At 42.0% G+C, this 253260-nt stretch overlaps 5 protein-coding genes across 6 annotated transcripts in view; 3 read left to right on the plus strand and 2 right to left on the minus strand.

Moving 5' to 3' along the window:
• The window catches only part of padi2 (peptidyl arginine deiminase, type II), a 15460-nt gene extending 1867 nt beyond the window's left edge, over nucleotides 1-13593 (minus strand). Inside the window, exons 1-11 of the mRNA XM_030776681.1 lie at nucleotides 13502-13593; nucleotides 11767-11941; nucleotides 11237-11306; nucleotides 10433-10494; nucleotides 8678-8795; nucleotides 8278-8437; nucleotides 7930-8113; nucleotides 7253-7356; nucleotides 6425-6536; nucleotides 6078-6185; nucleotides 3156-3307 (exon numbers count right to left, since the gene is read on the minus strand). Of these exons, the coding sequence (XP_030632541.1) occupies nucleotides 3156-3307; nucleotides 6078-6185; nucleotides 6425-6536; nucleotides 7253-7356; nucleotides 7930-8113; nucleotides 8278-8437; nucleotides 8678-8795; nucleotides 10433-10494; nucleotides 11237-11306; nucleotides 11767-11941; nucleotides 13502-13593 (1337 nt within the window). The remainder of the gene's footprint in view (nucleotides 1-3155; nucleotides 3308-6077; nucleotides 6186-6424; nucleotides 6537-7252; nucleotides 7357-7929; nucleotides 8114-8277; nucleotides 8438-8677; nucleotides 8796-10432; nucleotides 10495-11236; nucleotides 11307-11766; nucleotides 11942-13501) is intronic.
• Nucleotides 13594-16805: 3212 nt separating this feature from the next.
• lrig2 (leucine-rich repeats and immunoglobulin-like domains 2) lies at nucleotides 16806-35655 on the plus strand. The gene is made up of 18 exons (XM_030776677.1): nucleotides 16806-17384; nucleotides 18639-18713; nucleotides 19724-19858; nucleotides 20192-20332; nucleotides 20580-20723; nucleotides 21191-21334; nucleotides 23350-23493; nucleotides 25653-25733; nucleotides 25870-25941; nucleotides 28065-28133; nucleotides 28776-28939; nucleotides 29293-29604; nucleotides 29819-30100; nucleotides 30442-30882; nucleotides 31370-31522; nucleotides 32018-32158; nucleotides 32663-32941; nucleotides 33338-35655. Exons 1-18 carry the CDS (start codon nucleotides 17203-17205, stop codon nucleotides 33565-33567), a joined length of 3189 nt encoding a protein of 1062 aa, XP_030632537.1. The 5' UTR covers nucleotides 16806-17202; the 3' UTR covers nucleotides 33568-35655.
• Nucleotides 35656-39984: 4329 nt separating this feature from the next.
• Nucleotides 39985-139463, plus strand: magi3b (membrane associated guanylate kinase, WW and PDZ domain containing 3b). Its single transcript, XM_030776678.1, has 21 exons — nucleotides 39985-40291; nucleotides 92800-92916; nucleotides 102514-102633; nucleotides 112000-112206; nucleotides 114492-114660; nucleotides 117209-117288; nucleotides 118274-118331; nucleotides 119675-119787; nucleotides 123922-124116; nucleotides 126918-127532; nucleotides 133054-133085; nucleotides 133712-133871; nucleotides 134239-134333; nucleotides 134486-134687; nucleotides 134921-135097; nucleotides 136739-136924; nucleotides 137514-137604; nucleotides 137986-138076; nucleotides 138389-138526; nucleotides 138862-139000; nucleotides 139411-139463. Exons 1-21 carry the CDS (start codon nucleotides 39985-39987, stop codon nucleotides 139461-139463), a joined length of 3345 nt encoding a protein of 1114 aa, XP_030632538.1.
• Nucleotides 139464-149276: 9813 nt separating this feature from the next.
• On the plus strand, nucleotides 149277-160459 carry LOC115813982 (complement decay-accelerating factor). Of its 2 annotated transcripts, none has more exons than XM_030776683.1 (12): nucleotides 149277-149476; nucleotides 149818-150009; nucleotides 150110-150209; nucleotides 156277-156347; nucleotides 156450-156635; nucleotides 157371-157430; nucleotides 157616-157666; nucleotides 158043-158078; nucleotides 158381-158431; nucleotides 158845-158908; nucleotides 160075-160158; nucleotides 160375-160459. In XM_030776683.1, exons 1-12 carry the CDS (start codon nucleotides 149410-149412, stop codon nucleotides 160400-160402), a joined length of 990 nt encoding a protein of 329 aa, XP_030632543.1. In that variant the 5' UTR covers nucleotides 149277-149409; the 3' UTR covers nucleotides 160403-160459. The 2 variants fall into 2 exon arrangements, with proteins under 2 accessions (XP_030632543.1, XP_030632544.1); XM_030776684.1 differs by having other exon boundaries at nucleotides 158848-158908.
• A 65257-nt stretch (nucleotides 160460-225716) lies between these two features.
• On the minus strand, nucleotides 225717-233880 carry LOC115815230 (hematopoietic progenitor cell antigen CD34). The gene is made up of 7 exons (XM_030778188.1): nucleotides 233787-233880; nucleotides 231114-231301; nucleotides 230535-230615; nucleotides 228691-228811; nucleotides 228410-228462; nucleotides 227724-227873; nucleotides 225717-225910 (listed from the first exon to the last, which is right to left on the minus strand). Exons 1-7 carry the CDS (start codon nucleotides 233878-233880, stop codon nucleotides 225719-225721), a joined length of 879 nt encoding a protein of 292 aa, XP_030634048.1. The 3' UTR covers nucleotides 225717-225718.
• Between the last annotated feature and the right edge of the window lie 19380 nt (nucleotides 233881-253260).

The raw sequence follows: 253260 nt of genomic DNA on the forward strand, positions 1-253260 counted from the left end.
TGGATGGGTGGACAGTGTGTGTGTGCAATCACTGAAACTTAACTTAACAATGAATACTCCAAGGAAATGTTCCAGTCATCCAACATATTCAGCACTGCTTTTATTCAAATGAGAGAATGCATATATATATGTGTGTGTGTATATATATATATATATATATATATATATATATCTCAAATGAGATCATGTTCGACGTACTGCCAGCAACATACCCAATTTCAGTTTAATAATGCTGGCTCGCTGCCTTATTTGCCTTTGCCCATTGCTACTGTAGTTCACTGGAAAACCGAAACGCTCCCAAACAGAGGATCTTAAGGATACGGGAGGGTCCTGAAGCTCTGGCTTTACGGTCGCCATACTTACGAGGCTGCGTCATTGAACATGTGCTAATTCAGTTGCTAAGTTATAGCTCCTTTATGGAGTCGGAGAGGAAACTGAGTTTTTAATTTTAGTTATACCTACAGAAATGTAGAAGAGAGATCACACTGTATTTTGTCAAGTATCACTTTATTCGCTGACGTTTAAGTCGACTGACCATCAGAGCTATGCACGTAACGTGTGCGGTTATAGCTTGACTATATTCACTCTGATCACAACGTGCACCGAACCGAACAACCTGTACCAAATATGTGTACCATTAAACCCTTAACACAGAATATGCAACTTGACGTAACTTTAAATAGAATAATAATTTCATGATTTACATGTGTTATAGTGTTAACTGTGAAATTAAAAATGCGTTTTGTTACATTAGTAACGTCATGAGAGCTCAACAGGCTGCACCTGCAGCGGTGGGCAGCGAGTTGGGGTTTGGGGGGTGGGGGGTTTCGCGGTTTCGGTCTCGGTGTCAGAACCATTACACCCTTAATATCTATCTCCATATCTATATCTACATCTATATCTATATCTATCTATACTGTATGAGTGTGTGTATGTATGTAGGCATATATATGGGTCATTCCGTGTCAAATCAGATAAGGTTGTTAAAGCACCGTCTCAGATTTTGTTCAAACCTTGTCTATATCATGAATGAGTCCCAAAACCAAGGCCTGCAAAAAATATTTCTGTTCAAATTCCATGTTCTCATATTTTTTCAGCCCCTTGATATTATTTCGTTTTTATAGTGTCAAAAACGCCTTATTTGGGAGGCCAAGTTTGGGCACCAATATCTTGAAGAGTATTGTTCCTAGCCTCACCAAACTTTGTAGGATGGAAGACAAACATTTTTCTGTATGCCAGAACCATCAAAACCATGTACTGCATGCCATTTTATATTTATAAGGCCCTAGATTTGGAAAAAAGTGCAAAGTTCCTGCATGAAAGTGACATTGAGGGTACTACAAACCCACATTTTTGCACCAATATGATATTGATCATTATTTTTTCTGCACATACAATCCTTTATTAATTTTGTGCCGATATCTGAAGTTTCTGTCACCAATGGACGTGAAGATATTATTAATAAAGCATGGCCTGGTGACATATTTTGGTCATTTACATAGGACCAAAATGATATGTGGGGTAGCTAGTAGGGACATAAAAATGTACATGGAAATTGCTTGATGTAAAGTTATTAAGGGTGCAAAGTGCCAATGTCCTTCAGTTTTTCCTTCATACAAAAACAGACAGATTTGAGAGATATTTTACCTATGGCAGAAAAACATTTTTTTTTTTACATTTTTTTTGGATTACATTTTTTATCTCCATGAATCAGTGAATGACAGAACATAGGGATTCCACTTATCAAGAAAACACCAAACATGTGCCCAATTCAGTACTGTTATTAAAATTATGTTATTACACACTATTACATCACATATAATTTCTAGTACATAATTTGCTACATTGCACATCAATTTCAAAAAAGTTATTTGATTTTTTTGAGCATCTTATTCTTTTTAAACATGGGATACAAAATTGAACCACTCCATTGAATATAGCATCTATCAGAGTTAATGCCTTTTTCTATAATGAGGCCCTGATGAGGCCTGTCAAGAATACAGCTTGCATTGATGACCTATAGTAAATGAGCATATAGAAAACATGTTTTTCTTGACTCCAATCAATATTTCAGAGGATGGGACACACATAAGTAGACATAATAAGCTTCTCCATTATGAACGTTTTTTCCTAGAGGTAAAACAATGCCTTTAACTATGTGTATTTATTTATGAAGGGAACATGGAAGAATATTGGCACTTTGTACCCTTAATAACCATACATCAAGCAATTTCCATGTACATTTCCATGTTCCTACTAGCTACCCAACATATCACTTTGGTCCTATGAAAATGACCGAAAAATACTACCACGCCTTGTTTTATTCTTAATAACTTCCTGTCCATTAGTGGTAGAGACCTCAAATACTGGCACAAAATTAACTAAAGATTGTACTTGAAGAAAAAATCATGATTGATACAATTTGGGTGTGTTTATAATACCCTCAATATCACCTTCGCTTAAGAATTTTGCACTTTTTACTAAATCTAAGGCATTAAAGAAAATCAAAAGGCATACAGTACAAACTTTTAATGGTTCAGTCAAACTGAGAATATATTTGTCTTCTATCCTACAAAGTTTAGTGAGGCTAGGAGTAATACTTTTCAAGATATTGATGCCGAAACATGGCTTCCCAGATAAGGCATTTCTGAGAGTGTAAAAATGAAAAAATATCAAGGGCAAAAAAAAAAAATTGGAATTGAGCAAAAATATTTTGCAGGCCTTAGTTTTGGGACCCAAACATTATATAGACAACTCTGAACAAAATCTGAGACGGTGCTGCAACCACTTTCCCAGATTCTGTCTGATTTGATATACACACACAAATATGTATGTGTGTGTGTGTGTGTGTGTGTGTGTGTGTGTGTGTGTGTGTGTGTGATGTATATATCTAATCTAATCTAATCTAATATGTATATATGTATATATGTATGTATAATAAATCCTGTCGACAACAAGGAGCCCTTTATGGTTTTATTAACAGGCAGATGCTAGTGAGATTGATGTATTGCTCCTTAAAAAATTGAGAAAGAAGCAGAGTATCTTTAATGTGTACACTGTACCTTTAACTCTCTGCAGAACTGCAATCAGACAAGCAGCTGTACTGTGTGTGTGTGTGTGTGTGTGTGTGTGTGTGGGCGTGTGTGTTTACTCACGTGGGGAAGGCCACTCCGATGATGATCCTACCCATTGGGTAATTTTTGCCATTCACTGTGACAGGTGGGCTAACTTCCAGGTTCCCAAAAGAGTCTAGACTGCTGGCCTCCTCATTAAAGGCTGTGCGAGTCACGTGACCAAAGTCAGGGCCCTGAAACAGAGAAACTGCATGACACTCTGGGTAAAATGAACATTTTAGAGAGCTAAGACAAATCAGACAGGGTCTGAAGCGTAAAATCATCCATCCATGCTGGATTTCACTGATACTGAAGACTATAAGGAGGACTAATTAAGAAGAAAGCCTGGGGGGAATGACTTCCTCCTTTACTGAACCTGAACAGGAGACTGAGAAATACAGTTAGGATTAAAATGACAATGACTGCATCATTGAACTTAACATTATGTCTTACTCAGTCCATTAAGTAATGCAATACATTAAACATACAGGCCCTTTGGATGCAGGTGCCTGGCGCTTGCATTGTACTGGAATACTACCTGACAGGATCTCAAGGGCAAGAAAAAGACTGAATAAGTTTAAACTTGTAGCTCAGTTTTTAATAACCTGAAATATGGATTAACCTCAGGGCTGGGAGAGGTACCTAGAAAACCCAAAGCTCCCACCATGTGGTGAAATAAAAATGAGTTTATGAGTTTACTTGACAATATTACATAAACCCACTCCACTGACTGAATCAAGCAAATGTTTAGTCTGTGAAAAGTCCAACTGAGCTTTTAACTGAAGTTAGACGTACAATTTTACTCATTTTGCTCAATTCATTAACGTCTACAAGTACACATAACAAGTAAGATTTTTCAGCGTATGAGAATGTTGCTTTTGACTGATTAGTAGAAGCCCACACATAAGTAACCCAAACATAAGGAGTCTGGGTTGGCAGTCACCCTAGGGAATGCTGGGATTCTGTTCGTTGATGTGATTTTGCACAATGCATTGAGCTCTAAGTGTGCTCCAGTGGCATGACTCCTCTGGCCACAGACACATCAATAACCACTGATCTGGATGAATGACAACATGACAACAAGTTATAGGGGTTTCCAGGCCCGTGGCCCATACTACCCATAATTCCCTGTTTGACCTAATGGGTAATCAAACCCATCTTCTCAGCTTTCACTGTAATGGTATTGGATACAGCAGTGAAACCAGATACCAGATACAGTGATGACGCAATTTCGCCTTAAAACCACGGAAAAATCCAAATTCTTTCTCTCTAGCAGCGGGTGTCTCTTGCGGGTTTTCCTACCTGCATAAAGAGACACCGTTATCTCTGGCTGTGGATTCCCTCTCTGGAAGGGACCCTCCCTGCCTAAAGAGACACCATCTCTGTGCAGAGGAAAAGAACAAAGAAACAACGAAGCGGGATATTTGTACCAAACTTCCAGCCAAAGTTTTAATGTACTTTCTCTCGCAGTTGTGACTTTAACTTCAACCGGTTAATTATACTGTAACACACACAGTATTCGATGGAAGAAAGGCGACCGGATCCCTTTTTGTTTCTTAAAACGTTGACGAACTAAATCAAGAACCCCTCAAGATCATCGGATGAGCGACAGAGCCCTGAGGATCTTCAAGTGACAAGGAAAACAACTTCTCCCTGCACCTGCACATCGTACTGTGCAGCAGGCCACCAAAGACGCATCTTCAGTCACCACGCAAGAGTGATCAAAGTAAGGCTGGCATCTGAGCACATTTTAGTCTTAAGGTTGTATGTAGTTAACATGAAGAAAGTGTTGTTATTTGAATTCTTTTATGATTTAAATGTACACACTGTATTTTATGCACAATTCGATTTTTGGCCGCTTGTTATTTTCTTTTGTTTGCAGCTTCTAAAGTATAGATCTGCCATGCCAAGTAGTGTTGATTATGTTAATAAATAGTGTCTTTGGATTAAACTGTTGTCCTGTCTGTTTCTGCTGCAATATTCACTGAATGCCAACCTCTGCCATCAAAATACTCCAAACTGCCTTCATCAACCTGGTTGTTCATGAGTGTTATAGATTTAGTAGTGTAGTGCAATACATTACTACTGCAATACTTGCTAAGACTGCAGCACGGTGTTACAACTAGATTATTCTATTAATTTTAGTAGTTTAATTATAAAGTATTAAACACCAAAATTAACGGTTAATAACTTAAGGAGACTGATTAATATGAGACTGATTTGATAATCCTATCACACCTACATCTTTTGGTGCCCCCCATGTTCGGATTGCTACTGTGCTTACAAAGTCATGGTAATTAATGAAAACTGGCTAATATAGCACAATACTTATGAGTCAAACATCATGTCCGAGAGTCACATTATTCACAGTCATTTGGATGTGAGTGATATTTACTCAGGGAGCTTGCCTTGTCCTTGACTTTCTGGATCCAGCAAATTTAAAATATGTATCATCAGTCTGAAGTCCCTACAGGTCTCGATATTGCTGCGTGCCAAGTTTTTCTAACCCCCACCCATTCAACACAAAAAGCCTGGTTTGATTTAATATACTGCAATCATCTTATCTAATATAAAAATTATCCCAGTGCAGGTCCAACCTAATAGCATCAGCATAAGACCCTGTACTCTGCTCTGTGAAATATGCTACTGTACCAGTACTGGTAGGGGACAAAGTGAGAGGAAGATGCAAAAAGCCATACAGTATGCAAAAACCCCTTCTTGAAAGCAGACAGCGGTTAGAGGAGATCAGGTTTCTAGTTCCTCCATAAGACTCTATGTAGACCACACGTTCAGTTTTAGAGAAGTGTTGTAAGCACTTGCGTAACATTTCTATGCTGTTCTACAGCTACAACACAGCACTGATGCTATCCAAGGAACTGACATCGCTGGTGTTTCAGGGGAACTTATGATTTGCCTTAACATCACCCTTTAAAAAAGTCTAACTCATGAGGATTAACTGCTGACCAGTAAGACTTCGTAGGGGAAGTCCTGAAGTTCACCGTCTCGTGGAGAGTCCAGCACGACGGGGAAGCGGTGATGAGGAGCGTCGATGTATCCAAACTCAATCTCATCCTACAAATGGATCAAATGTTTTTCATTACCCTTCAAAAAAGACTGGAGTCTGGAGCCTTAAAATGCCAATGTAAAAGAAATAGTTAATGTAATTGCTAATCGTCATGTTTCAAAAATATGTTGAATAATGAAACAATGACGAATGAGTCAGAAATCCAGCTCTACCTCTGGAGTTCAAATTTCTCTCTGATTCCAATGTCTCTCTCTGACATGTGCTCACATATTGCTGAAACCCTCACCTGCATCCAGCGATCTCCACGGTTCAGGTATTCATGGCACACCTTCAGTTTGTAACCACTGTTCTGAACCAGCTTTCTCATTCCCTTCAGAAATTGATCATTATCTGAGGTGCTGTCAGTACAAAAAAAAGAAAAAAAGAAAAATGATATTATTATTACGGTAACATGCAGGGACAGGTGGTCTTGGTAATTTAACCACCCTGAGGTTGACTTCTATTACCGCAAAAAGCACAAGACTGTTCCAAAGATGATGGGTTAGACACTGTAAGTCATAAAAGACAAATGTTTATGATCTGATCACTGACTTCCCTCTGGCACTTTTACATTTTTGGTATGTAAAATTTCAGACTTCAGATTTATAAACGTGTTCTCCATATTACACAACTCTTTCTGCTTTAACACACTTTGAGTGGCCAAAGAGAAGTAAAAACTGCTGTAAACAGTCAGAGCATGTTTTTTTAACAAAGGGTATCATGAAAGAAAACTTAAATTCAAACCTGCTGAACCTGAGGGCTGTGCTATGAAGCAAGGTAACTGGCTTATCCAGGTAACTTCTGGTTAAGTTAACTCAGAGTAAGTAGTAAACCTCCAAACAGAAGAGCCCAATGGCTTTGCTTTGTTAGGAGAATGAAGTCAGGGGGCTCTTCGCTTCATAGTACAGCCCTCTGATCTTGCCTGGGAACACATACTGAATTTAATCATTTAGTGATTTGCCTTCTAACTTATTTGCATTTTACAAACTTAAAATGGATTTGACTGTGAGCACTACATGTTATTACTTTGAATGGTTATACTATCATTACAGTCACTGTAATGCTCAGCTCTCACCTGCACACAAACACCTCCACAGGTTTCAGAGTGTTGGGGGTCATTATCCAAGGGGCTACACGAAACATAACCTTGTCAGTGTAGATCGGAGTCTCAGGGAAACCCTGCTCACAACAAAGGGAAAAGCATCAGAACCAGAATCAGAAGAGAATCAGAACATCTTTAGGACTTCCTTGACAGTGCTCCTTCTCCTGAATTGCTCTTCTCAGGGATTATGCCTGAAGATCTGTGAGGTTAGCACTCTCAGACCAGATAGCACTTGAGAGTCTAGGTTCATTGGTGAGGGCACATTTCCATAAAAAAAGAAAGAAAGAAAAACAGGAAAAGGGTTCAGGATCAGAATTTACTGGTACGATCTAGCCAGATCTGCAGTACAGCTGGAACTACAGTGCCTGTTCTGACCTGAAAGGCACAACTCTCAGTGTCTTGTAGGTTTTTTGTTTTGAAAGGGCTGAAAATTTTATCTCTACTTTTTTGTTTAGAACAAAAAATAATAATGAATAATTGTAGGTGTACACACACACACACACACATATAAACACATACCATTTTATTGCGAGGAACGTCCCTAAATAGAAGCTGTGTGTTAAAATCAGCAGATCTCTAGCTCTTGATGACCTGGATAACCTATGAATAGTGGGTAGGACCATAGATAAGTGATAGAGACAGGAGCTGACCTCAGACACTGGCTCCAGCAGACTGAGGCTAATTGTGATGAGTCCGTCAAAGTCTTTGTCTGGGAACTTGAGACCCTCCACAAAGAACTCCAGTTCAGAGCCTCCACCAAGATAAGGAACTTCCTCTGACAGAACCTCGCTGCTTAGCACCAGAGGAAACTCCTCCACAAAGACCGAAAAGATCCTGTTTACTGAAATGACAAGGCCCGAGTGTTTTCGACAAGACCTCTCAGCTTGTTGTGACCTAACGCTTTTTTAATACAGGAATTTTTTAAAATAACACTTTCGTTATAAAGTACAAAATTCTAGGGCAGCATGTCAGACAGAAAGGCTAGAGTCAGTGTGGACTTACTCAGATTGTATGACTCCGGCTTTGTATTTGTCCCAGCCCTGAAGACGCGCGCCTTCTCAGCATCTGACTGAGAAATGTGCAGGTTCAGCTTGTAACCCTCCGGCAGCTTGGCCGGACCATTGGTACGCAGCACCATTTTAGACATGTCTCGCAGATCTGTAAATTCAAAGACAGGTATCTGTAATTCTGTTTTGTGTTGTGTATGGTATAACGCATAAGATTCCTGGCTCCTGTCCGAACCTCCATGTTGTTTAGTCACAGCTGTCCAGATGACATGAAACAAGCTGTGCCTCAAGCCTAAGTGAATCGTCAAAATAAGAGTCTGTGTTTATACAACTGTACAACCACCACATTACCTCTCTTATTATGGACGCTCCCGGTAGGTGCTTTGCTTACCTGAAACCTTACTGATCTTCTCGTTTTCACAGTCCCGCGCCTTCCGGTACGTAGACTCAGAGTCACAGTTGACCAGGAGAATGGCACCGTGCCCGTTTGGACCCCACTTCCATGAGCCCTGTAGGTAAACCACAGCATCTCCAAAATACTACCAATGGGATACACATGTTTGGGTGGACTGACTGGCAAACATGAACTTCTCAAGATCAGGTAAAAGTTTTAGATTAAAGGGCTGAGATTGAGACCTGAGACTTCAAGGATTCAGTGAGTAATGAATTTTCAGTCTCAGAAGGACAAATTCTTCCCATCACATAAGAGGGGAAATTAAAAGTGGACCTCAGGACTTTTTTATGGCTTAACATCTAAGTTTGGAACGCCAACAGAGATGGGAACTGGGAATTCTGATTTCTTGTGGCCAAGCATCATCTGGACTGTGCTTGCATGACTAAGCTCTGCATGGTTAGACTGAGTTAATGCTTCACCCAACTGCCAAAAACCATGGAGCTGTTCTTTTACAACATGTGAATTTCTCTGGGCAAATCACTAATAGAGCCAGAATTTGCCATGTCCTCCTCTGCATCGTCACACATGTAATCATAGGAGGGCAGGAATAATTCCAGGCCCTGGTTTATGGGTACCATTCAGGTCTGCATGAACTGGATGTTCTGTCTCTTTACAGAATTAACCCTAATAAGGCTTAGTTCCTTGCCTCACAATGGGGAATGAACACCAAACATTAGTCCTGAATACTCAGTTTGTGCATTAAAATCTCAGCTTTTTAAACTGTATCTCTACCGACCAGAACTATGCATGCCTTGTATTCAACTACTCTAGGTCCTTGGTGCACAAAGCTCCTTTGTGATCCTGTATTTGTTAAGCTGTACTGTATATAGGCTTAATCTTTTTGTTATTATTCCACTTGCCACTCATTGACTGCATTACAGCTTAGTCTGTGCACTGCTTGCATGGTGGTGCATTGCACCGCAGTGTAACACGTTTAACTACAGCACAGTGGTGTACAGCACCGCAATGTAATATAATTAACTGCAGCACTTCGGTGTTAAGCACGACAGTGTAACATATTTAACTACATCACTATGGTGTACAGCACTGCAGTCTAACACATTTAATTACATCACTCTGGTGTGCAGCACTGAAGTGTAACATAATTAACTATGGCAGTTTATTTGCAGTTTGTATTAGAATCACCTCCACCTGGAGCATAATACCTGAACCTGCATGTTCTCTACTGATGAACACCTCTTTGGGTGGTTCTAGATTGGATTGCCTGCTAATTGAATGAATGTAAATGTGAATTCTGGTTAAATGTAAGGTTCAAGTTAACATCAGGATCAAAGGAGGAGAATGAGGAATGTGTTCAGTGTACCCAGGGTCAGGACTGGGTTACTGTTAGACTAAGCACTGGGTAATATCCATACTGGGTTATATCTATCTGAGATTACAACCATGGGTTTGAATAGACTTGTAACAGAGCGGAGGTGTGTCTCACACACTTTTGAATGTGTAATGCCATCTGCAAGATGGCCAGGGTTGAAAGTACATTATGAAATGTCTAGTTAGATGTGTCACACAACAGAACCACTGTACTCGCATATCCTCTCTCAGTCACAGCCTTGGTGCATGAGAACAGGTTGGAACTATTGGCTGACGAGCAAGCTCTGTCCAATCAGACGTGGTTCCTGTGCTGTATAGGGAGGCATGGAATAGAGCCAGGTTGTCTCACACAAAGCTCACCTTGTTTGGATTGTTCTTTTCAACCACTCCGTCTCTGTCCGCATCCACATCCAGAGATATCTCTACAGGAGAACAGACATGTGACAGCCCGTCCCTTACACCCACTCTCAATAACACTGTCTTCTAATACACTAAGCACTGTCTTCTAATACAATGAAAACTATCTACTGATATATATGATACACTATTTACAAATACACTAAACACCATCTACTAATACACTAAACACTATCTAATAATGTACTAAAAAGCAGAAAAGCCTCAGTTTCAGTACAGTCCTTCACTCCTCCTCTCAGCACTGTGTTCAGACAGTGAGATGCTCATATTGATAAACAGGAGCTATGAACACATGGACTGACAGTCTAAGAGATGTTTTTCTCATGTATGTATTGTAGGATCAAAAGAAGAATTAAACACAGTGACCTCAGGCAATTTAAAAGTTATAACTGTGAGCAAATGTCTGGGTAAATCAAATGTCTGAATAAAGCAAATGTGTCAACGCATGCAAGTCAAGTAGGTGCGGTTCAAAACACAGAGGTCTTATCTATTCTCTTCTTCCTTAATCAGGATTAAATATGGATAAAAAAAATACGGTAACACTTGTTAAAGAATGTGCATTTCATTAAATACATCACAAGTCCAGTCTTTTATCTTTGGGCTCTCATCATGTTCTCATACTATTGATTCACATTCAAATGACCAGTGTTATAATTATCAAATGTCCTTCATCCCAAAGATTTATGGAACTTCACATCTCTCACCATTCACCATTTAAGTGGACTAGACCTGAACCATAATACATACCGACAGCAGTCAGGTGAAGCAATGCTTTGCCCAGTGCTTCTGACTTTGACCCATAATACTTGACGGACAACTGTAAAAAGAGCAAAAGTTTGTCTCTCACACATAACTTTACTTTTATTTTACGAAAAGTAACTTTAGTTTTTTAAGGGAATCATTGTTCAGAAAGAACATTTATGACAAAAGTTCTTTAGACAATATTTTGTGTAAACTAAGTATAGTCATAAATAAAACAAGCTGTTTGGTTTTTATTTATTGATGCCCTGATGAGTGTAACCTAACCATTTGGAAAGTTTCCAAAGAACGACACTCGTGACTGGATAAAAAAGCCTTTATATGCAGACTAACTGCTGGTAATAGCAATCCATACCACTCACACTTTGTTTCACTACTACCGTCTATCAATGCCCTCTTATCTCACTTACACAGTATTTCTACTGGCCAGCACTGTCTGTTTTTTAACTGAAACCACTACTAACATTTGCCTTACTTTTCTGTTTTAACATGTTAAAGAATTGTTGTTTGTGAGTTACCTTGCTGTCATTGGTTGTCTCACTAGCTGCATCCATAGAGATGAAAAGCACAGTGGAGTCAGAGAGGGGGTGGGGGGTCAGGAGGGAGTTGTTGCCTGGGAGAACTGGTGTAACCCTGTGCCGCACGGTGGGACTGCATTTCACTGAGAAAAACTTCGATTTAGGTGGGGCACTCCTGCATGGACAACACACACACACATTAGCAGGTTATCTCATTCTGTAAGTCATTCAGATGCTTCAATTCTCAGCACACATATTAATTTTAAATAGCACACTTTCTGCTTTCTATTTAGAGAAGCAACAAGTGGCTAAGTAACATTACTGTGTTTTGACATGGACCATAGAACATTACAAAGTCAGCCCAAGGTAAGATATAGATCAGTAGGATTACATCACGGTTAAGTGACCTCTGTAGTGTCTGTGAACAAAACAACGGTCAAAACCAGAACCACTACCTTCTGCTGTCGACACGGTTAAAGAGATGGCTACCTAAAAAAAATCCGCAGAATCAGCATTATGGTAGCCATTGGCAACATGGTCTAACAGCCACGCAGACTGTAACTCTGTCGTTTTCACAGACTTACATGACAGGAAGATGGGAAGGGTGATGCAATGCTTTCTTGATTGTGTCATTGTCTGATTTTGTTTTGACGAACGCAGTCGTTTTAAGAAGTACGACATTCAACACCGCAAACTAGGACTACAAAACATTGCCAATATGTGTCCTTCATTACCTAAAAACACAACCAGTATTAACAAACTGGTCTGACCGACCTACACATCTGTAATTCTGCACAGATTAAATTGCATCATTAAAATATTTTATTGTTGTCACTAATGGAGAAATCTTTCTTGCCGGTGAGATAATGGCATCGTGCAATCACACACAGACACCATATTTTGCTCAAAACCTCTGTTTACATTAGCTACTGTTAACGATTACACCTTGAGTGAATAAGTACTGTTCAGTTGTATAGGTACAAAAAGATGATGAGGATTGCGTTACTTCTTTGGCATAATGAAGCACACAATACGTGGAGTAACAACAACACAAAGAAAAATGCCATAGCCAGAACAAAAGGGCGGTTAATAACAGTTGCATATTCTTACTGCACATTTACAAAGGCAAAACGAGACTTTGTTCGCAGTAATTCATTACAGTGGCGTGAAGTATATAATAGCTATCAGAGAGTGGGCGGCAACAAATGTCATTATTTTCAGAGACATTCTTTTAGTCCCACAACATTCCCAACAGAAAGAGTCGTAACCCCCCACCCCCAAATAAATTAATAAATAAATGAACTTTTAGGACTTTTAGGAATATAATGATTGAAAAGCCCTTCCCTTACAACGTGTTTCAGTTTCACCGCAATTAAATAGGCAAAATTAATTTATAACCTCAGATTATATGGACACGGAGTAGTCTCTCAACCACAGAATTTCGTGTTGCTTCATTTAACAAGGCTGAGGTTTGAAAAATTTTAATAGCACAAAATATTCTACTAATTTATCGGAATGTAATGACATTTCGCTGGACTCTGGATAGAAACTGTCACATTTTTATTCCACATTTTTATTCTAAGGCGTTGAAATGAGCTTCTGAAAACATTTGTCGTTTTCGTATCGACCAAGAAATCACACATAATTAAGAACGCATGGTCTGTAAACGTTAAAATAATAGCGAACACTACTGTGTTTAATAGCATTAAAGAGAAACTATATTAACAGAGGCTACCTGTTCAAATTCACTGTCAGCTCTGTTCCGACCACGTACATCGCACTAGTGGTCTTTCCACTCTCGATTCGAAGTGTCCGCGGAGGTATCATGGTTACTAGGCACCGTGTAGCCTCTGTGTTGTATTAAGACGATTTAACGAAGAATCGTTATCGTTAGACTTCGGTATCCAAAAATGCAGCGGTATACCATGCGTTAGGGGTTGGCTAGACACCGTAGGAGATGATTTCTCCGTGACGGACTATAAAGACATCTGCTGGGTATGTAACACCATCTGTCCTAGGCACTAAAAATGTAAATTTTCAAACTTTCGCTAGGAGGCGCTATTTCGATTAAAAAAATGCAACAGTACAGTACATGAAACAGTTTACTCTAAATGGCCCGTTGATTTCTCCGCACGCGAGACGCATCTTCTAGCACCTGTGTCAACAGCAGACAAATGTTTAAGGGATTATATTTTTGTTCATTTGATTAATAGGCCAGGCTATGTAAATGTGGAAATAAATTTGTCTTTTACCATAAACTCAAGATACAGGAAGAACAAAATAGCATAATTCATTATAATCTTGTCCTATGCTCAGTCAGACGGTGATTAAATTTACCTGTTCAGATTAACCTTCAGTTCTGTGCCAACTACATGAAGAACGTATGATGTGCTCCCAGCGACAAGCCGACATGTGCGCTGATACATGTTGAATGCTGATTCCATGGCCTTTCTTTTATTCAGCCCACTACTGGTTTTCTTTTGGGAGACATCCATATTGCTCTCGCTGGAAGAACGTTTCAGGTGAAGGTACACTGCAAAAGTGATTCTTCCTCAATGTCACTCAATCTTTATAACCCAAAAGTCAGTGGGTGGGCGTGCACTAACCTGTCCAAACAACAAGAACCTGAGATTGTGCTTTGAGTGGAGTTGTGCAATAACTGCAGCATTCCTATCTTCTTTTCTTTTTTTCCTGGAGTCATACTGTATGTTTCACACATGCAATACAGTGTCTTTTAAGTTGTCACCCATTGCTCTTAGTTGTAATATAGAAACAGTATGGGCTATGCTGATCAGTGGAGTGTCTTTAAGATACCCTCTCTCCTTCTCTCTCTCTCTTTCCCTGTGCTGATACTGAGCAGTGTTGGCAAGCTACTCAAAACTGTAGCTGCCGGTTATTCAACAAAAAAACATAGCTGAGCGACATGAATGCTATCCTTTAGAGAAATGTAGCTAAATAAAATACAAGCTACATGACAGAGGTAACTTGCTACATTGAATGATGTCATCTCTGAAGCTGATCAAAATCTATTATAGTAACATGCCAATCAAACAATTTGCTCTTATAGTTGTTTATTACGAAACATCCAAAATACTGGTATGTACTTTACACTTGTCTTCCTGGACTGGGCCTGGATCAAATGCAAGAACAGCTTCAACAGGTGTACAAAATAAAACAGATATACACTATTCCAGTTGTCTTTAAAGACTGATTCTGGAGCTGTCTCCATAGCCTCCATAACAAACGGCAGCATTACTTTGATTTATAATCAGTCCTGAGGGAAAAGTGGCAAAAGACATCATCTCCAAATCACATCTAACATGTCTGTCTGTAAGTTTGCATAACAACAGTATATATGTTGTGTGTGTGGGTGTGACTTAGGAGAAGAGCTCATTTACACAACACAGCAGAAGTCTTTCAACATTTGCAATGTTTATAACTGATTTTGCTTTGATTATAATACATCTTCATCACCTAATCACCTTTTTTTACCTCTTTATGAGGAGTGACAAGGGACCTGTTGTAGAGTGTCACAGACTTTGCATTCCTCAACAACTTCTGTTAGGGAGTGTATTAGTGAGCCTGACCAGTGTAGCTGATTTTACATGACAGAAAGGAGCAAAAAGTACTGTTCTCCAATGCCATTTTATTTTCTGTACCATACCTTTAGCACCATACTAAATACTCTTTCAGAACTGGCACTGCTATATATATATTTTTTTTTGTATAATGCTTGATGGGTCTGATTGACATCTGCAATTCCAGTTAACAAGTCTGGTTTTGTCTTTCAGCGATGTAAACCTTCAATAGGAGATAGCAGCAAGGCCTACCCAACACATTCGCACGTCTGTGCGAATGTGTTGTCTGTGCGCGTTTCCACCAGCTGTGTTATGCGGATAAAAAATGTACATATTCCTCATCGCAGGAGGAGTTGTGAATATCTGTGGGTTAAAAACTTTTGAGGCAACTTCAACGGAAATACGAGGTAAAATCGCAACAAACCCCTTGCCGACGTTACTAAATCTGTTTCCATCAACCAGTATCATTTTACCAGATGCTAATCACCTCTTTCCGGCAAATAATTTTTTTTCGCATTTCAGCGAAAAGTTTCCTTTCTTAAGCGACTTAAAAGATTTGATGTGAAGTTTAAGCGTTTGCATTAGGCCTAAATAGTTGTATGGAAATCCAGCTACTGCTGTGAAAGCATTATATTGTGCGTTTGTTGTGACAAGACATGCCTTACGCTACTTCTGGTTAAAGTGTCCTTGATGAATAAAAATGCGGCAGTATTTTGTGGGTTACTACATATTCCGTTTCATTGCAAACAAAGAACGGAAGACTGGACTGGCCTGTTGATACGCTACAGTTGCTATGAGGGGTCTCTGACCTGTCATTCAGTGCAGCAGTAGGTTATGAAGAATGTGTAGGCAAGTGATGGACCGCAAGTGAGAGTCGCGCCAGGTCACTTTTGTCCTTCCGAAAATAAATTTCTAGCTACGCCACTGCCAGGCCCCAGAACCTAACGTTATGAAAGGTTAAAAATACGGGAGCACTGCGAGAGAGAGGGCTAAAATACGGGAGAAACCTGGAAAAAACGAGAGGGTTAACAGGTCTGCTTTTATCCAGGTCTGACCTTACGGGTGTTCAAAACAAAAGAAAACTGTTCATTACACCCGAGCTGAACAGCCGATTTAAAACGACGAACTCAACGGCCGTGAGCCTTTGTATTTAGGCCTACCTTTAACGTGACAGATACTATTTCAGAACGATTTTATAAATTGTTCTACAAATCCCTTAACGACACACTTAGTGTGAGTACATTACCCTTTGAGTAGTTTTAATACATATTTAAGTTTGACACAAGAGCAGAATGTTGACGTTCTAAACTTCTAACCTCAGGTAAATTCTGAATCCAATCTGCATAAGAGACATTTTGACGGATATATTCCCTGACCAATAGTACTGCGCTGTGTTCCGTTCCAAGGGGCGGTAGTTTACAAGAATATCATATGTCACTTTAAGACGGCGCTTTTGTTTTTTCCTATTTAAAAATTCGTGAATTTTTTTTAACAAAGGGGTTCTCTGAGAATGCCCCGCTTTTCGTTTGGAGTAAAGCAAAGAATTTCACTGGAGGTGGGACCGGCAGTGGGATAGGTAGACGTAAATTAAGTTGAAACGAAGGTTTTCCGCCGTATGCTGGAATAGTACTTGGTACTGCAGAGATTGAGAGGCGGAAGGGAATCCGAGGGGGGAAAGAGTTCAGATTTTTGTATTGGTTCCAGCTTTCTTTGGAAATGTTTTGACTTGGAAATGTGTTGGCTTTCGGTTTCGTGCAGGTCCTGCTGCGATGGTAGCCATATCATTACAGTAATACTGTGCTGTATATCAGATTAATGCATTAATATTCGTCAGCTATTGATAACCAAGAGATTCAAAATGGCGGAGGGCTGGCCCATCCCCCCGGCCCTCTTCTTGCTGGTTGTGAGTGTTATGGGCCTGGAGACTTGTCCTTCTCCTTGCTCCTGTTCTGGAGGACCAGATGGCGCACAAATGCTAGACTGCAGTAGGAGAAGGTTGCCTTCAGCACCTCTCAACACCCCTGCCTGGATCACCCATGTGTAAGTAAAACGCCTATCTGGACTCCATTTGTTTACATGGTCAGCCAGCCCCAGCTCGCTACGTAAGCTATGTGGCTAAGCTAACCTGCATGCTGAGAACTTGTTTTGAAACAATTTCGTTTGTGTCGATAAAAGTTTTCATTGAAAGGATTCACATAGCTGGTATGTTTAGTCAAATCCTCTTGTTGAAGGTTGCCATTTGCTGTTTACAATTCAGGAATTCACGCCATTAGTTTTTCGATTAATACCAAAATAAGAAACATGTTTACCAAGAGTTTTAAACGTCTTCGTTTTTTGAAGTACTGCTAGAACAACAGAAGAGTGAACACAAAATACAGTCAATTGTATAGTTAATCGTGCTATCGTCGTTACTATTACTGTTGTTACTATTTGTTGGTCAGTTGAAGTTTGTAGGCCAGCATTGACTATGCAAATGAACGAGTCATCTCACATATGACTGAGAACACTGCATATAACGATTAATACCAGGGTTGTATCGTAATTCTCCAGCATGTGTTAATTCTTCAAATGATTCTGTTGAATCAGCCGAAAGTACACATTCCCCAAATTTTGCACTGTCAAAGTTGATGGCACTCATACTTCGTGCATGCTCCTTTCCAAAGTTAACGGCAGCGAGAGTCAGTTAGTGATTATTAACATAAACATAAGATTTTCGTATTTGCTTGGGGCCAGGTTTTCATGGAGGATTCACTCACAGCACTCCGTCCTCGTGGCCTCGTACTCGGTGCAGTTCATAACACGCCTCACTCTAAGTCCTGTACAAGTGCACATTCACATACCGTTATGATGCGCCTCCATCATGTGTGAGAGTATGCATGCGAAAAAGACAATAAATAAGTCTTTGGTGTTCATTAAACGTAAGATGTTTGTGTTCATTATTGATGTTTATTATTACTATCACAATGTGTTTATTATTGTTGGAGCGTATTTGCTCCTGGTTGTGATAAAAGAACACAGGAGAAGTATCTCAGGCTTAAATTTGTTTAAAGTGGCAACTGAGTGAAATGTCCTTACATGCAGTTACACCTCCACCAACTCTTTCTTTTTTGTTGTGAGTCAAGATTTATCAAGATTTAGTTTTTTTCACTGTGATGTGCTGTGGTACCTGTTCGGTTGTGTGTATCATGTCTAGATGGTTCTGTTGTTGTTGTTTTTTATCCACTGTGATGTGCTGTGTTGGTACCTGTTTAGTTGTGTGTATTATGTCTGAATGGTCCTGTGGTTTGTCCTCAGAATGCTGAACCATAATGAGCTGATGTCTGTGCCTTCACTTGGGGACGTGTCCTCCAACATCACCCACCTTTCACTGTAAGTCCCCTCTACAATGTTAATTCTTCTCCTCTGTACACACACACACACACGCACGCACCTACACATGCACACACTCACACACACACCTACTGAAGCTTCATCCCCACAGTAAACAAAACCAAGACTACAGAGGTATACTCAGAAACTTTACATGTAATTTTTCATTTGTTCTTCTCTCATCAACATTTTGTGCAAAATAAAATTATTTTACGTTACATTTATATTAACATTCGTTCATTTAGCAGGCGCTTTTACCCAAAGCAGCTTTGACGACAGACAGAATACAACCAAGCATGTAAAAAGCCCTGAATGAATTTTGGCTGTTAAAATACTTTGCCCAGACAGATCACTCTGGCTAAAAAAAAACTTTATTCTGAGAAGTTTGAACTCAGTCCAGGGAATACCAAGATATTCAGTAACTAGAAAGATCCACCTCGAGCAACAAGAGAGCCCACGCCTGAGTCACATACCTCTGTGAAAGATTAATAGGAGGGAAAAAAAGCACATAGTCCTGCCCTCTGGTGTGAATATCTCAGTGCCTGAACAGGTCCTGTTAACACAATGTCGAGGCACATAATGAAACAGTGACTTGGGTGTGACCTCAAAGTAGCTTTTCAGTAGGGGTTTTTTTGTGCATGTCATTGTTTGATTGAGTTGATGTGAAGGAATGATTTGAGTGGTAGGTCATCCCTGGGGCTGAAGTGTGATATGTCCTGTTAAATGCACCAGGAGCCAACCCAGTCATCTGTCATCATCACTAATGCATTTTAGAGACTGGAGATCCTGAAGCAGACCTGGCAAACAGAAATATTTTGACTGAGAAAGCATGATGGGAAAGACAGACAGTTGGGGTTGAATGTCTTTTCTGTTTGCTCCAGTTGTTACTGAACATGTCGTAAACATGGTTTGGTTGGTAAATGTCAGTTAGTATTTGTCTTCAGCTCTGTGTGTTCTGTGTGTATGCGCTCTTTGCTGTTTGATGATGATTGTTTCTCTCTTGTGTTCAGTGTGCACAACCGGATCTCGGAGGTGTCGGCAGAGCAGCTCCAGCCGTACACTTCTCTGGAGACTCTGGACTTGAGCTCCAACTCCATCTCTGAGATCAGAGTGGGCTCATTCCCCCCTATGCAACTCAAATACCTGTGAGTACGGTTACCACAACATCTCTCCACTTGTTGCTGTTGTTGTTGTTGTTGTTTTTGTTTAATGAATATTTTGTTTGGAATGGTAATGGGTTTGTACAGCAGTAGATCTATATGTAGTTGCTCAGTGAATGTAGGATGCTCGTAGACAAGTCTAGACACAGGCTTTTTCTGCTGACGGGTTAGTTCTCAGTGAAGCCTCACATGAGAAAGATGGCACAGTAACATTTGGCATGCTCCTCTTAAGAAACAGACAGCTTTAATTTGAACTGATTGATTCACTCTTGACTACATAAGAACTTAAGCCTCTGTTCTCTTCTTGTGTGTATGTAGGAACCTGAGCAGTAACAGGATTAGCAGTCTTGAGCCAGGCTGCTTTGACAACATCAGCTCCCTGCTAGTGTTGAAGCTGAACAAGAACAGATTAACTAGTCTTCTCCCAAAAGTCTTCACCCTTCCCAGTCTTCACTTCCTGTGAGTATGGCGTCACACTTAAATACAGAATAACCTTCATCTTCAGAAGAACAGTCTTCAATCTTCTTTCAGAAAAAAAAGACTTACTGACATTAAAACACATAGACTTACATAACACAGGCTTATGTTTTTATCACCTTTTTTCGCATGTCGAAAGACAAGTTATATCTAGCCTACTGTCACATCTGTGGGATTTTGTATAAGACTCTGAGTTGTATGTGGGCTCCTGTCGTAACTGGATTTTCAGGGAGCTGAAGAGGAATAAAATCAGGACAGTGGAAAGTCTGGTGTTTAAAGGGTTGGAGTCTCTGAGGTGTCTGAGGATGCAGCGGAATGGTGTCACTAAGCTCATGGATGGAGCTTTCTTTGGCCTCAACAGCTTGGAGGAACTGTGAGTACTTCAGTCCCTAACATCCTAATGAACACAGGATGCTGTTGTTGTCTGATTGGCCTGTAATTCTCTTCAGAGAGAGAGGAATGATGGTGTTTATTTGTCTCTGGCCTCAGACTGTTTTTAGGAGACATCATGTTTATACAGTTGAGTGATTTGTGTGAGTTAGGCTTGGTCAGATATGGTAACCAATTCCCTCAGTGGGATTTGCTTTCTCTGTGTTCTGTTTCAGTTTTACAGAATGATTTTGTTTTCATCTCAGAGTCAGCAGAAGTTTGACAGTTAATCATTTTAATACTCATCATGGTAAACATAGTGATGACCCTGCACCAGGGTGTCCGTGGGAATGTTTGTCTCACCTGCAAGAAAATCTAATGTGTGTTTGAATGTTCCTGTGACTCAGTAGTGTAAATGTACTGTGCTTGTCTTGGCGCTGTGTGGAACTGCCTTGTCTTTGTCTGGTGCAGGGAGCTAGAACACAATAACCTGACGGAGCTGAATAAGGGCTGGCTCTACGGTCTGCACATGCTCAGAGTGCTACGGCTCAGCCAAAATGCCGTTGGCATCATCCGTCCCGACGCCTGGGAGTTCTGCCATCGCCTCGAGGACCTGTGAGTGGACCCTCGCTCTCCCAGTAACCACCGGTCTCACATAGCATTAGCCTAGTCCAGCAGACCGCCACCTAAACTGGCATTGGGGTGCCACCCGTCCCTTATAATACGGGATCGTCCTGTATTGAATCAATAAGGGATGCGATTTGTCCCGTATTTTTGTATATGTTGTTTCATATATACACTAGGTCTTCAGAGTGTTGAGAATAATATAACATCAAGTAAAACCAAACCAGTTATACATGCGGAGTGGGGAAGTTTAATTTCAGTGGTGACCTATAGACCAACAAGCTCTGCGTGTTGTGTTAGACTGCACATCAGCGTCATCATTTCCATTAGGTGTAACTCAGTGGTTTCCTTGCAGCTTACAATGGAAAATAGCACCCTCAGTGTATTTTCTTTTCCTTATTATTTCAATGATGTCTCAAGTCCCACGGTGAAACGCAAGAGGCGGTCGAGATATTGGGCTGAACGATCAGTGGGTCAGCCCTTTCCCTGGTGACGAATATAAGGCAAACTGTACAGTTTGCCATCGAGCTTTTTCAGGCCGCCCATGGAGGGATGTCTGACCTTAAACAGCATGCTGCAGGTGCTACCCATGTCCTAGCAGAGCAGACTACACAGCATAGAATCGCTCGATTCCTTATACCTCAGACTTCCCCCGACGCGGACATGGTGTACTGCCTACGTTAGCCTATATTACACAGTAACCAATACAAATAGCAAGGCAATAATCAGTGCCAATATCATCCTGATATTCCATCCATTCTCAGCCAAATAAAGGAATGTCTCAAAGTGACTGAAATGTTGTCACTGGCTGAAGGGTAAGATAGTTGCTTATTTTATAATTCATAAATATGATGTATTATATTAATATGACAATTTACAATTTAAAACATAGAAATAAATAACCCTATAAGACTATCCTGTGTAAGCCATAAACATGGTACACTTTTTAAAAAAAAACAAACCAATTTTCTAATTTAGGGGAAAAAAGGATCACAGTGTCCTTCTGTATTTAACAACAGCCTAGTCCATACACATTTTCAATCCAATTAATGACACTTCCTCTACAGGGTAACAGCTGCAAAGTTGACACATGTATATCACACTGTCTTGGGGGGCGTCCCTTATGTCTCCACAGGAAAGGTAGCAACTCTAACTGGCATCTAAACTCCAGTCTGTAGAGCATTTGACATGCATATTTTCACAAAACTGTCAAACAGAATGTGAAGACTACAGGACCCAGGTTGGGCTTATCTGTTACAGTGGCTCTTTAATGTTCTTGTTCTTTTCAGAGGTCCTGTCAGTCGTTTTCATTCTTTGCAGTAATATGCTGATGAAGCCAAACAATGCAGAGTAGCATCCATGTCTGTTTGTGGTAAATGAGATGTGGGAGCATTGCTGGGTGATGAGGTCTAGTTTTGACTAACTGATGTTGTGATGGCTGTTTTGGGTGCCTGCCTGCATGATGTACGGGATGATTGACCATTTTCAGTGTGGAAGGCTGCAGGTTCCACAGCTCTCTACACACCCCACCACACATGACTTGCCCTCTTCACGTCTGTAGCCAAATTGGTTTGGATAATCAGGTGGTATAACTCATGGTTTAAACAAAGCACCTGAGGACATTGTGGAGTATACACCCATATTCTAGCCCAGGGGTGGGCAAATCCAGTCCTGGAGGGCCGGTGTCCTGCCGGTTTTTGTTTTCACCTCTTAGCTACCTGTTGATATTTAGATGGTTGACAAGAAAAACAGCAGGACCATGGCCCTCCAGGACCGGATTTGCCCACCCCTGTTCTAGCCGTTAGTAAAAACTAGGAAATGTTATGCTGCCGTTTTCCTTTCTTTTTTTTCCCTTTTTGTTTTGTTTTTTCGGCGTTTGATTGACATCAGATGTGAACCAGGACTGACAGGCTTGTCTGTCAGTGAAACTGTGTTAGGTTTGGTTTTCATTTCAGGTGTGTAACGTGTTATGCTTGTGTAATGTTTTTGTTTTGTTTTATTCTTAGGGACCTGTCCCATAACCATCTGAGCAGGCTTGAAGGCTCGGCGTTTGCAGGACTGAGCCTGTTACAGAACCTCAACCTGGGAGAGAACGCAATCAGTCATCTGGGAGAGGGCATCTTCAGCAACCTGGCCAATCTGCTCTCGCTGTAAGAGACAAAACACTCATTCACTGTCACACTGTGACAATCAGTACACACAACATACAGACAAATCATGTGTGAGTCTACTGTATCAATTATATAAATGATACATCACAGCTTCCACTTTGATGCTCGCGAAATGCCATGTTATTATCATTTTCATGCTCGAATCTGTGACAAGAAGAGAAGTGTGGTGAAGCAAGCAGTTTGTGTGTGAGAATGTGTGTGTGTGTACACACAGTGAATGTGTGAATGTATGTGTGTACACACAGTGAATGTGTGAATGTATGTGCGTACACACAGTGAATGTGTGTGTGTACACACACAGTGAATGTGTGTGTGTGTACACACACAGTGAATGTGTGTGTGTGTGTGTGTACACACTGTGAATGTGTGTGTGTACACAGTGTGTTCCACAGGTGGCAGCTTTCAGTTGAGAAGCTGGTTGTACCCAAATGTTTGGGCAGCTCCATTGCTGATTTTTATTTTTTCCCCCTCTCATGTATTCTGGAAGCATATTTCACTTGGGCTAGTGTAAGATTATTTTCAAAACACACCTTGTTTCACCTGATGTTTTGAGAATACACCTGCACACCATCAGCAGAATTTCTGTTGTGCAGATGGCTGCACGCCAAGCCTCTCCCTCTCCCTCTCCCTCTCTCTCTCTCTCTCTCCCTCTCCCTCTCCCTCTCCCTCTCTCTCTCTCTCTCTCTCTCTCTCTCTCTCTCTCTCTCTCTCTCTCTCTCTCTCTCTCTCTCTCTCTCTCTCTCTCTCTCTCTCTCTCTCTCTCTTTGGGAAGCGTAAAGCGCTCTCTGCCTTCTTGTTTGGGTTTCTGTTTGAAATTGTAATTGTAAATGGAACTGCAAAATGCTTGGGTGTAATGGTCTTTTGGAAGTGTCCTTTGTTAATAGTGATTCAAATGCACTGATTCGTTCAATCAGTTAATCATCAGACATGAACTAAGGAGTCCAAAATGGATAAACACACACACTCACGCTCATAGGACTGTGTTTGTGTTGGTGACACAGCCTCTGTGATGTTTTGTGTCATGTTTATCAGACTAAATTGACAAAATCTGGCCCCTTTAACAAAAACATTTGATAAACTCTTATTGGTAGATATATTTCTGAAGCAGCAGCTGTCCACTCCCCTCTCCCTGATTCGTATTCCTGTAGGGCACACGCTGTGTGCTTTAGTGTGGGAGCCCTGTACTGGCTGGTTAGCACTGTTGTCTCAGAGCAGGAAGGCCCTGGGTTCAAATCCCGGCCATCCCAGGTCCTTTCTGTGTGGAGTTTGTGTGTTCTCCCCGTGTTTTTGTGGATTCCCTCCGGGTGCTCCAGTTTCCTCCCACCACCATGTATACTAGGATTAGGACCCTTGTCAGTGACCTTGACTGAGGCACTGACAAAAAGACCTGGAGTTGCTCCTAGCTCATAGTGTGTGTTCACTGCTCTAGTGTGTATGTGCTCACTGGTGTTAGGATAGATTAAATGCAGAGGCTGCATTTCACTGCTCACTGCTCAGTGTGTGTGTGACAAATAAAGTACTACTTCTTCTTGTTCTTCAGTCTGCAGTGATTCAGACTGAAGAAGAACAAGTCATCTGTGTTCAGATCTAAGTGAGAGTCATTTGGATCACAGTGCTTTGTCTTCTTGTGTTCTGTGTGACGGTTCTCCATCAGACTTAGTTCAGATCTGATCTGGGTAGTGCTTTAGTTTTTGGTTCACTGTTGACTTGATTTGGTGTAAAACGTTTCAGCATATACCACCCTGTATGCTGACTGAATGTAAATGAGTGTAAATAAACAGGTGTGAACAAAGGGACTGTAAAGCACACATGCAAACCATATCATAGTGACAACATTTCAGTCACATCATATCATAGTGACAACATTTCAGTCACTTTGAGACATTCCTTTATTTGGTAAATGGAGCATTTTGCAGTTGGTCAGTCTCCGTGTTCACTCGCCCTGCAAGAGCTTGGCGACAGAGTCAGGAAGCGCTCACAGTTTTTCACTGCTGCACAGTCAGGGAGAGAAACAATGACAGTGCGCTCATGTACTGTCCTGTCGACCAGTCAGAGAAGTGCGGTGAGGATCCACGGTTTGAGACCGCTTATAGAACATTCCAGCTACATTAAAATTTCTTTTTCTGTGTGTGTTTCAGAGACATTCGCAACAACGAGATCTCCCTGGCCATCGAGGATTCGGTCAGTGTGTTTGTTGGAATGAAAAAACTCAACACGCTGTAAGTTGCTCTGTTTTGAGTTGAGTTTTACCTGTGCTTGTGTAGGGCTCATTTGTGCTGCCAGTGATATTGTTAAAAAATCTGGACAGTGTAAAGATATGTGACTGATTTAAACCGTGTTGTGCATGTGTGTCAGGGTGCTACAGCGGAATAAGATCAGATCCATCACGAAGAGGGCGTTTGAGGGCCTGGACGAGCTGGAACAGCTGTAAGTGTTTACTGATCGCTCATCTCACACACGCACACACACATACAGATACATACATATAAATACACACACACTCTGGGCCTGCACGATATGAGGACAATCTGCAATGTGCGATAACATTGTGCAGTACTACGATGACTATATGACTGGCGATAAATAAACAAATATTGAAGAGTGCATATTAGCTATACAGTTCCTGTGTCTTTCTGCTTTAATAGGTACACTGCTAACATAGACCCCAAACATTGAATAGCCTATGCCCACTGAATAAAGAAACTGAATAAATTATTTCATATGATGGAGTATTAGGGCCACATTGAGGGAAAGAAGTTTCTGAGATTTCGAGAACAAGGTCATAATATTACGAGTATAAAGTTGTAACATTACAAGAATAAGGTCGTAATTTTACAAGAAAAACACATAATATTACAAGAATAAAATCATAATTTTAGGCTACACGTTATTTTAGAAGGGAAATATCAGAAGAGCAGCGTTAAAATGAGGAACCTGGAGCATCTTGTGAAATTATATTTTAGTATAGGTTTCACAAATAACGAAAATCTTTTGGCACATCATGACCGCATTATCGTAGGTATCAGGACTTTGAAAAGATTGTGCAACAGTGCAAGAGACAAACAGCAGTTGCCAGAAGCAGGCTCAAGCTGCCATTGACCGTCCTCTCGCTGGTTTTGTTGGTTGCTGGTAATATATTTTCCAAAAAATTATGTTTTTTTTCTTGAGATTTTACGATTTTACTCTTGTAATGAACTCAGACGTCCGGGACATCCTCCTCACCATCGCGACCCAGTCCCGGATAAGCGGCCAAAAAATGATGATGATGATGATTCTCGTAATATTATGATTTCTCTCGTAAATTTATGGCTTTATGCTCATAATATTATGACTTTTTTTCTTGAAATATTATGACTTTATTCTCATTAAATTACAACCTTATTTTCGACATCTCAATTTTTTTCCCCTTAATGTGGCCCCAATACTCTGTTGTAATTTCGAACATGCTTTTATTGAACAAATTGTTCAGTGTGTTTACACATTACCTGTGTTTGTAACACATTGTCTCTCCTTAATTCAAAATAATTCCGAATAGCAGAAGTGCTATTCTTTTTTTACCACAAGGTCTTTGTCAACCATATTTTCCTCGCTCTTCTCTCCCTCAGCCATCATGCTGGCTAACCCCGCAGTCGCCACCAAATTGACACCTATTAATCTGAGGGTAGTTGATGGCTAGCTGGGGCTTCATCTGATTGGCCAAATGGTGTGAATGCATAGCCCATGTATCCAGGACTCCATCTAATAGGTCAAATGTTCGCATGCTGAGTGTGAATGCATGGCGCGTGTAAACAAAATGAAGTTTCTTATTCATCGCGTTTCAGGCAGTCTTTTGCGATGTGTTTATCATGCATGTTCATGTTGCGATAATGATGATATTGCGATTTATTGGTCAGCACTAACACACACACACACACACATACATACTTAGACATACAGACACACACACACACACACACACACTGGTCATTGCTCCAGTCTGACCCTTAGAGAGCAAACTGTGGTAAAGCCTTGTGACAGAAAACCTGTGACATAACGAGGCAATAAGGTCTACTGCTAATGATATCGCTCATCTTCTACCCTCTGCCGCCTTGCTTCTTCAAAGAGACCCACTGGCTTTCCCAGATCAGAGCCACGAAACCGCCACACTCACCCTATTTTTGAACATTATTAGAAGGATTTGATGCACCGAACAAGACCTGGAGCCCGAAATTACAGAAAGAGAAATAGTCTGGATTTATTATACCACCCTATTCAAATGTCTCAAATCATTTTCTATGAATAAAAAGACACCTGTCCACAGTCGGCACAGCCAGGTTTCAGAGGGTTAACTCTTTAGTTACGGCTTTTAAAGAAACACTCATCCGTGTCTCCCTCCTCAGGGGGAGTCACAGAAAGGTGCTGAGGTGAACAAACCTGTCACAGGGTTGACCAAGTCTTGCTCCTGTTACTGGTGTTTTTAACCTCTTTCTATTATGTCATGTAAATATTTTTCCAGAGGTTGCTTGCTCAGTTACAAACTGAGATGTGTTTATAAACTCTTGTGTAAACAGAGACCTAAGCAGGAACAACATCATGTCTGTTCACCCAGAGGCCCTCTCCCATCTAAAGCTCAAGGCCCTGTAAGTTTCAACAATGTTTCCAAAATTTCTCTCTCATTACACAGAACAGCTCTTACGCGGTAACTTTGCGCCATTATTGTCGGCAGTCTCACCTCAGACTATAAGCTGATCATAAGGTAACAATCAGTCAGATATTACAATGTCTAATAATACTGCTGTTAGAGTAATGGTAACAATATTATCAAGTCTTTGTATCAAACTGTTGTTTGCATGAATTGAGCAGTTTTTGTTCGGAGGCCTCTCTGAAAATTGGATGTCAAACTGGATGGCTAATGTAGATAATGAAGAAATGATTAGAAATGTTGTGGTCAGGGATATCTTTTCACTTGTAGATGTTGTATTGTGAGTCAGGGCAATGGGTGCAGGACATTTTGGTCTAGACAAGTTTTAAAATAGATCAGATTTTACCAAATGTGCTCTCAAACTGCTGGGACACTGAGTTGACACCCAGTCCGGAGCTGCTAATGCCGTCATTCCCATGCAGTACGCTAAACACCTAGATGTTGGTAAAACATAGGACGAAATGAGGTTTAGGTTGATGGTGTGTCTATGATCTTCGTTAAACCATCAGCTCTGTCGGTTCCTCTGTTCTGAGACCAGTGTGTCTTACTGTGAGCTCATCTTTTAATTCTCCTGTCCCAGAGACCTGAATACCAGCAGCCTGCTGTGTGACTGTCAACTGCAGTGGTTGGCCCAGTGGTTGATTGACAGCCACTTCCAGCAATCTTGCACAGCTGTGTGCGCTCACCCCCCCGCCCTGTCTGGTCGCAGCGTCCTGAGCGTCCGCCCAGAGGAGTTTGTGTGCAGTAAGTAACCTGTTATCACCTCAGTCTGAAATGTCATGCCTGAACCTCACAGGCTGGTGAGGAAACGAAGGCAGATTCATACTGTGCTATAAGGAACACTGAAATCTCCCATAACTCTTCAGCATACCAAAATACAGGCAGACATCACAATTCAGTCAGCTAACCCAGCAGAGATGCCCACTCACTTATGGGCGTTTAGAGAACAAGACAGTGCAGCATAGAAAGAAACAAGGGCCCATTTGTTAGTTGCTCAGACAATAGCGCCTTCTCTCATTCCACATGCTTGGTCCAGTAATCCAAAAAATCCCATATCTGCCTCCTAAGCCCTAAAGCCCTCATTTTTCCTTTGACAGACGACTTCCCCAAACCTCAGATCACGACCCATCCGGAGACAGCCGTGGCTTTGCGCAGCACCAACGTGACTCTGAGCTGTTCTGCATTCAGCAGCAGTGACTCAGCCATGAGCACCGCCTGGCGTAAGGATGGAGAGGTGCTGTACGACGCACAGGTGCACAACTATGCCCGTTACCATGAGAACCGCCTGCTGTACAACACCCTGCTCCATCTTCTCAACGTCAACTTTACCGACGAGGGCCAGTACCAATGCGTTGTGTCCAATCACTTTGGCTCCAACTACTCTAGCCTGGCCAAGCTCACTGTGAACGGTGAGGAACTGCTGGCTGTGTGGATCATCCTGTTCCAGACTGCCTTTAGAGCTTCCTAACACAGAGCGGGTTATTCCTGACTGGATCTGTCTATAATCTTGACATGGAAAGCTCTTACAGTCACACACTGCATTACGCACTATCTGTTCAGTGGTTTCAATAGAACTGAAAAACCTGGACTGAATATCCTATGACTGTGTTTTATGATCCACAGAGCTTCCTTCCTTCTTGAAGACGCCAATGGACCTGACCATCCGTACAGGCACGGTTGCCCGGCTGGAATGTGCTGCGGAGGGCCACCCGTCACCTCAGATCGCCTGGCAGAAAGATGGGGGAACAGACTTCCCAGCCGCCCGGGAACGCAGGATGCACGTCATGCCCGATGATGACACCTTCTTCATCGCCAATGTGAAGACGGAGGACATGGGTGTGTACAGCTGCACCGCCCAGAACACTGCGGGCAGCCTGTCCGCCAACGCCACACTCACCGTACTGGGTATGACCTCCACTGTAATCACATGACAGCACGTCTCAGTCCAGTATAAACCAGTATAAACTCATTCCTACTGTTTTAATGTTCTGCTGTGACATAACTGTGAGGATGCAACATGGTACAATATGGATCAGATTACAGCAGTTTCCAATCCACTGTACAAATCCATACGACAACATTGTCCATCCCCTTAGCAATCCACTCTATAAAACCAGATCACAGTCCATTGTAAACTAGGCTGAGATATCATCATCACAGACTACCCTGTGGTTTAATTAGTGTTGTATCTATTGTCTTACATTCAGCGTGTAATCCATAATCTGTAATCCCCATCCCTCCTACAGAAACCCCCTCGTTCCAGCGGCCTCTTGAGGACCGTACAGTGGCACGTGGAGAGACGGCTGTGTTGCAGTGCATTGCCCGTGGTAGCCCCACCCCCCGCCTAAACTGGACCAAAGACGACGGGCCACTGCTGTTGACGGAGCGTCACTTTTTCGCAGCGGCCAATCAGCTGCTCATCATCGTGGACGCGGGGCCAGCTGACGCGGGCAAGTACACATGCATCATGTCCAACACACTGGGCACGGAGCGCGGGCACATCTACCTCAGCGTGGCACCCTCTGCCAACTGCGAGACGGCGGGCAGCTATGAGCAGGACGGCTGGACCACCGTTGGCATTGTGGTGATGGTGGTGGTGTGTTGTGTGGTGGGCACGTCACTGGTCTGGGTCATCGTGATTTATCACATGCGGCGCAAGAGTGAGGACTACAGCATCACCAACACAGGTCAGTCACACACACACACACACAGTCTCCCATATAAACACAAAACACACAAACACATACTCACATACACACACAGTTTCTGACACACAAACACGCACACACACACCAGACAAACACACTCACATGTACCAGGCACACACACACACACGCACGCACACACACACTCAGACATCTCCTACACACATTCACACACACGCACACTCTCACACACTAACAGATCACTTACACACGCACACGCACACACACACGCACGAACACACAGATACTCACACGAAAGCCCACACACATGAAGACACAGACACACTCACATAAACAAACACCACTTTCACCACTTACACAAACACACACACACACACACAGACAAGAGTGAGGACTGCAGTATGACTAACACAGGTCAGTCGACAAACACACTCATAAACACACGCAAAATGGTCGACTCATTCACTGGTCGTCTGTGCTCAGCCCTGTCCATGTTGCTGTGTTTCAGATGAGATGAACCTACCTGCAGACATCCCCAGTTACCTGTCGTCTCAGGGCACTCTGTCCGAGCCACCAGAGGGTTACAGTAACTCAGAGGCCGGCAGTCACCAACAGCTGATGTCCACTCTGGCCAACGGACACGCACACAAAGGCACAGATGGTACTGTCCATGCAACAGCACAGCGCTGGCATTAGACAGACCAGTCTCCACACATATGGAGTATAGCAGGCTTTACTGCATGGCTGTGTCTGTGTGTTTTTTACAGTAGTCATATCTGTACACTCCTCTGCTTAGTTAGGACGATGGAAGGTTTAAACAGTCACTAAGTTTAGTTTACCATGGACACCAAGGGATGCTTCTCAGCTGCTGTGTGTGTTTCAAGAGATTGACATTTGTGAATCTTTTCCATGTACTCTGCCTTGCCGAAAAAAAGTCGCCGATTTTGAGCCTCTGGAGGCAGTGTTATGATCTGGGGTTGCTTTAGTTGGTCAGGTCTAGGCTCAGCAACGATTTTTTTGGCCAAGCAGTGTAGTTGTGTGTGTCAAAAAGAAGGGCATTGAATATGTGTGTTTTCAGGTCCAGTGATTGAATGTGTGTGTGTGTGTGTGTGTGTGTGTGTGTGTGTGTGTGTGTGTGTGTGTGTAACTCCTGCAGGTGTGTGTTATGGAGAGATGAACGGTGAGCTGGATGCAGAGACCAGTGGGATGCTTGGTAACCACTTGGGTTCGCTGTTTACTGGGCACAGTAGCTTCCACCCGGGTGAGACCAGAGAGGGACTGGCATCAGTGCCAGCAGGTCAGTACCCACCTGAGGAGAGCAGGGTGTAAATTCATACACACTGTGATCACCATTATCAGTGCTATACATCAGTCGGCAGGAACAGCCAACAGCAGGCGATGAAGGTCATCTGTAATTGACTTGTCTCCTCTGGAGAGTACTGCAGTAGGTCTGGCCTGTTAAATGAGGTACAGAGCTTTTTTGGCAGTGAAGCAGTGGTAGAAGCTCTGTGTGAATTTCACCTGGAGTATCATCATTGCTCTGGATTGTCTGAGTTTCACTGCACAGGAAGGAATTAAGGTCTGAGGCTCCCGTTAGACATTTATAAAAAACCCCACTCGTCTTTATGTCAGGTGGTATTTGTTTTCATGTTTTTATGGATCTGGAAGGGATATCCGGAAGGCTTGGTCATAGACCTCATTATTGTCAGTATTTACACAGTGTTAGAGTGTAAGTCCAGTCCGGCCTGCGTGGCGATGAGAGGACAGGAGATGTTTATCAGAGTGGTCTGTCTGTCTGCAGGCACTGGTTCACTGCTTATCTGTTCTGACTGCTACGACAACGCAAATATCTACTCCCGCACGCGGGAGTACTGCCCCTACGCCTACCTGGCTGAAGACGACCCCGTGGATAAGAACATGTCAGGGCTGGCAACCCACCTGCACGCCCCGCATGCCTCGCACGGCTCGCACGAGGACACGACCCTGGAGAGACTCCTCAGTCAACAGGACACTTCTGCTTTCCTCAGCAAGCACGAGAAACACCTGAGTCCTCACACAGGCCCCCAGCACTACGACAGTGGTGAGACAGCAGCCCCGAACACACCAGAAACACACACACCCATACACACACACAGACAGGGAGCCAGACACGCACAGAGACAGACACGCAGACACACAAACACAGACAGCCAGACACATACATGCAGAGGGTCACACACTGACACACTCCCCAGGACTACACCGGCGGACCCAAACACACTAAAAGCACACTCTCACAGACAGAAATACGTACAGACATGGAGACGCTCTCTCTGTCACACACACACACACACAGAATTCTTCCTAATGCTTTTGTTGTGGCAATAATCTCAGTTGTAGACAGTAGTTGAAATCTCTTTTCGTGTTTTCTACCTTATCACTCACACACACACTGAATCCCCCAGACTCACTGTTTGTTCTCCCCTGTTGTGTCCAGATGTTCCCTGCAGGTCATTCTGGAGTGTTGACGGGGGGTCTGTGGACCCCCCTGTTGGCCACCTCCTCCAGCAGCACCATCCACCAGTGACTGTGCACACACCTCCTGCTAATTCTTCCACGTCCACCTCCACCTCCTCCTCTGCAGAGGCCTGTGAGGAGAGGAGGGGCTATCAGTGTAGGAGCTCGTACAGGACTAATGCTCAGGAGCATGACTCCACCCCCACATAAAGACGCCTCCTACAGCACCCCACTCCACCCCCCAAACCAGCCTCCACCATCTGCTGGCTCTCAGTGTCTTTATGTCCCACTACCTCCTCAGAGCTCCTTCACCGTCTGCCAAAAACACTTTCCCGATGCTCTGTTTACAGTCCCGCTCCCCACCCCCTCTCCCCTGCCTCCCCAAAATGTCCCAAACCTCCATGCTGTGTGCTGGGTGTGTCTGATCAGAAACTCTGGGACTGGGGAGGTGATGCAAGAAAATGATTCATCCTTGTTCTCATACACAAACAAACAAAGAAACAAACAAAGGAAAAAACACACATACACACAAAAACCATTATGGTGTGTCCAGGTTAGAGTCAAGGCTCTGAATGTAATGTTCTCAGAGAGATACGTGGGACTTTGTTATAAACTACGTCTTAAAAAAAAGAAAAAAGAAAGGAAGAAACCCCACTTGCCTTTTTTCCCTTCTGCAGGAAACAGTTAGACCATTGTTGTGAACACCAGGGTCACGTTTTGTGTGTCAGCCCCGCTCCGGGAAGGACCCAGACTGTTCCAGCCTGCTTGGTAAACGCCACTGTGAAAACAGGGCAGGGAGATCCAGACCCGTGAACCAGACTGGTTCCACTGGGTCGTATGTCCGTCCTGCAGTACTCAGACCTTTCGGCAGGGTCCCCCTCCCTCTGCTGACTGTGCACCCAGGATAGTGATATTTTTGCTGTTCTCCTCAGGCTGCGCTTATGTTATCGTTGTATTGTCCCTCAGTGCATTTAATTTGTGCCCTGCCTCTCACAATTTCAATGTCAACCATTCTCCAACTTTGTTTTTGACATCAAAACGACAGCCTAAAAAAGCAAAACAAAAAGGAATTACGCTGTCCCTTTGTCAGTCAGTCTGTGTGGGTTTTTCTGTGTTGAATGGTGTTTGGAAACAGCCGTCTCCTTGTCTGGTTCAAACCACGGCCTGCACTCCACCCAAAGCCATGAATGCTGTTACCCTCAGTCTCGTCACAGTCTGGACACAGCAGGATCCTCAGTCATGTTAATCTTAGACACACAACTATAGACTCTCTGCAGCTTGGATGGTCCACTGCCTCTGGTTTGCTTTGTTTTCTAATGCAGTTCACACAGCAGCTCTGAAAAGCAGTGCCCCTGGAGGCCAGAGCCTCCTATACGTCCATGCAGAGAAGTATGCCAAAGTCTCATCCACCTCAGTCATACATGTACACAACACGTAAAGTTACTTATCCAGATGTGGCTGAGACAGTGGAACGCCTACGGAATGCCTTGCAGAACACGCCACTCAAGTCTCTCAGAGTGCATTATGTTAAAACAGATCTGAGCCTCCTTGTTTGTGGTCTTAACTGACATCAGTGGAAGCCTAGAGGGGATGAGTCGTGTTGAAGAGCAGATTTATCTGAGCATGTGAAACAGGATAAAAGAGAGCCCAGACATATTACAGACAGATAGACAAACTCACTCACCATGTCTTTATGATACTGCTGTAATGACTTATCTCTGCCTTTGATAAGTAACCGTTGAAACTCAAGCAGCAGAGAATCGTTGCCCTGTCTCTGGGATTCTTGTAGTACTGTGGTTTATCATGCATGTTGTTTAGGCATCAAAGAGAAAGTCTGAAAAAGGAATTGGTTCTCTTTTCTTTGCACTTTTGTTCGTGTGTAGACGTGGAAGAGAGTCTTGATATGGTGTGTGTTCTCTCTTTATTACTGTCGTCTGCTTGTTTGATAAGCTTCTCACCGTTTCACACAGTACAGTCCCACAAATACTGAGGTTCTCTCTCCAAAGAGCTGTGTGTGTTTGTGTGTGTGTGCGCGCGCGCAATCAAAGACCTGACCACAGTGAGTGTGCATGAGTTGTGTGTGTTTATGCTGGAGGACCAGACCATGATGAGTTGAGGGGTGGGTGTGTGTGTGTTTCTGTATTATCCAAGACCAGACCGCAGTGAATATGAATGAGCTGGAAGGTATGTATTTGTGTATCATAGAAGACCAGAACACAGTGAATGCGATTGAGTTAGGAATGTGTGTGTGTGTGTGTGTGTTGTTGAAGATCAGATCACAGAATGCGTTGGAGAGTGTGTGTGTGTGTGTGTGTGTGTGTGTGTGTATTATTAAAGACCAGACCACAGTGAATATGGATGAGTCAGTTGGTACATGTATTTGAGAACGGCATGTACTGTAAAATCTGTTGCAAAATTGAAACACGAAAACAACGTTAAAACCAGAGAAGAATGCGCCATGGTTCTCTCTGTAGGTACCTCACATATCTCTAATGTTAGATGATTATGCTGCAGCGTAAACTGGTGGTCTGCCATTCCTTTTGTATGCATTCCACCTCACACACTTTCCCTCCAAAAATAGTTTGCAAGGCACCAGTAACTTCTTCCTTTTCTTTATTCAACTTTTTTTTCCCTTTACTTGTCCTGGCAGTTTTGAAGTATGAATTTCAGTTCAAGCTCAAACCACTCTTTATGTCCAGTATGCCTTTGACAAAGATCAGAGAATTTTCACATGGCTTTCTCTCCTTTTGCCTTCTTTAGAGACCACCTGCTTGATACTCAGTTCAGTCCCTCACTTTCAGTGTATGGTACTAGGTTCAGTCCCTCACTTTCAGTGTATGGTACTAGGTTCAGTCCCTCACTTTCAGTGTATGGTACTAGGTTCAGTGCCTCACTGTCTGTGAGATCTGATCCAGATGTGAACTGTTAGGGAGGAGAGGCTTTCTTTATCTCTTGGTAAAGTTTCTCTGATATTAAAGGGTTTTTTAAATGTGAGGTAATATCCATAAAGGATATCGCAGCAATCAGTGATGTTGGTGGTCCCTAGGAGCCCTTAAAAGATTAAAAGCAAGCAATTTCATTTAAAGCAGTGCAGCCAAAAGCAATTTAATGTCCCTCTTGATAATACTGGATTTTATATAGATAATTAAAAGTAACCTTCCTTTCTAATGGAACCGGAAACCTGTTCTTTTGGGTGTGATGCCTGTCTGATGGCTGCGTTTGAAAATAACTCACCAAGTACTCCGTCTGAATTTGGTTTGCACCAGGAGAAAAAGTGCATCCATCTCTTTTCTCTGCCAATATTTTTTTACTTTAAATTGAAACCAAAGTTCAGCATTAATGCTTTGACAATATTCAAATGCTGCTTTTTATGTAATGTTTGAAGTTTTGTCATTAAATGTATTTTTTTTATGTTGTTTCTGTACAATATGTAAAGCATGTATAAAAGAACATTTGTTTTCATGAAAATGTTGCTGATATTTAGCTGACATTTAAACAAATAAATACAGATTGTGATATACCAGACCTTGATGTGTGATATTTACTCAGAGCACAGCGCAGCATGCTGCTGCCCTGTCAGTCACAGAGTTTGTGTGAGTGAAGAAGTTTGAGACCTGCGTGCTTCAGCAGACCCTTAGTGCTGACAGACTTCATTACAGATCTCCTGGCAGGGCCCAGAATGTGAGTCATCCCGTAGTCTGGATCAAAGGCAGAACCCCAGTGCACCAACCTCATCGCCTTCACCACCTCCTGAATAATTTATCCCCGTTCATGTCCAGAGCAGCCATTTCAGCACTGCCAACACAGAACTCACCAGGTGTATTCTCTCAGGGTATTTAATGCCTTCAGATAAGAGTGGATCACAAGTTTCAGATGTACTTCTCTTCATCTGTGTGTGTGTTTAATTGGAATATGGAAGGAAACACATTATTCTGAAAGTTCTGCATGTAAAAACTGATCAAAGCCTTTCAGGTTGTGTAATTGTGTATGCAAAGCTTGGCTCTCAGAGATGGAGTAAAAGAACAGAAACAGCATTTGAAATTTCAATTACCAACCAATCAAAATTAATTAATGTGAGATATTTTACAGAAAGACTGTATTACTGAACTGTCAACAAAACCCTGCTGACGAAGCTTGTTCTTTTCTCATATTACAGCTAAGGAATTGAGTTGATGTCTTCTGTAAGAAAATATTAACCATTTGAAATGACCTCCAATGTACACCCAGTTAACCCTTCAAGAGCTTTACGCTGTGTTACTTATGCAAGCAACACAATATAGGACACACTGTGGAAATTTCCAGACTGAGTCTCACCTTGGCAAAAATTCAATTTTCAACTCAAAATTCTATTCCAATTTCACTTTTTGAAGTTATATTCCATACCTTGGAGGGCAGCTGACAGGAAAATGAGCAGAAAGTCCTGTGTTAGTTCTGAGAAACAGGACAGTGTTATTACAGCTGGATTGTTTGAAGACCAATCATCTCTTTTTGGAAGAATTACATTGCAACTGACTGTACATGCCCCTCTTTTTGTCAAGAGCTGAATTGGGAGCATTTTGTTCAAAATGTAACTGTCAATGTGATTGGGTGATGCACCCCAATAGTCTTTAGCATCCTATTGATTGTACCATCCGTTGTCTCCGGGGAAAAAGCATTTCAGTGTGTATGGTCGTAAGGGGAGTTTGTCATGGCACTTATCAAATGCATGACAGGATGTAGCTAGAGACTGGTCACTGGTAATTCTCAGCCCTTATCCTGCTGGCTCTCACTATTGTATAATCTTTAACTAATTCAGTTTTAATATGTCCGATTCAACTTTTATAATTAATATCGAAGTTTTGACTTTCAAATATGTAATTCAGTGGATCCCACGACGAGTGAACGTCTGGGAGCTTCCTTCACCCACAGTGGTATTTACCACAAGTCACCAGAGGGTGGCAGAGTTGAGATAGATCTTAAAAACCCTCCTTGCAAAGAGGATAAAATCGTTAGTATACGCCGTCAATAGTTCTGTAATTGTGCGTCTGATTAAAATTTGTATAATAATGGAAATTGTTTATGCATTAGTCTCTCTTATTTGGTATAACTAGTATTACACCCTAATAAGGAGCATAGATTCTATATATAAAAAAAACGCTCGCTTTCTAGGTACATTTTTGCATCACTCCTACTACAAGCTTAAAAATGAACTGAAATTTTAATTGAGAGGAAACTCCCAAAGCAAGCTAAATTATTATATTTATATGTATATGTATATTTATATGTATATTTATATTTATACACACACACTCCTTGGTTTGCGATTCCACTGGATTTGTATGACTGACTGTTTATGTTTTTTTTTATGTTCCAATGTGTGAGTCTGTCATTTGAGTGTAGGCTATGCCTGTCTTTTCTTCATTTTGACCGACGCAATCGTTCTGTTGCCTCTGTACGTAACCTCTCTGGTTGCATAATCATATATTTAGATTTTCATCTCATTTTAATGGTTAACCGCTTGTCTCTTACGACGTACACATCCACGCAGGGCCCAGCCCACCACTTCCCAGGATTGTTTGACCTCGACGTGTCGACATTCCGCACAAATTTAATCCACGGCAGCTGACAAATGTCAACGACATGGTCACTCACTGCCTACCAGACCAAGGCGACATCGTACTGAAAAGTTGATAAACAACCGCTGCTGTCAAACCCTTTACGAGTCCAGCGTGTCAATGCTCGAGGCAGTGATGTCAATTTGCAAGTGTATGAAGATGACGGAATGGTAAAAAAAAGGTTTGGCAACCTCAATTCACAATCGACTCCATAATACGGTCTGCTTCAAAGCTACACTGGTAACTTCGGTTGGTTGCCAGTGTTAGTTTCACTACGCCGCGCGCATCAGCAGGAATGGAATGCGACCGCTTCTGTTTTCAGCAACAAGATGCGCGAGATCCGAGAGCAGTGACACGAGGACGTGAGAAAACCTAGACGCCCGTTTAGAAAGAAAAAAAACGACGGAAATTGCCTGTCGATTTCAGTTTACTCCAGCGGACTTGTGGACATATGTGGATACGTGATTTACTACAAACGACGTTTTGAAGTGTAAACTGGCGTGACAGCAAGGTAAACGCGACACGTTAGAGACATACGCTTTGTTATCAGGTGAGGTGTTATATACCTTACTTGATGCTCCGTAACGACCCAGGCTTGTTAGTGAACGAAAGAATTTTGACCATATATGACGAGTTAATGTGCAGATGCTGTGATTAATTTCGACCATGTTTTGTTTGCAATGGGTTTTTGTGTTGAGTTGTAGCAGAAGCCTGCACTGACACGACTCTGTTCTTGGGAAATACTAAAAATATGAGAGAAATTTAGGTTTGCTCAGAGCTCGAGTAAAAGCTCAGCAATTACCGGCGCTTGTATTTACGCAATCATCCGAAGTTCATCGATCATCAGTATACCAGCTTTTTAATGACTCCTTAACTGGAGTTCGTTTTTAAAGATGAATCCTCACGAAGCCTGGGTGGTCTTTCTGCTGTCAGACTCGCCATCTCTGTGCCATCATATCCACGCATCCTAAGTAACTCTTGGGAGATATAACTGTCTATCGAGGTTTTACAGAGACTTTGGAAAGGATAAATCATGTCTAGAACACTAAAGAAGAAGAAACACTGGTCCACCAAAGTGCAGGAATGCGCCGTATCCTGGGGGAACCTCGGAGATTTTGGTTCCGTGGTGGAGGTGCTTGGCGGCGCAGAACACGGAGAATTCCCCTACCTGGGTAAGATGAACCTGGACGTATTAGTGTGTCACGTTGGGAGACTGCCGTACTACGGAGACGTGCTTTTGGAGGTCAACGGCACACCCGTCAGTGGACTTACCAACCGCGACACACTGGCCGTCATCCGTCACTTTCGGGAGCCCATTCGTTTGAAGACTGTCAAACCAGGTAGGTGTTTATCGTTGCTTATACAGCCTAGCTCAGCGTTTGTAACTGCTACATAGAATACCACTTACGTCTTTACCATGTGTATTTCAACTTAGAATTACACTTGAAGAACATAAACGTAATGAATATGTGAGAGGCATAGGTAAACAATTTTGGACAAGTGTGCACACGCCTAAACAGTGTTGATACGTTGACTCAGATGCAGGGAAACAACTAAGTGGATCAGATAAGAGCCCAGAGAGGCTGCCTATCACACTGGAATGCCATATTTTCCACATTATGTTTTTTTAAAAATGTATCTTCCTGTCTGAATCCAGTCTGACTGCATCGCTTTTTGCAGACAACATTGTGCGCACTGGGTTTAAACACTGACCCAGGGAAGTCAGGTGGACAGTCCTGCAGACAGAGACCAGAGATCTCTCTGTGGACTGAACTTTAAGTGTCTATGTGAATGCCCTTAGGGCAGTGAGATGTCTTTAAAGAAATGGGCACCAAACATGGCTTATAAACATGGTTTTGTGGATTTTTATTGTTTTTTGTATGAATAATGTATACAATATAAATTGTATAAATGATGTGTGTGTACGTTTTTTTCACATATGTATGTGTGTATATATATGTGTGTGTGTGTGTGTGTGTGTTTTTAATGAATGAATGAATATAAGTAAGTAAGGGCTCCAGGTATCGCAGAAGATGAGAGGGCTGTTACTATGGAGAAGGCTCATGAGAAGGAGGTTAAGGAGATTTCTACTAACCTACTGTTACCAAGGAGAGAGTGGAAGCATAAAGAATAAATATAGTCAAGAGAAGAGGACGTGAGTGGTCAGGTTGTGCTAGGAAGGCATTACTATTGGAGAGGCTAAGAGAGTAACAGAAGCACATTAACTGGGCTGTGGATGGATGCATTCGAATAATGAATAAATTCTAGAACAACTGAGAGTGTATAAAAGGCTGCGGCACTGGCAGCTGAGTCCCAGGCCTGCAGGACATGAACCATACAAATCAGCTGTGTGTGTGTGTGTGTGTGTGTGTGCGTGTGTGTACATGCATTGTGTATCTGGGAGTCTGAAATGAAGGACGGTAGGATAAATGCAGAATAGAAGAAGCCATGGAACCTGATGTGGGGGTAGAGAGAAGAAACACAGGCCTCACTGATGAGGGGTGCGTGTGTGTTTGTGTGTGTGTTGGGGGGGGGCAAAGTGACATGTTTGCATGTGTGCACGCATACACGTGTGTGCCCGTGACTGTGTCCCTCACTTCACATATCATGGCTCTTTGTCTGAGTGTGATTAAGGAAGAACACAGGAAGAGATGGAGATACTGTGTAAGAATGTGTTCATCACTCTGTTCTACTCCTACATGTCTCTCTGGCTGCTCCCTCTGTCATCCTCATCTTTCAGTACACTGTTTCTGCTCCCTGCATTGCCTCTGTGTGTTAGTCTGTGCTCTGTTAATCATGGGAATAGTGTTTTAAGTATTCCTCTAAATGTGTCTCTCACTGGCATCTCTTCAGGGACCATCAACTGTTTCATACATTTATCACTGTTCAGAAGTAGGCCAGTGCTCATTGCTTTAATCAAGGCCTTGATGATCAGTTGACAAGCAGAATGAGCTGTGATATTCTAGGACTAAAGCAAAGATATGAGCTGGTGGTCTCTGAGAGAAAACTGGAGTAGCATTGGGGAAAAGAATCCCTGTATGTGTATTGGTATGGGTGACACATCTGTGCCAATGGTGAGTGAGAGAATGAATGAATAAGTGTGTGTGTGTGTGTGTCTGTGTGTGTATGTGTGTGTGTGAATGAGTGAGTGAATTTGTGTATGTGTGTGCGTGTGTGCGTGCGTATGTGTGTGTGTGTGTGAGGGAATGAGTGAGAGTGTGTGTGGGTGGGTGTGTATTTCCCTAGGCTTTGTCCTCATGTTTAATTCACACTCTGTGAATAATAGAAGAAATGTGTGGGATGGCTCCACACAGGCAGAGGCATGTGTCTGGAGAGTCAGCTGTTAACAGGAAGTGATGACACTGCCGTGCTCATGGGGGACACGACTCGTGCTCTGCCCACCAACTGTTTCCCTTTTCCCAGCATGCCTCCCAGTCTCCTCCCTCCTTTCCCTCCCTGTCTCGGGTAGGTAGAGAAGTGAGTGCCTGTCAGTGATGGATGACATGGGGAACTGGATGGGAGAATCCTTTCCCTTGTGGAGTTTACCTGAGCGAGTGTCCTAATGAGAGTGCTGGATGCAGACATCAGAGCTGTTGCCTGCTGGGTAACATGATCTGTAGCATCCCGGTGGCCTACATTCCTACCCCTGGTTGTTGTTTCATGTTTCTAATAAGCACATTTGTGAGGCCTGTGTGTAATCTTAGTAGAATTTCATCCTTTGATATGTGACGGCAGCCAGAGGCAGAGTTCTGTAATGTCAGGATCTGTGCATTGTGTTAATGACCCACCATATATTCACATATATTCAGAGTGTGAGGTGCTGTGGAAACAGGGCATCTGCTATTGTATGGACCAAATGGAGACTTTCTTTTGCATGGAGTCTTTCAGCAGCCCTCTCACCTCCACAGCTAAGAGGCCCGTACAACCGTAGAGCGTCTAAATTACCACACAGCAATGTCTTTGTCTCAGCTATCGCAATTATATGTACTCTCTTAATTGGCTGTAAAAGGCTTTTCAACTTAATTCACTGCCAGGTTCTACCAAATGGTTCAGTCATTTGATCTCATCAAGTAATGAAAATTATACCTTGAAATGAAGTGTCGGTGAAATGGTCTTATCGCAATACAGAATATCTGGCAGCCCCTGGTGTTTCTCTGTCTCTCACCATTAACAACTGGCCCATCCTGCTCTCTCTCTCACTCTCTCTCTTTACACACACACACACACTTATATATATATGTGTGTGTGTGTGTGTGTAGTCATGTAGTCATATGAAACTAGCATGGTGCTGTGTGAGGATTCACAGTAATGCATTTATGAGTATGTTAAAGCACAGACACAGACTGCTTATCCTCCAGGTTAGGCCCTTAAGTATTATTGAACATTTTAGATAGCATGTTGGTGAACAGTTGTGGTGTGTGAGTGAGGATTTTTGCCTGTGAAGGTAGAAAGATGGTTGGCTCCTCTGTCGAGGTGAGCTCAGAGCCAGGACGAGATTCCACTGGAGATTCCACTGCTGACCTTTATTGGATGGGCACAACCACAATGTAGTGGAAACCAGTATGAGAGGATTACTGCGTTTTCCATTATGCTCCACATTTTTTGAGCACCTTGAAATCTTGTTGAATCTCCAGATTCCAAACAATAACATAATTTTGAGCGTCATGAATGTTCCACAGATCAGGGAGAGAGACAGCGATCAGCCATTTTTCACTGGGTTTCATCCAATGATATGTGGACTGAAATGTCTCACTTTGATCTAAGTTAAGACAGGAGAGGAGGGAGACCTTCTGTGGCACTCACGTGTGTGCAGACAGAGCAGCTGAGGCTTACATCTCTCTCATCTTTTATAATGATGAAGGTCTCCAACAAAGCAAGTTGTCCATCTCGGGGCCGCAAGGACTTGAGCATGGGTGGGCATTTTGGCAGATCAAAAAAAAAAAAAAAAAAAAAATTAGAAAACAGGTAATTATCTTTCATTTGGCTACACAATGACTGTTGACTGACCTCAGCTGAAAGGGGATTGGACAGTATGTGTGCACTCATCCTGTCTGCCTTTCCAGAGACACCATTGTGCTTGACAAACTTACAGCTCTGGACTTGTGCTAAGCCTCATCCTCCTTTTGCTTTTTCTTTCCTTTTTGGTTGTCTCTTTGTGTGTGTGTGTGTGTGTGTGTGTGGCCTTCCCTTGACCTTCGCCCTGTTCCTTCTGTCAAAAGTCTTAACACAACAGTACAGTGGTGGAGTGAAAAGCATGGTAGACAGAACACTCATACACACTGAAATAGGCTTTTCGTCGACAGAACTATGGCTCCTCTCTAGATGTTGGATGGGGGAGGGCACTCCCATGTGTCAAAACATTTTTTTTTTAATCATGAACCTGATGTTATGGACCTAAAGCAAAGCAGAAAACACTGGGTCAGATATTGCTACAGCTTTGCTTGGAAGTACTAAGTGCTGGTGACATATTGATGAATCTGCAAAGTTGTCAGCTAAGTCATTGTCTTTGGTCATAACTGTAGCCAATATTTTTTACCAGATGGTGAGATTTGAGTGCCTGGTTGCACAACACAATAATTAAATCTTTGGCTTTATTTGCAGACAAGCTAAATGCAATGCAACTGGGAAAATAAATGAGCTGTACACATAATTTTCCACCTTACCAATCTTTAATATCACCTCATGTGTGGTCATGAGGAAACTGTTCGGAGGTTTGGTTGTCTTCTCAGACCCCCCTCTGGTGTCATTTGATTACACCTAGTGTGAATGATGTGGCACAGAGATCTGCTTACTACAGTGTGTGTGTGTGTGTGTGTGTGTGTGATGGAAAGCTGACAGCAGCATCTCTCCCATCCTTTAATCCCGTGGCTCAGAGACAGGGCATTGAGCCAGGGCGTGGGGACCAAAGGCAGCACTCCTCCATCTATCCTGCAGGAGGAGGACATCGTAACAAAGGTCAGTGTCACAGTGATTAAAGAATAAACCGTGGTCAGAGATGGAAGTCCAGGGGAACGCATTGCTCTCCCCGTTTTGATGACGTTTTGACAGTGATTGTCAGCCGTGCACCTCTGTAGTTGTGGGCTGAAGAAATATTGCCCTCGTCCAATTTTGTTATGTGACTTTATGCTACTGTGTGGCGAGAACGCTCCCGTGGTGGATGAAGTCTATGCTAGTGTCACTCATCCAGATAGGCAGGGCTGTGTCATGTCAGGGGAGGCCTATGATGTCATGGTTAATTTGGCAACCAAAAATGTGTGGGGCTTGAAATGGAGATTAGAATGATAAGTGGAACAAAAAGAAAATTTCATTAACCCACAGACTTAAGATCATATGCTCCTAAACAGCACGTTATAGCACTTTTATTTATTTTTTTTCCCGTTTCCTCCAATTTTCTTCCTTGCTCTTTCAACTCTTCTTTTTAAGTCTGGGTGAATCCTCCTCTGGTAGCTTTGAATTCAGCACTGCTTCCCAGTCCAGCTCCTGGAGGAACCCAGCTCTGTGTTCTTGGATTGCTCCCTGACCTACACGCTTTTTCAAGCTAACCAGGGGGTTGAATAATTGCCTGATGTATAGAATCGGGTATGTGCAGTGCTGTGAACCTCCAATAGCAGGGTTGGGGGAAAAGATTGATGTAAAGTCTGCCCATATGAAGAACGCACCTGTCCTCTGTAATTTGGTTTTGGACTTCCTGGACATCCCTGACCGTTCAGTGTATTAACACCATTCTTTTGTAGGGAGAACATGCATCCTATTATAATTGGAATGATTTTGCCACATTCTGTCTCTCTCAGTGATTACCACAATGGGAAACTAAATCTCCAGTTGTACTCACTGCTCTCGGTGAGACATGGGCAATCTGTTGGCCGTGAATCATTTTTTTTACAGCTGTGTTTATTCATCCAGAGATTAAGCTCACCATCTCTAAATCACTTGCGCGTGTGGCGTGGGCGGTCGTTTCAATCTCCATGCTCTTTTAAAGACATGCCAGTCAGAGGAATGGGCAGGACTAGAGAGATTACGACCCAGCTGTTGAAGAAATGCATTGCTCATGTCCCACAGCGAGGCCCCAGTGTCAGATCCCTTGTTGTGTCATGTTTAGTGGCTGTGACATTAAAGCCGAATATTCAGCAGCTGAATGGGAGTGATGATAGCGCATTAGGATGCCCATGGAGGAGGGAGTTGCCTCAGTATGACTGACAGCTGAGTGGAAATGTTTATAGAACACGTCAACGTGATTAGTTAATGGAATCACTGTGAGTTTCAGGTGTGTGTGGTCCCAGCGCAGTGATTAGCCAGCAGTTCTTCAGCAGTAAAGTGCCCAGATGGGTGTGGCTTTAGGATGATTGACAGACAGGCAGGCAGGGGCCTTGTCAGGATAGCTGGTAAGTGCAAGTTGATGTGTATGCAGGAGAGTACTGCATGCATGCCACATCGCTGAGCATATTAAAAACACTCACTTAGGCCCAAAGAGAGACAGGCCACTCCTTAGCATTATCGGCTTCTTCAGGAAAGAGCAGACACACGAGAGATGGATGAGGGGTTTGGATGGAGGGAATAGATTGTGGGAGGAAAAGGAGGAATGGCAGATCGATGTTGAAAGAGGGTTGGGAGGTTGGAAAACGGATAGATATAGAACACCTTGGGGTTAAAGTTGCTGTCCCTTTCAGTCCTGTACCATTCTATCCCTTTGTGTTTTTCAGGACGTTGGCTGTACTGCTGTCCCTTGCCCAATAAAAACATCTGGGCCTGAAAGCTGGCGTGCTTTACCCACAGGGCACACTTCAGATTAGATTTATGTTTTGTTTGGATAACCAAGATGCCATTAGGATTGAACATGAGTAGGAGAAGCAGGCCAGAAACATTATGACAAAAAAAAAAGGACCAAAAACCCTGTGACTGTGGTAGTGTGTGTCAGGTCATGCTCTGGCTCTTCCTGAGTGTGGTCACATGTGTGCTGCCTGGCCAATCACATTTCGTGTTGTCATGGTGTGTCCTAGCTGCTTACTGCTGTGCCCAAACAACAGATGACTGCCTGGATCCTCAGAGCTGGCTCACACAACACTTTCAGTGAGGCATGTCAGTGCATATGTGTGTATGTGTGCGTACGTGCGTGTGTGTGTGTGTGTGTGTGTGATCAAGAGGGCTGATTGTTTGAGTAGCGTTCAGGTGGTATTAGACCCAGTGGAAAGAGGGCTGATTATTTGAGTAGTGCCGAGGTAGTATTAGACCCAGTGGCGAGAGGGTTGATTATTTTAGTAGTGTTGAGGGGGTATTTGAGTCAGCTGAAAGAGGGTTGATTGTTTGAGTAGTGTTGAGGTGGTATTAGAGTCAGTGGAAAGAGGGTTGATTATTTGAGTAGTGTAGGTAAACCTGTTTAAGTCTCAGTTTAAAGGGTGTAATTATTTGAGTAGTCTTTGAGCAAAAGGCATAATCCTAAAGCTGTGGAAAACACCTGAGGCAGAAGTCTGTTGTTTTAAAGTTTTGGGTCTACTGAAGTATTATAGTTTGTTCAAGGAAGATAATGGAAGTTTCTTAGTGGTGGAATATGAAACATCTGAACTATACGTCCTGGCATTTGAGTAATTGAATTTTCTGTTGTAGTCTGTCACAGTTTGTAAGGGTTTGTTTCATTTGCTTCTCTGTCCTCTATTGACTCCCATCGATTTGTTCCAGCTATAATGGAACACACAGGGCTGTAGTAGGCCTGAAGAGCTGAATCAGGTGAGTTTGGACAGTAGGTCGGGTGGGGGTGGGGGGGTTGCAAATCCTGCATACACTAACACAGACAAACTTCTCCTACACAGTACTGCACTGCTCTGTCGCTATGATATTCTTATGTCTGATGTTACTGAGGGAAAGTAGCAGAGGCAGGGAGTACGAGTCATGACTGATCTCTCGGAAGTGTGCTGTTCTTGACCCGGCTTTGACTCTGTCCTGTGCCGCATGCTGCTGGGACACCCTGCCCCGCGTCATCATCATCATCATCATCATCATCATCATCATCATCATCGCTATATACTGGCCCTGCAGCAGAGTTTCCTGGGATTACCACTGGCAGTTGGAAAGCACTGTCCCCATTAGGATGTCTGTGTCAGGGATGTTACATAAGACACAGTAATCCCCATCCCTTCTGCAGGATACACAGCCTCAGTGCTGCAAGAGGCAGTCTGTGTGTGTGTGTGTGTGTGTGTTTCAGAGCTATCATGTTTATGTTATGTGTCTCCGTTAGCACAGTGTGTTCCTGTTGTCGTTCTGAAACATCCAGGGGTATTGGCAGTTCATTTGTCAATCCTCATTCATCTCTTGCCTGTTGTTCTCTGTATGATGTTTTGTCTAGTGGACAGGGCAGGTTTTGGCTGGCTCTGTGTGATGTGCTGTCTCATGGACAGAGCATGTTTTGGCTGGGTTCTGTATGTTTTGTCTAGTGGACAGGGCTGGTTTTGGCTGGGTTCTGTATGTTTTGTGCAGTGGACAGAGCAGGTTATGGCTGGGTTCTGTATGATGTTTTGTCCAGTGGACAAGGCAGGTTTTGGGTGGTTCTGCGTGATTTTCTGTCCCGTGGACAGGGCTGGTTTTGGCTGGGTTCTGTATGATGTTTTGTCCAGTGGACAGGGACAGTTTTGGCTGGATTCTGTATGATGTTTTGTCCAGTGGACAGGGACGGTTTTGGCTGGGTTCTGTATGATGTTTTTGTCCAGTGGACATGGCAGGTTTTGGCTGGTTCTGCGTGATGTTCTGTCCAGTGGACATGGCAGGTTTTGGCTGGTTCTGCGTGATGTTCTGTCCAGTGGACAGGGCTGGTTTTGGCTGGTTCTTCGTGATGTTCTGTCCAGTGGACAGGGCTGGTTTTGGCTGAGAAGCAACAATGATGTGCAGTTACGAGAGCTTCCCTTCAGCAGTGCAGTTACGAGAGCCTCCTTTCACCAGTGCTACAGAGGGTGATCCTGACAACGTCGCACAACATTAACGTTTGAATATTGACTTTTTTTCCACTGCTTCCTTCCTCCTCAAACAGCTCCATAGATGTTTGATGGTCTGTTTTAAATATTCATACAGAACAGACTTTTTGTTTTTAAACAACATCGTCTCACGTTGTTGTGTCTTGTTGTGTCATGTTGAAAGAGCCTCTGAGATCAGATAGCTCATTTCAAACAAACTGTGAGAGTCCTTTTATCTGTGAAACACATCCGCGGGATCCATCTCACTGATTACAAAACTTCTCATATGGATTTGCTCTTTGTCTCCTGGTGGTGTTAAATCTTTAACAAAGACCGGAAAATAACCAGGAATGAAAATTACGACCCTGATTAAAACACATTGTGCGAAGCCCTCTCATTAAAGCTTCTGTTTGGTTTTGATGGCTTGCTTGATGACGCCTGATTTTGTGCTCTGCACTGAGGCACATCTTCCCCTTTTCCTAATGATTTAATAAATACTTTTCCCAGATCTCAGCTTGTTCACACTGCCTGTGGTTTTGGCTGGTGTCTCTGTGGAAACCCAGAGAAGTGATATGCGTTATGACGGTGTCCTCCTCTGAGACACAGGCCCAGTCGTCATGGTCCAACCGCTGTGACACAGGCCTGGTCGTCATGGTCCAACCGCTGTGACACAGGCCTGGTCGTCATGGTCCAACCGCTGTGACACAGGCCTGGTCGTCGTGGTCCAACCGCTGTGACACAGGCCTGGTCGGTGTTGTCTGACCGCTGTGAGAGGCCTGGGCTGTTTGCTGGATCGAGTCTTTGTCACAGTGCTGAGAAAAATAAGGCCTTTCTGACTATCTTCACCAAGAATGTCTGGAATGCCAATATGCAATTTTGTGTGTGTGTGTGTGTGTGTGTGTGTGTGTTTGTGTCTGTGTACTTAGGTTGATAAAAAAACAAGTTTAACCTGAAGAGGTAGGGACCAAACTATGTTGCTGGCTCAGAGAAAACCTCACTTCATCACAAAAACACAGATTATAGCCTGTTGTTTTGGTTATGTTTTTCCTCATCACTCAGTTGGGGTGACTTCAATATATAAGGATTATGAAAATGACTGTATGCCCTAAAGTACTCCGTGATTTGGTTGGAACTTTGAAACCTGCTCCTGTGCTAATCGAATATTTCCTTATTAAAGCTGCTTTGTGGGCTGAAATGCATTTTAATCTGTTCACTGAGCCATAATCTGATCTCTTGTTACAAACACGAACAGGAAAAACTAAAGGTTACACTGAATTTAATGAGTTGTCTGTCACACCACATTGCTTGAGAACAGTCTGGCCAAAACATATACTGAATAACGGGTGGATCTCTCTAGTCGAAAATAGCTTCACAATCGGAGTAGAGTGGCATTCTTACTATAGTGAGTCACAATGAGCAGTTGGTTCTAGGCTGTGTGATTGGCAGGTATTCAAGCCTATCTGTGGCCCATCCCAATAGACCATCTGATGAAATCAAAAGTATTCAGAGCATTCTCTCTGCTGCGTACAGAGGATCTCCTGCCTAACCTTATTTTTTTTAAATGCTTCTTTGCGCCTGAGCTCCAGTGCCTTGTTTCCCTTTTTCATTCTGGCTTCGAGGAAATAGTGTAATTTACTGCAAGGCATGTGTGTATTATGTAACAAAACAAATTAGATGGATCTGGTCTGTTACTGAATGAAGTTCACAGTTTTGCACCCATATTATGTTGTCTTTTCTTTTTTTAATGCTATTTTATATTTATTGGTGAATTGTGAGACACTCCGGTAATGGATTGTGGTATAAACTGTACAAATCATGATGAAGCTGCCCTTAATATGTTGCTTACTGTTTGAATCCTGAGGCTCAGCTTTTAAATATCACCTTTTACACTGGGATTAGCACCAGCACCTCTCACCCTGTTCACCACTGCTGGGGTAGATGACCGAAATCTAACATTCATTCAAAAAAAAAGAAAGAAAAAGATGAAAACTAAAATTAAAAGTGAAGCTATTAGAAAGATGGGGCATTGATAGAGCCCTTTGTTGCTGTTTGAGACAGGGCCATGGCTGTGGTAGAGAAGGGTTAAGCTTGGGGGGGGGTAATCTATTGTCTGATGCCTGTGCTTGGTCAGGTGATGTTTACTGAATGGTGTTTACATGTGTAAGACCCCTCCAACCCCCAGCCTCACTCTTCCTCTTGGGTTCTTTACACGGAAAGGGAGCCATAGAGAGAGGAAAGGAGAGAGGACAGAGCCAGCCTCAGTCTGAGGGCCCCTGGGGGCCACTCCTTTCCCTTCTCTCCAGTGCCAGCATGTCGTTACTGTGTTCCTGGCCAAACGGCTTCTATTATAGGGGAGCACTCACATTTGGTCATCAGCCACTGCCCCCTCATGCAAAGTGACAGGTCACAGAGGCAGCCTGTGTTTCCGCTCTGACTGCTCTCTCTCTCTCTCTCTCTCTCTCTCTCATTCTCTCTCCCTCTCTCTCTCTCTCAACCACTCTCTCCCCTAAGCTCTCTTTAGCTCTCATTCACTCTCCCTCTCTCTTGCCCAGTCTCTAGCTCTCACTTGCTCTCTCTCCCTCTCTCTCTTGTTAATGTGTGATGGGAAGCAGTATAAAGGAATGGTTAGTCAGCTTTATCAGCACTGAACAATAATATGTTTCCACTGCTTATTTTTCACAAAGGGGATTCCTCAGTTCTAGCACTGTGTGTATATATATATATATATATATATATATATATATATATATATATATATATATATATATATATGTATATATATATATATATATATATATATATGTATGTGTGTGTTTGTGTGTGTGTGTGTGTTCTGAGCTCTGTGTGTGAGTGGGTGTGTGTGTGCTGTGTGCGTATGTGTGTGCGTGCTGTGTGCGTATGTGTGTGCTGTGTGCGTATGTGTGTGTGTGTGTGTGTGTGCATGTTTATGTGTTGTGGGTGGCAGTGGACAGGGGTTTTTTTTGTTGTTCAGATTTAACAGCATCCTCCATCCTCCTTTTCAGTGAAGAGGTCTCTGTCTGCAGCGCAGCATTCTCTCGTTGCTATGGGTTACCTCCCCCCAGGGTGAGTCAGAGGCCATTGGTGCTGAAACGACAGCATCCTCTTTACAGGGCCCTCATAATGTGTACTTACTAGTGTACTTACTGCTCTCTCAACACAAGAACTGAATGGGAAGAAGACAGTGTGTGTGTGTGTGTGTGTGTGTGTGTGTGTGTGTGTGTGTGTGTGTGTGTGTGTGTGTGTGTGTGCTCGTGTGTACCATGTATTAGTATCTTTCTAGGGGCCGAAAGTCCCCAGTAAGATAGCATAATCTGACAAAAGTGCCTGGTGGGGTCCTAAATACTGGTCCTCATCCAGGAGAACATTTTTCTAAACTATATTGATAAAACAAAAAGTGTCAAAACATTTCTTTGGTTAAGGTTAGGGTTAGGGTTAGGGATAGGTTAATATTCTTTAGTTGCAGGATAATAGGAGTCAATGGGAAATCCCCACTAGGAGATCAATACAAACAAAACTTGTGTGTGCGTGTGTGTGTGTGTGTGTGTGTCTATGCTTGGTCGGCAGGGTGGCCATAAGACTTAGTGTACTAAGTAAGATGAAGAACTGGTTGAGTGACATGTTCCTATAGCAGCAGACCAAGAGAACTGGCCTAGCATGTGTGTGAGTGTGTGTGTGTGAGAACTGGCCTAGCGTGTTTGTGTGTGTTCTTTAATGGCAGTTTCACTCTGAGTTTCTGGTGGGGAGTTTACTCTCTGCACTGCTGTGTGAGTCCCACTACTGTACCTGTCCATGACAACCACCTAGATCAATATTTGTCTATGACTCTCTGGCACCTGACAGGACACAAAGAGCAAAATACTCCTACTCAAAGCCCTGGAGATGACAATGCACATTATAATATATGTTTCTGGTAGACACACAAGCACACAGCTGCCAGTGGGGGAAAAGAGGCACGGGCACACATTGTCTGTTAAAGGAGCCCACACACACACACACACACACACACACACACACAGAGAGAGAGTCCATGGTCATTTTGGTGATATTGGGTAGACTGGTAATGGCTGGCAATCCAAAAACAAAGACTTTTGAAAGGGAGGGAAAAGCAGCAGCGCTACTACAGTCAGAGTGTCTCTCAGGACATGGAGAGCAACTTTAGGAGGTGGACTGGTTAAGACCACTGTGTCATGGAGAGCAACTTTAGGAGGTGGACTGGTTAAGACCACTTTGTCATGGAGAACAACTTTAGGAGGTGGACTGGTTAAGACCACTGTGTCATGGAGAGCAACTTTAGGAGGTGGACTGGTTAAGACCACTTTGTCATGGAGAACAACTTTTGGAGTTACGCTGAGTAAGACCGTTGTGTCATGGAAAACAACTGGAGGAGGTGGACTGATTAAGACCACTGTGTTTCCTTGATCGCTCAACTCACTCTGACCATGTTGAGTCTAATGTACTGTAAAATGCAGAAGAGCACACTCTAATGAATGTTTAATACACACTCAGCAAGTTCAATTGTTTCCATTCTCTGAATGGGTAAAAAAAAGTTGTTGAAAGAGCTTCCAGCCAGAGAAATTTTGCCATTTAGGACTCCGGAGTTGAGATGTACAACTAGACAAATTCAGTCCTATATTTTCCACCTTTGTTTTAAATAAATTATCAAAGCACTCATACCAGTGTAGACTGCATTCCTGTTCCAGCCTGCTTTGACAAAGTACTGTGTGTATCTTTTTTTCCCCCACTTTGAAGTGAAGAAAGTTGAAATTGTGGAGAGAGCACAGCTTGGCTACACGAGAAGGAGCTTCAGAGCCTTCTATCCGCCCTGGCTGTCACTGCTGGGAATCTGCTGTAGAGTTCACATCACATAGGCTAAGATCACGTCACTTTGAGCTTGGAGCTCAGACTTCGTCTTTTGAAGTTCTCAGGCGTGCTTTTTTTTGGTCCCTTCTCTCTCCCATGCTAACAGGCCTCTTCACTCAGCGCTGTGCTCAGAGACGCCTTCCAAAGCCTGCCTGAAAATAGAACTGGGCTGTGCCAGCGATTGTTGCCAGGCTTTGTAGTTTATGGGTATCCATGTCTTTCATTATTATTCCAGGTGCTTCTTTTTTGTTATGCTCTTTTAAAAGGAAAAAAAAAAAGATTCTGTCTGCACTCTCTTCGCTTCTATGCAACAGATGAGTGAACATAAACACTATGTTGTTACACTGGTATGATGTCAGCCACTGTCTTCTCTTTGTGCTGAGAGGAGGATGGGGTGAGAGACGGAGAAGGAAGAGGAGAGATGGGGGCTTGAATTATCTCTACTCACTGCTCAAGCATTTCAGTGAACAATTGATCTGTTTACATCTCTTTTGAAAACAGAACAGAGGTTTTTAATTTGGTCTGTGGTCCTGAGGACCCGGTGTGAGTTCAGCCTTGCTGAAAGTAAATCTATAAATGGCTAATCGTTTGACTGGTTGTGATAAAACCATTTCCCTCTGAATGACTAATCATGGATGGTCACTGCCGCGGATACTGGACGTAATCAGACTGGAAAACACTTAAACTGCATGTGTTCGTGTTGCCAGCAGAGCGCAAGGTGCTAATAGGCTAAGCTAGTTAGCAGTAACATATTGTATTAGTGGAACGTCCTGTTTGTGTCCTCACAGGGAATCTTTAGCATGTCGGCGGACTTGTATCTCAGCAGCAGACTGCAGATGTTTTTTTGGGGGGGTGCTTGAGAGGCATCACGCATCAGAACTTTGACATGCGTGGGGTTGTGTGTCAGATTTGTGAGAGGTGGTGCTACGTTTATGGCAGAATGATCAGGTTGGCATTGTTCCACTTCAAACTGCGCAGCACGCTCGTAATGTAATCTGTAACCTGCTCAAACAGATTAACCTTAAAATTGAAGAGTACCTTACGGCGTGGCTGACTGCGAATGCGCAGCTGACAGTGTTTGTGTTTGAAACATATTTGTCTCTGTAATTCAGTTCACCTCAGTCTTTGATATACATAGTAAGTATGAGATTTGTCTATACCGGTTTGTCTCTGTGTGTATATGTTCTGCACATGGGCTTAGGTCGCGTGTCTGTACCCCTAGGGCTCTCAGGTTCATACTCATTACTATTCGGTCTCATAACATTACTTGCACCTTAAAGTTGGAATATCAAGTGAAGTCATGCAATAAATGATAACCAAACTAATTGAAAAGGAAAACACAATACCCGTAATCAGGAATCACAGTTAATAATAATGCTTTAATAAAAAGTTTGAAGGCCAAGGAAATGTTTATTAATATTAATAAAGAATTCTCTATTAATAGTATTAAACACAATTTAGAATTAATCAAAGATTTATTGGGTTCTCAGAGAAATGACAGACAGACACACAGACCAAAGACAGAAAGACATCTGTAGATTACTCCTCTTTATTTCACAACCACCAAAACAGCAGTAATCAGAGGGGGCATCTGAACAACATTTCACTGGGTTTTTAAAGAGACATGTCAGAGGTAATGTGAATGGTTGGTAGGTTAATGTGTTCCCTGACTTAGCATGCATGGTAGTCACATAAGAATTGGATCATTCTTTAAGGGAGTGTGTGTGTGTGTGCACGTGTGTGCATGTGTCTGTGTGTCAGTTTGCATACACACTCGTGCTCTCTGATGTATTTTTAGTCTCTCTGAATAATGAATGCCTGACAGGTCTGCTTGGGGCCGCATCATGCACCTCTGCTTACAACTACATGCACACTTACCTGCCCATCTCTCTCTTTCTCTCTCCCTCTCTCTGCACCCTGCCTCCTCTCTGCCCCAGGGTGCCCGTGCCACTGGTGTAGAGTAGAGTGTGTTGTGTGTTTATGTCAGTAGTCATAAATATGTTGTAGTCAATGCTTCTCAGTGTCAGCAACATTATAAAGTTTTGACCTTCAGTTCTCACCTCCAGAAAGAACAGCCCAAAGTGTACAGAGATATGCATAAATCACCAGAACAGAAACATCACAATTTACATCTCTGTCATACTCTCTTTATTTGTGTACTTCATGTTTTTTTTGTTTTTTTTTTGGATGGAGGGGTCAACAGCTTGTCTGGCAGTCAGAAAAACAAACCTTGCTAACTCTACTTCAAATATGCAGTGAACACAATTTATTTGATCTCAGATATGGCCTACCTCTCAATACAGCCATGCTCAAACTCAGTGAGTCTCTCTCTCTCTTTCTCTCTCTCTCTTTTCCTCCATTGGTCTCAAAGAGACATGCCCAGCTCTTCAGGAGATGGGTTAAAATGAACTGGGGCTGTATGAAGAACACTGAGGTGTTCAAGGAGGTTTCTGAATGGCTTGGGTGTATGGGTGTGTGTGTGTGTGTGTGTGTGTTGGGGGGGGGGGCGTTTACAAAGCAGAACACTCATCACACATACCCTGTTTTTACCTTTGACACTCTGTGTGTGTGGATGGGCAGTAAAACCCAGAGTAAGGGTTCTTATATAGTAGTGCTCGGAAAAGAAATTATGGCTGGAATTCAAAGCATGTATCCCAGCTGTGGCTTAGAGCAGCCAGAGTAGCACACACACACACACAAACACACACACACTCTGCTGCATTTCTGTGGGTGGTGAGACCACACAGCCCAGCCCTTCCTTGTTGTCCTGTTAATCAAATGTATACAGAATTATAAACAGAATATGGGGTGTCTAATCCTTTTGCCCTTTTTTAAATGACACTTTGTGATACTGCAGAGCTGGTATTGTAAATATACTGTATGATATACCATTCAGATGACTGGATGTGACATGAGTGCTTGTTGAAGCCATAGGAGATCCACGCTAGGCAGGGGGTAGGCCATTTGCAACCATACACCTGCACTTTGCTGCCATATTTTGAAGCGAGGATGCAACTCAGTGTTTGGATGTTAAAGACCATGAATCTGTTACTGTCCTGGTCTCACAGCATCTCAGAATGGCTTCTGACATTTCATCAGTTGCATAACTTTTTTTGCGAGCTTAAATCCTCCTTTTGAGAATTTGAAAACAGTGATTAAAGGTTTACACCCGACATGCTCTGTTTATTGTAAGACAGAAAAAAGCGAACGGCTAAGAGAAAAAAAATGAGGAGGGTAAGTGGGTCTAGGACTGGATTTTGGACTATGTTACGAATGTGAATGGACCAGACAGATGAGACCAGTATTTCTGAGAGGGTTTCACTGAAACGCCTTTAGGCTTCAGCCTGAAACATGGAAAGATTTTCAGAATATGTGATAAACAAATAATTTGCATAATTTGGAATCACAGCGAAAGCATGTTTGATTCAGCTCTGTTTGCTGTCTGTCAGAAAGGGGAGTTCCATGTGTCTTGTCCATGCTCAGGAGAGGAGCTGGATAGGGATACATTGAAGCAAAAGGCAGTGAGTATGTTTTTATTGATGGCCAAGGATTTGCTCCATATTTCCTTCTGAACAGAGAAAAGCCAGTGATTTTATCTTTGGGCAACCCAAGGTCCCATCCCAGGGCAGACCAGCAGACCACTGCAGCATTTCCCTTGGCCAAACGTCCAAGGGTGTCTGTAAGGTGAATAATAACAATGGTGGAAGCAGGACTGGAGGTTTGCTCTGTGTCTCACTCAAGCCCTTTTCACTCTTTACTGGCTCGCTCACTCTCTTTCACTGCTGCTCTCTTTCTAATTTCATTCCTTTTTTCCTACCCCTCTCTCCCTCTCTACTCTTTCTCCAAACCCCTCATGCATCTTCCTCACCCTCACTTTTTCCCTGCCCTGCTTTGTCTAGTGCACATTCTCGTCGCTCTCATCTTTCCTGTCTGTTGGCAATCTTGTTGCCACAGAGTAGGTCAGAGCCTTTTTTCTTTTAATTTAAATTTTATGTGAAGATGAGCACAGTGTCGATTTTGCTTTCATACAACCTTATTTAACCTGAATATGGCCATCTGTCTGAGCATGTTGACACTCCTCCAACACTCCTGCTCTAATACTCCAACTCTAAAACTCCTGCTTCAGTGCTCCTGCTCCAACACTCCAGCTGTAAATCTCCTGCTCTAAAACTCCCGTCTCCTCACATCCACATGTCAACAAATGACCCTTGTCTCCATGATCTGGGTCTATTTCAACTCCGTTTGGAAATCTCATCCATAACACTCTCTCTCTCCATTTCTCTCTTTTCTCTCTGTTTCTTTTGCTTGCTCTCCTCTCTCTCTCTCCCCTCATCCAGCCTTTGCAAACTGTACTCAGAAGACTGGAGGGAAAACTGGTTGAATGAATTTGAAGGGCTGGATAAAGGCATCAGCATAGACTCTTTGGCTGGAGAATACACTGAAATAGATTTGAAGGAATGGAGTTATTGCTTGTAATTTTCCCAAGATTACTTTAATGTATTGTCTACCCCATGTCTCTCTTTTTTAATTATACTTTTGCTGTTCTTTTCTTTGTCCTTTAACAGTTTCTTCAGTGCTATACCTGTTTTATATTTCCTTCCTCATTTCCCCTCCCCTTTTGCCTCAGACATTGCAGCTGTGAGTCCTCTGTGTGATCACGTTAGCGCTTTATCACTGCGGAACATTCTAGACTCACTGGTGTTCTGAAAAGTGAAGGTACCTCCTGCTGGGCAGTTCATTACCTCCCCCTCTTCCACTTCCCCCTGATTTGATGTCCAGGTGTCCCACAGGGCTCTAATCTATAAAACGATTACACAGTCCCACTGACCATCCACACTCTCTGTCATCAGCAGCCTGCATGGGCTCAGAGACAGTGAGAGCTGGTAATTGTGGAACAGAGACCTCTCCTGTGACCCCACCCCAGTGTCTTCCATGTTTACAGATGTTGCCCACAGCTCTGATGATGTTTATTCAGGCCGTGATATCGACTGTGTCTGTAATTCTGAGAAAGATGTTTATGACACCCAGCTGAGTCTCTCAAGATCTCCACAGTTTGTTCAATCCATGATTATTCATCAACACTCAGCTGTAAGGACCGAGACTGTGTCCACACTTTCTGAATGTAAGTGGTGTGATGCTTCTGGTTATCTCTGTCATCACAAGAATATGACTGATGTGTAAGGGTCTTTGTATTTCTCCTTCTCTGCTCATCTCTCCTCTTCTGTCTGTCTCTGGCCCTCTCCTCTCCTCTGAAGAAAATGTTAATGATCTAATTACTGTGAGGCAGAGACATTGACAGACAGTTAGCCCTGGCCACACCGTGAGTGTTTTGGGTTCGCTTGTCATGAATACTTGACGGAGTTCGCCAAAGTCAGCTCAGGCCTTCCTGCTCACACAGGTCTGCTGCTGATTGGCTGAGGTTGAACACTGATTAATGACATGCAAGGATGCTCACACTGTCACAGTCTGTGATTACAGCGTGTGTGTGTGTGCTATTGTGTTCAGAGTGCTCTTTGCTGTGCCCATTGATGCACTCCTGCCTGGCCAAGTGTTAACAGTGGTCCCAGGAGCACTTCCACCGATAGCAGTTTGAGGCAACTCACACCTCATAGTGTGCAGAGGTGGATTTTCAGCAGTCACCTTGGCGCTTTTGTGTCAGTGGCATGTCTGTGGGTTGAGACAAACAAACCTATGTCAAAACATGTCTGAGGTGGTGTGGTCCATTTTGCCGTGATATTTTTATGTTCTTCTCATTTCTTCCTCTTATAAGGTTTTTTAAAGAAATGTTTGGTTTGTTATCTACCTGACTGCCTTTTACAGAGACACACATGCAAACACACATAATATACTGTGTTTATTTACTGTCAGAATATCCAGAGACATGGCTTTGGCTAATACCTCCTGTTAACTGTGTCCCTGTTCCCACCTGACAGTAATCAGGATCAGGATTTCCTTAGTAACCTTGACCAAGATAAGAGAATTTCTGCACGCCCATTTGGTAAAGAAACCCACTTTTGTAAACATAGGTTTTTATTTGTTACTACTGTGTAGGTTGCAAAAAATCATTGTGGTCTTTATCTGGAAAAGACAATAGAGCAATTGTCTTTTCCAGCTATTTGCAGATAAATCGGCATTGGCATTTATTATGGCCGATAAATGACAATTAAAAAAGAAACGGAGAGATGGAAGATGGATCCTTAAACCACGTTATGAGTGTTGTCGTTGCATAGTTTGTTCGTCGATCAAACATCAAAATTACGTTTAACGTTACGGTAGCTGAGTGGTTTAGGCTAAGCTGTTATTTATGAAACAGTGTGGCAGTTCTAGCGAGTGAACAAACAATGGTCCCATCATTTCTCCCTCGTCACTTCTAAAAATTCTCTGGCAGCATCACTTACAGCAGCTTATAACGCTGTCCATTGGTAAATTAGGTTACCAACAAAGTTTGTCAGTGGAAAACCGCTAATGTTAACGAGTGGTGAAAGTATAGCATTTAACTTATTCTGCCTAAATGAAGCAATGGTAAATATGTCTGCACTCGGCGCATTGGAAATTATTAAACCAGAAGGGCTACATAAATAAAAGGGAGCTGAACAAGAATCTAACACTTGGTAGCCAAACAAAGTTATCTAGCTTCTTTTTCAAACAGGTAGTGTGAAATCCCAAAATCGCAAGTCCTCATTGCAGACACAGTCAAGTAGTGTTATATGCATTCAACAGCAGCGTTTACTCTGATCACTGTATCAGTTTACTGTATAATTTAAGATGGCATGTTTTAGATGATGCCAAATGGTGGCTGAAGAATGGTTTCTCATAGCTTGCACTGGATTGAATTAAAAGAGTGCTGGTAAAGGGATAAACTAGATGTGAATATACTACATTGAAAGGAGTCATTTTGATAGATTAGGTACAAAGTAATAACTATTCAGTGACCAAAAAAACCCCCCGATTATATAATTTTTTTACTATGAAGGAGAGCCCTGTCTCTCAGATAATTGTCATCACAAGATAAATGCGTTATGTCATGTTGTCTTGGTGAGGACTCTTAAGTAACTATACATAACAAATGTTTGGGAAAATCTTTGTTGATGTTATGTCTTTCTGAAAAAAAAAAAAAAAAAAAGAATATCACCCGACATATCATTATCAGATTTTAAAATCCTAAAATATCAAAATCAGTATCGGTCTTAAAAATCCTATATCGGTCAGGCTGTAGACTTTAGTGTCATTACACTCATTCAGGTACACTTTTGCTTCTGGGGGTGCAAAGACACCTCAGTTGTCCTTAGTTGTTGATGAAAGAAGTGAAGTTGTCCAACAAATTTATATGGCCTTCCATGGACATTATTGGTCAAGAGCCTTAGTTTCATGGAGGAAATGATATACTAGACACTAGCTGGTCACCAGGAGCGATTCTAGCTATTGAAAAGATCCGGGGCTAAGGAAATTTGGGTTTGTGCGTCTTCCAACTTTGTGTGCAACGCTTGATTCCTCCCCGCTCCCTCGGACGCTGCAAGTCAAATTCCGCTCTGTTACACAGTCTGTCTGTTGTTTAGCTATAAACACAAATATTCGGGGCCAGGCTTAAAATATTCGGGGCTGTAGCCCCGAACAATCGGACCTAACAACGCCACTGCTGGTCACTTTCATGATTGTAATTAGCCCATGGCGAGGTTTCCTGCTCTTAATGGTTGGCAGTCTCAGAGAATTGAATGGAGGAGGGGTCACTGTCGCTGAATGTGAGGCACTATGCACTTAGCTTGTTCTTAGCTCTACCAGTGGGACTCGAGTACATTGTGAGATGGAAGCTGCTGAGAAGGCAGAGTAGAAAAACACATTAGTGTGGCATGTTGTCTGCTTCAGAGAGCTCATGTTTAAGGAGTCTGGCTCATGATTCTACAAAAGTAACACTTTAAAAAGCATCAGTTGTAGTCTTTCTGTGGGGTTACTACCCTCAGGATGTAGCTGTGGTTCCATCCCGATCTCCCTGTAGATGTCCTTAGTCTTCCCCTGTGGTAGGAGGAGCACCAAGTTTCCTAAATGGGGTTAGCTGGCTGTGGACAGAGAACAATGCAGAATGGCTTGGTGACTCAGTGCATTAGGAGCCACTTTTCAGTTATGACTGACAAGAATGTAAAAGATAAATCGTGTTATTTCCTTTAATGGCCGCTAAAATTGCAATTACTCTGCCTGGATGTCCATTAAAGCTGTTACAATGTCACAGATAGCAAACATTCATTACATAGGTAACAGAAGAGAAGAGGTCCGTTAGAGTTGCGCTGTGGTCATTAAGATGCATCAGATCCACTCAAAACGAGCGCCTCGCTGCAAGATTGCGATGTGGTCACTGCGATAATGCACAACAATGTGTCCCAAAAAACGGAATCTTGCACCCCTCATTTCCCTTTACCGTGATACCTTTCATTGTCCTCAGACTGCTGGAATGAGAGACTGTAATTGTGTTCTCTCCCATAGGCAGCGCAGGTGAGAGTTGTTTAACCCTTTATGAACCTGCCTGCTGGGTTAACACTCAGGGACACTCTACTCCCTTCACCTCACAGTTTACCTGTGGAGGCCTTATCATTTACCTGATATTTCCTTAATGATCCAGTCCTGAACACACTGCAGTACCAAACGTAGATGGGTACAAAATAGAGGCTCTGTTTAGAATGTAAAGCTTTATTTATTTATTATAGAAGACTATTTTTATTGTCAGTAATACGTGACTCCAAACACTTTGTATTTGCTATATTAATTAAAAATACACATTTTTCCTGCAGTTTTGAATGCCTAATTAGCTGTGGTCTCACAAGTTAACCTATTACATATCAGTCACTTAAGTCTACACTCTTTAACAGATGCATGAAATTCATAAGTACCCTAATATAGTTGAAGGACAGCACTTATCACTTGACTCTCTCTATTAATACATAGGCATCAGGGTGTCATTGGGCAATGCTGTGTGAGAGGAGAGGCTTCCTGGCCAGCCTACTAGACCACAGAAACATGGCCTGTTGTGTTCCCCATAACTCCTGGCTACAGTTCACATGTGGAGGACAATTAAGTGTAGATAAATCTCTGTGCTGTTAAACGGTGCTTTAACCGGTGCTTTTACAAATTCTGCACCTGCCGTTTCTCCACATTATTATACTGCCATTTTTCATTATGCCTCTGTCTCCTTTGTCAAACAAGTGAGGGAGGAAGAAAGAGGGAGTGGAGATAGGAAGAGATGTAAGTCAGTTAGGGTTCCTGTTCCTGTCAGAGTCAGTGAGGGTTCCTGTTGCGTTCCTCTGGGAGGTGTTCAGGACTCTCTGACCTTGGAAAAGACTGTCGAGACTGGTTGAGTCTCAAATGCAATTTTTCTAGACCCATATTAGCTTGGTGTAAATAGAAAGCATACAAGGATGACCTGGTCAGTGTGACCATTATTCCAACAATGACATGTTATTGGACACAGAACTCAAATATCTTGCAGAGCCGATTTAGCAAGTGAAACCAGATTACACTGCATGCTAATCTGAGAGAAGAAAAACAACCCCCTGGTGTGTTGTGTGTGTGCACTGTGTGCATGTATCTGCTTGTGTTTGTTAGTGTGTGTGTGCGTGTGTGTGTGCGTGCGCGCGTATAAAAGGCAGTCAGGTAATGAGGTGCTTGCGCTTGGTATTGTGAAGGTCTGACATTGACACAAGTGCACAGATACTTCAGTCGCAATCTTTGTAGTGAAATAGACTGGTACTCTCTCTCTCTCTCTCTTGTTCTCCCTCTCCTACACCTTCTCCTTCCCTCCCTCCCTCCCTCCCCCTCCCTCCCTCTCTCTCTCTCTCTCTCTCTTTCTCCCTTTCTCTCTCTCTCACTCTCTCTCTCTTTCTCTCTGCCCTGTAGACAGAGACTGAGGCAGCAGATATAGCAGTATTATTGGTCTCCCTTATTCCCCAAATGTACTACTACACTTCTACTGCATGACCTGCAGCTCTCTCCTACCTTTATAACAGGATGCTCAATACATCTCCTGCAATTAACCAACATCCATATTCATCATAATCTCCCATTGATGTCATCACTGAGGAGCCAGTTTAGATGCTTCCATATGTTTGTGTGCATTACCGTGGTGTCTGTGCTGTGCTGGGGAGGATAATGTATCCCCCAAAGAGCTGTTTTTACATGGCTATCGTCACCAAGTGGCATCTGTTAAAGGTTCTCCGTGCAGGCAACGTTTCCCACCGTTCATGCCAAATGCAGTAAAGAAGAAATTCTCTTTGACTTTCTAATGTATATCTTTTTTAAAAAAAATTCCCCATTTAAGGTTCAGCTTTTATGTTCCTCATGTAATATCATCCACTTAATTAATAAATTAATTCATTTATTTAGCATTTCAGTTGATTGTCCCCGGACTGCTGGAAATCCAGTTACTTTGGGAAAGATGAGTGGTGAACATTTCCTGGCTTCCTCTTTCTGACTCCTCAGACTGTGTCCCAGTCCTGGGATTGGACCTATATGTTATTCCGCCTTTAATTCCATGACTTGTCAAGCACAGGCACTTGCCTGGTGTCTGCTGGGCTTTCTCAATCACATCATCACAAGCTTCTTTCTCCAACTCGTTTGACTAATTTTCAGCTGGCAGTAGGTTTTCATTACAGGCTTCCTAATGCACACACCTTGTAAGGCACAAGGTAATTAAGTTTATGCTTTGGCTTGAGGATCCCAGTGAGCAGTGGAGCTGAACACATGCAGGTTTTGATTTATGTGTGTTCCCCAAGGACAGTGTGTTACCATAACTCTGTACTGGCACCAGAAAAATAAAAAAATACACTTCAGTATCCTGCCTCTACATCACACCACTATGATCTATACTGTTTATAGACCCTGAATTACAGCTCTAAATGACAGCTCCAAATGACAGGCTTATGTACAGGTTTCACTCATGGTCCAGTGCTTACTCTCTCCAACATCAATTATTATTATTATTATTATTATTATTATCATTATCATTATTATTTGTTGTTGGTGTTTTTATTATGATCTTTCTGGCTCCTCCCTGAGTTGGCATTTCTTCTGGTTATCCAAATTCCTACCAGTCTTCTGGGAGATCAAGGATCGTGTGAAGGACACATCCACATCCAGATAGTGTTGTTTTGATGAGGGCAGCTGCCGTGTGTGTTCTAGGCAGCTCTGCAGGAATCCTCCCATCAGATCTGATTTCTCTAGGAATCTTCCCATCAGATCTGATTTCTCTAGGAATCCTCCCATCAGATCTGATTTCTGTGTCTCACAGCATTTTTACCGTGTCCTCCTCTGTCACAGTTTCAGGCCTAGGCAACCATGCCCGTTAATATAATGGGCTGTGATGGCTCACAGGTGCTCCAATGTGCCAGTGCATCAACATTGTTGTGCCTTTTCGAGCACTCTGTATTGGTGATCTTCTGATATCCAGTCTGTAGATTAGTGACTCATCCTGTTCCTTGAACAGTCTACACTTGGGGTCATTGGTGACCTTCAGGATTCTTGCTTTATGGCACTTGGTGTTCAGTGCCTGGTCTTACGCCAAAGTGATGAGAGTTTCTTTGGAGGCCTTGAGACGACCTTCCCTGGTGCATCTGTATGGCTCCGCTGCTGTTGTTTCTTCCAGGTCCATCTTTCCTAGTCACTACATTTCCTTGAAAAATGTCAAAACATTTTCGCAAGTGATTGGTATAGCCATGGAATATAGATTTCATTTTTTTCACACACACACACAAACAGCCTGTTTATCATTTTCACTGTCATCTATTTGAGATTAAATTTTGATTGCATTGGGGAAAAGTGGTTGACAGTGTAAGTGTAAATGGTTTTGATGGTATTGGGGAAAAGTGGTTGACAGTGTAAGTGTAAATGGTTTTGATGGTATTGGGGAAAATTGGTTGACAGTGTAAGTGTGAATGGTTTGAGAGGATGAGTGTCGAAATAAACACAGAACATTTGTCCCCAAATCCAGAGTTCAGACAGATTACACACATCCTCTCAATTACTGAGCAATTACTGCTCCAATCTTGCTGTTCCTCAGAACTCTGGAGGGGAAATATTTTGGGGATGTGAGGGAAGAGTTATCTCAGATTTATCTCAGAAATGAGTCCTCTTATGAGTGCTTTGACACAGCTTCAGTGGAAACTCAGCGGCGTCTTATCTCAGGACCTCTGTGGATTAAAAAAAAACAAAAAACCCCAGAAATGGTCATCAAATCCCTAAGCAGGCAAAACCACGGTAGAGTAGGTTTCTCCTGAGAGAATTGTGGTGAAACCATTCCTTTCTGCAACCTCAAAGTGAAACTAGCTTGTTGCCTGCTGCCAGCCGCAGTTGGTATTTGGTATAGACAACCAGTGATGTATGGTAAAACACTGATGTTTGTATCAGATCTCTGTCTGATGGAGCTTCTCTGTTTGTCCAGATGACTTCTGCTCATGTCTCTAATAATATTGGCTGGAGCAGAGGCAGAGAGAGCTGAAGGTGAAGAGAGAGAGAGAGAGAGTATATTTTGCTGCTGTAGGACTGAGTCACAATCTGATGTTGCTGCAGAAAGAGTGTGTGTAGGAGACCAAATATCCAGACCAGACCATAATAACAAAATGATTCAACAATACAATCTTATGTATAATTTGAATATATTTTAAATTAAAAAATTTCAATCGAATTCATACGTCACACTTCTAATAGAAATGTAGCTATACTCTTAATGAACCCTATTCTTCATTTTCAAAATGATCAGTTGCTGGTGTAGGTATGGTTGTGTCAGTCATTTTTTTTTCCAAGAATTTCTCCTTTAGGAGAAGGAAAGCCAGTGTTGTCTTTGAATGCTCAGGATTGGTTGACTGGTGTTTTTCTTTTCTGGTGTGAATATGTCTCTCAATTGGATACCTGTTCTATATCCATTATGAAAGAGAGACTTTTATCTGAGTGCTGCTGTCTCTGATGTGTGTTTCCCTGAGTGTCTCCCACCCCAGATGAGATTCAGCTCATGTGCCGAGCAACACAAACAAATTCAATAAGGTTTTGTCAATCACATTGTGTCTCATTTCTCCTCTCTCTCTTTCTCATTCTCCCTCTCAAAATGACTCTATTTTGATCTGTCTGTCTCGACACTGCTGTAGAGTTTTGAAGTGCAGGCTGATGTACATTTTGGGAGGGTTTCGAAACTGTGGCTTGTGTTATCTGTGATTCCCATCTGTGCTATGGCTTATTCAAAGCCCAAATATTAATCAGAGCCGGTCCCGTCTGTGGAGAGATGACTATCTTCCTGAGTGCTTGGAGTGAGAGGGGGAGAGACGGAGAGGGAGAGTCACAGGGAAGGAAAGCAAAAAGAGAGAGTAAGAGAGCATCTGAGAAGTGTAAGAGCAGCCAGCGGCTTTGATTGGCAGTCTTCGCGGATAAACGAAACCCTGTCAATATGCTGGCATCCACCCCATGTTTAAGAGGCAGACTTGGGGGAATTGGTTGAATAGAGCAGGATATTAATATGCCAACACAGCAGCACTGGCACAGAGGAGAGCGCCATCCTGCAGATTCCACCTTCTGATTTCCATCCATTTCCATAGAAAGACTTCCAAGATCTATACAAATCAAATAATGGTAACAACACAACAATCTATACAAAATAAATAAAAGCAACACAGCACAGAGACATCAGGGGGTGTAACTTTACAGTTCAATAGAGTCTCCTCACTGTGTGTGTGTGTCTATATATATACATACATATACATATATATATATATATATATATATATATATATATATATATATGGGTGTGTGTGTGTGTGTGTGTGTGTGTGGTGGAGGTTAAAGGGAGGAGGTGCATGTGACTCGGGTGAGGAAATCAGAGTAATAGGCTGTGTAATTTTAGCTCCATCTGTAATTAAATCGTGTTTTGACTTTAATTAGACTTGCCGCTGATAATGTGGCAGGCTGGAATGAGTGTGCTTTAATCAGTTAAGTGGACAAATAAACGCAGGAAAGCTAACGGCACTCATCAGCCCCCAATCCACTGTCTAGTCACTGACCACAGCCTGTCTCACGACACATCAGCATTTTAACCCTTTAATCACTCACCATGGCCTGTCTCACAACTCAGCATTTTAAACTTTTAAACGCTGATCACAGCCTGTCTCACGCCTCTTCAGCATTTTTACCCTTTAACCACTCACCAAGGCCTGTCTCACAACTCAGCATTTTAAACTTCTAACCACTGATCACTGCCAGTCTCACAACTCATCAGTGGTTTAAAAATTTATGATGGCCTGTCTCCAGTGTTAATTTCGTGGATGAAAACACCAACAAACCTTTTTCCACGACAAAAACGAGATGATAACTAAATAAAAATGCATCTTGAAAATAAAAACTGACGAAATATATTACCATTTTCGTTGACAAATAATAATGAGATGATAATGTCAGAGACAGATGAATGGACAGGCAATTTGTCCACAGGCCTATATTTTTTCATCCAGTTACGTGCATGCACTCAGTTTGCAAGATATGCACAGCCATGTAATGCATGCTTATGACTGGTTGATACATACTGGTAGTGCTGCCTCACCAGTATCCCCAAATCTCTGCACATTGAATGTTAAACATTTTAACTAACATTAACTTGGCAACTCAAACCATGGCTACTCTCGGAAGAAGAAAGAGACCGGATTTGTGGATACATTTTAGCTATAAAAGAACTGAAAATAAAACACTCTGTAAACAGTGTGGGTGCAAAATTGGTGGGAAAAATACCACAAACCTCATTTGACTAAAATTCGACTAAAACTTGTATAATTTTTGTTGACCAAAACTTGACTAAAACTAATAATGATCAAATGACTGAAATGTGGCAAAAATTAATATGTATTTTAGTCAAAAAGACTAAATCTAAGACTACATCAAAATCACTTGCCAAAATTAACACTGCCTGTCTCACAACTCGTCAGTATTTTAACCTTTCAGCCATTGATCACAACCTGTCTCAAACCATCACCATCTTTAGTTTCCTGTCTGACCACTGACCACAGCCTGTCTCACAACTCATCAGTATTTTAACCTTCAGCCATTGATCACAACCTGTCTCAAACCATCACCATCTTTAGTTTCCTGTCTGACCACTGACCACAGCCTGTCTCACAGCTCTCTTGCTGATCCTAGAGGACAAATTGGGTTAAGACCAGAGAAAGTTCTGCGGTAAAAGTCTTCACTGTGAAGACTGGAGTACTTTAAGCCTACCAGGGGTACTTCATTGCCTTCTCAAAGGGATCTTTTAATGTAGAAGCTTTGGAAATTGTTCTTGTGTATCTGAAGCAGAATCAGAGTTTGTCATTTCTCTGCATATACGGACTGATTGCTGCTCAACAATTGTTAACAGGTTTGAGGCCTGTGGCAGCATGTGACATGGCAGGACTGAGTCTGAGCAGGGGTCTCTGACTGTGAGCAGACACACTCTGCATGGTATCTGCGTTGGGATAATGGGCTGTTCTTATTGGTTGAAACCTTCCTCTGATCTACTGCATGACACCTTCAGAGGATTTTTTTTAACAGGGATCCCCAGCCCTGTTCTGATCCAACTCAGAGGTTAAGGAGAACAATAGCAATGGCAGTGACACAGAAGAACCAGCATGGGTTCTATGGAGAACAAGACTTTCCATATTGATACTACATCCAGTTGTCTTTGGTTACATAGGTATTGTCCACGCAACCAAAATAGGTGTTTGCCATTGGTCCTGTAAGACCTCTGTTTAACCAGGAGACCAAACTGCATCTGGTTGTCTTGTAAGACTAAACACAGTTAAATAGAAGTCAGCCAATGGTAATGTCAGAATTCTGTAAGGATTCTCTGTAAGTCAGCGAGTACTCACTCAGGGCCCGGGGCTTGTTTGAGATAGCTGCCTCTCTATCTGTCTTCGCCTGAAGACGCTTTAAGATCTTAATGGGATCATTATACTCAAAGCAGTGTGGAGTAGTTCACGCCATCAGCCTCTTTTTGACATTTCCCAAGTCAAATAATCAGCCATGGAAATGAACCGCAGACACAGGACAGCTGACCCTGCAGATCTGCGTAATCACTGAGAGATTTGGTCGAGTATTCATAAAGTATCTCAGAGTCATCCCTCAGAATTGTGGTAATAGCGACTGTGAGAGTAAAATCACTCCTGCCTTAGAGAAGAGCAGAGGATGCAGTTATAAAGTGTTTCATTTGTTTTCAACAAGGAGTCAAATTCACTTCTAAGACCATGATTGCTTCTAAGTTTAGTTTGCAACATCCTGAAACAGCGAAACAGCCATCTGTTTTGACATATTATGATCAGTTTGATCAAACAACACAACATCACATCCCCCAAAAAAACAAAAAAACAACAAAAAACAAAAAAACACCTGACAAAGGCTCAGAATTATTCTCTTTTATCTTAAGTTGTTCCACTGTCAGGAACTGCAACCTAGTAACAGCTGTCAGCTGGGCAGAGGGTTTGGAATTCCTATCTGTGGTTGAAGTAACATTCACTCTGATTAAATCTGATTTCAAATGTATACAGACTTAGTTTTCTCCAAGATGCAAAGCTCTGGCAGTAACTCTGTGTTGCTTGTGGAGTGAAGAGTGTGCAGACCTCTGTGCTCTATGAATGAAGGCCATCTTTCCTTTCATGAAAGCTCCACAGACACAGCCTGCTCACAGCATGTCATGAGATGTCCTAAATATCCAGATCGGAGCACTTTTAATTAGAGTGGCCACTGACAGCAATGTCAGAGAGGACACTTTGAGCTGGAGCAGAATTTATGAACTGCCTTTTGACTGAGACACGCAGACAGTAGCACCACGATCTTCACTAATTGGTCAGTGTCCCGTAGAGAGGTTTAATGCATCTGTTATGTCAACAGGAAACTGTGTCCATTCAATTCATCTCCATCGATGAGACACAAGCCTTCACTGTGGGAGCCTGAGCAGTCAGTCTTCAGCCATAACTTAGTCCCTCACTGAGACAGTAGAGTGGTTAAATTGATCAGTCATCCGTACGTCCTGTCCTCACTGACATGTAGCCAGTGGCTGCTCTCATCTGATCTGTCTGTACAAGCTTGGGTCATGCCCATGCCTGACTGTGTTATATATAGCTGTGTGAATGATTATAGTATAATTGTCACAGTGAGTTTATTCAGACACATTATAATGTGCTGATTAGTGTGATCACACTGGGGACATAGCATTTGTTTAGTTGCGAGAGAGAGAGAGAAAGAAGGAGGTACAGAGACAGAGAGAGAGAGGTTCTGAACTCCTGTCCTGGAGGCCCATAAGGCCGTGTGTTGATTCTCTACCCCTGCATGATCACACTTTGACTCTGTGAACTGGGTGTGATGGTGTTAGGCATTAACCAGAAGGTGCAATCTATTGGGTTCAGTTTTCCCCAACTCCCAGGACTGGAGCTGTAATATATTGGGAGAGATCACTGAAGAAGTACCAGGCATTAAAACAGAGTAACTTCAGTGTATAGTACAAAAACCAAGTGTAGCCTAAACATGGAGGAGCAGATACCGGCAGAACTCTGAAAGACCAAATGTCATGCACTCTGGAATAATTAGACAAGAGGGTCCAGTTTTTCTCTGCGTTGTTTTAAATGTGCATAATTCAGTGAAATCAAGATTTCAATACGACCATTTCGTTAAACAATTATCCCCACTACATATCCATGATCAAAAAGTGAATTGTTTCATTAGGGCTAATTAAACACAAACAATATCTACAAACACATTTACAACTTAGCGATGTGGATGATTTGGAACAGTGTCTGCAGGTATCTGCGCAGACCATGAACGACACCATCTAATTTCCCTAATTACCTCAGCTCCAAGTGGGGGAGGGTAACTAATTACCCCACTACCAGATCGAAGGAAGGTAACTAATTAGAGAAATGAGGTGGTGTAGTGCATGGATGGATCTCTAAACAGTCTGGCCTTTGAGTGTGTTGTGGAGTAATACATCATGTGAACCTCTGAAATGTTTTGATTTTTCAGCGTTTCAAATGAAGTAGGAAAGTTTTAAAGATGACAGTGCTACTCATGTTCCCTGCACTGTTAAAGAGTCTAAGACCAAGCTTAGCAGGAACTTTGGAAAGCAGCAAATTAAAGAAAACCTTAATTATGCACTGATTGTGTAACTCAGTGTGAGGGAGTGTAGTGTGGTGTGAGTGTTTAAATCACCTGGGTGTAGTGTGAGTGTTTAAATCAGCTGAGTGTAGTGTGAGTGTTTAAATCAGCTGGGTGTGGTGTGAGTGTTTAAATCAGCTGGGTGTGGTGTGAGTGTTTAAATCAGCTGAGTGTGGTGTGAGTGTTTAAATCAGCTGGATGTGGTGTGAGTGTTTAAATCAGCTGAGTGTAGTGTGAGTGTTTAAATCAGCTGAGTGTGGTGTGAGTGTTTAAATCAGCTGAGTGTAGTGTGAGTGTTTAAATCAGCTGAGTGTAGTGTGAGTGTTTAAATCAGCTGAGTGTGGCGTGAGTGTTTAAATCAGCTGGGTGTGGTGTGAGTGTTTAAATCAGCTGAGTGTAGTGTGAGTGTTTAAATCAGCTGGGTGTGGTGTGAGTGTTTAAATCAGCTGGATGTGGTGTGAGTGTTTAAATCAGCTGAGTGTAGTGTGAGTGTTTAAATCAGCTGGGTGTAGTGTGATTGTTTAAATCAGCTGGGTGTGGTGAGTGTTTAAATCAGCTGAGTGTAGTGTGAGTGTTTAAATCAGCTAGGTGTGGTGAGTGTTTAAATCAGCTGGGTGTGGTGAGTGTTTAAATCAGCTGAGTGTGGTGTGAGTGTTTAAATCAGCTGGGTGTGGTGTGAGTGTTTAAATCAGCTGAGTGTAGTGTGAGTGTTTAAATCAGCTAGGTGTGGTGAGTGTTTAAATCAGCTGAGTGTGGTGTGAGTGTTTAAATCAGCTGGGTGTGGTGTGAGTGTTTAAATCAGCTGAGTGTAGTGTGAGTGTTTAAATCAGCTAGGTGTGGTGAGTGTTTAAATCAGCTGAGTGTGGTGAGTGTTTAAATCAGCTGAGTGTGGTGTGAGTGTTTAAATCAGCTGAGTGTGGTGTGAGTGTTTAAATCAGCTGGGTGTAGTGTGAGTGTTTAAATCAGCTGAGTGTGGTGTGAGTGTTTAAATCAGCTGAGTGTAGTGTGAGTGTTTAAATCAGCTGAGTGTGGTGTGAGTGTTTAAATCAGCTGGGTGTAGTGTGAGTGTTTAAATCAGCTGGATGTGGTGTGAGTGTTTAAATCAGCTGAGTGTAGTGTGAGTGTTTAAATCAGCTGAGTGTAGTGTGAGTGTTTAAATCAGCTGAGTGTAGTGTGAGTGTTTAAATCAGCTGGGTGTGGTGTGAGTGTTTAAATCAGCTGGGTGTGGTGAATGTATAATCAGCTGATTGTGGTGAAATTTGTCGGATGTGCTAGCTGTGGTGGTTGGGAATGGTAGGTATGATGAACACCGAAATCACAGACACAGAGTTTATCTCACATAGCGCCATTGGAACATCCTCTGACCTCTCTACAGTCCACACTTATTTAGCTGATTTTTTAAATTCTGTGGGTCTCAACAGCACTGATTGGAACCTGAAGTCTCATGGGATCAATAAGCTCACACACACAAACACACACACAGTGCCCAGCTGTGTTTACCGCAGCACTGCATTTCTGTTAACACCATCTGATTATTTCTCCAGCTGCATCACCATCACTTTCTCGGCATCTAAACATCTCTCTTCTCACATTTAAATGGAAAACAGACAGCGCAGTGAGATGGCTAAGAACTGTGGAAATTTGTGGTCAAAGGTGAAAAAGGTTTGAGGTTTGCTGTGTCCCTGCTGTTTTAAAGAACCTGAGCGCTGACACTTTGATGATGGTGATGGATGGTGAAGGCCTGGTTTAAGTCTCTGTGGAGATAATTAATGTCAGAGAGAACATTAATGTGGCCTCTGCAGCATTTTGCAGGTTAGAGTTAAAAAATAAAAAAAGACCCTCAGGCTGATTAATAATCGCCATAGTGACACAGTGTTAATCTTACATTCCATCTCAGTCAGGTCAAACCCATGGAAAGTCCTTGGATGGGAATATCTGTTTGGAACTTTGTGGGATGTTATGTAATGGTGTGATATTTCAGCGTAAGACAGCAGTAGAATCACATCATTCAAACAGATGTTTGATTTAAGTGTTATGCCCTGGCTTCTGTGCCAGTCACTCTGACTGCCCTAACAGCGGTTTATGATCTGCAGTGAGACTAAGATGAGGCCAGAATAAATGAATGGTGGATGATATCTCAGCCCGTTTCAGCACACTGTTCCGTCTTCTCCATAGGTCACGCATTCTCTGCTCTAATGGGCTCACATCTATCCACTGTGTCTGAAATTTCTCTAATAATCAAATCATTAACGCTATAATGGTACCGCCATACATGCTGATCCAACCATAACACACACTCTTCTGTTACTAATACACACACTGATCCAAAAATAAATAAACACACTCTACTGTTACTAATACACACTCTGATCCAACCATGACACACATTCTTCTGTTACTAATATGCACACTGGTCCCAAATAAACACACACTCTTCTGTTACTAATATACACACTGATCCAAAAATAAACACACTCTTCTGTTACTAAAATACACACATTGATCCAAAAATAAACACACACTCTTCTGTTATTAAAATACACACATTGATCCAAAAATAAACTAATACTAATACACACTCTGGTCCAACCATAACCCACACTCTTCTGTCCCTAATACACATACTGATCCAAAAACACACACTCTACTGTTACTAATACACACTCTGATTAAACCATAAAACATGTTCTTCTTTAAACTATGAGCACAGAACGTGTAAGAGGCTGTGCATAGATAGTGATGTCTGTGCGTGTCTGAGCAGATGTGTGTTTTGTGTGTTGTAGCTGGAGATGCTTTTATGTGCACAGACCCAGATACAGAATAGCTGAGTATTAAAATGCAATGTAGAACACCCACGTGCAGTTTTCCTCCCATCTTAGGTTTGACACGGGGTGTGCTGGAGCAAAAACACTCCTAGGTGTGTGAAGCGAGACCTCATGTGGTCTGGATTGAAGAAAAATCGACAAATATGTTTAAATATGTTCAAAATCATTTAAAGGATAGATTCCCAGTAATGTAATACTGTGAGTTTACAGCTAGTTTTAATTTGTCTTTAACTGGCAGAATTCAAGACAAATATCAAAATGCTTAAACCCGTAATTTGATAAAACCATGACACTTATAAACCAGTTTGTAGACTGTTTTAGAAGTGGTTTATAACTGGTTTGTAGACTGCAAATTTATTATTTTTAACTGGTTTATAGCTGATTCATGGACTGTAAATTTATAGCTTTATATATGACTTTAAAATTACAAATTTAGATTTATGACTGGTTTATGGTCTGTAAAGCTGTAGTTTTATATACGACATATATACTATACATTTATATTTATAACTGGTTTATAGATTGTAAATGTATAGTTTCGTAAATGGTTTATAATGTACAAATTTATATTTATAGTTGTTTTATAGACTATAGGTTTAAAACTATTAATTGAAACCTTTGTCATTTTGAGTTCATTTCAGTGCAGGTCATTAACATGTATTTCATCAAATCATTAACATAATTTTGTAACTTTTTAGTGATTTTAATTTTATAGTTGTAGTGTTTTATGCGGTTTCCAGTGGATGATAAAGTGTGGACAATGAAGTTTAAAGTTGAAGCTGAAAGTTGACAGTAATTTTGGTTCTTTCAACATTAATCCCAGCCGCATACGTGTTCCTGGTAACATACGTGTACTCAAATAGTTCTGTTGCTTTTTATGCCAATATTTTTTACGTGCTGTTAGTCTAGGAGATTTGTGTTCATGTAGCTTAATTAAACTAATGGCATTTATGCCATTTGACTGGTAATTCCTCTCCATAAGGCTTATGAAAGAGTGCTTGTGTCTCAGCAGTAGCAGTAAGTCAGTGTGGACCTGTGTGGGTGTCATTAGGTATCGCTCTTTGTCATTTTAATCAACCCAGCAAGTTCACTTTGTGCTCTTCATGCATACACGGTCACTGTGCACTTCTCTGCGTGTGTATGTGTGTGTGTGTGTGTGTGTTTTTGTGTGTGTTCTGCATTTTTCAGGTTTATCCTAAATTCCAGAAAGGAGAGAGACATGAATTCTGTGAATTACTATTAGACAAAGAGGTGTGTGTGTGTGTGTGTGTGTGTGTGTGTGAACGAACTGAGTAGTCTTTTCTAATTTGCCTCACTAATATCCCACCTCAGTGTAATGAAAAATAGCCACTCTTCTTCTTGTCACATTTATAGATGGTTCAGGAGTGTCTGAGATCTGTTTCAGTGCAATACATGGGTCTCTAAACCATTCTGCAGATAGACTCCTCATAAACAAACCCTCTTCCCCAACCGTGAAGACTCAAGCCTGCTACAGGTCTGAATGTAAATCACACTCTCCCAGTGTGCAACACTACCTGGCTCCCTGCACAGTCTCCGCATAGTTAGGGAATGGCCCTCTAATGTTTCTAAAGAGGTGGAATGAAAATTGAATGGAGGAGAGAGAGAGAGAGAGAGAGAGAGAGAGAGAGAGCATAGTTAGTTCAGGGAGCTGACGGCAGGCTGGAAGAGATGACTTCATACCCATCAGCCCATGTTCACCAGGACTCCACCCTTCAACCCACACAGGCCTGGCATGTCATAGTTGGAATGGAGAAGACACATTTAGCCATATGTTAATGGGTTTACTGAATGGATTTCCTCCGGAGAGAGGCAGTGCTTTATAACTCCACCTGCTCTGTGTGTACAGCAGCTCTCCATGATGTGTGACGCTTAGCTGCTCGTGCTGAACTGAACTGTCCAAAGGCTCATTCTGTCATTAGCATACAACTGGCAGGAATTCGTTACTCAATGGTATGGTAACCTGTCGGCACAGTTTAAATCTAAGTTCACACGTCTCATCCAAACAGCCATGAAGATCATAGGGAAAAAAGAACATGACTACCTTCAGTTTTTATATGCAAAATCTGTGCTTAGGGAGGCACAGAAGATTCTGAATGACCCAACACACACCCTGAACCCAGAATTCAAGGTGTTGCCCTCAGGCCGACGGGTCAGAATGCCAAAGTGCCGATTGAGAACCGATACAAGAATTCATTCATTCCATCCTCAATCAAGATATTAAATAACAAGTAGGAGTACAACATGATTTTTTTTTTTTGGGGCTATCATTGAAACCATTGTCTTCTACTACCTTCTGTTATTTAACAGCATCACTGGCTTGATTATACCTGGGTTTATTATTTGCAATCACTGTCTCTTTATTATCTTTTACTAGTTTAAAGAACCACTGGCTGATTATATTTGGTTTTATTATTTATTATCTGAAACTACAGTCTTTTATTATCTTTTATTATTTTAAAGAAACACTGATTGATTATATCAAGTTTATTACTACTGTTTTTTTTGTTTGTTTGTTTTGGTTCATATTACTTTTCACCGCTCTCACTACTTCACTATTTTCACTATTTTAAAGAACCACTGTCTCACACTTAATATGTGAATTTAAGCACGTTTTGCATGAGTTTGAATGAATGATATATATACTTGCATGCATGTGTATTGTGTCATTGTTGACAAGTGTGATGTATGTTGCAGTGGCTTGGAGCCCAAGACAAGTTTCCCTGTGGGACAATAAAGTAGACCTTAACCTTAGTTAATCATGACCTTCGGTTATGATAGACAATAGAACATCGTGAAGATAACATTAACAGTATGCCTGTGGATAGGAAGAGAGACAGTTACACCATGTTACTGACACACACACACACACACACACACACACACATACACTCTTTGACTCTGCCTAACAATCTCACATCTACATTCTCATCTCTCTCTCTCTCTCTCTCTCTCTCTCTCTCTCTCTCTCTCTCTCTCTCTCTCTCTCTCTTTCTCTCTCTCTCATGTACAAACTCAGTTTAAGTGTCCTTTTGGCTTTCTTGTCACACACGCCTGTTAAGGAATTGAGTCTTTTCAGAAAGATTTCTCTGTCGCTCTCAAAGGTCATATTCTCTCATAAATATTCATCTGTTTAAAACATTATTTTTTTTTCCTGAGATGGAGCATCTGATATTTTCCATCTGAACAGGGAATGCTGGAGCATCAGTTCAACTCCTCCTCACGCTGAGTGAGAGTGTGAGTGTGTGTGCATGTGTGTGCATTTGTGTGTGTGTGTGTATGCTTGTGTGTGTGTGTGTGTATGTGCGCGCGCATATGTGTATGTATGTTTGTGTGTGTGTGTGTGTGTGTGTGTGCGTGTGTGTGTGTGTGTGTACAAGGCCTAAAGGTGTGATGTGGGCCTGTTGACCGTGTTTAGCAGCACATCCTACGCAGTGCTGCAAGCTTCTCTCTAATGAGCCGCTAATTAATGACGAATACGTGTTTTACCCTGCAAAGTGTGTGTGTGTGTGTTTGTGTGCATGTGGACGCATGGGCATATGTATGTGTATATGTGTGCATCTGTGTGTGTGTGTATGTGCATATGTGTACATGTGTTTTTAATACAGTAGCATGTTGAAGTGTTTTCAGAATGCCTGTGTTGACAGCCTTCTGAAGCATGGTTCCTCTCTCCTCTGTGCTGTAGACTTCATTAAAACCTCTGCAGACGAACTGCTGCTGCTAATCTCATGAAATATGTAGAGAGCAGTGTAATCTCTGGGGGCACTGTGTGCAGCACTGGCCTTTGATGTTGCCCATTGATCTGGCCTTTTCCTCCGTGCTGCTGTATAGCCTGGGGCAGCTGCTATGATTAGACTCCTTTACAGTAACGCACAGCTGAAGGATTTGAAGCGGGCAGAGTTTAGGACCCTGGGGAGCAACATGAGGTAAGGCAGCGGGAGAGTCAGTGCTGCTTGTTTGCCAGCAGGGAGTTGATGTATAGGATGTGTTTGCCTGATGATGTCATAAAAACCCTGCTGTGCTCTGTAACCACAGCAACAGTGATAATGGACAGGTCAAAGATGGAGTAGCCGAGGCAACAGAACAGAACTTGGAAAGGATGTCATTTTAGAGATGCTAGCCTGACATTTGGCTACACAACCTGGCTGATGGCGATGAAAGGGGGGGGGGGGGATGAAAGGGGGCCATCCCTGTGTCTCTTCCAATGTATTGTCCAAACATTGTGAGTGGATTGCTCAGATCAAACTTCCACAGACAGGTTAGGATCTCTGACTTATGTATGTGCCTTTTAAGTTGTATCCAAAGGAATTTCCTATTGTTTTGCCATTGTAATAAGGGAATCTCCCATTGACTGCCAGTCTTCAGCAACCACAGTGAGTGATGTTCGAAGAGAAGATGATGGGGATCCAGAACTGGCTAATCCCCCCATGGATACAGTCGTGAGAGGGAGTGACCGACATTCAGAGCAACCAATGGAATGTTTCTTTTCCCCTCTTACCCCAGCTGTGTGGATCAGACAAAGTTAAGGGCTTTTCAGTGATAAATGTCAGTGTTTACACTTAGGAGAAGTGTCTGGGGTCTGGGTGACATCACTAAGACAGTAAACATTTACAAAGACCTGAATATTGTTTATTTCCCACTGGTAGTTTTCACACAGCTCTCACAGTCTTAATTATGACAGGAAATGACAAGCAACAGCAGGGCCTTCACATGCTCCTCTGGATCCCCAAAGCACATACACACACACACACACACACAGTACACACCATGCACACTACACACCACACACATATACACCACACGTGCACACACACACACACACACACAAAACTTGATTTTTACAGTAGGAGCTTTTGGTTGCAGAGCAAAGCATTGCATTTGCCCATCTGTCTGCCCACATCTCCTCGACACACTCAGTATGCAAGCATTTGCCCCTTTACGAGTCATTCCTCATTGATTTCTCCTGTGTGAAGCTCAGAGGCGTTTCTGCTGGTTGTGGGGCTGATGCATGGCTTACTCATGTGTCATAAATCCTCTCAGCACGTTCCATTCTCCTGTGCCGACTTCCACTGCCTCACACAGCCGCACTCTTGATTTGTCATTTTATTAACATTTTCCTCACTAACGCACATTGCAGGACACATTAAATCAACACTGCTTCTCTCTCTCTCTATCTCTCTCTCTGTGAGTTTAGTTGGAGTTGTTGAAGTCCAGCTGTGGCCTGAGTTCTCTGACTGATCTTTTTTTTTTTTTTTTTTTTTTTGTCATACAGAGAGCTTGAGTAGCATTTTCCTGCTCTGCCTCACAGCACTCAGTTTATGCTTCTCATGAATGCATTTATGGCTTAAATCAGTCATACCACACTTCTCATCAGTACACATCAAAGCAGGGATACTAAGGATACTCTGAAAATGATTGCATGTATCCTTGACACACACTAAAAAAGTGAAATGTATCCATTTCAGCTTACCTAAGCATTGATTTACTGTGGTTAGAGTTAAAGGCAAACCCCAGACCCAGTGTTTCTTACAGTGAGTGACACTGTAAAAGAATAAATCTTCAATTACAAACAAAGGGAAGGGATATCATCTGAACATCAGCAGTAACTGGAAACCCTGCTCCTACAGTCCACAGGGTGTGTGGCCATGAGAGTCTGTGGACAGGAAAATCTTTGTGGTTCAAGCTGTCATCAGCGTTCTGAAGCCCTCTGATAAATGCCAGGCTGAGTGGATGCCACCTGTTCAGGCAGTCTCTGTAGGGCATCTCCCGTGCCGACATAATACTGCTCCGTAACATTCTGAGACGGCTGCTGTCTTGGCAGGAAAACATTTTTTTTTCAGTTTGAGTCCTAGTCATTCTGTCGCTGCTACGCAGGGAAATACAGTTGATAGTTTGTGCATTAGAAACATGTGGTACACATGGCAGACAGCGTTGAGAATGCCACAGTACCAGAGCTGAGGTTTAAAGGTAATTATTCTGTGTTAGATGGAGCAGTAGTGTTTGTGAGAGAGATTTGTAAAGTCATTCCTTTGGCTCCACCGAAGACTGTTAACATGCACTGTTAACGCGAGAGAGTGTTGCGTTTACACGCTCCTCTCATCCATTGGCAGGAATTGAAGAGTTGTCTCGTAGCAAAGAGAGCATGCCAAATATCTATCCCTCAACAACAGCCGCTTGGCCAACACTCCTGTTCACAAGCACTGATGAACAAGCCACGCTGTATCCATTTATCGCCTCAGCCTTTCCTTAGGGTTTAACTTGCTGCCAAGGTGAAAGATTCATGTTTTAGGAATCCAAGGAAGAGGAATAGTAGCCAAGAGGAGAAGAGGGGGGGAAAAGAAGGAGGGATAAATGTTTTAGAGGAAATACAGAGCAAGGAGGGTTGTAGGAAGAGCAGAAGGAAGTTAGCATAGAGAAATGATTGATGTTGATTTTGCTGTTCATGAGGCCACATCCAGATTAAGATTATTTAAGTGCCCAAAAGCATTACCAGTGGGCACTTTTTGTTTAAACTGCTTCAGGTTTAAGAGCCACACTTGATCTTGTTTTGAAAAACTGGCCCTTAGAGAGAGAGAGAGAGAGAGAGCATAGCCATCAACATAGAGAGAGCATAGAGAGAGGCTGAGTTGGAGACTAACCAACCGAAGGAGACACTGCTCTGGATTTACATAGATGCTGCTGGCCAATTGTGGAGACCCATGGCTGATTTCATCTTGTGGATTGGCCTCAGTGTACATAATATAGCTTCACAGCAAACTAAACTAGTGAACTGCAGAAGCCAGTTGAGCCCCAGAGATTTTCAACATTGGCTGAACAGAGCTGACTGAGGTATGACCAAGACTGTATAGATGATTGGATCTCTTGCACATAGTAGCCAGCCTTCATGTACTGAGAGACTACAGCAATGGAACCTGGATGCAAGGACACAGAAGGCAAAGAACCCTGATATCAGACTGCAGAGCACACATACAGCCTTTAGAGTCCATCCTATTTCCTCTGTGCTGAAACATTAACTCAGGTTAAAACATTAACATACCTGGAATTAGCAAATGTGAAACGCATTCACTGTTTTAAAAATCCGTATAATTCTCTCATATTTCAAACCACTTCTCAGAGAGGGCTCCATCATGATTCGTCATAACGATCGCATTGTTTCCCTGTCAAGCCCTCCCTTCTCATCAGAGCCGACTGTCTGTCAAACAGCCCACTTCCTCTCTGTCGTGTCTGTGGACAGCCCATCCCCTGATCTGCCCTGCCACGCACAGCACCATGCGTCGGCCTTTCTAATCCAGTTTGGACTGAGCTCAGGAAAGGATAGAGGATCGTCTCACAGAGCTGTGTAAAATTCCACTGAGAGCTCCCTCTCACTTCATTAAATTAGATGTTGTGCTCCTCCCTGAAAAGATGTTCTCCTTGCCATGCCTAGGGGGAAGGTAGCACAGAGGAAGATATCAACGCTGATGGAGATCAGCACACGGCATGAGGGCATGGGAGACCTGCACATCCACATTAAAACTAGTCTAGTGCCAAAGAGTATTATCAATGGGTACTGTTAGTAAGTCTGTTAGTTTTTGTATGAAATTAATAGGAGTCTAGGCAGCATATTTTCACAGAGGGCGTGTCGGTACATTGGTTGTTTGGTGTCTGTGGCTTAGGTTGATTGTTTGTTTGCAGTGTCTGTGATGTAGGTTGATTGGTTGTTTGTGGTGTCTGTGGTGTAGGTTGATTGTTTGTTAATTGTGTTTGTGGTGTAAGTTGATTGGTTGTTTGTGGTGTCTGTGATGTAGGTTGATAGGTTGTTTGTGGTGTCTGCAGTGTAGGTATCAACCTTGGCTGTTTGTGGTGTCTTTGGTGTAGGTTGATTGTTTACTGTGTTTGTGGTGTAAGTTGATGGTTGTTTGTGGTGTCTGTGGTGTAGGTTGATTGGTTGTTTGTGGTGTCTTTGGTGTAGGTTGATTGTTTACTGTGTTTGTGGTGTCTTTGGTGTAGGTTGATTGTTTACTGTGTTTGTGGTGTAAGTTGATGGGTTGTTTGCGGTGTCTGTGGTGTAGGTTGATTGATTGTTTGTGGTGTCTGTGATGTAGGTTGATTGATTGTTTGCGGTGTCTGTGATGTAGGTTGATTGTTTGTTTGTGGTGTCTGCAGTGTAGGTTGATTGGTTGTTTGTGGTGTCTTTGGTTTAGGCTGATTGGTTGTTTGCAGTTTCTGTGATGTAGGTTGATTGGTTCTTTGTGGTGTCTGTGGTGTAGGTTAATTGGTTGTTTGTGGTGTCTGCAGTGTAGGTTGATTGGTTGTTTGTGGTGTAGTTTGACTGGTTGTTTTGTGTTTTGTGGTGTAGTTGATGGCTTGTTTATGTTCTGCGGTTTGGGCTGATTACCTGTTTATATTTTGTGGTTTGTGCTGATTGCTTGTTTATGATTTGTGGTTTAGGTTGATTGCCTGTTTATGATCTGTAGTGTAAGCTTTGTGACAGATGGATTATTCTATGTGGCTGTGAGAGACATTACCTGAGATGGACTACTGTTCATTCAGTGCTGTGTTCTAATAGTGAAATGTAGTTTAAAAACAGAAGTTTGGCTGCCTTTTTAGAGCTGCATCAAATTTGCATTGAGTAATCTTTGGTTATGTGTGTGTGTATACATGTGTTTATGTAAGAGAGAGAAAGAAAGACGGCAAGTCCTTTGTGAGGAAGAAAGTGAAATTTAACTTAATCTTCCAAAGGCTGTGCTGTTCACTCTATTCATGAATCCTGATTTGGCATTCCTGGTCTCCACAGACCATAAACATGTCCCAAAGCACTGTATGGAGCCTGATCTTATTCAATCTGTGTGACTCTTTTTTTGTAGGGTTTCTGAATATGGTCTCACCCGTTTTTCCCACAGTCATCCATAATGAAATCCTTATCCTTATCACTGGATGGGTTACTTTACTGACTGAACTGAGTATCATCACTTTAAAATTTCTGGAGTCTCATAATCTCATATTCAGTGCTGTACCACACACAGTCAGTGTTTATTCCACTGAGCTGTTTAATAGACCCGATAGCTTATGATGTTTAAATGTGAAAAAAGAAGACTCAACATTACTTTCAGTCTGAGCCATTTGAAAACACACTGTATTAGGAGAATTAACTCTGGATAGGGGTCAGATGTTAGACTTGGTCAAAAATAACAAAGACCCCATACCCCAGCCCCTGTGCAATGCCTGCCATCTGTAAATAACCTATTGTACCAGTCATGTGGCGAAAAGCTGGCATGGGACACTTGTGTGATAGCATGCATAGCTAGCGTGATATTACGAGCTACGCCTCAACCTAGCATGAAGACACGCGCTACATATTTTATGCAAACTGTCATCTGCTGACATTAGCACATATGACACTTGTTTTGACAAGATTATGGCTGTATTTTGTCAGGCTTTAGGAACACGTTCGACTGAAGCACAGCCCCAAGCTTTTGGCTTGTGGCCTTTTCTGTGGGTGTTTGTTAGCCTGGGTGCCTTAACTCCTCAGTCCCTCCCTATTGAGTTGGGGTCCTGCTTACTCCTCCATACTTAAGCTGGAGCAGGAGACGACTCCCCCTTTTCACATGGTGACTATACATAGCCTGCCTGGAATAGACATGCAGTGCCAAGGGTCATATATATTTATATTTTTATATATATTACTCCACATCTGCTGTAAGAAACACCAGGGGAGCTTCCCGTAGCATACATGATGTGTTTACTTATGCATGAGAGAGAACTGGGAGGCTATGCCTCACTCTCTCAGACTAACGGAGTCTCCTCATTCCTCACGTTACTGCTCTGTGCTCCTGGACCCCTCCCACACTGCATGCACAGGCTCCACGCTTTGTCTCTCTGAAGTTCCCATAATAGACTTAACATCTGCAGTGAATCCTGCACAAACAAGGAATTTCTTCTTCTTCTTCTACTTCTTCCTCTTCTGTTTTTCATTTTTTTCCTCGTGTAAACCCACTCACAGTGTTATCTTCCAGTGTGTGGTTTCTCTGTGTGATGGTTATTTCCCCAGTGTGCGGCTGTATACCTGTCTGGAGTGAGTCACTGTGGACTTCTGAGACTCATTATGCTCGCGCTGTTGGACTAACAGGCTAGCACTGCTCCAATTAGGACACGAGCGTGTCCCTCCGCAGGCGCTAGGCTTAGCCTTCCCCTGAACCCAGCCTCTGTAGCGCTGTAATGAGGGACATTCAGAGGCATGAGGCTAGTGACTCTCTGATTCACCTAATCTCTCATTTATCAGGTGTGAGGTCAGAGGTTAGCATTTTTTCCTCTTTGTTTTTCTTTTTTTAGTCTAAGTTTCAAAACAGAGCTTCTCTACTATGGCTCTGCAAATGCTTGGAGGCCCCTCCAAAGACAGGTTTCAGGTTTATGCCCAAAAAACAGGTTTAAGCCCAAAAGAGAGGTTCAGTGTTTAAGCCCCCAAAACAGGTTTAAGCCTGAAAGACAGATTTAGGAACAAAAGACAGATTTAAGATATAAACCCAAAACTCAGGTTTTAAGCTCAAAAGACAGGTTTAAGCCACTCAGTCAGGCATGGCTAAGGAAACAATTGGCCATGTTCTGGAAGGATTGGACAGACAGGATGCTGTCCCTGTCCTCTCTCTAGGAGACTCTTAGTGATGATGGGGTTCCTGCACAGTTACAGGCGGCTCCAGGGAAACAGTGTGGGTCTCTACGGAGATGCCTGCTCACCAGCAGGTGAAAAGACACAGTGACTGACTCTGCATGTATGGGAGGACTCATCAGAGATGATGGGTGTGATGCAATGGCATTGGCTTGTGAGAGCATATGGAATTGGTCAAGTCAAACTGGGGAGAAAAACATGAAAAATATCTAGTACCACTGCTGAGAGAGCTGATGTCCAGCACCACTCAATAAACTACAGTTCTACTAACACTTGAACTAGATTGTGTTTAAATAAAACAGTTGGATGTGCAGTAAAATTAAATGTGTATTAAAATGAAATGGGTTATGTAACTACTAGCTGGTTTGTGAAGAATCTGTCTGTGAAATGTTTGAAGCAGACAGGCTTTGGGCTTCTCAGACTAGATATTGATGAGCTGACAGTGAACAATGACACAGTAGACAAAATGATGCCGAGGGCACCTCTTCTCAGTCGTCTGATTGGCTGGCAGCCTCTGCCATCTGGACACCTTATGCCATCCTTATAAACGAGGTCTCATTGTCGAGGCTTTGTCCCTGTCAGGTTTTCACCAGTAAGACGAGATTTTATAGGTGCCCACTGTTGTGACACACTGTAGCCCTGTCACTTACCTCGTGTTGTGTCATATTGCTATGCTTCAAACTGGGCACCAGAGGGCCACACAGGTCACAGGTTTATTACTTTATATTAATAATGTGTATCTAATTACCAGCATACTTGGCTTTTCATGTATTTCTGACGTGTTACATTGAAACCAAGAAAAATATCAACAGTTTAGAAACATGTAAGGCAGAATTTTTATTGCTGCAGAAGGCAATCTGGGACTGGCTTACACCATACAATGTTTAGTGGTTCTGGACTGCTGTTTTTGACTGTGGATATGTACTGTGGTCATGTTCTGCGGTTTTGGACTGTGGTTATGTACTATGGTTTTGGACTGTGGTTCTGAACTGCTGTTTTTGACTGTGGATATGTACTGTGGTTATATACTATGGTTTTGGACTGTGGTTATGTACTGTGGTTTTGGACTGTGGTCATGTTCTGTGGTTTTGGACTGTGGTTATGTACTATGGTTTTGGACTGTGGTTCTGGAGTGCTGTTTTTGACTGTGGATATGTACTGTGGTTATATACTATGGTTTTGGACTGTGGTTATGTACTGTGGTTTTGGACTGTGGTCATGTTCTGTGGTTTTGGACTGTGGTTATGTACTATGGTTTTGGACTGTGGTTCTGGACTGCCATGTTCTCAGTATATGCTCAGATTAGTTTGTTAACCCCTTATTAAGTTACCCCTGTAAAAGTCTTTTACACATATACATTTTGTATGTGGGTAGTCTAGAAAAGTGTCAGACTTTCTGTGTAGTTTCAAAGAGTCACACTTTCCTGATATGATGAAATTGGGACATTCTGTCATTTTTGATAAAATCTGTTCTCCTCTTAGAGGTTAAGAAACAAACAAAGTCCCTTACTGTTGCTCTTACACCAATGGTGTCTCTCCACTGATGAAACATGAAAAGTGTTTTAGCAGAGACGGTGGTCTGCCCTTCTCTCTCTCTCTGACACCCCCCCCCCCCCCTTTCTCTCTCTTCTCTCTCTGTCACTTCTTTTTCTCTCTCTCTTCTCACTTTCACTGTCACTTCTTTTTCTCTCTCTGTCTCTCCCACTCTCCTCTTTCTCTCCCCCCCCTTTCTGTCTGTCTCTTCTCTCTCTCCCTCTCCCTCTCCCTCTGTCCAGTGCTAGCCTTATGAGGGATATGAGATAGTGTTTGGTAAAGCTCTACAGACGCAGAGCTTTTTTACCAGTATGTATGTGTGTGTGTGTGTGTGTGTGTGTGTGCCCTTCCTCTCTCACACTTTCTGATTTGCGTAAACCTACACCTGTGCCTTTGGGAAAAAATGAAAGAAAACTTGATGTGGATTCCATCAAGCGTACCTTAAACGTGCTCATATCCTGAGATATTTCAAACATGGCCAAGTGTTGGCATGCTGTATAATCTAATACCAGAGGGTCATTATACATGGCATGCCTGAGGGATTGTAGAGGAGGTGAAATTTTTGATTCCAGGCTGTGCTAAACAGTTTGTTTAGCTGATGGAAAGGCTTCGGGCAGTTACTGTGGACAATTAACACAGAGAAATGAATGAAAAATGAATCAAAGTTAAACATTGTCACATATGATGTTTTATAGTGAGAGATATGCAAGAAGAAACACAGGAATAAAACTGTGTGTGTGTGTGTGTGTGTGTGTGTGTGTGTGTGTGCGCGCGTGCACGTGTGCATATGTGTGCCAGGTGTGTGTACATTTTTTACTTGTTTGTTTTTGTGCATATGTATGTGTGAATGGATGCATATGTGCATGTGTGTGTGCATGTGTGTGTGGGTGTGTGTGTGTGTGTATATGTGAATGTGTGTTTTGTGATTCAGATTGCAGTTGGTTTTGGATATCCATATTGTTTGTTGTTTTGCCCTCAGGGAGCACTTAAAGGACACAGAGGTCATAGGTCAACACGTCCTACTCATGTCTGCAGAGGCTGTCTATATTGGCTCATTCATCTTCTCTCTTCCCCTGGTCTCATGCTGAATAATTCATGAGGTGTGACCAGTGTAGAGCACAGAAACATGACAGAGCAGAGCTGACATCAGATCAGAGACTCAGCAAGGGACTAATATTCAGCCTGCTACACTTTCATCATGTCATCATCTCTCTCTCCTCTCTCTTCCTCTCTCTCCCTCTCTCTCCTTCTGTCTCTTCCTCCATCTCTCTCTCTCTCTCCCTCTCTTTTTTTGTCCCTCTCATTCCCTCTCTCGCTCTCTCTCTCTCTCTCCCCCTCTCTCATAATCTCCCTTAACCCTGTCTAGGGTGGGGTAAACATAAACGTTTGGGACAACCTCCATCCCCTGCCACCAGGGCAACCAGAACACCAACACTCATATGCCGAGTATTGCTAGTCAGCTTTTTTATTCATTGTTATTAGTGTGATTTTAGTAAATGAGACAAAACAGACTTCAGGGGTGGCGCAGACCAAAATAATAAGCAAAACATGCGTAGCTAAAGGAAAAAGAAAACTAAGAAAACATCAAAATGAAAATAAAAAGACATACAAATAAACCTCCTTACCTCCCTAACTAACAAAAACAGGAGAAAACAGGTACAAAACAAAATGGCACCTAACCCCTACAACAAACTGACAAATAAACTGACAAATGACTAACAAATAAACAGAAAACAGATCAACAAGACAACACAACTAACGGGGGTAACGAGAGAGAGAGAGGGAAACACCCAAACAGGAAACAAAATACATCCCAGGACGCAACACACTCTCTCTCTCTCTCCTTCTCTTTCTATCTTTCTCTATCTCTCCCTCCCTCTCTCTCTCTTTCTCTCTCTCTCTCTCTAACCATATGTTGTCAGAGACTCTCGGAGAGTCTGTGAGTCATTTTTCTCTCTTCTCTATATTTTACATTTTGCTCTAAAATGACTAAAGGAGAGATTACTTTGCTACTTAAGGCTGTGTTAAGACAAACCATACGACTGATTCAGTCAGAGAGCGCACAGACAAGGCCTTACTCACTCACTCTCTCTGAGAGAATGAATAAGCCTTTTGTGCCTGTTTTAAGGCTCCTGTTGTGTGTTTGTCTTTCTCTGGTGTGACTCTGTCATAACACAGGCTCGGCCTCCTCTGTCATACAAACGAGAGGAGAAAGGTCGACTCACTGTCTCCCCAACACACAATCTTAATGAATGGCTTCTACCTCACAGTCTGTCCCCACACAGGGTCACACTCGCTCTGTCAGAGACAAGAGGCTTTGCCTTCGTCTGACTGTGAATGATTCGCCATTCTGTGTGTGTGTGTGTGTGTGTGTGTGTGTGTGTGTGTGTGTGTGTGTGTGTGTGTGTGTGAGAGCGAGCGAGAGAGACAGAGAGACAGAGAGAGAGAGAGTGAGGTGCCCTGTCAGCCAGTATTATATACACCCTCTTTCACAGACCAGTGGACTTTTCCAGAAAGGTCTGCAAAAGTGCCGTGTGAGGGCAGACAGGAAGGCACTCCACATTGATAGATGGGCACAAAAGAAGAGAATGAGAGAGTGGAGGGGAGGAGGGAGATGTGACAGAGACACAAAATGACTCTCTGCTCAGGGCTACACTCTGCTCTCTCTCTCTCTCTTTCCCTGTCGCTTTCTCTCTCTCTCTCTCTCTCTCTCTCTCTCTGTCCTCTCTAGAGGTTAATGGCTCTATTATTGGTACATCTGGACACCTCAGGACATGCAGTGTGTGTGTCATATGTGCCATTGGATAGTTGATCGTGTATGTCATGTGGTGTGTCACATGACAGGCCTGTGGTGAGAGGCGTCTGTATAACTGATAAGTTCAGACACTCTTTGTGCTCCTCCCCAGCTCAGTAGTGCTCCCGTAAAAGCTGGGTTTATCATGTGTTCAGTTAAAGCAGAGTGTGTTTGCTGTCTCTCTGCTTTTTTACATCCTGTGTAAGCGCAGCATCCTGCATGTGACAGGGCTGTACTGAAGACCTGGCTCAGTAAACTACCTTTGACTCACTTCCTCAGGGATACTGTCTTTGGACAAATTGCCTAGTCCTGTCACGAGAGAGAGGGAGAGAGAAGGCAGGGGAAGAGGACAGAGATAGAGGGAGAAACAGACTGACCTGGACCACAGAAGACTAACAGGCCTGGGGCGATTCTTCAGCAGTGTCAAACTGCTTGTGTGTATGTCAGTGAAGGGATGTGTCCGTGGGGAGGGAAGACAACAGAGCCCTGTGGGCACGGGTGTGGAGAGCAGGTGCTATCAGTCAGGTCCAGCTCCAGCACGCTCAGACTTTTCTGTGTTGTTATGGAAGAGTTGAACAGGATAAAGATATGAAAGGACATGGATGTTTTCCGGGCTGTGTAGAGCAGACACAGTATTGTACATACCTGAGTAACAGCCTGAGTCTGACCTCCACTGCCCAGTGTCTGACCTGTCACTTACTTATGGCCTATGAGTGACAAGTCTATGACAAATATAAGCCGCAGAATGGGAGGAAATAAACTGCTGAGCAAAATGGATGAGAAAGGGGGGGGGGGGGGGCAGCTGTGAATTGGCCCTCTTTAAAGTGCAACAGGGTGAGGACAGGCAAAGAGTTTTGTGAAAACTAGACCACTTTCAGTCCCCTGACCAAACCACAGTCCCTACAGGGAAGGAAAATACATGTCCAGGCATCATTTCAGTGTGTGTATCTGTATGTGTGTGTGTGTGTGTGTGTGTGTCTGTGTATGTGAGAGAAAGAGAGAGTGAGAGTGTGTGTGTGTGTGTGTGTGAGAGAGAGAGAGAGAAAGAGAGAGAGAGAGAGAAAGAGAGTGTTTGAGACTTGGCAAGCAAGCATGTTGAAAAGCCTTTTTCCATGTTCCTAAGAGAATGGGATTTGTGTATTGGTCAGTATAATGTGTGTGTTATAATGCAGACTGGCCAGTACTGTGTATGTATGTGTGTGTGTGTGTGTGTGTGTGTGTTGTAATGCAGATTGGCCAGTATTGTGTGTGTATGTTTTAAAATGCAGACTGGTAAATATTGTGTGTGCGTGCGTTATCAAACAGATTGGCCAGTTTTGTTTGTGTGTTGTAACACAGATTGGCCAGTACTGTGTGTGTGTTATAATGCAGATTGGCCAGATCTGCATTATTCCCAATGCAGATATAATCAAATTGCAGATAAATAGATATATATTGGCGTTTATAATGGCCGATAAATGACAGTTAAAAAAGAAACTGAGAGACAGAAGGTTTATCCTTCAGCCATGTTATGGCATTCATGTAAGCCATGTGTGGTTTTGCTGCAGTAGCGTGAAAGCCAAACAGTCGGGCAAACATCAAAATTACGTTTAACCTTTAACGTCACGGTAGTTGAGAGGTGTAGGCTAAGCTGTTGACAAACTTGATTGTAGGTTTATTTATGAAACAGTGTGGCAGTTCTAGCGAGTAAACAAACAACGGTCCTATCATTTCTCCCTCGTCACTTCTAAAAATTCTCTGGCAACGTCGCTTACAGCAGCTTATAACGATGTCCATTGCTAAATTAGGTTACCGACAAAGCAGGCTAATGGCATGTTTATCAGTGGAAAACCGCTACTTTTAATGCGCAGTTAAACTGGCGTTTAACTAATTCTGCCTAAATGAGGCAATGGTAAATATATCTGCGACTCGCACGTCTGTAGTAACAGTCGGCGCATTGGAAATGATTAAATCAGAGGGTCCACGTAAACAAACGTGAGCTGAACAAGCATCTAATGTCACTGTAAAAGTGACGTGTTAGAGACAAGGCAGATTCTCAAGCCTCTTTTCCCCTCTGCTGTTTATATGTAAATTGACACATCTGAATTCAGTAAGTCCACATCTTGGCAAACCGTAACTTTGATCATTTGGGCTTTGATTTTTTTGTTTGTTTGTTTTTTGCCATACTGAATGAGTTGTTTCAGTGCCTCTGCGTTGACACAAATAATGAACTGTGTCATTGTTTGTGCCATAACTCTGAACATCCTCATGTTCTCTCTCTCCCTCCCACTGTCCTCTCTTCCTGTTCTCCTTGTTTTTCTCCTGTACCCAAACTCTTGAGCAGACTAGCAGAGCCAAAGTGTGTCTTGACGATAAGTTAGCCTGGCATTGTTCTGTAGTCAGCTGCACTGAGTGTTCCTGTGCATGAGACGGAGTTCTCTGCGGTTTGGTCTAACCTGGTTCTCTGTAGAGTCCAGCCTCACTCAGGGCTCTGATACACACTTCCTCCTGTCTGACTCTGATCTCTAATGTCACACTACATTAATGAGTGGATTATACATGCTTTGGAACGTGGCTCTCTGTCACTACAGCTGACAAGTATGGCAGCCAGATTAGGAGAAGAGCTTTTGTGTTTCATGCTCTCTCTCACTCTCTCTCTTTCTCTGTCTTTTTTTCTCCCTTTTTTTCTCTGCCCCCCTCCCCCCCCCTCACCCACTTGCTCTCTCTTCATCTTTTTCTTTTGAACAGTAAACTTCCTGTCTCCTCCTCAGAAAACTTTGCAGTTCCACTTTCCAAACTTTGTGTGAACTTTAACAAAAGCGATGTGGAGTTTGGGGAGAGAAACACTGGCGAGACTGCTCTTCCATAAGCTCTGACTGTAGGGCCTTTCATTTTGCTTTTCCAGGCTTTGACTTCACAGTTGCCTTAGACTTCAGCACAGTCAACTTGTTTTGAAAGCCAACATTGCTAAAACTCTCTGACTGAACAGCTCTCACAGAGACTCTGTGCTGCATTGTCACATGGTGACCAACCTCTCCAAATGCCTCACTTTCTCTCTCTCTCTCTCTCTCTCTCTCTCTCTCTCTCTCTCTCTCTAGGGAAGGTGCTTAACACAGACTTGCGGCATTATCTCAGTCTTCAGTTCCAGAAAGGATCACTGGACCACAAGCTGCAGCAGGTCATCAGAGACAACCTGTACCTACGGACCATCCCCTGTAAGAGACACACATACACACACACACACACACACACACACACACACATCTCTAACCTGTTAGAAAACTCCTCTCACTGTTCACTTTAATGAGGTTTCCTCACTTCCCCGTGCCTATTTCCACATCTGATCATTAGCCTTATGTTTTACACGTCCAGTATGCTGCTTTATTGCATTTGACCAGGAGACAGTAGTGCTCTGTGGATAGGTTCCTCAGCCACACACACAGGGGACACACCAGCCCTGACTCACGCAGTCCTTAGGACCTGTTCGTAAAGCCTAAGAGCTGTAGACACTAGTGTTTGGGTAAGTTGGGGTTCAGATTAAATGGGTTATTGAGCAGGCAGAGGAAATGATGTATGGTTTTGTCTGTTGCCTGCACTGGTTCTAAGGCAGAACTGCACTCTGCTTTGGCAGCTTGTCCAGTGTTGTCTGTTAACTGCTGAGAAAAAAAAATCTGTTCTCTGAAAACTGGCAATGTGTGTTTCTGAGAATCTAGAGTTTGAGTTTGCCTGGATCCTCTCTCTCTCTCTCTCTCTCTCTCTCTCTCTCTCCCTCTCTCTCCCTCTCTCTCCCTCTCTTTCTCCCTCTCTTTCTCTCTCTCTCTCTCTCTCTCTCTCTCTCTCTCTCTCTCTCTCTCTCTCCCTCTCTCTCTCTCTCTCTCTCTCTCTCTCTCTCTCTCTCTCTCTCTCTCTCTCTCTCTCTCTCTCTCTCTCTCTCTCTCTCTCTCTCTCTCTCTCTCTCTCTCTCTCTCTCTCTCTCTGTTTTACAGGGAGTTTTTGTGCTGTCATGCGTTGTGTTGTGTACAGGCCGTATGTCTTTGGGGGATTGTGTCCTGATGTGACTGTGAATGTTGCGTTTATCATTGATATGTTTTTTTAATGTTCACACAAATACTTTTCCCCTCTGGCGGCAGCCCCCCAGGCCTGGTGAGTGGGGCTGAAACACACTCCTCCCATTCCTTTGAAAACACCATAAGCAGTTAGCTATCATCACATACCAAAATGTGCTTTCAGCCCCCCCCCCCCCCCCCCCCCCCCCAATCCACGCGACCTATGGTGCACAGTTAGTCAGACTTAATCTTGAGAACAAAACCCCACCCCCCACCCCCCACCCCACCCCACCCAGTCACATCACCTTTTCCCCAATCGCAACAGCCAGTCACATAACCTCTACCCCCCAACCACAGTGTTCAGTCAGAATGGACAGTCTTACTGCTCATGTGTTCAGTCAGAATGGCGTAAGGCTGTCAGGAAGACCGTTTAGCAGCCCGTGTCAAATTGAATAGGATTTCCCTTTCGTAAAGTTTAGAGTTGGATACTGTAGCGATTCACCATAGAACACGGTTAAATTGCACTTGGACTGTTAATAAACCAAACATTCAAATTGACACATTTTCACTTTGTTTGCAACTGCTGTGACGATAGAGACTGAATTAATTCTGTCTCCTAACAGAATAAGCATGTCTCTTTTCTTTGATCTTAGTGAAAATTAGTCATGCTGAAACAAACAAAAAATTATGGCAGCAATATACACATGCCATGGTCCCGCACTGTCCTCAGGTCACTCCACTTCTGACCCACTTCTCTTTCTCTCTCTCTCTCTCTCTCTCTCTCTGTATGTCTCTGTTTCTCTTTCTTTCTTTCTTTCTTTCTTTCTTTCTTTCTGTTTTAGTTCAGTTTTAAATCAATTCAATTCCAATTCAACCCAAAACATCCACAGAATATACTAGAACAGATTTCAGTTGAACACAGCTTCAATTCAGTCAATATCCTGACTTACATGAGTGACACAGGCTACATCTGAAAGAAAAATGCAAGACTTTTTATAAATATAAATGAAAATAAGATGTATAAATAAACTTTTTGAATATAAATAAAGTTTATGAATATATAATTTGGTTTATAAATAAAATTTATGAATAAAGCTTGTTTTCACTGCTTTGTTTCTCTGTGCTGTTGCTACAGTAAACATATTTTGTTACGTGTGAAGACCATTTTTTTAATTCTTGAACTTAATGCTGTTTTATCAGTGAGTGAGGTCGCCACATTCAGCTTTGTGTTTTGTGTTGTTACAGCAGCGTGAATTATGTTCTTTCATTACTGCTTCTGCTTTAGGATGAAGACACCTCAGCTAATCTCTGCTACAAACAAACACATGTAACCCTTTTCTTCCCTGGCGCCGGAAAGTACTCACGAGTCACACTCCTATTGATATCACAAAACAGAATCCTGGGTTCCCTACCGAGAATGGTGAGCTGGCTGGATCTCCTGTTTACCACTAAAATTGGGACTGGCAGGTCTAGGGCTAGAAAAGGGTTGGATGGCAAATACTAATGGGCGATAACAAAAAGAAAACTTAAGCAAGATGAGAATAAACTAAATAGCGCGGTGCCTCCACTGAAGAAGTACAATACCAGTGCTACCTGGCAGAAAAGCTGTAGATCTTCAGATATATTTAACATGAAAGCAATAAGTAAAATGAATGATCCCTAATATCAGTATTTCAGTTAAACAACAGTGATGAAATGACACGTTGATGAAATTTAACAAATTGGTGACATTTATTTTACTCTTTTTAACTCCCCATGAAATAAAAATAAAAATGAGTGTGGATATGTTCTTGCGTGCATGTATGTGTGTATGTGAGAATGTGCATGCGTCTGCGAATGTGTCTGTGGGTCTAATATGAATTAAAACATTAAATAACAAATATTCTTCCAAATCAGTTTTGTCACCATACCCACTTACGTGGAAACCTGACAAATAATAAATCTTGGTAACAGAAAACAATTGCAACACGAATGTTCTCCCTGCACTCGCTATACTAGGCAATTAACTTCACAAAATGGCGGCGAAGCAATACAACTGTAACACAGCGATTTTACAATGGATACTGACCACAAAACAAAATACAATGAACACACAAGTAAAATTTAGAGTCTTCACTACACCCTTTGCAAGCTTGCAAAATAAACGTTGGGGCCCGTTGTGTTGGTGCACATTGAGACAACTCACAGTTCGTGAAACTCCGAATAGCGAATGAGATCCGACATAGACGGCAGCAAAGTTCACTCACTTGGTTTTGCAGTCGCGCTTACCCCACGGGACGAAAAACAGTCTGGCCTCGCGAATTAAACACTGTAGGCTCCTCTCGAGCAGCAGTTCCTCAGCAGGTCAGCTACGATGTGGCTTCACAGGCTGGCAAAGTCCGCTTTCACTCGATTTAGTCCCCGGTTTTTCCGACAGCAAACTTCGTGTCACCAACTCCAACTTCTCTCTCTGCACTTCTCTCTGCACTTCTCTCTGCAGCAGTAGCTTCTAGATCCTCGCTTAATGTCTCACAGTCTCTGATTGGCTCAACGCACATCACAACTTTAAACTTGTACAGGATTGGTTACATCATTAGGCTTTTTCACAACTTTGCGCGGGCAAACACACAGTATTACCAAATAAGGAAAACAAAGGATTATGGTAGATGTAGTTATCTTCAATATACAATGTATGAAGCATTGTTATCAACTAAAATATAATTAACATTAGAAAGGCATTAACAAAGTAAAATGTTTTATAAGGGCCTTACACTCTCCCCCCACCAAAATACAGCATGCCCCCATGCTGTCTCATAGGGCGTCCCAAACTAGGTTTACAAAAAGAGAAACAAATTCGGTACAGGTGCAACGATCTGAACTGCACCACCAGGCATGAAAATTATTATAGTGTTCAGGAAACTGGACAGCTCCAACTTTAACTGAATGTACATTACAACTGGTAGAGGCCAAGACAGATGTAGTAGGTTCACCTAAAGTATCATAAGTAAATCTCTCAGCTGGTTTCCTCTCCCTCTCTGATCTCCTAACTACACTTGGGGTCCCATCCAACTGATCTAAATCAGACTCCTCTTTGGAAACACTCTCTGGAACACAGTCTTGGTTCCCAACTGTTTCATCAAGAGCTACCCCATCATCCGCTTCTACGATCACTGGTAGATCAGCAGCTGATTCCAACTGTACTACGACTGGCGGGCCTACTGCGGACGCCGCAGCCTCATGCTCTACAGGCACTGTATCCTGGGCACTCCGTCTATAGGACTCACTCATCTCAGGTACATTAAGAATCAAATCCTCAGCATAATTACCATATTCAGACTCTGAATCTGAGGAACAACCACTTATCTGAGGTACATCAGCTACAGGGTCAGAAACCTGTGCATCACGAGTTCTATTCCTTTCTTTCGCCCTTCTCCGCCTCATGGCTCTGGGAGAACACGTAAATTTGGGATCACTATCAGCACTCAATCTAACCTCTTGTCCTAAGGGCAGAATGTGGTTGCGGTGCATCACCTTAACTGGTCCAGTGCCATCCACAGGCCTCAGTTGATACACTGGGAGGTCAGACATCTGGCTTTCAACCACATAAGGACTTGAGCTCCAACGATCAGCAAGCTTCTGCTTCCCCTTTAGGCCCAGACTTCATCAACACTTCAGGGCTAGGAGTCACTGTAACTCCACTCAACAGTTTGGACACTTGAGAAGCCAACTCTCTAACCTCTCTTTTCAGACTGTCCAATCCAGTCACTGTAGACACTTCAGGAACAGTTGAGGTAGCAACTTTAGCGGCGGGTTTCACACTCTCTCTAGCGTTGACCCAATTCTCCTCCTCTCTCACCTCTCTCATCAGTTGGGAAAAAGAAGGGGGATCTTGCAGTGTGTGACTCATCCTGACACGTAATGCCACCAGGTCATTGGTCAGGGCACCTTTAATCAGCTGTTCCAGTCGAGCTCGGTTCATGCCTGCAGCATCAATCCCTCCTTTCAGCAGAGCTCGATGAAGAAGCTTATCCAAACGGTACAAGAAGACAGAGAGCTTTTCTCCTTCCTCCTGATAAGTGTGTCGGAACTTGGCCATGAGATCTGGCCCACTCTCTGTATTGCCATAGACTGTCTCAAGAGCAGCTAGATAATCCGTGGCAGTAGCAGAGGGATTGCTAACCTTCAAAAATCTAACAATGTCAGCAGCAGGTCCTTTCAAACTTTCAACAATGCGCTGCTTCTTAGCTGCTTCACTACACTGCCACTCACTTACCATTTGAGTAGCCTGCTCCATCCAGGCATCATATTCCTCCTCGCCTGATGGAACAGGTTTCAGCCCAGAAAACAATCTCAATTTTCTGTAGCTAGGCCCATCAGCAGACACCTGATTACACTTGTCTACTAGTCTGCCTATGGCATTCACTAAATCCGTATTCACATCTGCATTTGAGGACCCCTCATCAGAGACAATGACCCTAAGATCCCTAAGGGATTTGCCCTCTTGTTGAAGTAGTGTCATCAGTTTTGAGTGGAAACTTATATCAGAACCTGGAACTACCAGACTTTCGACAAGGTGCACAGGCCAGGGTCCCACTTCTCCCTCAATCCCTACCTCTGGAGGTACATTATTAGGGTCTAAATCAGTGCTTGTCTCTACTAATATGAACAACTGACGACCAGTCGAGTCCCCTCGACGACCACGAATCTTAGTATGTCCAAAGACTTTCACTGTATTTAACACTCTGGCTACAGTCTCATCCACCACATCTAAAGGTACATTACCCAGCACAACAGCACGGGACAGACAAACATTCTCTTCACGACTCCACTCCACAACCTGAGTGAGTTCCATAGTGTCTGCTACCAGCGACCAATATCACACAATAAAATGTTCACAACCACACTAAACTAACCTTTCCCTGTCTGGTGAACAGGATAATCCCAGCGGTGCCTCCAAAAATGTAACCCTTTTCTTCCCTGGCGCCGGAAGGTACTCACGAGTCACACTCCTATTGATATCACAAAACAGAATCCTGGGTTCCCTACCGAGAATGGTGAGCTGGCTGGATCTCCTGTTTACCACTAAAATTGGGACTGGCAGGTCTAGGGCTAGAAAAGGGTTGGATGGCAAATACTAATGGGCGATAACAAAAAGAAAACTTAAGCAAGATGAGAATAAACTAAATAGCGCGGTGCCTCCACTGAAGAAGTACAATACCAGTGCTACCTGGCAGAAAAGCTGTAGATCTTCAGATATATTTAACATGAAAGCAATAAGTAAAATGAATGATCCCTAATATCAGTATTTCAGTTAAACAACAGTGATGAAATGACACGTTGATGAAATTTAACAAATTGGTGACATTTATTTTACTCTTTTTAACTCCCCATGAAATAAAAATAAAAATGAGTGTGGATATGTTCTTGCGTGCATGTATGTGTGTATGTGAGAATGTGCATGCGTCTGCGAATGTGTCTGTGGGTCTAATATGAATTAAAACATTAAATAACAAATATTCTTCCAAATCAGTTTTGTCACCATACCCACTTACGTGGAAACCTGACAAATAATAAATCTTGGTAACAGAAAACAATTGCAACACGAATGTTCTCCCTGCACTCGCTATACTAGGCAATTAACTTCACAAAATGGCGGCGAAGCAATACAACTGTAACACAGCGATTTTACAATGGATACTGACCACAAAACAAAATACAATGAACACACAAGTAAAATTTAGAGTCTTCACTACACCCTTTGCAAGCTTGCAAAATAAACGTTGGGGCCCGTTGTGTTGGTGCACATTGAGACAACTCACAGTTCGTGAAACTCCGAATAGCGAATGAGATCCGACATAGACGGCAGCAAAGTTCACTCACTTGGTTTTGCAGTCGCGCTTACCCCACGGGACGAAAAACAGTCTGGCCTCGCGAATTAAACACTGTAGGCTCCTCTCGAGCAGCAGTTCCTCAGCAGGTCAGCTACGATGTGGCTTCACAGGCTGGCAAAGTCCGCTTTCACTCGATTTAGTCCCCGGTTTTTTCCGACAGCAAACTTCGTGTCACCAACTCCAACTTCTCTCTCTGCACTTCTCTCTGCACTTCTCTCTGCAGCAGTAGCTTCTAGATCCTCGCTTAATGTCTCACAGTCTCTGATTGGCTCAACGCACATCACAACTTTAAACTTGTACAGGATTGGTTACATCATTAGGCTTTTTCACAACTTTGCGCGGGCAAACACACAGTATTACCAAATAAGGAAAACAAAGGATTATGGTAGATGTAGTTATCTTCAATATACAATGTATGAAGCATTGTTATCAACTAAAATATAATTAACATTAGAAAGGCATTAACAAAGTAAAATGTTTTATAAGGGCCTTACACACATACACACACACACACACACACAAAGACACACACATACACACACACACACACACACACACACATACCCCACCAGTTTCTCTATGTTTTTTTTTTTTTTTTTGGTCTTTTGTGTGTTGGCACAGAACTGGTGATGCATTTTGGAGCTTATGATTATGTGACTAGTGCAGTGCTAATGTAAAATGGTCACTGTGTATCCTTGCATGGGCCGTATCAGTATTGTTTTTGGTAAGTTCATGTGAGCGGAAACTGACACCTGCATGTTGGAAAGATTAGAGAGACTCTTTCTGTCCTTATTTCTGTCTTTCCTTCCCTCTCTTTTTCTCTCACTCTCTGTAGTTCTCTCTCTAGTTCTTTTTCTCTTTCCCCCTCTCCCTCTCCCCCCACCCTCTCTCTCTTTCTCATTCTCATCATTGTTCCATATGTCTGTCTGTTGACTCTGGTTTAGGGATAATTATTCTTATCTGAATCTGCCCAGAGAGATGCGGGATCACAGTATATGTGAGAGATCAAAAGAGAGTGATGCAGAGAGAAAAAAAGCAGGGAGAAGTAGGGAAAGAAGATGACTCTGAGAAGGAGGTAGAAAGGCCCAGGAGTCTAAATCACATGGGGAGGATACACTTCATTTCTATTCTCTGCCTCCATCCACTATACAGCCCTGACACATAAAACCCAATGCCTGCCTCCACCCCACAACAGCTCCTAAAAGCTCCTCTGATGGAGACAAAGAGGAGAACAGGCCTAAGGTGGCACTCTAGACTGTGGACCAATCCTCCTTTATCGTACTCTTTTCCTCTCTCTCTCTCTCTTGCTCTCTCATCATAAACACAGGTTTTCAGAACAGTTGTAGTCATGCTGCTTTTTGATTCTGACATGTTCTTTTGGATTGTGTGTGTGTGTGTGTGGGGGGGGGGGGGGTGTTTGTGTGTGCTTTTCCTGGCTGAAATAACTGTATAGAACTATTTTTATTTAATATTTAATTTATGTATTTAATCCAGTTGGTATTAAAAATCAGTGATCTTGGTTCACATGACTGGCAAATTATTCTGTGGTTACCCATTGCAAGTTCAATTTATCTTCCAAGTAGCTGTTTGTCTGTGCTGTTTAAGGATTTGATAGTGAGTTTAGGGTGAGTTGTTTTGAGCAGTTAGGGAATTCTGAAGGGCTGACAGAGAAACAGAAAGCATTACCTGTCTCAGCTAATGGGTGGCACACACAAGACACCCACACCCCATAAACAGACTCCATTCATCTGACGGTCCACCACACACCCGTCTCTGAGCCCAGACAGGAAAGACAAATACTCTATATCATGGCAGACTCGTTCCGCTGCAGTGCACCCCACAGAGGGCGATCTCTGGATAATATTTAAGATCAAACCAACGTTTGGTCCCAGCCTCAGCTCTCTGTGGGCATCTGACTCTGCCGTAGTTTTGTCAAATGACAGTTAAACCCCATGGCATTTACTAACACCAGCGCAGGCAGAGCCGAGAAAGGCCACGTTTTATTTTTGTCCTTTTCGTTTGAGAGGCTGTTTAACTGTGGTGCCCACGGTAAGACATCGGCAGTGAGGGAAACAGGGAGCTCTTCAAAAAACACTTTCTGCAGACCACACATGGACAAGATACAAAAACAGGGCTATTACAGTAAAAAAAATCCAATTTTAATTTCATGGCATTTGATTACATGTACATGCAGTTAAATAAATGTATATTTATTAAGTGGGGGTTTTTTTTAGAAATGTTTTGGGTGTCAAGAATTCATATGGTAAAAGTTCAAGGTTCCAAGTGTCAGATCTGAGAAATTCAGGTCCTGGTTTCAAATTGACTGTGACTTCCTTCAGCTATTCAGAGGTTTCATCACTGCTCTTGACTCCTGTCTAGCATCAGCTTCCTCCTTATTCCCTGTAAATGCCTGAGAGAAAATGTGTTTTCTGAGAAATGGCACAGTGTGTCTCTGACTCAATGGCTTTCCTGGATATGGTGCTCTTTAGTACATCCTGAACATAGTCATCATCATCATCATCATCATCATCATCTCTCCTTCTCTTCCTGTCCATCCCTCTGTCTCTGAGTGTTTTAATGTGGTTCGGCCATGGGACAGTATGAGTGGTGAAGGCTGTTTCCTGGCAGGTCTGATCCCAGGATTAATGACAATTTTGAAGAACAGACAGACAGACAATGAGACAATGGGTGGTTCAAATACATTTGCAGCCCATTAAACACACAGTTTCACTACGCTTGCAAAAGAGGCATTTGGTAGTAAAATACGGCTCCTGTGATCTGTCCTATCTGCAAATGAATAACACAATGTTTCAGCAATCATTAATATCTGTTGTCTGACAAATTACTGATGATTTTTTCTTCTCTTTTGTGTTGTGTCTGTTTTTTTGATTGGCAGGTACCACCAGGCTGCCCAGAGAAGGGGAGGTCCCTGGAGTGGACTATAACTTCATCAGCGTGGGGGATTTCCGCATCCTGGAGGAGAGTGGACTGCTGTTGGAGAGTGGGACTTATGAAGGTGAGGACAAAGGGATGGAGGGGTTTTTCAGAAAATGACATTCACTGACACAGTTAGAATGAATTTAACCTCGGCCTTTTAGGCAGTGGAAGACAGCGTGACATTTAAATCAACAGCATTTGAGTCAAAAGAAGCGTTATATAAACTCATCAGAGACAGAGTCCCTTTAGTCCCCTTTTTAGCCCAACAGCTGTAAAAATGGACCATGTAATGTCAGGCCATTTCCTTACACAACAAATAACCAAAAAAAAAAAAAAAATGAAAGAAGAAGACTGGGTAGGGAAATATTTGTGGTGATACTCAAGCTGTCTTTTAGTTCTTCAGTGTAGAGTACAGAGTAGGAACAGTGCCCTGTGTCTTCATCTGAGGTTAATGGAGCTTTACTGTGGGTTTCCATGGATCCGTTTTTATGGAAAATCATGTTTTATGTGTGTGTAAATTCTGATTATCGTACATCATCATGGGGAGGTCATGAACAGAGACAAATGGTTTTTGACCATTTTACGTCAGGTATTGGGTGCAAAGTGGGGCTGGGAATCGGCAGCGACCCCCCGATTCAATATCGCATCAATATTTGGTTCGATATTTGGTTCGCCAATTCGATATATATTGCAATTTTTTTAAGTATTATGAATCTCTAAGTATTGCAATTTAGTGTTACAATTTTTGAGGCTTTTTTTTCTTTCTGCTGAAAATATATGTAATAAAGATGCTGTGCCTCTCCATCATTTTGATGGTATGCTATACCGCAGTTCCAAAAATTGTATCATGTTGCGAAAACACACATTTTCCACAACACTGTATGGACAAAGGTCCTGGCAAATTAAATGTGCTATGGACCTACTGATACATTTTGCCCTCTCACAGTTGCTGGGAAGTTTGTTTAGAGTATCCACCATGTTTCACCAGTGATCACCAGTAGCTTCATTCGAGCTCAACTCCAGGTGGTTTTGAGTGAGATGCACACAAATATTGGTTGTATTACTGAAATATTTTACTTTTCCATGGCAGATTTTGCATACAGCCATATTAATAGGATCAAGCTTTGCATCAATTCCATAGAATCCAAAGTGATTCCGTGCTTTAGGACCTAAAACGTGATGGCGCTGCATGCACCTGCGGACATGTGTGTTCAGCCACGTTTATTTCTCCCTGTCAGTAAGAGTCAGAGTGCACAGATATAGCATGCAGAACTATAAGGAAGCCCTCAGTAAATTTCAGTTGTCATGCCAATGCTTGTCCAACATGTACATACCAAAAATCCCTAGTTTTTTATTTTTAATTAAAGAATCGATATTTGATCAGCGAAGCAATCTAAGAATTGCCATCATCAAGAATTGTGATTTGTAACTGAATCAAATTTTTCCCCCAGCCCTAATGCAAAGTAACAACTGAAATCTAATGCAGCACAGATGTTAAGGCATCAGTGTGATGTTAAACCTGTGGAATGGTGACAAAGGGATGACAGTGAGTGTGTTTTACCCACCCAGTGGAGTGGTGACTGAAGCTGGTTCAGGGTATAAAAACACATCCAACGGCTACAGTTGGAGAAACAGAGAACTTAGTTGCGTTCTGAGATCCCTGAGTTTCCATATGGATAAAAATGGCCACCACCTTCATTCTAAGAAGCTAACGTGAAATGTTATGAGAAATAAGCCTGCTCTAAGACCACCACATCTCACAACTTGGGAAAAGCCTGGGGCACTTGACCAGGAAGGCGCATTATGGCCTGGTAAACAAACGCCAGGGGTGTTTTGCTTGGAACAGAGCATTACAACTCAGGGAGACAAAATGGAGCTGAGTGGTGAGTGCAGGTGGATGGCATGCAGAGAAGGAGGTCACACTGACTGTAAGATACAGCAATGGACAATTTGTGTCATGGGACTGCTCTCTTTCTCAAAAGGTCACTGTTTGCGTTCAGTGGTGTCATGACCTTTAACAAGTACCCAAAGCCTCCCACTGCCTGGGGACTAAAACATGGCTGGAAGACAGCGACCCTGAACAAAGGTCAATATTCACAGAGAAACAGGTCACTGACCTCAGACTTGACCTTTTCCAGCATGTTTCTGAGTCTCCAGGCTTAAGCCCTGATGTACAGCTCAGAGCTGAATGGAAGAGGGCAGTTCATAACTGCAAAGATAGGCATTTCCAGTCTCTGGGAACAAAGAGTAACCCCAGTGTGTGTTCTCCAGTCTTACAGGGAACTATAGACAGGGGCTTTTTGTTATATGAAGCCATTAGCTTTACAGGGGAAGGTGCTCAGACCACTGAAGACAGGGCTGCCAGTGACTACAAGATTTGTTTTTGGAAATAAAAGATTTGAGAGATGTATATTTTTCACTGACTCTCTTCAACTGTCAGTAAAATAAGACACGTGCCCCGTGTTGGAAAGTTGCGTATGCTCTGTTATGGTTCAGCTCTACTGTGACTGATTTCAGACAATCAAGTGTGCTGACGGTGTAGTAGGTTACTGTGTGAAATGAGTGACATAACCTGTCATGACAGCATGAGATGGCCGATATAAGACAGTTGTGTCTCTCTGACATCATCGTGCGATGACACATCAAGTTTCAAGTTTCAAGTTTATTTAGAGCCCAATATCACTGTTTACAGTCTCAAAGGGCTTTACAGGCCACAACAGTCAAAATCAAAACAGGACGGCACCCCCTGACTTAATCCTCATGGCGGGCAAGAAAAAATTCCCTAAAAACCAAAAAGGGAGATGGGAAAATGGGAGAAATCTTGAGAAGTACCACAGAGAGAGGAGACCCTTTCTTGGCCAGACAGGTGTGCAATAGGTGCCGACCCAGCGGGCAGTTACAATTGCAAGTAAATTAGAGCATGAACAAAGGGGATGGGGATGCTTACAGGAGGCTGAGAGGGGGATGAAAGATGATAACACCAGGATGGATCGGTCCAGAGGGCAGGAGGAGTCAGGATCACTGGTATCTCAGGAGTAGCACGTGTGGCTTGACAGAGAGAGAGCGAGAGAGAGAGAGAGAGAGAGAGAGAGACATTGTTAGATGTTCATTTCCACATTATGGTTAAGGGAAAATGTACATCGTGTGCTGAGTGCAGGCTGGGACTCCAGCAAGACTAGCTATTACATCAGAGGGTGTACAAACAGAGTGTGACTGTTGTCAGAACTGACTCAAATGCCACTCATGTGGGTCAGAGAGGGGCAGAGCCCCAGCCTGTCTCCTCACTCATTCACTCATTCTATAGGGCACTTTCTCAACCTGTCAGACAGAGACACACAGTATGGCACATCAGGCATGGCCTCAGAGAGAGGGAGAGAGAGAGCCTTGTTTGTAGAGCCCTGTTTGTTGAGGTTGATTGTTCACCGTGAGAGACGATGGTCTCCATATTCATGCTCCGTACCTTGGCAAGCTAAATTTGGGCTGACAGAAAGTGCTCAGATGTTTATCCTCTCGTGTGATGGTCCTCATCGACATTGTTGTCTTCATCGCCCTCTCTGGGGTTTTCTCCATGGCAGGCACAGAGCAGTCAGGCATGTGTAATTACAAATGACCCGGTCCTGATCCCGTGACTCAGGACAGACGGCGACTCCAAGAGGCTCAGGAAGCACTGGTGATCAACAGTCAGACAGTTTAAATGTAGTCAGGGCTTTGGCTCTGTTATTCTCTTCAATTAAAAACAGTCCTAAATCAGTCTGCTCACAGTGATGACAGATATTCAGATCTTGCGTGGCAAAGCCAGGCAGGGGAAAGGAATCAGGCTCTTAGAACACTGACTGATAGAAAATATCATCTTTGATAAACAAACCTTTCTTTCCTGTGTAGAGTTTAGTCAGATGATGGAAAAACGGAAAAAAGAGAAAACCTTAACTCATTTACAGTCACAGACACGTGACTCCTCATTGTTCTGTGGCGACTGAGTAGTCGCTAATCACAGTCAGTGAAATGAGAAACAGAACGCTTTTGTGCCAACAGGATAGTAACGTGGGCCGTTACATGGTTGCTGCATTTTCATACCAGTATTCATACGAAGTCATAAAACACACATTTCAGGTTTAAATTTTTGACCTTTGGACGCCGCTCCTGTGAAAGCCCTCTGTACTTCCAGATAAGTGCAAGATTGCTGGAGCTGCAGAGATCCCGTGTCCGTTCAGCTCTCTCTCACAGCACAGACGAGTGAGAGGGGATGATCTCAGCTGGAGATATCTGATCTGTGAGATTGCCTTTAAAATGGAAGCTTGCCTACTCCTGGCTGAACAGGTGACATTGTTAACATGATTTACAGGTTTTTGTTTTTTTTTTTTAACTTCTTTTTTAACCTTCAGAGCTCTATATTTTTTATGAAGTCCAACGTTAACTCACCAGAATCCACTTAGCTACTTGGATCAAGATCAGAGTGGACAGTACTTTGCTGAGTTTACTGGTTGAATCAGATGTTGCACTGAGCTTCAAAAAAGAAAAAGAAAAAGAAAAAGTGAGAATGGAGGTGGAAATCTGTCGCTTCTGACTCCCCCAATCTCTTCATCCCTCTACTTCTTTCTCCAATACCATCTGTTCAGTCTGAGGATATTCCTCCTGTCTCAGCAACTGCCTCACTTTGTCTCTTTCTCACTCTCTCTCTCTCTCTCTCTCTCTCTCTCTCTGTGTGTGTGTGCTTGGCTGAGGGAGGAAGCCCATCCTAGCCGAGTTTGTGCTCCTGTGCGTTTGCTTAGGGACAGGGCCTGCGCCACACTGGCCCACTGGGACAAGGACTCATGCCAGACAGACATGTCCATCTGTGCCCAGCTCTCACAGAGAGAAACCGTCTGCTCCCCTCACCGAGCACACGCACTCTCTGCTCATCTCTTAAATTGTTTCCAGTGCATGTCAGGATAAGCAGAACTGCCAAGTGCTAACACGCAGGCTAGCTTTGCTATGCACACTCACATACACACACTCACACACACTCACACACACTCACACACACACACACACACACACACACACACACACACACACACAGAGAGAGAGAGGGAGAGAGATTATATAGAGAGTCTATAATGCAGACACGGTAAACCGTGGCACCACAGTGACAAGGTTACGTGTGTTTTACATTTGAGTTGTCTCTTATGACTTTAATGGGTGAAACTTCTGCTTCAAGTAAAGACAGTGAAACAGAGATTTTTATAGATAGACGAATAGTGAAACAGATGAAGAGGAAAATTAGAAGTTAGCAAAAGAAATTCGACTGCTTATTCTAGTCCCAGTCTTCTTTTTAATTAACTGATCATGCTGGATAGTTTTTCTCAGTAAAGATAAGGAACTGTTTTTCCCCCTCTTCTGAAGGCTTTTAAGGTCTGTGATTTCTTCTCTTTTTTCTTTCTTTTTTTGGTTGATCGTTTTGTTCTTCGTGCAGCTTCTGTTAAATAATATATTACAGAAGTGTTTGTGGCATTAGTGAAATGTTGTGTGTGTTTTTTCAGTTGTATGCAGGACAGGGCTGGGAGAAGGGACTGTAATTGTGTAAGATTATGTTGGGCTGGGCATCATTAATGTGTTGAGACTGCAGCTGACCTACTCACGGCTGTGAAGCATACTGAAAATCTGCAGACACTCACAGTACTGACGGTGATGGTTCACTCAGACTTGGTTTGACGAGACAGTGGGTAACCATGATGTGACTCATTAGCCGTATTACTGAACACTTCAAAACTCTCTCTCCTCCTGTAGTCAAAGCCTCCGTTATCACCCATCGCTAATGGCCATTCTCAACATCTGTCCATTCTCAGCATCTGTCCTTTCTACTTGTCGTGAAACTGAGAGGAGACTGGATGCAAGTGCAGGCAACATTTATGAAAATCCAAATGGTAATCAAAATTGTGGTCAGTAAACAGGCAGGGCCTGGTACACAATACACTGGTTACTGGGGCTAGGGAAGATCATAGTCAAGAGTAGGCTAAAGTCTATACACAGCAAGGCTAATGGTAAGAACAGGGCTAGCAAAGGGAATAGGGCTAAACAGTGTAGCAGAACAGAGCTAAATAGAGAAACAGGGCTAACAGGGAGACAAGGAAAATTTGGAAACAAGGAACAGCTCAGCCCAGCAAAGCTGGTACAAGACTTCGCAAGTGCACACAGAAAAACAGGGTTATATATACACAGACACAATGAAGGAAACACAGGGGTATATATACACAGACACAGTGAGGAAAACAGAGGGGTATTTACAGACAGACACAATGAGGAAACACAGGGGTATATAAACACAGACACAATGGGGGAAACCCAGGGCTATATAAACACAGACACAATGAGGGAAACACAGGGGTAAATAAACACAGACACAATGAGGGAAACACAGGGGTGTATATGCACAGACACAATGAGGAAAACACAGGGGTATTTATAGACAGACACAATGAGGAAAACACAGGGCTATATAAACACAGACACAATGAGGAAAACACAGGGCTATGTAAACACAGACACAATGAGGAAAACACAGGGGTAAATAAACACAGACACAATGAGGTAAACACAGGGATATATAAACACAGACACAATGAGGGAAACACAGGGGTAAATAAACACAGACACAATGAGGTAAACACAGGGGTGTATATACACAGACACAATGAGGAAAACACAAGGGTATTTATAGACAGACACAATGGAGAAAACACAGGGCTATATAAACACAGACACAATGAGGAAAACACAGGGGTATTTACAGACAGACACAATGAGGAAAACACAGGGATATATATACAGACAGACACAATGAGGAAAACACAGGGCTATATATACACAGACACAATGAGGAAAACACAGGGGTATTTACAGACAGACACAATGAGGTAAACACAGGGATATATAAACACAGACACAATGAGGCAAACACAGGGATATATAAAACCAGACACAATGAGGAAAACACAGGGGTAAATAAACACAGACACAATGAGGTAAACACAGGGGTATTTACAGACAGACACAATGAGGAAAACACAGGGATATATAAACACAGACACAATGAGGTAAACACAGGGATATATAAACACAGACACAATGAGGAAAACACAGGGGTAAATAAACACAGACACAATGAGGAAAACACAGGGGTATTTATAGACAAACACAATGAGGGGACAAACTGAGGGAAGAAGGTAATTAGCCAATGAGATAAAACTTGGCTCTGATTGGTCAGGAGACACGGAGGTAGGGACAGAGACCTGACAGATATTGTGTAGCATGTAAGTTATGTCACGTTTGTATGACCCAGTGTTATTGACTTTATGCATCCAAATACTGTAATTAGTCAAGCCTGCATTTAGGACCAGAGCCAATGGGAACCACCAAATCTCATTTCACCTGTGTACCCTGTTTTAGGTGTATCACTGTATTTATCTCCATGCAATAGTCTCTATTAGACTGTTCGTTTCCATTTAGAATCTGTTAGGCATTTTACAGCATGTCAGATTTCTGCAGAGCTGAAACTAACAAATATCCCCTTATTCTCCTTTGATGAAGACTCTTGGAAACTTTTCTGTTTCTCACATGTCAGGCAGGACTCAAAAGCTTAATTTTTACACTGTATTTAGTCTGTGTTCTGTTTAATCTGCTGATGTTACGTGTGTGACTTTCCCTTATCGAAAAAGTTTCATTAAATCTTAACTCTCTGGTGTTCTGTTGGTGTTGTCTTGGATCACTCTGGGACTGTCGTGGACCTGAGAGCAGACACATTTTGGGTGAAAACTGAAGGAGAAGCTCCTCCTTTATTCAATATGTGTTCACTACAACCCTTAACCCAGCACAGTACAGTAGACAATTCTCTGACAACACAACAAATTAATTACACTTTAAAAAACACTGCATCAAAACCATAGCAACTTGACATTCACTCAGATCTCTTCGATTTACCGTGTTATAAAAGGTCATATCTTTGTTAGCAACAAAGTTTCAAATATCAATTTACAATTTTTAGAGGTTTTCCATATGGTGTATAATCTTGCCCTGAAAGAGATTAGTCTGTTGTGTCAAAGTTATGCCTGCATTTTTTCACTGGATATGTGAAATGAAGTTGACAAAACTGATTAATTGCAGTGCAGAGAGTGTTGAATGGATGCATATTTCAATAAGGGTGAACTTTAAAGTTAGGGGTGAGGACATTGGTAAAGTTGAAATTAGATGTTTAGTAATCTATTCTTAGTATCATTTAAATGCAGAGGTTTTCATCTGTCATTTTGAAAATAAACATAAACCTCTGAAACAGGGGTGCGATTTTGGGAATGAGAGGTTTTCAGTGGCACGCATGCATCCTGTGAGAAAGGCAGAGAGAAATACAGACAGCAATTAATTGGTGTTAAAAAGCCTGGTCCCTACTGACTTTCCTTCCTATTCTTTCTTTAATTAAGCTGCTTATAATTTATCATTTCAAGAGAAGGGATTAATCTAACTAATGATCAGAGGATTCTATATAATAGAGAAATAAGAGAATGTTTGACCTCCGACTACTGTATGCTGGAGACTAATTACGTTTGAAGGAAGCCTAATAAACAAACAGAAAACAGAACAAATGTTATAATTTGAATTAATTTGTGCATAACTTGTCTTCCAAACGAAGGCTGAGTGGATATTTTGAATAGATTTTTTTCCCCCCCATGAATAAATCCAATCTCTCTGACAGTGGTTTTCAGAACCAAAACCACAGAGATAGTGCATAACCCTGCCCCGACTCACCATATTAGAAAATAATTCAGTGACATCATGCAGTCCTTTGATTGGATATCCTGTTTTCTTTGGTGCATCTTTATGTATATCCCCACTCTCTCTCTCTCTCTCTCTCTCTCTCTCTCTCTCTCTCTCTCTGTGTTCATCAGAAAATAGAGTGGTTGGTTTCATTACTAAATTCAATGAACAGCGTAATTGTCCTGGGGGGGGACTCCCAGCTCAACAAGGTTCAGCATTTGATGGTTTATGTTGGACTGCTGAATACCATCAGCAATACCTCACAGACCTCACAGCCAGAGCTCTGAGTCAATTAAGACAAGCATGGAAAAATCCTCACTCTTCTCCATTTTTTCAGTTACTTCCTTTTAATCAGAAATCAGAATTTTCTGATTAAAGGTCTGTACATTTTTTCTGATTTCTTTTAATCAGGAAAGGTGCATTAATCAATCATTTAAAAAAGTGCTCTCAAGAAATTCACACAGATACGCTTTGTAATTTTCCAGTGATTGGAGTTATTAGAGGATGGCCTCATCCATAAACTGCTCTGCTTTATTTAGAATGTAACATTTATTACAGTCAATAGCCAGAGACATGAGCGTAGTTTGTATAAATGGAAAAGCCTGATTAATCACAGACCAAACTAAAATCACAGTACTAAAACCACAGTCTTTTCTCCTAGGGAACTACTACGGAACGCCCAAGCCTCCCGCTGAACCGAACCTGGTACAGCCAGACCTGGTGGACCAGGTTCTGTTTGAGGAAGACTATGGCACTGAGGTCCAGCGCAAACGCACAACCTCTGTCAGTAAGATGGACCGCAAGGACAGCGTTGTCCCCGAGGAAGAGGATGATGAAGAGAGACCACCTCTGCCTAATGGCAACCCAGGTTAGATGATGATGATGATGACAATGATGATGATGATGTTAATGAGGATGACAATAATGATGATGAGGATGATTGTGATGATACATGTCTTGTTTTATCATTTTCCCATACCAGTGATTTCCATAAATGGACTGTAAAACAGGTGCCAGGAGAGGCGTTAATACCATGAAGAAACATTGATAAAAATCTTAATAATTCCCCCAAAGACAGCCCACTGCCGGAGACTCAACCAGTCTCGTGCTGAGTTTAAACTCCCCACTCCTGTTGAGGTGCTAGTCCCTTCCATGCGGTTGTCTGTCAGTGGCATTTTACGGTGTGGAGGGACATCCTACACCAGTGTCCCAGTCCAACTGCCTCCACAGAGCACTGGCTTTGTCTCTCATCCCTTCAGCAGCAGTCACCTTGACTTGTGCTGTCCTGAGAGAGAGGCCGTGTGTGTGTGTGTGTGTGTGTGTGTATGTGTGTGTGTGTGTGTGTGTATGTATGTGTGTGTGTGTGTATGTGTATGTGTGTGTGTGTATATGTGTGTGTATATGTGTGTGTGTGTGTGTGTGTGTGTGTGTGTGTGTGTGTATGTATGTATGTGTGTGTGTGTGTATGTGTATGTGTATGTGTGTGTGTATGTGTGTATATGTGTGTGTATGTGTGTGTGTGTATGTGTGTGTGTGCATGTGTGTGTGCAGTGATCAATCTGGACTTAGCCATACTCCCACAGCACCCCACCATGCCCTTGCTTTACTTAAGGAGAGTCAGACTATAAAACAGAAAGACTCTCTCACTGTTCTGGGTGTAAAACTGCTGTTCTACTGCAAAGCATTGAAATATAACAGTAATTAATCATCTGAGTGTTAGCACCATTAGCTTTAACATTTTAGGGAAGAGATGCCTCTGTGCTCATGTGTATTCAGAAATAATGGGAGTAATTTAGTGGCACTGTAATTGTGTGTTAACATGATTGGAGGAGTGGTTGGAGGAGAGGGTTTGACAACTGACATGCCACTGTGTGAACTCAGACAGTGTGGTCTACATGTGTGAGTGTGTGTGTGTGTGTGTGTGTGTGTGTGTGTGTGTGTGTGTGTGTGTGTACATATGTTGCTGTTTTGTTTGTGAGTGTGCTTCTTGTGTAATTGTGTGTTTGAAAAAAAGAGACTGTATTCTTTATTTGTGGAGGAATCAGTTTATTTGTATGCATATATCTGTAAGGCCCAAAACATCCAATTGCCTCTCCTCTCCTCATGCCCATATCACAGCTGATTTCTCTCACTAAAACAGATATGTAATCTTGGGTAGCTCACAAGTCAATAAGATTACACAGCCAGTGCATATAAATCACCTCCTCACACACTGTGACAATGCCATGGAGCCGTACTCATTTCACTCAGACGCAGAACACACAGAGTGTAATCACATCTCACTGTGTGTTATACACCCCCTGCACTCTGCTGTCCTCTCTCTGCCGTCCTCTCTCTCTCCAAATAAATATTTAAGTTAGGCCTCCTGTTTTTTATGCCTTTTCAGATCTGTTATCAACAGGGAAAGGTTTTGATCATTTTCTTTCTTTCTTTTTTTTTTTAAACACACATTTGATCAGGGCTAATCTCGTGAGGTGTCTTGGTCGAGCAGGCGTGGGTCATGTGACCTGCTGAAAACACTGCACATTCACATGTCCTGTCTCCTCTCAGAGAGAAAACAAAAGACTCTTGGCAGCATTGCTCCAAATGCTGGTTGCCATGGTAACCACTGTGTGTTCATATAGAGTTCATGTGGATGCTTGGATACACTGGCATTCTAAAAGATTACCTCTGATTCTCAGAGCTCGGCAGAGTCAGCAGTAACAGGTACTGGCTGGGCTGGTTACACAACAGGAGGACTGCTCTTTCTGATGTATCTTCAGTAGGGGATCGTCTCTGTCAAAAGCTAATAACACCATGTCCAGCCGGTATCATCAGCAGGACACTTGCTGCTGAACGAGGATAAAAATTATTCCTCTCTGTATCCATGTGCCAGAGCATGGTCTCTTTGTCCCCCATCTAACCTTCTGCTTCCTTTCTTTTCCACGCTCTCCTTCAGTCTCATAATGAACAGGACAGGCAGGAAATATGTTCTCTCTCTCTTTCCTATCATCCCCACACATGCAAATTGCCCTTTTCCTGCTCTACTGAATTGGTTGTCTGTGTCTCTCCCTGTCTGTCTGGTTTGTGTATGTATGTGTGTGTGTGTGTGTGTGTGTGTGTGTGTGTGTGTGTGTGTGTGTGTGTGTGTGTGTGTGTGTTGACCTGCGGCAGAGGCTGCAGTAGGGGCTCAATGGAAGAGGACAGTGCCCAGTTATACCCAGTCCAACAGTGGTATGGAACTAAGGGCCTGGAGCTCTCTGCCGCGGGACGACAGTCTGGAACCGCTACCCTATAACTGGGAGATGGCCTACACAGAAACGGGCATGGTCTACTTTATCGAGTGAGTACTGCGAGTACTGTGAGTACTTTTTTTACTGTTCACAGGTAACTCTGCACAGCTCTGCAGTACACAGCTAGACAGTCGTTATTGACTTTATGAATCAGTCATTTGCTGTCCAGTTCTCTATTTAATTCGTGCTTGCCTAAAGAGAACTTGAATTAGCCCCTGGTTTTCTGTCTCTGTTTGAAAGTGTTGGTGTGTTTGTTGTATCTGCTAGACAGAGAGTTTGCATCTAAACGCTGGTCCTCTGAGAAGAACTGGAACTGTCAGTCTGAAACTCTTTCCACACCACTACCACCTCACCTAGTAATTCATGTTAAAATGATAGAACTCAGATCCTGAAGAAGCATGTTTTAGTTATCCCTCAAATGATCAGTCCAGTCAACTGTTCAGTGAAAAATAATCAGTTCAATGAACTGTTCAGTGAAAAATAATCAGTTCAATGAACTGTTCAGCAAAAATGATCTGCCAAGCACTGGTTCAGTCTGTCAAATTAGTTAGTTCTATGGCAGCTTTTAGGACAGTTCTTAAGGACCAATCAAAAGAGAGCATGCATAATCTTTAAAAGCTGTTTTCTTGCTTTTCACTCTTTGATGAGGTTTTATACATCACACCTTAAATTCAAACAAATACCACAGCAGATTTTCATTTTTACTATGCAGATAATTCATTCACTAATTTTTGCTATCCACATAATTCATTAATCACTGTATACATATTTAATCATTACTACTGATCTACATACAAACTGAGAGAGCAGGGGACTTGGGTAGTGCAGTGGAAAGGACCCTAGCCCACCACAGCACAGACCTGGGTCCTTATCTTGGCAGCTTCTGGCTCATCCATATGAACGCAGGCGGGGCTGAACACAGGTGAGGGTGAACACAGGCAGGGGTGAGCACAGGCAGGGATCAACACAGGTAAGGGTGCACTTAGGTGGGGGTGAACACAGGTGGGGTGAACACATGTTAGGGTGAACACAAGTGTGGGTGAGCACGGGTGGGGGTGAACATGGGTAGGAGGCTGGTTTGGGATCGTCTCCCACTGATTGGTCAGGGGGGCCAGAGGGGTGGTGGACAGGTCAGGGGGCATATTGCGTGTACCTTCACATGTTATAGCTTCCCAGAAAAGTCCTCCATGGTCTGGTGGAAAAGAAGCCACCAATGATTTAGCAGAGGAGACATGCCATAATCTACACCCTTCCTAGCCAGCATGGGCAATGTATGAGCAACGGGGAAACGGAAATATGAAAGAATGAAAAAAGAAGAAACAAATTGAGCCTGCCTAGTGTGGCAGAAAACGAACTGGTAAACAGTCAGAGGAGGGCACGTTATCAGTTTCATATAGATAATCTATGGTTTTCAGACCAAGCTCCAAACCATCTGACCAAACACCAGACTGATAGAGAGGCAATGTTTCATTCTCTTGAAGTAAAATTTGCAGTATGACATTATGAATGTAACTATGCTACTTTTTATGGCCTTCATGCTTTCATAAGATCGCACCCAGTATGAATGTGTACTTCCAGCATCACAGCTGGGAACTCAGAGATGTAATGAAAAAAAAAAAACATGACCATTTGTTTTGAGCAATATGAGAAAGTCATCTTGAAGCATTTTCTTGAAACTGTTGAAGAAAGACTGTCAGTCAGTAGAGAAGACTGACACGATTAGTTACAGTATGATTGACACACCAGCCTGAATGGAGAAATCATGTGTTGAACCCTGAGATCCTGTGGAAAAACATCACTGTCGGTTCCCACCTTTCAAAATGAACCTTAATTCATTGACAGAAAGCAGCGGCACCACATGGTCAAGTCATGCTGCAGTTTTTTATTGATGAGTAATTGTCTTATTCAAAAAAAGATGGCAAAGGAGCCCTTTCAGAGATGTTACCATGGTTTCTCTAACACCACCCAGGGACCAATCAGAAACCTGTAGAACATGTGCATTATTAGCAAGGTCAGGCTTAATACACTGGAGATCATGAGTTTATATTCAGTCAAAGTGGGTAAGGAATATATGTCCCGTCTGAAGATAAAGGCTCTCACCAGGTAATCCTTGATAACCCTCTCTTATTAATAATAAAGAACAGATGCTCAGAGGTGATATTACCCAGCACACTTGCTTTAGCATGTGTGTGTGTGTGTGTTTGTATATGCACATGCATGTGCATGCTCCTGTATGTACAGGTTTAAATATTTCTCCTTCTCCGAAACAGAGCAACGCTTTTTCTGTCAATAGAGAGTATGTGGAGTTATTGAGTAAATATAGCTCTCTCCATGGCCTAGTTGCTCTTTAAAGAAGAGTGAGTGAAAGCTGAGGCAGCCTGCATCTGCAGCAGTTTGCCTGCCGTCATGAATATTTCAGTGTTCCCAACATGTTTCCCAATTATCAGCCTCTACACCCAGGGAGCCTCTTCAGAAAGAGTTGATTTGAGTTTTCTCCGTTTACGGCCGTTAAGTTTAATCTCTGCTTTCTCAGTCACTTATTCTGACTTAGCTTAATGGTGGGAGTGTTGTGTTTCTCTGTTTCTCTCTGTCACACAGTCACAACACTAAATCCACCACGTGGCTGGACCCCCGTTTGGCCAAGAAAGCCAAACCTCCTGAAAAGTGTGAGGATGGAGGTGAGAAAACACGAACAAACACACACACACACACACACACATCTTCCAAAGTGCATTAATGCCCCTGTAATAAGAATGCATATTAACACACACACACACTTACACTCACACACGCACACACATTATACAAAGTGCATTAATGCGTAGTACCTCCACATTAAGAATGCATATGAACACACACAGACACTAATCCATGCAATGCCCAAGAGAATATATGTTCATCCTCATCCACGATACATTCACATTTCATATGACTGAGTGCTTGTAATGTGTGTGTGTGTGTGTTTATACGTGAACACTGTGTGACAGCTCATCTGAGTGCACTCAACAGCCACTATCACATGCACATATAAACATTGATTTGTGTGTGTGTGTGTGTGTGTGTGTGTGTGTGTGTGTGTGTGTGTGTGCTTGTATATTTGTATGTCTGTGTGCAAATGTATGTGTCTGTGTGTGTATTTACATACATCTGTATATATATGTGTGTGTGTAGAGCTATTGCTCTCTTCTAATGGATTTGTAAAGCCAAGCAGAATGTTCATTGCTGTAGAGTCTCTGTGCAGCATCTCTAAAGCTCTCTGTAGCGGGAACGTTTTTTTTTTTCCTTCATTAGCTTGCCAGAGCATGAGCCATGTGCACTGCAGCTTCCTTCTGCCTGGGAAACACTCTGCATGTGTTTACTGCCTCACCACAAGTGTACTCATACAGTGTTTAGACCAAAACCATGCCACAAGCTTATTCATACAGCCTTTAGACCAAAACCATGCCATTAGCCTAGAAGCCATCTCTCATACCTGTCTGTGTGGGTAAGCAGGCAGCCTGAGCCTGTGGCTGCGTGTCAGAATGTGTGGCTGATAGCGTTTGTGGGCAGGACTATGTTTCCATTTGATTTGAATGTGTGTGTGTGTGTGTGTGTGTGTGTGTGTGTGTGTGTGTGTGTATGTGTATGTGTATGTGTGCTGAACACTGTGCCTTTTGTCCATAGAGCTTCCCTACGGCTGGGAGGAGATTGATGATCCTCAGTATGGCACCTATTACGTTGAGTGAGTGTGTTTCTCTTGTTTCCAACACAGAGGGAAGATGACTTATCACAGAACAAAAACCCACTTCCAGCTTACAGCACACACCCTTAAGGACATAGATTTGCGTGTGTGTATGCGTGTGTGTGCGTGTGCGTGTATGTGTGTGTGTGTGTGTGTGTGTGTGTGTATGCATGTGTGTGTGTATGTATGTATGTTAGGGTGACCATATGTCCTCTCTTTCCCCGGACATGTCCTCTTTTTCGGACCTAAAAAATGTGTCCGGCTAGGATTTCTAAATCGCCAAAAATGTCCGGGATTTTGCTTTTGCTTTCCACAGTCCCCATTCATTGTGTGTGCATTTGCATTGCTTTTGCCTTTTTCTTTAGGTCCCGTCCTCTTGCACGCCACCAGTGCATGGTCGTGTACACTATCATGCCATAAACAGTGGTTAAACTGCATTTCATTCATTACCGTTAACACCGCAGCAACAGCCAAGAGATCTTAAGAAAGCCTTAGTGCCACCAAAACTTAAATGGAAAGGAAAAAAGTCATCTTGTAATGAGTGTTATAAGATGACCTTGCATAACTGTTGCATAACTAGCATTGTTATTATGCTAGTAGTCATTTGTCTGATTAAAGACTAACCGGCTATGTACTGCGGCAGTTAAGTACAGATGCAGTTTCACATTGCATTGTCAAGCATCAGCCTTACCTACACCAAACTTTACAACGACAGGAACTGAAAGTGAAATACACTCAAATTTCTCCATAAGTTAGGAGGGGAATGCATCAACCCCCAACCCCACCCCCCACTCCCCGGAGCCCGCCCTCTTTTTTGAAAACCAGAATATGGTCACCCTAATGTATGTATCTATGTGTGTGTGTGTGTGTGTGTGTGTATGTATGTGTGTGTGTGTGTGCGTGTGTGCGTATGCACACAAGACATGTTCACACCAGGAGAGGTTCGGCTGACCCGTTGCCGTGGCAGCAGTGAGGAGGGGTTGATGTTAGGGGCAGCAGCTGTAAGAAATGAGATCTCGTTTTGTTTTATTACTGTTGTTCTGTGATTCCCCTTTTCCCCCATCTTTGACTGTACTTAGAAAGCAGTTTAGTCAGTCTACACTAAGGCAAATGAGTCAGATTCAGTACAAATAAATAAGATTCAGTGCAAATAAATGGAAACTGGGAAGGGATCAGGAGTTGAAATTATTAACTTATTATCCTGAATGGATAACATGTTTAATATGAATCATTCGCACAAACAACCGTGTGTGTGTGTCTGTGTGTGTATTTGCCTCCACCAACATGTGTGTTTGTTGTTCTGTCACAGTCATTTAACATATGTTTGTCCATTTGACCCCCAGTCATATCAACCAGAGGACGCAGTTTGAGAATCCTGTTACAGAGGCCAAGAGGAAGCTGAACCTAGAGGCTTCAGTAACCAGTCAGAGCCAGCAGGGGGCAGCACCTCCTTCAGGTATAACCATTCTGAACGGAATTCTCTGTCACTCTAATCCTACTCTTAATGAACATCCACCACTGCCTTCACACCTCATCTTCATCACTGATGATGAGTGCTAAACTTATACTGTAATGAGGCTGTAATGTTTTGCCTAAAGCTTGTTAAGTAGGCTGTGAGCAAATTGCCGTTCTTATTTAGAACACTGATCTGTTATTCAACTTTGGAACAGTAGTAAGTTTATTTATTTATTTTACTGCTTCTGTCTTATTGAATTTGACATTTAGCTTCATGAATTATAGAACCATGCTTGGTGACTTAGAGAATTTTCCACAGGGAATGTGCATATCTTTTCTTATTTGAGATCATTTGAACTCTTTATAGTATATGAGGTTAAAGTTATGGTGGGGGGGGGGTGTTTTGCATTAGTGCTAGATCAGCATTGTGCAGGTTTGTCTTTCTTCAAGAGAACTTTTGTCTTCTCCTGTCATAGAAATCAGTGTGAGTGTCTGTGAGGTACAGAAATCAGTGTGAATGTCTGTAAGGCAGAATTTTGGATTTAATACATTTTCCATTTGCCCATGCCGATGTCCTGCTCAAAGTGAATGACAACATTAGGATCCAGGGTCTGTGTAAAATTTCAGCTGGATTTCCTCATCGTGGCATTAACTCAGTCTGTCCTGTCAAATGTGTATTCCCCTGAGTGTGGTACAGTTGAAGAGGTGGTTCTCCAGTGTTTGACTTGACTGTTAAGTGAGATGCTTCAGACACTGTTTAGTTCTGTCAGGTTGTATTGGCCAGTGTACTTATGCATGGGCCTGTCCAGCTGGTTCTGTGCTTGGGTTTTTACATAATGAACAGACCTGAACATGCAGAAACATCCGGAAGTCATGTTCACTCTGACAGAAGTTGATTTGTTTGCCAGTCTGGCTCAGGCTTATGGGAGCTGTCTGACTTTAGCAGCCCTTTTTCTCACCGTACATAAACGTAGCTTTTCCCCTCCAGCAGGAGATTAAAGAGAGAGAAAGAGAGAGAGCGACTGGCCTGCCATGCTAAACACTATGAATTAAAGATGTGTGTTCTACAGCAGATACGTTATAGACAACAGAACTTTGCTTTCAGCAGAATCAACGCTGCTAATGAGATGGAATTAGGAGTCAGGGCCAAGAAAAACATTTCTTTTCTATTCTTCTGGGGGTTTTTTGTTTTTGTTTTTTTCTTGGATATGCAAACCTCTGTTGGTCAGGCTGTTGCCATGGCGTCACTCAAACAACAGCACACACCCTGCTCAGTGGTAATATGACTTCCCTCTGCTCTGCTCTCCACTACAAAGGAGAGAGTCTCTAAAATTACAACACGGTAAGGAGGGCCTGTTTAATAGAAGCAATACTGAGCTGTGTAAATGAATAAGGATCATTTCTTTTGAATTGTGACTGCAGGGAGGATTTCTATATCTGTATTCTTTGGGGAGGTCATTACTAGCTGCCACATGATGACCAGAGAGATGCTGTGTGCAGCGAGGGAAGGTTTGTCTGGAGAACAGAGAAACTCAGTCAGTACTGTCAGTCAGGGTAGAGCAGTGACAAGTGGACAGTTATCAGTGCACATGAACAGGGATGGAGGGACGTGGGGGCCCTTAACACACACAGGCGCACACACACACACACACACACACTAATGCACATACACACACACACATACATACACACACACACACTAGTGCACATTCACACACACACACTAATGCACATACACTCACACACAGACACACACACACACACACACACTAATGCACATACACACACTAATGCACATACACAAACTAACACACTCATAGTCAGACTTAAAGTCTCACACGAGCCCTCTCACACATGGGCACATGCACACACACACACACACACACACTAACTCCAGTCCTCACACATCTTATGCAGTCTGACTTTGCCTCCAGCCTTTTCTCTGTCTCTGTCTCTCTCTCTCACACACACAAACATGCACTTTTTAGCTTGTAGCCCCTAACTGTATCCATTACATATGGGTTATTGTGCTTACATAAATGATCATTAACTGTGTGCAGTTCCCCACACACACTGAGATTTTTTCTTATACAGGAGGAACCAACAATGAAATGTGATGCTTTTCTATGTGAAAACATCAGATAAAAGAGCCAGCGTTTGTTTGGCCTTTTTAATTATGAACCCAGAAGCCACAGAACCTCATCAAATTAGCACTGTCCCCTGCTGTCAGTGGAGTTTTTCATGTGATGTAAAATTCCCCTTTCTGCGTGGTAATATAATCAGTGTGCAGTGTGTTGTGTGAGAGCCAAAGCTCCATCAGCTTGTTAATGTCCTCCTTTTATGAGGACAGCGAGGACAAGTGCTAATACAAGTCAGACAAAATGCCAGTGCCAGCTGAGCTCTGTCATTGTGATTTAACGGGGCCTTCTGACAAAGTAGATAATTACTGCCTACAGAGGACACTGTGCACAGTACTGACAGATGAAATAGATTCAACAGAAGACATGCTTTCACTGATATGGGGAGGGAGAAGATGATGATTTTTATGAGGAGTGTCTTTCAGGGCTGAGTCTTGACAGGGCTATGAGGAGTCATAACAGGGCTGTGTAGAGTCATAACAGGGCTGTGTAGAGTCATAACAGGGCTGTGTGGAGTCTTGACAGGGCTGTGTGGAGTCATAACAGGGCTGTGTGGAGTCATAACAGGGCTGTGTGGAGTCATAACAGGGCTGTGTAGAGTCATAACAGGGCTGTGTGGAGTCATAACAGGGCTATGTGGAGTCTTGACAGGGCTGTGTAGAGTCATAACAGGGCTGTGTAGAGTCATAACAGGGCTGTGTGGAGTCATAACAGGGCTGTGTGGAGTCATAACAGGGCTGTGTGGAGTCATAACAGGGCTGTGTAGAGTCATAACAGGGCTGTGTGGAGTCATAACAGGGCTGTGTGGAGTCATAACAGGGCTGTGTGGAGTCTTGACAGGGCTGTGTGGAGTCTTGACAGGGCTGTGTGGAGTCTTGACAGGGCTGTGTGGAGTCATAACAGGGCTGTGTGGAGTCTTGACAGGGCATGTGGAATGTGGAGTATTTTAGGGTTTTTAAAGGAAACTCTCAAACTCTCTTTGTGACAGCTGCTCTGATGAAGTTCTGCATAACTGACACTTTGTTTGATTACTTAAAAACAACAAAAAAAGTTAAACTCACACCTTAAGCAAAATCAAGTTGTTTAAGATCTCTCGCTTCACACCTAAACCTCTCTCTCTCTCTCTCTCTCTCTCTCTCTCTCTCTCTTTCACACCTAAACCTCTCTCTCTCTCTCTCTCTCTCTCAGTGCCTTACCTGCAAGCACAGGAAGGCTTTGTGTCTGAATTACAGCTGCATGCAGGACTGTAGCTGAGACAACTGCCCAAACAGTGAATATCTCTAGGCATTTAGTCTATTTGTGCATGTCTAAAATAGCCTACACTACTTAAAAAGGCCTTTCCCACAACTACACATGAACACAGAAACACAGGCTGGTCCCTCTTCTTTCCCATGCATGCCCAGCATAGATAAGGGAATTAGGCATTATGGTGTAAGGTAAGAGATGAGTGTGTGTGTGTGTGTGTGTGTGTGTGTGTGTGTGTGCACGCACTGTGTATTGCTATCTTTCTGGGGACCGGTAAGTCCCCAGTGAGGTAGCATAATCCGAAAAAAATGCCTGATGGGGACCAAAATCCACTAAGAGAACAACATTTTTCTAAACTATATTGTTGTTACTCATAAAACAAAACATGTCAAAACATTTCTTTTGTTAAGGTTAGGGTTAGGGTTAGGGATAGGCTAATATTCTTTAGTTACAGGATAATGGAAGTCAATGGGAAATCCCCTCTAGGAAATCAATACAAACTTGTGTGTGTGTGTGTGTGTGTGAGAGAGAGAGAGAGAGAGAGAGAGAGAGTATTACAGCATCATATTAGTAATCAGTTCTTTCTCAGATTCAACCTTGGGGTTGGTTTAAAATTTTGATAGTATCAAATAGGCTCAGGTCTCAGTATTTTTGGCTAGGGTTTATAGCCTGCACAGGCCATGTTGTCTCCACCCATGTGTCCCTTCTTAATCTCTCTATTTATGCCCCCCCCCCCTCTTTTTCTCTGTCAGGTGGTGAGGGAGGCACTCCAGGGTTTACACGGGATCCAACCCAGTTGCAGGGAGAGCTGTACCACTCCACTCTGAAGAAGAGCTCTCAGGGCTTTGGCTTCACCATCATCGGTGGAGATCGCCCAGATGAATTTCTCCAGGTCAAAAACGTCCTGAGTGACGGTCCAGCTGCTCAGGAGAATAAGATGGCATCTGGTGAGAGATGCTCTTACACCTGACAGTAATCAGTCTCATTACTGTTAATACCGTAAATACAAACATGTTTGACATCATCTCTTTAACATAAACACATGGAAGGGCTTAACGGTTTGGTAAGTAAATCATATTGTGATCAGTTTGACACATACTGTGATTGTGATTTAAACTGTGACAAAATGTAAGTTGATATCTCATATTGCTGCTTAGGTAACAAGGCTGAAAGCACATAATACAAACATAAAACATACAACAACACTGAGAAGGGATATTGTAAAATATTTATTTGTCCTTTCAAGTAAAAATGACAAAACTACTAAATTTACAAACATATTTAAAAGTACTTTAATAAATTACTCAAATACTAAATTACAAATTGGTACAACTTTTTTCCAACTTCTGATCACACCGTTTTAGTCACAGCATAACATTATCACTACTACATTCCTGTCTAAAGTCTTAAATCATAACATTATCACTGCTACATCCCTGTCAAAAGTCTTTAATCATAACATAACCTCTACTACAGCCCTGTCTAAAGTCTTTAATCATAACATTATCACTGCTACATCCCTGTCAAAAGTCTTTAATCATAATGTTGGATTTTCTTGTGATTTTACAAGTAAACGAACCGGAGCAAAAGCGCGCTTGGAGAAAAGCTTTATTTGGTGGTGGTGGAACCCGGCAGCAAGTCCGCTTGCGCCGCAGCTTAACTCAGAGAACTGTTACCGTGATCGGCCTTTTATACCATGAAGCAAACAGACAATAGGTGTACAACGTTGCTTGATGCAAATCAGAATCTAGGTGTTAATGCTAAATTCCCCTTTTGTCTGTGATGGCTGCCATTCACCCATTACCGGTTGTATTTTGCCTTAATCAATTGCTCTTGGCTGCAACAGTAACACGGCGCCAAAGGTGTGAAGCTTTCTTTGTATCTATGGTAATAAGACCATCAGGTTAAACAGTTCTCTTATCCTGAACCATGTCTGTTTAGATGTCACTATAATCTTACAATAACATAACCTCTACTACAGCCCTGTCTAAAGTCTTTAATCATAACATTATCACTACAACAGCCCTGTCTGAAGTCTGTAATCATAACATTATCACTACTACATTCCTGTCTAAAGTCTGTAATCATAACATTATCACTGCTACATCCCTGTCTAAAGTCTTTAATCATTACATAACCTCTACTACATACCTGTCTAAAGTCTTTAATCATAACATAACCTCTACTACAGCCCTGTCTGAAGTCTGTAATCATAACATTATCACTACTACATCCCTGTCTAAAGTCTGTAATCATGTTATCACTACTACATCCCTGTCTAAAGTCTGTAATCATAACATAACCTCTACTACAGCCCTGTCTGATGCCTGTAATCATAACATAACCTCTACTACAGCCCTGTCCAAAGTCTTTAATCATAATATTATCACTACTACATCCCTGTCTAAAGTCTGTAATCATAACGTTATCACTACTGCAGCCCTATCTACAGCACAGAGCAGATACAGGGCAGATGTAAGGCAGTGCTGGACATGAAATGTGACTGAATGGTGCCATTGATCCATGGCTTAGACGGAAGCACATCCTGGAGTCAACAATCTTTTCCTGTTGCTGCCCTCTCTACGACTGCTTTGCAGTATGGAGACTTGCCTGTTCCTATCTGTATCTGTAAAGAAGACCCTCACCTTTACCACAGTGTTGCCTTAAAGGTCATTATGACCATGAACCTTATGTTGATTTCGTCTTTACACTAAACTCAACTTTGAAACCAACTGCAGTGAGTTCTTCATGCTTAATAGTTTGGCACAGTGCAATGACTCCAGTCACTAGTGCAGTTGCAGGTAACAGTCAGTAGGAGGTGACACCGCACAGAGTGGCTGCAGAAAGGAAATTTTATCTGTGTAAGAACAATGTCATGTTCTAGCGGATTAGGACTACACAAGAGGAACTGAAAACCTGTTGGCTTGGAACCCCTATGGGATCTTGTGCAGGGCTTGGGTCTGTATGGCTTTTCTAATATCTCTGCCCTTTTTCTCTTGCCACTGCTGTTTTGCCCTTTGTACACTTACAGAAAGTTGCTTCAGGTACAATGCAGTTTCTCTTACCTCTTATGGTGCTTTAAAAAAATAGCTCAGGTACACTCAATGACTCTACTGTGCTTTGAAAAAGGATTTGAAAAAAGCCTCTAGTAATGATGGGGCAACAGAGAGAGAGAGTCAGGGGAGGAGAGAGAGAAATGAGAGAAAGAGAGAGAAATGAGAGGAGAGAGAGCCCTGAGATGCAGTAATGATCCATCAGTGAGCTCTGAAAGTAAAAAGCTTTCCTCTGTGGGAATGAGCCGCCTCTGTGTGGGAGGGGATGCGGGGGGGAAGGAGGGAGGACAGAAGATGAAAGGGTTGGTGAGAAATAAAGGTTCTGGAGGAGAATGAATGTAAAGAAAATCCGGAAATTAGCTTTAGTCTCTCAAATTTAAACATGTCCTTCCTCTAATCAAGCTGCTCATCTTGACAAGATGAGATATGTTTTTATTGAACTCAAAGTCCTCACAGTGTTGTCATCTTGACATGTTCATGCAGGAAGCATTGATAATTAAATCCATTATTTTTAGCCGACATATTTTACAAGCAACAACATGTCTCATCTTACACATGAACAGCCATCTGTTAGATTAAAAACATTCTCTCAGAGGACCGAAAGGTGACATCTGTTTCTGTCTGTGAACCTTGTTTTTTTCCTTTTTCTAATGTTATCCCTCTCCCTCCGTGTCTCTGCTGCTGTCTGTCCTCAGGTGACGTGATTGTGGAGATCAATGGTGTTCTGGTCCTGGGGAAGACCCATGCTGACGTGGTCCAGATGTTCCAGAGGATCCCGGTTAACCAGTACGTGGACATGGTCCTGTGCCGTGGCTATTCCCTGCCTCCGGACGTGGATGCTGACAGCGAGGACCCCCCTCCTCTTCCCCCTCTTCCTCCCCCAGGGGAGGTGATGACAGCTGTACCCCTTATAAATGGCCAGCCCCTGCTGGTGAAGGGTGACGTTCTCCATGGCTCCTCCCAGGAGCTCCACTACGTCACCACCGATGCCAGCGGTCGGCCCATGGTGGCCACACTGCCCAACGGTCGCCATGCTGACCGGCCCGACGGGGGCATGCTGCAGCCGGAGCTGGTGAGTGTGCCACTGGTGAAAGGACCGAGCGGTTTCGGCTTTGCCATCGCCGACTGCCCTCTGGGTCAGAAGGTGAAGATGATCCTGGATGCGCAGTGGTGCCGAGGCCTGCTGAAAGGAGACATCATTAAAGAGATCAACTGCCAGAACGTTCAGCTGCTCAGCCATGCCCAGGTGGTGGACATCCTCAAAGACCTGCCCGTCGGCAGTGAGGTCAACCTGCTGGTGCTGAGGGGAGGTGAGAGAGACAGCCAACAGGAGGAGTGTGTATTTGTCTAAGAGGTTTCAGATAGTGTAAGAATGTGTGTGTTTGTGTGTGAGGTTGTAATGTAAGATTGTGTACTTGTTTTTGTTAGGGTGAAGGTAGTGTAAAAGCATGTTTTTGTGTGTGTGTGTGTGTGTGTGTATGTGTATGTGTTTGGGGGGAGGGTAAAGTAAGAATGTGTATTATGGGTGCATATTATGGGGAGAGGGAATTTGTCCACATTTAAAGAAGCCAGTGACATTGACTCCTTCTGAACTTTGCTCCCAATTTCCACACAAGAAACACAAAACCTGTCCAACTCTTTGTTTACTGCTGCGAGTCTCTTTTCATGCTGTCTTTGAACCTGCTCCCTTGAGCTTCCACTTGAGTCAAACTCATCAGTAGCTTTCCTCCTCTACCAGTGCCTCAGAATGACAGACCACACACAGAGTCGCCTCAGAATGACAGACCACACACAGAGTCGCCTCAGAATGACAGACCACACACAGTCGCCTCAGAATGACAGACCACACACAGAGTCGCCTCAGAATGACAGACCACACACAGAGTCGCCTCAGAATGACAGACCACACACAGAGTCGCCTCAGAATGACAGACTACACACAGAGTCGCCTCAGAATGACAGACTACACACAGAGTCGCCTCAGAATGACAGACCACACACAGAGTCGCCTCAGAATGACAGACCACACACAGAGTCGCCTCAGAATGACAGACTACACACAGAGTCGCCTCAGAATGACAGACTACACACAGAGTCGCCTCAGAATGACAGACCACACACAGAGTCGCCTCAGAATGACAGACTACACACAGAGTCGCCTCAGAATGACAGACCACACACAGAGTCGCCTCAGAATGACAGACCACACACAGAGTCGCCTCAGAATGACAGACCACACACAGAGTCGCCTCAGAATGACAGACCACACACAGAGTCGCCTCAGAATGACAGACTACACATGGAGTCGCCTCAGAATGACAGACCACACACATAATCGCCTCAGAATGACAAACCACACACATAATCGCCTCAGAATGACAGACTACACACAGAGTCATCTCAGAATGACAGACCACACAGAGTCAAGACATCCACAACCCAGGAAGACAGGGATTATTCACTCAACCTGGAGTCACATAGCATGCACCCTATCACAACAACAACAACAAAACATTCTCAACTCTGAACAATTCTCAGGGCAGCGAAATCTTGGCTTATTGTAAGAAAAATGTTGCCAAGCAAACTCTAGGACATAGCAAGTTCACAAAAATATCTGAGTACAGAATCTGATATTTTCCGATAGCAATGAAGAGGATTTATTGAGCTGAAATCTCAATAGAGATTTGGCCTCAAATGTCTATTAATGAGCCACTCAAAACACACAAAAGACAGTCCCTCTAAACACACTGTGCATAATTGTAAATATAACCAAACACATCACTGCAATTATGTAATGCTACTGAAAAAAATGTATATGAATGAATAATAAGCCCACAAATAGCATGCTTTAGTTGAATAAAGATATTTTCTTCTAGTCCAGTTCCTCAGAGAGGGGAAGGTGAGAAATTATTCCTCTGGCCTCAGTCTGCTGTGTTGAAAAGCTCCCTCTCAGTTCAGCCGCAGTTTCTCTCTGCCACACAGAAAGCCCTCATGGCAACAGTGGACAATACAGCTGAGATTATTAGTGTTTTTGAGGTCACTCTGTTTGGGAGATGACAGTTGTCATTGGCGCAGCTTGCTTTGCCGTCTGGATTTGGGCTCGTTCTGTACCTGGCAGTCACTACGCACACCCCCGTGTTCCCGGCCACTCTCTCTCACACGGCCTGGGTGAACAGGCCCTCCCTGGGCACGCTCTCTTAGACAGTTAAACAAACCTGTTGAGACCACACCCGTCTCTGACTCTGACACACACCAGATGCACCTGTTTATGAAGACAGAGAAAAAGTAACTGTGTTGAAAGAGGGAGATGTGGTGGAAGGATGACAGAAGACTGAGAGGAAAGGGAAGGATTATTTCATGTGAAAATTGCTTTAGCAGTGATGTCTACGCATGTGGTCATGCCAGTAAATGCATCTTGAAATAGACTCAGTGGAGGAGGAGTGTAGTGTGGACTGCAGTCTTACCAACCCACTTTTAGTGTGCTTTCATTAATGAGACAATGACAGACTGGCCAACAGCAATTACACACAACTGGCTTATTCTTCAACCCTGTTCCAGCAATCAGACTCACTCACACAGCAGTGAGTCACTCAGTTCCTGCATGCTCACTGTCACAGAACTGTCCGTTTGGTCAACTCAAACAGACAGAGGCCTGTGTGGGTGTCCTGTGTCCTGTTGTCCTGATGGAAGTAATACAGTTACCGCATTAGGATTTAACACATGACTCTTGGTATTCTATCAGTCATTTGCATATCACGTCAATGATATGTCACCGTGCGGGTCAATTAACCTTGTCGGAGTGGGGGCCCTGCTTCTAGTTTGTGAGCTAGGTGGGCTACTGCCTGACGTCCCCCACTCAGAAGTATGAGATCGGGAGGAGGGCGGAGTATGTACACATAGGCTGTGTCCGAAATGGCATACTACATACTACTTGCATACTAATTATGACGTAAAAGTAGTAAGTAGTATGCAGTACGTGAAAAATAAAAATTTTGCAGTACACGACAGTTACCCGGATGATGTACTACTCTGGCGAAAATTTCTAGTATACATCCCAAGCTCACTTCGCCGACTACTGCATCCCATGAAGCAACGCAGTGATTTCCAACTGTCAAAAAAATTTAAAAACATGGCGGACAGCGACAGAACCAGCTTCAACTTCAACTGCAGCTGCAGTTCTGAATATAAATGTATTAGTTGCATATTTTGGTGTAATAAGTCTTCGTACGCTTTCTTATAGGGCCACTTTTGATAGATATTTGTGGTAGTCATGTGGTGTTCGATTTTAACAGAACAGATAGCCCAACCGATAGCAAACGTGTAGTACACTGCACGAAAGTTCTCATAATTGCGTACCATACTGTATACTAGCGTGTGGAGTAGTGCGCAGTATGCAGTGTATACTAGGCTAGTATGCAGTATGCAGTACGCTAGTATGCCATTTCGGACACAGCCATAGTCATTACTTTGGGATTAAGATCTGACTCCCGGTTATGATGTCACTCCGTACCACCAGCTAATTTTATGTCTAGATCGCTAGGTACGTAACGTGATAATGTCTACGAAGAAGGGTGAAGCGTAGTTTACACTGGCTGTGCAATGCATTGTGTTGATTTGGGAAATCAGAATGACCAACAGAGATTACTAGAGCAGAATTTCTTTGTGATTCCGTCTAAAGTAGGCTACCAAAGACGCTGAAAATACGTCCCTGTCCAGGTGGTGCGTTGAAGGCATCAGCTCTTCAGCTCAGGTGTCTGTTTTCACAGTTCTGATTGCATCAAATTAGAAGTTGCAAAGTTGCAATGTAGCACATGCTATGATATCCTGGTAACGCCACTGCCTTTAGGCTTTCCGTTTCTGTCTCAAACTGTGGGAAAACGGTGCATTTAGCTGCCAGAATTAAGAAAAGTTTCTTCGGGGGTGGACACCCCCAGAGCCCCCTAAGAGTCTGGGTTCACCTCGTGTTCTTGCCCCCCTTGAAAGTCGTTCTGCCTCTGGTGGTCTACTCACTACCAAAGTGAAGTGGTTTAGTCTTGGCTCTTGGTTGACTTGGTTTTTATTTTTATACAGTTTTAAATGTTATGATGATTAGAAAACACAATTAGAGACACAATTTTTGTTGCCAGTTGTGTGTGTGTGTGTGTGTGTGTGTTTGGGGGGGGGGTGGGTTGGGGGTACACCCAGGGCGCTATACAAGCTAGAAACGCCACTGTATATATATACACACGCGCGTGCGCACACACATGTGTATGCAGATGTGTATGTATGTATGTATATTGTCTACAGTCTAACTGCGTGAAATATCTGACAGATAATACATGTCTCTGGACTGTTTATGTTCTCTTATCTTCTGTTCATGGTTTCAGTGCCACCTAGTGGTTTAGCTGAATATAATAACACATATACATAGAGGTACTCTGTGTGCGTTTGTGTGTGTGTGTATATATATATATATATATTGGCATGTACCACCGTCAAAGGACAGGGCTAGTTTGAAGGACAGCACAGAGGCACTGATAATGGCAGCACAGGAACAGGCCCTGAGTACAAGGTCATTAGAGGCCGAGGTCTACCCCTGAGACAATCCAGCACATAACAGCAGGGTGTAAGACACTAGCAGACAGGGCGTACAAGGAACGCCATAACCAAGTGGCTGGCATCGTATACAGAAACATCTGTGCCAAGTATGAACTGGAAGTCCCTAGGTCAAAATGGGGAAACACCCCCGAAGGTGATGGAGAACGACCGGGCTAAGATCCTGTGGCTTCCAGATACAGACTGACAAGCTGGTTATGGCTAATCAACCAGACATAGTAGTGGTGGACAGGCAGGAGAAGAAAGCTGTGATAGACATAGCAGACAGCAACATCAGGAAGAAGGAACACGAGAAGTCAGAGAAATACTAAGGGCTGAAAGAAGAGCTAGAAAAGATGTGGAAGATGAAGGTAACAGTGGTCCCTGTGGTAATGGGAACACTCGGAGCTGTGACCCCCAAACTGGGAGAGTGGCTCCAGCAGATCCCAGTAAGAACAGCTGAGATCTCTGACCAGAAGTCCTAGAAACAGCTAAGATACTGCACATGACCCTCAAGCTCCCAGGCCTCTGGTAGAGGTGTATACTTTTATGATTACAGATAGCAGGATGCGTCCCACCTCCTCTCAATGAGAATGCTATGTAATTTATATAATATAAGTTATACTACATCTAGTATTTGCACTTTGCACACAGTTGTTACTCAGGCCAAGTGTTATTAAGACCAAGTGTACATGCAGTTTCTTTTCTTTTAAAATGAAAGAGAGTGAGAGAGAGATAAAAACAGTAAAATTCCTTGACATTTAATTTAATTACAACCTGTAACTCCCCTTGCACCCTGCGCTCTCAAGATTCTGAACTATTAGTTGTTCCAAGAGTTCAAAAGAAGTCCCCTGGCTACCGAGTGTTGTCCTACCACTCTCCCTTCCCCTGGAATGGTTTACCTACAGAAATTAGGGAGGCAAACTCTTTTCATACCTGTAAAACTATTCTCTCTAACTTATGGATATTATAATTTTGCTTTAACTTTGATATGGACATGTGAAACCCTTTGAGACAATAAATAGTGACATTGGGCCCTAAATAAACTTGTATTATTATTATTATTGTTGTTGCTGTTGTTGTTGTTGTTGTTGTTATTGTTACTGTTAATTCTTCCACAGCTGCAGTGTCAGTTATCCTCAAAAATACACATCTTCACAGTTCCTGTGTGCCATAGCTCCTCTGCTCCTCTCTAATGCATGTTCTCTCCTAACAGTTTTATCTTCCCTCTTTCTCTCTCTCCCTCCCTCTCTCTAGGTCAGACGACGCCTGTGAAGAGCCTAAAACCTGTGAGTTGACTCTGTCTATTTTCTTATATACCACGTATCAGAAATGCCAACATCTGTGTGTAGAAGTTAATTTAACTTTAATTATTTGTATATCACAGCATAATACAGCACCACGTTATGCCTCCAGAGACACGCCCATCAGCCGATACACAGTAAACATCTAACCATCTGCACTCAATCTGTCAGCTGATAGAGCTATGCCTCACTGCTGTCAAAATGAATGACTGGGAACGAAGCTCTTCCACTTTGCTTGCCCCCTTTCATTCTACTTTATTATGCTGTTAATCTCTTTCCCCGGCCATCACTTTGTCAAGCTGTCAATGATAAGATATTATATTCATATGAATATTGCAGACCGCAGTGGATCAGCCTGTGAAATGTGTATTTGGTTGCGGATTCTGAAAGACTAGTCTCTTTACCCTAGATCTTCCACTTGCATACAGTGCTAAAGAGGATGACAACTTTTAAACATGCACTATACAACTTAACCATCATCAGTGAGTTGGAATGAACAGAAAGCTTTGCTACTTCAGGGCCTATTCAGTAGACCCTCATGCCCTGTTGCCGTGGTTATGGGGCTGTGTTAGAATGTGTTGTTTAAATTCCTGTCCTTGTCTCGTTGGCAGAGACAGGAGCTGAGTGCCAGTACGGAGACCCTCGACCGCTGCCATGACTCCATGCTCCCCCAGGCTCTCACCTACCATTCCAGCACTCTGCCCTCCAGCTCCCCCCGACGAGATGCTGTCGAACTCTACAGCAAACCCAGAGCCCTGCCTGAGCCCAAACGTGAGTTTGTGTTTGACCTGCCTGGGACATGAACTACTGAGGGACAGTCACATCCTCTGTCATAGTATTAATGCAGAGGGAATGCAAAAAGTATTAGTGGTATTACTATCTCCAGGTTTTACTGGTCATGATTTTTCATTGCTTGTGATATACTCTAAGACACATTTTGAGGTTAGGCTTGAATCCTCAGATGTCCATTCATTTCCAGGCCTCTAGTTAATGCTAAGATTGTAACTTTATAAGATGATTCTAAACAAAGGTGTTTGGCTTCATGTATTTGTTAACAGGTATAACTGTCATGGTTGCCATTAGAGAATAATAATTAGAGAATTTATTTTTTTCTGCCATACTGTTGCCCTGTTGACAGAACCTCAGTATAAAGAGGTGGAGGTGTTCATTAAGAGAGACCAGGAGACGGGCTTTGGATTCAGAGTGCTGGGTGGAGAGGGTCCAGACCAGCCTGTGAGTACTGACCTCTGACTTTGCTGACCCATTAACCTTTCACACCATTTCATTCCTCCTATGGGTTAACCTCATACACAGCAGTCAGTGTTGAATTCAGGTAGGGTGAAGCTGTAGGTGAGTGTGAGGTTTGACTGCTGTTTTGTGTGTAGGTGTATATTGGGGCCATCGTGCCCCAGGGCGCGGCAGAGAAAGAGGGGCGTCTGCGGGCCGGTGATGAGCTTATGGCGATCGATGGCATTACAGTGAAAGGAAAGTCCCACAAGCAAGTTCTGGACCTGATGACCAACGCTGCCCGCAATGGGCAGGTCCTGCTCTGTGTCCGCCGAAAGGTCATCTACAGAGGTCAGTCCAGTCAGGGCACTGCAGCCCTCAACCAGAAATCAGTCAGCATTATAGTCCTTCACTACAGCTCAGGACAGTGGATGAGTACATATGATAAACTGATTCATCTGAAACCTGAAGTTGGACAGACTGGCAATGAAGTTCTTAAGTTATTGTTAACTTGCACAGTTAGAGACACGCTGGGTTTGGTTTGAGAGCTTAATAACCAATATGATGGAATGCCTCTGCTTTAAACTCTGCAGAGACTGAGAGGATGCACCAATCAGCCCCTTCTCTGGTTAACGGCTCCCCAAGACTCCAGCACATCAGTGTGCCCAACGTACTGGACCAGGAGTCCTTCAACATCACGCTTCACCGCAAAGACAATGAGGGCTTTGGCTTCGTCATCCTCACATCCAAAAGCAAGCCGCCACCTGGAGGTAAACGCCCCCGTAGACACACAAGGCTCGGTCCACTCAGTAAACCCCACCAATCACATAATAATCTGACTAGTTTTCCCAAGTCTCTTAACTGTGTTCAGTCTGTGCATAGTGGCAGGTGGCTAGGAGAGCCACAGGAGGGTAGAAAAATGCATGTGAAAGGTTTTATGGAGATGTCATGCAGCATGGTCCAGTTCTGTAGGTCAGTGGTGAGGTGTGGTGTGAAATTTGCAGTCCACAGCACTTTGACAGCTTCAAGTTATTTGTTAGTATATCAGCAAAAAGCAATGATTTCAGTAATGTTGTAAAGTGTAAAATATATCTACAAGATGTTCATGTTTGTTTGAAAGCTTATAACATGAGGGATGTATTTGTCACCATGTAGAGTGTTCCAAACCTTACCATCTCTCGCTGTAGATTTAATGAAACTATTATAGCAACATCAAAACATAGACTGAGACTATGAGTTTATGAGTTTATAGTCCATTTCAGGAGAAATATGTATAATTTCAGGCTAAAAGAATGCGTTGATGTTAATGTGACTTGAGTCCATTTCATTTGGTCAGTAGAGTTTAAATCTTTACAAGAGCCACTGCTGTAAAAATGAGGTATTGTTAATCATGCTTGTAAACTTGACCATGTCTTTATTTGTTCTGTCTACTGTCTGAAATGTTTGGTGGATCCTGTCCAAAACATGATCTCTCATTTTGGGTCACACCCTTAAAAACACAGCGCACCCACACCCTACTCTCCTCCACACTGCCCAGCACTCTATGGAAAGGGGTTGATAAGAGGGGGGAGGGAGAATCTGTGAGGTCAGTGAGGTTTTAATTTGGGGTGGTCTGAATCAAACATGGGGGATAATATTGGGCTGTTGCCTGTCTGATGTGGAGGAGATGAAGAGAGAGACTGTTCTGTGTTTGTGCAGCTCTCTCTCTCTCTCTCTGTCTCTCTCTGTCTCTCTCTCTGTCTCTCTCTCTCTCTCTCTGTCTCTCTCTCTCTCTCTCTCTCTCTCTCTCAGCCTTCTCCTGTCATAGTATGAACCAGTATTGATGATTAGAGCCTGCAAGCAGCATGGACACTCAGTTGGTTTTGAATAAGTGGCTCATCTCGTCAGCAGAACACATGGTCTGTGCTGTTTACATCATGCATGCTAATGTTTGACGGATGACACCCCGGATGTGGTACTGAGCTCTTAGTGAAGTGGAGTAAAGTCATTCTAAAGTTACAGTGTACCGACAAAGCACCTGTGCACTTTCATCATCATTTCAACACCACACCCACGCCTTTTACAAATCGCAAACCATCCAAACACGCCTAACCCCTCTCAATGTAGTCTGTATCAACACCATTCTCAGGAAAGTGAGTGACGGCTAATGAAGCTGTGTTTACAGCACTTGGCACCTGTGAAATGTTCTGAAAGACACATGGAGACAGCAACATGTCTTGATTCTGTGGCATCTGCTAGCCATGCAGCCCAGGAAAACATTTTTACCACTTGGCTTGTCTTATCTCATTAGCGTCTCATGTTCTCTCCTCTTCTAACAGATAAACACTATGCCTGGATAACATTAGTGTGGTAAATATGACAGGATTTCTCTTCCACTTTGTGTGTGTGTGTGTGTGTTTGTTCAAATCCAGTAATCCCACACAAGATCGGCCGCATCATCGAAGGCAGCCCCACGGACCGCTGTGGTCTTCTTAATGTTGGCGACCGCATCTCCGCGGTCAATGGCCAGTCCATTGTGGAGCTATCCCATAATGACATAGTGCAGCTCATTAAGGATGCAGGCTCATCTGTCATGCTCACAGTGATCCCTGAGGACGGTGAGTGGAGTAAAGATATCTCGCTCAAGCACGAAGTCAAAATTCAACAAACCCCACCCCACTAGAGTGATTTTACTAAGGTACTTGGCTGAATGACGACTCACCCCACAGAATATTCTGTTGTTACTACAGTTGACAATGATCTTTTACAACACAGTCACATCCATGACATGGTTACATACATAGTCTCATTTTGATCATTTCCGTAACACAGTCTTATTATAGTAATTTCTGTAATGCGGTCTTATTATTTTGGTCATTCTTATAACATGGTTTTTAATGGTCATTTCTGTAACACAGTCTTACTGTAATCATTTCTGTAACATGGTCTTATTATTTTGGTCATTTCTGTAACTTGGTCTTATAATGATCATTTCAGTAAGACAGTCATATCGTGATGGTTTTCAGCTAATCAAAACACTTCAGCATTTTGGTGAAATGGGACTGTAACTGTGGAAACAATAAAATGTATGTGTGCAAATACTGCAGTTGTCACTGACCCTTTTTCTTTTTATGATTGTTTTTTTTAAAGAAATTTCAGTGATCAGAGCAGTAATGTGACTGTGTTGCACTGCTTCATATGTTTCAGAGTACAAGGGCCCGCCCTCTGGAGCAAGTTCAGCCAAACAGAGTCCTGCACCACAGCACAGGGTAATGAAGGCAGCCAATCAGGATGACAGGTACAGCCCAACTTCCATCTAAATGGATGGTCATTTCTTATTGCGTAAAACACACTATTAATGGCACATATCAAGTTTTACTCAGTATTTCAGATACAGGCTATTTTCAAAACTCATCAGCCTTTGCATAATATTTCTGATCTGTTCTGATCATCTGAATATTTTGATTGTTGTTTTATTAATATACTGTAGTATAATTAGATGTATAGGCCCTGAATCTAGTAGTATATAGATTCCTTCATATGGTTGTACTTGTTAAAAATATTTCTGTAAGAAGAGCCATCAGTTAGCCAATCATATCTCATGGCATTAGGCTTGTTTGTTGTGTGTCAAGAGGTCACACTCACACTGTGTTACTGCCCACTGTACTGGGGAATATAGGTATAACTTGGACTTGGACGATAGTAAGGAGGACTATAAAACTCTACCCTTGGGTGAACAGGGAACTCTGTGTCTCACTGGCTCCAAACAGGCAAGAGCTGCACTTATAACAGATCTATATTTACTCACTGGTCATTTACCCTCATACCTATTCTATACTTACTCACTGGTCATTTACCCTCATACCTATTCTATATTTACTCACTGGTCATTTACCCTCATACCTACTATATATTTAGGCTTTGGTGATTTTCTTTCATGTTGTTGGCAATATTTAATCTACTGACTCCACTGGGAAATGATGTGTCTGAATCAGAGTCCACATACATATGAAAACATATTAATGCATCATGTGTGCGTGTGTGTGTGTTTGTGTGTGTGTGATGTTTTGTACACATCTCAGGGCTGTATCACAGTTGAGCTGGACCGTGGTCCTCGTGGTTTTGGGTTCAGTCTGAGAGGGGGCACAGAGTACAGCATGGGACTGTATATTCTCCGACTGGCAGAAGACGGCCCAGCCCTGCTGGATGGCAGGATTCACGTGAGTCTGCCTCACCTCGAGCACGCACGCTCACACACACACACACACACACACATATACACACACTCCCATAGTGAGACAAACACCATTGAGTCACTAATAGGCATTTAAACATGTTTACCAAGCCACATGGCAACCAGCACACAAGACAGAGGTTTTAATCTGCAGACCTTACACACATTCAGATTTTCACATCTTCATTATTGACAGCAAACATGCTGTCCTCACCAACAGCAACGAGAGACACAGCAGTCCTATGGACTAATATATGTCTATGCTGACTCTGTTTGTACTGCTGTGTGTGTCTGTGTGTGTGTCTGTGTGTGTGGGGGCAGGTGGGTGATCAGATTGTGGAGATTAATGGAGAGCCCACGCAGGGCATCAGTCACACCAGGGCTATAGAGCTCATCCAGGCTGGAGGCAACAAGGTTCAGCTGCTGTTACGGCCTGGTCCAGGTCTCATCCCTGACAACAGTAAGCATACAGACACACTCTAACCCAGACACACACACACGCGTGCCCATGCATATGCATACGCATACGCACACACACATGGACAAAAACACACACAAACACATACACACAAACATATATACACACACACACACACACACACACACACACACACACACACACACGGTTAATTTAAAACCATGTTTATTGGCAGATGACACACATGACTGTCTTTCTTAGTATGTGATTTAATAAGTTTGTAAGTTTAGTCTGATGTAGTATAATATCTGTGTAAATTTGTTAAGACTAATGAAACATAAACAGTTTAGTCTAATGAGACTGTTGACATTGTGAGGAGATGTGTAGTCTGAGGTGTGGGTCTTTCTCTCTGTCTTTCTCTGTCTTTCTCTCTTTCACCTCTCTTTCTCTAGGCAGTGTGAGCTCCACTGCTGTTTGTTACTACCCTACAGAGCACCAGCACTAACCACAGCTCTTTACTCTGGATCACACTTTTTTACTGTGGTAACTCTCCTCTCTTTCTCACTTTCCACTTAACATCTCTTCACCAGTGCAACTAAAAACTTCTGTTTTCTCTTATAGATGTATTCCAGTCTTGTCCATTTTAAAGGACAAGGTTTTTGTCTTTTCCTTGTGCTTCCACTCTAGGCCTAAAGACAGACCTGAAAGGCTCTGCTAGCATATACTCACCAGGAGAGGTTTTCATCTCTGAATCATCACCATCAGATCCCTCTGCCTTCCCTCCCTGCTCCTCCTTCCCACAAATCTCCTCCTCTCCTTCCTCCATCTCCGCCAGGCAGCGAAATGACCCCACGCTATCTACCTCCGACCCTGACTCCCACCCTGGCAGGTCTTCCCACTCCACAGACAAGAGCAGCGAGATGGGCCTGAAGTCGACCTCTGCACCCACAGACTCTGAGAGGGGGCGGTCCAGAGGGCCCAGTGACACCAAAAGACTCAATCGGTCCAAAGCCATAGACTCCTCACACAGCCCCAGACGCAGAACCACAAGAGCTTTACAGAATCCCAGTGTCCCTCAGGAAACACAGCCAAGCGACCACAGAAAGTTCCACTCACAGAGTCCCCTCCGCTCAACCAGCCCCAACAAGTCAACACGACGGGGAGCCAGAGTGGTTCCCAGTGAAAAACAGGACAGATCAGAGTGGAAGGAGAGCAGGAAGGATGAGAGCAGAGATGGCAGTGAGACCCTCAGTAGACAGAGGTCAAAAGGAAGGAACCATAATGACAAGAAAGAGGTGGAGTCATGGACGAGATCAGAGATGTCATGGGTGGAGAAGGAAGTGGAGGGGAAGGCCAGTCTGAGGAAAAATAAGAGAGAACAGATGGATGAGGACAGAATCCGGAAGAAAGAGGGGGAGGAGGAAAGCAAAGGTAAGCAGAAAGAGAGACAGGAGGCGAGGAGGAGTACCCAAAGAAAGACAGAAGAGGAGAGACGGGGTAGACAGAGAGAGAGGATGTGGGAGATGGAAAGAGAGCGTGAAAGGGACAGCAGTAAGAAAAATGGCCTGGCTGTGGATTCCTTGCTGGAGGACTCCAACACTGACCCTGTCTCCAGCAGGAAGGAGTCACTCAGGCCTGGATCCTGGAAGGTCCCCAGCTCCTGTCGCATTCTCACTAAAGAGGAAGTGATGCGATATGCTTGCTGACCGTGGTACGGTGCAGTAAAGGTGGAATCATGCAATGTCATGCGTTTCCCACAATTCTCGGGTGTGGAGGTTCTCTCCGCTCTGGCTTTTCTCAACGCTCAGCACTGTGTCATCTACACGTTTAAAGTGATCACACAGCTGAGCTGGGTGCCAAGTCTGTCCTTTTGTTGTTATCCATCCCATGTAATCATATGCGTCTGTGTGTATGTGTGTGTGAGGCCAAACGTATGTGCCTCACATCACACAAGCTCGTTTTCTAGGACTTCTCTCATGTGCCAACAGTCAGCCTCTCACTGCTCTCCTCCTTTCACCTGTCACAATGCAGTTTCTCCATATGCAATGAAAAACATTCGCCACCAAATAAAATAAATAAATAAATAAATAAAATAAACATGAGTTTGAGGTTTTACAACACATTCTCAGTCCCAACTTGTCAAAAACAGACGCTTGGTCTGCGGCCCTAAGCTTCTGAATGTGACACTCTAGGTACCCCTGTAGCGTCAGTTTTGGATGCCCGCGGCGCGGAGTAAAATAAAATTGCCAAGAAAAAAAGGAGCAGAAGACTACTGGCAATGGCACTAACCACTGTGCCACCATGCTACATGCTCGTTCTAGCCTCAAAGTCCCACTCCTGTTTTTAGGTCAGACCCTTCCACCGATTTTGGAGTCTGCTAGCCATCTGTAACGTTATTGGTTGCTTTGCTGGTTGAGCGGTATACTTCTCACCTGCCATGCGGGAGGCCCCAGTTCGATTTGCGGCCGACTTGTCAAGGTTTTTTTCTTTTCAGTTTTATTTTACTCCGGGCCATGGGCGTTCAAAACTGATGCAACAAGGGTGCCTAGAGCATCAGCTTAGGGCCACCAACTAAGCGTCCGTGTTTGACGAGTCGGGAATGAGAACGTGTTGGGTTTTATATTTTTCTGTCAACTATTGTTATCCCTATTCCAAAGGGTATCCTTTTATTGCATGGGCCAAAATAACAAACAAAAAATGTTGCATGCGTGTAAAGACCAATGAAATTTCTCTTCTTCCTGAAGCAGACTTGGACATGAGAGATCAGAAGTATGTTAGGGATCTGGCCTTGCTTCAGCTTTACTGAGGAATTCAGACGATTACCAAACCACTCCACATGATTCCTTTGTCTTTAAATCTCTCTTTGCAAAAGACCAGAAACTTGTGCTTTATAATTATACTTGTTTTTATGTATGATAACATGTTTAACTTATAGAAAAAATATATATCTATATATGACCACAGATACATGTAGCCACATTGAACCACTTCAATATTTTACTGTAGATGTCCAAAACCCTCTCTGAGCCCAGCTCTCCATAAAGATGTAAAGTAGTTTATTGGTAGCATCTATGACTTAGTATAAAATGTATTCAGTAGATGTGTATGTATTTAAATAGGTTACAAAGCTTTTGTACATTTTTCTTTGATCTTCTCATTTTACTGGCTCCAAGAGACCAGTGCACACTTCTGTGATGAGATCGGTGAAGTGGACTCCAAAGCACTCCAGATCTGTGATTTCTAATTGTACAAACTTCAGTTTAATCTGAGTACAGTCTCCCTGTGCTTAAGCTGTTATTACTTATTCAAATGTCAGTGAAAGAATTGGATTTTTATGATCAGATATTATCACTGGAGATACAACTAAATGCCACATCACGTCAGATACATTTTGTTTCATATGCATATAATGAAAAGCTGTGGAAATATACTTGTGTGGACATTCCTGCCACACCTCTGTGGCTCTTTTGACCCTGTGCGGGTGTGTGTGTGTGTGTGTGTGTGTTTGCGTGTGTGTGCATGTGCGTGTGCAGAGATACTTACTGAGAAGAGAGCAGATTCTTTCAGGGCATGAAAATACAAGGGAGTGGCTTTTGCAATTTTGATGATTTATGGATGGATGGATGGATGGATGGATGGATGGAAAGATTATTGTCTAAGATTGAATACTGTTACTAGGGGTGTAACTGTACACAGAGGTCATAGTGCAGTACGTACCACGGTTTTGAAGTCACAGTTCGGTACGTTTTCGGTACAGTGAAAAAAAAGACATGCAAAACATGAAATTTCTTTCCATTTATTATGAATTTAAGCTGTAAACATATAAATTTGTACAAACTTGTAAACAGTGGCAAACTGGCCATAATGTCCTGAACACATAAGGAATACACATAAAGGCACGCACCTTTCTTTCTTAAATAAAATAAAAAAAAAAAAAGTATTATTTAAAAAAAAAAAAGTCAGTTAATATTGCTGCAACCTACTAAGAAAACTTGAAGTGCTTCCCAAACAGGAGACCTGAAGGATATGGGAGTGTCCTCAAGTTTTGGCTTTGTGGTCGCCAAACTTACGAAGCTGCATGACTGAACATGTACTAATTCAGTTGCTAAGTTACAGCTCTGTTATGGAATCGGAGGGGAAACTCAGTTTTTAATTTTAGTTCCGCACACAGAAATGTAGAAGAGAGGGCACACTGTATCTTGTCAAGTATCACTTTATTCACTAACATTTTGGTCGACTGACCATCGGAGCATGAAAAAGTTATGCACTTAACATGCATGGTCAAAGCTGGACTATTTTCACTTTGATCACAACACGCATTGAACCAGACATCCTGTACTGAATGGTACGGTACAAATGCGTGTACCGTTACACCCCTAACTGTTACTGGTATCTATTAACACCACTATTTATCAATGCCAAAGTGGCCATTATGCCTGTGTATGTGTGTGTCTGCATGAGAAAGAGAGAGAGAGAGAGAGAGAGAGAGAGAGAGATACCATTGAGCTCAGGGAGAAGACAGTAGCAGATAGTGCTGTAGAACAGAACGGGTCAGCACAGTGGTACAGGACTGTAGCAGAAACCTCTGAGATGATCTTTAAAACTTACTTTATTTTTATTCTTATCAGCATAACTGAGAGATGTCTCCATTGTCACTTACAGTGAATAGTACTGTGAATAGGGTTACTCATATATGTCAAAGTTGTCCACTGAATATGACAGAACATGCATCTGTAGAGATCTCTACTTCGCCAGCTGGCTCAAGTGACTTCAGGTCTGGGAAAATGCCCTTTGCATAAATGTCACAGAAACATCGTTGAGTTCCAACAGTCCTCTAACCCTGAAGAACAACCCTCTGTCTGGAGTGGAAAAACTATTGTCATTGCATTGTTTCATTAAAAAAAAAAGCGGTCACGTAGTTGGAAAGTTGTAAATGTTTACATAGTGTACAGCCACTTTCTATGGTGCTGACTTCTCTCTGAGAACGGGCACAGAGATCTGTAAATGTGTTCCATTATTTTTTTATGTAAGTATTTAAGGTACTGAGAGTGGGCTCAAGGAAATAAGCCTGTCCTGGTGGTCTGGTCATGCACTGTCCAATAAAGTTTTACTGAAAAATCCTCTTTGTCTCTTGGTCACGTCCTTGTTTCTGCTCTGATATGGTTGTTTTGACTCCAGAACGAAATCTTTTTTTGTGTCTAAACACACATTTTATTAATGATCAGAAAAGTTTGCATAAAAAACGAAAGCGCTTATGTAATAGAATTTTCTCAGTAGGTTTCTTTGTTGTTGTTGATGTTGTTAATTTTGGCCTTAACTGCTATTGGAATTCATTTGTGTTGTTCTTCATAAAAACGTGAGGTGTGATTTGCCAAATGACAGCCAGTTGAGGAACTGGTTTCTCCCTCGCTAAGCACAGTTGTGTATGTATAGTTTCCATACTGAAGCAGTTTTGTCTTTTCGGGCCTTCAGTGTAGCAGTATTGTAATGTGGCTGAGGAGTGAGTCTGAGAGTGAAGATGTGACTGGAGTTTTGGGGGTGCCTCTGGGGCAAAGCCCAGTGTCACGGCTAAAAGATTGGATGACGTTGTCACTGGGATTTCGTTAAATGTGATTAAAGCCCCCATAGCAGACGGCCTTGTTGTCATGGCAGCTGAGGCCCCAGTCAACAATGTATCAAGGATCTGGAAGGTTCTGCTGCTATAGCGTTTCCCTCAGACAGAGAGATCTCCAATGTGTTAAAGAGAGTTTGATTTAGTTTGGACAGCATAAGCCACTTACGATGACCACTGCTAATTCAAGTGTGTGCGAGTGTGTGTGAGTGAGAGTGTGTGTGTGGGGCAGGGAGGAGGGGGCATGGGGGGTCTGAGTGTGTAATTTTTTACTCTTTTGGTGTGACAAAAAACACTAAGTGAATAGCTGAAATCTAGCTGTGTATTTCCACAAAACTTCGCTTACATGTCCAATTGTGGAGATAAAAATGACATTGGCTAAGATCATGTGACACATCCGTGGAGTTGCACACACATTGACTGAGCTCCTGACATATGGCCCTTATTCTGAAGTTTATCCTCTTTTTGACTGAATAAGTTGTTTTATTTTCAGCAGCTTACATTTCTAAATGGCAACAGTGCGCATACAGCTCACTCTAACTCCTTCTTCTTCTCCACACAAGAATTTGACTCTGTGTTAGAAAAGACAGACAAATTATGGCCAAATCCATACGTGCCCAGCCATGACAGACCGCAGAGAGAGGGAGAGAGTTGTTGTTTCACAGTTCGTTAAAAAATGTGCTGCACAGGCGATGGAAACAGAACACAGCGTCGTATCCACGTGCCCAGTGCATGAGTTTATGAGTAACACAACAATCACTTCTTCTTCAATCACTTCTTCATCATAAACACAGAAGGAGAGTGTTTATAAAAATGCATGACACCACATGTAAGTATGTTTACAGCACTGGCCTATATTGGCCTATAATAAATAGAAAGCAATAACCCTGAAAACACGCGCGCGCATGTCTGTGTGTGTGAGTGTTTGTGTGTATGTGCGTGCGTGTGTGTATGTGTGTCAGTCTGTCTGTCTGTCTGTTTGTTGCAGTTAACTCTCTTAGTCAGCTTTAAATAATTTAATCTGGTGGTACTGTGGTGATGGAGCCCAAGCGAGCATACACGCCCTGGGGCTGGGGCCAACTGGCTGTTCAAGCTCTGACCACTGGATGTCACCAACAGGTACCATACCAATGATGTCACCAACAGGTACCATAACAGTGATGTCACCAACAGGTACTGTACCAATGATCCCAAATCACTGTCTGCCTTGCCCAACTCATATGGGAGAAAAGAGAAAGTAAAGGTGTGTTTTCAAAGGTTTTCGGCAATCAGTGTTAAACATTTAAACATAGTTAAACATAGTTAAACACATGGTAGTAAATAACAGAATAAGCTGATATCAGGACATCAGTAACTGGCTAAATGGAAATGCTTGATAAGGTTTAGGCACCTCCAGTGAACTGCAGGTCTGTGGCAGTGCCTGTGTATACTGGAGTTCACTGGAGTTCAGAGCTTTTTGATATTACGGTTGGACTCTCTCCTCTAATGGGCACAACAAATGCCACAGGGTGAGCAAGTGTGGGCTTATGCATTACTACCAAAGAAGGGAGTGGAAGACTTGGTCTGCAGATAACAGCCAGGGTGTGGCGTTTTTTTCTTTCCCAGATAAGACTGAACTGTACATACCACAGTCAGCTCTCCTAAAAGAGGAAGTTCAGCAAGAGGAAGTTTCCAACCCTCCTCTAACCCTGAAGAACGACCCTCTGACTGGAGTGGAAAAACTATTGTCATTGCATTGTTTCATTAAAAAAAAAAAAGCGGTCACGTAGTTGGAAAGTTGTAAATGTTTACATAGTGTACAGCCACTTTCTATGGTGCTGACTTCTCTCTGAGAACGGGCACAGAGATCTGTAAATGTGTTCCATTATTTTTTTATGTAAGTAGTTAAGGTACTGAGAGTGGGCTCAAGGAAATAAGCCTGTCCTGGTGGTCTGGTCATGCACTGTCCAATAAAGTTTTACTGAAAAATCCTCTTTGTCTCTTGGTCACGTCCTTGTTTCTGCTCTGATATGGTTGTTTTGACTCCAGAACAAAATCTTTTTTTGTGGCTGAGGAGTGAGTCTGAGAGTGAAGATGTGGCATTTTCTTCTTTCCCAGATAAGCCTGAACTGTACATACCACAGCCAGCAAGAGGAAGTTCAGGAAGTTTCAAGATTTTATTTGATTACAATGCCTACTTCCCTTCTGAGGGTAGCAACGTGTGAGTTCAATGGGCTGTCCTGGCAGGAGTAGTTTATTGGTCTTCAAAGACTCTGATCCTATTGGGAGAACAAATAACCAGATCATAGACAACAAGGACGACTACACCCTAGCTTGTAGTGGGTCTTAGTTATATTTATTATAGTCAAACAATGGTGTCAAAAAAAAGTTCTTGAACTACCCAGAAACACCCAGGTAAGCATAAGAGCAGCTCTACATGTAAAAGAGGGTGAGTTTCCCCTTTAAACCCCTGTGCTGTCTGCTGTATGTGGAGGCAGAGAGAGGATGGGAGCCAGGGGAACATGAGATGGAAAGAGTTTTGGTGACGTGGCCAAGAAAAGCTCGCTGCCAGACCACACAGTGTGGTATTTATAGCTGAATCTTGTTTTGGTATCAAATATAGCTTTCAAATATGATACCCATTCAGGTATTTAGACACAACTTTAAATGTGATATGATTATTTCTCCTGACAAACCCATTATTCACCTATTAACATGTTAATCACTTGATTTAATGTATTAGCAGTTTGTACTGACATGTTGTTGAATTAAGGCATCCCAGCAGCATGTTAGAGTGACATAATGACTAATGTACCAGACTAAAAGAGTCTGTCTGGAAACACATTGCAGTATTTACATTTCCAGGGTGATTTATGGATGACATAAAGGATTCTCTAGATGAGTCAAGCCATATGTCTTACATCACTAGGGGAACATGCATAAAAGACATTATCTCAAATCTTCCAGGGTTACTTTAATGTGAAAAGATTGTTTTGAGGAAACGCCTGCCTGTTAGTGTAAACGGTCACAGTTGCTATGACACTAGAGGCCGCATTTAATCAAACACAGTGCCTCATATATCTCAGATCATTAAGTGTTTAACACAGTGTGAGTGATGAATGTAGCAAAGTCTGAATAGCTGTTTGTTCTATAAGGCTATAGGACAAGTTCAGAGTGAGCAAAACCATTCAACATCTCAGAAAACTTAAGGCCCATCCATATTCATCCATTTTCTCCCATTTTCATCTATGTCATGTCGAAGAAGCTTTTTATGAAAGAGATTGTTTTGATCCTGCTTGTGTTTCAATGGCTACACAAATACAAAATCAGATCAATCCTTTTTCATTCAGTTTTATTTTTTTTATTGCCCTAAAAATGTGTGACTTTTGTAAAGGGCCAGCAGCAAACATTAGGTAGGGAGCTACCATGTCTCTGTGAGACGCTAAAAGAGTGAGTTAGAAAAGGATTTCCCTTTCTGCTTTATGAGGCTGTAAGCCACAGAGAGCTGAAGGGCAAAGCAATCTTAAAACAAAGCATGGAGAGGAAAAAAAAACAACTCTTCAGTAACAGTCAGAACTCAGATGGGGAACACCCTTTGAATGACTAATATGTTTCCAGAGATTTGGAAAGAAACTGCTTATACCAGAATTCCTTCCAGCTGACTGCATTTTTGCTGGGGTAACAGCAGCACCACTGGGAGACATCTGTACCACCCAGTTGGTACAGCCCATGTAACCAGTGCTCTTACATGCATTCAATTACAATCCTCTACGTCAGGGGTGATACGCCTCTGGAGAATACTAAGGATGAAGTACCATGGAATATGAAATAGAGCGAAAAAACAGAACAAAACAAACCTGAATCAAACTGATCTAATCTGATTTATGTGGAATTCATCTTATGAATCCACGCAGTGATTCGCGAGCCTGAGTGTGGCTTTGGCTAAAGACCAAGAACAGAAAACACGAGAATACTTTGTGAGGAAGTGATCTGAAATCCGTGACTGACATTCAGGCATAACTTTCTGCAGCCACAATCAAATGATACAAATGTAGACTTGCTCAGGCAGCTTCTACATTATACACAACACTCGATTTATTCAATCCTAAATAATCTCTTTCACAACAAAAAATATTAAAATAAGTGACCAAGGAGAGAGCCGTCGCACAGATGACTCGGCATAAAAACCCTCGTTTTCTCCGGTCAGCATTTCAACACCGAGGATATTTCCAGGGTGTCACTCTGTTTCATTACACTCTGGACAGTGTGTGGACGCAGTTTGAAGAATGCCATATCCACGTAAATAAAACAACGATAATAGCAGCAGCAGTAGTAATATAATAATAATATTAACAACAATAACAACACTACTAATAATATTTATAATAATAATTTTCTTTGAGAAATAATCTCAAAAAACAAATAAACAGTATCAGATGGTGTTCATGGAGGTTACTCACCTTTGGAAGCTTATGACAGGTAGCTGAGAAAATATTTTATTCAGAAACTAATGTTAATTTATAAAGAAAACAAAATGAGCCCCCCCCCCCCCCCCCCCACCCCTTATTAGGATAAGCGGCTTTGAAAATGAGTGAGTGAGTGAAGTTTTCCATTACTGCTGTATGGGAGCGTGGTTTAGACTACGTCACGGGATCTCAAGCAAGCAGCGAGGGAGTACAAGGTGGTTACCACTTCGTGTAGTTTCGGTATGTTACGCTAGCGGGACAATCTTGTTGCGGACCGACAATACAAAGAGGACAACAAAGTAACTTAGAAAAGCAAGCAATCTTTAACGGCATCGTTCTTTTGAGTCTGTTCTTTGAGTACTATTTTTGAAAACTTTCAGCGTAATATAACCACCATGACCTGGGAGCGTCTTTTATTGTCAGCTGTAACGCTGTCTCTCATTTTGACTCCATCAAAAGGAGGTGAGTTAATTTAAGTGAACATTTAAATACATGGTAGCTTCTTTTGATAGCGACAGTTTTGTTTTTGTTACCGTCACTTACAGTGTGTCCCAGTTTGCCAGTCTAATTCGGCAAAATTAAACTAACACTTAATCTTAAAGCACGTTCTTCTTGGCTCGGGCTTTGTGCTGGGTTTGCTCTCACTCTCCGAGACCATAGTAGGCGAATCCTGTTGACGCTACAGTACACCGTTTTGCCAGATAATTTACTATCACTTACCTACTATTAACCTAATCTCTCTCTCTCTCTCTCTCTCTCTCTCTCTCTCGTCTGCTAATGTAATCTTTTACGATTACAAACAGCGGAATGCGAGGAGCCAACTAATCTCGAGGGAAATGTCGTTTTAACAGACGATGCTAGACTGAAGAATAATTTTCCAAGTGGGACAATTATCACTCTCGAGTGTGCTAATGGATATGTTACGACGGATGGTTCCACAAACACTATTACCTGCACGAATGGGAAGTGGAGCAAGGTTGAACTGGACTGTAAAAGTAAGACCTCTAGGTTCTGTGTCACTTAATGTCAGTATTCACGAAACATTTTGTTTTAATTGTGGGAAGGAGTCAAGTCGCATTTTTATACTGCTTGCAGAAAAAGATTGTGGTCAACCGAAGGATTCACCGAATCTACGATACGAAGTCCAAACAGACACATTATTCGGCTCCTACATCAGAGCGGTTTGTGATACAGGGTGTGTATCGCTGGATTAAAACTCAAACTTCATAAAGCTTCCCTTATATTTTTGACCCGCACATATGAAGTATTTGCTTACACATGTATTGAGTAAAACTAAATAGTCGAAGGCTTGTGCATACGCTTACTGTTCAGACATTCATAATCATATATGTACAACTGTATGCTCACATAGGCTACGTATATTTACAAATTTCTTGTATCGTAGAATGAGAGACGTCTCACCTCTAAATGTGCAAGGGATTTAATTGATCGATGTCAGAGAACATTTCCAGGTCGTCTCGAGGGAATTTCAGCATAAGGGGAATGCAATGCAGTGTACGCTTAAATATGAAGTATTTGATCATATCAGGGAATTACTGTTAATGAAGACAACAGCACGAGCTGTAATGACATTTCATCGTCAACTTTACATAAAGATATGTACATATATAAGGACGATAAATCGTGGCATAGGGAAATGAATGACAAACTTCATATAAGCATCTTTTGAACTAACGCGTTTTAATGCATGCAGTCAGAGAAGAAGTGTCATTACACTAAAACTCTCACACCACTTGATGTACCACTAAGGGATCTATCAGATAATTGGAGAAGACTTTGGCAAAGATTAGAGTTGTGAATCTGGTTGCTTTGGATGCTTGGCAAAGTGCAGTTCTCTCTGTTTATGTCATGGTGAGGGAATTGTCATAATGTTGAACACTTTTATGCCTGAAATGGTTTTCATGGTTTTGGATGGAGACATGATGATATGTTTGTACATTTCGGAACTGAAACTCTGAGTCACTGAAAGTCACGTGAGTTTGGACAGTGACAATAATCTCTCATTAGAAACTGAGTTGTCTGTGGGATCATGCCTGATCAAAATGAGAGAAAAACTTTTGAGGGAAACTATCACTGCAACTGAAAAAAAAGAGCTGTCTGGATATGCAGCAGGTCTGAAGCTGCATACATGATAGCAAACATGTAGAGATGCAGTGAAAGACAAACACACACATAAAAACAAACAGACAGTCACTGAATGCAAACAAACACTCACTTCTGAAAGAGCATGTGTCTCAAGCAGTATGAAAACCATGCTTTGTGAAGGCTCTTTGCTTAGATATTATCATGTCAGTCTATCAGTGGCAGTTTCTGTGGATTTGTCTATAAGTGACCCAGGAGTAAAGGCTGCAGTTAAAGCGTGAAGAGTAATGGTAGAACAGAACAATACTGTGGGAAAGGAGAAGGAGATGATAGAATCACTCTCCTCCTAACGCTATCAGTTCTCTGGAAGGATGTTGGAGCTTAATTGAACCATGGGCTAGTGGAGGCTATTGTGGAAAAACAGTGCTCTAGGTGGAATCTAGAGGCTGTTATTGTCTTCAGACGTTACCAAGTCAAAGTAAACTATAAAAAGAAAAACGAATTCAGGAGAAGAAACACTTGTAGCAGATGCATTGTCAAGACAGCCTACTCTAGAAAAACCGGACAAACTGATACAAACACAAGACAAGAGGAAATTGCAGAAAAAACAAAGAGAGATGGCAGTGGTAAAACTCCACAGAATAATATTTCAGTTGGCTAATGAAATCTTCTTAAAACAGAATGGATTGTTGTTTTCTTTTAGCCAAACAGGAAGATAGTATGTTTTCAGAGAACACGGTATTCCTTGAATTTCTTGAAACATTACAGGCGTGGTTATCAACTGTGAAGTGTACAATACACACAGACGAGCCTCTGCTGCCTCCCCTGAGAGAACCTAGCCTGAGATGGTAGTTTATTCTTCCACCACTGAAATTCCTCCAAAATCCTCAAAAAATCTTTCCTCCTTGGCTGCTTGCGCAATCAGCATTGAATTAGGTAGAGAGTTATCTCAGGTAAAACCCTTAAAAATCCTGCAGGTTTTAATAAGATACATCAGTCCCTACAGCCACCATCAAATCCACTGTAAACCCACTGTGAATCTGCTGTGAATCACCTTTTTTTTTTTTTTTTCAAAAAAAAAAAAAAAAAAAATCAAAATCCATTACCCAAGTGCCGTGCCACAACATTTCATCTTAAGTATGACTTGAGGTAGCCTTACAAGTAGTAAAGTCCCACAAATGTAGAAAACTCAGAGCAGTTTGATCGGTCAGGGTGAAATTGTAGTAGCTATGCTAATTTGGCATATGCAACATATATAACAGAATCAATGCCAGCCTGCCAATGCCTTTGCAGATTTCCATTCCATATGGCCATAGGACATTATGCATTTTACTGCCAAAATAAAGACACCTTAACTCCCCTTTAAGTGTCATAATGGGGTGCTTTGCCCCTAAGTGGTACAAGAACAGCTTGGGAACACTCTATACACATCTAGAACTCTTCAGGAGAAATCCCATCAGCTGGTTTTTTGTTGGTTGTGGAAAGCCAACAAAAATATCTTGATTGTTTATTGTGATTGTGACTTGAACTATGATATGATAAACACTTCACTTCAACCTTTGCACACGGCACTCATCGACCTCACCAAAGCCTTTTACTCGGTATCATGGGAACTCCTATGGGATGTCCTGTCCACCTATGGATGTTGTGAAAAGTAGGTTACATTCGAATCCTTAGACTCCTCCAAGCCAACATGCATGCCACAGTCATGGTCAGCAATGGCAACTTTGAGCCATTTCAAGTCAATTCAGGAGTAAAACAGGGATGCGTGATTGCCTCAACACTGTTCACCAGCGTCATTGTGACAATCATCCACTTTATCAAGGATGACCTACTCCCAGGAATCAAAATTGTCTTCAGAACAGATGGCAGACTTTTCAGTCTTGCCTGTCTCAAGTCCAAAAACAAGACATCCACGAGTTCCCTCATCGAGTTCCAATACACAGATGACAGCAGTGTTGCAGCTCTCTCAGAAAACCATCCACATCAGATCTTGACTGTCTTCAACCGTGCATGCACAAAACTTGGACTTACCATCAACTCCAAGAAGACTCAGATCATCTACCAGCCATTACCAGCTGACACAAATCGGATAGAATCATCAATTCAACTTGGCGAAACAACCCTGGAAAACGTGGGCCACTATCTGTGTCTTGGAAGTCACCTCTCCTCCAATGCTGACATTAATGATAAGATCCAGCATTGTCTTAAATGCACTGGAACAGCTTTTAGATGTCTCAGAGCAAGAGTCTTTCATGATTGTGACATCCGAACAGACACCAAAATGTTATTGTACAAAGCAGTGGTGACACTCCTGTATGCATCAGAAACCTGGTCAACACACTGACTTGAAAAGTTCCATCAGCGCTGTCTTTGAAACATCTTAAATATCAGCTGGGAAGACAGAAGAACCAATGGCTCACATTTAGTGTGCTGAATAATGCAAAAACGATAAGCACTGAAGCCGTCATGATCAAGAACCAAATAAGATGGAGCGGTCATGATGTTCAGATGAAAGATAAACATCTGCTTAAGCAAACCTTCCACATTGAAGAAGGCAAAAATAAAAAAACAGATAACAGAAGAGATTCAAAGACATCTTAAAAGCCAACATGAAGAAATGTAACATCAACATCAACAACAGGGAAACCAATGCCAAAGACAGGAAACTGGCGAACCATCATCCAAGAAGGAAAAGCAATTTTCGAAGCCGACAGATGTGCAGAATTAGAAGAAAAGAGAAGAAAACAGAAAGAGAGGCAGCAACAGCCAAAGCCTGATCAGCCATCCGGAACTACCTGTCCTGAATGCGGGAGAACTTTCAAAGCCAAGACTGGACTCATAAGCCACCTGAGAGTTCATAAATAGGTCAACAAATTGAAGACCATCATCCTTGACCTCGAGGGAAAGCCACGAGGATATGATAAACATTTCACTTACCATCTGAGATTGCTGTGTAGTTATCAAGGCTAAAAGCACATACATGCATAATGTCACACTAAGAGACCATATACAAGCACAAAATTACTACGATAAAGGATATTTTAAAATATTTATGTGTCAGTAAAAAAAAAAAACAACTAAATTACAAAACGGTATAAACTTTTTTTTTCTTTTTCCTTTTTTTTTTTTACAAGTTGTAAGGATAAAAATGTGATTCACAGGAAGTTCGTCATTTGACCATGTATTTATTAGTAATCTTTCCTCACAATGCCATTTTGTGCAATGTCTGATTTCACTAGTTTGACATTTCACCCAATGTACTTCTCTTTGAATGCCAAAAGCTGTAAATGCCATTAAATGGTCTGATCTAATTCGAAGCTCAACTTGATACTAGTGTAGCCCAGCAGAAACATGATTTTAGAGTGTATGTGTGTTTTTTCTATGGGAAAAACTAATTCCTGTCCTATCACTGTTTGTACACATTTGATGTGGGCTTGAAGCAAACTGTATTTAGCATATAATGTCATTATTCACTAATACAGAAAACACTGAATGAATTTGTCTTCCATTAAGTGTACAGACTCGAAGATTCTCCTTCGAACCTCAGAGGTAACTTGTGGCATTCAGTGAATAAAATATCTTCACCATGTTGGCACAGCAAGCTAGCTCTTCCTTTTATCTCCAAGACCACACACTCTCTACTGGCAGTTTATGGAGGCCTCTGATTGGCCAACCTTAAGATAAGCCTCACAAGTGCTGAGAGCAGGTGTAGTTAACTGGCATGCACAGCTGATGTTGGCTTAGCCTAGGCTATATGCTGTATATATCTAATTAAACTGCAGTTTGGTAATTTCATGTTGCAATATTGGGATTTTGATTTTAATTTGATTAATTGCTTAGCCCTAGTGGAAAATGCTCTCAGGAACAGGTCCAGTCTGCCATGTTTTTGATTAGATTCTGAACCTGATCAATTCCAGATAAATGCATCCATACTGTTACAAAACCAGCAGAACCTGTCACTCATTTCTCTAGATTTCTTTTGACACTACATATACCTTGACTTGTTTGTTGAGAACAGGGTAAAGTCATATGTTTCCATAACCTACTGTTTCAAAATTGAAAAATACATCTATTTCACAGCAGTGATGAAACCTGTATTATACCAGTGTCCTTGCACAATTTAGAGAATTGGAGCACTCGGAACGTACGTCTATAAGGCAAAAGTAATAGAATTTATGAACGATTCTAACCACTGAAAAAGCGGAAAACTTCAAAAGAAGGTGTTTCATTACTGTCGTCTCTGTGACACTTGTATCTCGGCCAGCATTTTTGTTGTTTTTACTATTTTTCTATAGGGTACATAAAATTTAAATTGGGAGGAGGCAGAAAGTACAGATGAGGGGGCAAAGCCCCCTTTTGGCCCATCATGGCGCCGGGTGCAAGTCAACTGATTCATAGCTGCTCTTGCTTGGACTTGAATTTTGAACCTAAGCATGGCTAGCAAGGTTCAAAGAGTGTTTGTTTTTGATAACAGTTCATCCTAGATGATGATATTTTTTCCCATCAGATTTCTGTTAAACTTCCTATGAAACGCCAGCAAGTTTATCGTCACAGAAACTGCTACCTGATGTGTCTAAGCGATCCACCCCAATTAAAGTCTCTGAGATCTCTTCCTCTTGTTCTGACAACCAAATTAACTGGCACCAAGCCATGCCCTGCCCAGCATTTTTACATATCACCCTAACTGTGATAGAAATGCTTGTTGCGCAATTAACTCAGAAACCTGGGTGGGATGATGTGCTGTCAGTACACTGCATATACATTATTTACAGAAAAATAACCTTTTTTGTTTTTACATGTCCCTAAAAACTACTTATGATTAGTAGTAGTAATAATGCTAGGTCTTCAACTATTATGTTTTATCAGTTTTATTTTTAATTTTAAAAGAGGTGAGACGCTGTAAATAAAAATGGAAATACAAATATCTGTACATGAATCATTTTAATGTTTTTAAATACATGAAATGAACCTGACTCCTCAGGCCGTGTGTGTGTGTGTGTGTGTGTGTGTGTGTGTGTGTGTGATTCATACTGTATGTGCATGTGCAGGTGTGTCATGTTTGCATGTGCTTGAAATGAGCAGTGGGCCTCTGATACTTAACTATAGAAACCTCACTCTGTTAAATGATTTTCAAATCTTGTTTGTTTTCTTTTAAGTTATGAACTTCAGGGCCCAACCTTCAGACAGTGTCTTGCGACAGGCTGGGTTGGAAGGCCTCGCTGTGTCTGTAAGCCTCCTGTCACACATACAGTACAGTTCTGAACAGAAAATACTCTAGTGAAACACACGGACTGAATTCTGATCCTACGACCTTGTGTGTTCCCTTTAGTGGTGACCTGCAAATCGCCGCCTGAGATAGAGAACAGTGTGATCTCTGGGCCACTATCCACAGAGGACATAAAGTTTAATGACACCATTGAATACTCTTGTAAAGATGGATATACCTTCAATGGAAGTTCTTCTATTTATTGTGATGAACATGGCAAATACAGTAAACCACTCCCAGTATGCGTAGGTAAGAAGTGATTTCTAAAGCATGTCATGCGTTTCAGGGGCAACATGTTCATTTCTCCTGCTTTTTTATTTTTTCAATGTCTCATAAAAGAAAAAAAGCAGAAAGAAAGCCAGTGCAATGCTCAATAGTGTTGTAGTGTTGTGGTGTTGCAAAGGTCGACGCTTTGATGTGACCGCTCCCTCATCCTCTCAGGAATCTTACCCATAGTCTTGTGATATTACCCATTGCCTCAGTCATGCAAAGCTTGCCTTCATATCACAGCAGCAGGCTGCTTATCTGTCCCTCTGTGCTGCTTGTTTTGAGTATTTTTTCCCAACAATATACTGTAAATGCAAATATAAATAGATATGTTAATATAAAAGCTGATAGCAAGCTTTATAATGGGTGGGACCTTTGTCTTTTGGAACAATACTAGTAAAATGAGCTAAGTGGAAATTGTTTTAAAATAGATAGAATACTACACGAAAGGGGAAACAGGAGAAGTTGTGGGAGACTATTAATTACTCTCAGTTTCTGTTAATTTGACTTAATGTTTTTAAAAATGTTTTTTGTAGTTTGTTAAACTACCCTCTGGAACATTTTAATTGTTGAGCTATATGAGATTTTTTTTTAATACTTTTTTCCAAAATAAAACTCAATTTTGAAGACATTTAGTCCTGCTGTTATGACAAGCTTCATTCCATCTCATGTGTGCACTCATGGTTACTTTTAAATCAATTTGTTTTTGTCTCACAGAACAGCGCACAACCACACAACCCAATGAGGCAACAACAGCTTTCTCACCTACTGAAACAGGTAATTCAGGCCAGGACAGAATCCAAAAACGCCCAACGTTTTCATCCACCTGTTTCATTTCAAACAGTGCAGTGCAGTCATTGAAAATGGAAACCATCATTCCAGTATATTATAATGTTGTCCATCTAATTTATTCACTTAAGTCATAGATATAAAAGTAACCATTATTTGTTTTTATCTCACAGAACAGTACACAGAGAAACAACCAGATGAGGCAATAAAAACTACAGCAGAAGGTAATTCAGTCTTGGGCAGAATCCTGAAATACCCAACATTAGCATCCACCAGTTTCTTTTCAAAACAAGATTTTAACACAGTGATTTAAAATAGGCCACACCCCTCTGTCACACATCATAACTATTGTTTACTCGTACAATTCCTCCCTCTGATGGAAAGGAAGTGGACATATCCAACATTCAGTCACTTGAATGAGTCATGGCCTCTCAGTTATTCATTCTAATAGCTGTCTCTTGGCCCTTGGTAAAAACTTCTTTCCCACTGAACTGTTCTATTTGTTTCCTCACTTTCACTTCCCTCATCAGGCCTCTTAATTTCAATGAAACTGTTGCCACAGCAATGTAATACAGTGAGAATTGTCTTTGTGTTTTACAGGAAGACCAGATGACCATTCTACCAGTCAACCTACACGTGAGTCATCATTTTAGACTGTCACAGCTGTGTGGTTCCACTTCAGCCCTTATGTGTATCATATAACAAAGCCTATTATACAACACACTCCAGCAGTGTGGGCTATTTTAGATGGATAGCAGTCATGTTAATATCAAATTTATATGAAATTTTACCCTGAGTTTCAGGTGTAATCTTGTCTGTGGGTGTATTTGTGTGTGTGTGTGTGTGTGTGTGTGTGTGTGTGTGTGTGTGTGTGTGTGTGTGTGTGTGTGTGTGTGTGTTTGTGTGTGTGTGTGTGTGTGCGTGTGTGTGTTTTCCAGAGACAGCACACACTAACGATGACATGATGATGATAGTCACTGTAGTGATAGGTGAGTCAGTCACTGTTTCCATATTCTTTTAAAATGAGACCACTCTAGACCACTTCTCTCCTTCTTCTGAACACCTTACCCAAGAGGAGTGAATATGTGAAACCGAAAAGGTTTTTGGCCATATTTACGTTTCACAGAATGAAACTTTGTGCCAGTTAGTTTGTCATTTCTGTACTTTGGGCATTTACATTTTATTAGCTCTCTTTCTCTTTGACTTTTGAATTAGCAAAAAAGTATCCAAATGTGTTACCCTTTATTACTTTTATTTTAAAAACTGACTTTACATTTCATTTTAAAAACATTTTTGATGCACTTTTTTTCTTGGCTTGAGTGTGTCTCGAGCGTGAAAAGAGAAAGTTCCAGAATACTTTGCTGTTGGTGAAATTCGTTTACCTTCTTCCTTTTTTTTGCAGCAGTTATTTGCGTCCTGTGTGTCCTCTTATTTGCTTGCGTATCATGGATCTATAGTAAGAGAGGGTGAGCATGTCCGCTATTACAGCACTCTCAATGAAATGAACAAACAGCACATTAATTAAGCATGGCTTGGCTGGATTTTCTCTCTGATGAAAAGGCAACTGGGCAGCAGGGTTAAACATCATGCAAACAATATAGCCACTCTCTTTCAGCACATGCATTCTCATGACTCCCCCACTGCTCCCTCTGCCATGCTCTGAGTTTGGCTTGTCATACAAGCGAGCAGGTGGGCCTGTTCGGTGTCTGCTTTGCCCTTTCTCTTCCCCCACTGGTGGCTCATTCACACAGTGAACTGTAATTAAAGGACTACTCTCACCCCCAGATTCATCACAGCTTCTCTTTGTCTCACATCAATCAGATACAAAGCTGATAAAATGCCTCTTTTAACTGATGCATGTGATCAGGTGGTGCCCTTCCAAAGGCTCTCTCTTTCTCACACTAGAGTGTCTGTTGAACTAGAGAGAAAAAATACTATGAAAACAGGAAGCCAGGATATTCTTAATGTCTTGCAGACACATGGGCATAGCTGATGGGGCAGTTTTCCTCAGACAGAGGTTAATGTTGTTTACAATGCTAATAACACAAAATCACCTTGGGCATTGGCACAGTCAAGATCAGACTGGAAAAGAGTGACTTCAGCTGGATGAATAGACCCACCCCACCCCCCCACGAATAGTTGACACATTCATCAATACACAACACAGACTCCATACTCCTCTACACTTCGGCAGAAAAGCAAGAACATCACACAGGTGTCACGGAGCTTAATAACTAGTGCAGACAAGACACAAAATAAGCTACATGATTAACCTGATCATTCTCTGCCTCTTTAATGAACCTTTATCTGAGTCTTGTCCCATTAGAACACACACACACACACACACACACACACACACACACAAAGCAAATACATTTAAGAAATTACCATGCATTGTTAATTGACTGGGTGAAAGTCTTTTTGCTGTGGCTCTTGTACTGACAAGTTAACCAAACTCACACATCTAATATGAAAGATAAACTACTAATATCTCATTAAATATATGACAGAACAAAAAGCAGCCTCCTGTTTGTCATGTAGCGTTGTGACAGCTTGCTTTCTAAAGTACAGTCATGACAAAACACTGTGTATCATACTGACATTATCTTCTCCATCTGACAACACTGCTTAGTTCATACACGACGGGAGAGGACCTGAGGACAAAAGAAGAGTTGTTACTAGATCAGTGTCAGTCTGTTGAATGCACACCCACAAGGTACAGAGTAGTGTCTCAAATCCATTTCCATCTCACATTTTGTCCATTTCTAATATTTCATATAGTAATAGCAGGTTCATTTCTGAAACATTTTTCCACCTCAGTGTAATTTACACTTAGAATGTCAGCTCAAAATTGATTGCTGAAACAGCAGTTATAGTTATTTTTAGATGTGTTGGATAGAAAAATCTGTCTAATCCTTTTTTCTCTCTACAGCTTTAATCAGACTGCTTCTGTCAGATGAAGTGTGTCTGCCGCCGGGAGAGGAATTCTGTGGGCGGACTGCCATGTCTTCTTCTTTACCTCCTTCGGGTGGCTGAATTTTCAGATCATTTTTTCATATAGCACTTTTTTTATATGTCAATGCACATTTTATAGTCATTATTGAATGTAATATAAATGTAAAGTTTGTTAGTTTAACTATTTTTTTATTGTTTATTTTATACATAGAAAATAGTTTGTAAGTTGAAGCTGTACCAGACAAAAATGTTACTTTGCTTGACTACTGGGAAAGTGTTTCAGTGTTTTTCATTCTTCATCCAAACAATCTAAACTCTTAAATGTATACACTGGAAATTCCTCACTGACTGGTTCAACTAAATAAAAGACACTTGCTTTCACAGTTTCATACCCCCTAAAATCCATTCAGTGTGTATGCTTTGGCTCAACAGTTTACTTTGTTACAAATGTGTGGATAAACAAATAAAAAATGACCAAGAAGAGAGTCTCCGTACAGTTCAGAATAGTGTGTTAAACTTGTGAAAACATTATAAACTTGATGGAAGGCCAAGGCAAAGATGAAAATACTGTTTATTGGGATTCCCATGTGGGAGTCTTTGAGATGGACTGGTACCAAAGTGGTGGATGGAGTGACGACGCAGTGGTCTAATTGCACTTTGATAGAGAGCCCTGATTCTGAGGAAAGAATGGGTTATGAGAAATAGTGTGAATGACTATGACAAAACAATACAATTAATGATATTAGCTTGACTAATACAAATTATTTCTGAGTAGATTATACACTGCTACAGAGTATAAGAGGTTTTCCAGACTTTCCATCATTTGGTTTGTCTCAAGGGTGTTGCCAACTGCAACAGAATTATCCATGTCGTTGCTTAAAACTCTCAAAGGGGGTATTCACAACTCCATTTTACAGTCCACCCCCGTCCGGAAGTAACTGAGACCGACCAAACCACAATGCCTTCTTAGCTTTGTAAACACACTGGTCTTTTGTTGCCCAGTTGATTGTCTCAGAGACTCTGACTTAGTCTTTCATGATAAGTGGCCGCAAGAGAAGACCTGCGGTTACTGTCATAGTGAAGCTCCAGGGCACTGCACATTAGAGTCAGATACAATAGGCTTGAGGGGTGAAGATGATCCTGCTCAGAGCACAGGCTACAGTGAAAAGACTGTCACATGATTTCACCACCTTGCTGTATCTTCATAGCTTGACATTCATCAACAGTTTCGTTCAACACAAAAGTTTGCAGAATTATATTCCAGCTGGTCAGAGCTGAAGAACATTTCAAGTTTTCTACAAGTTTTCTACAGCGTTCTACAGCGTTTGTGTTCTTATATGCAATGTCCGCTTGACTGTGAAACTCAGAATCAAATACTCCCTGTTCTGTAGAAAGTTCACAGAGATGTAGTGTGGTCTTATGCATCATGAAAAAATTATGACATGATAGGCTTGAAATTATGTCATTTTTTAAAGCTGCTTACAAACATGACTTGAAATACAACCCAAAGGTTAATTGCCTTTTTATCACAGCTTTCCTTTTCAACGTTGGAGCCAAATGATTTTGCTGTAGCATCTGACATTATATTCACAGCAATTTGATGAAATGCAAACCATTTTATTTTAGTTGTTGTTATGATTATATCAAATTGTGAGATTTACATTTAAGTGAATGCAAAAGAAATGACAATGGTTTAAGTATGCAAAGATCATGCCGTGTACAATGGGAAGATCAGCCAGTCTTATGGCTGTGTTCGAAACTCTGTACTGTGTACTGCTCATATACTGATCTTGACAGAAAAGGAGTAAGTCATATGCAGTACAGAACAAATAAAAATTATGCAGTGCACGATAGTTACCTGGATGATGTACTACTCTGGTGAAAATTTCCAGTATACAGCCAGAGCTCACTTTGTCAGCTACTGCATCCCATGATGCAATGCAGTGATTTCCAATTTTCCAAAAATTAAAAAAAAAAACATGGCGGACAGTGGCAGTCATGTGACTGTGTAGCAGACTACATTAAAGTTCTCATACTTGCATACTATACTGTATACTAGGGTGGGGAGTAGTGTGGAGTGTATACTGGCCCAGTATGCAGCCTGTAGTACACCAGTATGCTATTTCGAACAAAGCTTCAATTTCACATCCAGTTAACTTTCACAACTTTATCCAGAGAACGCAAAGGAAAATTAAAAGCCAATCTACCTTGAACCTTTCAGCAAACAAATCTAGAAATAACCCAATTTCTATTTAGCGCAGCACAAAGACTAAGTACAGCAGTAAATGCCAGAAAAGTGATAAAGTCATTACCCAAATTACTGGAGAAAAAAAATAGACAACATATGAACACTCTACACATACTCTGGGGTGCATCCCACTGACATTAGTTTACCACTGCTGCCCTCTACTGGCTAAACAGAGTACCTAGGCATGCAGTAAACAAGTTCAGCCCCTCAGAACTGTCAGAAAACTAGAACCACTTTATTAATCTGATATGGTATTTCATTATGCAATAGCAAAATAAAAAACATGCACCTCACCATATTCTCTTATAAACTAGTAAGTAGACACATGTAAGGGTTTGCAATGTTCACTGCCTCAATAATTATCCTTGTACTAATTGTCGTGCCAATGGTATGAGAAAATCTGGTTAATGGTCCTTTGTGAATATTAGACTTAGTACTAATATCACTTTACTGTAACTATTATCTTATTTTGGAACCTGAACCCAGTGAAATTACAGATATTCTGAAAAACTCTATTTATAGCTCAGCGCTCTGAACACTGAACCTCGAAATTATTCAGAATAACTCTTCATTATCCGTACATATAATAAATAACAGCATTAAAGTAGTAAATACAATAATACAATACCTCTAGCTAACAAAGTTCCTGGATCACCACATTCAGTAACTTGGAAATAAATTATCACGTACTCAAAGAGTAGGAATATGGACCTAATCAGGATAAGCGGCTTAGATAATGAGTGAGTGAGGTTAGTGGGAGATTTCACTGTACTGGGCAACTAATAATATGTCAGGCGGACACTGTGCAGCTTTTAGAAAGAAAAGGAAATTTGTTAACCTTAAGTGTTCCTTAGTAATTAAAGTTGCAGTTGTGTAAACTCTCTCCCTCTTTTTCACCCTTCTTTATCTATTTCCATCACTCTCACTCTGCCTCTCTGCCCTATCCCTTTTGATCCCAGTTCTCTCTTTATGGCCCAAGCCTCCCTGTGTTCAGGACCAATGCACACCAAAGTAACACCTAACAGACGCCAGGCTCGATGTTTTAGCGCAGCAACCCCCAGACCATTTGGTCAAATGCTGATAACGTTTAATTGCAAGGGAGACTAGATCACCTCGGGAGGTTAGTTTCTCTGTGAGAATGGAATTCAGAGCATGCCATAGGCCCCATCTGCATTGCTCCACTCGAGCACAAACTATGTAGAACAAAAGAGAAATGAAACTAACCATACGATATTATCAATAAAATACCCATATCGAGTCATAACTGTTCATATAGTCACAAATGCGCGGTAAAACTTAAAAATAACCAGGAGCCAAGTCACGAACAGCGAATTGTATGACCATCGGTGTAACTGTGCTGTTTTTAATGATAAAGAAACCACATTTGGAGCAGAAAATGCGGCAGATACGAGTACACGGATGTAATTTTACTATTCTTTAATGGGAAAAAAATATGTAAAATTATTTCAACCGAGCTAAAATTAGACACCCCCAAAAGGATAGCAGCACCCACCCCCCATCTGCAAATCAGATAAAATTCCAGACTCCAGGGGGTGCTTGAGCCTATCCCAGCGCAGCGCTCATAGGGCGAAAGGCAGGGAAACACCCAGGCAGACACACAATTTAGTACCCGTACTGGAGACAGTCTGGTATTATTTACTGGATCAAGGGAGCCAGTATCCTCCTGTTCACAAGCTGCATGGCACCATTTCCATTACACATACACTCACTCTGAACACATTATCACATGAACTCTTCATTACAAACATTTCACTGAGGAAAAAGACACACCATAGAAATAAAGCTGAAAAAATACTTACATAGTATTGCTCCAAGTCATCATATCCCAATCAGTCACCCACTCTGAATAGCTGACAGCTCACAGCAGTGACAGAAAATAGTAACCATAGGACTAAATGAGAGACTGTAATTCCAGGATCCCATTTTTTCTCCAGTGTGTTCTGGTGTATATGATTGATTTTCCATAAATAATACATAACACAATATGAGAAGAAATAATCTAACCCATTTCTGATCCTAACCCTAGCCCTATCCCAAACCTTTACTCTAACTGGGCTTAGGATCATTTCTGATCCTAACCTCAGCCCTATCCCTAACCCTCTATCTAGGAGCCCTATTCGACTGCCAATCTCATTCATAGTTCAACTGTCGCAAAATGTGGTTATGAAACAAGGATCATTCCATTCCGACTGTATGGCGGTGCTGAATGTAAAGGTGACTCTGGACTGTGACGTGCTCTGGGACGAAACGCTGATGTTGTCGTCTCTGGCTCCTTCTCTTTCTCACATTTGTTTTTCTTCTGACTTGCAAGGGAGCAGGGTACATTTGAACATAAAAGCGCAATTTGAACATGAAATCGGAAGTCGGATATAGGCTCGGAACAGCGCAGAATTCAATTACATATCTAGGAATTCTACTCCTAGAGTAGAAATAAATAAATAAACAGAAATTAACAATAATGACCCAAACATGCACTCCTGGTAACTTATTAAAATACCTTAGGAACATTAGCAAGGCAGAGCCAACAACAGATATGGAGGTCATGCAACCAACTCCTGGACATGGCGGCAAACTCGCATATTCGGCTTTCTGCAGTTATTTATTTGTTATTTATTAGGTTTATCCCATTCTGTTTAATCCAAATTGTTCTTGTACATTTTATTCTACTTGGCGTTGACGTTGTTCTGCACTTCATGGCATTAAAATGCTCGTTTTATGTTAATGTTAAGGAATCGTTTAACGAATAGTGTTTATTCCATATTGCCTGTAATTTATAGCTTGTAGGGATTAAACTTAATTAAAAAAAAATCCAAGGCATGTGTTAGCCCGTTTATTATTTAATCCTGTATTTTGTTATGGTTATTTTTATATGCCATTTTGATGTTTGATATGCCGACACTTGACAGTGACCTCGTTTCAGTTTTTGTCGTTTCATTATCAAGTTGTTTCTGTGTGCGGAAGAAAAAGTTTTGTACCTACCTACTCGGGCTTCTTTTTTACTGTAAACTATGGGCCTTCTATATTCTAAATGGGCATATTTATTGTCATTATAAGATCACCATAATGGAGACGTTTCAAATAATGAGCGAGAAAAAGGATGGAACATGTCCTATTATAAAATAAATTCATATGCCAAGTCAAGAAGACAAATGGTTTAATTGGGTGTTTCAGCTCTTTTTTCAGGTGTGGGAAAATGGAAGCTAATGTCGCAAATGAGAATACGGATCAATGAGCAAAAAAAAAGTCATGCTTGGACAATTAGTCGACTATAGGCAAGACTTCATGAATCTGACTCGACTATGGAAATTCTTAGTCGGGGACACTAAACTGTACCTGAGGCAGGATCGTATTACGTCACATGCTGTTTAGTTGCACAGTTTAAGATTACAAATTAAGTATGAGGCATAGCTAGACAACACGGAAAGACAAATTAAAACAAAGGTCGATGTTTCTGATATTTGAAGCATCTACAAATAACTGACATAATTTCTAACATGGAAAATATAAAGATATTGTGCCATGTTGTGAAAAATATGCAAGGTGGTAAATTGATACAGTTGGTACCCGCTTTCTAAGTGGTTATGTTCATAAGCTATGCAGTTACGGAGTTCATTTAAAGAGAATAACATTTCTGAAAATATAAATTATTAAAAAATATATATATTGCCAGCTGATTTGTTAGAGAGGGCCTCAAAAGCACTTGAGGGAGGAAAGTCAATTTAGGAGCATGGCACAGGAATTGAACATTCCCCTTACTACCCTGGCCAATACTTCAAAAAGAAAAGGGACCTCACCGAGCAGGGCTCAAGCATGCTGCCTTCAGTAAGGTACAAGGGCTGCAATGCAGTTTTTATTGCAGAGCAGGAGCTCAAGCTGCAATCTTATATCAGAAAGGCAGGAGCTTTATATTTTAAGCTCCCCCCAAAAGAGGTAGGAATGCAATGAAGACTAGAAGTTAAAGCACCAATACGAAAAGTCAAGGATATAGCACAATGTTAATGGTCAAATAGGCCAGCATCAAAGACACATGAAGTGTTTTTTATACAGAAATGTTGTGTTCTGTAAATAAATGAACCATTGCATTTAAGTTAATTATGAAATGAAATGACTTAAATTATACTAGTGCAACTGCATCATTAACTAAATTATTTCTTTATTGTTTCAGGTTTGCAAATTGGCCTTTGAACTGGCTAATTATTATAAGTTGCCATTTCCTTCTCAATGGACAGAAAATGGCATTGCGAGTGAAAGTTGGTTCTCCAATTTTATGAGGAGGAATCCACAACTTTCTATTAGAAGGCCTCAGGCAACAAGCTTGTCAAGGGCTACAAATTCCAACCTAACAAATGTAGATTCCTTCTTTAATAAGCTAACAGTCCTTTCCAGGCATGAGTTTGAGGGAAAGGACATATGGAATATGGATGAGACAGGTCACACAACAGTCCAGAGGTCTGGACGAATTGTCGCTACTAAGGGAGAGAGAAGAGTTGGGAGTGTGACATCAGCAGAGAGGGGGGCCCTTGTTACAATGGCAATGGCAGGCAATGCCCTAGGTAACATTATCCACCCCCCCCCCCCCCCATTTGTCTTTCCCCAGAAAAAATACCTGCCTCGTGTCATCAGAGGCGGTCCAGAGGAATCAACTGGCACAGCCAATTGGATGCAGGAGCAGGACTTTCTTGTCTTCCTCCAGCATTTAGTTCGACATACCCGGGCAACAGAGGACAGCAAAGTTCTGCTCCTGTTGGACAACCACTCCTCCCATGTGTAAACTGAAGCAATCAATTTCTGTTGGGAAAATGGGATGGTTATCGCAGAGATTTACATTTACATTTACATTGTCATTTCCACCACACTGCACACACCATTTGCAACCACAGGATAAGACTGTTTATGGGCCTCTGAAAAGACACCTAAACAGTGAGATGGACAAGTGGCACCGGCAGCACCCAGGAACAACAATCACCATCTATGACCTGCCAGAGATAGTGAACAACATCTTGCTACTGGCAGCATCCCCTCGTAAAGTAGGGACTTCGCTACGCTGGGATCTGATTCACCAAGTTTGGTTCAGACCAAGCTTCACAAAAGTTATCCAATGGATTTTTGATTTTCAAAAGCGTTCGTCCACAGTGAATTGAAATCAATGGCAAAGTTGCCAAAACGGAAATGACCTCATATGTGTCACCATTCCTTGACCCTTCCTATCTCTTTTTACCCTTCCTTGACCCTTTCAACCCCTCAGTAAATTCCAAGGAGTGTCTCCTCCCTTCAGGATAGCAGCACCCCCCCATCTGCAAATCAGATAAAATGCCAGACCTCCTGCTATCCTTCAGTTCAGCTTTCAGCTAAGCTGCAGTTCGGCTATCGGTTCAGCTTCAGCTCCAGCTCCAGCTCCAGCTCCAGTTGAGCTCTGGTTGTCCTAACTGTAATGTAGTCCGTCCATTCTGACCCGCTCATCTCTGTGAAGAATCAGCCCAACCTCACCACCTCAGAAGATCCACGATGCTGAAAGACACACGAAGTCTTACTCATGGTCTCCTATTGCTAACCTCAGATACTCCGGTCTCTCATACCTGAATGTGGCTGGGCCTGCTCTTCTTCTTCCCCCTTCCTCTCTCCTTCCCTCACTACCCTTTTGTGTGTAAGTAACTCCACTAGAACATCACTCAGATAGTTCTTTGTGAGTAATGCCTCATTCTCATGTAGTTGTTCATTCATACATACATTAGGTAACAAGGATATTGTCATTGTCTACCATTAGTTGTTTGTGCTCTTGTGAGTACTTTAGATGCTGTCGTATGTGTGTGTGTAGCGGATGTGCCTTAATTCCACCTGAATCGCAATTGATTCAACATTAGATTCATTCTGTTCCGTTGAATTTGATCGTTGTAATAAATGTGTACGTTCATATTCTCACTCTTTGAGTATGTGATAAATTGTTTCCAAGTTACTGAATGTGGTGATCCAGGAGTTTAGTTAGCTATAGAAGTATTGAATTCGAAGAGTATTACTGTACTTGCTACTTTAATGCTATTATTTAATATATGTTAAGGCTGATAATTAGCTATTTTGAATAATTTCTAGGTTCAGTGTTCAGAATGCTGAGCTGTAAACAGAGTTTTTCAGAGTAACTGTAATTTCACTGGGTTCAGGTTCTGAAATAACGTTATGGTTACAGCTAAGTGATATTAGTATTAAGTCTAATATTCACAGTACCATTAACCAGAATTTTCCTATACCATTGGCACGACATCTGTGATGGCGACATTGACAAACAGGAAGTAAGGCGATGTCCTAGAACTGTATGATAAAGTTGTGAAATTTGGCTCACTGATTGGGGCTCCTACCCTGATTCTATCCAGCAAGTTTCATATCTGCTCATCAAGCACTGTAGTGCCACCTGTGGGTCAAAGGTGGAGGTAAATTCACACATGACTCTTTAGAACAGGGGTCTCAAACTCCGGTCCTGGAGGGCCGGGGTCCTGCTGTTTTTCTTGTAGATCAACTAAATAGAGTCTCTGATTGGCTGAAGAGTGTCCACACCTGTTTTCAAGATGAAAATCAACAGGTAACTAAGAGGTGAAAACAAAAATCAGCAGGACCACGCCCCTCCAGGACCGGAGTTTGAGACCCCTGCTTTAGGACCATATAAGGGAAATTAAAAAAGTGAGATAATGCTGGATTCTTTGGGTCAAACCAAATTCATCCCACTCAGTGACATCAATTTCCACCATACTGAATTTTCTGCCATTTTTGATTTTATGAAAAAGTGTTTTTCGCTTCTCCATGGACAAACTTTGTCCAATCTTCACCCAGTTTGTCAAAAATGATCTTCAAACTAAGCCTCAAAAAAGTTAGCAGATGGATTTTTGATTTTCCAAAGCATTCGACAGCCAACTGAAATCGGCAGTGAAGCCGCAAAACAGGAAGTGAGCCCATATCTCAGCAACGGTTTGATGTATGTACAGCACACTTGGTGGACTGACTCAAAACCCTGCCTGAAGGGAGTACAGGAAATGTCCAATTTTACCATTTGGGGGTGCTATAATAAGTGAAAACATGTTTTTGCTCAATACTTCTTATATCTTTATTGTAAAATCATGATTGTTATTTGTCACGCCTTTCTTGATCTTGAGGTCTGGGCAACAAATAAACGATTACCCCAGCATGCTCGGCCCCCTCATTGCTGCTTGCAGCTATATTTTGTTTTTATTAGACTGTTGTTATTGTTTGTATTAGATGTGTAGTTGTGCCTCTATCTGTGTTATTATTGCTGTTTGCAATTGCTGTTCAATGTTTTACAAACTAATTATTTTTAACTGTTGCTCAATAAATAAAATGATGAACTGAAATTAAATATTTTTGTAGAATGGTCATTTTTTACATTTTACATTTGCAGTGAATTGGTTAGGCAGCTTTACAGCATTACAGATGGGTGTTTCAACTGTACCATGGTACTGGAACAAATATGCTCATTGTTTTTATGAGCTAATTGTGGAAAATACAAACTACTTTTAGATATTACTGATCATTACATTTTTAGTAGACAAACAAAGGAAAGATCATATAAAAAATCACGTTTCAGTCACTAGGTTTTGTGTGGTAATGCAAAAAGCAAAAAGTGTATCAACTGTACTCAGTCTACCCTACATGATGTTCTCTAGAGAGGTGAGAGTAACAAAAAAAAGGTCTGACCAAGATGGCAGAGGCTAAATGCTACATGTAGCATGAAAACATGTGTATGATTAAAAGATGTATGGGCAACTATTTGTGTCTACATCAACACGAGTTGTTGTTTACATGTTACATGAACTTAGTTGGGGCCAGAGTGGTACAAAAAAACTCTCTCAATGGCTCTGGTCATGGTAAATAGACCACTGTAGACCTTCATTTAAGCACTCGAATGTTTGAGCTAGGTGACTTGCGTGTTGTTTTCGTGACCACAACCCCGTGCAGAATTTGCGAGGTGTTTCGGTGTGTGGAAACCTAGCATAACTGCCCTTTCATGGGCTGTGCTGAAAGTCAGTAAGACTGACTAATAAAAGAGGAAACTCTTTTCAGCCAAGAACCTGTGTTTTGAGTGCTGTCTTAGGTGTATGGAATAGTGGATTTTTAAGACTGATACCGATTTCCATATCTGAGGATTTAAAAATCTGACAGTGATATAGGCCTATCAGCTGATATTCTTTCTTTCTTTCTTTCATTCTCTCTTTCTTTCCTTCTTTCTTTTTTTTCCAGAAACACGTAATATAAACAAAGATTTTCCCTAACATTTGTTATATGTAGTTATTTAAGAGTCCTCATCAAGATAACTTGACATAATGTAACGACCTCGCCTCCCCCCTTGTCAGCTTCAGCCACTCAGCGTTCAGCGTCACCGGTCTACTGATCACCGGTCTGATCACCACTCACCTCCTTCACCTGTTTGCACTTTAATTTCATTAATTTTCTTCCTTATTTAAACCCCTTAGTTGTGCACCTTCTTTGCGAAGTCTACACTTGGTTTTCCACCATGAACCTTTGCCAGTTATTTTTGTGAGACGAACCCAGTTTGACCGAACTTTGAGACAAAACTTGTTGATTTAACCAGATCCTTTGTTCTTCTCTGCCTTCTGTGAATTAAATCCTGTGTTACACACTTGTGTCCTGCCTCAGTTTCGGTTGTCTGATAGAAGACTTCGCCGCACCATGGACACAGTGAACATTCCCCTGCCCATGGAGGAGAGTCCAGACCATCGCGGGGAGTCCTCGCCGGTGCCAGCCCTGGCCGAAGCAGTTGCAAATCAGCAGCGTGAGCTCGTCCAACTCCGAGCTGCCATGGGTGAGGTTGTCCGCCGCATGGAGCAACTCATGACTGTTCTGTGTCCGCCTCTCATCCCAGTTCCCCTGCCTGCTCCATCAGCTGAGCTTTACCATCTGCATGATTCCCCGATCAAATTTCCTGAATGCTATGAAGGCCTCCCAGCTGATTGTCACAGTTTCATCTTACAATGTCACTTATACTTTTGCTCACCATCCTTCCTTTTCAGACGCTACTAAGATCTCTACCATCATCTCGCGGCTGGGCCCTGCAAGGGCCCTGCAGTGGGCGACTGCTGTCTGGGAAAGAGGAGGCAAGGAAGTTGCTACATGTTGCGCCCCTGGAAGTTGCGCCCCTGCATTGATTATTGGGGGTTAAATGCCATTGCGGTAAAGTACCGGTATCCACTCTCTGGTCCCTTCAGCAATAGAGCAACTCCGAGGGGGGGGGGGGTCCCAGTTCTTCACCAAATTGGACCTCTGTAGGAGATGAGTGGAAGCCTCTGGCCACTACAAATATCAGGTGATGCCATTCAGTCTTGCTAATGCACCCTCTGTCTTTCAGGCTATGGTGAATGATGTACTGCGGGATATGCTGGGACGGTTTGCCATTGCCTACATCGACGACATACTCATCCACTCCGCCACGCTCCCGGAGCACATCATGCATGTTCGCATGGTCCTGTCCTGGGTTCTACAACACCGGCTCTACGCGAAGGCAGAGAAGTGCGTTTTCCATCAGACCACCGTCTCCTTCCTTGGCTACGAGATTGGACCTGAGGGAGTGGGGATGGAGAAAGATCAGTGCTGTGACAGAACCCAGTACTGTGAAGGAGCTCCAGCACTTCCTAGGGTTTGCCAATTTCTACTGCCGCTTTATCTGGGGATTCAGCTCGGTGGCCGCCCCCCTCACGGCTCTCCTCAGGGGGCAGCCCAGATGGCTCCGCTGGGGGAATGCAGCCAGGGCTGCCTTCTGCCAGCTTAAGGAACGTTTCACCTCCGCTCCGATTCTGAAAATGCCTGACCCTCAAACAATTCATCATGGAGGTGGATGCTTCCAATGCTGGTGTGGGGGCAATTCTGTCCCGATGACATGGTGAGCTGTCAACTATTTCCTTGTGCCTTTTTTCTCCAGGAAGCTGTCCCCGGCTGAGAGAAACTATGACATGGGCAACCGTGAGCTCCTGGCGGTGGAATTGTCACTCGAGGAGTGGAGACACTGGCTGGAGGGGTCTCAGGAGCCATTCCTTGTATTAACCGACCACCACTACCTGGAGTACATACAATTTACAATTTAGTTATTTGGCAGACGCTTTTTACCAAAGCGACTTACAATCAGTGCATCAGTCAGATTTCTAATACCTTGTGAGCAGAGATCACAATAAGACTGAGCATCACATTTCCCCTTCGCATTGTGCCCCTGGAATACTTTGACAAACACAGATACAAGACAAAGGTTTTTTTTTTTTTCCTAGGAAAGGGAGGTTAGGCATTGGGGGACAGGTGTGTTCTAAAGAGGTGGGTTTTCAGTTTCCTGCGGAAGATGGTAAGAGATTCTGCAGTCTTGACTGTATGGGGGAGGTCGTTCCACCACCTCAGGGCAATGGCGGAGAAGAGGCGTGGTCGGGAAGAGCGGCTGCTGGGTTCCCGGAGTGAGGGGACCGTCAGTTGTCCAGAGATTGTAGAGCGGAGGGTCCTAGTTGGGGTGTACGGAGTTATAAGAGACTGAAGGTATGATGGGGCGGAGCCTCTTGTTGCCTGGTAGGCCAGTACCAGTGTCTTGAATTGGATGCGGGCTGCTACCGGAAGCCAGTGGAGTGACATGAGAGTGCTTAGGGAGGTTTCTCGATGTTGGGGAGATAGAAGGGAGAGAGGTTGCTTGGAAGCTCCATGAGGGGGAGATCAGGAAGCCAGTTCCCCCACCCCTCCCTGAGGGTCTGGGAGTGTGGGAGAAGGAAAAGGCAGTGGAGAGGGCAGCGGGAGTGGCCGTGTTCTCCGGTATGATCCACGTCTCAGTGAGGGCCAGAAAGTGCAGGGACAGCAAGGAGGCTTGAGCGGAGATGAAGTCGGCCTTCTGTACCGCCGATTGGCAGTTCCAGAGACCACCTGAAATGCCAGTAGCAGTGTTAGCAGAGCGTGGTGGATGGATGAGGTTAGACAGGTTGCGTCCACGAGGATGCATCGGACGCCACCTGTGGAGATTGCAAGAGGAAACTTGAACAGGAATAGGGAGATGACACATGATTAGTGTGAGGGGGACAAGGTATTTTAGGAGGTAGGGAAGAGACACAATTACACAGATAAGCAAATGAAAATAAATAAATTGCTTAGAGTACGGCAGACAGGCAGCAGTTGTCTCTGCTTCCTCGTTGTCCTTCCTCGGTGGACTCCCGCAGGTAGACTCCCTTGTCTTAGTCCGACCGAGTCTTCGTCCGACGCTACAGCTGCCGCTTGGCGGAAGCACTATTACTAATGAGTCTTGTGACTATAGCGTTCGCGGCTTAAGGGCTGGCTACAGCCCCGCCCCCTCAGAACAAAGCGTAAATTGACTGAGACCGAGAGTAACAAACAAATGCAAATCAGCAACTCAGCAGCTGATGCGACAGGAATTCAATACAGACTCCCTAGTAAAGTAAGCTAACAACGCTACCAGACAGCGCACACAGTTCTAAACAGATGGAGAACCTAAGGTAAAGCAAACCCTGAAAGAATCACGCACAAAGTAAATTATATACGGTAAACAACAGCAGAGTATACAGAGCAAACAGAAATCGCGGCTACTCGGACAATTACACGCAACAGAGACAAGAGGGAACCCAGAAATCGCGGCTACTAAGCAATTTAAAGCAAAGTCTTGGAACCTGCTCTGAAGGAGAAGTAATCTGACTGAAAACGATGCACGCACTAACAGCAAGTGTGAGGAGTATCGGTATTATGTGGGCTGGCTACATCTGAGCAGCAAAGAGGCTAAACCCCCATCAAGCCAGGTGGGCCCTGTTCTTTTCACGCTTCAATTTCACCATTACCTTCCATCCAGGGTCCAAAAATGGCGATCGTCACCCCTTCATTGATCGTTGCTCCAGTCCAGTGGAACCTCAATGAGGACATCCGGAGGGAGCTCCGAAAGGAACCTGCGCCAGCAAACCGACCTGTGGGTATGTCCGGTCTTGCTCCATCTGCGCCACTACCAAGTCCCCGCAGGAGGTCCCTGCAGGAAAGCTACTGCCGCTACCCATCCCGCAGAGACCATGGTCTCATAGCCCTGGATTTCATCACGGACCACGGTCTTGGTAGTGGTAGACCAATTCTCTAAGACCTGTTGTTTGATTCCCTTTGCCTCTCTTCCTTCTGCTCTTCAGATTGCGAATGCCCTCTTCCACCACATCTTCCATTGCTATGGCCTTCCGGAAGACGTGCTCTCTGATCGTGGCTCTCTGTTCACCACACGGGGTTTGGAAGGCCTTCCTGGAGAGACTGGGAGTAACGGTAAGCCTCACTTCCGGTTACCACCCAGAGTCCAACGGCCAGGCAGAGCGGACCATCCAGGACCTGGGGAGGTTTCTTCGTAGCAACTGCCACCATGGACAACATGACTGGTCACAATTTTTGCCCTGGGCAGAATATGCCTAGAACTCTTTGCGTCATTCCTCCACCGCTCTGACTCCTTTCCAATGTGTCCTTGGGTATCAACCTCCCCTGTGTCCCTGGAACCCAAGCCAGACGGAGGCCCCGGCAGTGGATAATTGGTTTCGGTGGGCGGAAAGGGTCTGGGAGATGGCCCATGTCCACCTTCGTAGAGCCGTTCGCCGGCAAAAGATCCAGGCTGATCGTCACCACCGGGACCCACCTGAATACCACCCAGGAGACAGAGTCTTGCTCTCCACTCTGGACCTAAAGCTCTGCCTGCCTTGCCATAAACTCAGTCCTCGGTTTGTGGGGCCCTTCAAGGTCCTCCGGAGGGTCAAACTGGTCATATACACAATCCAATTGCCACCCGGTTACAAGGTCTCCCCCTCTTCATGTTTCTCTACTCAGGCCGGTGATTCCTGGTCCCTTGGCTGATGCGGTCCCCCAAGACACTCCACCTCCCGCGCTGGAGATCAATGGCACACCAGCCTACACGGTGCACACACTTTTGGACTCCAGGTGGCGTCAGGGCCGCATGCAGTACCTGGTGGACTGGGAGGGGTACGGTTACGAGGGGCGTTGCTGGGATTCCCACTCGAACATCTTGGATCCCAATGTTATTGCTGAGTTCCACAGGGCTCATCCAGATCGTCCTGCTTCTCGCCCCCAGGGATGCCCCCCAGGCCGACGGCACTCCACGGCTGGAGCTGTGCGTCGGGGGGGGTTTATAAATAAACTTGTTTTATTGTCATAAATAGTACTTTGAACAAAAGTACAACAAAATATATTAGAGCTTTGATAAATAATGCAGTGAACTGATAGTGATTCAGAGTAAATGCTGCTGTTGAATGCATCTATATACCACATGCAGATAGTTTGCCAGTGCAGTCTCAGGGTATGTGAAGTAGGCCTTCCTGCAAGACAGTCAACTTCTTTGCCTCTGGAACACCAAATAAATGCTGTGAGTTGTAGCATGTCATTGTCTGGAATTAATCTTGGTACATATTGTACAAAGCAAGACGTCATCTTCCGTCTCTCCGTTTCTTTTTTTGTCATTTATCAGCCATCATAAACACCGATAGCAATACCTGAAATTTGCGCATATCGGCACGTGATTTATCAGTCGGGCTCCACAATCCCTGGCAAAAATTATGGAATCACCACACTTGGAGGATGTTAACCCAACTTTTTAACTGCGTAGCAAATAAACAAATCACGGATATGACACAACTTTGTTTAATAGCTGAACATTCTGGCTTTGTAAAACATACCTCAAACATCCATTTTCTGCCGCTTATCCAGGACCGGGTTGTGGTGGCAGCAGGCTGAGGAGGGTAGCCCAGACATCCCTTTCCCTGGCTACATCCACCAGCTCCTCCTGGGGGATCCCAAGGTGTTCCCAGGCCAGCCGAGATATATAATTCTCCCAACGTGTCCTGGGTCTTCCCCGGGGTCTCCTCCCAGTTGGTCGTGCCCAGAACACCTCTACAGGGAGGCGCCCAGGAGGCATCCTGACTAGGTGCCCGAACCACCTCAACTGGCTCCTTTCAATCTACTCCAAGCTCCTCCCGGGTGTCCGAGCTCCTCACCCTATCCCTAAGGGTGCGCCCAGCCACCCTGCGGAGGAAACTCATTTCCACCGCTTGTATCTGCGATCTCATTCTTTCTGCCACTACCCAGAGCTCATGACCAGAGGTGAGGGTTGGAACAAAGATCGACTGGTAAATTTGAGAGCCTTGCCTTCTGACTCAGCTCCTTCTTCACCAGGATGGTCCGGTACAACATCCGCATGACTGCCGCCGCCGCCCCGATCTGCCTGTTGATCTCCCGCTCCATTTTACCCTCACTCGTGAACAAGACCCCGAGATACTTGAACTCCTCCACTAGAGGCAGAAACTCAGTCCCAACATGGAGGGGGCAAGCCACCTTTTTCCGGCATAGGACCATGGTCTCGGAGGTGCTGATCCTCATCCCGACTGCTTCGCACTTGGCTGCAAACCGCCCCAATGCATGCTGGAGGTCACAGTTTGATGAGGCCAACAGAACCACATCATCTGCAAAAAGCAGAGACGCAATCCTGAGGCCACTGTACTGGACACCCTCCTCACCCTAACTGCGCCTTGAGATCCTGTCCATGAAAATTAAGAACAAGATTGGAGACAATGTACAGCCCTGACGGAGTCCAACACTCACTGGGAACGAGTTTGACTTTGGGCCGAGAATATGGACACAGCTCTCACTGCGGTTATACAGGGACTGAATGGCTCAGTTGGGTTTAGGAGCTCCTCAAAGTGTTCCCTCCATGGTCCGACCACATCCTCAGTTGAGGTCAGAACCTCCCCATCCCTGCTGAGAACAGCCTGGACGAGGCCCTGCCTGCCCCTCCTGAGTCGTCTGACGGTTTGCCAGAACCTCTCTGAGGCCAACCAAAGTCCTTTTCCATGGCCTCCCCAAACTCCTCCCATACCTGAGTTTTTGCTTTCATGACAGCCGTCGCTGCAGCCCTTTTGGCATGCCAGTACCTCTCAGCCAATTCCGGAGTCCCACGTGCTACCCAAGCCTGGAAGGCCTCCTTCTTCAACCTGACAGCTTCCCTCACCAGTGGTGTCCACCACCGGGTCTTTGGGTTGCCGCCACAACAGGCACCGACGACCGTCTGGCCACAGCTCAAAGCTGCCACTTCAACAATGGAGGCTCTGAACAGGGTCCATTCAGACTCCATGTCCCCAGCCTCCCTCGGGATCAGGGAGAAGCTCCTCCGGAGGTGTGAGTTGAAGATCTTCCGGACAGGGTCCTCAGCCAGCCGTTCCCAGTTCACCCTCACTATGCACTTGGGTTTACCAGGTCTGTCTGGCAGCCTCCCCCGCCATCTGATCCAACTCACCACCAGGTGGTGATCAGTTGACAACTCTGCCCCTCTCTTCACCCGAGTGTCCAGCACATACGGCCGCAGGTCTGATGAGACAACTACAAAGTCGATCATCGACTGTTGGCCTAAGGAGCTCTGGTACCAGGTACACTTATGAGCCGCCTTATGCTCGAACATGGTGTTTGTTATGGACAATCCATGATTTGCATAGAAGTCCAACAACAAAGCACCACTCGGGTTCAGATCGGGTAGGCCATTCTTCCCAATCACTCCCCTCCAAGTCTCTCCATCATTGCCAACGTGAGCATTGAAGTCTCCCAGTAGAGCTACAGAGTCCCCAGATGGTGTCTTCACTAGGACACTTTCCAGTGTATCTAGGAAGGCTGGGTACTCTGAGCTGCCATTCGGCGCATACGCTGTCACAACAGTCAGAGATTTCCCCCTTGCAACCCGAAGGCGCAGTGAGGCGACCCTTTCGTTCACTGGGACAAACTCCAACACAGCGGCGCTCAGTTGGGGGCTAACAAGTAACTCCACACCTCTCACCCCAGGCAACTCCAGAGAAGGATAGAGTCCAGCCCCCATCCAGGAGTTTGGTTCCAGAGCCAATGCTGTGTGTAGAAGTCAGCCCAACTATATCTAGTTGATATCGCTCCACCTTCCGCACAAGTTCCGGCTCCTTCCCCCCCAGAGAGGTGACATTCCACGTACCAAAAGCCAGTGTCTGTACCGTAAGTCCAGTCCGCCGGGGCCCTCGCCCCATCCCGCCACCCATGTGGTATCGCACCCAGCCCCTATTTCTCCCCTCGCAGGTGGTGGGCCCATGAGAGGGCGGCCCCACGTGGTTCATTCGGGCTGAGCCCGGCTGGACCCTCGCCTACGAGCTCCCCTCCCAGGCCTGGCTCCAGGGGGAGGCCCCGGTCTCCCTATTCCGGGCGAGGTGCCTGTTTCTATGTGGGTGCTGATCATAAGGGCTTTCAGAATCGCTTTTTGTCTGGCCCCTTACCTGGGACCTCTCTGCCTTGGGTGACCCTACCACAGAGCTGGACAAAGTAAACAACTCCATTACTTGAGTCAAAGTATAGATACTCCTGGTCAAACATTACTCCAATACAAGTAAAAGTTGTTCAGTTCAATTTTTACTTGAGTTAAAGTACTGGAGTACTTGCTTTTAAAAATACTTAAGTATTCAAAAGTACATTTTCTTTTTAATGTCATCGCATTGTTGAATTGTTGCAACAATGCATTTACAGAGTCTAATGATTCTGAAACAACCTACTGAATGCACTGACCTGCTTGTAGAACCTGTAGAATAAAAAGCTTGTGGAATATGCTACAAAGCCTATAGAAAAACAGTTGAACCAAATGCTTCCTCTATAAAAGACAGTGTATAGCTTCAGTTAAACAGGCACTAGGTTAACTCAGATTGGCCTTAAAAGGATAAACATGTCATAAATCTGAAGGCTAGGTTAATTTTACTTCTACTACATAGCATTGTCTGAAATGTGAAACAGCTGGATGACCATCGTCACCGCTTGATTCCCGCCCTCATCTTATTGGGACCGGGTCCTACGTGAATCCACTGACCTTACAAATATTACTTTGTTTACCTGACAAGATTAAAACACATATTTCTGAAAGGATTTTTGTCAGTAACATTAACTTGGCATTTTCGCTAGCTAACTATTAGTATGCGTCAGCAGTGGATTCACACAGGACCCAGTGTTGTGCCCCAAATGGTTTTCAAGCCAAGTGGGTTGGTTTCTGTACGTGTTCACACACTGTGTTAAAAGCAGAAGTTGTGGTCTGCCTTTGTCACCAGATTCATCACACATTCGCAAACACATAAATCGCAATTTTCAAGTCACATCTCATATCTACTGTGGCAAATGATTGTAAGTGTTAGGCGAACACAGCGCGTGAATGCATATGGGAAGCAATTAGCTTGGAAACCAGTTGATTTCAAAAATCTCAGAAATGGACTTAAGATATGGCCATGGCTGCTCTGGTGAGGAACTCCTATCTTTATCATCTTTATCTTCCATTGTAGTAGCCAGTTGTAGCAAGTTCAGTTGTTAAAAAAATGCAGCACGCACTTGTCTGACAGCATTGGAGTAGTTTACTGGGATTGTTTTTTCCCCTGTGCTGATTGAGATTGAGACCCAGACTGTTTACTGGCCATGTCATTGAGTTAATATGCCTTTCCTGAAGAAAAGCTTTAACACTCTTTGCTCTGTGGCAAGATACATTATGATCCTGATAAATGACTTCATTGTCACCAAACTTGTGTTCTACCGATGGAATGAGAAAAGTGTACAAAATTTCAATGTACACCTGTGCATTGACTGCCATGCAGTCAATGCATGCCATTGCCATGCAAGCCCATATCATAAATGAGTGGGGAAATTTGATTGTTTTCTTCGGGCAGTTATCATTATATGTTTCATTAGAACAGCACGAGACAAAAGTTCCAGCATTATCTCCTTGGTCAATGCAGATTCATGATTCATCACTGAATATCACTTTCATCCAATCCTCCACACTCCATGATTGCTTCTGTTTAGCCCTCTGTAACCTTGTTTTCTTCTGTTTAGGTGTTAGTGCTGGTTTAGGTGTTAGTGCTGGTTTGTGTTTCGCTTTTCTATATGTAAAGCCCATTTCTTTCAGCAGATTTCTTGCAGTTCAGTCACAGATATTGACCCCTGTTTCCGCCCATTTGTTTTTTGTGCATTTTCTGTTTTCAAGGCATATGGCTTTGAGTTTTCTATCCTGACGCTTTCATGTCTTCTGTGGTCTACCCGTCTGTTTTCCTTTCATAGCCTTCCCATTTTGTTTATACTCGCATCAAATTTTACACGCTGCTGACTGGGAGCAACCAACATCTTTTGCCACACTCCGTATTGGATTTCCTTCTTGAAGCAGTTTTATAACCCTTTCCATTGTTTCATTGCTTCAATTTCATTGTTTCGTTTCAATTAACCAAGTCCAAAAGCTTGCTAAAGTCTGCAAGCACTCTCTTTTTAACTGCAGACTAATTTGTATTTTTAGACTTGTGCCGGTATTTGTTTTAGAAAAGCAAATTACAAGGTGATTCCATAATTTTTTCGTCCACATTGAGTGATTCCATAATTTTTTCCTCTGCCTGATCTGGAAAAAAAATATGCCATTAATTAAAATAATTTAATATAATTTGTTTGACATATGATTCAAGACAGTCAAAATGTTCAGCTATTAAACAAAAATTGTTCTTGTATCATATCTGTGATTTGTTTATTTGCTATGAAGTAAAAAAGTTGAGCGAATATCTTCTAAGTGTGGTGATTCCATTATTTTTGCTAGGAGTTGTAGTATGGAAACTTCTCAGGCCTGCAAGACAGACTGAAGAGCCTCCACCCCTTTCAGCTTCAGCTCAGCCATGGGGTGGGTGTGTGTCAAAGGAGCACTGATGATAAAGACAGGATTTGAAACCACGCATGTAGAGCACAGTGGATTAGCAGTCCATCACCTTAACCACTTGGCCACCTTGTCTTGCAAAGCCCTTTTCCTTCTCGTTTACAGCAATAGTTAGAAAGCTCTTGTCATCTGAAACAAGCACAGTGCCTTCACTTGTGTCCCCCTAGACATAAGTACTGCAAAGTCTGAGCTTGTAGCTGTGGTCTCTTACCTTGTAGAGCTTCCCAGGTGTGTCTCCAAGATATGGTCTTGAAATTCACTGACCTCTGTAGGCTGTCCAGGCACAATCTCAACAGAGAGGACAGCAAATGGATTTGGGTCGGGTGGTGTCATGCGGCTCTTCATGGAGAGCAGGGCTCCCATATGGTCTAGCGGTCAGGATTCCTGGATTTTCACCCATAATTAGAGGCCAAGCAGCGAAGCTGCAGGCACCTATTGTAATTGTTAGTATGTTCCATTAATAGTATACTTCGTCACATGCAAGTCTGTGGCAGCCCATGAACCGTATGGTAAAAAATTTGGCACATTGATAGAGGCCAGGCCAAGGTATACAAGCCCCAAATTTGGGGTCAATACATGCACCCCTGTAGCGCCACCAACAGGCCAAATTTCAAGATACATTTTTGACTATAATTTTTGAACCCTTTGTCCTTTGTCTTTTTTTCCCCTGAATCCATGGGTCACGCTGTCAATTTCTGTCTAACTAGATTTTCCGCCATTTTGAATTTTCCAAAGAACCTACTTTTTTGCGAACTCATCCTAGACCGTTGATATGATCTCCACCAAATTTGGTACATATCATCTACAGGCTAGTCTGACCAAAAATTGTATAAAGAATTTTGCTAGGCCAAAGGATATGGCCGCTGTTGTGTGAAGAATTTCGATGGTGAAGCTGCCAAAAACAGGAAGAAAGCATATCTCAGCAATGCTTGGATGGATTGATGCCAAACTTTGTACACTTAATCGAGAGGGGTAATCCTGGGTCCCCAACAAGTTTCATGAAATTTGGTCACATAATGGCGCTATACCAGGCAAACACAAAAAAAGATATTTTACTGAAACTTCTTGCGCATCTTCGCAGTATCAAGCCCTACCTGGAATATTATGACCCCATTTGTTGGCCATCTCACTTTTAACAAATTTCAATAAGCAAAAATAACATTTGCATAGTAAGTTTTGATGTACGTTTTTCTTATCAAAAGTCATTCTTTTGTCAGCTGATGCTTTGGGAGATGCCAAAGATGAGACATGACAAACTGTAAATGTGTACTTAATTAGGGTGACCATACATCCTCTTTTTCCTGAACAAGCCCTCTTTTGCAGACCTAAAAAATCCATCCAGCCCGGATTTCTAAATCACCAAAAATGTCCAGGGTTTGGCTTTTGCTTTCCACAGTTGCCATTCGTTGTGTGTGCATTTGCATTGCTTTTACCTTTTTGTTTAGGTCCCTTAAGAAAGCTGTAATGCCACCAAAACTTGAATGGAAAGAAAGGTCATCTCACCACTGTTATTATGCTAGCAGTTATTTGTCTAGCCAGCTATGTATTGCGGCAGTTAAGTACAGATACAGTTTCACATTATACTGTCATCCATCATCATATACATGCGCAATGACAGAAACCAGAAGTGATATATACTTTAATTCCCCCATAATTCTGCCATTGGAGTCTATGGCAGCCCCTAGAACCATATGGTAAAAAGTTGTGAAATTTGACACACTGCTTGGGGACAGTCCCCTCAATTCTTTTCACAAAGTTTCATGCCAGCATCTCCAGCACTCTAGCACCACCAACGGGACAAAGTTGGAGGTGCATTCATGCATGCAACTTTTTAACTGCATGCCCAATTTTCAAAAACGTACCATTGGATTCCTTGGATCAAGCTAAGTTCAACGCACATCAATTTCTGCCATATTGGATTTTATCGAAATAAGTTTCAAAAGGCCACAAATTTTGTCCAATCTTCCCCAAAATTGGCACAGATGATCTTCAGACCAAGCCTCACAAAAGTCATTTATTGGCTTTTACATTTGCGAAATTGTTTGTCCCTCACAGCCAATCGAAATTGGCGGCTGAGCCACCAAAATGGAAGTGAGCTCATATTTCAGCAGCGATTCAATGTATAAATACCAAACTTGGCGAATTGGCTCAAGACTCTGCCCAAAGGGAGTCCAAAACAAATTTCCCCAATTTACTACTGGGGGGCACTATAATAAGAAAAAACATGTTTTGCTCATTACATGCTCATTACTCTTCATATGTTTGGTCTAAAAGCATGATTGTCATTTCAAGTCATGCCTTTTTTGATCCTGAAGTCTGGACATGTCACCATTTCCTGTTCTGCAGTTGTATTTGATGACAAAGTCGCCAAACAGGGAGGATAGCCATAACTCAGCTACAGTTTGATGTATCAAAACTAGACTTGGTACATGGACTCAGGACCCCATTCTAAGGCAGCACAAAAAATTTTACATCATTTGACCACTGGGGGCTCTGCAATAAGTAAAAGATGCATTTTGGCCAGTGTGAATAACTAATTCACATAACTAATTCTGGTGATACTGTGGGAGGTCACAAGGTCGAGACATAGCAACTTGTCCTCATTGATGCAGCCGCCATATTGGATTTTCTGGGAAAATGTAAAAAATTAATTAAAAATTTTTCACAGGCCACAAGTTTGTCCAATCTTCACCAAAATTAGCAAAGATGATCTTCAGAGCAAGTCTCACAAAAGTTATTTGTTGACTTTTCGATTGCCGAAAGTATTTACCCAATACAGCTGATCAAAATCAGTGGTGAAGCCACCCTAATGTTGGGGCAGGGAACTGAAGATAAAAAGAAAAGAAGGAACAAGATTGTTAAGCTGACTGAACCATGGGATAGAGTTCTCTGAGATGTTTTACAATGATTTTGATTCCAATTCGAGTGCAGCACTAGGGCTTTGGCAACCCTAATTCATGCAGTGTTAAAAAAAAAAACAAAAGAGAGGGTAGTGTGGTACATAGCCATTAGGGGTCCCTGAGACACCAACAGTTCTCCACTGCATCGTCAACAAACTTGAGTGCTCCCATGTGAATAGAGAGGAGACAGCATCGTCATCTCAGTTCACCAAAAACACTCTGTGACCACGGTCCACCGCCTGAACCCCCCCTGGCTAAGACAATTGGCTATGTGCTAATTAAAGGGCATGTCAGAAGTGGCGGTTTGCACATGCAGTTGCACATTCAGAACACTTTGCGTAAGCCACACAAATCAAGCTCTTCCCATGCTTTTGTCCTCTTCTCCCTTGCTTTGTGGCCTGGGCCTCTGACGGCAAGTGTGATGTACAAATGCCAATGAAACAGCCAGAGGTCTGACCATTCCTCACCCCTTCCCCAGCCGTGATCACATAGCGGTTAGTACTCTCAGTTGTGGCTGCAGTAACCCCAGCCCAAATCTGGGTCACGGCAGCTTGTACACCTTAATTGAGAGACATGGAGAAGCACCCAAGCTGGCACGTGTGCCAGGGCTCAGGAGAGTCTAGCCTTTGGTTTATTTCTGACTAGTGATCCCTGGTAAGAAAGTAGGTGGAAAAGTGCCAGCAATGGATAAGGCACTGACCTCCTAAGCCAGGAATTGTGGGTTTGAGTCCCACCTGGGGTGTTAGCAAACAGAGTGGCGCTATGGGAGTGTGCTGGGCCCATAACCCAGAGGTTGATGGATTGAAACCATCCTCTGCTGACCCAGCTCTGCTCATGCTTTTCTGCTCCAAAACTCAACCAAGTTCACTTTAGCTTCAGCCTGTGACTGTGGATTTGTGGATGGCATATCTGGGGGGTCTTCCAGAAAACAGGTTTACTGAAAACTCAGAGTTATGTAACTCAGAGTAAGTAGTAAACCTCCAAATAGAAGAGCCCTACAGCTTCATTCTCCTAGCAAAACAAAGCCATAGGGCTCTTCTATTAGAAGGTTTACTAACTCAGACTTTTCACTACACAAATCATGATGCCACTCATGATGCCAGGATCTAAAGAGCTCTCTAAGGCCTTAAGAAGAAACCCTGTGGATGTGTCTGGCAAGGGATTTATTTGAACTAAATCATTACACTGTAAGGAAAATCATCTACAAGTGGCATAGATTTCAAATGACAGCCAATTTGTCCAGGACTGCTTGCCCCACCAAATTCTGCCCGAGAGCAGACCATTTGATGAAAATAGAAGTCTCCAAGAACCCCACAATTTCATCACAGGATCTGTGGTATCTCTTGCAACTGTTGGTGTCAAAGTGCATGTGTCTACAATCAGAAAGTATAGGTGCTGACAAAGGTTTTCCTCTGGTACAGACAAAACCACGCTCTGACTGATGTTTGACAAGTGTTTATTGTCTTTTTTCACAACTCAAACACCATGAAAAACTGAAATAAAATAAATATGACATTTTATAAACACAAGCATATTACCAATACCAAATGAGTCTTTGTTGGCTAATAACTATTCCCTAGTGAAATCCCTTTAGTGTACATAAGAATTTAGTTAGCCACGTAGCCTACCTACTAAAATAATGAACACTCACATACCATGTGTGCCTTCTGACCAGAAATTTAGGAGTCGTTACAATCTTTTAATTTTGCACTGATACTCTTCATTGGTAAAAACACCTTATTCCATGTGTTGCTACTGATGGTTCTGGCAATATATGCATTTCCTCTCCAATTATCTGAGACACTGGGAAACCAAAAGTTGAAGTTGAACCAGAAGTGGACCTTTAAACAGGATAATGATCCTAAGCACACTAGCAAATTCACCCAGTAGTGGCTCAAAAAGAAATGGAGGGTTATGGAATGGCCTAGTCAAAGCCCAGATTTGAATCCCATTGAAATGTTGTGGGGGGATTTGAAACGGGCAGTACATGCAAGAAAACCCTCAAACATCTTACAACTGAATGAATTTTGCATGGAAGAGTGGTCAAAAATTTCAGCAAGCCGATGTCAGAGACTCATGGACAATTATGCAAAACGCCTACAAGAAGCTATTTCTGCTAAAGGGGGCAATACTAGCTTCTGAGGCCAAGGGTGTAATTACTTTCTCCACAGAAGAATATTACATCTATTGATATTTTGTTGAATAAATGATTGGCAAAGCTAATTTTCCTTGTGGTTTTGTTCAAGTATATCACCTTTATATGTAGGCTCTGTATCAAAGAGGGTCAAATGTCTGCTTGTTCAAATATGTTGAAAAAGTCAACAATTTCCGTGGGATGTACTTATTTATTCACATGACTGTGTGTCTGTGTGTGTGTGTGTGTGTGTGTGTATGTTTGTGTGTGTGTGTGCATGTGTGTAGAGGTGAACTGCAGGGAGAATTATCCCTTGAGAACAGCTCTGAACCAGGAGCTTCACATGGAAGACGGTGTATCAGAATACTGCCCATCCAACCTAACATGCCAGTTAAGCAGTCATTTTGGAATAAGATGATAAACCTGGAATTCAACTCAAATCCAGTTGTGAATGTGCTGCAGGTTCACAGAGGTCCTGTGGAATGACCCTGATTTATAAGGCCCAGCTAAATTCAGACACTGAAAGCACCTGAAATATCCAACATACTTTGTCCACTGACATACTGCTGTCCTTTAGTGTGAACTGCTTGCTCTCACTAAAAAGAACAGGTAATTGATTCACTGAAAATTCATAGCAAAAGACACTGGCAAAGATCTTAATTCCTGTCATCCACAGACTTCATACTGTTGTCTACGGCCCATGGTGCTGGTTTGCATGTGAAGCTGAAGTTGAACTTTTGGGGCATAGTAAGTCAAATAAATGAAAAGTTGGAAAGCCTGCTTTCAAGTTTTAATTTTACATGTCAAATCAGAAATTGTTGCCTAATTTTTGCAAATCTCAAATTGCATGAGCAAAACATATATGGGCCATATTTCATGGGCAATGTCTCTCAGGTGACGTGATTGTGACCAAAGGTAGATCCTCCCTGCTATAAGGGACCATGTTACACTCTGTGAGTGTGGGAAGAGTGAGGCTAGTCTGACCATCAGCAGAATCCATAACAAATGCCATGCCCGTGCTTTTAGCTGTCCCAGCACAGATGTCTAGGATCTATAGCCATTTGGTAGACTTCATGCTGAACGGGTGAAAAAAAATTCAGACCTCGTCACTGATATACTACTTTGATCATCCAGATTAACATACATCTTTCTGGCCTCTGTACAGGAGCTAGTAGTATAGATATGGGAGCATGGTCTAGCACTAAAGCCTTCTCCACACACCTCAGTGCACTTGGACATGAGAGCTGCATTAAAGGGATCTTCTTCACCATGCTGTGAGGGAGGCGAAAAGGTCATAGGTAGCCATGGAGCTGGACCTGGATGTAGGGTAGTTATGTGCCTGTCCCTATCATATTCTCATTTTCATAGTCATAACATTTAACAGTCATCTTGTAGACCTTGGCTATGTGATTAGAGGGGGCATAGAATTTAAAATGAAACAGTGCTCCTGGAACTTTTTTGTATCCCTCTCTAAATCCCCTGCATTTCTTCAGTGGGTGTGGTTTTTAATGTACTCAGCACTGTTTATTTGGGACTTCATTTGTTTTTCTCTGGCTGTCAAAGTGTGTGTGAGTTGGAGAGGCTGAGACATTCTCATTATGTGGGGAAACTGGGACACGGTCATTACTGTGTTTTTTTGGCAAGCTTCTCTCTTTGGCTAGGGGCTGTAGAGTAGGAAGAGAGTTTAAGGTTGGAATCATTGCATGCCATAGCTTCTCTGTGCACAAATTCTAAAAGGATGATGGGAAGCCCATTCTCCTGCTTTTAGTATGACCCCTACCTCATCCTCTCTTCCCATGGCCCTTTCAGCAGCTTCTCCACAATTGGGTTAACTATGGTACAGTCCTCTTGCTTGGCAGCTTTCAGCTTTGACAGAGGATCTGGGTTATTCTGGGTGTGTTTGATAATCTTTACTTGTTATTCTGGGAAAATTCTCTATCTTTGTAAATAGGACTCTTTGACTTGCCTATTCATATCCCATACATTTTATCTAACCTCCACCACTTAAGATGCAGAATTGTAGAGATATTTCTCACATCGACTGACTTGAGATGACTAGTGTTTTGAGCCTGCCTTTCTCATGGGCCATTTGATTGGCAGGTCTATTTTTTCTCTGGCTGTGGGCCCAAGTTTTCAATGGCATTGAAAAATGAAGACCTCCGTGCTGAACAGTTCACTAGCCTGTCACTGAATTTGGTAAGCATGGATGACGTTAGCTTCATGCCAAGTATCTGGCATGCTTGGAGGGCAGAGTTGTCATTGAGATGTTGTGAGGGAATGACTGAACAAAGAGGTTGCCATGATGAATGACATGAAGAGTGCTCCTGAGTAGGCTGAGAACTGTACTGCCCAGCTGTGCAGTGCGGGCTAGCATCCTCAGGACAGCTGGCTACCACACAGTATGCTAGCAATGGAAGTCTACTCTCTTGACTGGTAAGAAAATGTTTGTGTGAGACAGTGACCTGCTCTCCATCTTTAACATGTAACTAGTTGTCACCATTGCAACTGAGCTGTCTTTATGGTGGGAGTTAAAGGGTAATTTTGTTATTTGTTTCAACAGCCTCTACAACCACAATTGCTGCCTCAGCTAAACTCTCAACTTCTCTCTTTTGGTCCAGGGCATCCAGTGTGTTTTTGATGTAGGCTTTCTCCACCTTAAATTTGATTTCTGTATTTAAATAGGAGGCTCTAGCTTAAGCCATTTTAGCTTTAGCTCTTGCATGGTTTGGCTGTTTGCAGATGTTCTTCAAACATTGGTGCTGTAGCTGACTGAACAAGCAGAATCCACCATCCATAGACCAGCCTGCTTGCACGGATATCATTTCACGGTGCTGGCCTCCCCTACTCAGCCATCCAGGAAGCTAAACAATTATTCAGTTGTCTCCTGTGTGTGGCTGCAGCAGTATAGAAATTTCCTTACTGTGGTATTCAAAGAATGCATCCCTGCAGTTTGTAGTAAACCCCCCTGTGTTTAATTATTCAATCATTTGATGTTACTTGTTCTTTAATATGCTGAAATTGTTGAGCTGAAAGCATTCAATACGACAGAGTACTAGGGCCACATTGAGGGAGAAAAAAATTCTGAGATTTCGAGAATAAAGCAGTAATAGGCCATTACGAGACTAAAGTCATAATATTCCAAGAATAAAGTTGCAAGAAAAAAGTCATGTTACAAGAATAAAGTTGTAATTTTAGGCCACGTATTATTTTAGAGCAGAAATAACAGAAGAGCAGCCTGCTGCCTGCATTAAAAAACGAGTAATGAAACTCTGAGCCTGTGTTTGCTCAACAAACAAAACCGCCTTTATCAAACGTTTAATAATAAGATGATTAAGTAAAGTTACATTTTGACTAGGGATGTCCCGATCCGATCTCAAAGATCGGTATCGGGGCCGATCAAGGCATTTTTTAACTGATCGGTATCGGCTTTACTGAGCCCGACCCTAAGCCCGATCCTTTGTTTTACATCAGCTGTCACACAGGTGTAGTAAACAGAGAGCATAATTTGTGGCAGGACGCGGCTAAAATGTCTGCAGTGTGGATATGTTTTAAATTGGGAAACGAAAGCAGTCTAAAAGCCACATTGTTTCTACTGTTTTACTGCTTTCAAAAGACAAAAATCCATCAGTTGAGTTCTAGGCCATCGCCTAGGCTAATTGTAGTATTTTATTCATGGAGTGCATTTCAAATGCCATATAAAATTCTTGAGATAAGGGACAAAAAATATTTTATGTCTTCCATTTTTTCTTTAATACTACTTTAATTTGAAGTGGATATATTTATAGACAAAGGTCTCAGCTAACAAACCATGTAAGGGAACAGGTTTTTTATTAAAACACTTTTTATGGAAATTGGCATTTATTCACATCATAACTTGATTTGTGTCAACTCCATCAGACACACCAAAAAGCATAGTATTTTAATTTGATCAATTCAACAAGAGTGTAAAGTCTTCAAATATCCAATAATGGTCCTCTGTAACAGAGTGAAGTAATAAAATGCATTATAAACATTTTTGTTCCGATTTCACACTATTTTGAAAAATCCAATTCCGAAAGTTCTTAATTTTGTGTATATATTTTTAATATTAAGCATATATAATCAATGTTCTTAGGCAAAAAATACATGACTGCATGTAGTTCAACTGGTGTTTTAATATATAAACACAATAAATTGAACAAAGATTAACATATTTCTTTGAAAAAGGACAAAAACCTTCATCTGATGGTGTTGACAATTACCGACGGTGTTGACAAACAACTGACGGTGTTGACAAACAACTGATGGAGATGAAAACTGATTAAATATTTACAAATATTTTACTAACAACTGATTGAGATCAGACAAACTTTGACATGGAACCCTCGAGAGAAGACGAAGAGAAGCCGGCCAAAGAATACCTGACAACAGGATCTCCAGGCAGAAATCAAGAGACTAACATGTACCTGGCATCAAAAGAAAATTAATGACGAGAACTCCGCCTATACCCCAGTAGAGGTGAGTAAGACAGGTAAGTATAAAAGGAGTTTGGTTTATCTAGAATACATATTTTCTGAACAGGTTAGTGTTGCAGGTACAGTTAGTATAAAGGTAAGTATATTGGCTTCAGTGTAGAGGTAAGCATTACCATAGGACACCCTGTAACAACAACAGAAATGCTCATCATTCTATGGGAATACAGGAGATCTGTAGCCTATTTTGAAACAGGGTTAATTATTTAAGATTTCATTTTTGTCTGACCTGCATGACTTTGGGCAACAGGCGTCGAACATGCTTGCGGTCTATGAAGTCCATTACATTAAGGGCTAGGCTGTAGAGCTCTCTTGTACAGCTTGATTGGAGTGGGCATGCCTTTCCTGTTAGTTTCAGAATGTCTTTGACTGGACAGAAACAGACATCCCTCTTCCCATGTTTTGGGTGAACACTTGCTGTTGGACCATGAGGGTGCATAAACTCCACTTTCACATCTTGGTGCTCAGTGTCCGCATCAATGGCCTTTGCTAGCCACCAGTGGTCATCATACACCACTGCTAGCCAGTCTCCAACCTCAATGCTGTGAATAGTTATTTTGACTATAGTGCCCTCAGGACCTTTCAGCGGCTCCTCTCCCATTTCCTCCTCTCCCATTTCCTTATGAAGAAGGCAATATTTCTTTAGGATCTTGCCTGATAATGTCAGTTGTCGACTAGTTGATTTGTGAGTTGCCCGTCTCCGTGACACAGGAGTTTGTTTTTTTATCCTAAGTTCTTGGCAGAGAACATTGAAGAGCTCTCTTGATGTTAGGATTCCTAAGTTTGCTTCCTGATATCATCCTCTCAGTTTTTGTCTGTGGAGAGTCTATATGCACTTTATCTCTTCTTTTTTCTTTGCCATTTGATTTGTCAATTATTTGAGCCCTCTTTTTTCGCCATTTTTGCTTTCTCAGTCTGTTTTGCTGTTTCGTTAACTTCTTAATTTTCTCTTTCAAAGCATTTATTTCCCTTGAATGCCTTTTCCTAGTTTTTCTTCTCTCCCTCTCACTTGCAAGAGAACGCCTGCTCATAGCTGGCTGTTCAGTACTCTGGGCTAGTGGGCTATCTGGGGGTGTGTCTACTTGCTGCACTACATTCTGCATGGCCCTGCACTTTCTAGACCTTTTCTGAGCATCCCTCCAATACCTTCTCTGACGCCTCTACTCCCTTGCTCCCATTTCTCCTATTTGTTTCACTTTTTTGTCTTGAACCTTCTTCTTCCACCTTTGTCTTTCCTTCTCTAGACTCTCACCTCTGCTGTGTAGGTCATTGTTTAATTTCTCTCTTCTCTTTCTTTGATACTCCCTATTTCTCTTTCTTTGCTCTTCCACTGACAGTTTCATTCTAGCCATGCTTGCCTGCATTACAAATAAAAGGAATAAATATGAGTCTGTCTTTATCGGGAGATGGACAAGGGAAGTTAGTTAGCTAACTAGCATATGTGGTTGTTATCCATTACATATAAAGAGTTTTTGGGAGCACTCGTCAACCCTGTCAGCTTAAATGTCAACTCCGTCAGACATAAAACCTGACAGAGTTGACATCTGACGGAGCTGACAAAATTAAATGTTTTTCCATCTTAACCGCGTATTGTACACTGGAGCCATTTTGGTTTTTTTCCTCAGCTGCTAGCTGCCTCTATAAGCTAAAGTAAAATGCCAACATTTATTCCACAAATCTTAATTAAGACTGTCATAATGGAAAGATGGTGTTGACATGTTAAAGCTGTGACTGTAGTGCTACCAACATTCTTTGTTTAAAATATCATCAAATTGAAAACTTACCAGACCAAGTGTCCTACTGTTGCATCAACAAAGAACAGGAAGTGGAAAAGGGGTCCTCCGGGCTATAGCTGACCATGACATTGCCTGATTTATTCAGGATTTTCAAAAAATCTGACGGAGTTGACAAAAAGTGAGGACGCGACTTTGACGCAGTTTTTTATGGAGAATTTAATTTAAAGTTCACTTTATGTATTATGTGACATCTTATTTAACCATTCATTTCTTTTGATGTTTATATTTATGCACTTGCAGCATTTTTAAACACTTTTTTGGGCAGCTTGACATTGGGAGCTCTCGCTGACTAAGTTACATGTACTTTCCAAGTACAGAGCCTGCATTTTAACAAATTCTAGTGAAATTATGTAAAAAAATGTGAAATTAATTTCATGAATAGACATAGTTTCTTCAGATTTATCTTTTAAAGTGTTTCTATTATTATTAATTTCTTGATTTTTAGCACAGAGAAGACTTTTTGATGTAGGACATGTTTTGTCCCTTATCTCAAGAATCAGTGAAATGCTAAATATTTGGTTGGTTAACTTAAAACTTCAGAAATAGTTATTATACACATTTAAAAGCATTTTATGTTAGTTTTTTTGTATAATTAATAAACAGAGACAGGGAATGTTGATTGTTTTCCTCCATAACATTATTTGTTGACAGTTGCTCACTAGTTTTCAACACCAGACTTGCAAACTGCTTCTCCTCAGTGTCAGTCGACCAGAAAGTTACAATGACGCGATTCATTCATTCTCTAAACTGCTTATCCTAATTAGGGTTTTGGGGGGTGCTTAATCTCAGCGTTCATTGGGTAAAAGGTGGGGAAACAGTCCATTGCAGGGCAGACACACAGACATACACATTCACACCTAGGGGCAGCTTAGTATCTCCAACTCACCTGACTTACATGCCTTTGGACTGTGGGAGGCGGCCCAGCTGGTAATCAAACCCAGGACCTACTTGCTGTAAGGTGACAGTGCTATCCACTGTGCCACTTTACGCCCCACAATGACATGATGCGCTTACTAAATATTATGTGTATGCTCAGTGCAGAGGTCTGGGCATTTTAGAACCATTTTCTTGTTCTCATGTGGAGAGGTTTTAAAAAACGTGTAATGTGGATGTGATCCTTTTCAAAACTGATAGAAAAAAGTGAGTTATTCAAAAATATCTGGATACATGTAGACAAGGCCACAGACCAAGCCAGAAGCTACATGAGGATGGCAGCACTCTCAGATAACGGGGGGAAAAAAGCTGTAATGGCAGTGACGGGCTCAATATCGCGGTAAACCTCCCAATACCATGGTATGGTGGTGATGTGGTTATTGTTGCAGTCCTTCTCCTGTGCAACAAGCTGTGGTTTTTTTCCTGAAAGCTTTGTTTGGATGAATTCTGAAACTGTAAAACACTGAACAGAAAAGCAAACTGGTAACTACACTGCTAAGTATATTCCACAAACCATAAGAAACTGCACACATCCACAAAGTTTTTGTGTACTAACAAAAGGAGCTGGCTACTTATCCTGTTCAGCCTAACAGTATACAATCTCCATCTTTGTTAGAAATATTGAGCTAAACACATGAATATATGAACATAAAACAAGAATACTCATATATATCGGCTTCTTAATGAGCAGTTGACCAAAGATAAAAAAGGATTGTAGTTACCAACACCTTATGTAGCCTTACTAACTAGGAGCTCCCACAAACACCAGTGTACTGGCAAGGTCACAATGTTAATCCTAGCCCTAACACCAAACCTTACCCTAACCCTAACCCTAACCCTTGGGACACCAAAACCAGAGATCAAAGATGGCCTAACCATAACCGTAAACTCAAATTACAAGGAGGCCAAAGACAGGATAGCTCATATGTTGTCTCCTTTCCTAAAATGGCAGGTGAACTGTTGGCAGCTTGGGAAATCAGGATACCTTCCCTAACCTAACCTCAACACTAACAACAAAAACAACAACAATATAAAAACTGATAGATTCACTGGGGCCACCCTCTATCATCTCAATGGGGTTTTGAAGAAAGCCCCCATAGGTATAATTACAACTGGCCTAAATAACAATGATCAGGATCCAAAATGTAGGGCAATTTAACAGTCTTCATCATAAACCTTAGCACAGTTCCAGCAAACAACTGTATGTAAATTTAAGGTCTTCTTGGCGCCACATCAGAAAAATTCCTAATTGCCTGCATCCTATGTAGCAAACATCAAGTTCAAAAATAGCCAGTTATTGAAAAACTACAAGAAACTACAAGAGATCCATAGGTACATTAAATCCTGCATTTTTCCCAGAATCACTGTAACTGCACTATCTCACTACAGTGACCTATTATGTTGCTCTCAAAATACCTATTTTGTTAATAGGAGATTCCAACCTCAGCCAAATGGCAACACAGCCTCATGAGCATAGAACATGATTGCTGTTCTGCGGCCACATGTCGTCATTTTAGTTAGGATTTTGAAGATCTAACCAAGAAAAATTAATAAAAATGAATAAACCCTAATCACATCCACCTGACCCTAAAATCTAACCCTAAACCTAACCTCTTAATCCCGAATCCCAACACTTACCCCCTCCGCCTAATCGTAACCCTAATTTAACCTTAATGCCAAACTTAAACTGAGGCTTCAGGATAGGAGGTCACTGTCCAAAAACTATTTTGTTGTTTAGAGGAAATTCAAACATCAGCCAAATTCCAAAACAAAACAAGAATAATATATAAATTGATGGCTTTCCTTAAGCAACCGTTTATCATCTCAGCAAAGTTTTGAAAAAAAACCCCTTTGATATGAGTAGAGAAAAAGTCATAATGACAAGCAGCCAAAGTAAGAACCAACAGAATCCAAAAAGGATAGCTATCAAACAATGTTGTTCATAGGAGATTCAAAAAGTGTATTTAAACACAATAAAAGTAATAAAAATGTACAAGCTGATAACTTCCCTGGGACTACCTTTTGTCATCTTGACAGGGTTTTCTATGCATTTCTGTACATGGAAAAAGCCATAATTCCATGTGATCTAACTATCAAAGATGAGATGTTAGTTTTGTTTATAGTAAACACAAACCTCAGTCAAACACCAGCACATAACAAATGAGAGCATAAAAGGAGAGTGCCTCCCTGAGGACACTTTTCAACATCTGCATGGGGTTTTGAAGAAAACCCCGTAGAGCTGAGTACAGAAGGTCAGAATTGCTTGCAGCCTAACAACCAAAGATGAGCACTCAAGACAGATATCTGTGAGACAACGATTCACGCTGCAGCTGAAATCCAGCATACAACAGGGACAGTGTAAAACCAGACAGCTTTCCATGGGGCCACCTTTATCATGTGATAGGATTTCAGAAAATTATCTCATATATCTGGATATAGAAACAGTTATGATAGCCTACCACCCAAAAAGGAAAGATCAGGATCCAAATTGAACAGCATTCAAACTACTACAACAAACGTTGAAGATGGCAAAAGATACACTTCAGTCTTGAAGTTTTCAGAATTTTCCACAGAAGAACTGTGAGGAAGAACCTGAACTGGCATGTGACTTTGCAAAAAGAGATAGAAATCTCATCTCTAACATGCAACAATCAGAGTATAAATATAGACAGCTTCCCTGATGCCACCTTTTATCTCACCAGGGTTTTGAAGGAAGCCCCTTTTGATCCAATGGTACAGAGAGTCGTTATACTTGTTATTTTTTTGCTCACACACAGTCATGTTGGTTCACTGCACAAAGCAGTAATCCTGTTCATTAAAATATTAAGACAGGATTTGCTGAGCTGGCTCTCAGGCTATCACAAAGACATGTTGTTGTAATGTAGTCCAGTCTTCAATGGCTTTTTAATCCAAAGAGATATTAAGTGGACCATAAATGAAAATAGTTTGACCATTAACCTCATCTCTGGACTAAAAGGATGTGAGCTTGTTAGGTGTGTTTGTGAGTAGCCTTGATAGGGACATTAATGTGAGTTAGGCCTCTGCGTGTGTCATAGTTATAGCAGTTAACAGTTTATTTGTGCTGTGACCTTTGGATTGAATCATTCAGTTCAGTCAAGTTGCATAGTTAATGTGTACGTGTATGAGTGTGTGTGAGAGAGAGTGAGAGAGAGAGAGAGAAAGAAAGAAGTAGTAAGTTTCAAAGAAAGTGCTTGTAGTAGCATATGGAGATAAGGCAGGCTGTTTTTCACAAGCACTGAACTTATCACAAACCCTCCAGTTAAATAAACTAACAAATAAACACATTTTCACATCAGGTGAATGGCTGTTCTTCTGATGTTTTTCTGGAATAATTAATAGTCCTATTAATCCACATACACCTTTGAGTAATGCAACAGTTGATATGCATTGATGGGTTGATACTCTGTAATTTGCCTATGTCTCATTTCATGGCTTGAACAACACTGATTTCCTAAATGCAAACTAGACCATTTCCCACTGCATTCATGACAGGAATGTTTGGGAAGTCATCCATAAGTTGAAAGGTGTTCCAGTCTAACATACTGTCCTCTCACTTCATATTACAGCATTAATGCATTTATAGCACAGCCCAATGGACACCCATGACAAACACTCATTGCATTCAGTGCATACAATGAAATATAGGTAAAATGGAACATCTGGCATAGTAAAAGCTGATAAAACGTGTTCCAAACTTGTGTACATAACAGTCCTTCATAATAATAACAAAACCCAGTGTTAGTCGTTTGTTAGGGGAGGAGCCTTCATGGCAAACTACTCATGTGAAAAGAGGTATAAGAATAAGAGATATGAGAAATAAGAATTGGTTTTAATTACCGGTGTGTGGCATCAGAAGGTTAAGACATGTTGGCTATTTATGAGGTAATTTAACACAAAAAATACAGGCTAACTATCCTAATGATTACTGAGAAATACTTTGTTTTTAAAAATCTTAATCTTCAAATCTTTTTTCAGTCCTCTTAGCATGTCCCACACTATAACACAGTTATACAATGAGGATGAATGGTGCACATATGTATAGTATTTATCCCACGAAGGGAAAAGTACAGAAAAGAGATGAAGAGTGGCTCTTTGGGCAGTAATCAACAAACAGGCAATCCAAAAATCAAATAAACAGGCTGTTTAAAATCATTTCAGTTACCCTTCTCCAAAGTACAGTTGGAGGCTTTGGTTATATTTTGAATAGTTTACTTTTTCATGATTTCATACACGCAGTGCACAGAGAGAGATGCCTCAGCACTGTCTTGAGACATAAATTGTTCCACCAACGTCTTCTATGTCAGCAATAACTTCCTGGGTCATTGACGGGTACCTTTGGCCCAATGATGAAGGCCAGTATCCCAATGAGAATCATAATGGACAGCAACTACATGTGGGCTGTTGCAGCTAACAGTCTATTTGTACTGTAATTTTTCGATTGAATCATTCAGTTCAGTCAAGTTACATGCTTGTTCTTAATAAAAAGATCAAAGCACATGACTAATTCTTAAATAATGCCATCAAAATGGTTGTGAATGACATTTAAAGAGTCTTCAGAATCGGGATCAAGATGCTTCAGTGAGCGTTTTTGTGCACTGTGCCTTGGATGTCCAAACTATGGGCCTCCTTTGTCCTTGGAATAAATGACCAAACTTTATCCAGACCAAAGTTCATCCAGACTAAAATTTATCCAGGTTATTAATTCCCCAGATGAAACTTTTTTCTTATCCAGTTTAGATGCTTGAAAAGACCTTAACTCTAAAAGCACTTTGGCCAATACCATTACCATATCTTAATTTAAACCTATAGGATATAGTGAAAGCTTGGATTTCCTTTGGAATGAAGGGTGTATTCTTATTCTTTTTGCAATGTTCAAATTCTTCTGTTGAAAGAATAAGGCAGACGTCTGTCTGTCTTTTCTATTGCTCTGCCTATTGAGTTACTGCTCCACAATTGTTCAGCCAACAGTATCTCTTATAACTGGAATAGATGCTCTGCACAAGATGAACCCACAAGTCCTAAATCAGTTTGTCAGTAGATTTACTGGAAACGTTTTACATGCTGACAAAAACGTAAACAATGTCGAGTCATTTTTTAAAAATCTGTTGAATTTATTTGTATCCTATGGGTCTGTCCATTTGATCAAATTTAACTCTCAGAGGACAATTTGTTAAAAGTTTTGACAACAACAAATTATTATTTGACATTGTTCTGCATGTAATAAACACAGTTGCACTTAGAATTCCACTATTTCATGAAAACCTATAGTATATTTCAGACTGACTCAGAAACCACATCATTGTGTCCTCCAGTTTGTCAGGCAGTGTGGTACAGTCCAGGCCTGTCTTGGAAACCCTATCACTTTGCTCTTGGTCTCGCGTAGCTTACTTCTTAAACGCCTTCCTGTCTTCCCTCTACCAGTGAGAGATGGACAGTGTGTCAGCACATACAGCATTGAGATATATGGTGTTGATGGAACAGTAGCGAGCAAGTGGAGTGCTGTGCAGTGAGTGCACCTCACTCCACCGGCACCTTAAGAGGCACGCTGGCACCCACGGGTTGTAGCCTCCTTGCTAGCATGCCTGCCTCCGATCCTGAGGGTTGCTGGTTTGAGTACAGTGTAGAACACAATGCAGAGCGTTGGATAAATTTTATGTGGAACCCCTCATCTCTCCAAGAGGAATAGTGAGGGTCCTCAGGGCTCGTTTGGGTGACATGATTGGAATACTGTGGAAATTCTGTCGTGTTCTGCCCTCATTGCCCTGGAATGACATCTCTGGTGGGACTCTGGTTCTCTCCTCTCGTGCAGCAGAGTTGCCATTTAGGAAAGTGGTGGAGTCAGTTTGCCAAGATTTGTTGTTTCTGTGATAGCTGATTGGTACTGTTTTGATGCCAAGTTTGTGTAAAACCTGAGTGTACTGCATGATGTGTTGGTTCAGTCAGCTTTTGAGCATACTCTCTGGCTGCTGTGTCTGACTTATTTTTAGCTGAGATACTTTGCATATGGATGGTAGGCTCCTGGGCTTGTTTACTCTGAACTGGCATCCCTCTCTTTTGTGTACCTCTGATGCTCTTCCATTTTTGTATGTTTCTCTTAATCTTTTTCTTTCTTTTTCTCTTTCCCAGCATTTCTGCATTGTCTTCAGTTTTTGTTTGTATGAAAGGTCATGCTGTGAGTACAATGGACTGGCCTGCTGTTGTCCTGGCTTCTGGAACATGTATGGTTTTTCTCACCTTTTTTCTGCCACTCCACACATCTCATCCTGTGTTCTGGCTTCAGACGAAGTGCAAGCTAAAGGACCCATCTGTGCATCTGGTGTAAAAACTGTTTCAAGCTGTACACTTCCATTCACCTGATGCTTTCCTACCAAGACTAGATGGCTTCATTGTGTTGTGAAGAGGACAGTTTAGTCCATTCTATCCATCCACTTCATTAGTCTAACCTGAAGAATGGAAACCCAAAGGATAAGTTGTAGTCCAGTGAGGATTTGGAATGGCAGACAGGTACTGAACAAATCTTTCAGATTCTTTTGACTGAATCAGTGGACCGGTAGCACAAGCAGTTTGGAGGATAAAACATTCAACAGACATGAGATATAGAAATAGAGTTCAGGCCTGATTATAGTACATCACCTCCCATGAACATCTGGAACATGATAGGATAGTATTTTTATATTAAGACTGTAAAACTTAACTTATTTGTTTAGTCAAGCCTTTTGTTAATAGCTCTTTATTAGATTCTCAGGCATAGCGTATTTTGGTGAACTGTTTGGATGCTGTCGCCCTCCCATACACACGCGTTCACTCAGGTTTGTTGACGGTGTAGTGGCTGGCCGCCTTATGTCCTAGGGTGCCCTCATGTCTGTTTCACATTCTGGTTCTCACTGTTGGATTTTCTTGTGATTTCACAAGTAAACTAACCAAACCAAAAGTGCGCTTGGAGAAAAGCTTTATTTGGTGGTGGTGGAATCCGGCAGCACGTCTGCTTGCGCCAAAGCCTAACTCAGAGAACTGTTACCATGATCAGCCTTTTATACCATGAAGCAAACAGACAATAGGTGTACAACATTGCTTGATGCAAATCAGAATCTAGGTGTTAATGCTAAAGTCTCCATTTGTCTGTGATGGCTGCCATTTGCCTATTACCGGTTGTATTTTGCCTTAATCAATTGCTCTTGGCTCCAACAGTAACGCGGCGCCAAAGGTGTGAAGCTTTCTTTGTATCCACGGTAATACGACCATCAGGTTAAACAGTTCTCTTATCCTGAACCATATCTGTTCAGATGTCACTATAATCTTACATCACTTTTAGTTATGCTATAATATCTAGTCTATAGCTGTAAAAACAGCTGACTGCAAAGGGACTACTTTTTAGTTGGGCGCAAGACGCCCTCCAGGAGCATCACAGAGAATGAAAGAAGAAGAAGAAAAAGAAGAAGAAGAGGAAGAAGAAGAAGAAGGGAAGAATAGAGAAAATGGACAAGTCTACAATAGGCCACTTTTACCCCTATCAGACTGGCATGTTATGTCTAGTTGGGCCGAGATTCATGTGCAGCCTGTTGCGGCTAGCTCAAATTCAGGGCAGTAACAATAAGGTGTTCAAAAAATTTTAAGTAATATTCACAAAATAAAATGAAAACAGATTAAAGATAATTAACAACACATATGTCAAATAATTAAATATATTTTTATATTTTTGATGAGAAGACTCATAAGTTTTTGTCTGGTGGAAATGTCCAGTGCTTTCATGTAAGAGTCACAATATGTCCTGATTGTGCAAAACAGAAAAGAAGAGAAAAAGAAACATGGTATTAAACACAATGAAGATGTCGGTTAATGGTCTCTTCCAAGAAACGAGCTCCGGCATTTGTTACCAAATACTTAGTTCCAACCACAACACAAAAGATGTCAGTTCACACAGTTCAATTCCAAACACAATACATAATTTTACTGATTTAGTTCACTGGTCTTATTTACATATACATGGGGTAGAAATGAACGTTCTTTTACCATGAAGAGATAAGGGACAGAGAAAAAAACAAAAAGAGAGAAGCGATCTCCACACATTTCGTCTCCCCTAAAACTGGACTATTCCGTGAAGAATCCACGTATCCCACCCAATAGCATCGGCAATGAATGAAATCGTTGCCAACCATGTAAGCCGAATTGCATATGGAGGGAGAACAACAGACAGCAGGATTTATGAGGGAAGGGAGAGTCACCTGGGGAACACCTGGGGAAAAGCCGGCAGGAAGAGTGAGGAGTCAGGGCAACAATCCGCAGGGAAGTCCAACAACCACTATTCCAGTGCGATAATCCTTTTTTTGGTAGGGAGCAGGTTATCCAAAGCCAAACGTACAAAACGGGTCTCAATATACTAAACCACCACACTAATTAAAGAAAATGGTGAGCATACGCCTCGTAGACTGGAGGGGATATTTGGAACACTGTCAGCTCAAACTTCCCTCACCTTAGCAGGAATCACGCCTTCCTATATCCTACGGTGGCCTACTCAAGTCAATGACGAATAACCAATGATGTAGGCCTACCGGCAATTAAGAAAATAGAGAAAGAAATTTGGAGATGGAAAGATCAATATTCATCAAAGATATAGTAAAGGGAAAGTGATAGATAGGAAAGGAGAGTGCGATAGAAAATAGAAAGCAAGTTATTAAGCATACTATTAAAACTGATAAGCAGGGCATAGTGAAGGCTCCATGTCATACGCCACAAGTCTTACCGGAGTCCATGCCTACACTCAGCACACAACATACATTGTCCTTAATCATTTCGTGACAATGAGCATATCTAACAATCTGTCTCTCACTATCTCCCTCTCTGTCACCCTCTCTCCCTTCCTCTCTTTCTCGCTCTCCCTCTCTCTCTTGAGCTATACATGCTACTCCTGAGATACTAGTGATCCTGACCTCTTCTGCTCTCGGGAGTTGATCCATCCTGATGCCCTACTTCTGGTTGGAGTTCTCCACTCTTGGAAACCACTCGCTGCTGCTGAGGATAGCCTCATGTGGACAACCCAAGAGTACACTTAGAGCCTTTCATGACTTAAATTATGCCATCTCTAAGTTCAAAACATCAAATTTATATACAAAAAACAGGACTTTCTCTTCACTCTGTGAATGTCTGTTTTATGTGCTGCTCAGAGGGGGATGGGCTCCCCCTGTTGAGTCTTGGTTCCTCCCAAGGTTTCTTCCTCCTATTCACGGTGTTAGGGAGTTTTTCCTTGCCACTGTCACCTTGAGCTTGCTCACTGGGGATTTAGGCACTGATCACTGTAAAGCTGCTTTGAGACAATTTTGATTGAAAAAAGCGCTATATAAATAAAATTGAATTGAATTGAATTACCTCTCGTGGGCCCACCACCTGCGAGGGGAGAAATAGGGGCCGGGTGCGATGCCACACGGGTGGCAGGATGGGGCGAGGGCCCCAGCGGACTGGACTTACGGTGCAGAAACTGGCTTTTGGTACGTGGAATGTCACCTCTCTGGGGGGGAAGGAGCCGGAACTTGTGCGGGAGGTGGAGCGATACCAACTAGATATAGTTGGGCTCACTTCTACGCACAGTCTTGGCTCTGGAACCAAACTCCTGGATGGGGGCTGGACTCTGTCCTTCTCTGGAGTTGCCTGGGGCGAGAGGCGGCGGGCAGGTGTGGGTTTACTTGTTAGCCCCCGACTGAGCGCCGCCGTGGTGGAGTTTGTCCCGGTGAACGAAAGGGTTGCCTCACTGCGCCTTCGGGTTGCAGGGGGGAAATCTCTGACTGTCGTGACGGCGTACGCGCCGAACGGCAGCTCAGAGTACCCAGCCTTCCTAGATACACTGGAAAGTGTCCTAGTGAAGACACCATCTGGGGACTCTGTAGTTCTTCTGGGAGACTTCAATGCTCACGTTGGCAATGATGGAGAGACTTGGAGGGGAGTGATTGGGAGGAACGGCCTACCTGATCTGAACCTGAGTGGTGCTTTGTTATTGGACTTCTGTGCGAGTCATGGATTGTCCATAACGAACACCATGTTCGAGCATAAGGTAGCTCATAAGTGTACCTGGTACCAGAGCTCCTTAGGCCAACGGTCGATGATCGACTTTGTAGTTGTCTCATCAGACCTGCGGCCGTATGTGCTGGACACTCGGGTGAAGAGAGGGGCAGAGTTGTCAACTGATCACCACCTGGTGGTGAGTTGGATCAGATGGCGGGGGAGGCTGCCAGACAGACCTGGTAAACCCAAGCGCATAGTGAGGGTGAACTGGGAACGGCTGGCTGAGGACCCTGTACGGAAGATCTTGGTGGTGGTCCCCATTTTTAAAAAAGGGGACCGGAGAGTGTGCTCCAACTATCGGGGTATCACACTACTCAGCCTCCCTGGGAAAGCCTACTCTAGGGTATTGGAAAGGAGACTGCGGCCGATTGTCGAACCTCGGATACAGGAGGAACAATGTGGATTCCGTCCTGGCCGTGGAACAACGGACCAGCTGTTCACCCTCGCACGGATACTGGAGGGATCATGGGAATTTGCCAATCCAGTCTACATGTGTTTTGTGGACCTGGAGAAGGCTTACGATCGTGTCCCCCGGGGTGTCCTGTGGGGGGTACTGCGGGAGTATGGGGTGCCAGGTTTGCTGCTGCGAGCCATTCGGTCCCTATACAGCCGCAGTGAGAGCTGTGTCCGTATTCTCGGCACAAAGTCAAGCTCATTCCCAGTGAGTGTTGGACTCCGCCAGGGCTGTACCTTGTCTCCGATCTTGTTCTTAATTTTCATGGACAGGATCTCAAGGCGCAGTCGGGGTGAGGAGGGTGTCCAGTACAGTGGCCTTAGGATTGCGTCTCTGCTTTTTGCAGATGATGTGGTTCTGTTGGCCTCATCAAACTGTGACCTCCAGCACACATTGGGGCGGTTTGCAGCCGAGTGTGAAGCGGTCGGGATGAGGATCAGCACCTCCAAGTCCGAGGCCATGGTCCTATGCCGGAAAAAGGTGGCTTGCCCCCTCCGAGTTGGGACTGAGTTCCTGCCTCAGGTGGAGGAGTTCAAGTATCTTGGGGTCTTGTTCACGAGTGAGGGTAAAATGGAGCGGGAGATCGACAGGCGGATCGGGGCGGCGGCGGCAGTCATGCGGTCGTTGTACCGGACCGTCGTGGTGAAGAAGGAGCTGAGTCAGAAGGCAAGGCTCTCAAATTTACCAGTCGATCTTTGTTCCAACCCTCACCTATGGTCACGAACTCTGGGTAGTGACCGAAAGAATGAGATCGCGGATACAAGCGGCGGAAATGAGCTTCCTCCGCAGGGTGGCTGGGCGCACCCTTAGGGATAGGGTGAGGAGCTCGGACACCCGGGAGGAGCTTGGAGTAGAGCCGCTGCTCCTCCGCATTGAAAGGAGTCAGTTGAGGTGGTTCGGGCATCTCGTCAGGATGCCTCCTGGGCGCCTCCCTATGGAGGTGTTCCGGGCGCGACCAACTGGGAGGAGACCCCGGGGAAGACCCAGGACACGTTGGGAGAAATATATATCTCGGCTGGCCTGGGAACGCCTTGGGATCCCCCAGGAGGAGCTGGTGGATGTAGCCGGGGAAAGGGATGTCTGGGCGACCCTCCTCAGCCTGCTGCCACCGCGACCTGGTCCTGGATAAGCGGGAGAAAATGGATGGATGGATGGATGGATGAATTGAATTAAAAGAAAGGTTTTAGGGTTGTATGAAAACTTAGCTATATTTTTAGCTATAATGTCAACAGGCAATTTTCCTACAGAAAGCCTACAAGCATTGCTTATGAAGTAAGACCATCTGTAAAGAATGCTGGTACAACTCATTTAAGTCTAGGTAAAGAGGTGGAGAAATAGTGATCTAATGTAATATAATGTAAATCTGTTTAAGTATTAGGAAACAAACACACACTAGCTAGACCACTGTTGGTGCTTAATTCACTGTAGTGCACCTTTTTTCAATCTTCTGACATTTATGACAGAATTTCTACTATGGGACAGGTAAGTATTTTTGATTCACACATAACTAGTTTTCAGCCTAAGCATGAAATTAAATTAGAAATTAAAACATTTTACTGAAGGGATAAGAATTTTTGAGCACAGTAACAACTTATTAAGTCTTATCAGTAATGTGATAATCAAGTGCAACACATTTCAACTCCAGGAGGTTCATGAAACTCATGAAGATTACTCATCACTACTAGTTTAGCCATCGGTTTGATTAGAATTTTAAGTGTTCTTACATTGACAGGGAACATATCAAGGGTGACAGCAAGAAGCTTTTTTCAATAAGGAGCAGTGAGATAACAGTACTACAGCTTGTATGACATGCTGCGATACAACAGGGAATAGGAATAGAGCAAATGACTACCACTGACATTGACGTGTCACTCTAGCTCCACTTTGCATGGAGTTGCTCTGTATTCTTCACTGATAAAAATACTGGCAATTAATCTCACCCCTACTGGAGTGAATTCACACTAATACAACGGACCATGGTGAATGGATGCTAGCAAGGTAGAAAACAACTTATTATTTAAAATTTGCAGTTGATATTTGGATTAGAAGTGAGAATCTCCAAAAACTGTGAATAGCTGAGGACTGGAATCACTGAGATTTTAGAGTGGATCCATTCCTGAATGATGTTTGGTCCACTGAACTACCAAAAATTACAATACTGTTGTTTTCCAGTTTTGGAAAGCGAAATATAAATAAAATAGTTTTAGAATCAGACTGAATGACTTAAAAACTTTCGATACCTTAATGTTATTCTGATGAAAGCTCAAAGCAGGCCAAAAATGTTGTAACTATAGGCTCTTAAAACAAAGAAATATTCTAATGAGACTTTTTGACCAGTCTGGAATGGACTGGTTGTGGCATGTCTGTGGACCTCACTGATGTATACATGCTTTAAGTCTAGCACAACAGGATGTGAAATTGAGTTTACTTCCTGTGATGTCACTGTAATGTGGAGAAACCCACTGCATTTCATGACTTTAAGGCTGCATGCATAATGCAATGCTTTGGAAATTGGAAGCTGGATATCATTTATAGCCATGTGTGTTTTGAGTAATGGCCTCTGATTTCATTTTTTCATTTCTAATTTCATAATTTGCACAGTCCCCAGCAAGTAAAAACTGAACAAGCCACTCACTTACAAATATTATTTGATAAAATATTCTTTGCAATATATGTAAATATATTACAGCTACAGGAATAATGTACCACATTGCCACAGCCTAAAGCATCTGAAGATTATTTATCCATTCAAGGCTAAACAACAAAGCCCAGTTTGAATCTGGTAGTATCCACTACAAGTAGACCACAGAGTGATTCATTTCCCTGTTTTGTCAGCACGGTTCTTTGCCCAGCCTTGAAACCTTGAACACACATTATGTATATAAAGATAATTTGTCATGAAGAGTTCGGAGAGCTGCAGCTACTTCATTAGTTCATTACATGTATATATAATGAACTGATGAAGCAGCTACATGTCTTCATGACTAATGATTTTACATGTAAGCACCAGAGCCACCTAAGAGGCTTCTATAATGAACGTACACAAGTATTAGACAAATAACATGTTTTACATTGTTGTTCATTTGTGCTTACAGGCCTTTTGAAGAAGGAGGTCAGTTCAGACTGAAATCAGATATGGGTCACTTTCAAAAATTAATATGAGCAATCAGCCAGAAAAAAACTAAAAAACAAAAAAGTACAGATTTGGAATTGCCTGCAGTGTGAATGAAGCCAGAGACAGTAGTATGGAGTGACAGACATCCAAAAATCGAATACATCATAATGGGATATTCTGTATCTGATCAATCCTGAGCACTAATATCACAGATTTTAAAATACTATATTATTACTATACTATTTCACAGATTAATGATTTTTCATATTCTGTACTCTGTATTTATGAAATGAGACATTCAACACACCGGGCACATTCAAAAAACTCTGGACTGACTAGATGTAAGTATACAGTTTTGCCAGCTGTCACAATGGTGGTTATGAAGTCATTAAGTTAACCCAGGTTTTCTCAGTCTCGCTTTGAGCGTGTTCACGTAAAAGGGGCAGTGTTGGTACCAAATGACCAATCACAAACATGGAGAGATCTAGAGCCACGTATTTCACTCAAGATACAACAGTACATGTCATACGGTCTACATTATTTATAGATTTATATTTATTATTTATTATAGATTTTTATAGTTTAAGCTACAGGGAATAAGGAGCTATATATTTATTTTTCAATGCAGTACAAGCTGATGCAGTTTTAATTGCTTTTTGTTTTGGAGAGTGTTGATTTGAATAAATGTATTGTTTGAACTCTTTGCTAAATGCAGTAAAGCATGGTTTCTTACCTATAAGTTTACATTTATGGATATGAAATTTGGTCATTATAATAAGATTAATCAAGTAATCCGCACATCGGGGTCCATGGGATCTTCCAGGAATGGTTTTCCAAGAGAACTGATTGGTCAGTGGGCTGTTCTTTTATACGTTTTGACCTGTTATCTTGAACATAACCTGCTCCGGAGCAGGTTAGGTGTGTAGCATAAGTTACCATGGTGATGTACCCCAGTAAAAAGTGAACCACTGTCGTGACACTGAAAATCCAGGATTAAACCTGAAGTTACCTTGCTAACCCCAAAATCCTGCTTCATAGTACAGGCCCCTGGTCTTTCAGAAACCAGGAGTATCACATGCCTGAAAACCCTGATTACGTCATGTAATTGTTTACAAATTGAGCCAATGTATTATAAATGTTCCCATGTCCTAACTAATTTGTTAGTTACTAGCCTCTGAAGCATAATCTCTAAATGACTAATTGTGCATATGCCCATACATACACACACACACACACACACACACACACACACACATGCATAGCACCTACGGTATATACAGCACACAGTGTTCATGTCAGTATATGCATGTATATGGATCCATGCTTTTTTCAGTGTACATATTTGTGTAGACACTTGGGTGTCTTTATACATGTATCTGTAAGTACACATTTAGTTAAACTTCAGTTGTGTATGTGGATGTGTATTGACAATGGGCTGTGTAGACGTTGCTTTTGTGTGTGTGTGTGTGTGTGTGTGTGTGTGTGTGTGCGTGTGTGTGTGCATATGTGTGAGAGAGGGATGTATTAAGTGAATATTTATTAATTGTCCTCCAAAAATATAATTTGTTAGCACACAACATGTAAAGGAACAAAACCAAACTGACATTTGATATCTGAATGAGACAAATCATTTTGGTATCATTAGAATGTCTGTAGTCTCCTCTTTACAGTCATGTTAGAGATTCAAAACATGTACTATTGACTGATTCCATGAGCAGGTCACATTCCACCAACTACTTCCCATAAAGCATACATTTGTTCTAAAATAAACGTGAATTTATACATTCTTGAAATTGTAACGTTCTAGAAAACACTGTCCACTACATGAAACTCAAAACTAGAACAGAATTCTTATATTTGGGGCATACCCATTATTTCCCCTACTTAAAAGAGTGCTTATTAATGCAGTGATGAGTGGATGCTGTAGTCTGAGACACCAGACAGGGACATCTGGCAGTAGGCCAAAATCAATGATGTTTGGTGTAATGCAGAGGACACGAAGAGTCTGTTGCTTCCACTGCACTGTGTTAAGTACCAAGTCTGATAACATAGATGCTGTTTTTGTGCCACTACTGCATTGTGTTATGGTTACAAAATCATGAGTCATCAGTCTGTTGCTCCTGGTCGGGTTTAATTTTTATATCTAATCAAACCATATAAACAAACTAAGGAAATACACACATCACTCACAATGAGAACATTATGCTTCTGCTGATGTAACACTCTGACATTACATCAGCAGACACATCCTTTATAAACCATCAAACAAACAAACAAACAACAAAAAAAACCCTATATTAATATGAAAATACATTTGGAAGGAATACAAAATATGTATCTGATAATACAATATGAAAACACAGAGTCTTTCTCTCTATCTCTAGAAATACTAAGAAATACTTGTGCAGACCGGTGATGAATCATTCTGTGGGAATTCAGTGGAAGAACAGTAATATCAGAACATCAGACATAAACATCTGGAGCTTTTTATACATACCACCACATTGGTATTCCCAGAAATGGATGAGAATGGACAGAGGAAGAGAGAATTTCTACTGACTCAAAAGGCTGAGATGAAATTGGCTGTTTGCCTGATGTTCTTACCACTCCAAGAACACTGATTTCAAATGGTGCTAGATACCATTCAGATTACTCTAAGGACCATCTGAAATCAGCCCCCTGGAACAGCACACTTATGTGGTGCAGCTTCAGTAGTCCCCCTCCAATAAAGCACTACAAAAGGGACAAAAAATTAAAAGAAATTAAAATACATTGTTAATAAATCTGTACATGTTTATAATTTATATTGCATACATTGCAATATATGTAATTTATATTGCATATATCTAGCTTAACTAGCTAGGTATGTGTTTTGCTTGTATTTTATTTACCTATCTAAAAGCAATGCTTTGGTTTTATATAACATTAGTTTCTCATTTTTACTCCACATGGAAAAACTGCAGGAAGAATCATATAGCCTGTTCCTCCAATCAAAATGAAAGCATGTCTTTGTTTACCCTAAAATGTGTATCAGGACGTAATTTGATTTGCACATTGTAAAAATGCAATTTAAAGAGTAGCATTTGCATGATTTAATATCCCAGTCTTAATAAGAACTTAGGCAAGACAGCTGTTGTCATATATACCAACACATCCAAAATAAAAAGGTTATGATTTTTCCAGCCAAAAACAAACTACTTGTAAACTACAACACTTGAAAAATGAGTGACTGATATGTGTGTGTGTATGTGTGTGTGTGTGTGTGTATGTGTGTCTGTTTATTTACAAAATAAGTGTGCTTTACTGAAAATCACAAGCTGTGTTTTTAGGATAGCTAGGGACTGACTCCTACGACAGTTTCAATAACCAGGAAAATGATGAGTTATAGGAATGAGGGCAAGTTTTGACCGGGAAAAACATTTGTTACAGCAGATGAGTACCTGCTGCTAACAAACTTGAAAAATTCATTTTGCATCATTGTAATATCACTTTGCTCACATTTGGTCCAGAACTAAACAAAAATATTTACTTTTTAAAAAGTTCTGTAATTCAAAAGCCTTTTTAAAACACATCCAGAATACAGCAACAACATACCTTGGATTTAGAAACCAAAGCAGGCTACTACACACTGGCTATCAAATCAACCAGTAACTGTAGGAAAGTAGGTTAAAAATGTCTTTGTATATCCTTGAAATGTGAAAATATTGAATTTAAAATATGTGTATTTGGAATACAAAATTTATTAACTATTAGGAAATTAGAATTTGCAGTTAATGCTTAAAAGAAGAAAAAATAAATAAATAAAACATCCTAACAAAAAGGAAGAGGAGGGCACTGTCCGTGTCATTATTCTATATCACATGATTATCACATTCACAGATATAAAATGCCAATTAAAGATTAATCTAGCTGAATGTGGGGTGCTGATGTTAATGAATAAACCTGATTGCTTTGTGTCATTTAAAAATAATTGATTACTGATACCAGCATATTGGAAATCATATCAGCTTTATATCCACATCTTTTGTACTTTTTGAATTCAATCAGTATGTCTTTGTATGTCTCTAAATAAGGCTTTGTATAGGTGACAACTAACACTGTTGTACATTTGCCTGCCTTTTCATTCAAATGTTTCCACAAGAGAATGTTGTAAGCACTTGAACCCAAAAAAAAAAGACCTCAAGCGCACAACTGCCAGTAACTGATATGTCATTATTTCATTTCTTGAACAATTCTGTCTTAGTGATTACATGCATAAACAACTAAATGGATAAGTACATTCATTGTAAGGACGGCTGATTTTGTGACTGCTGCTATAATGTTACTTCATGGCGTATGCTTTCAGAATGAACTGCCATTACAAAATGATAAATTAGTTTGACCAACGTCTAAATTCAACATCCAAGGCCCCTGAAGACCTCACATGCAAAATATTTTGTTTCAATGTAACATATGTTCTATTTATTTTATTAAGATAGAAAATATGAAGTTTTACCATTTTTCTGAGCTCATCAATTAAATAGCAACCTTTTTTGTTGAATGTTATGGAAGAAACAAGTGTTTTTGTAGATGATGCTACCATAGACTACAATGTATAAGTCAATTATGCTGATACAGATTACACTGAATGGTCACTTTCTTCTTTCACAATCATATATGATCACAGGTCCTTACATTTTGAGTGAACTAACTTGTTAATTAAAGAGGACAAAGCAATGCAATGTCCTTATGAACATTTTGTGTGTGTGTGTGTGTGTGTGTGTGTGTGTGTGTGTACCATTCAAAGATGTCAGCATACACAAGCCTATGTGTCACCAAGACTTGCACTGACAACAACCTGATCAGGAAGGAATAGAGGCAACATTGCTATCCTTGCTGCTGTACTATTAGAATCTCTATTTCCACAATATCAATGCCTAGTCACTGTAGCTTATTGAACAGGCTCCTCAAACAGCTATACTCATGGCCACTCAACATTCTCTTAAAATGAAAATGGTATTTTTAAAAAAGTGCTCTCCATTCCCAAAACTGGGAATCTTCACTTAGAACAGAGGATATCAACAGTTTTGGCATATGATTCAAAACCATATCCATTCAAATAACTGTGTGGCATTAATAACAATAGTTTTTCTAAGGCCAAATATCTGGTTGTAAAATGGTTTTGACATGCTTGGTTGCTGTCTCTAATATATGCCCTGTGAGACTGAGGGCAGGAACTTGTAATAACTTAGACATAGTTCCTTTGTAAACCAAATAAAATACCATTTTGCAAAATCTGCTGATAGAACAGGCTCCTTTCAAGGTCATTTAATGGCAGCCTGTAAACAGATTAAATTGCATGCCACCACATACTGTAATGGCATATGAAATGCTTAAACCATTTGGAAATATTTGTGTCACCACGTGGATTGTGCCTGGGTGGGGTTATCATATTCCCATTGTATTGCTGATCTTCCACTGAGTTCTTGCCTTTTATGTGAGTTAACTTTCTGACTTTTTCCTGATTTTTTGTAGCTGTCTAGCTAGCAAAAGAAGCCTGTTACCATTATATCGACATGGGTGTATGTTGGCTGTGGATGTTGGCCGAACAGACTTGTTAGAGGGTAGACAACAACATATAGATATATGAATGATTATCAATTAGTGACAATCAAAAAAACATAACAAAACAATAACAACAACAACAACAAAATTAATTTTCTACTAGACTTCTGTTTTTGTTTAGTGATAAGACATGTGAACCTCAATGGCCATGACTCTCTCTACATCCTGTTTCTCCCCTACCTTTTTTTTGTAAGTGGAAAACAAATGCTTTGAATGCACGTTTTATTTGTAAAATTAAGTAATTGGCTGGACTAGCTATGGTTGTTTTAGTTTTTAGATTAGAATTTACTGTAGTGTTTTGTAAACAGCATATTTACACAGAAACATGCAACTCAATCATGTTCTTATGTACTGTAATAACTCCCTTAAAAGACAATTTTTTAATATAACAGCAATAAACATATCCAACCAAAGATGAACCAGCTGTTTGCAGACATTTCTCTTACACAAATCATCATGTCCTGGATTAGATGTACTCAACACAGGAGTTCACATGCTTATCAAAAATGAAAAGAGAAGAATATTACATTTAAGGGACTTTAAGGGTTGTCGCTATGATTTGTTGGTCATTTTAGATCAGAAAAATTCTCGGAGAACTATATGTGGGGTGAGCAAGACTCACATCCTTGATAGATATGGGGGGGGGGGACCAAACATGACCAAAGCATGTTGAGAGAGGATCTGACAATGGTTAGATCCCCTGTGTCCACAAGCTATGATATTCCCCTTGCTCTGGGCTGTGACAACACCCCAATCACAGTGAGCAAGGCACCCTGGTAAAGTCTACCCATCTTAAACCACTTAAAAAGCTACCAGTTTCAACTCATTTGGAATACTGTCTATTCTAAACAATTTAAAATTCTAGGCATTGTATCCATGAATGGTTGTTGACCAGCATTCATGGATGCCCCATTTTGTAAACACTATGTCCATGGTTGTAACAAAACTGACCAAATGAGAACCATACACAAATCATGCAAAAACATTAATGTTGGTGGCAACTTTACTGTTGGAGTAATGTTTGAGGCATCATAGGCCACATATTTCTTAATAGACAAACCCAGACGTTTTTATTAAGACTTCTCCATGCCAGTTATGTGGCATCATTTTTGCTGTCAAAAGAGTCTTGATTATAGTGATTGTTTGTGCAGATAACTCACCCAGGAAGTGTGCTTGGATTGGATTACTTAATGTCAACTCAAACTGTTGCATGAAACTGTATTTGAAGTTTACAACAAACGCAGCTGATTGTAGGGTGTCTGAACTTTAACAAGAAAAAGGGGACTGCTTCAGAAAATCAGTTTACAATTAAGGCACCATAATACCATAAATCAGTGCCAGATTTACATAAAAGCTTATGTATAAACCAACTAGCGACCCATTATATATATAATAAACACATTTTAAATGTATTTATTTATCTATTTGAACGGGTCATCTTGAAAGAAACAGTAGGCTAAAGATTTAGATAACATAATATCTTTATATATTTTTACATTATAATGAATACTGAAAACCACAATCGTTTATTTTAACGTGAGGTCAGAGTGTAACACTGAATCTTAGACAGCTGAGTGCAACATGAATGTGGTGTCATACTATTGTTTGCCTCAAGTACGCTCCGCTCCACAGACCTTCTGGTCTTATTAACTGGCTTCGTGATACAGCTACGTAGCGTGAAACACACATTTATTTCTATGTAAATATGACTCTTGTGAACTACAGTACCTGGAATAATTGTTTTCAATCCTGTTTTCAAACTGTTTTCAATACTGCGTCTCACCACCAGAGTTCAGTCGATAAAATGCAGGCAAATTTAATGATGTGTGGCTATTCCATCGAGGGATTTTGTTATTTAGCCTGTCTAATCGCCTACAGCGGCATGTTGATCACCAGGTCCGTCCAAACATATTGTTTTCTGTCATTCTCTATCAGCAGTTTGCTATCTGCTGATTTTGTACCAGAAAGCTGCTCAGTATAAACCAAGTGTCATTCTGCGCTTTTCATTACATACATCTAGTCCAGGGGACCTTGGTCCGGCTTTCCCCTCTTTGCGTCGAGTTGTTTACTGTTACCTCACTGTGCCTCAAGGCGTTTTTAAAACTGCGAACAGCATCTTGCGCAGGTGAAATTACCACTGGATTGCACAGGTCTTGTCGCAGTAGCCCTCTCCGTCGCTGACGCATACAACAAGAAAGTAAAATATTACATGGATTACAAAACTAGTTTACATATGTCCCCTTAAGTTATAAAACAAGTTGAATAATCTGAGGTGATGCAGTTAAATTCAAATTGCCCAATTTACACAGTTTTACTGAGAACATAAATAGCCTCGAATAAAGTGAATGAAAAGATAACTTACATGTATCTGGACTCAAGTGAACAATGTTGTAGCGTCTTGGGTGGTCTTGCGTCGTTTTATGGCTAATATCAAAATCGGCTATTTCTACCAAACAAACCCTGTTATTTTCCATCCTGAACATGTTTCAGGATGAGGATTCCCGTCGATTTTTCCACGGCGCAACATGCGAGCCACGCCCCAGACACTCCCCCAGTTTCTGATTGGTCACATCATGTTAAGTCCTCTCTCTTGCGTCAGAATCACATGTGACTGACGCATGTTTACAAACATTGCATGAGATCATGTGGTATGAGAAACCATGTTTGCCTGTTAACTTATACAAAATATAATTTGTTCTGTGTAGAACAGAAAATGCAGATGTTAAACTGCAGACACTGAGTATTTACTAGTCTAAAGAACACCTATCAGAAACGCTCACTTCAAGTAGTTGGCCTGGTACGCTTTTCTGTTTTGTGTATTACGCACTCATTTGGGTGAGTCATTCTTTTTTTGTATGGAGGCCTGTCACCGGACACTTTGTGGGGCTTACAAAACAGCTCAGTGTTTTCCTGTCAGTTCCTGTGTTTCATTCAACCTAGCATGAACGTCTGAACATAGCAGCTGGCAGATAACATGTGACTCTATGACAGTCCCATTTTGGTAATGTCATATATGTGGCTGCTTAATCACTTTCAGCTAACTGCAGTCTGTTTGTTATTGTCACGATAAGCTTTGGACAGATTACAGTGCTGTTCACTCATGCATGGATCTGTTTCAAACAGCAGGGGGCAATAGTAGTCCTGACAACGGCATGTTCGTGGAAGAGAGAGAATTGCAAAAGACGTAAGGATGTGCAATAGTAGTAATTATAATCCACCAGACAAACAATGCTAAAATACAGATGTAAGTGTATTCAGAACTTTCATCTACACTTTACAGTTAAAAGGATCTTAGGTAAGGAGAGACCTGCTGAAAAATGTTTATTTTTAGAACATGACAATTTAAAAGCGTTGCAGGAAGGGGCGTAAATAATATGTACAGGAGGCGTTTTCTAACCTTGTTTGTGTGTGTGTGTGTGTGTGTGTGTGTGAAAGAGAGAGTAGAAAATAAGCATGTGAAATGAAATCCTTCATATTTAGCCTTTGAGGGGCTGAATATATTCTCCCTCCCTTTACAATGTAAGGTTCTTTTGTCTCTGGAAAGGTCTTCAAAGGATTGGCATTTGTGTGCTGTTTGTGATTTTTCAGTGAATGTACTTCACATGGTACATAGTAATGCATATTTTTCTATTTCTTCAGTTGAGTAATTCTGTTCTGTTGCCCTTCATCTGGTGTCTCAAGAAAAAGGCAGATTTGAATCATTCCCTGTATCAGTCTCGCTGATCGTGTGTCAGTCGAGAATGTATCAGTTTTTATCTTGTGTCATGATAGCCAGTGGTGACACAGTTGAGGTCTACATCACATTCACTTTATTTCGAGGAACAGTAATGCAGACATTACAGATTACCTTCATTTCCTCCTGTATTGCAGTGGTCAGTCTGAACTCTAACATTCCCTGTGTTGTTGTGAATCTGTTAAATAAATCAGGTTGGTCTCAGTGTGATTGAGTGTTTTAGTTCAGCAAACAGGGGTGTCAGTACTGGGTATCTCTAGGAGACTGAGAAAGCAAAATTCAGATTATTTGAGTTTTGTTACATTACGTATGGGAATGAATACATTTTTTTCTGCCATTTTATGTTCCCATTGCAGTGTGTGTGTGGCTGATTGTACATCTTAGCCGGAACAAGTTGCATTATGGTAATATTGTGTTATACATATTGTGTTTTTTAAAGTCAGATATTTAAACAGGATTCCATGATTAAATGTTAAATATGGTTTTACATTTTTAAACATTAAATACTGTGGTGTTGGATAGAATCAGAGGGGAAAAAAAACAAAATGTTCAAAATAATTTAAACATGGTTATTCTTTTTTGTTTATTTGTTTTTCTTTTTAATGTACAGTCTCGAAACATCTGATACGGAGACTCAGTGTAAAGAAGTCAAATTTCAGACGATAACTTTTAAGTTTCAGCTGTTGGCTCCTATGTTAGTTCTCAGGAGCTGATCTCAGGAGCTGACTCTGTCAAAGGATTACCCCTCTCTTCACCTTCTTTCATTACTGTGAGTATTATTACTATGAATACTATTACTGTGAGTAAGCTGAAAGAAAATCCCATGGCTGAACCAGCTCAGAGTGACCCTCACAGTTTTAAGAGTGGAATCAGGAGACCCTCAGTATCACATGCAGTGTGAGATTGGTCTCTGTACGAGATAGGTAGGAGGAGTTGCCTTCCAGTCTACACCCAGGGTGTGATCCTTTATGTAGTGTGTTGTGGAATGAGAGTGACTTTGCTATCCAATTACATAGTATCACTATGTGAAACATGTGGCATGGCACGCAGACCATCTTTAACATGTTAATGAGGCTACAACATTTCCACTTCTTTCTGCTCTTGTTCCCTCAGGAATAGTGTGAGAAATAACCATGTAACTTCACTCTCAGGAAATCATCATCTTTTCTCTTGATTTTTATACATCTAACACTCCCTGCTAAGCAGTGGTATGTGGTGGTCATATGTTTGCAACATCACAGGTCATTGCAGACACTGTTTCCCCAAGCAGACTGTAAAAAAATAAACACACCTCTCATTGGCTTTACTGGTGTGTAACGTGTGTTGAAGTCGTCTGCCTTGGTAATGGCTAAATATTTTTGGAACAGGGCTCTAGCGGTATAGAAGTGAGGCATAGCAGTGACATGTTATGGGGGAAACACTATACCAGCACATATGAAAACAGTTAAGTTCCTCGGCCTGCTCAGGACAGACTAATGGTCACTAGTTTTAAACCGTACTGTATGGCACTACCCCATTTCCTCCCTCCTGCTGTTTGAGAACAACAACTGTTGTTTATATTATAGACCAAATGTCATGAAATAATACATGGAACGTAATGAACGAATATGGTTCACGCTGTCTCTTTTTTCAGTCATCTGCTGAAGGGAAGTAACATTCAGTAACAGGACACAACCGGAGACACCACTAATTAATTAGCCAGCAGTCGATTTTAGAGGGAAATCTTCACTCTGCCTCTCTTGAATCCTGTGTCAGTTTTCCTCTGCAGGCCCCTCACTGCCTTGGTCGACTTTGTCTGGAATTTACACAGTGTTTTACAGCAGTGCCTGCTCCCTCCCCCACTCCCTCTGTACCTCCAAAATGAGACGCAGCACGGAGAGGACAGCCTTTGCCTTGTGTTGAGATTCCCTGGGGGTTTTAACTTGATGCTTAACGTACTCCAGAGTGAAGACAAGCCTGAAATCTAAAGTTCTCCTTTATCATGCTGGAAAAATGGATCTGTTACGGAAAACTGTCTCATGCTCATCATACATGTTTTGACCTGAGCAGGAAGAGGGAAATGCCTGAGTCTGTTCCAGGTCTTTAGGATTTAGAGTTAGACTTATTTACTTTGCACTGACTTCAACATTTGGAAACTGGGCAAATTCAGTGCAATTAATAGTAGAATCAAATATGTGGAGACCCAGGTGATTTTAGATCTTCCACAACTGTACACCATTCAGTGGCATCAAGGAACCCAAAATACCTGTGTGACTTTATTTAGTTCACCCTAGTGGCACTGTTTAATTTGTTTCCCTCCTCTGAAAACAATAGAAAAGTGATCACAGTCTCCCTTTAACCATAGTATGTCTGTTTGGGCAGAGCTATGTGGTGTGTGTGTGTGTGTGTGTGTGTGTAGTGCTGTTTAAAACTTCTGTGCGTATACCTTGAAAACGAATCACTCCGTGTCACTAATTACTAAGTGTCAATGCTCATCATAATCTCGACTATCTTTAGTGTGATATCACTGTAAACTACTTTTCTTGTGCCAAATACAGTGGAGGAGTATGGGTCATCTGTTGACATGTAAATAAAGGACACTGAAATATAATTAAAACTTGGCAAGATTGTACAGAACAGAAAGCTCAGCCCAGCATGAACATAAGTTAATGAGCCAGCTCCACTGCTGTACATTTAGACAGAACATGTGGAACTCCTACACCCACATACACTCTTTTAATTCAGCCAACAGTATGGAGGAGAGAAACACAGCCAAAATGAAAGATTCACCATTTGTCTTCTACAAAATATGAATTCTGTTTTCCCTATATGTATATATTTTATGCAGATAATGGAATGTCTGCATTTGCATGGAGTGTGTGAGTTAACAGAATGTGCTCAGATTATCATCTAGCTAGAACAACTTTTCGTTAACTGAAAACACACACACACACACACATTTATACATATAGACACATGTGCGCACTCTCTCTCACACGCACACACACACACACACATTCATACATATAGACACATGTGCATGCACACACACGCACACACATACACAGACAGGGAGAATTTCAGCGACAAATTGAGTATAGGGATCACAGGTTTAATCTTTAAACCATTTATCGTGACCTGCTCCAGGATATGCATAGTACATAGTTACGTCTTACTTGCTCCTGGCCCCTGCACAACCGTGCACACCTAGTGCAGTGTTTTCCCAGAGTGTAGTGCCACCTGCAGGCAGACTGGATCATACCTGGTTTGGGGACCTGGTTTATGGTATATTTTACTTGCAGTGTGAGCCCATGATGATGCTAGAGCTGGGCCTGTTCCACTGATGGCCCCTGGGCCTAATCTGGCCAAAGGGCGACTGAGAGTGCCCCAGAGACAATCAGAGTCAAATTCAAATAGTACAACAGTTAGTCCCAGTTGACTAATTTGATTGGACAAGAGGTATTCCATGAGTGCTGATATATACAGTAAAGCAGCACAGGGAAGCTTTCACTCCTTTACAGGACCGTAAACATCTTGCTAGCTAGACAAAGTCAGTACCTGCTTGTCAGAAAGCTCAAGTTCAAATTTATTTAAAGCCCAATATCACTGTTTACAGTCTCAAAGGGCTTTACATGCCCGAAGGATTACAACAGCCAGAGCAGGGTGGCACCCTCTGACTTGATCCTCATAGCGGGAAAAAAAAAAACTCCTCAAAAAAACCCAGATGCGAGGGAAAAATAGGAGAAATCTTGAGAAGGACCACAGAGAGAGGAGAACCCCTCTAGGCCAGCCAAGTGTGCAATAGGTGCCAACCCAGTGGGCAAATTACAAACAACACAGCGATAATGAAAATGAAAACACAACAAGTAGACAATATAAAGAATGACAAAACAGCAGGGGGCTCAGTTGGGGTGGACGACACAGCCACAGCAGCGCAGGAAGTCACGAAGCCACAGCAGCCATCAGGACGACAATAAAGAGAGAGATGACAGGGGGGGAGGGAGGAAGAGGGGGGCACACCTAAGAAGAAAGTAGCCACATTCAAACCAGACACTCAAGCTCAAACAGATGAGACACAGCCATGCAGAAGATGAGGGAGGGAAGGAGAGCCTTATTGGAGTATCAGCACTTAACAAATGAAATAAGGAAAATAATTTTATAGAAGCATGAATGTTGCAAGACTAGTGGCTGTGGAGGGCGCAGGAGGTGCAGGGCCACGCAGGGGGAGCAGGGCCAGGGACAGCAGGGCACAAAGTCAGTCAGCCGGCCTAGGGAAGGCACCACATCCAGGCAGTAGTCGCAGACATCGGCCACTCACACAAAGAGAAGAGAGCAGGTTAGTAACAGAAACTGACACGGTTAAGATAAAAGCAAAGGAGAGGGAGGAGAGAGAGAAGATGAGAGGTATCTAAGCCGGCAGCTACTAAGCTAAACTATGCCAGGAGAGACTACAGCAGAGACTGAGCCTCACTGGACGGTCAGTTCAAAATTATGCTATCCATGCGATACAGAGAATAAATGAGTCTTAAGTATGGTTTTAAAGGTAACAAGAATATTTGCCTCTTTGATTTCTTTAGGTAGGCTGTTCTAGAGAAAGGGTGCGCGGAAGGCAAGGGCGCGATGGCCAGCGGACATCTTTTTAACTCTTGGAACAACTGATAATTTAGCATCCTGAGGGCGCAGGGTGCGGGGGGGGTGTCATAGGGTGTAATTAATTTGGATAGATAGGCCGGTGCAAGCCCATGGAGAAGTTTAAATGTTAATAGGAGGACTTTAAAATCAGTCCTCATGTGAATTGGGAGCCAGTGAAGGGAGGCCAGGACAGGAGTGATATGGTCGAACTTCCTAGTTTGGGTCAGGATTCTGGCAGCAGCATTCTGGACGAGCTGAAGACTTCTGGTACTAGAGGCGGGCAGACCAGAGTACAGAACATTGCGGTATTCAAGGCGAGACGTGACAAATGCATGAACAATGGTTTCTGCATCAGCCATACATAGTAGGGGCCTAATTTTGGCGATATTGCGTGGAGATGATAAAAGGCCGTTTTGGTAGTGTTCTTTATATGACTGACAAGCGAGAGACTAGAGTCAAAAGTCACACCAAGGTTTTTAGCTGTGTAATTTTGTGAGAGAATGCAGCTGTCAAAATTTAATGTAAGATTATTAAAAAGATGCTTATGTGCAGGGGGACCAATGACTAGCATTTCTGTCTTGCCTGCGTTAAGCATCAGGAAGTTTGAAGACATCCAACTTTTAATGGCACAGAGACACGCCTCAAGGTTAGCCAATTCAGAGCGGTCACTGTGCTTGATTGGTAAGTAGATCTGAGTATCATCAGCATAACAGTGGAAGCTAATGTTATAGCTGCAAATAATGTCTCCAAGAGGGAGCATGTAAATAGAGAATAGGAGAGGGCCAAAGACCGACCCCTGAGGGACACCATAGTTAAGCTCTCGGTACTCAGATGTCACATTATTGTAGTGGACACACTGCTTTCTCTCTGAGAGATAAGACTTGAACCAGGAGAGCGCCAGGCCACGGATGCCAATTTGATTTACCAGGCGCTTTAACAGTATGGTGTGTATGGTGCACTCAGATCGAGAAGGATAAGCATTGAGGTATCACCAGCATCCATGGCTAGTATTAGATCATTAGTCACTCTAGTTAGTGCGATTTCAGTGTAATGAAAACACCTGAATCCTGACTGAAATACTTCAAACAGGCTGTTGGAGGACATGTGATTTTTTCGAGTATTTTTGAAAGAAACGGGAGATTAGAGATTGGCCTATAATTATTCAAGCTTTCTGGGTCGAGGTTAGGTCTTTTAAGTAGGGGGCTAATCATGGCTGTTTTAAAAGCAGAAGGTAGAACGCCTGACTTAATTGGCAGATTTAAAAGGTTGAGGATTGTAGGGCTGAAAATTAGGAGTTGTAATTAAGCTATGAAAATATTTCGTTTCCAAGACTGAAAAGAGAAATTGGTGATGAAAACCAAAAATTTCTGGCCCATGAACAATGCATAGTTTTGAAATCAGGCTCATTTGAGTTTGTAGTTACAGGCCTGCACAAGAGGGACCACACAGATTCAGACCTTCTGGGCTGCAGTCTACCTATATCTTAAACATCTATGGCATCTGAGGTGTTGTGGGAAGCAGTTACAACATAGTGTAGCATTCTGATGGAAGTTCATTCATTTTCAGCTGAGATGTGCTTTACTACAGTACTGTTATTGTTGCATTGCATTCACTTTATTGAATATACTGAGTTTTATACAGAATTAGCTGGTTAGAGTGATTGTGCTTTAAATCATGCTCAGCTGCTCTGTGGCCATTAGCTGTTAATTGAGTTAGTCTTTCCTTGTGTGTTTCACATCAGTTTTATAGATGATATTGTAGTATGGCTCATGAACAGCTAAGGCATGATGGGAGCACTGGATTATCATAGGTTCCATGCAACAGTGTTAAGTCTCACTGCATTACACTGTTTAATATATTGAATAAGTAGAATGCCCTCTGCACTTTCACTTAATGGTAAGGTTTGATGGACTCACACTAATCAAGTTCACTGTGTAACGACCTTGTCTCCTCTCCATTCTTGTTTTACCATTCAGCTTTCAGCGTTGCCAACCTACTGTTCACTGGATGATCCTCCTGTCCGCTAATTATTGTTTGTACCTGTCTGTCCTGTTCCTTTTAGTTTGTCCTGCATCTGTTCAATAAACAATCTGAATTGCACATGCATTCAGCCTCCTCTGAAAGTCGTGACACACTCACTGTTACTGATCTTCTTCGATTACCTGTCTTAGCTGTATATGTGCCATTTAACTGTGCTTTCATCACTGAGAATCAGAGTGGTCTTAAGATTCTGTGAGAACAATGGTATGATTCATGAGAGGACTCTTCAATGGTTTAAGCATTAGGAGGAATTATACTGGTTTAAGTATAAGGAGAAATCACACTGGCAGAAATCCAAAATGGCACCATTATACTTGTTGTATGTTTTTTTGTTGTTGTTTTGTTTTTTGTACGTGTATGTCAGTGTGTGTGTGTGTGTGTGTGTGTGTGTGTGTGTGTGCGTGTGTGTGTGTGTGCGTGAATGTGGGTGTGTTGTTGAATGGGTTTTTTTTATGCATGTATGTGAGTGTTTGTTGTATTTTTTTTTTGTGCATGTGTATGGGTGTGTGTTGTATTTTTTGTGTGTGTGTGTGTGTATGGGTGTGTGTTGTTGTTTTTTTTTGTGCATGTATGTGGGAGTGTGTTGTTATGAACTGTTGTGAGTGTTGAATTTGAACTTGGGTTAGGGTTAGTTGAAACCTCTTGAATACAGTAGTTATTTATTGTTATACACATGTGGTGATATGTGTCTCCTCTCTGTCCCATGAGCTTCATGTGATACTTTCTTTATTAGCACTCTTTATTTACGGGATACATTCAAAGATCATTGTTTGGTTTACAACCCTTTACACATGACATATTGATTAACTTTGTCCTCGTTCATCCTCACTGGTTGCACATTAAAAGGATGGCCTCAAACTAGGTGGGACTAACAACATAATGTGCTTAAACAACATAATTAGCTAACACAAAGACACACGTGTATATTCCTACTGTAGAGTAACTATAATTCTAATTCATTTTTAATGACAACACAGTGCTGCCCGTGGCAATCAATGTGGGAATTTTCACTAAAAAAAAAAAAAACTTTAAGGGGCAGCCTGAGGGTTTCTTGACAGAGGAAGAACAAAGAATTACAAGGGAAAAAAAACATTAAAAACAAACAAAACAAACCAAAAGCAAAGATAAAAGGATGGTATGACAATTTCAGTGCTCATTCTGCCCCACAATAATTTTTTTTTATATATGTAAGAAAGCACAAAACTATAACATCAAACTGAAATAACATGAAAGTGAGCACACACACATACGCATAGACACACATATTTGTAAAGAATGAAGAGCAAATAAGAACATGACAAAAGTCCTACTGGAGATCACAGTTTGGGTATCACTAGTTTCCTTTATCAGAATTTGTCTTTGTATCCAGTTTCTGAGTGACTTTTTCAAAACAATCAGAGATTAAGCACTATTTAGAGGTAAAGTATTAGAAAGAGAGAGAGAGAGAAAGAGAGAGAGAGAGAAAGAGAGAGAATATAATTCTTAGGGACAACATTCTTAAGGAATACTTTGCACATGACCCCTTTTTGGTTTAGTTTCAGTTTTTACCACAGTGCTCAGCATCTTTTTGTGAGAAGTAATAAGGGAGGCATGGTGTTATATAGGATTACACAAGATTACACAGGAATAAAATCACTAACACTACATGGTGGGGCAGATACTGCACTATCGCAGAGCAGCAATGGTGAAAATTAATTTCCAACTGAATGACAACCATTATGATCATGACGCATTGTGTTTATGACTGCAGATAAGAATTTGGCAAAAAATAAGCAAATTGCACTGAAGAAATAGACACTACGGACCAATGTCTGCAAAAGTTGCTAAGGTAGATTTTTTCTAATTGAATATAGGTTTGTTAATTTGAAATCTGTGAGGTCCAATTTGAAATACAGATCTTGTCTTGCCTTGTCTAAATCACTCCCCAGGCCTTTTTTAAGACAATAGAGGGTGAAAAACCTGCTGTAACGACCTGAAAAGTTATTGTTCACATGGTTAGCATGATGAAATATCCCCTCTCCATTGTCTTCTTCAATTTGTTCACATGTTTCTGACTGAGTAAATTACGTGTCATCAGATCTTACAACCTCAGAACTGTCCCTGTTTGAATGAAGCTGTCAGGCCCATTGAAGGTAACAGATAGTGGATTTGTGTTTCTGAGTTGGCAACCTTTGCCAGGCCTCAGTCCACACACTGTTTTAACAGTGTTTGATCAGGGCCTGGTGCTCAGTCTCTTCACATTACATATATCATCAACATCATCAGCCCAACAGCATCAGCACCACAGTCCTCTTAGGCTGGGCCATAGTGGTCACTTTCAAGGCTATTTAAAAGTGTCCATCTCTGGTCTTCACCCTTCCTGTTGGACGGGTGCCATGCTGGTTCGCTGCCACACATCACATCTCTGTGTCGGCCACTGGGTTCTGGGTGGCAGAGTGGCCGTTGGTTTGAGGAGGCTGGCTTGCGGCATTCTCAGAGGAGTCTCCATTGATGGTGGGCTTGTCCAAGGGCTCCTGAGGATGGAGAGGAGTGACAGACACCAGCGTATTGCCCTGATTGATCTCGTCCACCTGGAAGGACTCCTCAGCCTAACAGGGTTTAGCAAAGTTGCTGATTAGTGCCTTCAATTCATGCCAGAGGAAAAAAGAGCAACCAGTACAATACCCTCCATACTCACTGAAAAATATTCAAGCATGCAGTCAATACACAAACTTAACATGGCTAAACTTGTTCAGCAGAATGGTTAGTGTATTCTATATTGATATGAAGGGAAAGGGGTCCTATTTTACAGGGTAGGCAAATGTCTGACAGACAGTGAGAAAGTGGGATGAGGTTTAACTTAAGGGTGTGAGTGTGTGGTGTTGAAAGAAGGTCTGAGATTTGAGGCTTGACACTGAGTAAAAAGTTATCCGTTTGTGAACTGTGTGTATTGGCATAAGGAGGCTGTGTCTCCCGGGGAAACACCCTGGGTGTGGCTTCTGTCTGTCTCAGAATGTTCCGGAATGAATAAACAACAAACAGCTAGCAGCTGTAACTGGTGAGGCAGAGAGAGATCCCATAGATGAGTATAGCCTCTGTAAGTGTGTGTGTGTGTGTGTGTGTGTGTGTGTGTGTGTTTATCTTCTTTTCTGAGCCATTTTTTCCCCTTCTGATTTTGTTTCCAGATTCCATTTCCATAATGAGTTCAGTATTGTAGATCACTGTAAATATTCAGTCATTGCAATCTATTATTTGATTGATAGTGAAAACATGCTACATAGGCAAAACCAAATGTACAGCTACTTAAGTGGAAATAGTTCCACAGACTGGGTTTCAGAGCCTGGCTCTGACTGAAATTGTGTCAGTTTATTACTTTATTTATTTTACCACATTCACCACTGTAAAGATGCTGTAATGATGAAACTATTGAAAGCAGACCCATTTAAATATGCCTGTGATCTGTTGTGATTTTGTTCTACTCCCCACCCTGGTGTTTCACTAATCAGTCTCCTGTGATATCATGACAGTCCTGCCCAGATTTGGCTTTGTTTATTCATGTTTTGGTCTTAGGTATTTGCCCTGTAGGTTGACTCTTGCTCCTCTTGAACTAAGTGGGCAAAGCTGGCTATGGTGATCAGCTAGTTGTAGTATTTCAAGGCGTTTTATGGGATCTGAAATCACATGGCCAAAAGAACCTGGGGAACTTTTATTGTGTAATCAGACCGTTTTGGAGCAGTTTGCTTTGCCACATCCTCTGTGGTGGATTCTGGATAAGACTGTTTTCCTCTCTCCTCTGCACCCAACACTCTTCTTCTCACACATCACACCACATCTTCTCACTGCATTAACCTTCTCTTCATCAAAATGGTAAGAAAAGATTTTGCTTGTTTAAGTTCTTGTTGTTTTCAATTTACTTTGGCACTGCGAGCATTAGCATCAAATTGAATGTTTTGCTTATGTATTTTAAATAGTATTTTAACTGGTGCCTGTTTGCACTTCCCAGAGTGCTTTTGTCAGTATCATTTTGCTGGTTGCCAGAAGCCCAGTTTGAGTAGAGTGTTTTGTAGTGGTATTCATTTCCATAATCACTCTGAGTAGATCACATGACAAATATTTTCACCTGTACAAGCAGAGCTACATCCTGTGATGGAGTTTCTATTGTATCATCCATAGATACTTCTACTTAGTTAATCCTTAAGCAACTCGTGGGCCTTCAACCCAGGTTTCCCTGAAGCAACTAGATTTCATTTTTATCAGCCATTTCATCTCTTCGATTGACTGAGGAGTTTCACACTTGGTTTTCCCATAGATATCTTTGGCATTTCTGGTACCCAGGCAGGCAACCTCATCTCATATTATATCATACATTTATCTATGGCATGTGCTGTGCTGTATGTACTTTGGCCTCTGATGAACTCTCACCAGTCTATGTCCCTTTGACTGCGTGAGGTGGTTCTTGATGACATAGAAGGCAATGAGGAGGGCTGCCAGGATGAGGCCACAGAGTAGCACAGCGATCAGAACGGCCTTGGAATGCTTCCCCCAGCGAGGAACAGCATCCTCCACCCCAACCTGAACACACAGACCACAGCACAAACACACAATGAACACACTCATGGGCGGAGCCAATACTGTACCGTCATCTTCTGTTACATCTTCTGTGTGCTGTGCTCTGGAGTTGCAGTGTGGGATGCAAAGTATAACACAAAGTAATGTAGCCCTGCTGGTCTGTGCCCATAACATCTTAAATGAGACATGTTTTACATCAGTGTAGTGTTAGAGACAATGGACTGACTTAGCTATGACTAATGCATAACTTGTCTGTGTGGGTGTGTGCTAGTGTCACTTAGTGTTGACACAAAAAGTATGGAACTTATTTCACCGAGTAATGAAGTATAACTTTACCTTGCCCATACTTAATTAAAAACAGATGTTGTTTCACTTTCGCCCAAATACTCTACATCTGTTGTATGTAACTGGTTCTGTTTCACAATCTTTGTTTTTGTGCCTGACTATAATATGATGTTTGAGTTAAGCTCTGAACTTTTGATCCACACAATCTACTGTATCAGTCTAATAATTAAAGTACCTATGGTAACATCAGTCACCTTATCTTTGATGTTATCATTGTTGAACCTCTCTGCCATTCCTTTGGCATCATCTGCATGGCAAGAAAAAGGGAAGTCAAATCTTGGTAAACACATACACAGTGCAGGGGCCAAAGTTGAATATATGATAAATTATCTTTGTCAGTAGTGTGGTTCTTTGAAAAATGCAGACGAGATCTGATAAAGTTGGGTTTCTGATACATTAATGTCAGTATTGTGTTACCAGGGTTTTACATTAGTCCTTTGCATTACTTTGACTCTATAGTGGAGACTGGTCTCACCTTGAATGTTTTGGCCATAGACAACAATTTCAGCAGAGTTGTCCTCCTGGTAGAGCTCCAGCTTGCAATCTTGCCCACACAGATGTTCCAGAACACTCTGAATTTTTGCTCTGGTGTCCTCCTACAGAAAAAAAAGGAGACAGGAAAAATGGCCTCATAAGAATTGCTGCAAACATCTAGTAACATTCCACAAATCTGTTGGTACAAACCAACACAGAACTAAACTAAAACTGAATTAAACTTATTTAGACCCAAACAGAAGCATTTGAATCCCTAAATCAGCTAACTAAATCAGCATTTTTAAAAACATAGTTTTTACACCTTTACAAAGGTGCTTTGGAATGGAAAGCTTTATAATGTATTTTGATTGATAAGTTCCAAATGAAATACAGAGAGCTTTTCTGCATTGGACATGTTTTATCCTGAATCTTAAATGGTCCCTACTCCTGCAGTCAGCTTAAATAGAGCATGATTGTAATTGTCTGAAGAACAGTGAGAATGATCTGACTCACAAATAGCCACAGCAAAATCTCTATGATGCAAGACAGCAATCAAGACTCAACAGACTCAAAACAAAGCATGATATAATCTGGAAATCTGTATTTGCTAAATACCATTCAAATGCTAAAATACTCAGACTTAAGACACTGAATTCCATCATTGTCTTTGTGTCACTCTTTGAGTTTTGTTTTTGTTTTGGTTATTGTTTTGTTTTGTGTATGTGTACTCCTAAAGAGATTTTAGCTCATGTTATCTTACATGTTATCAAGCCATGCAGGATATAAAAGATGCATGTAAGGTTTTCAGGAGCTTTAGTAGTAATGACTATTTTAGATTTCGTGCAGATTCAAGAAATTCTTGTAAGGCATTAGTGCAATACGGTAAATACCATTTTTCCTCCCAGTGAGAGAGAAAATTGGCTCCATTTGAATAGTTGCTAATGGAGCCCACCAACACAGACATAATTCCCAGTAAACACTTGAAGTGGCACGACTCTGTCGGTCTGGGCACCACAGCCGGCATTACAATTAACTCGGCATATGGTGAGGACTTGTGCTCGCGTGAGCTCATTCAAATGTGTTTGGTTCCTATGCCAGGGCCCTATGGTGACAGTATGATCTGAGCAGAGATCAGCTGCTTACCCCCCTGGTGACAGGGTTTCAATCAGACACAGCTGAGGACCTGGCACCATCTCTGTGAAATCTGGCCGGGGGATTTGTGTCAGTGAAATGAATGAAATCTGGGGCTTGTCATTGATGCGATCATTCACAGATTTTAATCACAGAACATTCTAGCACGTCAGGCCCTCACACTTCTTTCAGAAATACCCAGTGCAGAAACGGTCTCTTTTTCATTTCTTTTGCCGCTTGACCATTACACAGAGCTACAGCAGGGCCTCAAAGGCCGCCCTTGTTCACTGGCCATTTGAAACATATTAATCATTCCTTCACATATGATCAGGAATGCCTTGTTTTGCCATCATGTGGGTGGCTGATAAATGTGATGGTGTATTGAAAGTGACTCCTCTATAAGTTTCCCTTTGCCTTTTCCTCTGCTTGCCTCTCGACAGGGTAAGCAAAAGCCCCCTACCACACACACACACTCTCTCTCTCGTGACCCCCGGACTTCCCCCACCATCTACCCTGCATGGCACGGGATATGTGTGCAGCTATAGGAATTTCCTGAAATGCAGGCCTGGAATGCCAAGGTTCCTTAGACAGACATAACTCTCCAAATAGAAATGTCCACAGTTAAATGTGAATAGCTTTATCTATCAGGAGTGTGAAAATCTTGGAATGAATGTTTTTTTTCTGTATTCTGACTGTCCCAAGATCAGTACTTACGCAGTTTGAGGGAGCCTTCAGCTTCAGACTCACAACATCTTTGTCCTTTACTGCTGCCTCATTCACACACAAGACATTACCCTACAGAGAGAAACAAAATCTTCACTTTCACTCCGCTCTGGGCAGTTGCATCTTCAGTTACAGAAAACTTGACTGTCTATGCATGAGTAAGAAAGTTGCAAATCAAACAAATAAATATATGTATTTTGTAGAAATTAAAATGAAAGTTACAGTTAAAACTGACTGAAGTGTTTCAGTGTCAGGGTGTGAGGTGAGTGGGCCTAATTGTTTATAAAAGATGTTGTGCTGAGGGAATTTCCCTATGTGAAGCCCCTTAGCTCTGGAGAGTCACATGGACTGAGTAAACAGTAATATACATGTATATACATATCAGACTCATTTCTTTGGCCCGTTTTCTTTTTTTTTTTTAATTTTCATTGTGTAAGTTCACAATCTGAATGGTTGCAAATGGTGCCCACCAACACGGACTCAAGTCCCAATTACTACTTGATGTGTTGTGGCAATGAGGTGTTTGGGATGGCTAAGCTAGGCTAAGCTATGTTAAACTGTTGCTTTTACCAAGGGTGTTACAGCTGGTTCATCGGGTCTTCTGGTGGGTCCTGGATTGTCCCGCTGGTCTGTGTCAGTCACTGCACCGTCAGTGCATTCCCCCCGAGGTCCAGGACTGTCTGTTCTCTCACTCTGTGTAGGCTGGGCTGTTAAATCCATGGAAATGGTGGGGAATATGAAGACTTGGACCTGTGTATCTGATATGGAGAACAGACAACCATTAAACTGATATTAAAACATTAAAACAACCATTATCTGTCTGAATGTATACTAATGTAGTAGTATACCATTATCTGTTTGAATGTATACTGATGTAGTAGTATACCATTATCTGTTTGAATGTATGCTGATGTAGTAGTATACCATTATCTGTTTGAATGTATGCTAATGTAGTTGTATACCATTATCTGTTTGAATGTATACTGATGTAGTAGTATACCATTATCTGTTTGAATGTATACTGATGTAGTAGTATACCATTATCTGTTTGAATGTATGCTGATGTAGTAGTATACCATTATCTGTCTGAATGTATGCTGATGTAGTAGTATACCATTATCTGTTTGAATGTATACTGATGTAGTAGTATACCATTATCTGTTTGAATGTATGCTGATGTAGTAGTATACCATTATCTGTCTGAATGTATGCTGATGTAGTAGTATACCATTATCTGTTTGAATGTATGCTGATGTAGCAGTACACCATTATCTGTTTGAATGTATACTGATGTAGTAGTATACCATTATCTGTTTGAATGTATGCTGATGTAGTAGTATACCATTATCTGTCTGAATGTATGCTGATGTAGTAGTATACCATTATCTGTTTGAATGTATGCTGATGTAGTAGTACACCATTATCTGTTTGAATGTATGCTGATGAAGTAGTATACCATTATCTGTTTGAATGTATACTGATGTAGTAGTATACCATTATTCTGTCTGAATGTATACTGATGTAGTAGTATACCATTATTCTGTCTGAATGTATACTGATGTAGTTGTATACCATTATCTGTTTGAATGTATGCTGATGTAGCAGTACACCATTATCTGTCTGAATGTATACTGATGTAGTAGTATACCATTATTCTGTCTGAATGTATACTGATGTAGTAGTATACCATTATTCTGTCTGAATGTATACTGATGTAGTTGTATACCATTATCTGTTTGAATGTATGCTGATGTAGCAGTACACCATTATCTGTCTGAATGTATACTGATGTAGTAGTATACCATTATTCTGTCTGAATGTATACTGATGTAGTAGTATACCATTATTCTGTCTGAATGTATGCTGATGTAGCAGTACACCATTATCTGTCTGAATGTATACTGATGTAGTAGTATACCATTATTCTGTCTGAATGTATACTGATGTAGTAGTATACCATTATCTGTTTGAATGTATACTGATGTAGTAGTACACCATTATCTGTCTGAATGTATACTGATGTAGTAGTATACCATTATTCTGTCTGAATGTATACTGATGTAGTAGTATACCATTATTCTGTCTGAATGTATACTGATGTAGTAGTATACCATTATCTGTCTGAATGTATACTGATGTAGTAGTATACCATTATCTGTTTGAATGTATACTGATGTAGTAGTACACCATTATCTGTCTGAATGTATACTGATGTAGTAGTACACCATTATCTGTCTGAATGTATACTGATGTAGTAGTATACCATTATTCTGTCTGAATGTATACTGATGTAGTAGTACACCATTATCTGTTTGAATGTATCCTGTCTAGCAGACAGCAGTCCTTTCATGTATGTTAGTCTTTACTGCTTTTGGCGGCAGGGACACGACTTAGCCAGCTAAAGTGGTTCTGAATTGCTTCATACTCTGACAGAGAATGTAACTTTAAGTTTCTGCAAATAAGAGCATCAGTCAAATAAATGAAGGTAAATATACTGTTATCTTGCATAGGTTTATAGCACAGCATGATGAAGTTCAGGAACACTGAACAGAGTAAGACACATCTCAAATAAGAATAAAATGTGAACCTAATGAGGTTAGTATTTTCGGAGTTTGCCTACACGATCAAAACAATTTTATTTGGTTTTCCTCTTAAGCAGACTAAGAAACACATTTAGCACATATGAACTATATTTCTGTAACATATGTTGAGAAACTTCTCACCATGATTCAGCGTATTTATAAGACAAATATGAATGGAAGAAACGTTGAATAAATGCTGTCAAGTTTCAAGTTTCAAGTTTATTTAGAGCCCAATATCACTGTTTACAGTCTCAAAGGGCTTTACAGGCCACAACAATCAAAATCAAAACAGGACGGCACCCCCTGACTTAATCCTCATGGCGGGCAAGAAAAAACTCCCCAAAAACCCAAAAATGTAGTTACCTTACTTTCCAGACTTATACACTTCTTACAGTATACAATGTGAGGTTAAACTAATACACTTTAGAGCACATTAATATTTGTTGATGTCAATATACTTAAGATAAAAAAATAATCTGCATTTAACTAAGCTATTTAACATGGACAGCGTTCCCTTGTTCCTTTTACACATCATAAGACACCTAACTTAACCTATACCGAGGAGGTCTGGAGGTTCACACACTTGACATCCTGCTGCAGGGTAAGTTTAATAAGCCCTCTGAGTGAGCAGCTTTCCCGTAATAAAGCATGACAGACTCACTATCATCCGCTGGTGCTGTGGTGGGTTCGATCATGTCCCCGCGAGCAAATGGAACAGCCATGGGCACAGTCGTGGTTCCAGTGATGACATGCATCGCAGTGGTAACATCATTCTGACCCCTGACATCTGTCACAAAACCATAAGACACAGGCATCAGGCTAAAAACAACACACGCTGTCTGCTGAAGGAAAAACGCCAAGACAAAGACAAACAAAGACTACTCGTATCACAGTCTGTTCTATGAGTCGATGAATTAATTTTACATGGAATGGTGGAATTACAGTTTCCCCACTGGTAAAATATAACCTTACAAATTGAGTGATAAATAGTGAAAACACACATTAGTACAGTACATTCCTCTCAATAACAAGTTTTATTGAGTTATATTTCTATCTTAAATCGAGAGAATCTGTAAGTCGTGCATTTGAAAGCAGCTGTTACTGTACAGTGCTCTGCAGCTGACACTCATATATGCCATGCCCATATGGCCATGTAAAGTGGGGAGGGATTTCTAGAGGTTGACGTGTTTATTTGCATGGAAACGAATCATAGTCTGTGCATATTTTGGACTTGTACAGTTTTTCTTTTTCCTTTTTTTTTTTGAGAGGTCCAATTAAAAGACCGGTTCCAAAGTCAGTTTGTGCTCTGTTCAGGACAGTGTTGTAATAATCAGCATCCCTGTGGTGTGTTAACCTTTAGACCTGAGCCTCCCAAACTGTAGGCTCACTTCAGTCCTAGTGAGACTGAACATATCTCATATCATATCTTTCATCACAGCACATTACCACAGTGATCTCCTGAGACTTGATTCTTATCAGGACATGACACCATAGCAATCTGTAGAGACTTGACTCTCATGACAACCCATCACCACGGCAATCTCCAGAGATACCTTGTATCAAAGCAGATTGTGCTGTTGTCAAAATTGGTATGAGCTCTGAAACATGAAACATGAAACATGAAACTGGAGCACTTAACTCAAAGAGTTCATACAAAACCTCAAAAGTTAACACAACACAAAGGTATGCATTTCAATCAGAACTGTAGATCAGTTAGAAATACCATTTAGGAAATAGAGTATGTTGATAAAAATTAGTTAAGAGTGAATCCTCTTACTTGATGCCCATCATCCACTTCATAAATAAAAAAGTTATTTGAATTTTCACATTGCCATAGATTGTAAACTGACTCAAACTGTATTTAACATTTAGAAAAAAAATCTTATTGATTAAAATATCTTATAGAACTACTTATTAACAACAGGCCACCAACTCCTTCAAACAGTGTGAAATCCATTAACACACACTATAAGACACACACCTTATATATACTTATATGTGTATTTTACCATGTATACATATAAGGTGTGACCTGAGACAAAATACTTTTTGACGGTCCTGTTTTGGAGGACACTGGGGTCACTGCTGTGGAAGGTATTTGTTTTAACATGGTCCAAAGAGAAGATTCTAGAGAAATTACAACAGGCTATGTGATTTACTGAAAAAAAGCATGACAAACATTGTGAACACATGATTGTGAGGAGATAACACAAAACATGACACCGGACATGACACAAAAGCAAGACTGTCAAAAAACACAGCCACACACCTGTATGAGTTTTACTTCTGGCCTGTGCCCTCTGGGGTCCAACACAAAAACAATTAAATGACTCTTCCAAAGAAAGTAAAACTTAGACGTACGTTATATGATTTATGGTGGGGGTTTTTTCACTCAGTCTAATCTAAAGCATGAGTCCTTTCTTCAGGAATCCACTTGTGTTCACTGAGGACTTCTTTATTCAGCTCTTCACACACACACACACTGCCTCATCCCATCTTTTTTACCATTACGCTCTCTTTACAAGGTTCTTCTCTACATAAAGACCTCATTCTTTAGATGTTACACAACTGACAGTACAGTTCGACTAATAGCTCCATTAATGATTCATCTGAAATGCAGTTTAAATCTAAATGTATATTCCTTTCAGCAAAGTCAAGGCATTGAACACTAAACAACCCCATGAAACAAACAAGTTCCATGATTCTCCACCTACAGCTCTTTCTCAAGTCCTCTTTCACATCGTCTATGCAGACAAACACTATCTGCTGTCCTTTACCAGATTCTCTCTCTCTCTCTCTCTCTCTCTCTCTCTTTTTTTTCTTCTTTTTTCTTTTTTGCTTTTCCCGTGGTTTCAGTCTTCCTTAATTTGCTGTAACAGTACTGAGTATATTTAGGTTTTAGCAACACTTTGTAACTTGTGTAATCTACAAAGGTGTGTAGCATTTTCATTTTTGTTTGTGTATTTGTGTTTCTGGCCATCTTACCGATGATGAATGACAAATTTATTTTATGGGCACAAACCCAGGGATGCGGTCCCTTTAGATTCGGATGAAACGAGAGCTATAGTAAAGTGTTCTACCTGGAAGACACCAGGGTGAAGTCAGTCATTCACTCTGACCAATGTCTATCAAACACTCAGGCTCTCATACTTGCCTTCTCCTAGTTTGGCAGATATGTAGTTTCTCCACACTGAATTTAACACGCCTACTACCAACAGCATTCCAATTCTATTGTTTTTTGTTTGTTTGTTTGTTTGTTTGTTTGTTTTTCATTACATAGAACCTGCCTCTTATATAATTTCTGTTTTGCTTGTGTTCGTGATAGAACTTAACAAAACATAGTTAGCTGTATAAATCTTCCGGTATTATAACACTTATCTTCCACAGACCAATATTGGCTATGATTTGAGGATCAAATCATATGAGGATCAGTGCTGCCTGTTTGCCCTAGACTGAAGGAGTCTCCCCAGCCGGCATTTCAACGTTTGCTCAATGTTGAGTCACCGCTGATTTTGTTTCGATTTTGAAAATCGAACCACGTTGATATCGCAACATTGTTTAAACGTCTTACTTTTCAACATGGGTGAAGGTGTTGCATCAACATTGAACTATGTGTTGATATTGAAAATAGAATCAACATCTATATCGCGACATTGTTCCAATGTCTTTCTATGAAAAATTAATCATACTAGAGACTGAGTTTTGTTTTTGTTCTGAATTAAATTTATTTGTGTATTTAACTGTATTGCACTGTGATACTGCACAATGATCATCACATACTCAGAAGAACAATAAATTGTAATATAAAACTCAAGATATGACGCTTTATTACACAGTCAACTGCCTTGTTTAAAAACAGAACAACCAGCCTGATACCTCTGACTACACTTCACCAAAATGGTGACGTCCCAAAGTACTATCTGTAACATAAAAACTTAAAACATAGAAACAGATATCCCAAAAACACCAGTAATCATCTCCCAACACACATCTACTTCAAACACATTGTCTGACGACAAACAAACAGTGAAACTTGCCCAACAGAGCAAAAGGGGCGGGGCCAACGACCACTGTCCGACGCTCCAATATTATAACCTAGTTTGCAATTGGATCAACATGACAATACTGTCTGAGTCAGGAATTTACTGTACATGTCACATGTTTTCAATGCAATTCTTATATGTAATGCTACTTGCTGTGCATAACTTGAAATACTACTATCCCTATACTTTAAACACAAAAATAAACAAATCTAAATAAGTCAACAGTAAAGCTTGAATGTGATCAAATGAGACTCCCTAGAAAAAGATATTATGGCACTTTCCTGAATAAATGAGGGAAAGCAGTTGTTACAATTTTCTTTTGCTTGTTGTTGAAGACATTATGTTGATTCAACGTACAGATCTTTCAACGTCGAAACTCCAGGTCCGACTGTTTACAGGCCATGGTAAAACATAAATAATCTGTTGTTCAGTGACTTGGTAGCCATACTATGAAACTGATAAAATATCAATTGAGAAGATTTTACACATCAACCTGGCAAACTCTCCAAATTGTCATTGGTCTGTGACCATGTGTCAAAGTGGCTTTCATATGGAGGTATTCAGCATTCCTCCTACATAAAAAAATTATTCACCCCACAGCATGACACAGCTCGTATCAAGTCTCTTCACTAATGCTTTATCTGAAAAAGGCCAAAATGTTGTTTTCATGGATTAATATTTATAGCTGACTTCCCTGAGACACTGTTTTTCCCATGGGTCCAAACAGAAGTCTCCTCTTCAGAGAAATATTCTTAGTGGATCCCCTCAGACATACCCTGCCCACCCAACATTACAGCAATGTCCTGCAGAGAGGACAGGATAGTGTATGAACTACACTAACTGGCTAGGCTAAATTCACATCCTTACAACACTAAATTAAATCCTCTTCAGAGAACCACTTTTATACCACAACCATCAGATCCAGTTCCCCTAGCGCCACAAAAACAAACAAACTTCACATTGACAAAGCCTGACAAAATTGTTTCTGTCGCCAGTCTTTTAGCCAGCGTAAACAACAACATTTAGTCTATGGCTATAAACAGAACACAATCTTCTGCAGTTGAGACATTTGTGTACTCATCATTTAGTCTTTGTCCTTTTCAAAATATGTGATTTCCTTAATGAACCCTCTCTTGTTTTTCTCTGAATGACATGTCCTCTATACATTTTATTCAAATTTTATTTCCTCAAAGGAGAAGAGGAAGAGGAAGGGAGGGGAGGTAGTCAGGGAAATATGGTCATTATGTGGCTAATGAGATGGGGGTTGTTTTTTCAGGCAGAGGATGTTGTGAATACGACATGGCAGTCTTCAAACATAACTCTTTTCCAGGGTGTCTTCTGTGGAAAAGGAGCCTCTGATGGGAGATGCACGGGGACAGTGTCTCATCCATTCACCATCCCCCATCCCTGCTCAAAAAAATAAAAAAATAAAAAAAACTTCATTCTCCCTCCAAAGCTAGAGGACAAACCCCATGCCCTGGCCTATGACTTTATCTACCAAACCACATGTTACTCCAATCCATCATCCCCCCAACTTCGTCTCCCATAGACATTCCCACCAGATCCCTTCACAGTGACGGCTGCAGACTGCATTCTGTTTAGATCTTTCCGTTCTCCAGAGATTTCCGGGTAAAGGAATGTGTCGGGTGGGTTGTGGTAAGAGGAGAAGGGGCAGTGGACTCCTCTGAATTGAGCCACAGAGGCCAGAGTTTGGGAGGGTATTGTCAGGGTTCAGAGTCTGATGACGTAATTGTCTTCAGTGTTAGACCATGTCTTTACTGTTGATGCAAATGGCCTTCGTAATCAAGAGCTTCCCACAGATTAGTCACCATTCAGTCACCGGCTATGACTACACACGGCATAGGGAGGTACACAGTGGTTTATACTGAACTCACACTCATAGTTGTTCCCTTTGTAGAAGACTTTATCCACATGTCCAAAGTATGTAAGCAGTATTAAAAAGGCCTCCTGACTTCAGGTATACACAACATATTAATGACCCAATATTGATAATACATTTCTACACAACCAAAGAAGGAAAACCAGGAAGTGACACAAAAATGACCAGCAGAGGAGGGGAGAGAGAACCAGGGTGTGACAGCTAAACTATCCAGTTTAGTCATTTTAGCCTTTTATGTGACTACATGTACCTTTATGTAAGCCCTTCTAGCGTTTTTAATAGAGTAAATTCAAATGTCATACATTTTCACATGTTTGTGGCTAAACAGTTCTTCATTTACTCTCATTTTGCCATGTTAGCTTAATGCTCATGCTATGCTGATTTTATCTACAGCTGTCATGATGCTGAGACTGGGGCTCTGATGTCTCCCATGGTAAACAGGCCTTGTTTAATCACACGCCCAAAGCGTTTCCGATGATAGTGACTTACTGCTTGGTGACTCTTTATGTTAAACCTCTGTGCCACAATGTAATTATACATACCACTGATAAAGCCATGAGGCAGTGTTTGTGTAGACAGGCTAGATACGCATTTCTCAAACCATTCAGCCTCATTAATGAAAAACTCGACCCGTGGGAGGCTGGCACTGCTGAGCCCTTATGGACCAGCTATAAAGTAGAGTGTGTATGATTTAAGGAGGGGAGTGAAATCAACTCATATGTGCTTCTAGTAAACAAGCCATTTTTTTTTTTTCACAAGTGTATACTGGAATTCCCCTCCCCATATCCTGCTGCCAAAACACTGGCACCCAGTCAAGAATGGAAGTCATGGATATGTTGGAGAACAGATAAAAAGTCCTCACACATACATGAAGTACAACTATGGACACACCTCCATAAATACAAATTATAATTATTTGTAATGTAAAAAAATGCAGTGTAATCACACACACTGTGAACAATGAATTGGTCCTCCGCATTTAACCCATCCAACACAACAGTAGTGAACACACACACACACCAGAGGCAGGAGCAGCATTCTTGCACCCAGGGAGCATTGGGGTTAAGAGCCTTGCTTGAGGGCACACAGCCATGGATGTTGGTTCTGGGAATCAAACTGGCAACCCTCCATTCATGAGCCCAGTTCTCTAACCTTTAGACCACGGCTGCCCAAGTTACTTGCATAATTATCTTTTTATTCCTCATTAAAAAAAATAAAATCGCAGGCTCTTAGCAACAGCCCCTATTGGTTGGGTCGAAGACATGGAGAGGGACTGGGTCTCCTGTTTCTTATCAGGCACTTGTTGAACATCCTGAATCTCTCACTTACTGCTTTTTTATTCTTTACTTGAGCTAAAAAATATGGTGGTCCATGACATCCACAAAGCAGCTTTGAGTGTATGTTAGAGCTAATGTTTTGAATTGAAAACAAATACTATAGAGACATGTCTCCATATGGTTTAGTTTATGACAGGGCCAGATAATTCAGCCAGTTTAAGTCTTGATTTCAGCTGGTGAGTGAAAAGCTGGCTCAGTGCTAACTGAAGCATGTGTGTGTCCTTACACACTGATGTTCCGACTCTCCTCATGGTCTTGAATTACCAAACATTTAGGCCTAAGTTGATGACAGCTAGTGTACCATATTTCTCAGCAACCGTCTCATTTTTTCCCCCCAAACTACGTGCTGCGCAAAGTGTGTCTGTATGACTGCCCTCTGCTCCTCTGCTTTCAAGGCCAGTTTTACTAATAAACTGGAATTAGATTTAGAGCATGCATAGGCCAAAATTGCTTATCCTGTCTCATTCTCGCATGTCCTGCCTTTCTTAGTGTCGTGGTAATCCAAAGTTTGGACTCTTCCTACTTAAGGTGTATGTTCATCTACAGTAGCCAATACCGCGATATACATGGCATCTCTGCAAAGTTTTATGTGTACTTACTATATATCTGTAATATAATCAATCCATTTTTTTCTGAAAAGTAAATAAGGCATGTGTGAATTTTTGGGTAAGCTTTAAGTTGTTTCTTAAAATCACCTCCTTTGCAATATATAACGGTTCCCAAATGTTACCTGTCACTGGCTGACAGTCTTGCTATTCCTGCTTTTTCGATTTTTTTTTTCACTCTTCCGTGCAGGGCTCAAAGCCTACAAATGTTCTCCGATCCTCCTGCATGCACTGTGTCTTTCAAGATCTCCCCAGAGGTCTCAAATAACGTGTAGTTCTGGGGACTGTGACTTACATTCCATAACCTTCATCTGTTCTTTCTGTAAAATCCTTTACAGCTGATTCTGGGGAACGGTTTTCCAATAGAATGTTCAGCCTCTTTTAGGCCTTAACTTCGTGACTTACTCTGGGACATCAGTTTCCAGAATTGGTTATTATTCAGTTAAATCCACTCTTCCTTCCATGTGCATAATATTTCCTTCTTCTACGCATGCCACACAACCCCAAAGCATAACACATCTGTCCTTTGCTCTAACTTTTTTTACTTTTCCTTCAATAGTCCAAAGAACTTTGCTCCAGAAAGTTTCAGAGCTCTCTCATGGATTTTCACATTTAGAACATTGAGACTTTTAAGATGAAGTTGCAGAGATGGCTTTCCTCTGACAGCTCAGCCATCATCGCACTCATCTGTCCTTTCTATCTCACAGATCTGAGCTGTTATTGAAGAAGACTTTGGAGAGTTTTCCAGATCTTGCCTGTATTCAAGTTGATTCAATTAACTCAAAGTGTTAGTGTTTTGACGCTTTTACAGACAACAGAAGTTGCTAGCTAAGAGCATTTAGACATATGCTATTTTTCATGTATTCCTTATTCAACCTTAATTTCAAATCTATTGGCAACTGCATAGAGCATCCCTTTGATTGTGAGTGAATAAACTATTCTTGGTCTTTCACCTTTTAACTTATAAAAGAAAAAAAGGTGCACACAGAGCCTGGACTTCAGTTTCTTTCCATTTAGACATCACTGAGAAGAATACATGTTTAGACATCACTGAAAAACATACATGTTTAGAGATCACTGAAAAGAATACATGTTTAGAGATCACTGAAAGCATACACGACAATGTCCAGTCATTTATACTCAACAGTTCACATTTCCCTCTATACAGGCTAGAGTCTACTGCTGTGTGTCTGTCTGTCTGTCTGTGTTTGTGTGTGCTCTCTGTCCATCTGTGGTATTCTGTGCAGCTCTAAACACCTCTCTACTGGGGGAATTACATTACACTTTTCCACGCAGACATTAAACAAACTATGAAACTGTATAATTCACAATCTGACGTAAGTTGCACTTCTTGTGGCCAGGCTTGTTTTTGTTGTTTATTATGTGAGTTACCTTTTATCTTACTCTGCCTCGCGCAGCTTGATGTGGTTTCACCTGTGGCTGTGTTGAGTATCTGTCTGTGGGGTGGCTTGTTCAGGGCCCAGTCTTAAACAATGAACCTGCTGCTGCATAACCTCCCAGCTCCCCCTACACGGTGTGGGTTTTGCTTTTTCCTTTAGTTATCTTTCATCTTTCTTTTTCCTTTGTTAATAATTGTTATTTTGCATTAATGACTTTACTGTAGGAGCACATGGTGGCACAGTTGGTAGCACTGTCACCCCACAGCATGAAGGTCCCAGGTTCGCATCACACCCTAGGTGAATGAGTGCATGAATGTATTTGTCTGTGCACCTGCCCTGCGATGGACTGGTGACCTGCCCAGGGTGTTTCCCCATCTTTTGCCCAATGAGCACTGGGATAGGCTCCAGCACCCCCGCAACCCTAATTAGGATAAGCGGCTTAGATAATGAATGAGTGAGTGAGTGACTTTACTGTATTTCTCAGGATCCGAGGGAGATAGGGACTGCTTTGTTTCTTTTATATGTATTTAGGGACCATGTGGCTCCATAGATGTAGGCCAGCTGTTTTGTTTTTTGGCCCCTTTCTTTTATGCTTTTCATTTCATGAATATTTCAGGTTGTCATTAACTCCTACACTTTGTTGTTTCTGCCCACCTTAAAGCTATTCTGTTCACCTCAGCAGGGGCAGACTCACAGGGAAGGTGTAATGGTGGCAAATGAACTGAAATAAAGTCATAGTAAATGGTTGTTTTGGAGAAACAGTGGAGAAACTGTGGAGAAACAATAGTAATGCTTGCTGGGACCAACTCTGCAACCCATGCAGATGGTCACAAGTTTAAGGGAATGCAACCAGCCCGTGATTCCTTTGGTACGTGTTTTGGACAGTCACTCTCATGCTTTTTGTCATATTGCTTTCTTGTCAGTTGTCAAGGGAGCATAACTGGTGGAACAATGTGAATTACATGAACTGCGCTCACTTTCAAATGTTTTACATTTGAGAGGATTCCTCTTATTAAAGAGGATGATTCCTCTTATAAAAGTTTAATTTCACATGTCAAAACATTTCATAACATTTAATCTTAAAGTGACAAATTAACAAATGCTTGTTTAAAACAAGTACAGAATTAAGATTAAAACAAAAACATTTCACCTGAAAGTTAAAAAAAAAGTATGATGCTATGTGTATGTGTCTTCATGAGTTGAAACAAGCATTCTAAAAAATGTTATTGAATAGAAATACTTTAGAGAAATGTTTGGATGACATTTAAGAAACAGAAAATCAATAGCCTTTTTTACATTTCACAGATAAACAGAACATGACCTTGCTGATTCAAATATAATAAATACCGGGGGAAAAATGCATGGTTAAGCCCAGTTAAGAGTCAATATAATTCAACTATCCTTCATAATCCTTCAGTGTTTGAATGTATCAAACAGTAGATATACAGGAAATATCTGCCCCTCTACATTCATTTTCCACTAGACTACTGGCTTCACCCCAGAGTGTCCCCCTTCTCCGCATGCTATTTCAATCGAATTACAGCCACTCCTTTCTACACCACCCTACAACTCTCTTTCTGTCCAACGCCTCCTCAAACACACCCAAGTCCACACGCAAACGCCAGCTAATTATAAACATACACATGCAAACCACAAAGCCGTTACAAGGGGGGGTGTGAATGTAGTCTGCATATGGCTGAGCCACGACAAGTAGAAACACAATGAAGTTGTGTAACAAAATGTTTCTCCAGACAATGAAATGTTTCAGAGACAGTCAGAGACTATACGTGGTCATCTGAATAAAACATGCTCATCCATCTAATGAAGACTTGTGGAGAACTCATTTTCCCACCAGAATAAATAAAGTGTCAAGAGTCAGAGTTACAAATTGTTGCCTCAGAAATGCTACAAAAAAGCAATATAATAAAAAAAAGATTTATTTGATTGTTTATATATGCTTTAAAAATGAATGTTTTTGTCTCATATAACATCCTTATGTGTAAGTGATTTGGGAAAGGGCTCAAATTGAAGAATGGAGACAGTTTTGAGAGGGACATGAAAAAAGCCCTTATTTTTGAATTTTGAATCTCGCCTCAAACTACCTAAATGACTCCACCCACTTCACTTTCACAGATATGTGCCATTGACACAATGTAGATAATCAAAAGCAACAATGTCAACAATATCCAAAAACAAAACACAGAGAGAGATACTCACCATTCAAAAGAAGAGCATTGAGGAGAAAAGCAAGGGCAAGACGTTTGTGGAACTCGGCCATTCTCCACAAACACGCTGCCATCCTGCATGTGTGTCTGGGTTTTCTTGGAGAGTATGTGCGATTTTGCAAGCGTGTAATTTTTTGGGGGGGGTTTTTTGGTTTCTTCTCACCGTTGAGTGGCGCTGGTAGGATAGAGCACTGTTTGTGCGCTCTGTGTTTTATACCTCCCCTCCCCCACTCCTTGCCACTGCCCCACTTACACCTCCTCTCTTACTGGTTACTTTAACCCCTCCTGTTGCCTGCCAGCCCCCCAGCCCAATGCACCCATTCAGGATAGAGGGGAGAGAGTTGGAAGAGGAGGAATAGTGCTTTTTTACACTGAGTTACACTGATTTTTTTCTCCCCATTGCAACAGTAACTTATCATCTATGTATTGGTTTTCATGTTCTGTCCACCTAAATTTTTCCCTTAGATTAAATTGTCTTCATTCTCAGTGTTTTGACATGGATTAAAATCTCAGTTTTTGATTTAAGCCAAGATTCCAACAGGCTAAATCACTGTTAACTGTAAACAAGTTTTTGATTAAAATATTAAAATTATTTTTCAAAATCATATACTGTCACCATCACATTATTTGGTAATTTGGGGGGCTGGAAAAGTTTTTGAATTGTCCATTTCACTGTGAAATGCTTTTTATTTCACCACTGAAAAAGCACACACTTTTAATGAATATCATATTTACTCACTTTGTGATGGCCTGGCCTATGGAACATTAGCTCTGCGCTGAGTTGACAACAAAGGTGCATGGGAACAAGCCTCCAAAGGAAACGCCGAGGAGGCATGGTCGGCCATTCATTGATCAGTGGTACCTGCAACTCATGGAAACACATTAGCTGCAAGATAAAAGCAGGAGACTGGGAAGGGAAGGAGGAGAGAGTGCTGTGGCAAGTGCTGGGTGAATTTCCCTGCGGCTGATAACAACTGCTGCCTGCTGCCTGGACCAGCCTAATGGACTAAAGAGTAGACTAGCCTAGTGGACCTGGCCCAAGCATCCTGAAGTTGGTCATGCTGCCCACTCTTCTCCCAAGGTGGCAAGCGCTCTAAGGATCCTCTCCAACCCACCCGTGAATTGAGCACCTCACACCTCACAACTCTTACACTGGTCCGATTTCCCCAGCACTTTTGGCACACTGAGTTTGAAAAATAAAGTGTCCCCTCAAGGGTTGAAATGGTAGCCTGGCTCACGTTCCCTCCATGACAACTTATCCAAATGATACAGGAGGTCTGTCAAAAGACATAATGACACATTGATTTAAACTGCATAAAAGCAAGGAAGCAGGCCTGTCATGCAATAATCAGACCACAGCTGAGTCTGCCCAGCTGCTCTACACTTGGAGTGAAGGCAGAGCTGTCATAGACATGTAAGGCAGGTCTCTCTGTGCTGTAATAATGCAGATAATCAAACAGCTACAAACTACATACATGCTTTTAGTGTGAGCTTATGGCATTCAAGACCTTACAGAGGGAAAGCAACTGATATGTAAGATACATTTAACACATAAAGTTCAGTTTAGACAGAACTGGCAGTTGATAAATGTATAAGAAAAACCCATGAGAGGAAAAAACTAGCCAGTTTAAGGTATTTGAATCCAAACTGAGTATCTATAAACTTTCTTCTTCCCCCTTCCTTTCCCCCTTTTGCACGCTCTCCTTTTCTGTTCCTTAAAAATGGTAATTTGATAACAACCCCTCCATCTCAAATCCTCAGTGCTTGGCTTCCTGCCACCTCCTCCAACATCACCTCCCCACCCACCAAATTAAGATCAGCAGCATCCAATTAAAACACTGAGAAACATCAAAGGAGCACTCTGCCCTCTGCTGTTTGCAGAGTCTGCAGGTATTCTCAGTCCACTGCACGTCCACTTTCACCTGGCCTTTCTGCTCAATGCTCTTTCTTGCAAGTTTATATTGAGAAGTTAAAATGTGTATATATAACCTAATGTGGTTATAAATTTGTGAATCTGGTATGAGATTAAAAGGTGAAATAGTCCAAAAATTGAACTGATCATGAAATGCCACCAATACCGCTGCATAATACTGACCAGATCCCCCTCTGACAGAAACGTGAATGCGTGAATTTTTGAAGTGGATTAAAAGTTGTTGCTTAGAAGATCAATATTACAGACAGATGTAATCTTTGGCTTGGACCATATCAGGTAGACAAACTTCTTTGTGAATGATGTGGGGAAACACCAGTGCTACTCAGGGGTGTAGTGTACAGATCTAGTACAGTGTCATCTGTACTAGATCCTGATGCAATGCCTATTCATATGTCAGTGTAAGATCACAGTAATGTTCTGAAAGACTTCATATCTCCTCTATGGTGTTAACTTTAACCTTAATTTCTGGAGCTCTTCTGGATAAACATTCAGGGGGAAGACACAGGACCTTGGTCCAGTTCTGTGAGGTATATAAAATCTATAAAATGAGTACGCACACCATAAGGTTTTATTTGAGTTGTGGATGAGAAATGACTTCCTCAGCATTTGTAATAAGTTCTGTTCAACTGAATCTCTGGGTTGTTTGATTTCTTCCTACTCCCATCACTGGGTTCAGGCAGTCTCTCTCCAACTCACTCCCTACTTTGATTTGATTGCATAAAAAATGTTAATGACCTTCTAACCATTGTTCAGAAATACTCTTTTTTCCACTCTGTTTTCTCACTCAATTTGGCATCTCCACTTCACTGTGAACACTTCTAAATCCCCACCAGTATGGGAGGGTGAGGAGTGGCACATGTTTCTACCAATTCACCCAAAGTCAGCCACTACTTCTTTTCACCCACCACTTTCCACATAAAATGTAACGCATAACATGTAACGCATATGGACACACGCACAGTTCCCTTGGATCAACCTACAAATGTGCAACGGCCTCACTGATACTAGAAGTCACTGAGGTGCAAATATGGGGACCCGCTAACCCTCCCAGGACATGGTCAATCGTGTTCATATTGATGCCTAACCAAACCGGTGACAACGGAGCTGCTGATGTTTTAAGAGTACAAGTAAAGGTCCCTTAATAAAGGAAAGGAATATTTTTGCACGATGTCAGATTCTGTTGTGAGAGAAAGAATAGGAAAAATACCCATTTGTGAGACTGAAATATGTCAAATCTTTTAGATTTCTTAGTATATACACTGTCCATATGTGAGAGAATACATTAACTATGGTATATTCTCTGAAAACTGACCTCTTTCTCCATATGTCCACTGTTAACTGAACATTGTGAAGAAACTCTGCCCTCTGCTGGTTGGTGATGTGATAAATTCCTCTATAAATGTTTAGCATGCACCTGCTAATAATGGACTAAATTTAATACAGGATCGTCTTACAATAACCTGGCATGTTGCTGGTTGTTTCTTCACAATATATCAAAGCAGAGCTTTGCACATACATTATTTATAAAGTGCCCAAGAGCCCATGACACTGTAAGCCTCTCCCCTGCATCCAGCTGGGACAAGTGATGGTAGCACACACTGCCTCTATCACATGTGATGCCAATCAGTCATATGTGTAGTTCTGTCAAGCATCTTAATACATTTAGCATAAAGCATTATTCACTTCAGCTCCACAGTTGTCTGACCATAACTATGGGCACCACCGCTAAGAAAGAGAGGAAAAGACACCCTGGCCCACCTACCCACAACCAAAGAAACATGGTCAGTTATGTTCCAGTGGGCTCCCAGTCCATGTGCATCCTAAACCAGTAGAGCTTTTGTGTGTACTACCTCACTAGCAATGGATCTCAATGGGCATCCTTCAATCAGGATCAGCTATGGTCTCTTTGAGCTTTGAGCTATCAGCTATGATATTATCAGTATTCACAGTGTTTTTGCAATGAGCCTTAGAGTTTCTTTTCTTCACTCCTTAAATTATATTGTAGTTTGCATCTCTATCTACAATCATCTGTGACTTCCTCCCAGAATTGAACATTTATGCCAAACACCTTCATTCCAACCTACATTCTATTATCCTGTCAGTACCTTGAGGTTCTGAGGGAGCTTCTGTGAGGGATTTGACACATTGAAAATGTCTCTAGGCATGTAAACTACAAACAAACTTAAGTTCAACATGGTCTGGAGTAGAAGATATGTTTGCAGCTTACGTTAAAGTAATCTAATTCTGCATTAGAGTGAGGCTGATTTGAACAAACTAGGTGAAAAGAGATGCCTTGCAATATATATGTATTTTTTTCCTGAATCGATGGATTGAATATGATACATAAATGTGAACATGTTTTGCCACCGGAAAACAGGAGCTAGTTCTATGGTTTTAAATCAGGTGGTAAATGCACGATGCCTTATTAGATATACATGCATTCTAAGTGCTATGATAAAGGTATAGACACTACATATGGTTAATCCATATGTTCCTGCTGATGATGATATTTGACTGATACCAGTATCTGAGGAAACTGAGAGTGTCTCCACACTGCTGAGAGCTGGTATGGAAGCAAGAGTTGGTAAAAGAGAGGTAATGTCTGTAAAGAGGTAAAATCTGTGCATTCTCACTGATCGAGCACATTCTAAATCAACCCAGATAGCCAATGACAGCCAAGAGCCAATGGTCAGTATTCATCCTTGCACTGCAGGCCCAAAAAAAGGATAGATAGATTTTTTTTTTCATGTGGGATATTTCTGATGGCTTTTCTCCGAGTTCTCATAGAGTTTATCCTTCATCTCTGGTAAGGTGGGCGCTGCAGAAGCATACAAACTGGAAAGACTGACAGGACTGTCAGAGGTTAAAGGTGAAAAGAAGAGCATAATTCCTCCTTATTCCACTGTCACCTGATTCTACCATGTGAACAGCGATTGATGTGGTTCTACCACCTGAACAGCGATTGATGTGATTCTACCACCTGAACAGCGATTGATGTGATTCTACCACTTGAACAGCGATTGATGTGATTCTACCATGTGAACAGTAATTGATGTGATTCTACCATGAGAACAGTGATTGATGTGATTCTACCATGAGAACAGTGATTGATGTGATTCTACCATGTGAACAGTGATTGATGTGGTTGTACCATGTGAACAGCGATTGATGTGATTCTACCACCTGAACAGCGATTGATGTGATTCTACCATGTGAACAGTCATTGATGTGATTCTACCATGAGAACAGTGATTGATGTGGTTGTACCATGTGAACAGCGATTGATGTGATTCTACCATGTGAACAGTCATTGATGTGATTCTATCACGTGAAAAGTGATTGATGTGATTCTATCACGTGAACAGTGATTGATGTGCAGCACTGAATATGCTGTATGTTTTGTGCAGGCAGATATTGTGTGTTTTCCCTCAAGACTACACTGCTACACGTTACATAGAGGAATGTTTCGTGAAAGTTGTATTGATAATACTGTAGTGACCTTCCATGCCTGTTGTTCCCTGGACATGGTCAATTGTTTTCATGCTGATGCCTAACCAAACCGGAGCTACTGATTTTAAGAGTACATGTAAAGTTCAAGTTCAAGTTCAAGTTCAAGTTTATTTAGAGCCCAATATCACTGTTTACAGTCTCAAGGGGCTTTACAGGCCACAACAGTCAAATCAAAATATGACGGCACCCCCTGACTTAATCCTCATGGCGGGCAAGAAAAAACTCCCCAAAAACCCAAGAGGGAAATGGGAAAATGGGAGAAATCTTGAGGAGGACCACAGAGAGAGGAGACCCCTCCTTGGTCAGACAGGTGTGCAATAGGTGCCGACCACGTGGGCAGTTACAGCTGAAAATAAATTGGGGCATGAACAAAGGGGATGGTGATGTAGACAGGAGGCTGACGGGGGATGGAAGATGATGACACCAGGATGGATCAGTCCACAGGGCGGGAGGAGTCAGGATCACTGGTGTCTCAGGAGTAGCATGTGTGGCTCGACAGAGAGAGAGAGAGAGAGAGAGAGAGAGGGAGAGAGGGAGACAGAGAGAGAGAGAGAGAGAGAGAGAGAGAGAGAGGCACATTGTTAGATGTTCATTTCCACATAATGGTTGAGGTAAATATACATCGTGTGCCGAGTGCAGGCAGGGACTCCAGCAAGACTAACTAGTACAGCATAGCTAAAAGGGAGAGCTAGAAGGTAATATGGACATGATGGCACTCTGGGACACAAGGCGGCCACCCACTCCACAGTCAACAAACCTGAGTGAACATGTTAAAGTGGGGGGGCGACAGCATCCAAACATCCCAGTTCACCAAACAATCTATGCCCGAGAACCCTCCAGATCTGCTCCTTTGCCTAGTAAAGAGCTATTAGCAAAAGGCTTGGCTAAACAGATAAGTTTTCAGCCTTGACTTAAACATAGAGACTGTGTCTGAGTCTCGGACATTAATTGGGAGGCTATTCCATAACTGTGGGGCTCTGTAAGAGAAGGCTCTGCCCCCTGCTGTAGCCATCATAACTCGAGGTACCAACAAATAGCCTGCACCTTTTGATCTAAGTAGGCGTGGTGGATCATAAAAGACCAGGAGTTCGCGCAGGTACTGTGGCGCAAGACCATTTAATGCTCTATATGTTAATAGTAAGATTTTATAATCAATACGAGATTTGACTGGGAGCCAGTGCAGTGTGGATAAGATAGGGGTGATGTGATCATATTTTTTGGTTCTAGTAAGAACTCTGGCCGCTGCATTCTGAACTAACTGTAGCTTATTTATACACCTAGTAGAGCATCCAGACAGTAAGGCATTACAGTAGTCTAATCTAGAGGTAATGAAAGCATGAACCAATTTTTCAGCATCTTGAAATGACAATGCATTTCTTATCTTGTTAATATTTCTAAGATGAAAGAAGGCTATCCTGGTAATATTATCTACATGAGCTTCAAATGAAAGACTGGGGTCAATAATTACACCAAGATCTTTTACTGCTGCACCTAATGAAAGAGAAAGGCCATCCAGAGTAACTATGTGGTCGGAAAGCTTACTCCTAGCTGCATGTGATCCTAGTACAAGTACTTCTGTTTTTTCAGTGTTGAGTGAGAGGAAATTCGTAAGCATCCAGTGCCTAATATCCTTTAGACATTCCTCAATTTTGTTAAGTTGGTGTCTCTCGTCTGGCTTCGCTGAGACATACAACTGTGTGTCATCAGCATAGCAGTGGAAGCTAATACCGTGTTTACGAATAACATTACCTAGAGGTAGTATATATAAAGAGAAAAGCAGTGGGCCTAAAACAGAACCTTGCGGGACTCCGAACTTTACCTCAGTATGTGCAGAGGACTCACCATTTACATCAACAAACTGATAACGATCAGTTAAGTAGGACCTAAGCCATAAGAGGGCCGTTCCCTTAACTCCAACAACATTTTCTAGTCTATCAAGGAGAATGGTATGATCAATGGTGTCAAAGGCTGCACTGAGGTCAAGTAGCACAAGCAAGGAGACACAACCCTGATCAGAGGCCAGTAAGAGGTCATTTGCAACTTTAACCAGTGCTGTCTCTGTGCTGTGATGAGGCCTAAATCCTGACTGATACAGTTCATGGATGTTATTCTTATGTAAGTATGAGCATAACTGCTGTGCTACAGCCCTTTCTAGGATCTTGGAAATAAAGGGGAGGTTAGATATTGGCCTGTAGTTGGTCAATGAACAGGGGTCAAGGTCAGGTTTTTTAATTAGGGGTTTGATAACTGCTAGTTTAAAAGATTTAGGTACATAGCCAGTACTAAGGGAGGAATTGATTATTTTTAAAAGCGGTTCGATGACTACTGGCAGTATCTGCTTAAGGAAACGTGTAGGTAAGGGATCTAGTACACAAGTTGGTGATTTTGATGAAGAAATTAGTGAGGTCAATTCGGTCGCCTGAAGGGGAGTAAAACATTCTAATCGCTGATCTGATATAGTTATATTGTTATCTACAGTGTTAGTGATCAAATTATCTGGTTTAAAATTTATAGCCTGGATTGTTTGCCTGATATTTTCAATTTTGCTATTGAAAAAATTCATAAATGCGTCGCCACTGAACATTGATGGTGTGCCTGTTTCCGAGGTGCTTTTATTCCCAGTTAGTTTTGATACGATATTAAATAAAAATCTAGGATTATTTTTGTTGTCTTCTATTAGGGTGGAGTGATACATTGATCTAGCGGCACTAAGAGCTTTTCTATAGCTCAGGAGGCTCTCCTTCCATGCTAACTGGAATACTACCAATTTAGTTTGGCGCCATTTACGTTCTAATTTTCGAGTGGTAAGTTTTAAGGCGCGTGTGTGCTCATTATACCAGGGAGCTAGTTTTTTCTCTCTGATTATTTTCCTTTTAAGTGGGGCCACATTATCTAAGGTGTTGCGGAATGTTAACTCTAAAGATTCAGTTGCCTGATCAAGTTCTGTGGGGTGTGACATTGTTCCAGTCAAAGTTGATAACTCTGGGAGATTATTGATAAAGTTCTGCGTAGTAGCTGGCGTAAACGTACGTTTATTATGATAGCGTGGCGAGCTGCATAGGTCCCTTAATGAAGGAAAGTAATATTTCTGTTGTACTGATACATTGAAAGTTGTATTGATGATACTGTAGTGAGCTCCAATATGCAAATCAGACATCTACATATTAACAGAGTTTGTAAAC

This window comes from Chanos chanos, chromosome 6, assembly GCF_902362185.1.
Source record: "Chanos chanos chromosome 6, fChaCha1.1, whole genome shotgun sequence".
In the NCBI taxonomy this organism is placed as follows: Eukaryota; Metazoa; Chordata; class Actinopteri; order Gonorynchiformes; family Chanidae; genus Chanos; species Chanos chanos.

Excerpts from the sequence above, each read along its gene's own strand:
- LOC115813982 (XM_030776683.1), top strand. The coding sequence starts at position 149,410 with ATGACCTGGGAGCGTCTTTTATTGTCAGCTGTAACGCTGTCTCTCATT. Across the intron at positions 150,010-150,109 it reads GGTTGAACTGGACTGTAAAA|AAAAAGATTGTGGTCAACCG; the intron begins GTAAGACCTCTA and ends TACTGCTTGCAG. Across the intron at positions 158,909-160,074 it reads TGGATCTATAGTAAGAGAGG|TTCATACACGACGGGAGAGG; the intron begins GTGAGCATGTCC and ends AACACTGCTTAG.
- magi3b (XM_030776678.1), top strand. The coding sequence starts at position 39,985 with ATGTCTAGAACACTAAAGAAGAAGAAACACTGGTCCACCAAAGTGCAG. Across the intron at positions 117,289-118,273 it reads TGAAAAGTGTGAGGATGGAG|AGCTTCCCTACGGCTGGGAG; the intron begins GTGAGAAAACAC and ends TTTTGTCCATAG. Across the intron at positions 137,605-137,985 it reads GCAGCCAATCAGGATGACAG|GTATAACTTGGACTTGGACG; the intron begins GTACAGCCCAAC and ends TGGGGAATATAG.
- LOC115815230 (XM_030778188.1), bottom strand. The coding sequence starts at position 233,880 with ATGCATGTCATCACTGGAACCACGACTGTGCCCATGGCTGTTCCATTT. Across the intron at positions 227,874-228,409 it reads ATGATAACATCAAAGATAAG|GTTGGGGTGGAGGATGCTGT; the intron begins GTGACTGATGTT and ends CTGTGTGTTCAG. Across the intron at positions 225,911-227,723 it reads AGTCAAAGGGACATAGACTG|GCTGAGGAGTCCTTCCAGGT; the intron begins GTGAGAGTTCAT and ends AAACCCTGTTAG.
- lrig2 (XM_030776677.1), top strand. The coding sequence starts at position 17,203 with ATGGCGGAGGGCTGGCCCATCCCCCCGGCCCTCTTCTTGCTGGTTGTG. Across the intron at positions 18,714-19,723 it reads AACATCACCCACCTTTCACT|TGTGCACAACCGGATCTCGG; the intron begins GTAAGTCCCCTC and ends TCTTGTGTTCAG. Across the intron at positions 32,159-32,662 it reads ACTGGCATCAGTGCCAGCAG|GCACTGGTTCACTGCTTATC; the intron begins GTCAGTACCCAC and ends GTCTGTCTGCAG.